Raw genomic sequence first — 288,358 nt, 5'->3', positions numbered from 1 at the left:
AAACAATACTGAGGTTGGGACCTTTTCAGAGAAACAAAATCAAATATCCTTCAGCAGAGAGATATTTTTGCTTTCATTCAGCAAACATACTTTGCCTCATGTTTATGTTTGTGGAGGAAAGAGACCCAACCTACAATTTACCTAATGTTTGCTTTTTTTAACCTAAGAAGAATACCAGTAAGGCTTTTGAGAATATTGCTATTTCTCCAAACAATAGTAAGCAACAGATTACTGTAATTGTATTTGGGTGTTGGGTAGTCTTGGAGATATTTTTAAGGCAATCCAGGAGATTTTTAAGGCAATCTTGGAGGTATTTTTAAGGCAATCCAGGAGACTCCTGGAGTGCATTGAGGATAATTTCTTAGTCCAGCTGATAGAGACCACCACCCAAGGAGAAGCAATACTGGACCTTATGGTCACCAATACAAGTGACCTCATCAGTGATGTTAGGATTGGTGGCAGCCTGGGCTGCAGTGATCATGCACTGGTGGAGTTCAAGGTCCAGAGGGATATGGGACAGGTGAGGATTATAGTCAGGACACTAAATTTCAGGAAAGCAGACTTCCAGCTTTTCAAGGAATTACTCGGTAGGACCCTCTGGGACATGGTCCTCTGAGACGAGGGAGGGGAACAGAGCTGGAAAATATTTAAGGAAGCTTTCCACAAAGTGCACGAGTGCTCAGTCCCCCTATGCAGAAAATCAGGCAGGAAAGGGAAGAGACTGGCATGGCTGAGTCGAGACCTGCTGGTTAAACTAAAAAAGAAGAGGGAACTGCACAGGCAGCATGAACAGGTACAGGGAACCTGGGACGTGTATAGAGACGCTGCCTGGTTGTGTAGGGATGATGTCAGGAAGGCCAAGGCACAGCTGGAGCTGAACTTGGCAAGGGAAGTAAAGACTAACAAGAAGGGCTTTTACAAGTATGTCAATCAAAAGAGGAAGGTCAAATAGAACGTCTCCCCACTGATGATTGGAAATGGGGATCACGTATCAACAGATGAGGAGAAGGCTGAGGTACTTAACTTTTTTTGCCTTGGTCTTCACCAATAACTGCTCTCATCGCCCCTCTTGGGTCATGGGACAGCAAGATGGTGACCAGGGGGATAACCCCCCTCCTACAGTAGAGGAGGTTCAGGTTTGTGAATACCTTAGGAACCTGAACATATAAAAGTCTATGGGACCTGACGAGATGCATCCCAGAGTCCTGAGGGAACTGGCAGATGTGGTTGCCAAGCCACTCTCCATGATATTTGAAAAGTCATGGCAGTCAGGAGAAGTCCCTGGTGACTGGAAGAAGGGTAACGTTGTGCCCATTTTTAAAAAGAGTAGAAAAGATGATCCTGAGAACTACCGACCTGTCAGCCCCACCTCTGTGCCTGGGAAGATCATGGAACAGATCCTCCTAGAAGACATGCTAAAGCACATGGAGGATGGGGAGGTGATTAATCGCAGCCAGCATGGCTTCGCTAGGGGCAAATCCTGTATGACCAACTTAGTGGCTTTCTGTGATGGGGTAACCGCAGCATTGGACATGGGTAAACTGACAGATGTGATCTATCTAGGCTTCTGTAAAGCCTTTGACATGGTCCCCCACAACATCCTTCTCTGTAAATTGGAGAGATATGGATTTGATGGGTGGACAGTAAGGTGAATAAGAAACTGGTTGGATGGTTGCATTCGGAGAGTAGTGGTCAATGGCTCAAAGTCCAGATGGAGATCCATGATGAGTGATGTCCCTCAGGGGTCTGTACTGGGACCACTGCTGTTCAATATCTTTATCAATGATATTGACAGTTAGATTGAGTGCACCCTTAGCAAGTTTGCGGATGACACCAAGATGAGTGGTGTAGTTGCCACACTGGAATAACGGGATGTCATCCAGAGGGACCTGGACAGGCTGGAGAAGTGGGCCTGAGAGAACCTCATGAGGTTCAACAAGGCCAAGTGTAAGGTCCTGCACCTGGGTTGGGGCAATACCCATTTTCAGTACACAATGGGGGATAACGTGCTTGAGAGCAGTCCTGCAGAGAAGGACTTGGGGGCGCTGATCGACGAGAAACTCAACATGAGCTGGCAATATGTGCTTGCAGCCCAGAAGGCCAACCGTATCCTGGGCTGCATCAAAAGAAGCGTGGCCAGCAGGTTGAGGGAAGTGATTCTGCCCCTCTCTTCTGCTCTTGTGAGACCTCATCTGGAATACTGTGTCCAGTTCTGGAATCCTCAAAGTAAGGAGGATAAGGACCTCTTGGAACACGTCCAGAGAAGGGCTACAAAGATAATTAGAGGGCTGGAGCACCTTTGCTATGAGGACAGGCTGAGAGCGTTGGGTTTGTTCACCCTGGAGAAGAGAAGGCTCAGAGGAGATCTTATAGCGACTTTCCAGTACCTGAAGGGGGCCTACAGGAAAGCTGGAGAGGGGCTGTTCATAAAGGGTTGTGGGGACAGGACCAGGGGCAACAGGTACAAACTGGAGAGGGGCAGGTTTGGACTAGACATTAGGAAGAATTTCTTCACTTTGAGAGTGGTGAGACACTGGAACAAGTTGCCTGGGGAAGCTGTGGATGCCCCATCCCTGGAGGTGTTCAAGGCCAGGTCGGATGGGGGCTTGGGCAGCCTGATTTAATGGGATGTCCCTGCCCATGGCAGGGGGGTTGGAACTAGATGATCTTTAATGTCCCTTCCAACCCTAACAATTCTATGATTCTATGATTCTATTTCTCCTCCCCTCTTGTAAGAGTTAAAAAATTCCTTACTGCTAGAAAAGAGAGACTCTTCTTCATACTGCACCTGGAAAGAAGATGCTTCATCATGTGCACTGCATGACACCACAAGATTCATTTTACTTGTCACAGAACTTCTAAGAATGAATTTATCTAACTACATCCTTCTTGCTTTGAACAGAGGCAGGAAAACTCATTCTTACTTAGTACCCGCCATCAAAGAATTTCAGGCTTACATTTTATGTTGTAGACATTCAGCTTCACTGACCTTAGAAAAAAAGTAGAAGCATGTAGAAGCTGATGTGTAAACATCTTGCCTGTGTGCGCAGTAGGGCTTCAGATCTCAAATGGTTGCCTGTAATAGGTGAATCAGCATGGTTCCGGAGAAGACTAGGTAAGGAAGATACTGTAATTGGCAGGAGTATTTTATTAAGGTAAATAAAGTGTTTTTTCTCTCATTTTAATTGTATTTCATTAAATATATATTTAGTGAGCACATATATATTCTGAGTTGAATAAAACGAATATCCAGTGGAGGGATTTCACACATTTGGAAGAGAAAAATACAATACATTTAAATAATCCATCGCTCTAAAATGGGACAAACTTTTTATTGCTCTATGAGAGTTTTGATGCTGGCTCCTTGAGTCTCCTTGCTTTGTTATACAGCTGTAATGAGCTCTGGTGGTCTAAGGGGTGCACTATTAATCTTTTACAATCTCACAGCCAGAATGCAAACTGGCCATTAGTTTCAGGTGTGGTCTGTGTAGATAGATACCAGGCTACAATTCACTTTACATTGAGGGAAGCTGGTTTCATACATAGTTGGACAGCTCAGCAGGGACGGATATGTTACAGTATGAAGTTAGTAGTTTGGGTTCATGGCACCCATGTAAGTGCAGGAATGGAATGGGCTTTCCAGTCCACTATCTCCATCAGCCAGTAATTTTGCACTGGTGTTTAGTGTGGATTTGGTAGATTGTATTCTTTTTAAAATCAGAAACACAGGAATGAACACCTCCACTCCTTTACAGGGAAGTGTCTTCTTATATTGAGAAGAAAGTAGCCTCTTCAAGGCCTTTAAGCAAAGCATCACAGGGACCAGGAATAAAATTTGGCTTTGTCAAACAGTTCGTGTTATGGCAATGATCTTTTGTCTCTCTTGTCTAACCATATATAATTAAATGCTAACACCGTTGATGATCAAGAAACTCTGACTTCAGGTTTCTCATTCTGTATGAGAAGAATGAATATTAAGTATCACTGGATCTCTGAAAAACACTAAATCTTAGTCCAATTTACATAATGAAAATATAGCTCCATGCTTCACTGGATGTTGGAAAAACTCATGTATTACTGTAGATGGGGAGAGGTCAGCAGTTGCTTTTTATGCTCTTTATTTTGGGGAAACGTTTCTCCAAGCATCAATTTTCATTAAAGACACTTGGCCACATGCATCATTTTATGAAGTGTAGAGTGACTATAACAGATCACATTACCAATGGGAGATGCCACCACACATTACACTAAAGAAATGCTACCTCATGACTCTGTTTAGTATTGACGAAAGGTAAATCTTTCACATCACTTAACATCACAGGAGCACTGCCTGGCACTGAGCAACCTGGACTAGGAGAAATATCAATATTTGAAATCCTGAGCTAGAATAACATAGTAATAAAAAACATATCATTATTTAGTTACAAATGCTGGTTAAATAATTTATTATTGTTACCCTCTCTCAATCAAAACAGCTGAGTCACACTGTCTTGGTCATTTCTACCAGTGGTGTAGCTGATGATGGCATTTCCTAATTCTACCATGTAATTTTGCTATTCTTATAGGGCGCTTTACTAGTTTTGATAAGGATGCATCTGCCTTTCACTGCTGGATTTTAGATCAAGATGAATAGGCTCTATGAAGTTCTAGTTCTTGCTTTCATTGAAGCCAGTAGAGTAATTCAGGTTTTATATTAAGATAACAATACTAATATCCTGTGACTTGCTATCTCTGTCACAATGGGTTGCATTTGAGAGATTCGTCTTAAGCATTTACAGATTATTGCCACTCCTAGTTAGAGAGTAAAGAAGATCTCCCAATAACATTCAGAGCTGCTTGGAGATAAGCCATGATATGGTACAGTCACCTGTGGAACAGCTGGAAGAGATGTGGTGACAAGGTGCATTCACGTATTGGTTGAAAGTTTGTAGCAAATCACAGAGGAAATTTCTCCATTTTTATACAGGTTGTAGCTTGGCCTTGACTTTCCAGCAACCCAAAGCACCATTGATGGCTGCAGGCAAGGAAGAGGTCAAACAAAATGTGCACTGCAGTAATAGCACCTTACAGCCAGTAGTGGAATTTTTGGCCAACACAAGCCTTTCCCAAAAAGAGAGACCACAAATATTTCTCAGCTCTATTCCTTCGCTTACAACTACTCCTTTGTGTAACTTCAACCTCACTATGAAGCTGCTGAGATTGAGTATTCAGTGAAGAAATGTTTGTTTTCCCTATGGTGTACTTCAGACCTCAACAGTTATTCAGAAATACCTGATGGCCCACATTCACGGCCATATGGGAGATGGTCATAGATGTCTGTTAATGAGTTTATGATTTCAGATTTAGTTTCCATCTCTTACCTCTCTATCTGCTGTTCATAATAATGAGCTCTGGGACATGATTCACTGGGAGGAGGGGGAGCCTTTAACATTTTTTTGCTCATTCCCACTCAGAGAAGTAGTACTGGGACATAATTCTGTGTGTAATCTCAGAGGTGCTTCTGCTGCATCCCTTTAAACCAGTAAAGAGCAGATTTTCAAAGACACCGGTAAGTCCCTATTTGTTTCCCACTCTGAGAGAGATAGAACAGTCTGAAATCAAAAAAGTTTTTACATCATCCCTTTTGGGGACACTTAAAGTAAATCTGAGATCTCTTTGAAGTTATAAAAATGTCTTTCAAAGGAAGAGGTCAAAACCAGCAGAGAGCATGAACACACCACCAAAGTATAAATTAGACATAACTTTTGCTGAAGTTATATAGGGGGAAACACACACCTTTTAAAAATGGCCTTAATTACTTCTTGCTTCAGCTCAGATCATTTATGTCCCTAGAGGAAAGAATGCCTGGTATAAAGACGGGGGCTTGTTGTATTTGTAAGGATTGCCATTGTTTGGAGTGCTTCAAAAGATGAAAAGGAACCCAATGTGAGAAAAACAAGAGGGATCATGCAGTCCAACACCACTGAAAAGGCTTAGAGAGGCGAAGATGTGATCTCTGGGCATCACATAATTTTTGAAATAACATCTGTTCCAATTAACCTCTTGTCCCTGAGAGTCTGAGCTCTCCATGAGGTTGAAACACAAGGTAGTTATCAAACTGTCTCCTGACTCACAGTCTGTGAGGTGCACAGCACCAGTGGCCAACTCACTGGGCCTCACTAAGGTAAGATCCAAGGCTTGCATTAGTGAAGAAAGACAAGGGAAATAACAGCAATGCTCAGATCAACAAGCCTTTCTAAAATATAAATTATTCAAACTCATGCTTTCTTAACAGGTTGCAGTATTTGTCAGGAAAGCATATTTCAGACAAGGTAGGACTAGTCTTCTGGTGCTGTTTGGGAACTAAGAAAGAACATCCAGAATTGCAAGAGGAAAAGAAGAAAAGTCATGGGTAGAATTAATTTTTGGATCCTGAACGGCTTTTGAAATATCACTTTCAAAAGTACAAAATCCAAGGAGGATGAAATGGCAAACGAAAGGTGACTCTAGGTTATTGAGTATTTGTGACAGAAAAGACATTTGAAGGTCATCAGCAAACATGGCACACAGCACGCATCTGAGAATTAATAGAAAAACCCCCAATATTATTCCTAGAGATTCATGTAACAGGTCATGATCAGAATCCAGGATAACTGATCTATCAAATAGACAGCTTCTTACAAGAAGACAGTGAAGGGACATCTAACCCAATCCTAGTTCAGGATATATTCCTCTGGAAGTCTTTATAGCTGCTCATGTAGTTACTGAGTTAAGCCTCAACCTTTACAAACAGAAACTCTTAGTGTTTACAAATACTTAATACAAAGGTGTATGTGGCATGTTTTGTATGAACTATGAAGATTAGTGGGAAAGAGGCCTCCAATCTCATCTGATAATCCTTGAACTTACAAAATGCTACAGAGATTCATTACTTACCTTGTGCAGTACTTTCCAGAATAGGAAATATTTGATCGCTGTTTGCATTGAATTTAATGGGAGTTAGGACCACATGTATGGGAGTAGGATTACACAACCTTACAGCATCCAGTATCTGCAGAAACTAGGACTGTGTCCAGGAGATAAGTGTCCATCATAGGTATAAAACATGCGAAAGCCTAAGTGACTTCAGGATGTATAAATCTTTCGACTTGCAAACACTGAGTCCCCTGCACTGGGTTACCAACCTGTGAATGCCCTTTTTATGTTCTCCTGCATAAGCTATATGCTTGTGTGGTTTCTGGTGTTTTGTGAAGATCCAGGGAGTTTCTCTCAGATGCCCATCTCTAGCCCCTTAAGGAAGTGTTACAGGGCTTCTGTGAAGGAACATCTTGCCATTACTAGCTTTGTTTTTCTACCATGTTTTTGCTTCCAAATAGTGCTTCCAAATAATGTGGTTTGAAAGCATCACCACCATGATGTTGGCTTTTTGGGTACTACGTAGTGTGTCCCTCAGATAAGTCTACCAGCCATATTGCAGTAACTTCAATAGAAAACCAGGCCTCCTTGTTGAATAACCATTTTCAGTCATGAGACTCCTGCCCTGGCGCGGTGATCAACTCTGTTTGAAAAGGAAAACCCCTCTGAGTGCCCTTGTCAGGTCAGAGAGAAGTTGCTATCACCCTCCCCTGACATGTTAGGTGCAGGATCTCACCTCTGCTCTTATCCCGTGGAGAAGACTAATGACTTCCAACAGCTAAGCTTGTAAATCTTCCGTCTCCTTCAGTTTGGCTCCCTAGGATATGCTGCTGAGCTGCTATCTGGGCAAACTACACAGTCAGGACCTATTAGAATGAGATTTGTCAAACCACAGTTATACAATGAGAATAATAACATTTTATTATGCTGCTGCAGCTACTACTTCTACTTTAACTAAAATGATAACATTTGCCCTGGGCATGTTCCTGGGCAAGGGATGCATGTTCATTCAGATTCTTCCTCCAATTCATACATAGAGATAGAGAACTTTGCCCTCGACCACAGGGTTAAATCTGTCCACAAAGAGCACTTAAAAAGCTGGTTTCACTCAACACTTCTTTATTGCCTCCAGTTCAGTACACATATGACTTTATTTTATTGGTTTTCTCCGTGAAGAACAGAGGTGATGTTTCTACCTTGTTTACTACAGGAATCCTAGGAATAAGAGACTGCACATTTTAAGAAAAATGTTAGTTTACCATGGGGACGCCTTCCTAAGTGATTAGACCAGTCATTGCAAATTTTTTGTGTTTTTAATCACTTTAATCTGTTCGAATCTCTGCATCCATTCTGCTGGTTTAGACCCACTGGATATTTTGCCTCTCATGAGCAGAAATTCTTGAAATTTCCATTGCAGAAATATATGCTGTGAATGAGTCACAATGAATTGTTCTTGGTATGTTAATTTACAAATCTTTCTAAAATTTACTACATCCACTTATGAAGATTTGCTATTGATTATGTGACTCATTTCTTTGGATGAAAAATTGAATGGACTATGTTAAATTGCCATTATTGCTAATGCTGTTATTTCTACAAGTGCTAGTGAACCATTGGCTGACAATAGGTAATAGCTTATGCACCACATAAGGGTTTCTGGGAACTAATTAGAGTCCTTGAGAAGCAGTACTTGGAGCCTGATAGAATCGCAGTGGAAAAGATTTTGGTGCAACACTGAACTGTAGAAAAAGCCTAAGGTAGATATTGGCACCTGACTGACCTTAAATAATTCCAGTGTAAGTAACCAATGCAAAAATCAGTAAAAGCCTGCTCTCTCAGTAGCTGGTAAGTGTCTCGTTGCTTAGCTTGACGAAGCTAGAATGCCTGAAGCTTAAGTCCTACCTACATCTGAAGAGACTTGAGCTCGATCATCTTAAGCCACTTCCTCCTCATGTTCCTCTAGGTACTCAGTCAAATTGTCGGTGTGTGGTTGGCCCAGAAAGTGAATCTTTCCCCCTTCTTCTGGTTAACAGCAATGTATTTTGTGTACAAGATGTAAATATTCATTGGAGCAGGGCCACGCATCTAGGACTTCTTCTTCCCAGAAAAGTGCTCTAGCCTCTAGACTGTGGAATGTTTCCACTGGCTCTAGTTCCAGCACAAAGGCTGTTTATTTATGCTGTTCAACTGGAAGGACTTCAACTAAAAGACAGAGAGTCACATTTACGAATGTGTAATACAGTCTAACTGTGAGACTATTTGCTTATGAGAAAAGAGGTATCAGATATCTGCAGGCCAAAGGGGGAGTTGAAAATAACTATCCTTCAACTCTTGATGTTCCAGGATCTGACTTAGCCACTACCTACTGAACTATTTGAGTGAAAAAGACTTTCATCAGCTCTGTCTCTTTCTTCGTCATCTGTAAGACCAGATCTGAGAATTTCTATCAGTCTTGGTCTGCAAGCTATTTGTGACTGCTGTGGCTCAGGTTTGAGTTAGGTGAATAAGCACTGAATCCTCCTACACTCATTTTTCAGGATTTCTAGGCATGTAAGTAACTCAGCTCTCTACATTCTGCACCTGAGATGAATACCTAAGCATTCAGCACTTCAGCACTAGTCACCACAGTACAATATTCAGGTCTTTTATGGGATCTGTTTGTCACCCTCTAAATTAGGTGATTCTCTATGTTTAGCAGCAGGAAATGTCTTTGGCCAAAACATAGGTGCTAAGCAACTGAGAGGTATTTTTCAGATTTCAGGTCTTAAAAACGCAGTTAGATGCCTATGTCCCTTAGTGGCATTAGAGCTTGCTCTTTAAACACAACCAAGGACTGCACTGAATGAGGCAAGTGTGTTTTTTGATCAGATATCATATGTAGCCACCCAAAGTCAGAAAGTGTGAATAAAATCACAGTGTCTTTTGCTAAGTGGGGAAAAGTCAATCTGGAGTGTGAGCAGTATACAACACAATTATATTAGAATCACCCAGTGTGAAAACATAAGGATGATTCAAATGTATAAGCAAGAACCAGCACTTAAATAAAGGACAAAAAGCAGTCAAAAGCCACAGAAGGGGACAAAGTCCCCAAACGTGCTTTAAGAAACTTATGGCTTTAAGTCTGTCTGATTGCTGCATTTGAGTCACACGCTAGGAACTGGATGCCCTTGAGCCATGATGCTGATGATTATTCTTCCTGCTGCTATCAGCACATCCAAGGTCACTTGTTCTGCCTCATCTCAGCTAGGTCAGGAAGGCATTGCTGACTCACTATGTTTCAAGAAAAGATGGGGGTGTGAATTAGGAGCAGGTGAAATCATAGCATCTGTTACAGCAGACAAAAGAAGGCCCACTGGTGAATGGCCAGTGGGTGTCCATGTCACTACCTAGTTCTTTGCTAGCTTCCCCAGTGGATTTCCCCAGTTATCCAATGCAGACACCCAGGACGGAGATGGGTAGATATGCAGAATCATACTGTGCCACTGCAGTGTGATAGTGGTTAGGGCCATGATGGATGGCTTAATGTTCTGTTGGTTTCTGCTCAGGCCAAAATGTGTGGGATAGATCTGTCTTTGGGACTAGGTCTTTCTTTAGGATTATAGCATTTAGTATGCACTGAGGACAGATCCCACTGCTGACTGTAGTGGTTGTCCAATATGTTGGGAAGAGGATGGCCATTGTGGCACCTCTTGGGCGTGATAGGGAGCTTTGTAGCTGGGTAGCTCAGAGAGTCCTTGAGGGAGGTCTGGTGCTCTGGTTTGCAGTGGCCTCAGGCTACACCAGCGCTTGTGGTAGGGAGCCAGTTTCCTCCCTTACTTCCTTGCCCAACCCCTGACTGGATGCAGAGCTCTGAAGATCTCTTCCTGCTTTGGATCAGTTTGGTTTGACAAATTACTCCACTTTCCCCTGTTAAAATATCAATGTAGAGCCCTGCACCAGGACCAGTCATGAGTAGCCAGAATACGTCTCACAATTATCTTCAAGTTATTTCTGTTGATACTAAATTGAGCCTGTATAAGCAAAGGGCTTATAAAGTTAAATTATTCCTCATGTAGTGGTATGTTAGCTCTCACTGAAACTTTTCCTATTCACATAGCTGTTTTTTTGAATCCACTCTTAGCATTGCACATTTGCACTGCAAATTTTCCTTCACTAATGCACTAATTTTTCTGGTTTGCCTTTACTCAGCTGCTGACTTTCACAAAGCTTGTGAGAATGTAAAGGTATTTGAGACCTCTACGCTCTTTTTTTAAATTAGGTTGAAACTAGGTAGAGGTTTCAACAGTCTTTGAGAGGATAGAGAGATAGCAGGGACTCACAAGCTTCGCTGCCCTAGAAAGATATGCTAAGAGAATTTTTTTTTACCTAGCAGTCCTTAAGAGACTTAGTGATGAAAGGTCAGACCTGGTAGGCTAAATAGTAAGTAAGGCATCACAAAAAAACAAAAAACAATGTTGTTTTTTTTAGAAAATAGAAGGTGAAAGGATTCCCTCTTTCAATTAGCCTCAATCTAATTGATGATGTGTCATATTTACGCTGGGAAACAGGTCTCTGAAAAAGGCATTAGCCACACATGAGAGTGATTTTTAGAAATGGCTTCTTCCCTACAGCTTTTGTGAGTAGATGATTAACTGTCTACATGCCATAAACAGAAGGAAGTCTTGAATCTCCCAAGGAATCTCTCAAAGAAAGAATGGACCAGGAGGTAAGCGCCCATCTATGTAAATGGTCCCCAAGCTTTAAGGTTAAAGTATTCACTCCTGATTGAGAGCACACGAACACAGAAGAGAGACAAATGGTTAAAACTTGGATTTATCAGGTGTTCTGGGAGATTTTTGACCAAACATTCTATTCCTAGGTAATTATGTTGCATATCTCACATTCCCTTCTAGCTGTAAAGGGAGCAGCTGGACTCTTAGGTTTCATTTCCTCCCTGGGAGAACTCTGGTTGGAGGCCCTTATTCTAAAGGAACACCAGAAGCTTAGCAGCGTTAGTGCCTCTGGTCCGCAACTCTGCAAACAGACGCACACCAGCATTCATTTCTGTTGGGCAGGAAATTCAATCTCAAAACCAGCAGGTTTTCATATATAGTTTGGTGCCTGTGTGGAAAAGTGAGGATTTTTCTTGCCCATGCATGTATATCTCCATGCCCATGGGCAGATCAATATAGTAAGAATAAGGGTACACTATCAAATTCTAACACAGCTCTCAGCTTTCATGCCAACCAAAACTGCTTGGGAAAACTGAACAACTACCTACAAGCTTTAGAAAACAGATGTGTATGAAAATGTAATGTTGTCCTATAGTAATAATATAATATGACCTATCTCCACCTTTGTCCTCTAGGATTTCCAGCCTCTTTCAGTGGCACTGGGTCTGCAGCTTTAGCTGCCCTCTGCCTTTGAACCAATAATGTTTCGTGAGTAACTTGATTCAGTAGGCTTACTTTGATAGCATCCATAGGCAGAACAGTGCTCCTGGGGCTAATAAATTGTTTCTAAACCAGGGATGACATAAGCACTTCCAAGTCCCTGAATCTTGATATAACTTGACTCTGGGTGGAGATCAAAATAAAAACCAAGGCCATTTTATTTGAGAAGAGGCTGAGTAAACCCAGCAGACTGTGATGTCTTGTGACAGAACCCACTGGATCCCAAGGACCAACAGGCCACTTTAACTGCAGGCAAAGGGTTGTTGGCTGTGGCAGCAGTGAATGCTACTGATTGCACCCAGTGGTGGGCTTGGAGTTTAGTCAGGCAGCTGCAATCACACCTCTCCCAGAAGTCCTGCCGCCTGCTGTAATTTGCATGACATGTAACTCTCCTCCAAGATTCCTCTTTCCTCCTGAAACATTCGGACTCCTCCTTTTTCTGAAATATCTTACTAGGAACATATTTAGAAAATGCAATGTAGTTACCTATGCCAGTAAGGCTGTCACAAAACACGGCCTTATCCATGCCCCAAAGGGTCAGATTTAGTGCTATATGCTGTGTCAGGATGTTAGTGTCAGACCTGTCAGAGAAAAAAGTGACTGAAGCAGAGACAAGGTGACCTACCCTTCATACGAGGTCTCATACTGGTGTTTCTGATACAAGCAGTTTGCATAACTCCTTATTTTTAGCACAGATCTTTCCAACAAATTGAACAAGAGAGGAATTAGACCAGTGATGAGGACTTGTGAAAACCCCACCTACAGTATTGTCGGGAAGTGACTATCCAGCATGAATTCGAGAAAGAACATATGATTTGAAATCTTTTAGCCTAAATCCTATTAATATACAACAGTTCACTTTTCTTGTGTAGCTTGAGAAGATAAGACAGGAAGACTGTAAATAAAAAGTGTCTTTTAAGTATTTTATACTTCCATTTTATTGATGCCATTTTAAAAGCTGTAGAGAGAAGGACTTGGGAAAAGCCTAAGGGGACAATCTTGACATAATTCCTGCTAGTAATTCTTTTAGGCTTTATACTTCAGTCCTGCTCTCCCGTTTGTTATATCTGCACAGAGGCTGGGGAATTATTCCTCTTTCTTCACATTTTCTTTTCCCCATTTAGAAGTATTGATTTTCTCTTCGGCTCTTCTGTGTTGTTGAAACTACCATTGCTCTCTTATCCCAAAATCCCAGCACCTTTGACTTCCACACTTGTCAGACAAGTATTTACAGGCCCGCATTGTTGAATTCTGCTAGAGGTTACAGAAACCCTGGAACAGCAATCACTGATCCGTAAGTAGCCAGGAAGGTCAAGGGAGGAGGGAAGAAAATATTGCAAGCCCTATCTTGAGGAGGCTGTAGTTAGGGCTCAGCTGTAGGAGACACAGAATTTGACCTGCAGGGAGCTGACGGCTCCTTTGGTGGGGGGGTTCACTGCCACACTGAGTGCTCCACAATAAACCCTCAATAAAGCTGCAGTGGCTGCTGAGCTGCAACCGCTGCTTGTGACACCACTCATTATTATCTCCTTCTTACCATCTGCTTATTTTATGGATAGCTTGCCTTTTGCTTGCCACTTAGGTTATGAGTTTCGGGTCCCTAATTCTTCTTTGGAGACATTCTCTCTAGCACCAGAGGAGACAACGAATATTGATAGTGCTTTTTTGAACGGTCACTTTGACTACCAAAGATTCTTTGCCAGGGGACAAACATTACCGTTTGATTGTTTGTTTTCAGCTCTGATCAGGGATCTGAAAGTTAGGAAGAGTATTGTACAAAGTCTGACACTAACTCAAGACTCCAGGGTGGCAGGTCCAGGACAGACTGTCCTGCCAGAATGCCTCCTTTTCTCTGACAGATGGAGAGCTGCAGGCAGTAACAGTGTTCTGTAGTAGCATAGTATTATATATAGCAGGCATAATACAAAATGAATGTGTATTTCTCTTAGAGGAAACAAATGAATTATAATGCCAGATCCAGAAAATTTGGAGCCGGGAAGCATGCTGTGAAATCGTTAATAAAGGAATACATTTGCTGCAAATGGCATCATAACCTTTCTTTAAAATAAAATGTCTGATGGATTTGGGGATTCATCTGACTTCAGATGCAGAATATATATCACAGCTTATCCTGTAAAAGCAGCTACTCAGCCTGGCCACATGTATGCACAGATGTTGATTATACAACACATGCAGTGATAGGCACCTGAGAAACTGAGATCAGTGAAAAACTGATAATGTGTTCTCAATACCACAGAGTATGAAGGGAATTTACAGTGAATAGAGATAGTTAAAGTAAAAATGTAAGTGAATGCAGGGCTCTGAGTTAATAGCCACAGTATCTTCAGCCCTTTATTCCTCCCAAAGTAAATAGGTAAGGCAGCAACAATGCAATGCTTGCTGGAGAGCTCATTAGCACTAATGGTATTATGGTGTCAAGCAGAGCTGAAGGGTGAACTTCAAAAAAGTCACCAGTGGAGATGACTGGGAGGCAGTTTTATTGCCTGGAAGTAGAATAAAACTTTTGAATTTGAAAATTCAAAACCATTCTTAGACTAGAAATTTTGAGGTATTTCCCTTAGGAAAGACAGAAAACTGTATTTTCCAAATAAAATGTGTTCCCTGGGATCTCAGTATTATATCTGTATGAGTGAAATAGAGCCAGGCACCCCGGAACTGCTGACTACAGCACTCATCACCTGCCAATTCAGTGTCCCACCAGCAGCACCACTGGTGGACAAAAGGCATCCTTGCCTACCCCATCCTTCTACTGTCAACCTGTCAAGAGACAGATGAGTTTTAAGGTGGACATGCCAGATCTCTGGACCTCTCAGACCTAGGATTGGGATAGATGATGGCTGTGGAAGCAGAAACACAAACACCAGTGCATCCATCCCGCACCTCAGTGTCACAGGCTGTCAAGATTCACGCTCTGAGCTTGGGCTTCTGTGGGTAGTGAGACATCTGGAAAAAAACCTAAAGAGCACTCATTCTCTGGCCTGCTTGTTCTTCAATGCTTGTCAGAGGTTGTTTGAAATAATGAAGGTTGGTTTCCATGTATTAGCTAATTCTGATGAATAATAGGGCTGACAATTTTGCTTTGAACTCTGCTTTCCAGCTCATGTTTAAGGCCCTAGGTGTGGTGCTCTGGTAGATCTGAAGAGTCTGCAAGCAAAGAATGTTGTTGGATATTTTGCTTAGGTTTCATTTAGAATAGGTACATTTAGGGTAAAACCAGAAGCTTTCAGACTATTTAGGATAAAAACTAGAAACCTATTCAGACTAGATTCATTGATCTGTGGGTCTAGAGGTTTTCTGTGCTACAGATTACTACAGGTAATAATTTTATCCTTTACAAACCAACACACCCATACAGAAAACAGCACAAGGCTCAATTGAAGAAATACTACAGATCCTATAAGACAGTTTAAGTACCAGAATGGCACTTGAATGATGGCTAACTAGGTATTGAAATATCTCTAAAAATCGATGTTTGAGAACTTATTGTAAGTTTTAGTAGCAGGATTTTGCTAAGAAAGGCAGCAGCAGAGATTAAATGTTTGACTGTAATTTTTTGTGAGGTGGCTGGCTATGCTGAGTTATTCCAGAGGAGAATGAAAATTACTTTGGAGTAAAGGTGATCTAAATGGAGAGCTTTAATTTTAAAGCCTTTGAACTACAGGAGTAAATTAAGGTCATATTTGAAAGATTAGATTCTGCTGCCTCAGTTTTGGCTTCGTTTCAAATGACAGACCCAAGAGCAGAAAATTCAGGTCTGTGGCCTTGTAAGAAAGACGAGTGTGAGTTTAGACTCATGGTGATGGACTGTGGCAGCTGCTGCAGAAGGGATGACTGGCTGGCTCACCTCTGACCTGGCAAACAGACAGTCCCTGCCACCAATCAGTCCCTAATATGTGGATAAACTTAGAGTTTTTAATTAGGCTGTTGTTTATGAAGTGTTAAATACCTCTTCGGGCACAACAAATGCCACCAGCTACAGCATGAGCTGAAATCAACTAAAACAAGCCAAACCTGCACACACTTAATTTACTGAAGAGAAAACACAGAACACTTCAAGGAGACAACAGAATTAATCTTTATACCCTTGCCTATGGCTCCAGGAAGTCAAAGATCAGACCTTATTTTTTTAACGTCTTCCAAAAATTGAGAAGGTTTTTGGGATGATTTTATTTGTATGCATTCACTGGTGTTTCCTGATGTTAGGACTTTTATATAAATTTTCATGCTACAGCTAGTGCCATAAACTCATCTTTTTTTTTTTAATAATTGAAGATGTTGATTTTTTTATTCTGTTAAGGAATGAGCTGGCCTTTTATTTATTTTTTTTTTTGCTCCTGCTTTTAATACTTCTGATTTGCTCTCCAGTGGCAAGCTATCTTGGATGGAATTTCTGGGGGCTACCTAGTCCTTCATTTTGAAGTAAGTGTTTTCAGACAAAAGCTGCTGGTTTTATACAAATTCACTTTTATTTTTTTTTTTAAATTCATTTAGGAGTTTTTTACACCTTAAATAACTAGATTAATTGGATTTGCTGTAACATATGGTAATGCTTACAGATAAACAGTCTTCTCTCAACTGTGAAGAAAAAACTAGACCTCTTCAACCCTCTTCAATATGTCAATGCATTTGATATCAGGATTGGATTTTAGGTGCTGAGACTTTGTATGGTATACTGTGTTGAAAGGGAAGCCGTGTAAAAACTGCTGTTGGAAACACAGAAAGGGGCCTTTCTTGCCTTTCTTGGAAAGCCTATGGAAGAGAGCAGCTGTCTGAAAAAAAGACAGGAAAATTCCTTTCCAGGTTTTTTAAAGTTTTAAGGCAATTTAAGAAAATATAGTAACCTTTAAGCACATCGTAACAAGCTGCGAATGCCACTAAAGAGTATGTTCAAGGGTCAGACGCGCCTTTGCCCCTGTTTTTGTGGTTGTTTGGCAGGATAGGGTAAGGAAGGAGCTTGTGTAAATAGAGAAAGATTTTCTCTGCTACAGCAGTTCTCCATGGGAGAGCTTTGCAAGCATCTCCTGCTGCAGTGAAATGAAAGACGCCCGCAGTGTGGAAGGAGGAGGCAAAGAGGCAGTTTCCTTCTCAACATATAGCAATCTGTGGGGACGTACGTATTGAAGTTAAATCTCTTTTTTTCAATGAGAAAAGGATGACTTGGAAGTCACACTGCCAAGATATGAGCAGAGTGTGGGAGAACTGCCTGTTTTTAATTTCTAGACTCTCCAGCCGAAATCCTGTGCTGGTATTAGTCTGAATAGGAGAGGGTGTTGCATCCAAGACAGTAATTTCTTTTCAAGAAGCAGGAGACAAATAGAGCAAGTTTATGTGGGAACGAAAAGGAAATTCCCAAGCACCCCACGCTCATGCTTCTTTGATCCCACTCATGGTTTTGCAGCCCATCCCAGCTCAGCAGGACTTGTGCTTTGCTGATCTACAAAGTAACCATGTGTCCTTCCCACAGCCTCCTCCTTCACACTCCGCCTGCTGGAGATGCTGATACAACACAGCAGGCATCAGCATGGGTACCTCTGTGACCAGATTTGGATTTAGGAGGTGGTAATAAGGATATACAGATGCTCTAGCATCCTTGATCAAGCAAAGATTTAGCCAGAAGTCAAAAAAAATCTGGTGTTCTGTAGTCACACATGAGGATACACCTGTGCAGCCAAGCATGGACAGAACTCTCAGCAGTGTGCTGAGCTGGCTGGGCCAGTGCTGTGTCTGAGCAATGTGCTCACTTGGTTTCCCAATGAGAAATGCCTCTTATCTGGCTTTGTCAGAGAAGGGCAGAGCATGCTTTGTTGTATAGTCAGCGATGAATTGCTCACAAGGTGGGCTCCTCCTGCTCCAGGTCCTGGAGCTCCTGTTCCAGCAGATGTTTTTGTGGGGCCAGACATTCAGCTCAGAGAATTCCCTACAAATTGTAATTCATGAATAGATAGAATTCTTACATCATAATTTCTAAAAATAAAAAATTAAACGCCACATGCTGTTTTCAAAACTATCAATATTTCAATGGGCTGTATACAAATGACCAGTCTCATCGGCTCTTTTTTTTTGTGCTGCATAATGTGCAACTACTTTTAGCTCTAGAAGCTAAGGTGATATTCCTAATGCATCATCTCTCAGGACATATGAGAAAACGTAACATCATTCACCTGGTTAATAAAAATCAACTGATGAAATAGTATTGAAATAAATATTGAACTTAGTTCCTAAGTAGTCCATGGGGTTAAGTGTTAAAGGAAATCAATAATAAAGCAGATATGCTGGACTTCAGCCGAGTGCATTGATTTTTGTATTAAAAATAACAAGTAGTTTAACTTGTGTCTTCTTAGTACAGTTGAAAAACCAAACAATGTTCCATAATCAGTATCATACACGAATGAATTTTTGCATCTATGTGCGTTGACTAAACATTATACTTAGTCTAAATCTATTGTCGGTCTTAAGAAGTGTCTAAAAGTGAGAAGACCTGTGCACAGATGTAGGAGTGATTGAAAGCTTGACTATATGTAACTATTCCGGTTCACCTGGTGAGCTACATACTGTCAGTTGTTATTAGCTGTAGAACACAGCTCAGTCCTAGTATATGAAAGCCAGATATAATTATCGGAGTGTTGATACCCTTGTTCTGGTAGAGAGGACATGAGAAGGAAGAGTATGCAGTATGCAATGTGCTTTTCTATCATCCTTCATGACCTGTAGCCTCAGGCAGTTTTGGAAACAGAACATGAATTTACTCCCTTTTCCCTACAAAATAAACAATATTGAAAAGAATTAGTAAAAAAACCTGGATATACGTATACTAACAGGCTGAGTTTTAAGGCAGAGTCCAACTTCAGTGCATGGAGCATCCCTGCTAAGATAGTCCCAGCAGCACCTTGAACTCAGCAGCTTTGATCCGACTGAAGCCTGTCTGCCAGCATCTTCCATTTCCAACCTTGATAAATTTTGCCCACTTTCTACAGTCTAAGAGAAAAATTATTTCATCAATAACAGTTCTATAACCTTGATTCCTGACACTGATGGTCTACTTTTTTCGTACTTCTACTGTAATTAGAGAGAAGACAAAGCAGACTTATTCTTCACAGGACTGCTGAAGGATCAGAGAGCCCAGTCAGGACACCTGTAGGTTGTGCTTGAAGTTAATACAAGCTCAATGGACTCCAAAATGAGCTTTTTCATTTCTTTATGATTCTAAGAATCATTTAAATTATCATCACAAAAAAGAATGAGGGACCAAAGTCTCATGCATCAGAGACTAAGACAACCTTCTGCTTCAGGATGAGGGTGAGGACACATCTAGCTAGTCAAAGGCTCCCTGCAGATTCCTCTGAAGACATAGTCCACACAGACACTTCCTTGGAAGCAGCTGGTCTTTTTCCTGTTGGAAACAGGATGCTGCGCTAGATGGACCATGTGTTTCATCCACCATAGCAGTTTTTGTGTTCTTGTCTGCTCCCAGGATGCTTCAGTAAACTGTGTCAGGGCTCTGAAGCCAAATGTGACAATGAATCCCAGAAACAAATGTTCTGCACAGATATGCTACAGAATTTGCCTGTGGCCAGCAACACTGACCGTGTTTCTTAATGTGGAAAAGATGAATACATAAATGCTTTGCTGGCAGTGTATCAGAGAAAGACGCTGACAGGGCTTGCAGAAGAATCAACTTGGGTAGAGCAGCACTTCTGACATCTAAAGAGAAATAAAAAAAGGAGAAAGTCTGAGAAGAATTGAATTGATAGTTGCAGAAGTTAAAAATCTATTTTTAAAAAGTTGTTAAAATGTCTGAGTGCTTCATGCATTTCAGATCTCTTTGATCTGTTTCCTTAGATTAGATAATATGTTTTAGATAAATTAGGTTGTGTCTCTTAGTGTAGGGAAATTACGAAGTCCTATGTTCAAATAAAATTTTAAATGATCTTTTAACTGGTAGCTGGCTGTGAATATAGATATCGCTTTCATATGTGTGACTCTTAGGCTAGCATTCAAGGCAACTAATAGTATTTGACCCTTACAAACATCCTAACCTGATACTATTTCTGCAAACTGTTCTTTTCTAAACTTTAAAAAATTGAATCTTTCTCCAGGAAAATGAACCCAAATGATCACCGCTATGATTCTACGATTCTATGTTGTATTTAAAGCCTGCAATTTGACTTTTTAGATATACCATGCTGCAAGTGGTGTGAATCTCTGTTGTCACCCCTCCAGCACTGTTCTGCAATTAGGGTAGATATTCAAGTTCCCCGTACAGCAGCATATACGTTGTTGACTCTCACCATTTTTTGCAAGCGTCATGCTATCTGGGCTTATAGGAAAAGCTCCAGCTCCTGAATCTACATGGTTTTGCTTTAGCTACCATTTAGGCCATACAGAAAATATTCTCTCTTTTAGATATAGCAGAGTTTCAAATTATGAATAAATGTGTTTAGAAATCAGAAGCATTCAATATACATAACAGGTATAAAATGTAGATCTTCTGGCTTTTGAAACAAGCTCATTTTTATACATAATAGATACTGAATGTTGTTCTAGACTGCCAATGCTGTATATCCAAGGTTCATAGGCAGTTTGTTTCCTTTGCCTTTGTTTTCTGCACAATGTGATATCCCAGAATCTGTTACATCCACACTTTTGATGTCACTGTGCACACTTCCCTGGTTTTTATGTCCTGATGGATAGTACATGGAATGGTGACTGGATTGCCTCAAATATCTTCTCATAAGTGATTATTATATGGGAAAAAAAGTCTATAAGACTTAATCTGTCAATAATAGGGCTCAATAACAGACAGTTCTGGAAAACTTGGATATGCCCACAGATGTCTTTGGTGGTGCTGATTCCATACAGTTGACAGCAGCTTTTTGCAGAATAAGCCAACTTGGTAAAATTAGCATGTTCAAAATTTTACTTAGCAACAGAGTATCACAGGAAATACACACCTCAATCATATTTATTGTTTGTGAACCCAGTCACAGAACTACACAATGGTGATGAATGTACAGTATTTTGAATAATATTAGAGGGAAAACCCCCCTTTTTTTTACTATTTACTTTACCATTTCCATGACCTTTTTGTATCTAATCTCAGTCATCATGCATGATGAAGTAGCACCATGTCCGTAAAGATGACAGTTCTTGTTTAGTCTTTTCTTTTCCTGTTTTGGAACAAGGCTGCTAACGATGCTTGCTAATTTGCATTTGATATTTTTCTTTCCCCCGTCCCTTTTTTCCCGCTTCTACTTTTCTTCCTCAGTCCGAGAATTTCAAGATAGCTTTTCAGGGGGGATTGTTTTCTGTGCTTTCATCTCTACCTCCCTCAGCTGCGCTATTGTAAATGGCTTTGTTTTTCTTTAATGGATTTTCTTGTAGTGGTGAATAATTGTTTGGTTCACTGCTTCGTTTTTCATGCTTCATTTGCTTCATGTTCAAACTTTTGCTTTCCCTTGAGCAATTCACTTTTGTTGCTTCTGCTTTGCTCTGCAGCCTGTGGCTAAGATGAGTGCTTAGCCTGGAGTTCAGGCTGGGGCTACTCAAGGCAGCAGCTGTGCCTTGCTTTACTTCTGGTTTGCTGGTTTCTGTAGCATGAAAGCATCATTTTCCCGGCGGTATTTTGTACATCTCTGCTGGTGAGAAGGAACATGGAGCAGGTGGATTAGCCTGCAGCAGCTTGAGGGATTGGCAGCTGGTGGCAGTAGAACAGGCAGGAATTTCCTGTCTTTGTGATAAAAGCCAGAGCATGACATCAGAAGACAGGTAGGATCTATCTGCTGATAGAATCTCTGTTTACCTTGTCCTTAAAACCCACTTCTTTGAAGTGTTACTCAATAGTTTGAAGGCATAGAATCATAGGATAGTTAGGGTTGGAAGGGACCTTAAAGATCATCTTTGGGCACATTGAGGCTGGCTGATGTTGTGCCCATCTACAAGAAGGGTTGCAGGGAGGATCCAGGGAACTACAGGCCTGTCGGTCTGACCTCAGTGCCATGGAAAGTCATGGAACAGGTGATCTTGAGTGCTATCACGAACTACTTGCAAGAGAACCAGGTGATCAGGCCCAGTCAACATGGGTTCACGAAAGGCAGGTCTTGCCAAACTAACCTGATCACCTTCTATGACAAAGTGACCCGCCTACTGGATGGGGGAGAGGCTGTGGATGTAGTCTTCTTGGACTTCAGTAAAGCCTTTGACACAGTTTCTCACACCATTCTGCTTCAGAAACTGTCTGCCTCTGGCCTGGACAGGCGCACGCTCTCCTGGGTTGAAACCTGGTTGGATGGCCGGGCCCAGGGAGTGGTGGTAACTCCAGCTGGAGGCCAGTTACAAGTGGGGTTCCTCAGGGCTCGGTACTGGGTCCAGCCCTGTTCAATGTCTTTATCAATGACCTGGATGAAGACATTGAGTGCACCCTCAGCAAGTCTGCAGATGACACTAAGCTGGGTGGAAGCGTGGATCTGGTAGAGAATAGCGAGGCTCTGCAAAGGGATCTGAACAGGCTGCACCGCTGGGCTAAGGCCAATGGCATGAGGTTTGACAAGGCCAAATGCCGGGTCCTGCACTTGGGGCACAACAACCTTATGCAGTGCTACAGACTAGGAGAAGCCTGGCTAGAAAGCTGCACAGAGGAGAAGGACCTGGGGGTGTTGGTTAACATGAGCCAGCAGTGTGCCCAGGTGGCCAAGAAGGCCAATGGCATCCTGGCTTGTATCAGAAACAGTGTGACCAGCAGGTCCAGGGAGGTTATTCTCCCTCTGTACTCAGCACTGGTGAGACCGCACCTTGAGTACTGTGTTCAGTTCTGGGCCCCTCACCACAAGAAGGATGTTGAGGCTCTGGAGTGTGTCCAGAGAAGAGCAATGAAGCTGGTGAGGGGGCTGGAGAACAAGTCTTATGAGGAGCAGCTGAAAAAGCTGGGGTTGTTTAGCCTGGAGAAGAGGAGGCTGAGATGGAGCCAAAGACTCCTTATTGAAATGAATTTGATGGTATTAGAAAGTGGATGCTTGCTTACTCACCATTAAATCTGGACTGATAGATGCAGCAAGCTCGAGATTGTTATAAGTTTCTTCCATTAACATGGAAAAGCATGCTCATACCAAACACATTCCCAAGCTGAGAAGCTCCACAAAAATGCCCTTAGCTCAACTATTGGCGGTGGTACAAGACTGGAAGTTCTTTTCAGTACCAGGGATTTTTCATTATTTTTAACTTATGCATCACTTCATTTTGGAAAATAATGTATAAATCACTCTGTTCCATACTAAGTGATATCAGTGAAGAAACAGGAGCAAAGCTAGCAGGTCAGAGCAGTACTTGTGCAGTTTATTTGGTGTTCAGTGTAAGCCATGTCTGTGAATATATATTCATTTGGTCATCTTATACAGAGAACTAAATTATTCCATCATCTGAAGTAGAAATAAGCCCATCCACGTCCATCTTATCGGCAGGAGAATGGTGAGGAGCTGGAATGAGGCTAGTTCATTCCTGAAGTGTTTAATTTGTTTATGGCGAAGCACAAGTTGATCAAAGACAGTTATGTAATGCCTTCTCTGAATTACAATATTTTTCTGTAAGGTTGCTGACTACTTCAATAGTTTGATCAGGTACTAAAAAAAATGCTTACAGAATAGTGACATTTCATCACCTACTTTTGCCCTTTTTTTTCCACAGTGTGTCTTGTAGCAGATGCCAGCTCTAGGGAGGGTACATGGATGTCAAAACTGCATGCACATTGTGTATTTGTTTCTTTTCCAGATATCATGCAGTTGAATCACTCTCAAGGGAAACATAACAAGAAAAATAAGATTACAGATAGATCTAGGCCAAAAGAACTGGTTCATAGAATTATAGAATCATAGAATCACTAAGTTGGAAAAGACCTTTGAGGCCATCAAGCCAAATCGTACCTGTCCACTATCAAATTATACCCCTAAGCGCTTCATCTACCTGTCTTTAACATACCTCCAGGGATGGTGATTCGACCACCTCCCTGGACAGCCTGTTCCAGTGCTTGATGACGCTTTTGGTGAAGAAGTTTTTCCTAATGTCCAATCTGAATCTCCCCTGGCCCAACTTGAGCCCATTCCCTCTCGTTCTATCAATAGGTTACATTTTATCAAAGAGAAATAGGACTGCTGACATAAAAGCTTATTTTCTTCCATAGAGATTAAGAGAGAAGGACGCTGAGGGAACAGGTAAGGAAAAAATAAATATGTTCTTTAAAAAATCAGCTAAATGCATTATATAGCATTATTCTGGAGAACTCGTAAGAAATAAAGGCAATATCATACTAGGCTGGAAAAAAGGAACGATGTGGTGCTCTCCATAGGTGCGCTTTAACAGATTGATACTATATTTCCAAGGGAAGTGCAGAGGCACTGTCTATTATCTTCTCTCTTTCAGCAAACTGACTAATTTAATTTCAGGCCAGACTGTACATCAATTTAGTTAAACCAGCCCCTTGTTTTGTTTATCATGAGATTTTGTAGACATAGCAAAGTTGATATACAAGCCATTCAAACTAAAAGCAAAACAAACAAACAAACCTAAGCTAAGATTGAAACAAATATCCAAGCAAGATTTAAATATTGCATTAAACTAGGACTTAGACATATGATTGACTTACAACGGTGTACCAACTTACAGCCTATTGTTGCAGCAGTCCCTATAAGCATTGCCAATACACACTCCTCCTGTAACTGAGTTATATGTGCCCGGACTCTGAAGCTGAGTTGGCAGAAACAAGCACCCATGTATAAAATCAGCTGTCTTCAGGGTTGCAGCTCTTTGGGTGGAGGTTTATTTCTTCCCAGGGGTATAATGCATAGCAGTTAAGGCTGTTCAAAGATTTCCCTTCTGACCTTCTTTTCCCTTTTTTGTTTGGTTTAGGGTTTTTTCCCTGTCCTGCTGTTGAAAGATGAAAGTGAAGTGGAAAGGAAGGACAGGAGCTGGAAGAGGGAAGGAAGCCCTCTTGTATTTCCCAGAATAAAGCAGCTGAAAGTCTTCTTGACCTTCATGTAGACTGTACAAAAGAAAGACAAAATTGCTCCTCCCCTCCATGCCCTTTCAATATTGTCAAGGTGGTGGTCCAATTAGTGCTATATGCTAAGCATACAGAATGGCAGGGTTTTACAGTCACAAACATCTTCTCTCTGCTGAATGAACAGCAACTAATTCAGACTTCCTCAGACTGCATAAGCAGCTCCTATTAACAGTAATTAGAGTGAAGTATGTGCATTGAGGGAAAACAGCTGTAAATGATGAAGAGATGGCAAGACTGGTCTCAATCCCTCCCAAGAGTTATCTTCACCTTGGAGTTGAAGTATCTGCCAACAAAATGTCTTCAAAAGGATTTGGAACTTGCCTTTGAGAGGGAAAAACTTAGAAGTGATATATCTGCTGTCACAGGATGTTTGAAATGACTGGCTGTACTAGATCAAACATAATCGTCAGAATATGTCATCATAAATAAACAAAAAAAGTTAAAAGCCCCATGTGTAGGAGCAAATCAATTTTTGGAAGCCACAAAGTAGATAACAAGGTTGTTCTAAATACTGAGAATACATGACTTTAAAAGTAGTCAGAAACAGGATGGGGATTTAATTGTTTGGGAAATTCTAGAATCCATACCATGAACCTACATTTCAGCTTCTTTATCAATACTTTAAATTCCGGGTGCACATTTAGCGGTCACATTTCTCTGGTGGTAGTAGGGATTTCTTTCTTTGGAAATATTTGAAAGCCGGGCATGTTTGAAATTTTTACTTAGGAAATTTGTTTAGAACTTGATAATAGTTCAGTGGCTTTTATTGATTGTAAATGTAAAAAGATATCCTTCTTGTATTTCATTTGGAATCAGCCCAAGCCCAAAAATTTGACAAGAAGGAAATATGAGGTAAATCCCAGAATCTGTTTCATTTCTGGCCATTGTAGTTGCAGTTCTTAGAAAGCTCTCAATTAGTAGCTACTTTTTAAAGGCAACTCCAGTAGAACACTACTAACATTTCTATTGTTATCATTAGAATAACATTTAGAATGTTATCTAAATAATAAAAAGGTTGAGTAGCTTTTACTAACTTTATGACCCACATTAAAAATATAGTATTTTCCTCTTCCCAGGGCACTAAAAATGGCTTATTCCATTACTCCAAACCCAAGGAAAAATTTCTACTGCTCCGAGTGAAAATTTCTATTCAAGATCAAGTATTGCTTATGTTACAAAAATGATTATATAAAAAAAAATATGTAAGCAAATTTTCCTAGTTTTGTACAACAGGATTAGCTTATTTCACAAGGTCTCTCTAAAAAGCTGGAGAAACTTATTTCAAAACTCAGCTTAATATTAATCAGCTAAAAAGGTCACAGACGTGGTGTTATTCCAACGTAAGTTATGATGAGGACAAGAATGAGAATGAAGATAAGGACAAGGGTAACGTAAGAGTAAGGGCGAGGGTAAGAGTAGGGATAAGGGTAAGGATAAGGATAAGGATAAGGATAAGGATAAGGATAAGGATAAGGATAAGGACAATCTTGCCATCTAAGGTGAGGAAGGAAGCATAAGTCACCCTCTAGACATGCTATCTCAGAATTCATGCTCAGCTTTTAATTGCTACCATTGCTTTATACTCATATTACATTTTGGAAGGTGGTACCAAAGGATGCACAGATTTAATGTTATCTGGGAAATACATTTCACTTTAATCTTGGTTAGCCTTTCTGAGTGGTCTTCAGAAGAAGGAGCCTCCGTGCACTCCTTCACCCTGGAGTCCACCTAAAAAGCAATCTGACTTTAGTTGTTGCACATTACCAGTGAGATTCTTATCGTGTTGAAGTAAGTGATCATGTTCGTTACCACCAATAGAGCCAGGATTTTATCCTAAACCTGTACAATGCTGCACCTTTGCAGGGTTAGCTCCATCTTGAAACAAAGAGAGTCAGAGTCCATTTCTTGTATGCCTCAAATAGAAAGGAACATGAACAGCTGTGCTGGACAACTGCAGCAAAAAGCACGTGAACAGGTTTGAAGGGCACGTTCTTGCTTTGAGTAACCATGTAAAGTACTAGGATATCCAGTACTAAGCTAACAATGAAGCCTTCTATTGACATCTATTTTTACCTCTCTAATGGAGCAGGTAATTTACAGACAAAATTCCTATTTGCCTTATACCTGAATAATAGTACAACGTTATATGACAAAACAAGACACAGGCTTGCATTTATTTTAAAAAACAACAACTAAGCTTGTTCTTTGCTATTGCCTTCTTCTCCCAAGTACTGTAATTGAACAATACTTATTATTACAAAAGTGCTGTTTTACACAAGCTCTTAGTGCTTGAGGATCAATGGGAGATGCTGGAAGGTGAAATTTAGGCTGACAGAGGAAAAAAGGGATTTTACCGCACATTCCACTATTTTTAAATAAATGACCTTAATGCACGCGTTAAGCAGGAGCTGGCCTTGAAGAATGACATGGTAAAAGCACTGCCAGCTGGACTGGAACGTGCGTCTTTTGTTCCAAATATTACATATTTATTCTGGATCTAAATGAATATAGGATTTTTTTCCATGCTCCTAATAATGAAGTGAATGCTTGCCTTCCCCCAGGGAACTGACACTGACCAAGAGGCAAGCAGTTGTAGACACTGCCTGCAGCAAAGCTTACAGCTGCTCCAGATCAAGCCTCACTGAAGAAAAGACTATTAGGTCTCTGGGGATACAGATAATAGACAAAAATGATAATATATGTGGACAAAAGTAGAGGACAGTAGTGCTTTCTGGGATTAAGAAGCAGGGGGAAAATATGGTTTTGTTATACCGTGCAAAATTATTGCCGATTCCTGTTTTAGGGTGACCCCTGACCTAAAGGAAAATAATGGATGGCCCATCTGCTTGATACACAGGAATCCTCAGGCACCATTTTGTCCTATTATGTCAAAACTGGTCCTAGAATTATGCATGTGTTACTATTTGCCTTTCCTTTGTTACATGAAACAAAGGTACCAGATACTTAACAAACCTCTCCCTCCCTCCCTTTCAAGTATCATTCCCCCTGCATAAGGATGAAATAGAAACAGGTCTTCCTCCTGCAATCTTACTTTTCACTCTGTTTTCATTACAGAGGAAGCCATCCATCTCAGCTCAGAGCAGACATTTCTTCAATGAACTACAGATAGCCCGAGAACTGTTAATAGGATATGGAGACTTTCATTACTGTGCTGGTCATCTGAACCTGGGCCAGCTGGGGAGAGGCTTAAGGGCATTATTGTTTGTCAGCTGTGTGAAATAGATGAGGGAATCTATTCTGCCATCCGCTTTATAACACCAACAACATTTCCAGCTCTCAGCATCTGAGCGAATGATTTACGAGAATCTGAACTGTTCTCCCCCCCCAGTAGAAGTTCAGGCTGAAGTTGAACCATGTTGAGCAGGGAGGTTGTGCTGGGGTTCCTAGGTTATGACTGTTGTGCTAGAAGGAAACCATACATTTCCATGCCCATCAACACCAGAGCTTGCGTGAGAAGCTGGAACCAAAATTGCAGAACTGAGACTTACATCTGGGATTTCATTCATAAATTGGAGTAGGGCACCTACAATTCCTAGTGACTTCACCGATGCTCAAACGGGTTGTTCATTTTACCTGTACAAACATGAAAAGAGGAACCTAGAAAAAAAGCAAACACTACTCCTTGTATCATACCATTTGCTACAAGCGGAAAGCCATTCTTGTGTCTGGATGGGTTTTAGTGCATTTTGTTATTTCTTTCATCTGTTGTGCAAAAGATCTTTCTCCTGGGTCTGATCCAGGTTAAAAGGAGGTGGCATTGCTCACAGAGAATAGCACAGCAATCTGCAGCTGAAGGCAGAAAGTCACCATGCACACTGCCTGAAGTGTCCCTGTGTTTGCCTTTTCTACACAACCTATTCCTATTGGCACTGTTGATGGGAGCACTTAATCTAATGATCTCTTGTGTGCAGCCTTCATCCTGTCCTTTACCCTGCAGCAAGCCTGGGCACATAGAAGTAAGTTGGTTTGCAACTGTAGTCCCAAGCCTTGTAAGTCTCCTCTCAGTTGCTGAAATGCACCCTTCAGCATTATTCAGCACCTGCGAGGTGGCAGTCAAAGATTTCCCCCTAAGGAGAAAAAGAGCCAGCTTGGATTCAGAAGGCATGGCAGCCAGGCATAATCAAATCTGCTGAGTAACACAGACAATTATTATTTCAATTCCCTTTTTTTTTGTAACTGAGAGCAGACATGTAGCAGAACACTTTTGCGTGATGCACACTGCTAAAATCATCAGCGTATCCGTCACTACTAAGGAGCTGTGTTGATTGTTGACGGGAAAGGGAGGACAGCCTAGGAATGCAGCTCCTGGGCTGTGCTCAGCTCATGTCCATGGTGCTGCTTCTCGTAACATAAAACCAGCACTTCGTTACAGACCTAGAGAACGGCTTGTAGATGACATAAGCGAGAAATTAAGAGAGAGGAAGGAAAAAAACCAAACAGATGAAGAACTTCAGAGAACAGACCACCATGACTTCTACTGTAGACCTGGGTAAGTATGTCAAGCTGTACATGGGATACCAAGCAACTACTCTCTAGGAGAAATTTGCTCAGATAAATGTCCCTACCTATGATGTCACTATATAATTACATTTATTTGATGTGGGGTGACAGCTGTAGAAATCTGACTCATAGGATCTTCAGAACAAAGCTCAGTAATAACACCTTGCATTTACATAACATTTTTTTCATGTCTGGAACACATAATGCACTTAATGATTTACCAGCATCTTCATTAGGCAGAATATGAAGGTGTGGGGAAGTTCAAATGCATAGAAGTTAAATAACTTGTTTGAATTCACATAGGAATTATGACTCAGAGCTGAGTATATAATTTAGAATAACCAAGGCCTCATCTTCTTTATTACCACAAACCTACGATCTTTTTTAAAATACTTTTTGCTTTTGGATTATAAGATACAAACTCAACTTAGCTTGTGATACATAACTAACTTGATTTCAATGTTAAATCCTCAGTGCCATTCAGATGTTCAACTGACTGAGATAAATAAAACACTAAAAATATTCGTGTCTTTCTAGTGATTTGTAGGAACATGAATCACAAGCACTAAGAAGGCATGACAAGCGCAATGACATTTTAATATATTTTCCAGTAAATACCAAATCCTGTTCTCCAGTTTCGTAAAACCAGAGACAAAAGCTGTGATGCCATTACAAAGCAGCAGTTCTTTTGTCATAACTTATGTCCTTCAATCGTAGCATTTCTGCTCCCTTCTCAATTGGGCCACAAAAGGAAAGCTTTTCCTTGAGACTCAGCTGGCCCTGCCTTGATACCTGAAAGCATCAGACTCATATTTCTTATCATGTTCTCATCTCAGGCTGAGCTGCAGATGTTGCTCTTTTCTGGAATTTATTAGGCTCCTTCCTTCAGTAGTATCCTGTGGCAATGAACTGCATGGGTTAATTGTAAATGGTAGAAAATGGAGTACTTGTACTATTTTATGTCTGTTGCCTTTCAGTATGGATATTTCTTGTCTTTGTGGTAATCTAAAGGACTGGGATCAAACATCTGTACTTCATGATATCTTCCTTTTGTTATTTTATATACTCATCACATCGCCTCTTTTAGTTGTAACTATTCCTTTTAAAATGTGCCTGATCTTCCTCAGAACTTTAACCTTTGCATTATCCCACCATAAACCTTTTCAGTATTTGCTAGGTTCTTTCTTAGACAAAGCGATCAAGAGGGATTCTGATATTTACCAGAAATCTTTAGTGATGCAATACAGTTCTAAAAAATGCCATTGATTTCAACAGGGCTTTGATATAGGTAACTGCGTATTCACTAAAACTGAATTTCTCTGCTTTCATCTTATCTGGTTATTTAGTCTATATTTCTTTTCTAGAGATTGCATAATCCTTTGTAACTGTCTTTGCTAATTTAAATAATGTCTGATATTTGTTAAATTTATCTTTCTGCCTTTATTGATCCCCGTTCTCCAGACGTTTAGCATTGAACTCACAGAACTAATCCACAGAACATCACGAATGATCTCTGGATCAAAACTGGCTACTGATTCTTGCTCAAACGCTTTGGAAACCTTTAAGCAAACATACATTTTGCCTTTTGAAAATGGCGGAAATCTTAGAACTTAACATGTGGATGCCTTAAACATCAGCTAGTATTCAGCCAGCTCTAACCAATACTACGTAAATATAAAACCAAGGAAAATTGACAGTGGTTTTGTGTGACAGCATGCATGCATTCTTCAACATGTTTGAGATGCAAGATTCACTTACCCCAAAGGGAAAACCATTCTCATGTCTTTTAAAATAATAATTATAATATATAATAACTAAAATAGAATAATTATATTAACAAACACGGCAGAGTATACCTCCTGGGGATTAGTGACTGGGATAAGTGGCCTTTGCCTCAAGTATCATCTCTCCCCACTACTTCATCAACTCATTGAACCTGTCCAGCAACTCCTCTGTTGTTGTTAAGTGGTAATGATTCTTTTAAATCTTAATATATATTATTACTCATTTACAATGTACTAAATTTATGACATGAAGCATGCTCCAATTACTATTTCTAATAACCTCACCATAAAAGTGATCTTTCCATAATAATTAATGACTGAATAATTTCTATAATGAGAGATAAATGTTGGTGTCATTACATAAAGTAATACGTCTCCCTTTCTCTTTTAACATACAGAATCTGCAAGTAACTGGTATGAGAAAATGGAACAGATGTCCTCAGCTTTGAGTTACCATTCACTCCAGATTTCTGATCAAATCAATCAATCACAAGTGTAAAACTGGAACAATATAGAAAAGAACCAACCTGAATTATTCAGGTTCCTCCTTTCTTATTCATTTGTATTTGTGTTTCTTTTGTTTTGACATTATTTACATTATACCAAAAAGCTTGCATAATGAAATGAAATTTATTTAATTATCACCAGAAATCAAGATCTACTAAGCAGTCTTATCATAAACAAGAAGAAAATGGATGTCTCTCAACATAAGCAGATTAATGAATGCAAACAAAAGTTGTCTTTTAAATTCCTTTTCTATATTTTTTTTTTCTTGTACCTGTGACCTAAGGGACTGTGCTATGTCCTCTGAGATTCAGTGTTCACAGCAACCACTCTGAAACCCGGGAGCAAAGGCTACAAGCAATTGGGCAGTTCTGTAATAAGTCATTTCTTTTCCCACCTGTCCTTGGCTGAGGCCACCAGTAATAACACACTGTGTTGAAAACAGCTGGGCACAATGATATTTTAGCACAACATACCAGAACATCTTTTATTGTAGCTGTTGAAAGAATGGTAGTGCTTTCTTTTTCGTTATCATTCATGGATTAGGTACTGAGGACTGATAAGGATCATTCTGAAGATGGTAGTTTATCTTACCTTAAATGTGTACAGTTTTTAGTGTCTCAGCTGAGAGGGATTTGTGTGCACTGCTATGCACACCTCTGCTCAGTGCTTTCCTGGGGCTTGTGCAAGTTTACACCATATTAATGAGCAGGATGTCTGTATAATACAAGCTGTTCTGGCTGGTTATTCGACTATTATCAAATAGTTAAAACTATATAATCAAATAGTTGTGACTATTTCTTACAGTCACTTTTGTGTTAATCCAAAGTGGCAGCAAGCTGCTCATACTGGAATATACCCACAATGTTAAACATGGAAGAAAATGAAAAAGAACAGGCCTGGAGCAGTTAGTAGGGCATTATCATGCTTATATATCTAATATAAGATAGAAATTTCTAGTCTGCTTCCTCTCAGACTTTAATTAATGACTGAAAGCTGCCAGAACTCATTCAGTACAGTTTTCCTGTATTTCAGACAGAGGTAGAAGCATCAATAATATCACAGATTCCACAAATCTAATCATTCAGGTTGTTTATTTCTGTAGCTAGCCCATATTCCTTACCTTCAAGGCTTCTGCAAAGCTGTATATGCTTGGATATTCTGAATTACACACCAGTCATTACCTCATGGTGACAGCTAGGTTTGGTCACGGAACAACACAGTCATCTGAAACCCATTCAACAAATATACAAGGCAGAGAGAGGCAGATGCAGCTGCTCTCTAGCAGCTATGAATAAGGATGGTGCACAGGCATCAGGTGGGGAATGGCGCATTATTGTGTGGTGTCTTCTGTCTTTAACAAAGCAAAGCCTTTTGTGACAGACAAGAAGGGAACAAAGTATTTCTTCTTTGTCCAATCCATTTACCTGTTGCGCAGTGACAACGTCAGGAAAGCAGTGGGATAAAGCACAAATTTTTGTAACAGAGGGAAGCAGTCCTGAGCAGGCTGATTATCTGATCCAATTTTTTGCTATGTTCATGTCCTACAGTTCGTTTGATCAGATGTCACTGCACTAACTGGTGCTGTAGCAGTTTTTAATGGCACATTGCAGGAGATCTTTGATTTTCTGAGCTGAAAGCTTATCACCTAGTTTAATTTCAGAACCTGCTGTTCCCTTTGTAAGTACACTGTCAATTTCTCCTTATATATTTTTCCATGCCCTTAACAGAAAAGTATGTGGAGTTATGTCCTTCCAGGAATAGATCCAGAGGTCATATCAGCACATCTCTGCTTATCCCTCTCTACACTGGATTTTAAGAGGCCTTGAAGGGTAAATCTTAATCAAACGATTCCCTAGATGTTTGAGAAAAGCAGGGTTTGACTACTGCTTTTAAAGTGAATTTTGGGGGCACATTGCTGAGAAATCCCAGTCTGAAGTCTCACGTTACCTCCATTCAGGCTCTCAAAAAAAGGCAGTGCCTCTAAAGTGACCAACAATTTTTGAAAAACATCACCAACTTTTAAAGGGCAGGAAAATCTACAGCTGGCTGAACTACAGCCTGCCATTTGATTTGAAGATTTCTCAGTTCTACCAAAAATTTTCCTGGAGTTCAGCAGTCAGGCTGGTAGGAAAAGCAGACGAAAAAGAGCAGATGAATCGGATCTGACTACTGGTTATGTTTAGCTGCTGTAGCAGGTGCTATAGCAATAAAGTAAAATAATTCTGAGGCAAGATTCCAGCTTTATTGACACATAAACAAAGCCTTGTTTGATAAATACAGGTAGAAGATTCAAATACGCATAAGTACAAGCAGAGTGTTGCCAGTGCAAAGAAACACTGTTGAGCTGAGCTGCATAGCAGTCTCCTGTAATAACCTGCACAGCTCTTCTCTAATTTTTCATCCATCCTGTGTGGAATAGGAAGGTGTATCTAGTTGCTAAAGGTGTTTTTATTCTTCACTATAGTTTCCTCAAGGCCAGACAGACAGTGCAGATCCATTCAAAGGGATGTCTCCTAGAGGCACAGACAGGTAATAAAGCGTCACATCACAAGAGGATGCCTCATTCTCAGGGTGTCAAATTTTAGTCAAGTTACAGCACGGCATTAAATCAGTGCTCTGAGATACTCAACACAGGGCCTTTATCAGTCAGTAAACCTCTATTTTTTTTTGCGTTTGTGGGTTTTTTTTGGTTGGTTGACTTTTTTTTCTTTTTTAAAAAAAGGAATAAAAGGATAAAGAGACTTTTTTGTGTGTTTTTTTTTTTTTTACTGTAGTCATTTCAATGGTGTAGTTTTCTTTAAAGCTTTTTATTATATATTGTTGTGTATTGCTTCAAATTAGCCCTATTGCTTTAATACTGGTATTAGACTATATTATACTAACCAGGTTATAGATGCTGAAATCTTCACGCCACCCCCTTTTAAATATGAGGATAGGACTAATACTCCTTCAATTTTTTTGTAGTGCTCCATTCTTTGAGTTGTTTAGTGATTAATGTGTTCAGGAAGATCCTCGCCCACTTCCTCTTTAAGTTACATTATCTGTCCTTCTTTAGCAGATTTCTCAGTCTTCTTTATCACAGACAAATCCTTTATCCAGGATATCATATGGGATAGAAACATGATCCTGCTGTATTCCAAATGCAGAAGAGAAACAGGTATAAAGTATTTCATATCTATCTAAATCAGTATTTATGATTCATCGAGTGCAAGAAAAAAGGTAGAAAGTGGATGTGCTTGACTGAAAAGAACACAGCCTACCTTTGGGAAATCCAGTGATAATATTAGTTGTAAATGTCTATTATATAAGACTATTAACAGTTTCTCACTCCTAGCAACAGTCTGGCTGTCATATTCTGAAGTGCCCAATTAGTCACTGAGCTTCTGCAGTAACACTTTTTCTCTTCCCCTTCCACAGCTGCATCTGTTGGTGTTTGGTATTCAGTGTCGGTTTAGTACTCAGTGCTGCCAGAGCCCAGAGTTTGAGAAGGATTGCCACTATCCCCACAGAGCAGTTTGCCTGATGTTCTCCAAAGCAATGCTGTCTCCTGCAGAAAGAGTAGTTGTAAGTTTGATTGCTGACCTGAGAGTCCCTCGCAAGATTCTTCAGCTATGTTGATGAGATCCTACAGCTTCAGCAAAAGCCATATCTGTGTTATTAACGTGTCACAAACCTTTCAGAAAAAAAAGTGGCATGGAGGCTTCTACCCAGTTTTTTTACATGAAAAATACTGCAGGGAACACTTTCACTTTTTTCCCCCTGTTATTATATTTTCCATGCTCCAAAACCCAGTCATGCTAGTCTGCATGTCATCAAAAGTAAACTCTGCAGTTCTGTTTCCATTTGACCGCAAAAGAATAAGTAGCATGATGTTATTTCTTTTACTTAGCACTTAGTGGGATATTTGAGAAAAAATGCAGCAAGTACAAATTAGCAAAGTATGCCTTAACTGTCCCATGACAAAAATACAAGTGACACTTGGCCAATGCAGTCTTTTCTCTTCATTCACCAAGAGATGTCAATCAAGATGTCTTGCCCCCGTCAGACTGTTCATCTATTGGAAATACTTAAGAAGATTTGGATCAATCTTTTCCCTGTGTTAACAGCATCAACAATGAACTCTTTATCTAAGGGTCAAGAGGTCCTACCCTGTCATCTTGGATTACTCATTGTTTCATTCTCGGGTCCCATTTCCCTGACCAGCAGCACAGCATGCAGGTTAGATTTGTCCTGGGATCTGTTCTGGAGGGGAACAACTGGGTATGCCTCAAACAAAACCCACGAGTGGTTTGATGTTCAGATCAATACAAGGCAGTTCCAGTAGGTATAATGGCCAGGGCTATGCCTGTCTCTACCCAGCTCAGGCCTCCAGCAGGTACCCAGAATGATGGACCTTTTCATCTGTGTAATATCACAGCCTGCGGCCCACACTCTCAGCAGTCTACTGGAAAGATATAGGTGTACTGCGAATGTCTCATTTTGCAAGCACATCTAAAAAGAAATGATAAATCTTTTTTATAAGTTTAAAAAAAACTCCAAACGAACAGCAAAGCATCTGGGTCAAAAAAGAAGTTTCACAGGACCTGGAGGAGAAATCAGATTTTTGTAGCAGAAGGACTTAATCACAGAAATGAGGTACTGGAAGAATTTCCCTGTTTACCCAGGGGGAGCAGCAGTGTGGCTTCATGGTAAAATCAGACAGACTAGAAGTGACTCATAATGAAAACCAATGCAAAGCAGACGAGTAGTATCTGTGCATTAGAGAGGCTGTGGATGACTGGAGACAGATCTGTGGGCACAAATGCTTATGGGACAGTAACTGAGCCAGAGCACAGTGGAGAAGGGAGTAACCATAGATAGCCATATAAATGAGCAGCTGTGGCACGGTTCACAAGGAGAACAGAATCACTCTCTGTAGCTTATCATTTGGCATCCTCTTAGTAGGCAGATGAGTGGAGAACAATTTATTAAGACCTTTGGCAGCATCTGCCACACCATAATTCTTTGGAAGATAAAGCAGTAGGGGTTGGAAGGAAGCATTTTTAGGATGGACTGTTAGGTGTGTTGAAAATTGGCTGGATCTTTAGGCTTAAAGAGTGATCAAAAGCTCAATGTCAAGATGAAGACCAAAACATAACAGCAATCTAGGGGCTGATATTGAGGCCCATATGATCATTTGCATCAAAGATTTGGTGATGATATAAAGTGTACTCTCAGTACAATCTGTGGACGATGTTAGATAAGGTACAACAGCTGACATCATAAATGGCACTGCTTTCAGGTCCATGGGGACCTGAGAAATTTGATTATTGTGTAACCATAACTTACCACAAATTGCAGCTTGGGAGGTTGAGGTTAAGAGAAGAAAGTCAGTAGGGGGTAATGCACTGCTGAAACAGGTTGTACAGAGATCCTTCATTCTTGGAGGTTTTCAAAACTGAGACAGACAAAGACACAGCTGATTTGACGTGATATTAGCAATGGTGCTACTTTGAACAGGAGATTGGACTACACATCTCCAGAAGCACTTCCCAAACAATGCTTCTGTGAGTCTATGATACTCTGCTGCACTGCTGTTCTCATGAATCAGCCACAGAGCCTTAGGCAGTGTCATCTGGGATGCTTTGGGTTATGTTTAGATTCATGAAGTGTCTTTTAGCTATCTATTCACTGTGAAAAGGAACATGCATTTATGCTTCCCAGATGTCAGAGAGCAGCAAGGGCAAGTTGCTCTGCAAGGGAAGATGATCTAGGAGCAGAGTGTAAAGACAAGGCAGGCAGGGTCTGTGACCTTCCCAAGAAGAAGTCAGGAAGTTTAAACAGCCCGGGTCAAGACCAGGTCCAGGGACAGTGATCAGGGTAAACCTTAATCCAGTGACAGCCCTGCAAATCCACCGTGATCAGGCTGGTCCAGGGTCATGCCAGGAAGCAAGTCGGTCTGTCAGGATCAGGGTCAGGACCAAGGGGGTATTTGAACCAGACACACACAACTGTAATGTAGCAGAGGCGTGGCTGAGCTAAAGAGCCACAGCTTGAAAGGAGCTCCCAAGGGACGGCATTGCTTCTAGCATTCCTCACAGTAGTTCTCATTAGCGAGGAATTGACTTTGGGCTCAGTTGATTAGAATCTTTAACCTTGGCAAACACGCTCCTGCACAGACCCCTACATTTTGGAGCCTAAAGCTGGAGAGGAGAGCTTCTCTGGCCCGTAGATCCCTAACCACATCTTGGTTACAAGACAAACAGAAATACAACAGATATATGCTTTTTTAGTAGATGTTTTAGCAGATCTAATACCCCAAATCCCTTAGACATATCCCACACTAGAAAAGTGGCAGATCCACTCCATCCAGCCATATTGTCATCTGAGGCTGTTTCATCAGCTGGCTTGACTAGCTCCCTGTTCCACAATGAATGTAGGAGCATTCAAGGCTTAGCTAAAGGGTAGTTCGCTCTGATATTGAAAGCATTTCCCAAACTTAAGTTTTCTTTTCTTCTCACCTTTGCAGGAAGCAGTTTTTGGCATTGTGTCTAGCTATAAATTCTTTTGTTTCAGGTGGGAAGCCATTCTTCTGTCTTTGCAATACATCATATATTACTGGAGTCACAGAATCATAGAATCATTTAGGTTGGAAAAGACCCTTCAGATCATTGAGTCCAAATGTTAAACATTAGCAAGTTCACTACTGAACCATATCTTTAAGTGCCACTAATATGCGTCTTATTATTTAAAACATGTTATTTAATAAATATTTTACTTTTTATACATGCTTAGCATAAATAACAATGAAAAAAGGGATATCAGGCTGCTTTAGCAAAACAGCCTCCGCTCTCCTTTTAAAATATTTTTTAAGGTATCATGTCCTTGGTATGTCACAATATCCAGCAGCTGGCATTCATGGGGATGCAATCCTGCATTTCTCTAGGCAGAGTGGGTAAACAGAACAAGAGGGAGCTGAAACAAAGTGACACACAGCCATTGCACTGCCCTTTACTGAAAGTGATCGATAAGATCTAGAGGAAAGGCTGCGTCATGCAGCCCATGGAATGTGAGCAATGCCTCAGAACAGGAAGTCAAGATTAAAACCCTGCATCCTAGCTGTATCCACAACAAAAAGGCATCCACAACAAGAAGGCAATTCAAAAGCAGAGATCATCTAAGGAACTGGTACTGTTGGTTGTTTTAGAGCTTCGGGCTTCCAATTAACGCTTGTTCAGCTGACCAGTGACTGCTGGCTCTGTGTATTTCTGGTCATGGATAATTACACCATGAGATGAACTGAAATATTCCTACAGAGTACAATTTTATGGATCCACCACCTATTTCTAAACGTCATGAAACCATCTTTCAAGAGGCATCAATGAGCAGCCTTGTTCTGGAGGAAATTTGGGTTAATTTGGCAGTATTGAAAGTATTTAAAAACCTCTCACTGTGCAATTACAGTGTTGGCTGTGCTCATTTTGTTGAGATTGAAATTAGTTCACCCAAAGAATGATACACTGAGCCTGCATGCATAGTTGGAGACTAGTAAGTGGGGCATAGGGGTTTATAGGTCAAAGGATGACTGTTTTCTTGCAGTATTATTAATACTCTCCCAGGACTATATTCCTCCTACTAGGGGTATGGCACTGTCTGCCAAGGCCAGTAATTCAAGGAAAGAAACCCCTGATGGATACACGGGCTTGTGGGGAAAAGCTGATTTAGGAAAGATCACTGTTTTGTCAAGAAACAACCTCATCTTGACTACATAAAGAACTAGATTATATGCAATGGAGACTTTCATATTAGTTTATAGTTCCTGGTGATTCACATAACTGGCCTTTATCTATTGCCTACCCAATATAAGCTCAATAGACTCAAACTAGCATTCATCATTGTCCTCTCAGTGGAGCTTTAGCTTGACAGCATTAGTGTGAGACACCTTCTTCTGTGCTGCCAAGTGAACAGGGATGATGTAAGGCAGTAGAAACTTGTCAGATTCCATAGCTAAATACAACTCGGCTTTCAAAACCAGAAAAATAAACTCCGGAATGGCTGTCATACTTCAAGGCTGAGAAATTCTCATTCCAGTTTAAAGCATTAGAAAAGATCTTGGCTCTGTCTCAAACCCTTGTTTTGTCGTGTCACTTCTGACTATTACAAGACACAACAGCATTTGCCTTAGAAAAATAGTTCTTTAACATTTAAAACACCAGCTTTCAAAATAGTTAAGTTAAATTGTATCCTCAAAGATTTGTAGTCTATTTGCCATAATAATATTCTGCTCTTCTTTTACACCTTCTTTTGGCAATTCAGAAATCACGTCACATATTAAATAGCTAGGACCTATAACATCTCTGTGCTCTAGGCTAGCATTACTACCCTTAGTCTGCGGAGAAGAAAATTTTAGGAAGTGGAATGATTTTTTTTCACTGTCATTTACCAGATATGTAAGATAAATGGGAATAAGGCATAGACTTCAACTCCAGAATTGTAGGATTCTCCCTTTACTATTATAAGTAGGAACAACAGGCGCTGAACTAACAGAAACTACACTGAGGACTGATGCACTTCATCAGGTTATGGCAAGGTAACAGCATACTGGAATAACTTGCCTTTCACGCACTCTCAGAGCACTTCATCTGTGAAATGTTGCTCTTCCACTGAGCTTTAAAGTCAAAGGAAACAAGCTAAATTAGTAGTAAGTATATTCATATCCAATATGTTAGGGCTTCTCTGCTGAGAGGTGGCAACTTTATATGTTCATGGCATATGTTCAGTCATCCCTCTGAGCCTTCAATATAAACCAGGGATTTAATTTTGTTGCTTCAAATATGTCACACCGATGGGTTCCCCCAGCAGTTTCCAAATGTGTATGTAGTAGTTGTTTTACACAACGTGTTCTCATGCCCTGTGGTTATACGCCTGCACTAAGTACCTTAATACCAGGAACAGCAGAGAGAAAATGTTGTTTCTGGGATAGACTTAGCAAACCTTGGATGTGCCTGTGCACGGCTGAAAAGGTTTTGACTGATTTTAATCAGACAACACTTTACTCAGAAATGCTTGCTCGCTCTGCCCCCCTCTGGAAGCCACAGGATGACACAAGGAGAACGGAGGAATCCCCTGCTTTCCGTCCTGCCAGAGCAGCCACAACTCAATTTCTGAGACCTGGCACATTTTCATATGCCTTCATAGTTCTAGCAATATGAACAAGGCGCTACAGAGCATTGATCTCATTGATGATTATTACAAAAAGTGATGGAGAAAGCGCACTAGAAGTAATAGTGGAGGGAAGAACTGGATACTCTTTGGAGCTGGCAAAGGACTGTAATCCATGCTTTTTGTAAAAAATAAAGCACAGTGTGTATGAATTAATAAAAAACAAGGTTAGACTGTGCAGATAAAATTAAAACAAATAGTGAAATTCTCTCGTCATACAAATAAATAAGGAAATTAGTTTTCTGTGTAAGCTAAATACGAAACCTAATAATGATACAGCTCCACATCCAAACTAATATTTTGCCTCTTTTTTCAGTAAGAAAGATTATGTTGATGGGATGGAAGTGAAGGCTAAATGGCTAATGAAAGCGAATGCACAGAGACAGAAATGATCACATATGGGTGAAGGAATGCACAGTATGGTCTTCCGAGAAAACAGGTGATTTACACACTGCAACCTGAAAAACATTCTGAATTTTTAATGAAGCATGGAGGAGTACCCGCTGACCAGAAAACAGCAAGCACACTACCCATATGTAAGAAAGGGGAAGGAAAAGAATCCAGAATCAAGAATTTAATCTCAATTGGATGTGAAATTTATACACATTTGGTAAATATTTCAAAGAAGAAAATTAAATAGAAACCAGGATAAAATTTAGTATGCATTTAGTACTGTTAGACTGGTCAGATGGTTGGTGTACTTTTTGATACCAAAGGATGACTAAATCTTTGCAAAATCCAAAGCCAAATCTCATCTATCTGTATTGCAGCTAACTACCAACACCTTATAGGAAATTATTGTTCATAGGGGTTTTATGAAGCAAGTAGCGAGAAATATGAGATTAGAATCAGCAAAATAAGAGAAAGAGTAATTGGTCTGGAAAGAACTATCATTAGTGCAAATCCTTAAACATTTGGGATTGATTTTTTTAACATCTTCATTGGAGTGTACTAATGAAGTTTGGTGATGACAAAGCTCAACAGAGAGACAGACTGTAATATCACATGGGAAAACCTAAATGACCTTGAGAGTGGAGTATTAGAAATGGGATGAAATTTAATTGCATAATGTGCAAAGTCACGCACTTAACAAGCTTATAACATGAACTGCAAATTGGGAGTTTCAGATGAAAATGACAGAGTAGGAGAGAGACTTTGGGGCACTTGCTGATTACAGAAAGATTGTGAGCCACCAGTATAGTGTGGTCACAAAAAAAAGCAAATGTCACAACCAGAAAATATTTTTCCTGGTATAGTCAGTAAAGCAAGGGATGTGTTTTTGTCACTGTGTAAGACACTAATTAGAAATCATGTGAAATATCACCTGTTGCTCTTATTTGAAAAGGACAGTTTCAGGTGGGAATAGATGTCATCTAAAGCAGCTACTGAGATTTTCATATAGCTGCAGACAGGAATTTTCTTCTGTGTGAATGCAAAGGCAATAAACCACGTAAACATCCCTAACCTGCCTGTGGGTCTGGACCAGTTCCCTGCACAATGCTATGCTGTACTGGTGGATTCAACAACCCCAGACAGTGCAAGCCCGTCATGCAACAGATACACGTCCTTCCAAAGTTAGTTTTCTTGGCCTAAAAAAGTAAAATGATCTAGAAACTTGATCACTCTCTATAAATAAACATGAGAGTTTGTAGCTGTCCTGTCCCCCAGAAGGGCAGTGTAAGGGAAAAAAACCCAACCAAGCAAAAAATAACCTCATCTGGAATAGTGTGTCCAGTTCTGGAATCCTCAACATAAGAAGGATATGGAGCTGTTGGAATGGGTCCACAGGAGGGCTATTATCCTAGATGATTGGAGGGCTGGAGCACCTTCCCTACGAGGACAGGCTGAGAGAGTTGGGCTTGTTCAGCCTGGAGAAGAGAAGGCTCAGAGGAGATGTTATAGCGACCTTCCAGCACCTGAAGGGGCTATAGGAAAGCTGGAGAGGGGCTATTCATAGAGGCTTGTGGGGATGGGACCAGGGGGAATGGGTACAAACTGGAGAGGGGCAGATTTAGACTACACATTAGGAAGAATTTCTTCACCATGACAGTGGTGAGACACTGGAACAGGTTGCCCAGGGAGGTTGTGGCTGCCCCATCCCTGGAGGTGTTCAAGTCCAGGCCAGATGGGGCCTTGGGCAGCCTGATTTAGTGGGACATGTCCCTGCCCATGGCAGGGGGGTTGGAAAAGGATGATCTTTAAGGTCCATTCTAACCTTAACTATTCTATGATTCTATGATTCTATGATTCTATGAAAATAAACAGGAAGAAAATCAAATATACGCTGTCTGAAAATAAAGAGAGCTTTGAATCCAACAGAAAAAAGAGATTTATCTATGAAATTATGGAGAAAAATAATTTTACTTTAAAAAAGGAGCTCAAATTCTTTGTCATTCTCTATTCATATTCTTTCCCAAAATACACCCAGAAAAAGCCTTCAGTCTCTAATTTGTTCTGTAACAGCAAAACACCAACTTTGTGCTTTACATCTACTATTTGTTAGGGAATGTGCTAATTTTAATAAGTTATCTCATCAGTTCTTTATGGAAAAAATACATATTCAGTTCAAGTTTTGGTTGTCGATTTTTTAACGAAAAGCTGACATAACTTTCATTGTAGAAAATAAAAAGAAATTCCTGGAGTTGTTTTGTAGTTTCTGCATTTTTTACAGTGATCTGGCTTTGTATTTGGTGAACATCTGTTTGATCACAGGCCAGGATGCAGTAGAAAGAAAAGTCAGCAGTCTGAACTGGTCATTCAGAAATACAGTGATAATTTCTAGTGTGTGTGGAAATATTTTCTCCCAAAATGGACTAGTCTTTTCACACTACAGATGGTGCAAAAGAGGCAAAATACATTTTTCACTAACTGCTATCAACTACTGATGCTTTCATCACTAGGATACCAATTACACTGACAAATGTTCTTTATGACGTATCTTTCTGCCAGTTGTCTCCCTCTCTGTGGCATAAAGTGGAGTCATTTCTTCGGAGATCTAAAGTACCTGTCTTTCTTCTGATCTTGCTTGAGACAAGTTACTTGCTGGCAATTTATAATTTTCAGCTAGCAAAGTCCTCCTATATAAAGTACATGAGCTTTTCTTTTTTGAAGACATTTAATTTCTCCTTTTCCATTTTCTTTCACTTTTTCCTTTTCCTTTTCCTTTTCCTTTTCTTTTTCCTTTTCCTTTTCCTTAATGTTTTCCAGCTTTTACAGTCATATGTGATTATAGACATTAGCTTGGAATCCAAAGAGGGACTTTAAAAAATCTGGTTTGAGTCCTATATGCCCTGCCTTTTTCCCCAAAGTTTTACATTTGTTGGTAGCTTTTAAGAGATGCTGAGAAGCACATGGATTTCAGCAACGTCTAGTTCAAGTAGACACTTGCCATCTCTTTACACTATACTGCAGTTTCATGGGTAAATAAAACAGGCAAGAGACTGCAACTCACAAGTACCCATGTTGAGCCACTCCATCATCTGGTTATTCACCCACGCAGAGTGCTTGACACCTCCTGAAGGATGCTGCAGGTCTGTGACACTTAATGTTCAACAGCAGGACTTGCCCAGCCTCTGTTCTGCAATGAGATATCCAATATGCGGAGAGAGACAATTCAATTTAATGACAGTTTCTAGACTTCTGTGCATAATATGCAGCACATCATAGAAAGAGTGACAGACCAATACTCTGACTTTAACACTAGTGTGGAGCAAACTGCTGCATGTTGTCATGGTATTGACCATAACTCCTGTATCAGGAATGGCCAGACCCAGTCCCCTCTAGAAAATCCCAGCCCAAGGTTAAATCATGATCTTTTACTAAAAGGGAAACAAGGATAACTGTACCCAGGTAATTAGGCAAAAACTGAGCTTGAACACCAAATTAAAGACTTTCTGGGACCTTCTGCCCCTCCAAGGATCTTACAGCCATGATAGACTCCAATATATCTGACAAAGAGGGCTCGCTGCCAGAATTCATTCTCCTTTCCAGCACTTTAGTGAACAGTTATTGAAACCACCTTACATGTGTACGCATAAGAAAAAGTAGGCATTTGCAGCAGTATATGAGAGACATGGAAGAGTGACAAGGGAATATACATTTCCTCTCTCTCATACATACACACAAGCACGCACACACACACACACATGCATGCACACACACAGAGACGTGCCCCAAAGCCATTAAAATCTCAGCCTAAGGGGAGAGATTTCTCAGGATGTGTGAAGTGACAGTCCTTGGCACTTCTCCAGCCAGCCCTCCTGCAGGTCCCTGCTGCATGAGAACAAGCTGATTAACAGTCTTCTGTACCCTGAAGCTAGGAGCACTTAAGGGAAGAGGTTGTTCCTTTTATCCTACAGCTGCAGAGAGGTTATCCACGCAGACAAGGTAATGAGAATTTTTCAATAGTCTCACCTTCTCCTTCCCAACAGTTTTTCTCACTCTTCCTTTGCCCCTCCTCCCTCCCTCTTCAATGTAGTTGCTCAGTAATGCTTATGAAAAAATCCTAGCTGGTACACACAGAAGGGCAAAGTTGCTGCTGAACAGACTCCAATTGACTCAGCATCAGTTACTGCATCTGTTTGTGAGGCTGCCAGTCAGGACTGCAGATGATTTAAGAGGCTTTCTTATTGGCAATTTAGTTAAACCTGCTGTGCACAGCCAGGTCTTGGGAGAAGGAAGATGAATGCACATTTTAATGACTGAATCAGCATATATTGGGAATCAGGATGGAAGCAGCCTCACCTCCCTGGGGGCTCACCAGCTATGACAAGCAAAAAGCCTCCCGCTTGTTAAAAAGTACATGATTGCTGTATGCCCTTCTGCTTGATATACATTCTAGATGGATTGTGCCGGGGCTCCCCAATGACATTAAAGAATACCCGGCGTTTGCAAGACAATGTTGATAATGTTTAGAACCTGATTCTAGTGCTGCTTCCCAGGAGGGATAAAACCACTGCAGAGTGTTTTCAGCAGATTGTTGCATCCTTTACATTTCTGAATTAAGTGGTAATATAAAATGTCAGACTGCTGACAGGTCTAATATTTGTTTTATACACACAGATTTACGCCTGTGCTGGCTGGTGTAAATTAGCACACCTCTACTACAGCCAATGGAGTTACACTGATTCCTATCTGCTGACGACTGCAGCAACTGTAATTGCTTTTATTTTTGTACATGTATGCGTATATGTTCATATACTTCAGTTTTCAACAGACAGATTTTAGCTATCCAGAATAAGATTGTCCTCCATCTGTTTTTATTTTCAACAAAAATCTCTGCAGTTATTCAGTCACAAATGTGAATTTATTCTATATCCTCCGTGACATTGAGATAATTGAATTTATATTGCACATATGGTTGTTTACACATAGAAGAGCTCACAGTCATTATTACTGTTGCTGATTTATGTTATCCCCATCCAAAGCTGCATGCATTTGTGCATCATTCAGTTTGAAATATTTCAGAAATACATCATCACATAACAAACAAAGCAATCAGATGAGTATCCTATTATTCCCCTCAACTTTAATGATTCCAGTCAAACTACCAACCCTTAGATCCTTTATTATGACTTCAGAAGTTTTATTCTTGCACTTTGAGCTCCACAGTTAAACCTATTTTGTACAGATGCATAGCAGTAAGCTGCAATTGGAAAGCATACAATGGGCTTTGGGAAGATGAGGAACTCTGAACACACTGGAGAGTTAACAGTAAAAAGCATACATATTTCAAGCTTTCAACAAATCACATCTGAGATCAATATGCTGGAAGTCAGATTTAAGTGTTGCTTATATGCAAATGGATCCCAATGTAGTAAGGCACCAGAAAGCCACTAGGTTTTTCCCAAGAGGAATTTTTTTTAATTAATTCTGTAACAGCCAACCTAAACTTTCTTACTGGACTCATCTACTTTCTGGATCACTTTCCTCCTTAGGGGATTTTTTTTGTCATGCCTGCCTACTTTAGGTTGTCTTACTCCTCGATCAGGAAGAACACTAGTTCTCATCTTCACTTTTTTAGGCAATAAGGCTAAGTTTTGCCATGCTATTCTTCTAAAGTTTGTACCATTTAGGTGCTACCTATGCAAACATGACATCTCGTAATTAATTTCCCTCTACAAAATGGTTTGGCAAGACAGCACCACTATTGTTTAGACAGAGTAGCACTGACTTTGTGAGTAATTGAACTCAATTAGGAGCAGGTCTCCAGGTGATTTAAATCACTGGCATTGCACTAAGTCAGCAGTCAGTGCTGCCAAGTTAAACGGACTAAAAATATGAGACTAAGTCCACCGGACTTAAACGGCACATCTGGACTTAAAGTCAACATTTCCAGCACCCACATGATTAGGCTATCAGAGAGACACTTGTAGTTTTTTGGGTGATGATTTCTCTTTGGAGCCAAGCCTGGGTCTACACAAGGGACTTCACAATCCCCAAATAAGACAGCTATGGGATTTAGACTATTCAGAGTTAGGCAAGAGTTGGGGAAATTCTAGATAGCAGTTCCGAGAGCTTGACTTTACCTGATTTCTGCCGCTTGATCTCCTTGCTGGCTCCTGGAATTCCCATGGAGTTGAGAACATTTCAGCTTCACCCCTCTACATGCTCAAGGTCAAACCTTTGGTCATGTCCCAGTTATAGACTATTCTGAGAGCAGGAAAGGAAGCAATTATATGTGAACTCAGCCAAGGAGTGAATTCCCTTTATCAAGAGTAAAAATGGCAAAACCTGGACCTTTCTTATTAAATAAATCATACAAACAATCCATTTGCATATGTTCTGCATTCCTGACTATAAATTTTTAAATATTTTAAAGGTTTGGGTAAACCTGGCAGATTTATAACAGGAATCCCTCTCAACTGGCATCTGAGAGTGACTTCTCCCTTAAGAATAATGACATATTTGGTCTAAGCAGTTTTAGCACTAGTATTTTTTAATCTTATGGGGCCTTTCGATGCAGTTATTTTCAAAAGAAATAAACCCAGATGGTAATTGTAGATTAGGGAAAAAGAATGAGCTCCTAATTAAATATTAAAATTGACTGTTAATTTTAGAAACTTGCAGCAAATTATTCATAAAAAAAAATTAAAGATACAGGGACATTATATGCTATAATATTTCTCAGATTTCCTATTCTTAAGCTGTAAAGAACTTTCAAATGTTTAAATGATATTGGAAAAGTAAACGATACTATATATATACTGAATTACAAAAATTTTTACATCTGTTTCTCTCCTTCTATATGCACACCAACCACAAACGCTAACCCTATAAGATGCTTTATATCAATATGTTTTTGTGTAATGTAGCTATATATGTGTGTTTCATTTTTAAAGTAGAGTGAAAACAATTTCTTTGGAATTTTTTGAGGATTAAAAAAAAATGAATCCATTCCTTACTGTGATGAGCTGAAATATTTCAGTGGTTTGGGGCTTTGTGTGAATGAGAATGTAATATCAGAGATGCAAAAATGTGCAAACTAGCTCATGGCTTCACAGCACTTTTAGGGAGTCAAAAATACAGCAAGAGACTGTGTGTTTAATGTCGTTGAGTGAAGACAAAATGTTTTTCTGCAAACAGAGTAGATCCCATAGAAATTATTTATCATACCTAGACCCTGGAGCCACCCTGCTCTGCCACAGCTTCATTTTTAGTTCATGTACATAGGTCCTTTCCATTGGTGCTGAAAATATACATTCTTTTTTCAAGATTGTTATTTCATTGCTCTCCATTAAAACAGAGAATCAATAAGTGTGATGACAGGGACAGTCCGGCTAGAATAAATTTAGTATCAAATTTGTAGTTTGCTTTCAGAAAAGGCTGCGTAAAATATCCTCCCCCTTCCAAACTGATCTGTTCCCTCTATGCACTCAGTGACAAACTGTGATTGCTGACACAATTTTCTCTCCTTAGTTCAGCCTGTTCAACGCTGCAAATGGGAAAAGGATGTGGCTCCAGTCTGCGTACATCAGTGAGGGAGTTCCTTATGTCCCAAACATACATACCTTTATGAAACTGAAGGTTTTATATCTTCAACATTGATTTTTTTCTGAGGTCATAACTTCCGTTTAAGTGTAATGACTGAGACAAAGCAAGATACAAGAAGACTTGAAGCATTCTTCAGAGTACACAGCAGACTTTGTGCAGAGAAAGTGATGAGGAAGTGATGAAGTGATGATGAGAAAGAAACCTGAGAATATTTGGAGTGGGATCAGTACAAGGCCTTGCTGTAATATTTTTAAAGACTTACTTCAGCCATAGCACTGTGATATGTCAATCATTCAGTGGATCAGCATGCACTGCTCACCTAACAGCAACACTAAAGGGGAAAAAACAACCTCAATTAACAAACCAAATAAAAATATTAAATCCCTAAATACTAACCACATATCAAATTTGGCAACTCATTTGACTGCCTAAGGCAGCAGGTTTATAGAGTCATGTTAATTTCACTTAATATTATCAGCAATTCCCAGGAAAGAACTGCATAGTTACAGTACCTAGTACATTAATCTTTATCATATGTGCAAGAGTCAAAGCTTGCAACAGGATTATGAAAACAGAGCGCTTATTGTTTTATTTCCAAACTGATCTCTGTGCAGAAAGTAATGAGACTGGCTACTAACTGACTACTAACTTCCCTGAAAGGCTAGAAATGTTGTCCCATCAAGTGTTGGGAGAAATAATCTTGTGCGAGTTGTGAGCTCTCTGCCTTTGAGCTGTTGCTTCATCTCTTCCTGTCAATGTGATTGGGTCAAAGGATGCAAATACCTCATTCTCCCGGTTTGAACATGCTGTGGGTTAAATTAATGGTTGTGCACACAAAGCATTCAAAAAGCACAAGGCATCTTCCCCACAGACTCTTTTTGGCTTGGCTCATGAATATTGTGGGGTTTCCTCTAAAAAGCAAATGACTCCATCTGGATGAACACTCTTTCGAATAGAACAAAACCATTGCTGTTCCTCTTTCAAGGGAAAGCAAAGCTGAGCGTGCTCCTGTTGTGTTCACATTCTGAAAGTCTACTTTGCATAGGAGAATATAAGAACAGCCAGTACTGGGTCAGATCAAGGGTCCGTCTAGCCCAGTGCCTAACTCTAGCAGTGATCAACAGTGGATAGCTAAGGCAGAGAATAAAAGAAGGGCAAGAATATAGTCATTCTTTCCCAAATATTACTCCAGCCTTCAGTAATCTGTGGAACAGGGACTTATTGTGCCAGAGATCATTACTTCATTTTTTAAAACCCTTAGTGGATTTTTCTTCCATGGATTTTTCTTCCAGTTCTTCCAACCGAAGCCTGGATTTCTGTGGAAATGAGTTCTACAGCTTCACTTAATACAATATTTTGTGAAGAAATATGTCCTTTGATTTGATTCAAACCTAGCCCCTAGTGGGTTTCATGTATTCTACTCTCCGAAATGGAAATGATATTGAGATATTATCCTGATTCATCTTCCCCTTTCTGTTCATTATTAAGAAATATTATAAACAATGAAAAAACCACACTGTTTTATTTACACTTACGTCTTTCTTACCATGCTGAAAAACCCCACTCTTTTTAGCCATTTCTTATGTAGAAGTTATTCACTATTTTTGTCCTTTATCACCCAGTTCTTCAGTATACAAGATCCCTCAGTAACTGACACGAGAGATGTCTAAGACAGACAGCTGACTTCAAACCACCACTTCCCAGGAATTGTACTCCACAACACACAGGGGCAGCAGCAGATTTGCCCTTTGCTGGTACGCTTAGTTGGGCTTCCCGTGTTGATAAGAGCAGTTGCATGTGAATTTGGTTGCCAAGGCTGCCCAAAGTCTTTCAAATTCAGCTTAGCACAAGCCTTATGAGGCTCACACAGTAAGTGATTTTCAGGACCTAATTTAATGAGAGAAGTTCCCCTCTCCTGCCCTTTCTACGGCACTAGGTAAAGCTTAAAGATCTTATGATGAAAGAGAGGTGATAGTGAAGCAGGCGGATGGCCTTTGAAGCTCCTTGTGAAAGGATATTATGAAAGGATTTTCTAGAGATGTATGGGTGTTCTAGCAGGCACTGTGCAAGTTCAAGGAACAAGCACAAAAAAGCCTAGGTATCACATTGCTGGAGAACCCCCTGAACTTAAACTGCTTGGGAGACGGGCTGGGATAGTGCAGGGGTGACGTTTGTCCTGTTTACTATTCTTGCCCAGACCTTTGCTGCGGCTGCTGCTGGTGACAGCACGCAGAGCTGGACCAACCTGCAGTCTGACCCAGATGAACTTCTCTAAGCCCCGGCTGCCATGTTCATTAAGGCATACATGACCCATTAAGATTCCCCTTCCCGTAGGGGCAGTAAGTGCTACGGGAGGTTGTGGTCTCTACGACTTTCATTGGGAAAGGGGTGAAAGCGAGAAAAAAAGGTGGCGAAGAGCGTGCCACCAGGCGCAAACCCGCGCTGCTAAGCTCGCACCGACCGCCTGCGCTGCTGCCTTCAGCTCCTGCTCGGGCTGCCAGCAGCGCCTTTGTCACCACTCCCTCGGCGGTGGCGGAGCGCCGAGCCCGCAGCCGGGGAGCGGCAGGAGGGCTTAGGACCCAGGGGGAAGGCAGCCGCCGAGTGGAAGGACCGAGGCTTTGGTGCACACGCCTCCTACCAAAAAAAAAAAAAAAAAAAAAAAAAAAAGAAAAAAAAAAAACCCTACCCCGTGGAGCTGGAGCTCGCTCATTCACAGATTTCTAGAGAGATCTGAGCCTGAACCGGGGAGCCGGGAGATCTGTCTCACCCACCCAGCTCAACAGCAAGGATACCTGCAGGGGGGGAGCAGCCCCCCCCGCCCCCCCGCCGCCCCAGGGCAGGCTGCCTGGCGCTCTGCAGGTATTTGCATTTGTCTTTTCTCGCTTTGCAGCAGGCGGCTCTCCGCGCTCCCCCCGCGCGGCCCCCTCCCCCCGGCCTGCGCCTCCGGGCCCGAGCTGCGGGCGTTCAGCACCGCCGGGCGGACAGCTCCGGCCGCAGCCCCGCCGCGCTGTGGGCTGCCTGCCCAGCTCCATGCTCCCTACCCACTGCCCGCTCCCTGCTCCCTGCTCCCTGCCCTGCCTCCTGCCTGCCCTGCTCCCTGCGTCCTGCCTGCCCTGCTCCCTGCTTCCTGCCCACTGCCCGCTCCCTGCTCCCTGCCCTGCCTCCTGCCTGCCCTGCGTCCTGCCTGCCCTGCTCCCTGCGTCCTGCCTGCCCTGCTCCCTGCGTCCTACGTCCAGCCTGCCCTGCTCCCTGCCCACTGCCTGCTCCCTGCCCTGCCTCCTGCCTGCCCTTCTCCCTGCCCACTGCCTGTTCCCTGCTCCCTGCCCTGCCTCCTGCCTGCCCTGAGCCCTGCCTGTCCTGCTGCCTGCCCACTGCCTGTTCCCTGCTTCCCGCTCCCTGCTCCCTGCCCTGTTCCCTGTTCCTTGCTCCCTGCCTAACCTGCTCCCTGTTTGCTGCCTCCTGCCTGCCCCACTCCCTGCCTTCTGCCTCCTACCGGCCCCACTCCCTGCCTTCTGCCTCCTGCCTGTCCTGTGTCCTGCTCCCTGCCTCTCCTTCTGTCCTGCCTGTTTGTATGCCTCATGCTTGTCTTGCCTGCCTCCTTCTGCTCACTGCCTCCCCTGCCTCCATATCTCCATGCCCCCTGCCTCCACTACTTGTCTCCTATGCCTACTGTGACTCTCTGCTCCCTGTCTGCCTTTCTTCCTGCCTCCTCTGCTTCTTACTTGGCCTGCTCCCTGTCTGCCTCCTTTTCCTGCTCTGTTTGTTCTCTTTCTTGCCCTGATACCTGCTTTCCCTGCCCATCCTACTTCCCCTGCCTGCCCTGCTTTTGCTCTCTGCCTGACTTTCCCTACCTCCCCTTCCATCTCTTCTTCCCCTGCCTCTCTTTTCTGCCCTGCTTCCTGCCTCCTGCCTCCCACCTCTTATCTGCTCAGCCTCTTCAGCCTCTAGTCCTCCTTGCCCTGCTTCTCTGCCTCCTGCTGTCCTGTTTTCTTCCATCCCCGTCTACTCTTCTCTCTGCTCTGCTCCCTTGCTTCCTTTCCTTCTTGCCCCCATTACCTTCCATTCCTCACTTTCCTGCTCCTTCTTCCCCTCCTATCTTTGTTCTCCATCAACAGCTTCAGTCATTCTTGAAAGAGGGCATGGGGACTGGAAAAATCAGCTCAGAAGCCCAGGAGTTGGGCAAACATGGGAAAGAGCACAAGTTAGAAGGAAAAGTCCAAATCCAGTTTCAGAGCAGGGGAGAGATGTGAGGGATGGAGAGGAAAGGGTTAAAACCGGGACTTAAGAGATGGAGAAGAGAATCCAGCCTGTGCCAACAGAGAGGATGTTGCCAAACAGCAGAAGACAACTGTCTGCTCCTAAGCAAATTAATGCCTTTTTTGACCAGGTATATTCAACCCAAAAGGGATGAGGGATTAAAAGGAGGAGGGGATGTACCAGGTCAGTCAGTGCTTTCCCAGTGGCAAGCAGTGATGAATAGTGGGTACAGAGAATAAGTGGGATAAATTACTCCTGCTCTGTGGATCCTCGCTGCAGGAAGTCAAGAATTAAGTTGTGGTCTCTGCAGGCAGTGAGGGTGTTCAGAGAGGGCTTTCTACGGAAAATAAACACAAAGCAAAATAACAGCTGGGGAAACTGTGTACTACTGGCCTGACTAATTCTCTTTACAGTGGTTTAATTGTGGGAAGATGGGGAATGTCTTAGGGGAAAGTGAGCTTTCCCTTTTCAAACTGCTGATTCCTCAGTCTAAACAAGCTTCAGGAATAATGAAGTTAAGGAGCAGATGGTTACTCGTTGTCCATCACTAAACAGTGACTGGATCATATTTGTAAGGAAAAATTAAATTACAGAAAGGCTGCTTTCATGTGCTTTCTGAGTAATCAGATGATAACATGGATTTTCTCCAGTACTAAATGTTAATGCCAACATCTAAATGATGTATTACGTAACAGTATTATGCCATGCACTGCGTAGCAAAGGTAAAGGTTTTTTTTTTTCATAAAACAATGTCAGATAACCTTATAGAGCTTTCTCTGGTTTGTACTCTGTATCACAGCTTGAAGTTTACAGGGGTAGCCTGTGTTGTCAGCATAATCAGGTCTGATACGTATCTGTTATAAAATGCTACCGACTATCTTAAGAATTCTGTCGACTCATCTGGCTTTGAAAACAATTATTTTCTAAAACTTAGACTTCTGTAAGCCGTATGCAAAACAGGGAAATATATTGCAACCTTTTCCTTATTATTTCATCATTTATAACTCAAACTCTGGTGCAAAGACCTGATACTCTTACACTGAGTAGCACTGAATGCTGCTGTGTACTAGTGTAAGCACTGTAATTGAGTTTGGCAATGGAGGAACTGCAGAATCCTCTCCATAGGTCTGAGTCATAATTCCTTAAACTCTATGTGCTTTAAGCCCAGAGGATGCTTCTTTGAAACATGTAACAGCAACCTCATCTTCCATAAGAGGACCATGTCAGTTAAAATACAAATGATCAGTCATAAAAGGATGAAGAATATTTCCTTCAAACTAAGACTGCAAACTAATGCAATTGTTAATTTAAGTGTACAGTTGCTAAAGTAATTGTGCTATTGTTTGGCAAGCAAGTAGTATTGTCTCTCACAGCCTGTTACCGTGGTGTCTGGCACATATGCAAACAAGATATGACAATCAGGTCCTACTAGTAAAAAAAAATAAGAAAAAAAGCAGTAACATCAGTCTTTAATGGAGTGGGAAATTCAGTAAGCAGAAGTTCACGTAGTTTTTGGCAGATGAGTTGTAAGTCCTTTGCCTCTTGAAACCAATGCTGCTCTTAGAATTTAGTTTGAGGATTTCCAAACAGTTTTGGATTATTGTTGGGTGTTTTTTTGTCCTTTAGTAGGATTTGTAGAAATAAATTCCTTAAGTCTGATATGTTCCTTCACTGAGACAACAAACCCACATGGTTTTGTCAAATTATGTTAAAATTCATATCTACCATTTTGGGACAAGTGTGCAGACCTTTGTGTTTGTGCTCAGAACAGAAGTAAGAGAAGAAAACAGGAGAATTACATGAATTCCTGGGTCCAGAAATCCATCCTTCTTTCCTTTCTTCCCTTCCTCCTTTTCCTTCCCCTCCTTTCCTTCCTTCATTACTTCCCTCCTTCCTGTCTTCCTTCCCTCCTTCCTTCCTCTCTGCCCCTGCCTTTGCCTTCTTCCCTTCCTCCCTGCATTGCCACCCCACAGGGCACCAGGGATGCCTTTCACTGGCTTAATAGATAAAACAGACCTAAGTCACTATTGCCCATTATCAGGACACAAATACATTGCCACTGCATCTCATATTTTTTAAAGGGATGTAATTTTTAAAATGTGAAGCAAAAGAACTGTCAAATTAGATGCACTTCATGCTATTAAAGATGTAGAACTTAATTAACTCCATAATATATTTTGTTCCTTCTTCTGCATGTCTTTGTGCAGTTGCCGTAGCACAACTTCTATAGTGCTTTTAAGGATTTTCAGGCACCAATACTATGATTCCATGCTATCAGATTTCTACACGTGGCTTAATTATCGGTGTTGGGGCTTAGAATTCACGTTTTGCCTGCTGATAATTTCTGCTGCAAGAAGTTCCTCTATTATTGGAGAAAGCGACCTCTTTGTCCAATAACAGCTAGAATACTTTATACATGGTGACCCTTGGAGTAGTTTGTGACTGACACGGAAGTCCCTTGGAGTCTGCTGCTTTTTTGACATGCCACGGGTCAGGCCTCACATTCCCACAGGGATTTGCAGTTTATCTGTGATTGATGAATACTCAAAAAGTTAAAACTGTGATTCAGATAAAGATTGAAGTAACCTTGGTAAGTTCACAAGTGTTTTGCTTAAGTTTTTTTATTTATAAGTTATTTAAGTTTTCCTCCTCTGCATGTGGTCCTCAGATTTCAGGTCAAAAGATAACGAGACAATTTTTTTATTTCACATCTATTAGGCAACCTTGTCAGCCTCTCCTCATGTCTGTCAGCTTGTAGCATCAGCAGGACAACTGCAGGTCTATGCTTTTGGGGTTTTGATTATGCCCTTGAAACCTAGGGGCATTAAACTGGGAACACTGGGAACACTGTGGTCTAACTCTCCATTGCCTTGTGTGCAATATGGCTTCACATTTTTCTCATGATGCAGAGAATTATGCATAGGGAGGAAACATTTCCCAGATGTTAATGTGTAAGCCTTTGGCTCAGGAGATGTGTGGTCTATTCCCAGCTCTGTGAAATGTGTCTCCTGTGACCTAAGGCAAATCACTCAGGGTTTACTATCTCCCCATTGTTTGTGGAGGATGCCAGGATCCAGCGGCAGTTTTTCTCATCACTCTTTTGTAATTCGCTCACAGAGCCAGGGTCTGTCCTTCTCTATGTCTGAGCACTCCATTTCCAGTGCAGGTTCCTACTAAGGTACCACAAGGTCATAAGTGCCATAGGAGCCCTTCCTACAAGTCCAGCTATGGATTCATCCTCCCCTGTCCTTAAGAAGCAATCCCTGCTAAGCAAAACATAGCCCCGAGATGTTTTCCACAGTTAACATCAAAATATTTTTTAAAAAGAAATTTAATGAGATGACACCCACAGTCTGAGATGAAATCATTCGAGATTACCATTTTCCCTCCCTCCCTGCCCACTCCCTTCTTTTCTGGCATGATTTTAGCAGCTAATATCTGTATGAAAGCTAGGAGTTAGGAACGGTATAATAAGACAAATCGTAACAGTGATGTCTACTACTACCAGGTGAGGATCAAACCCTAATGCGTTCCCAGTTTGAAAGCTGTGCTAATGAAATGTTACGTGGTATATAGCTTTGGACTGAACAGAAAACACTCAGTAGACAGAGGCAACTGAAATCTTTCAGGAACTGAACTGGATGGGGAAGGACCAAATGAATATAAGAGCAGTGCTTTAAGCGGCAAACAGTGTTGCAGACACAGCTAAGCGGGCAGGAACAAAAAGATCCAGACAAGCATCGTCATCGCCATGAACAGGTTTTGGCCAGTTTTCCAGGGGATGTAGAGCAAATAGGGATTGAATGTTGATCTGGAAGCCATCACTGATGAGAGTGCAGTAGAGCATGTTAAGATCTTCAGATGGAAATTGCTTATGAAAGTGCTAATTTCTTAAGATATTATTTTTATTTTAGTTAATTGCCAAGTATTGCTATAAATTTTATTATTAACTAAGTCTCAGTTTTGAGGGTCAAGCAAAAATATAAGCTGTTTGTCTGAAGACTGTATCCCATTTTCAGTATTTTACCCATCCTAAAGCCACTTTCTGTCCCTTGTTTTTCTCTTTTTGGAACTAAAAGTGAATAAACTGAAATGGTATGTGGCATCACAATTTTGGTGGAAATTCCCCCTTTTCTCTGTACTCATATGTTGTGTTTCAAACCTCTGTTAATTATTTTTCTGTGTTTAAATCTGGGGTTTGTTCCTTTGGAGGAATGATTTATTGTAAGTGGCTATGAAGAGACATTAGGAGAGCAAATAGTCCTTTGGGAACAAAGAGTCACAACACAGAAAAACAGCTGTTGAGACTATAACAAAGAGTCTAGTGTGCGAACATGAAGCAACAATATTCAGATAGGGAAAAAAAGGCCAGCATCTTCATTTGGGAGAAAAAAAATCCCAATAGAACAAAAATGTAAACATCTGAAAAACTGGCAGATGGATCGGAGCTCTGTACACCAGAAAAGAACAAGAAATTACCATGTGTGGGAGGGGGTGAAAATGGAGAAGGTGCTTCTGTTATACCTTTGGGAATTAGAGTAAATCAGTACCATCTTAGAAAGCACAATGACAATTAAAGTGGGTAGCTACATATCATTATATTTATTGTCAAGGTAAACAGTGAGAGAACCAAATCATCCACTGATACAAATCAGACTCCTTGAAGTCAATGGTGCTAGAGTGGATTACTAACCCTATGATTTGCGTTGTGATCCAGATAGCGAAAACGCTGTTCATATATATTTTGGGTTATTTTGCAATATATAACATTAAGCCTATAAAGTATTTTAGTGCAAAGTCTATTGTGAATAATAATCAGGATAACCTATAGGGGCTGACCTGTTAGCTGTAATCCATGGGTATAGCTCAGCTCACTATGAGAAAGCTCTGAAATGCATTTAAAATATATTTGTTAGATTGAGAGTTTGTAGATCACTTTCTGTAACAATGTCTGACAGGAGAGGACTATATCTCACTCACTTTGGCATTATCTTGGACATCAAGGGTGCTAATCCATTTAAATAAGGTAAAACAATAGGAAACTTTAATAATAATAAGTAGCGTAATTTTTGACCCTTAATGCTTGGGGAACCTATAAGAAAATCTGAAGAACCAGACTTTCTCTCCTTGGTCTAACCCCATTTTATTCTAGAGCACACTGCAGGTGACCTTTAAAGAAACTTTCTTTCCAAAGAAGCATCTTGGTGGAGATAAGAATCAGAAAAGGAGCAGAGCAAGGAACAGTTCTACCCCCATAAACTCTCAGTAAACAGATAAACCCACTGGGGTCACAGTTAACTGCCACAAGTCTTCGGACTTGTTGGAGAGGGCTGGAACATCTCTCCCATGAAGAAAGGCTGAGAAAGCTGGGGTTGTTCAGCCTGGAAAAAAAAAAAAGAAAGGTCCAGGAAGACATAATTGAAGCCTTTCAGGTAGTCTGGATGGGGCTTTGAGCAACATGATCCGGTGAAAGGTGTTCCTGCCCATGGCAAGGGGGTTGGAATACATGATGTTTAAAGGTCCCTTGCAACCCAAGCCATTCTGTGAGTCTATGTTTCTGTAATTTTAAGTCACAGGAGATCCAAAGATGCTGAAGTTTATACTGAGCCAGAGCTGGCACAGACTCCAAGTAAGGTCCTTCCTTCCACCCCTCTGCTGAGCACCCTTGAACACAACCAGCTTCCTTAGGGTACAACTTGTTAAAACTAGAGAAAGAACCAGTCCTTACAGTACTGCCATACTTAGATGCACTGAGCTCCCCTAACTAGTTCGTGGAGGCAATTGTAAGTAAAAACGTGATTTATGCAAGGAAATGCTAAAGCCGCCATTAATTTGAAATCTTAAGCACAAAATTTTGGCCTGGTTTTCCCATGGCCTATGTCATTGGAATCCAGCTGATATCATCAGAGTTATCCTAATCTTGCCTACTAAAGGCAAGAGGAAAGCAAATAACTGTAACTTTCCTTTTATGTCTGCCACTCACCCTTAATGCAACTTGTATTTTTTTTAAGAATTGAATAACCTGCGCCCGTAGATTACCCCCTCAAAATTTCAGGGTTTGTTTTTCTGGAGTCATTTGCACTCTGTAGTGACTTGCAAAAGGCAGCCAGCCTTCTTTCCTCCTGGCTCTGCATTTTCCCAAGTTTTCCCAGGTTGACGAATCACCAGTTACACTGCTTTGCAGGTAGCTCTTCACAACTCCAGCTCCGCAAAGAATACAGAAAGAGATTACTTAACAAACTCTCCTTAGAATCACCCACAGACGACTCTAATACACATTGCTGTTGAACATAAAGCTTATCTCCTGCCACAAATGTTCTTTAAGCCCATATGTAGAAACTCTCTGGATTCAAATTTAGGGACCTGATATCAGGGCTACAGCTGTGACGTCTCAAAATGTTAGGTTTTTTTATCAATGACATGCAAGCTCACTAAACAGGTTGCTCAGGCATCCTTTGTGCTGTTTAACTTTCAGGTCCTACAATGTAACTTTGAGCAGCTCCTGGAGGAAGAAATGCTCTGGCTGTTGCTGTCCTCTTTGTTTCATATGAGAACATTGAGGCCAGGGGAGCAGCTGAGTGAAATCGTTGTATTGCTATAAATAATTCATAAATTTCCAAACAGCTTTCTTCAAATACAATAAAGAATGTCTTACACTGAGGGATTCCCTTTTAATTTTTAAAAGCAACTTTTTTTTTTTTTTTCCCCCAGAAACTAGAAAGAGAGAGATATCAGTTAAGCAGTAAGGTTTTTTGTTTGCTTGTCTGTTTTTGTGATGGCTGAATAATTGGATGGATCTTGATCTTTCTTCACACACATTTCACATTGGAACAGACCTTGATCTTATTTCACACAAGTGTTACTACACGGAGTTCGATGACAGCCTCTTGCTAATTATGTCACTGAAAAGTAAGAGATTCACTGTACCATTTTGCTCATACATAACAACTTAAGCAGCTTTTCTTCTAACACTTGTAAAAACAAATTCTAGGTAAAGTACAGGAATGAAAATTAAATTAAGAGCTAGATGTTCAGGAAAGCTACAAGATACTTAAAAATAGAATTTGGAATAAGATGCATCTCTTCAACTAAAACACCAACCCTGTCAGATTAGATTAATCAAACACTTTATTCAAGGGAAGTTTTCTATGAAGATGTATTAAGTCTCAATGGGAAATATTTTCAGTGAGGTTTTACCAAGTAGAAAATACCACTGATGTTGGTGGAGGGTTTTTTTTGTTTTTTTTTTTTTCTTTAAATCTGTTTTACAATCAGCTCTGGGACTAACTCAAGGACAGCTACAAGCTGATGGTATGGGTGATAAAAACCAAACCAACCAGTTATTATTATGGTAAGTGTAAATCTGCACACTTGAGAAGCTGAAACATAGCTCCTGTTAGGGTGGAAGAAAATTATTATTATTTCTGCTTTTGTCATCCTGGACTTGAATTTATGGGATGTTGGAACTCCCACACTTCTATAAGACAACTTTGCAAAGTGTGTTCTAATAGTAAATTGATACAGATTAATATTAATTGTCAATTCATCAGATTGCCTTTCCAAAGGCTTAAATATAAACAATCATGATGTCGATGACTGCCTTATCTTAAATGCGCACATTCTGAAATGATTTGACTGCTATCCTCTCACTATTGAAGCACAAAAAGCAATTTTATTGCTGTGTAAACTTCAGAAATGCTTTATGCACATATTTAATCTTTCTTTTATAAATGTGCTTTTTCTTTTAGTAAGTGATGGAATAAACAACACTTACTTTGGATGGATTATACTACACGTGAACTGACTGTTACTCCTTCTGCAAGAATAAGAAAAGCTCTTCACTTTCATTTGTCAAATATCAGCTTGATAGCAAAAAACTTCTGAATGGCTCACGCTCACAGCAGACCATCAGTTGAATGGGATCAGCACTTCTCCTACTAAATTATCTGAATTTCAGGATTTGGAAAAGAGTGTTTCGCAGAGATGACCCATTTACAAGCTGGACTTAGTCCAGAGACTATAGAGAAAGCCCGCCTGGAACTGAATGAAAACCCAGACATTTTGCATCAAGATATCCAGCAGGTCAGGGACATGATCATCACAAGGCCTGACATTGGGTTTTTACGTACAGATGATGCCTTCATCTTGAGATTTCTCCGAGCCAGAAAGTTTCACCAAACTGAGGCCTTCAGACTGCTAGCTCAGTACTTCCAGTACCGCCAATTAAATCTAGATATGTTCAAAAACTTCAAGGCTGACGATCCAGGAATCAAACGGGCTCTAACAGATGGGTTCCCCGGAGTACTGGAAAATCGTGACCACTGCGGCAGGAAGATTCTTCTGCTTTTTGCAGCCAACTGGGATCAGAGTAGGTAAATGTAGATAGTGTCCTTATCTTTTTACATATAATCATACTCAACTTGTAACAGAATATTTTTGACCATACATGAAACAGCAAGACCATTTTCAGTTAAATATTTCACAACCAAGAGTCCATTTCATAAAACTTCTATTTGATCACCTCTCATTTTTCAGACATAATACCATTGAGAGATAAGGGTGTATCAGAGTGTCAGATAAGTAGTTCATGTTTTTTACCATAAATATTTCTAGTTTTTAGCCAGATAGTGTCTGTGTGCTACAAATACGTTAGTGCCCGTTGTATAATTGCTTTACTGGTATTATTGACTAGCCAAACAGGTTGACAGAAAGCAAATGTTTCAAAACATATGGGGGTTCTTGCAGATCTTCTGGTGCAGAAGGAACTGACCATATTTATTCTGTCTTTAGATTTCTTAACAGATTGGGGGGTTTGTTTTAACTATTTCACAAATTACAGCCTGTGTTATGAAATTTCCGCAAACTGCATTATAATTTCTACACTTTCTCATTACTGTATGTTTGTTAGTCTGACAAATGGGAGATTCATGCAAAGTGTTTTCTCTGGTCAGGTCATTTCAATCCAGAATAGTATGAACAAGGATATCTCCCAGCCATTATTACAAAATGACATCCTTAACTGTTAATGTGATTAGTCAGCTTTCACTACCTATTCAAAGTGATACAGAGAAAAGAGGCTAGTCCAAGAATATCATGTTCACGTTGTCCATTTCATCAGAATTAATTCCATTTCATTTTCCCTGCCTCCACAGTGAGATGGAGAAATGTAATCAGTTGTGGGATTGGCATGTGTTCTGCTGATTTTTTGCTAGAAATCAGACCAAAGAACAAAATTCAGATTCAGATTTTAAGTATGAATCAATTCTGATGAGTTCCAGGTGGAATTTTGTCTTGGCACGGCCTAAAGTTGTCCATGAAAGTGTTTCATCCTTAGGAGTCAATAGATTGGAGCTTTGAATTCATATTATAGAAATTTTTAGAGAAAAATACACATGCCTGCATTTTTTTCCTGTTATTTCCTGGTAAAACCTCTCATCTCCACATGAAAACAGAGTACAGAAGTGTTTCTAACATTCCTTTGCATCTGTAACTGTATGTAACTTTGCATACACTTTGTTTTTGCAATAACTTTGTATTTGGTGAAATCCAGAACTGAAGCCAGTGATAAAAGTCCTATTGACCACAAAAGGGGCAGCAGTTTATCTCCTGTCTTTCTGAACGGTGAGCTTGCCTTTCATCCAACCACAAAACCATTCCTTTAGCAACTGGTTTTGAATGCCAGATGAATGAACAGGTATCTTGAATTAATAGAAATTATCAGCTTTAGAGGACAGAAGCACTGTGGCTCTGCTGGCTGCATTAAGGGATTTAGGCATTATATAGAGCCAGCTTTGGTTTTTTGATCCCTTAACAAAATGAATCACTGCGATTAACCTCATGTATCAGGTCCTGCTCTTGGAAAGCTGAGAATGCTTCTGTATAAGGCTTCTGCACTGAGATCTTGACAGAACATTGATTTCTGTCTGATTTTGGCTCGAATTTTCTGCAAGTCCTTTATGCATCCATGTATATGTGTATATGTGTGTACAAAACCTAAAATGAGCCTGCATGCAAGACACGCTGTTTCTGAAATTGTAATCTTAAGCTTCAGAGAAGAAAGGCTGAGGCAAATAGGATAAGATATACTTTCCTACAGCTCCTTGGTGAAATTAAAAATCACACACAAATTTTACCTCTCTTCAGCCACTGAAGCTCAGCTCCTCTATGGATGCAAACAACAAGAAGCGTCCTTTCAGGGAGCTTCTGTAGCATTGCAAGTGCTACAAGGACTTGAGACAGGATTTGGGCTGTAAGCAAATAAAGGGACAATCTCCTCCGTTTTTACTGTCTAAAGACATCAAACAAGAGCAAAGGCAGTTAAGGAATGGGAAAAGGTGACTTCAATGTCTTGTTAAGCAGCAGGGAAGCAGGTTATTGATCAGAAAAAGTATATATTCATATTTATTTCATTAAAAAGACCTCAAACAAATAGGCTTTGTGTATATCTTACATACATGTATCTTGGGCAACCGTTCTACAGATGTATCTTCTGTGATGGCAAGATTCTTACAAGCTTGCATTTCAGCAGAATGCAAATGCAATAAATTCCTACAATGATGTGATGCTTACATGCAAAAGAAAGAACTGAGCTTTCATTGTGCCTTTCCTGACTTTAATCTCATTTGCAGCTGCCTGTGTCTTCTCTTCTTCATGGTTAAATCATGATTTGTAAGGGAGAGAATCATAGAATAGTTTGGATTGGAAGGGGCCTTAAAGATCATCTAGTTCCAACGCCCCTGCCATGGGCAGGGACATCTTCCACTAGATCAGGCTGCCCATGGTCACATGCAGCCTGGCCTTGAACACTTCCAGGGATGGGGCTTCCATGACTTCTCTGTGGAATTTATTCCACTGCCTCACCACCTCACAGTAAAAAATTTCTTCCTAATATCTAATCTAAATCTACTTTCTTTCAGTTTAAAACCATTCATCTTCATCCTACACACATCCTACTACACTCCCTGATAAAGAGCCCCTCCTGTTTTCCTGCAGGCATAATTTATAAAAAAAAAATCATAAAGGATCATTTAAAATCAGCATAGCTTTGATCCATAAACTGATTTTCAGTCCAGACATTCTTATTATTTATACTTCTGGCAGTATGGCGGCTGTGGGGATCACATACTGAGGAGGCAGAAGCAGCCTCAAAACTTTTTAGTTCCATGTATTGATTATTAAACAGAAATTTCATTATTTGTGTAATGTAACTGCTGGGACAAATCAGATACAAGATGTTTTTAAGGGTTATGCTGTATAAAACTTCCATGTGAGATTTCAGAAACATTTGTAATTTCAACTTCAAGAATGTAATTGATAGATCTAACATCTCTATCTCTAGAAAACTGGGTTTTAATTACCAGTCTGAATGTTTCTAGCTTCAGCTTCCAGCTGATGGATTGTGTTGATTTAAAAGGACCACGAAGATATGACAACTTCTCATGTTTGCTCTTTTGTGTCCTGATCACATAATCTTTTAACCTACTTTTGAATTCACTGAGGATATGCCACTGTAGCGTAAGTTAATGTTAGGCAACAAGAAGATAGTGCATTAACTACTCTATAGCAGTGGTTCTTGAGTTCCCTTTTAACCATGGTGAAAGTAAAACAGTTAATCCCCCTTTCTTTGAGGGCAAAACAACATTGTGTTGTCCCAACAAAAAAGAAGGCAAAGAACATACTTGTGGGCAAGCAACACAGACCAAAGATAATGTTAGGCAGAGTATTGCAGTAGCTTAATTTCTTGCAACATATGTATGCTCCCAAAACTTAAATAGATTGAACTTCTCCGCTCTCAGAATTAGGAATATTTTCCAGGCTGCTATTCTTTATTTTCTGGGCCTTTCCTATCATTTTAGCATTTTTGCTAAAGTGGGGATGGATTAACTGATTACAAACTTTCACTGATAAGCCATCATGTGTTAACACCATATCTTCTGCTCAGTAGTTCCCTCCTTTTAGATACAAGATTGTCACTGTTTTTGTAGCTATTCTATCACATTTTGAGCTCGTGTTCAGCTCAAATCTGCTTCCAAGTCACTGTTTCCTAAAATACAAACACCACTGGTAAATGTGTCATACATTCTCATCTATAATGTGGGCACAGTCTAGCATGTGATTCATGCACTTCAGCAGAGCTAAACCTGTCCTCCCCATAAATTATCATTGCATGGGGTTTGTGACATCTGTGAAGTCCACTGACAAGGATTTTATTTTCACTTCCACATTATTGAAAAAGATGGTGATTGCTGTTTAGACTAAAGCCTTGTTGGTGACTAGGAAAAAAAAGCAGAAGGAATTGTAATTCTTATCTCCAAATCACTATCCGATATCTATCATAAAACCAGGTTTTCTCTCATTTAGCATGTTTCTTAGCAGTGTTGTCATCATTTTCTCTCAAGGTCGTGTATAATATATTTTGGATCTGTTAGGTAATGTTAATCACATCTGATACAGAACTGCATAACAGAAAACTTAAGAGGTATTGAGTAAGTGAAAATAAGCAGATGGATAGAAAGGAAAGAAATCAGATTAATTCCATGCTGAGGGCAAGGAAAAATCTTGAGCTGTGTCACTATATACTTGAGAATCCGTGCAAGGGAAGGCCATTGTTCACTTTGATTAGACCTCAGTCCTCAGAGGTGCAGAATAATCCAACTACAAGGTGGGAACTCACTCCAAACCCACAAAGGCTTCATGTATAGCACTGCTTACAGAGCACTTTATTTTTAAAGGGCAATCATGGAGTAATAAGGACAGATAAAGATGTAAAACTGATCTTGTCAGGAAAATTTTGGTGATATAATTTGCATCATAAAACATCCCAGTTCATGAAACAAATACATGCGTACATACTAACACACAATTTTGATGAGATCAGAACCAGGACTTCACATATTTGCTGGATTAGGTTTGCTGCTGCCTTCTAGTATATACTGCTCATAAACTTGGGAGATGAGGGATTTGGGTGAACAAGTAATTCCACAGAAGATGTTCATTAATTTCCCAAGTAAAGATACTTCCTTCAAAGTCTTCAGCTAGTGTAAAATTTATTTCTGTGTAGAGAGCCAGCACAAGGGCTATTTCTAATCATGATCCTGTGCAAACAGGGTCTTGAGGTGGAGGGTAGAAGGTTGCCTGTAGTCTTTAGTAGAATAGTAATTAACTTTTGTCTTCCTGTCTGGACTGTTGTGTCTCATAGCTCCAAAAATTCTGTAAGTCAATCAGATAGAAAAAACCTGCTGCTTTGTTTACAACATACATTCCCAAGTCAGCTCCTAGCAATAAAATCTCTTTATTTGAGGAACCTCAAATGTCACATACTTGCCTTTCTGCAGGAAAGTGTGTTGAGATAGCTGAAAGAGCAAGGAAATACTCTGACATTACCTTACATCCTGTTGGTATGAATGAATATGTATCAAATGCTGATTTTTCCAATATATTTCAAGGATAATCTCATATGTTTACTAAAATATGAAGGAATCGACATCTGTTGACACTGATTTACAGTCACAGGTAAACTGTGGCACTAACTCAGCCTTATAGATATTTATTATGAGAGACTATGGCTGAGATAAGGCCAGCCCTAACAGCAGAAAGATTTTTACACAGCAAGTCTTTGGGTTTGGTTAAGAGATACTGCTGCTGTGTTGGGAGATGCTTACAGTAATGCAGATTGAGAGTGCAGTTCAAGTGTTGCATTGACCATTAAATAGCCTAGAAGAATACTGTATTAAAAAATAATTCGTATCACATCACTACATTACTGAGGTAGCTTGAAATGGTAGCAGAATTCAGGGTAACAGAGGAAGAACGTGTAGCGTAAGCAGAGTACCCATTTCAGAGAGTAACAGATGTGTCAATTAAATGTTGGACAATGAAGATGAAAAGGAGCTCTGTCTTGAAATGTTTTAATTTGCTTTGAGGCAGCAATTTAATTCGGTAGCATTTATTCTGGAAGCTGAGTTTGGAAAGACTGTTGCAGTCCATATGAATGACAGAAGGATGACATACAGAAATGACAGTCCTGGATAGGGCTGAGAAGAGAATCAAAGAAGAGAGAGAAAATGTCTGAAAAGAGAAAGAAAAACAACAGCTGTGAAAGTTATGAAGCATATGTTTAAAAACAAGGGAAGCCTGACTGAAAGGAAAAAAAAAAATCAATGGAGGGGAGGTAGGGCAATGAAATCCATACTGAGAAGGAAGAGAAGGTGAGTGGATGGTCTTGAGCTGCGGGCTAGCTGAAGAGCTGTGAAGGACAGTGCCAGTGGGTGAGACAGGTAATTGATGGAGCTGGCCTGCAGGATAACCAAGCGAAGAAGGGCAAACTGGAAAGTGGCTCTGTGCCACCTTCCTCCTGTGGAGGAAAGAAACCAAATCCATTCCTCAAGCCTTATAAACTGGAGAGGACAGTTGATTAAGAAAAATGCACACACACAAACACACACATATAACAAGCACGTGAGCACACATGCACATGCGCACATCCCTCACTCCCCCCAGACTGTCTCAAAAGACCAGCATTTTGTCTTGAGGGTTTATGTTTGGGTGACAGAAAAGAGATAGCACTTGTCCCTAAAAAATGACCCATACACTTACATGGGCTGTCTGTGGTGTCACAGCTGGGTTCTGCAAAAGAGCATTATAACAAAGCTATAGCAACAGAATAGTACAGACCCAAGAAATACAACATCCCTCTTGGCTCTTTCTCTCTGACCATGTCTATCATGTCCTTCGACATGATAGCCATGAATGAATGCTCTGATAAATATGAGTTTTTGAGGTGAGACTTTGTATGAAGAGGTCAGAATATTTTTCTTAAATTAGGTTTTCCAGATGTCTGATATTCTGATCAGTTTCTAACTTGCCTACTTAAATAAAAGGAACTGAGGTAAATTCATGCATTAGAGCATGAACAGACTGCAAAGACTTGGCGGGGGGGAAATTTTAATTCTCTGACTAGCTATTTGATAATCTGCATGCAGTAGAAGCATCAGAAAGATTGGAGATATTGAACTGGAAATTTTATATCCATTTGAAATGCTTAAATTCTAATAATTTTTGATATATTCTTTCCCCAAACCATGACTTTTCCCTCTGACCTCTGAGCCTCTGTATCAATTGCATTTTACACAAGAATGGTAAACTTTTTTGCCACAAGCCGATAGGTGTCAAGCATCCTCCACTTACAGTACTCTCAAAGCAGCATGAGGGGTGCTTGGGAGCTGCTGCCGTTAGCAGGCTGGGTGATCGCAGAGAGGTTACAGTGGACAGCATGAATTTGGTCAAGATATACTTAATGTGAGGTGTGCTGAGCTCAGTGAAAGGGCTGAGCAGCACATTGGGGTAAATTCTGCCTTGCCACCACAGTCACCCTGCTTCAGGTTGCTTGTCTACCTTGGTGAGCCTGGAGGATGAGCCACACATCAGGTCCCATAGTTGCAATGATGACAGTGTGTATACCATGCATCCTGTGGATAGTCCTGATAATATGAGGAAGGAAGTGGGAGAAGCACTCCCCTGTCACAAGCACCTAAGAACTTACTGGACCAGACAAAGTAAAGAAATTCCAATAAACCAGCCTAAAAACTGAACTGTTAAAGCTCTTTTGTACCAGATATTTTGCCTCTTTTGGCATGGGTAAACCAATAAAATAAATCAAGCATCATAATTGATGTCATGACTAGAGCCCTTTTTCCTTAAAAGAAGAAAATGGAATCACCCCTCAAGGAAGAGGAAATTTTTGTCTTAAATTCTAATGGCACTCTCACAGTTTTTAGTTTTATTAAGTGCAGCAGCCACAGAGACAGTAAAAAGCAACTATCCCTTGCTCTCAGAGCATGATATTCTCAGCTCTGGAAACTTCCTCTAGGGTCCATTCATAGCAGGAGACAGAGGGCAAGGCCAGCTAGTTAGCCTCCTGCTGGAACTATTTCCTATGTAACTGTTTATTTTCTGCCCATGCTGAGCAAACTTGCATCAGCAAAGACTCATTTTTAAGGGAAAGGTAATATGCAAATATTTCCATTGGTTCTTTTTCCTTATAGAAAGAGAGTATTGTTTTTCTAGTTTTTGGCTGCAGAAACACAGTGTATGACACGTGTCTGTGCATGCCTAACATATGAGGTGCCAGTTATCTTTCATGTATGCAGTATAAATCACAGCACCAAGCAATGTTATGATGCTATGTGATTAATAGACATCCATTTGAAAAATGTGCATATATTATTCATGTAGTTTCCCACTATATATCTTTAAAGGGCAAAAATTCAGGATTTGCTTGAAAAAGTAAGATTCTAATCTATTGCTTTATTAAAATTTTAAAAAAATAAAATTCATTCAATAGTGACAAGTGAAATTCAATGGTGACAAGGGAAAAGACTACTATATTTTTGCAGTTAGTGTATATATATATATGTATAAGGAAAAAATATTTGCTTTTAAGAAGAAAATTATACATTTTCTTTTTTAGCTTTGTCAGCTTGCTGTGTATCAAACTCCTTGCTAAGAAGCTGCTGCTGGCCATTGTCACAATGAGGATTTGGGGCCAGGGGAACCTTTGGTCTGATCCAGTAGAACCGTTCTCATGTACTTAACAAGACACATACTCTCCCTTATTTTACAAGACATGCAGTTGATGCTCTGAATAAAGAAAGCAGGAAGCTCAAGACTTTTTTGTTACATTTTTAGACCAATATGATTTTTTTCATTAAGTTTCAACTGCAAGCCATCCCCACACCTTCCTTGTTCTTTCCCATAGATAGTGCTGTGCTCCCTCCCACGAAGATATAATTTCAGCTCCTTTATTTTTATACTATGTCAGTAGAGGAACTGAATTCTGTATGTTCAGATATGAGTGAAGTAATAAAGGTGAAAAAAAAGTGTTAAAAAGCACAAGGCCATAGCTACTGTGTGACAAAGAATATGCGCTCCCTTTGCCAACGCTAAATCTTTCACTCTTTCCTTCCTTCTGGCTTCCTTTCACAACAAATCCAAGAGATGTCATTCGTATATTAAACATGCACAGATCAATCTACAAAGTATATGTGGTGCCTATATCCCCTTCAGAGTGCTAGGGTATGTGTTAGCACACAGAATTTCCTTCGTATAGGTATTTCTGACCAGAAAAATCCACATCGGAGTGTAATAACCTTATCTAAGGCCTTTCCATCCTCGCCTATTATCTTGGACCTGTGATCCTCTAAGCTGTTCTCACTTTCCAAGGATTCTGAATAAAAATGCATTGTCTTGTTTTCCCAGGGATAATCCTATCCATCTGTTGTGTAAGTACAAAGGGAGAAATGTGATTTATATTGAAATAGAAAGAGACTGCTGAAAAATCCTTCTTCCAAATGCACTACAATATTCATTTGAAAACTGAGACAAAAAAAAAAGGAGGAGGAATAAACTCTGACCTAGGGAGAGATGGCAGGAAATCTTTCTATTTCTTAGGTTCTCATTTACATGTAAGTCACTTTGAGCTGGCTGCTGCAATTTAAATTCAGTTTCACTCTGCTAAAGCCTTCAATTCTGCTTGAATATAAGAGCTTTGCAGTTCTGGGAACAATGGTAATTTGTGTATGCCATAGCTGCCAATGAATGGTTTCCTTTTTCCAGCATCTTATTATTATTCTCTACTAAAATGTATACACAGGTACATTCTCTTTCTTTCAGAGACCATTTTATATGATTTATTTAAAAGTAATTCAAGATCATTTAGAGGGTTAGTTTGAAAAGAGGCGTATGAAATGTAGACTCCATGCTAAAACCAAGGAGCCCTGTGAGGCGCTAGACGTACCTGCCATTACTGGTTTAGTCCTGGCTGACATGTTTGTCTCCACTGGGATGTTCTTACCTATAGGTTTGTTAAATAAGATATTAATTGTTAATTAATAGAGAAAATACTGATTTGGCATAAAGGGTTTTGGGGGTAAAGGATGGACTACAAATGGAATGTCTGAGCTGTATTTTAGGAGTGTGTCTGCAGGAGTGTTGTCTGCAGGACACCAGCGGTTACTTTTACTCATCTCAACCTAAGTACTAGCAGAAGAGAAAAATCTAGGCTAGTCAAGAAAAGACTAGTAAAACAAGAAATCTGGAAAATACGACAATATAATAAAGGCTGAATACTGTAAGCGAGGGGATACATATCTTCTTATATGTAAAAATTTACCTTAATAAAAGGTGGTAGTGAAAAGTTTCCCATTTCTTTGGGGATGGAAACAAAGAATAAAAACAAATTAACTAATCTTAAGCAGAATTAGATTTCTGAAAATTAGAAAATATTTTGCAATTATTAAGATAGTTCAGGACCCAAACAGGAAACTGAGGCACTCTGTGAACTCCTCATCACTAGATTTTTTTGCTGAAGAAGTCAAAGATTAACTAGGAGTACTTATGATGATGCAATGACAGAAATATAAGAGATGCTGTGAGGCAACTTCCTATCCCCTATTTCTGGGACTAATTTTGCTTTCTCAAAAGCCTCTCAGGAGGATAAACACAGAGGTAGTTTAAGATGTCTTGCAATTTAAGAGCACAAATGTTATATCAGTAAGCTCTGGTATCTGAAGGTCCATCTGACTGTCTTGTATATAATAAATGCTGTGCAAAAGCAGTTTTCCCATCTGGGATTCTGAATATGTTTGGTATTTTATATTTTAAAATGGATAGTTCTGATATTTTATGGTGTTCCAGTGTCATTTTTTCCTATGATGCAGCTCTGCCTCCCACTCAGTGTGCGCTAAGAGAAATAAATGGTTGCAAAACTCATTGTCTCCAAGGTTTATTGCAGCCTTCTTGTTGGATGAGAACCAATCTAAAACCACTTAATAATGCAGGTATAGTGACTTTGCCAAAAGGCTGCTATGCCTATATATGATGTGAAAAACTGCAGAATCTCTAAATAGGTAGCCCATCTGGAAATAGTCCTCCAATAGGAGCTTTCTGATGTGACCCAAAGAAAAGCTGTTCTAAGAAGTAAAGGAAGTATTGTTGAGAAAATATCCTGTCAGGAGGAGTATGCAGATACAGTGACAATGGTCCTTTCTTCCATCTGTTTTACTCTCAGAGGTATTGAGTTTTCTCATTGGAGGGAGTTTCTGAAGTACTGAGTGTGGCTGTTCATGAAACGTCACTGTGCAGATGTAGGTTTGTCTACATGTTCATAGCGGGAATGTTCCTGGTCATGCAGGAACCTCATGTCCCATCCTGTTGGCTGCTGTTGAGAATAGCACAAGGAGGACCTTCAGAGCTCTTGCTGGTCCTGATAATGAGCAACTGCATCCCTGTGTCCAAGGAAGTTTAATTAGTGTAAAGATGCCTTCATCTTAACTCTGCAATACACTGAAGTACGCTTCTGGCACAGCCAAATATCTATTCTCCAGGACGTTAAATGCAGTTCTTGAATACCACTGGACGTACCAAAATCAAAAATACTGTCTTAGCAGAGCAAGTTTAAACTCTAAGAAGTTTACTTCTATCTCATTCAACTGCACTAAGGTCGGGAAAAGGCAGGGAACAGCAGAGATTATATTAATATATAAGACAGGGAGGTAACCTACAGGCAATTGTCAAACGTAATAAAATACACAGACTTTAAATGCAGCTGCATCAAAACTTTTGCTCAGTCAGTCCAGGCTATGGCTGTTGAACTGAGTGACCACTAATTGCATGGTGTATCTAAAAGAACGTTGCACTCACACTGTCCAGTTGTGCTCACCAGCAACCAATTTCCTGTGTGACGTTGTTCATTTTTTGCTATCAGCAATCCAAATGGAAAAGAGAAAAGAAACACTGAATATATTCCTAAAATGAAGATGAGTGTGTCAGGGGGTTGAGGGCTCTCTGGGGCTGGGAGCACTGATGGTTCTCAAGGCAAACAAGTTGAGACCAGGCAGCTTGCAGTTGGCTGCATACAGAGGCAAGAGTGCAGCCCTGACAAAGGGGCTTGTAGGACTGAATACAGTCAGATGTTGAACCAATGACATATGGAAGAAATAACTCAATGTTTTCTATTTGTTATGCCACTGCCTTGAACACAATGTCATCTTTAATTCTGGTCCCCAAAGTAGGTAAGGAGCTCCTTACCTACTTTTTTCTTCCCTGAAGAAATTCTATGTCTCCTGAAGGCAAGGTGGAAGATAAATCTCTGGGCTGCTGCCTAAGGCTGGCCTAGGCTATGTCTCACTACGAACATCTACAAATGTATCTTCAATTAAAAAGACATTATTTTGCCATCTTTAAGTACCCAGAAAGTTAAGAAGTGTCACTGTACTAGTGGTATGTTAAAGGAATAACCATTTGCAAGGCTTTTGGTGCTGAGCAATTAAGAAGGGCATGCAAGCCATGGACGAGACTCATTACTGCATGTGGCAAATTGCTCCAGTATGAGCCGGGCAGGATAACAGAAAACAAATCAAAGGGAAAATAGTGGAAATAGTTATACTGAAAGAAATGCCCAGCATAACAAAGCAGGGAGGATTTATATCTCAGTACCTCAATTACCTGCATCCTCAGAGGAGAACCTCTGGCCAGGAATGGAGGAGTGAAAAAATGCAGGGGTAAAGTGCTGTAGCCAGGCAGAAGGGAGGAATGTGTTCATCAATGTCCTGCTTGCACAAGGTTGCACTGTGCTAGCACTGTACGCTTTCTGTACTGCTAGCACTGTAGTTTCCTAGTTGTGGAATAAAAAATGGCCTGATTCATGCTGACAGTCATGTTGATGGGCCCTTAATAAAACTAGTGCACATGACAAGGTCATAATAGGTGAACTAAAAGTCTGTTTTCTGACTTTCATGAACCTGTGAGTTAGAAGCTTGCATGGGTGAAGCCAGAGAACTTCCTTATCTAATTCTTTCAAAAGCATATAGGGTTCATGCACTTCCAATGAGGAAGAAGACAAACAATAGGGGGTTTTTTGTAATGTCTGATTCAGCAAGGCATATGCTCACATGTATGTAAGCAACCCCAACAAGTTCAAATATAGAAACAAAGCTCAGCAATTAGGCTATTCATACATTTTACTTTAGACATTTGCTTAGGCACCTTATGGCTTAATATACTTCTCATGCAGAAATGAAACCAGTGCATTTACTTAACTATTAAGTACTGTTGATCAATACTAAAATGGCAAAATATTAACCAAAGCTAAGTCAACTGAATGGAAGGGGATAGAAATACGAAGAGTTCTGTCAGATCAGGAAAAAAAACCCCACAACATGGAGAGGCTGGAAGTACTCTGTTTTGTGTGGAGTGAAACTAACTGCATATTTGGATTCATTTTGCAAAGACTTAATCACTTGTAGCTTTGCTCTGATATTGCCAAAAGGTCAACAAATGTTGACCAAATGTTATAGCAACATTTTTGTTAAGTCAAAGCATTGGCTAGAATAAAGGGAAGAATGTACTATAGTTGCTTTTAAGCAAATGAATTCTGCTGTTGTAACAAATGTTTCATGAGGCTGTGCTTAGATCTATGAGAATTAAATCTCTCTTCTGAATTTTCGCCTTTCAATACAGTGTAAACTGTGAGGCAATAGCAGACAAAAAAAGGACACCCAATGTAATATTAACAAACCCTGTAGTTTTAATGAGCCATTCTATAATATCCAATTACAGCTTTTATATATTAAATCTTCCAAAGGTTGTATCTGCCCTTTTATGGTGCCATCTCCTGAAAAGCAGATTTTGATACTTTTAAAAAGATTTCAAGATGTACCTATTCCAACAAATCATAATATGTTCATGGTAACAACCAATCCCTTACTTTCTTACCATCAAATCAGTTAGATCTCAAGGAATATTAATTGTGACTTTCTGTTTTCACTGAGGTTTTTTTATGGGAAGGAACAGATTAATAAAACAGGTGTTTCTTTGTAAACAAGCTTGTGCCAATGACTGCATCCAACTGTTTTCCGGAAAACAAGAGGAAGTTCAAGTCTTGCTCAAGACTTCCACATTTACGTCTAATACTGAAGTTTTCGTTCTGGCATTTTCCTGAAGGCCATGTAACTAGACTTGCTATGTCAATGTCTGCTGATCCTTTCTCTGTCTCTTTTTTCGGCTGACATTTGATGAAACAAGGCTTCTACATTGCCACTTGTGTTTGGAGTCAAGATCCTGATTGTTCCATCTGACTGGTTCCAGAGCTGCATCCTATACTAATCTGTACTGTACTGGGAAGAGGCATGTAGCAAAAAATTGTACCAGCTTCAGGGTAATAGAGGATAGCAGGCTGGGCTTCCTTTCAAAAGCATGATTCAGTATGATTCAGACTGATTACATCTTCCATAACTATTGTTTTCTACTTGGTAGTTACAAAATCCATTTGGTTATCGGTCTTTTGTTGATTGGCATATTAGGGAGTCAGGTGTCCGTAGAATCCAGACCTCCCAAAGCAACTTCTTGTCAACTGCTTTCCACGTAGGAGGTCTGTTAGCCCAATGAAGTCTCAGACAAACCTGGAAAACTTGAGTAAGAAGACACACCTTTTTCTAATTCCACTGGTAATATTTGACCTCATTGATTGGATCACATCACATTTTTTCTCATTAAGGATTCTATGAGGTCTGTAGTCTTCTACAGATGTCTCTTGCTTACACTTCTAGTGGATTTCTGAAAAAAAAACCCAAACCAAAACCAAAAAAACAAACCTGCTCTGTTAGGGGGAATGGTGGTTACTATTCATTCCTTCTGTTTCTTCAGTGATGTTGCATGAAATATGATCCATTCAGAGTGGCTGCGGTGAAAACTGCCCATTTTTTCTTGAGCTTCATGGCATTGCATATCCTTCTCAGTGTAACTGTGAGAAGTAGTTTCTTTGTGGCTGGCAACATTGTGATCCCATACACTTTGAACAGTTTTCTCTATTTCATAAATCTACACAGGTTCAATTTTTTCTGGTCCTTCTTTGCTGCTCAATTGAATCATTATAGCAAATTTTCTTCATATTTTTTTCTGAAGAGATCTGCAGTTAATTTTTTTCTAGACTGCTGTCCTGTGAATCTTTATAGCATCTGTTTCAGGTTCCCCAATGATAATTTCTACATCAATAATATCAAGTTCCTCTACTTTGTCAGCTATATCAAAGTTGTCTATTGTTCCAGTGGGAAACCTCTTTGATACATAATGCTTGATGCATCCTTTCATTTGCTTGTAAGTAATGATTAGAATTTTTTCATGTCTGCCTTTTATTGGCCCTGAGGGGCTCCACCTAAAATATTTTATAACCCTTTTTGTGACTGACAACACTTTTGGAAGCCTTTTTAATGTTTGCCTCTTTGACTGCCCAGATTCAAGTACGGTCATAAGTATCGGTGTATACTTATTTGCCTCATTTAACAACCATTTTAGTTGTTTACTAGGTTATACTTATATTTCTGTTTTTTACCACTTTTTCTCCTGTCTTGATAACCTCTTACCCAATATCTCTGAAGAGATTCAGCTTTGGTTATTTGCCCTTGGTGCTGACATCCCACTTGGCTTCATCAAATCTGTTCTTGCTGTTCTGGAAAAAAACTAATATGCTCTCCACCAGACAGGCATAGGAACCACTGAGATTCTCCAAGCTTTTTAATGACATCATCATTTTTATATCATCATCTATATGACAGTCAAAATGCAATTTTTACTGGAGAGAAGCTGTGAGACTGTGATGCTTCTTATTGCTTTCTTCGCAAATTATTTCTTTGTTTTCATTGGTGGCATTGCTGCTCATTGCTCATAGCTGCTCTGCTTTTCTTTTTCATTCCTCCTGAAAGAAGAAATAAAATATGGTATCTTTGTTTCTCCTTTGCACCATCTGGTGAGACCAAGACTACTTTATAAATCTTTATGTGGATGCATACATTACTACCACAGTATGACCTGGTCTATGAAGGCCATATTCCACCATTTTCCATCTTCGTGTGAACTATTTCTAGACACGCTACTACTGCAGGGTCTGCAACATTCTGTCTCTGTGCGCATTCATTTTGCACAGTCCAAGGAGGATGTCTCACTGACTATTATTTATAATAAAGTCCACTGGGACATTACATTTTTCTTTTTCTTCATGTTATGCTTTTGTTAGGGACATAATACTGCACAACTGTCATCTTCATGCACAGTGTTGGGAATTTGACATATAGGGCACTATCCATAACCCTGTCTCAGTTTACTGTGGCTTTTTGCTATGATTAGCTCAGCTCTGCTCTTCCTAATGGAGAGACCATAATTTCTTGAGTCTGATGCAATCTGCTCCTGATCATCTGATGTGACTTAGTTTTCCAGTTTTCCTATTATGTTTTCTGACTTTTTTCAGCCTGTAGATTCAAAAGTACCTTCCATAATTCCATACACAAGAAAAAGGGACCCTTCAGCAGAATATTTTTCAAAATGCAGGCTGCTTTCACAAGTAAGTTTTGACTCACATCTGTCATTCACACCAGCTGTACACTGTCTGCGGTTCTTAAAATCTGAGATTTGGATAGAACAGTTTTCTCCTCTGACCTTATAGCTTCATAGAGATTTCAGATTAGAAGGGAACAGGTGACTTCATGCATGCTTTTTAGGATCATTGTCACCTTACAACTACCAGCTGAACGTTCATTACTGTAATTTCAAACACACAGAAGGAGTCTGCTTCTTATTTGAGTGGTTAAACTTTCCAACAGAGATAGAAAAAATAAGTTTCTGAATGACTTTCCAGGCATGCAACTACATTTTTCAAAGCTTTCTGGATTGATGAGTGCCATGTGAGTAACCAGGTGATGTTTGAATACCCACAAGTGATAATATAACTTTTATAGTACTGAATTCAGCACTCTCAGAATATATGCATCGATGAGCGGTTATTTGATTTTAACTTTACTGTTTGATCTAGTCACTGTTGAGGTCTGCTCCAAGAATTATTGGTTGCAACTGAAAGGATAATTAGATAATTTTGTTAGAATTACATAAGGTGAAATGCGTAAATATACTGTTTAGTTAGATGATCAAAAATCTTCCTGTGACGTTTATATGAAAGTCTTTTCAGAAAAGTTAATAAATATACAGTTATATAAAGTTATATATAACAATTATATAAAGTTATATATGCAGTTATATAAAGTAACAGTTTTATATTACGTTATATAACTTCATATAAAAGTTAATAAATATTTATTTATATTAATAAATATAAAGTCTTGCCTTGCACATAGAAGTGGTCCTGACACTTCAGGAAGAGAGCGGGATTTGTAATTGGCAAAATTATGTTATCATAATGCTCATATTATATTCTTTTGGCAGACAAGGTAATGAAAAGCTATGTAGGTTAGTGAAGATTAGCAAAAATTGCGGAAAATTTTAGAATTACCTAGAAAAGCAGCATGTATTATGCCAAGAATTTTAAGTGCAGTAAATATGTTGGATTTTAGTATGTGGCCACATTTTGTATGCAGATCCTTCATCTTCTCTTAACTTTATGTAGTCTCTTCTGGGTCTTCAATTACTTTTAACCTTTTAAGAAACACATCAGGTCATTATGGACAACACTATTTAGAAGTGTACTTACTGTGCAGTGATGGTCAGAACAGTTATTTAGATGTTAGGCTCATTAAGAATAAGACAGAGAATAAACAGGAAAAGATAACATATTCTTTCATGTATTCTGATATTTTAAACTCATTTTGAATACTGAATTCACTTTACAATGTATTATCTCAAAAAGAAGGGATGTTAAAAATATAACTGTCCAAAAGAAAAGAGCATTGAAAGGGATTCATTAGCATTATGAACAAATGAGATAATTGCATCAAAAAGAAGCAAAAAGTCCAGGGTTATTTCAAATGGAAAGATGTTGAAGATGCAACAAGGTAGAATAGATATACTGGAATCGTACAGAGAAAACATGATGGTACAGAGACTGAATCAATGATGCCATTTGTACCTTCTTCTAATAACAGAATGAAGGACCTGTATAATTGCTTTCTGTGATTAAAAAGTAGTTTCATAATGTTCAAAAGAAAATCCTTTCCCTTTCTGCAATGAAACATTAACTTGTGGAACGAAGTGATGCAAGAAATTGAGCAAATAGCTTAGTGTAATGCAAGGACGGATTGCAGTGCCAAGAGGGAATAAGAAAAGGCTATGCAATCATACAGACAAAAATAAAACAACAGAGGTCATCAGTCCTAATGCAGTTAACCATAAGCCATTCAGGTATCAGAGTTCATTTTGTTCATTATTACTACAGCTGTGCTTTGAGGAAACAGTATCATGACATCGCTAAGGTCAGGATAGGAAATTAAAAACTACTTCTCAAACAGTACCCGAGCTGTGGTCATCCATCTGTCCCCACATGTCATCTCCTAAATTTCTAATAGTGGAGACCACGAAACTACCACAGATTCCCTGACTATGCTTATGCTGCAATGTACTCTATGCCCATCTTCCCCAAACTCCTCGCAGAGAATATTGCCTTTGGGACTGTCCAGGCAAATTACTGCAGTGGCTCTCTAATATCAATTTATTGCATTTAGGGGTTGTAGCCTTTTAAAAATTTCCCAGGTATCATAACGCACTGCTTTTGATTGTCACTTATTCCTTCTCAACAGATAAATTTGCAGTGTGTAAGCATGACATTGCTCTGGGTACTAAGAAGGCAAGAAAACGGCCCATGTGCAGGTCAGAAATACTGCCTCCTGAAGGAGTAAAACGAATCCACAGTTAGAGGAACAGTCATATTCATCTGAGAATCAATTGTGGCCTTTCCTTTCTGCAGCAGGCTGCAAAGCAAAGCCCCACACTGCTCCTGAGAGGCTTCATCCCGCGTGGCGGTGAGAGGTCTGCCTGGAGCTCAGCCAAACCACTATTCTGATGGTCAGGCTGCCCTCCTGCATCCAAGTGGACTCCTTATGTGTGATCACCAAACTTGTATTGTGCTGGGTTGCAATCCATTGCCTGCTCCACTGGGGATCAAGTTTCTGGAGAGCCCAGGGGAGTTTTTTTGAGCTCTCAGGACTGTAAAAATTCTATGCGTTATCTTGGACTTAATCGCTGCTAGATGGTGTAACAAGTGCCTGGGCTGAGGCAACGGGAAGCGCAAATGTCACCTCCCCACTCCCCTGGGTAGGTCTCTTTGGTGAAGGCTGGTCCCATCAGAGGTCTAAAGAGCCCCACCACTTGCACTTTTCCTCCCCAAGCACAGGGGCTGCAAAGGTCACTATTTTTCAATTAAATTACACGTAAGAAAGGATCCTTGTGCAGTCACATTTACATCAGGGACAAAGTCTTCTTTTGGTAAGGGTGCCCACGATATGAATGAGTGTATGTAGGAGGAGATTCGTAACACTGAATTGAATGCAGAGCATGTAATTCAGGGACTATTGGTTGCCATGGAGTTCAACTAAAGTGGAAAGTGGCAGCAAAAAAATATAAAAATACTTGTATATAGAAGAACCTCCAGCAGAAACAAACACAGGGAATATTTTTGTATCTTTAAGAAAGCCACTGAGAGGCATTTTCTGTATGATAAAATAATAAACTGATGTAGTTTCTCTCTGCAGGCTGGTACATTTCCCCTTCACTGGGAATGGTGAAGGCTTCTAGCTTACTCCAAGCAGGAATTAAAAAGCAGCCATATATCTGTGGGTGACTGGCCTCTGCTTGGTTGTATGCTAAGCAGTGGATTTCTGATGCTGTTAAATAGAGTTCAAGTCTCAGCTTGGTCTGCTCTGTTTCTTTTATCCAACGCACCGTTAGACTAATCATTTCCAAAGAAATAAATCAGTGCATTTATCTATCCAGTCTGTTATCCTGGATGTAAAGTTACTTTAGAATTTTATTTATAGACTCACACAGATGCTATGGGGAAAAACTTGCTATCTTTTCATCACAAAACAGGAGCGATGCCTGTCTGAAGCTGACATGGTAGAACAGCCTAAGATAGCTATGCTGGATGTGACAGAAGAATACTTTGCATCTCTGACATTAACTTAATGCAACCTGTGTTTTATTCAGTAGGAGTTTTTTCCGCATATATTCTGTTTTACAGAGAAATAAAAAAAAATCTGTAACATAACTTTAGCATAGCAAAGAAAGAGTTGGTACCTCACAAAATAAGAAATAAACCTCAGATTGTTGTGTAAGAATTTCTCCACTTTTCATGATGGTGAATTATTCATATTTTTGCAGCTAACGAGTTTAAATGTCTTTGGATTGTTCTATGGAGAAACTTATCCACAGCTGGTCAAAATATTTGTTGTGAACATCTACTGTGAATGCAACCCATTTTCTCTGTGAATCGTAGACAAGCCTTCCTAATTTCTGCACAACATGTGCTGTTCAGACCTCAGACAGATGAGACAAACAAGCCATTTTCAGCGCATGAATCAGCTGTGAGCTCCTCCTTCAACTGTTCATCTTCTCTGGTGCAGGATTAATCAGGTCACCATGTTTATTCACAATTCTTCATTTTGCCGTTATCCTTCCTGGTTATTCTTCAGCCACCGTCTCCCCAGCATTGGGAGGCTGAGGGGCCTCGCCTCACCAAAAGCTTGTAAAAGGTGAAGGTCAGTTCTTGCACTGGTTGGACTGACTGCCATTTCCCTCTGATGCCGGAGAGTTAGGGTAGCTACTTATGACCATGAGTCTGAACCAATACACAAATCCTCAAAGACTGCATGTCAGTAAATTCCAGTGCATTTTCCAGCAGAAATGAGTTTTAAATTTCTAAAAGAAATACAAGTATTAAAAAACCCCAGATGTTTTCTAAGAACACATAATTGGAAATTAGGGCTTTATTATCAGTACTTCATGAGAAGGAAGGATAATTTAATCTGCTGAAATGAATGACTTTGTCTAATTTATGAATGCCTGTTCAAAACCCAATGCTGACTGGATTCCAAATACTTTCCTGTGAACATCATATCTTGACTGCTTGTGGGAGTGATTCAAAACGTGCCTTCCTACATTCTCCCTCCTCTACCAGTACTGATCTGCTTATTGTTCATGTCTCCATATTCCTTGCAAAGCTCTTTCTTACAGCTTTACTAGCTTTGGTTATCTCAAAATATTTTGGGACAACTTGAGCACATTTTTCTGGTCCTTCTTTCTGCTTCCTCTTCAGCACATTACTCCTAGGGGGAACAGTGAGAAGTGGTCTCTTACCTGATTTGTATCTATGCCATATTTGCAGCTCACTAAATGTTATTCAGCCTTGGCCATAGCTTTTTTGTGAGGTGTACTGTACTGCCTTATTTTCTTAGGTGTTCAAAATATTGAATTCAGACTCAATGAAATAATTTTTATATTGCTTGGTCTTTTGTTAGCTTATCTTAAATGGGATGGTGTTGCAAGTTCACCTCTTTGTGACATTTAAAAGGTGATAAATTCATTTATACGATATCTCAAGCCATTTTTTTAGCAAGTAAATAAATCCCTTTTATTTGCATATGGATTTAACTAAGTCACCTTTTCAGTATTACAGGAGAGAGGCTATTACAGCAGACGAACTTAGGGATGTTAATCTGAGTTGTCTGCAGCTGCCAAGATAACAACACTGGTCCAAACTTTGCTAGTCTTCTATCTTATGGGACAGTCAGGATTTTTAGTGACAGTTTGTTTTTGCTTACTACCAGACAATCCTAATGTCTTCAGCTGCCAGTACTTCTGTACATTCATACTTTTAACCATCTGAATAATCCAATTACTTTCACTAGCATGCCTAAAACAGACCCTGTGCTTAACTGTTTGGAGACAGTGATGTCAAACGTCTTTAGAGATGATATATTCTCCAAAGCGTATCGGTTTCTTGCAGCGTGTCTTATTTGACCCCTTATTTTCCAGCAGTCCCTCAGCTTTATTATCCATGTATCTCTTCAAAATGGCTGATGGCAGAGCTGAAGGCAAATAGATCATTTAATTTCCTTGCAATGTCTTTATCCCCTTTAATTGTTCCCATTGCACCCTGGTACTCCACTGAGCCTTTTGATTCTCTCACAGCCTGCTTACGCCTTTTGTAATTAAGTAATTTCTTCTTATTTATTTTCATGTTATGCCTTTGGCTAATCTCTCCACCAAATCCCTCAGCTAAAGAGTCTTCATTTTTGTTTTACATTATTGTTCCTTACCACTGGCTTCTGTTGGGCTAACTTCCCATTTTCCAAAGGATATTTGAAGAGTCTCTTTTGTGGTACCTTTCCATTCAGCCATGGCAGGCAGTCACCCCCTCCCTCCTTTTTGTCTTCCTGGGGCTTGCACAAATCTTTAGTAACTCATTAGTGGCTTGCTTCAGTAGACTCCATGCTGAATCTTTACAGCACCTTACACATTTCCCTTTGTCTAACAGGAATTTACTTCACCTTCTTTTTGGTGAGAGGGTTAAACTGCTGGGGAAAGAGGTTGGGGCACGGAAGGGAACATTAAACAAAGGAACAAAAGAGATGAACTAATAGAAAATGGTTCTCTGTTCATGCATAGAAAATTATTTGGATGCAAATCAGTCACACAGCTGAATGATTTGTCTCAAAGCCTCAAGATTAGGGAGCAGAGGGCTTCAGCCTCAAGTGGCACTCTATCTGATTTCTAGCCAGACCTTGCATGCACAAAACAGCATGCCTGCAAACAGCCCACCTGATGGATTTGTGTGTTGCTTTCATGTCTCCTTGTACTCATCTGAAAAACACCTTTGTACTCACTTAGAGGTTTTTTTCCCACACCATGTCTTAAAGCTGCAAATATGTAGAGGAGAGGAGGGATCTGGGCAAGGTACAGTCAGATCAATTACACATGAAGAAAACTGGGTAGCATCTCTCCCAGGCAAATAATTTCTACTGAAAGTAGAGCAAAGTACAGGTAAGAAATTGCTTGACAATCTGGTAATTTATGTAGATACCTAAATAAAGATTAGAATTCCCAAAAACAGAGACTGAGAGGAAGATTTTGTACAATTAAATAAAGTATTTAATTGTGATTTAGAGTTTAAGTGGATTATAGAAGATAGATACATTGTATGCACCATTCCCATGAAGCCCTTAGGGAAATCTTTACAAAGCCTTTAAAAGCATTAGAGAGTGCAGGACCCTGAATATGACTTTGCATCTTCTGTTAAGAAAACTTCTTCTCAAAAATAAAGGCTGAAACCTTTTCTGTTCGCTACATAGCCATGTTTTCACAACTTAGCAATAACAAGTTTTCAATTCATTATAAGATTTGCAAAAGTAGGGTTAAATCAAGCTCTGGATTAGTCAGTCTTCCCCGAGTTAGCCAGAAAGCCCATCCATGAATGATGATATCATTCTATATTGACACCAACAAGACAATGGAGAAGGCTGGCATGTGTGTGAGGACACTTTTGCAAACACTGCATACCTCTGAGACTGTCACAAGGCTGTTCTTGTGGAAGGCTGATCCCCTTGAAAAGGGATGCTAGGCTAGAATATATTAAGTAGATAGGGTCTAGAGAGCAATTGCTTATTTCGTCACTGAAATTGTAGTAATTTAATGCTGCTGTGTGAAAGTTATCACCTGTTTCAGCTGGGCAGCGGGTAGTATATTCATATCACAGTTCATTCAAATAAATTTGGACTGAAAATAAACATTGGTTGCCGATCCAATCCATATGCCTTCACCTTACATTGCTAGGGAAAGTACTCCTTCAGTTTGTCTGTTCAGCACATTTTCCCTATATGATGTGAAAAAGTCAAGGTTGTCCTGTTACTTCAAATGAAGGAGTGGTGGTCGGGTACTCAGCAGGAATGAAGTTAAATATCTTTAAGCTCTGTGTATTCCAAGTTGCCTCAGTAATTATACTACAGAGAAACTTCTAACTTAGGCAGAGCCACAGTTCAGTAACAGCTTTTTCAAGGGACTGTGTCTTTATAGAACAGATGTACTTTTCTACTTGAAACTTGCTAAGAGAAAAAAAGAATAAGAAAACACTTCACAATTTATTTTTAGTAGAAATTTATCGTGTGTTGCTGCCTTTCAGGGATAGAGGTCTTGACAGTAAAGATGTTTGTTTTGACCGCATATAGGTTTTTTCTCTCAGGCAGAATTTGAAACAATGCTCTTGTAGGCTTAGATGAGTTGTTTTAAATTAAAGAAAACAGCAGAAAAGGATTAAATGAAAATCTCTGTGGGAAAACATGGTGTGAGCCTTTCCTGTAACAGAGCTCAAGTTGAGAATTGTGCAGAAGTAAAGCAGGCTGTGATAGCACTATGTTAAAATTTTGTTTTGCGGAAGGTTAAGCTGTTCTTTCTGAATCTTGCCTTGCTTGTTGCTCTCTAAAAGAATCTGTTGTTCGTAAATCATCTTAATGGGAAGGACAGGGCCTGATGAGAGGGCCTGATTCAGCTTACTCAGGTGTAAATATGGAATAAATCATTAACGTGTCCAACTCTCACTTCTGTAAAATGCATGAGAAGGAAGTAGAGCGGCCCAGGCTTCTCAGTACAGAGTTTCACATTAAAGAAAACATTTCAATGTTTCCTTCTCTGTCTCTTCCTATCTACTTCAGGGCCTCCAAGGTTTCTAATTATTCTCCCAGAGCTGAGGGAAGCCTTGCAGCCAGCCTATTAATAGCTGCTAATTAATAAAGAGATCCCATTTTGAGTGGATGCAGCTATTTTCCATGTTGCATTTGGTTTGCAGTAAGAACACAACAGTCAAACTTTACTGTGTAAATCCTTGGATTGTTTCCTCCACTCAAGTAGGAAGCCAGCGAGAGTAGTTTGTAACCGGACCATTTATATTAACATCAAACTGATTAATTTCTTTTTCTGTTTCTCCTCTTTATAATTGAAAGAAAAAAAGAGGGAAAAAACCAAACAAAAATACTGGTTAAGTATATCCAAAGGAGCAAGGATTTAAACTGATAGCCTGAATCCATTTCATTACACCATAGAAAAATATTTTCCCAAAGCAGCTTAGCTAAACTCTATTGTAAGGAATGTGAGAAGAATCAAAAAGATTTAATTCAGAGTTTTTTCTCCACCAGTGAGCAGGACTTATCACATCAAGCAAAGGAATGTGAGTTTTAGGGCAGGAGTGCTTTAGTGACACCTCTGAAACAACTCTCTTTTCAAAAGAATTCTACCAGAATAAATCCCCATCCCTTGGTCATGCCCCATCCACAGCAAAGCTGAGTATCTTGATGTTTGAAGATAACTGCAACCACTGATTTTTTTTTTTTCCTACTTTGGCTTTAGGAACTCTTTCATAGATATTCTTCGGGCTATCCTACTGTCCTTGGAAGTCCTCATCGAAGATCAGGAGCTTCAGATAAACGGCTTCATTCTAATCATAGATTGGAGCAACTTCTCCTTCAAGCAAGCCTCCAAGCTTACACCATCTATCCTCAAACTGGCTATTGAAGGGTTACAGGTAGGTGGAGTGTAATACATGTGCCTGCAGCTTTTATTGCTGCAGATGGTGATTTTTGCTCCATCAGGCACTGGGCAGGGTGAAGGGTAGCGGGAGAAAATAATCCAGAACGCTTTAGTGTTCCGTCCATTTGCAGCATAGACTGATTTTCAGACATTTCATTTTGACTGTCTTTCACTTTTATTTCGGCTGTAAATCAGTGTAACCAAAATGTATGTTACTTACTGCAGTATTAAGCAGGATAGTTAGAGATTTGAGGTTTTATCCATCAGAGAATTAAAATCCAGCAGCCTCTGCCTTCTGGAGTGTGCAGTCCACATGAAAGCGCATCTGTACGTAAAGAGAGGGTGGCAAGAGAAGAAAGCAACCTCCTCAGCAGATGGAAGTATGCTGCCATGTTCACTCAGATGCTTTTGAGTAGGAGCAAAATGAGGAAGAGGGAGGACAGGCTCCCTGTCATGCTCTCATTCTGACTGCCTTAATTTGTCACACCAGATCCTGTTACATTGTTGTTCAGACTGCTCAGAGGTTGTGCATCCACTTGGTGCTTGCAAATAAATAGGAGCAGGTTAAAACTGCCTGCTGTTGTGGGGATAGGTGGAAAATAAGGATGAGGTGGCTGGGGCCTGATGAGGTAGCCCAAGGATGAAGTTAGGCTAGGGTGCTCAAAGAGGACTTCAGCCCTTTCTGCTAGACTCTAGCTCATCTCTGCTATTAGACCTGAGATATATTTTCAGGTTTGAAGCAGTCCAACACAACCTTATTAATGTGGGCATTCAACAGAATCCAAGGACTATTTAGACTGAAAGATCTCTGAAGATCACGTTGTCCAACCCCGTGTTTAAAGCAAGGCTGACTTAGTCTTAGACCAAGTTATTCAAGGAGCAAGTTTCATGTAGTTCCATATTTAAAAGGAGAGTCATTGTTTTTCTATTTTATTTTTAGTACTCTTCAGGTATCCTGCAGTCATAAATACTTCAGGAGTAATCTTCCCTGTTGTGTGTGTATCTTAACTGTAACTTGTATACTAGAAAGAACAATTTGTTCAAGTAATTTTTTTGCTAACAAATTGTCTACAATTAGATCACGATTATCTCTATATTATTATTTGAAAATGCAGTAGAAAAGTCTGCCATCAGTTTTAAGCTTGTGTTCCCCTTCGTGGGGAATTTTCATCAATTCTAAAAGATTAGAAATTCAAGCTGTGCAATTAGTCCCTAGGACAATACCTTATCTTCTCCTGCTGCTACTATCACTTCATCTGCCTTCCTTAACAGAATAATGTTCTGTGGTTCAAAACCAAAACCCTCCAGTTAGAAGGAAGAGAAAAACAAGTGACATTCATTAGGAACTCACATTCTAGCAAGATGTCCTTGTGCCTGTCCAAATTTTGCACTTCCAGCTCTCCAGTAAGAGACCAGCCTTCATCCCGTTTGATTTCTGGTCACAGCACTGCCAGGCTGCCTGCCTGCTGCATGAGAATGAGGGGGCACATTCACCTTATAGCAGCTCCAGCTTCGACTGGTGGAAAAGAAAGTCATTCCTTTCGAAGCCAATTTCCCCTACTGTTCCTATTCACAGGCTCTACTTTGATGTCCCCATTACCTGGATGGAGACACCACTTTATTTGCAGTTGTTGGCAGCAATATGTTTCTGCAAGTACCAAAGGATGGAAGTACCAAAGCTGGTCTTACGATGATGTTATTAGCCTGGCATCCTGTGCTGGGCAGTTTAGGGAGGATGGCTTTTGTGTTGGTGGGTGGGCATTTAATTTCTCATTTAAAGTCACGTTACTGTCGTCTTCTCCATGTTACGCAGAAAATAACCGTCTCTCTTAAGAGTACTGATTGGGATAATGTGCCCCAGACTTTTTTAACTATTGTTAGTCTTTATGAGTTGCAGAATTGTGAATGCTGGACTTTGATTTACCAGGTTTAGAAGCAAGTTGTTCATGCTCATAAAGCACATATTTAAAAAGCAATATCTGTGGGTTTTTTTTAGAAGAGATACTTTTGGCTCTTATTGTTGCTGTTGAAGTACCTTAATTAAGACTTTGTTCTTTTCTTATTTTAAAAGAACTACTGTTATCTTAATGTAAAATTTATGTGAAATGTAATTGAAATGCAGGGAAGGCCTACATGCAGGAAGGAAGAGTCACAGTATGAGTTCCCTTGGAGGTCAGATTTTGATGTCTGAAAAAAAAAAGTAGAATTGTTTTAGATCCTTGTTATTTCTCACAAATAAGTCATTGTACATGTACAGCTGCTCAGACAGGCACATTATATGGCTATCCCAAGTCCTCCTTTCTAAGAAGAGATTTGCGATCATATTAAGTCCTATGTAAGTCTAGTGATGTGGGTAACAGGAAAATAATTATCTATTACAATTTTTGGTGGAGTTGAACCCATATGTTCACATGTTGGTGTCTAAGCCAAGAACTTCTGGCATCTCTGTCCGTAATAGTAATTCTAATGCCATATCTGAACCACTTCCCCAAAGCTTTGTTAAGTTCTCATCTCATTCAGTATCTCAGACCATTATTTTCTGAAATATTTAGCTGCTAAAAATAGACAGTGGTGTATTTAATAATTTAAATCTATGCATTTGGTATTTTTTTTCTTACTTTCAAATAGCCTTAAGCCAATTAATATATTGACAGTTCATTTTTTTTCATTTTTATCTATTTCTTTCCTTCGATTGCTGCTGCACTGCACTATCTCTAAGTGCAGAGAACAAATATTACACAGGTATATATGTTAACTCATCCCGCATTGCAAGATCAACTCTAGTCAAATCTAATAGACTTAGCTGCAGAGATTAGTATGTTGCTATTATATAGGAAGCTTAGTTCCAAATACTGTAAAGTCTATAAATGCTCAGGGAGATGGAGCATATATTACATCACCATACAGCTGAAAGCACATTTTGCTCAATACTCTCTGTTCTGTTTCGATTTTTGTAAATATTACATTACACAATATAGTTAATTATAACTCAACAGGGCACCTACGCTGTTTTTCAGTTCTTTAATGACCTAAAAGAAGTCTTATGATTCCACTTTAAACAACAGCTGTTCAGATGCTAAACAAGTATTTGTACAGTATGGCAGTTCTTATCATGCCACAGGAGCATGGGGACAAAAGTAGTTTTAGTGCCATCTCTGTTTAATAAGCTCTACTTTTTTATCACAAGGCAATTGTTGCTTTATGCTTTGAGCTCATACCATACTTCTTCCTAAACCTTACTGATCTTTTGAGTTTTAACACATTAAAGAGAAGATTGTCATGTGGATGGAAAGGTGGGGAGAGAGATGTATATAAAACCAATCTATTTTGCCAATAACTTGATGAGTTTTGACTTCCTATCCTTATTTTTTTTATATGAACAGCTTGTTCCATTCACAGCATATTTTTCCCCTCTGTTCTCTTCAACTGTTAAGTTATCCGTCTCTGTGTGTCACCCTGATATTATAATTATCTCATGATGGCAGACAAAATTTAATGGTGGCTTAAGTTAACTAGAGGTTGTTTAAGTTTGGTATTTTGCGTAACAGCTTAGAAACATCAGAGTCTGATGGCAAAGGTAAGAATATTGCAGATGTGAAACAGGTAAAGCGTGTAAAAATAGGTCACTTCTTACTATGCAGGACGTTTGCTATTGACCACTGCATTTGAAGACCTCTAATAAACATTAGTGGAAATTAGAGCTGAAGTGTGTTACAGTGAACACATACAAGGAACATGTTACAGTGAACAGTGGGTGTCCAGTGAAACCCCACTGTTTTAATACTGGTCGGTGTTATCTCAGAGGATGTAGTTGCTTTGCCTCCAGGCAGGATTTATGGGTTTAGGGTGCTTCTACCAATCAGTGTAGGAAAGCACTGTTTTCTTCTGCCTTGTCCAACACCAGACCTATCTACTGCAATTTGTGTACATAAATGCAGGTATCAATTTAGAAATTCTCCCAGCTAGTATTGCGAGTTGAAATGCAGCAACATCTCCAACAGCGTCCAGAAATATTCTGAAACTTTCAAAATGGTATGAGGTTGATCTTGTCTGCCATTTCTTTGCTGAGAAGGCCACTGCCTACCAAGACCCAACTGAGTGGCTTTTGGCACAAATCGTCAAGCTGGATCCAAAACTGACCTAAAGATCAGGTTTGCGCAGCAGAGTACCTTGTATTGCCTTACATAATGGCTAACTTGCCCCAAGGCTGTCTTAAGGTACTGAAACAAACAGGGTGAATAATTATATCCTGGTCATATACTTTTTTTTTTTCTTGATAATTCTGTAATATGCAATTGTACTCACATATATGAGGACAGTGACTCTTAAAAAAAAAGCCTTATGCCTACTTTGTGAAAATGATGAATCACTACAGAAGTGATCTCTAGGGTTCAAGAGGGCTCTGATATAAATTTCACTATCATTGCAGCAAATAGCAGTAACAACAGGGAATATCCGAGATCAGCCAACAGGGATTTGTCCACAGATTTTCATTGTTAGTAATGTGACAGAAGTTATGAACAACAGTGTCCATTACAACATCTATTAAAGCTCTTTTATTTTTTAAAATTATCTTCAGTTTGCCATCATCAGTGAAAATTGGAAAGTGGTTATTTCTGGGAGGAGAGGGAAAGGAAATCAATGATGCTTGACTTAAGAACATCTCAATCAGATGCTAGTACTGATAAAATTCTTCTGAACAAAAATCTTCAAGTAAGTGAAACTTGTATAAGCTTTTCTTAGAAAATTGGTTTAGTTACATTTGTCCAAAGTTTGTCTGATGCTGAGATCAAGACAGATAATCAGGCTAACAGGTTTGTTTGGATGTAATTGGTGATAATCTCACTTCAAAATCTGGAATGAGATGCCAGATTAGAGAAAACTCAGTCTGTTTCGAATTATATGAATATTTTTTGATCTTTAATATGAGAAAGAGATTTAAACGAGGTAAATTTTTTTTGGAAACTCCCTCCTACCGTAATTATGTGGGACTGAGAATCTTAAATTCAGTTAAATTCTAGCAAAAGATTGCATGACACTATCATATACAATCAAATATTTTTCATGTTCCGCTTCAGAAGGAAGTGCTAAAATATAAAATATGCTCAAAATGCAGGCTAGAATTTAGACCTCAAAGGAGAAACATGTAGTTCAACATGATGGCAAAGGTTGTTTTTCCAAATCTCAGTGAAAAATATGAGCTTTTAGACTTGATTCTTTTTTTTTTCAGTGAAAACCAATTTTTTTTTTCTGGAATGATGCCACGTTTTCAGCACAGAAGTATTATGATGAAATATGTTTCCAAAATTCTCTGAAAAGAAATCTGGAAATATGTTTATTTCAAAAATTTTCAGCTGGAAAATGAAAAATACTTAATATTCCTTTTCATTATGACTAGTAGGAGCACTTGATTTCTTTCTTAGTTGTTAAAGTTTCTTGCTTTTTTCAAAGTTGAAATCAAGCTGAGACAATGGAATAGTATTTCAGATCAGCTTTACCTGAGTTTGGGTATATTCAAACCTTTTTTATGGTCAGTCTGGGAATGTGAACAGAACCTGAGCAGTCCTTGTATGTCTGGAGACTTTGAGAATCTCTTTGCCCCAGCAAGCTTGGTCTTTCCTTCACGCACCTGAACCCTGGAGCTGAATCTTCTCTTCTTGTTTAAATATATTTATACTCAAAAAGCCAAGATAGATGTGATGTCTTTGACTTACTTAGTACTTCCTGTTGAACTCTTCATGAGTGATGTGAGGGATGCAGGCTACAAGATGCCTTATATATTAAGTATAAGATGCAACTAGTCTTTCCATAAAGTTTCTGAACATAATACTGCTGTTACTTGAAAATTTAAAGTAAGTGAGAATCCATAACATCACAAATTGAAGAACATTCTAAAAAGATATATTTTGGCTCAGCCTTTCCGTAAAAATCTGCAGTGCAGGGAGAAATCTGTCTATGCTATAAATATCCAGTGATGCTGTTACGTCTCATCAGGTATTTATAACAGGTTGTATTAACAGAAAGACAGAGATATCTCTGTCATTGCCTGCTGAAAGCAGAAGAGATCAAATCCTCAGTAATATAAGCTAGGCAAGTAAGACCATCAATAGACACATACATTTACTGCCTTGGGCAAGGACTAGTAAAAAAACATTTGCACCTAGTGTAAAAAGCCACTCAATGTAGATTTTATAGCCTTTTATCTCTGGAATACTAAAGGGAGACTCAAAAGTCATTCATTCATTTATTCTGCTGCTCCTCAGTCTTTCAGGTTGAAAATCTGACAGGCCAAAATCAGCAGAGAGCTGAGGCAGTACAACTGGCTGAGGCTCCTTGCACATCTGCAGAGTAATGCTGATTTATGGCAGCTGAGCATCAGTCCCTCTTTCCCTCCCCCTCACAGAAATAAACCTGCTTGAAGGAAGACTTTGGTTGCTTTGTTTTGTTGGTTTTTTTTTGTTTAGCTTTTTTTTTAATGTCCAGAATTTAAAGACACATAAACAATTAATTAAGTCTTCAGGTTTTTATTTTTGTGCAAGAGCCTTTTCATTATCTTTCGCAGGAGAGGGAAAGTGAAGAAAAGGGGATATTCTAGGTTGAGTCTTTGAGGATGGATAATCATAGAATCACAGAATCATCAAATGGTTTGGATTGGAAAGGACCTTAAAGATCATCTAGTTCCAACCCTCCTGCCATGGGCAGGGACACATTTCACTAGACTGGGTTGCTCAAAGCCCCAGTCAGCCTGCCCGTAAATGTTTTCAACATCCACAATTTCTCTGTACAAAATGTTCCAGTATCTCACCAGCCTCATAGTAAAAATTTTCTTCCCTATAGTAGTCTAAATCTACCTTCTTTCTGTTTAAAGCCATTACCCCTTGTCCTGTCACTATGTGCCCTTGTAAAAAGTCCCTCTCCAACTTTCTTGTAGGGCCCCTTTAAGTACTGAAGGGATGCTATAAGGTCTCCTGGGAGCCTTCGGTTCTCCAGACTGGATAACCCCAACGCTCTCAGCCTGGCTTCATAGAAGAGGTGTTCCAGCCTTCTGATCATCTTTGTGGCCCCTCTCTGGACCTGCTCTACTAAGTGCATGTCCTTCCTGTGCTGAGGGTTCCAGAGATGAAAACAGTACTTACGAGGCAAGATCACCACCAGCATGTCAACCACACAACACAGTGTGTTGTTGGCAAACTAGAGTGCACTTAATCCCACTGTTCATGTCACTGACAAAAATGTTAGATTGTGCTGTCCCCTGTATTAATACAGAACCCTGTGGAAAGCCTCTCGTCTCTGGTCTCCACTTGGACATTGAGCCATTGATCACAATTCTTTGAGTGTGACCATCCATCCAATTCTTTATCCACCGAGTAGTCCATCCATCAAATCCATGCCTCTCCAATTTAGAGATAAGGGTATCATGCCAGACAGTATCAGATATTTTGCACAAGTCCAGATGGATGACAGCAGTTGCTCTTGCCTTATCCACCAACACAGCAAACCTGTTGTAGAAGGCCACCAAATTTTAAGGCACAATTTGCCCTTAGTGAAACCGTGTTGGCTGTCACCAATTGCTCTTTATTTTCCATGTGCCTTAGCATAGTTTCCAGGAGGATCTGCCATGTGCAGAAGTGAGACTGACTGGTTGGTAGTTCCCCGGTCTATCTTATTTCCTTTTTTATAAACAGACATTATGTTTCTCATTTTCCAGTTAGTGGGAACTTCACTGAACTTCCACAACTTCTCAAATATGAAGGACAGTGGCTTAAAAACTTCATCCGTGAATTCTCTCATGACTCATGGATGCATTTCATCAGATCCCATGGGCTTGTGCATCTTCAAGTTCCTTAGATAATCTCAAACCTGATCTTCTCTTGCAGTGGGATATTGTTCATTCTCTCAGTCCCCGCATTTGCCTTCTGCACTTCAGGTGGTGTGGTCAGAACACTTGCTGGTGAAGAATGAAGCAAAAATGTCACTGAATACGGGGATAACTGCATTTCCCATTTCTTTCCGGAGAGGGGACACATTTTCCCTAGTCTTCCTCTTATCACCATATTGTACCTAAGGAAGCTTTTCCTGTTGCTCTTGATGTCCCTGGTCAGATTTAATTCTATCAGAACTTTAGCTTTCTTAACCTCACCTCTGGGTGCCCAAATAATTTCTCTGTATTTCCCCCAGGCTGCCTGTCCTTGCTTCCATCCTCTATAGGCTGCTTCTTTATGTTTCTTCTGATTTTTCAAGTAGTGCCCTTCCAGAGGGCAGGCAATTTCCTCAAAATACAGAAATGGGATGTTCCTGTGTCATAATCACAGCTTGTTGATATGTTCCAAAATAGATTGCCTGCTAATAACTCTAGAAGACATGCTAATAACTCAAGTTTATGTTCATAGAAGGAAGATGGGTTTATCTAGAGAGAGGGACAAATCTAGTCTGCGAAGAAACAGACAGCTCCTTCCAGTAATAATGATTTAACCGTTCCTAAAAAGAGACAGCTTCAAGATCTAATGACATTCTAATGGCATCTTGAAAATGGCTAGAGATCAGAATTTAGCAGATGCTTTAAGATGCAATGGGACACTCTGCTTCCCAAACATCCATAGCAGAAAACTTCCTTGATTTCAAGTCCTCTACTTGTATGAAACGTAAGCTTGCATATTTACATGAATAGTTGGATGAAACCATTTGAAATAAATACACATAAAAAGCATACCATTTTTTCCCATTAAAGTTTCTAAATCTACTTTCTAGTTATTTTTCCCTTTGACGTTACAATGTGCTTCACATTAGAAACCTATGTTGAATTGCTGAACGTAAAGTCACAGCGAATGATGAGCACTTAGTATCCATTGAAAGAAGGTCATTTTGAACCATTGCAGAAATGCTCATGCTATCTGTCTTCAACAGCTGTTATGATATGCAGAGTACTCTCTGAGCTGTCAGTGAGGGTGCTTTTGAAATTTTAGGAGACTAGAAAAGGAATTGACTCGTTATGTATGAAATAAAGGTAGATAAACAGACTTTGCTCTCTGCGAAAGAAGGCCTATGCTTATTGTGTGCCTATCATCTCTAGGGAGTTGACTGGAACAAGGAAAAAGGAAAACACAGTGAGCTGTAGACTCACATTTGTCATTTGAAAATAGGAATTAACTGCTTAGCAGAATTGATCAGCCCAGCCATATTTGCCAGTTCGAGGCTTTGAGTGTGGGTAAAGGATAAGCTGCAATGTAGACAGACTGAGGGGCTGGATACATTAAAAGGAAAGTCTATTTTAATGCCAGTTCTTGCATTTTAGCAAAGGTCTCATCAAGTTTCTGATAAGAATTAGACAGGAAGCAAATACTCTTTCAGTCCTGGCAAGGAAATGGGAAAGTTTATTGCAATGAGTTTACTTAGAACAGAAAGCAGCAGTTTCTTACTGTTTGTCAGTAAAAAGGCAGGTCGAGCTGACACAAGCCATGCTCGAATTTTCCCAACAACATATGCCTAGGTAGCTCATCTTGTATCTCGAACCTTTCTTCTTCTCATAAAAAGTGAATGAGGTCAAATGTACTTGTTTTAATTTACATTATCCCTGTCCTTATTAATTTCATAGGATTTCAGGAGGGATGCATCTGTAAGAACTGATTAGCTTCTTTTACAGTCCTAAAAGCTTTGCCATTTTTAGCATGGAAACTGAGTGAAATTTTCCTGAAGGAAGTGTATACTACAGATACTTTCTTGCTATGAGAAATATATAAAGCAATTAGGCAAAACTATGAAAGGGATTGCATATACAAGACCAGACCAGAAAGATACAGCAATAGTGACATTTCAGTGAGAGCCACGTGCCAACAAAGGTGGAATGGGTATTGTTGTGTTTGAGAAGTGGAATGGCAATGGAGGCACATGTAGGTAGGGAGGTGCAGAAAGTCAGAGCAAGAGAAAGATATGACTATAGACTGTGATGTGTGACATGAATTATCCTCTGAGCACAGTAGATAAGGACTTGGCTCTAAGAGAGGACTCATACTGGAGCCTCACTAAAAACTGCAAGACTGAAATCCATGTTCCCTGAAAAAATTGCTGCAGCAGTGTAAGATCGATTGCTCCCTTATACCTCTGGTTCACAGTTTCATTTTTAGGACATTTTCAAGGATGTGCTGCAACAATGGAACTGCTCCATGGGTCCTTGACTGCTGCAGTGCAAGAGCCATAAACTTGGCTCCTGTGGACTCAGGGAGGGCTTTGTGCCAGGTCTTTGTGTTCACACATTCCTCTCTGCTGCTCTGGGTAAGGTATTCATTTCTGGTTCAGGTTTTTAACATAAAATTTCAGATAGTAACATTTGAAAATTCTACAGCAAGGCAACATTTTTGAGAACCATTTGCCTGCTTGTTGTTTAACTCTTATTATGTGCAGAAAAACAGGAATTTTCTACCACACATAAAAATTCTCTTTAAAGTCTTGTCTATTATTATTCCTCCTAAACAAAACAACTTATAAATTCCTCAATACCTTATGGTCATACACATTTGGAGGGTCAAAATGTGTGTGGTCAATATGGTCAAAAGAGTTAGAATGCAATATTTTTGTTAAGTTTGAGGTGAAGTCCCAACAGATGCAGATGGGACTTCTGATATTGCCTTGATATGGGCTGCAATTCCACCCCTGTTATTGCTCAGCAGGAAGTGATTTTCCATTTCGTAAGAGTTTTTCAGGGTTGCAGAAAATGTCCCTCAACATCAGAGCACTTCTTGGAAATTTCATATATCAATTAGAAATTTCGTGTAGTGATCTTGAAACAGGCTTTTTTTTTTTTTTTTTTCCCTCAAACATTTTTACGTTCCTCCTTAACTCTGTAGAGTTTAACACTTGAAACAAGCATTCCTGAACAGCAGGGGGTCCATGATGTGAAAAAATGTCTGCCTGAAACATCTCAAACATTACAATCTTCTAAGGAAAGGTGAAAACATTGAGTGAAAAAATGGCTGTGAATCCCTACTTTCTTCTCTCTTCTTTTCTACCTCTTCTCCCCTGCTAAGCTTTGATTTTGACAAATGGGAATTTTCAGAGGAAAAATGGATTTCAATGGAAATTCCTCCAGTAGCTGTACTGCCTAATTCAAGCAGTAATTCAAGCCTCCTTACGATTCTTTCAGGATGTGTTTTGAATCTATATCTGCTGGACACGTAGTAGACCATTAGAATGAGCACCGTACGTTTCACTTGGAGCACACTCCCACTGTTTCCAACTTGTTTCCACAGAACCAGTTTAAAGCATGGCTGAAGTGTATTAAGAATAATTTCAATTTGAGAGGAGGCTTTCTGCTCAACTCCAATCTACATGCAATGAAAATGCAGATAAGAAAATGCGTAGTGAATGCAAATACAATTACAATGCAAATATTCTTCAAATAGCAGTTATATTTAGAATGTCATAAAATTGACAGTTTTTCAGAAAAAAAGGGCAGAAGCATGAATATATATGTGATGAGCAAAATACTTCATTTCTGTTTAAGAATTATGGAGGATAACAGCAGAACTTGTAGTAAACTGAAAATAAAATTGAAGCTTGCCTAGGTTTACAGGGTAATAGAAATCTTATTCTCCTGTTTTCCAAGAGAACTTAGAAGCTGCTTTGAATTAGTAGAGGTGTGCTCAAGTAGCACATGCACTCAACATCTGGAAGATATGGTTTCTAGTGGGTTGGTGGGAATACTCATACAAATGGACATCTGCAGTAGTTACAAAGTGTCCTACTTTAGCTTCTGTGTGATGTTTTCATGAAGAGTCCCACTGGCAATCCTAACCTATTTAGCTTCATTAACAAATACAGAGAACCTGAATTTAAAAGTTTCTCCAGGACATAATATCTCCTCAGTGTTACACAGACAACATTTAATCTCCTTGCGATGTTCTTTTCTTTTATCATATAATTTGATATCATTTATCAAACATTGCTAAGTGTGGGGACAGCTGCAAGGGGACGGTCATGAAAAGATAAGGATTCCTGAATCTATACTGTAACTGAAATTAATGAACTGGTACAGATAAAGCTTTAGACTTAATTAATCAATGTGAGTGGGATTTCTGCTAACATCAGAGAAAATATCTATTACTCTCTGAAAAAAATTATTCATTTTACTATGCAAAAAAATTAACCCTTTATATTTTCAGACAAATTTCTTCTTATCCAAAAGAGAACATTTGCACTCAAAACCAATTAGGGAAACCTCTGTTTCTGTTGCTGGTCACTGCCTTTGCTCAAGCTGAGTCGATGATCATTGCAGCATGGAAACTGTCTGCAGTTATTTGGCATCATGTGTAGAACAGCCACTTGGACAACTGGACTGACAGAAGACTAAGGAAGGAGAAAACAGCCAAACTGCAGTTGCAGACAGATACCGCACCAGAATCTCTGCAACGATGCTTCTCTATGAAAAGTCAATGTTTTCAGAAGAAAAGCCCATGACTTTTCATGTAGAAATCAAGAAATAGTTCGGCCAAAAGAGCTGCCTCTTGTTGAAACTGAGAGAAAATCAGTTTCTCTGCAAGATTCTCATTTAAGCTTATAGTGTATCACCCCACATATTTCTACCAAGTCCCTTCCATGGGTGTGTGGGTTAAAAGGATCTTCTGGTCATTCAACAACAATTTCTGCTCATAGTAGAACTACTGCAAATACTAGATCAGTTCAGCCATGCCCGTCAATCATCTCTCCACTATCTCTCCACTATCTAGCTTTTTCCTTTTCCTTTCCTCCCTGCTCTTTCTCTACCTTTGATATTGCTTTCTCCTCTAAATACTAAAAGCTGTGAGGCAAAGCAGGTGTGCAAGGTGTGCGTGTTGTGGGGTTGAGCCCACATGGCTAACAGCAGTAGGTATTCAAACACACCAAATATAATTAACTATTCAAGAAATTTCCCCCCTCCAATTTGTTATACATGCCTGAGTGAATGTTAATGGGGTCACATAGCTCTTTGAACTGCTGCTGACAGAACAAAAAAAGAGTTCCTGTGGTTTTTAAGAAATAGCACAGTATAATTTTGCTTGCTTTGCAAGGGCTTTTCTTAATGATATCATTATACCTTCTAAACTCCTAGTCCAGTCTTAGAAATTCACAACACTTCAAATGACAAGTTACCTTCTCTTCTCCCTGGGAGAATTGAATCTCAATTATAATTTATAATGTGTTACTTACTCAGTGAATATTCTTTTCCTGTGCCTCTGAGAGGTGCTAGCTATGGTATTTTAATGAACCACCCCCGTTTTATAGCCTCTCTCCTCTAAAACTGGAACAACTGCATTTAAAGGGCTAGACCTCTTATCCAGTTTGCAGAGTAAGGAAGGCAAAGAAATTCCATTTGAACTGTCTTAAAGAGAGTGAAAACAACTTAAATTTGTCTCTGTTCCAAAGATAACTTATGCCTGAACAGTGTTGCCAGAGAACTAATAAATAACCTTACTAGAAAATTCCTGCCACCTATGATAAAATTTATTCACATATTTGAAATATTTTGCTTTGACTGCTTGAGCCATTTTGAGTTTGTTTTGCAAAGATATTCTAGCGAAATTAACTCAGGAATATTTGTTAAAATGTTGCTATTAGCTTGAGTAAATTTATTTGGTTTCTAACTCTAAGGATTGCCCAGCTTTGTGTGTATAAATGAAGAAAAATACAATAATCATATTTGTTGTAGTGCATTCTTTTTCTTTAAGGTTAATGCAAAATGTACAATTGCAAGATTGCAGGTCTATACCAAAAGACAAAAAAATCAGAATATAATTTTTCATGTTCATAGGAGATTTTGCAAATTAGTCCTCTTTGATAACTTTTTTTTTTAATTGGAACCAGTCACTAAGCATGTGTGCTGTTGGCATGAACAGGGGCAAGTGATCAAGAATTTCAGCACAGAGAATCCCCAAATATGCCACCAGCATTACTAACTGTGATAACTATTGGCAAAAATCGATATCTCCCTCATTTTATATATTTGGGAGATTGTGTCCAAGGCCAAACATCTATTTCATGCCACCTCATCCCAGACCCTGGAGGCTGTGTTTTCAAGGCAGACCTCTTTGAATATGGGCTGGTTGGCACACTAAAAGAAGATGTGGACTAACTCTTGGCCAGAATATCTCACTAAAGATGAAAGATCTGTTGATTTTTCATCAAAAAATGCCCCTCAATAGGGGCAGCCTTGGAAGACATGAAACAGGTGAAGACTTTGAACCCTTCTGATTCCTTTGCCATTTAGTGTTGTTGCATGTGAAGCAGGTCTTGCATCCTCTCAACATTTCGAAATACTATATGTGCATGTTAAATGCAGCAAAACACCAACTTTAAAATTATTTATATTTCCTTTTTATCTACCTTTCTGCCCTGAGTCATGAGCTCATTTCCCCTCCTACATTTCTCCGATGGCTAACGCAACAACAGAGCTTTACAAGCTGAAGTTTTATTACACTGCCATGATGGGAGGCATTAAGAAGCAGAACAGCTAGTGCCATAGACTTTTTTTCTTTTTAGCTCAGCATCAGAATTATGTAAATGAGCTCAGCAGCAATACATCAAACATTGATAAGCTTCCTGTCAGGAGGTAGTACTGGAAGGATATTTGCAGTAGTTTGCTTTGCTAAGTACATCAGAAAACATGCTTTTCAATTTTTCTTTTGTTGTCACACCTAACACATTCTTGGTGTTCTGCCCTTCCTCAGATAATTTTTGCCTGAACTGCCTCTTCTGAGATTTTTCAATCTACAGCAAGCAAAGTTAAGATGGTATTTAATCCTTCTACTATCTTTAAAATCTTTAGAAGAGTTGTAACGAGTACAGGGGTAGAAGGAATGGTCATTTTTTCACACTACACACTTTTCCAGGACTTGTGTACTATTAGCACATGCTGAGGTGCTATAGGAATGCAATAGAAGTGGTGTTAAAAAAAAAATTCATTAATTATCACCCGGCAGCAAAAGGTAAAATAAAAATGGGGATAAATTAAGTAAAACTGGAGTTAGCTTTTAAAATACAACTGTCTGTATATTTTTATATCCTGGGGCTGCAGGGAGGGGAGCAATGAACAAATTGGGGCTTGCAAAACTATAGCAATTCCAAGTGGGTGTGACCCACACAGAGGTGTTTTGATGGTGTGTTTAAAACCTACATCCAGCAGGAGCAAAGCTTTGAACCAGAATTCACCTCTATATGAGCTTGATTTTGACAGTGGCACTGTAGTAACTGAACTCTGGGAACTAGTGCTCTGAAAAAATAAGGAGCACAGGGCTGATACTTTTCCACTGTCACTAGCGGCACCTGTTACTAGTCACTAGTACAAGGATGGGGACATAGCAGATGAACCTACTAGAAACTAGGTTTGGAACAAACAAAAGGAAGCAGCTCTTACTGCAGAGTGTTATAGACCTGGAAGTCCTTGTCTTAAAGGGTTTGTGGATGTCACATGACATCAAGAGACACTGGAAAAGTTAATGTGAGAGAAATCCAGCGAGGGTAACTAGGGAATCACATCTGACGCTAAAAGCTGAGAATAACTGATGGCTGAGAGCATGCTGAGTGAAGACACATTTACCTGTTCCTCCTCTTCCATCAGCAGCCACGTAGGGCAGCTGGTCTAGAGAGAACATACAGGGCCAAACGAGCCTTTGATCTGGCTTGCATGGCTGCCTTCTTCTCCAGATGCAGCAAAATTTGCATCTGCCCTCAGTGATTCCTTCAACTACTGCCTACTCACAGTAACAGTTATAGAACATTTGATTCCCGGAGTCCAAAGGCACTAAGCAGAAGTGGTCCTAAATTTTCTCCTGGGATGCAATAAATGTCAGGACAGTGGACTGTGGTGATGGCTCAGCAGCAGCCTTTGGCCCTCTGAGACTCAGCTCTGGTCTTGACAATGCGATTGAGTGGTGTCAGGATGTGCATTACTGGTTTATACTGAAATACATAAAACCAGATTAGCATTGACCCTTAGGAATATTGATCAAACCCATCATATAGAAACTATAGTTTGCTCAGTCGGTCACCCTGTTAGTGATGTTACTGGCATGGTGATGTATACCTTTTTCCTTCAAGCATCAGTCAAATTCCAATTTCTAGCATGAGGGAGGGATTTACAAATATCATCTTCCAGGTTTCCTAAGTAAGTGAAGACCTGATTCTGTTCAATATATCCAGAATGAGAAAACAAACAGCCAGCATCTCTCTCTAATGTCCTCCAAAAGAGGGAAAAACCCACATTCCAAAATGAAATAAAAGTGTCTGAGCCAATGCTGTGTAAGCTAACAGGAAATAAGTAGATATATACTGCCCACCCCATCTGAGCTACATTTCATTTTGAAAGAAATCTGTACTTGAAAGCATCAGTAATTATTTCCATTTATTTTCCGCTTCAGTGATACGTAAAGCTGCAGTTTTGATACGGCTTGCCAAATGCCTCCTTTGATTTACATTAGAAGTTCATGGGATGCAGAAATATTTGCCTGAAGGATAAAAATAAACATGTTCAAGCAAACAAGATGCTAGTAAAAACATAGTAAATTCTGAAATTTAGTGGAAAGCTGATTGTATTTTTCCCTGTGCTTATCTAAGCATGACCGCAACAGAGCTCAGTCATTCAAAAGCATGGAGCGTTCAGTCATTCCCTGTGATCCATCACCTGTTCCTAAATGGCATTGTTGCCATTCTGGTGGCCTCTTTTGCAGAAGACAGCATGAAGGTCTGGTGGGTAGCTGGTCCAATCACAGCAGGTGGGAGCAGGAGCTGCTGAGCTGGAGTTCTAATTCTCCTCTTATAAGGCTGGAGTGAGCACTGTTGATGGGAAGGACAGAGAGAGGAACTGCAGAGTCTTTTCCTACGCTCTTTCAAGCAAACTCTCCCCACACCCTGTTCTGAGGCCAGATGAAGCAGTGACCGTGATCATGAGATGACAGCTGGACTGTGGCACTATTACTCCCGTGTCCCGTGGAGTGCCTGAAGCACAGGAAGAACAAAAGATCGCTGAATTCCCCAGCTGCTCCCTGGCAAAAAAATCATGCAGTTTTTCCCAGAGCTTTTCAGCTTCTTTACAGGAGTTCTGCACAAGCCACAGGACACAAAAGGGAGCGAGTTTCATCCAAAACCCTGCTGCTGCTGTGCTCCACCCAGCTCTCTTTGAGGACCTCATGGAAACCTCACAGTGGATCCCGTCCTCCAGGAGGACAAGAGACTATCAGTCAAAGCAGCTGCTCCATAGTACTGTTACAGCCTTCCTCTGAAAACATCCAGAAAAAACAAACTCTTCCTCCCTTTTATCTCCTTAGTCATGGTTTTTTTAATTTACGAAATTAGAATTTTAATTTAATTAATTTTAATTTAAGAAAATTTAAGATTCTTCCTTTGCATTTACAGTCTAGGTTTTGAATACCTGAGGCCCATTCAGTTAATGTCTTCGAGATTTTGTCTGTCCTCATCCAGCGATTTTTTCATTACAAATGAATTAATAAAGGGTGTTGGTCCATAGCTGTATATTCACAACGCCTTGTAGGAATTAGAACACTACAAATGGAGGAGAATTAAGTGTCTTTTTCAAAGCTAAAAATAGGGTTAATAAAGTGATTAATGAAATAACCTCCTGCATTTTGATTGCAATGGGAAATCTCAGTGGGAAAAAAAAATGCTTCAGTGAGAATGAAGCAAATGACACTCCACCCTGCCTGAAAAAGGAAGAACTGATAAACACCGTAGAAGTAACAACCCTGGTGTGAGTGGAAGTGAAAAAAAAATTGTTCAGATTTGGTGGAAAGTGACTGTGTGTCATCAAGGATTGGTAACGCGTTTGTTTTGTACTCTGCCTCGCATTCAATCCATGATGATTTTAAAGACTGCTGCAAAACGAGAGAAATTTTTGCCAACACAGCAGTCTGTCAGCAGGCAGCTGGGCTTCGGGGCACTCAGTCAATGGTACTGCAATTATTTACAAAGAAGATCAAGTAACCTCTAATTCTTTGGATCTTACTCCCCTTTCACCTCCCCCACCTTCCTTTCAAATACAGGGCTAAAGAGAGGAAGATAAAGGTAAAAATGCACTCTTTGGGGTTAATCTCTTTGCCAAACAGAGGTAAGGAAAGAAAAAAAGAGGAAAGAATTTACATGTGCATTTTCTCAATTTTTATTTTCCAAATCCTATGAAAAGGGAAGTTCCAGATCTAATTGCAGAGTAAAAGCGATGAAATAAAGGGCCTAAATACATCTGGTTTTCCTGAAATGAATCTTACTTTTTTGTTCTTTACATCCTTTTGAAGTACATTTCTGTGAACTGCAGCCTGTGTATAAGTTGTAGAAATCCCTGGGAGAGACAGGAGCCGAGTTTCTCCCTCTGGGGGGAGGCAGTGAGGGAGGAGGCGCTGTGGTGGATGGAGGTGGGCTCAGGCAGCCATGGCAGCTCATTGCAGTGGGTGCAGATGTTGGCAGATGGTTCAGACAAAGGTGATTTGTCCAGAGATGTAGAGCTGAGCCGCCATCCTTGCCAGGAGATGAGAGTTTGGGGGTCCTGACGAAGCAGTGAGAGGTGACAACAGAGCCCCTGGGATGGAGGAGCAAGGAAGTTGGGGAGTTTGGGCAGAAAGAGGATTGGGGCAGGAGGCTGGAAGAACAGAGGAGATCTGGACTTGGGTAGTGCTCTTGATGGCTTTTTTGGGCAAAAAGTGTGGATGGTCTGGTATGCTTTGTGAAGTTATGGGAAGCTCTGATCTGAGATAGACATGTGGTACTAGAAATACCCATGAATGGGATTTTTGGAGTGATAAGAGCTGTGTTCTGTGGTGCTGTTGGAGAAGGGACAATAAATCTCCGAGACTGTTAGACCAAAAGAATGGAGAATTAAGAGATTGTGTGGAGAAAGCTGCGGGCATCACTCAGGTGTTCTTACGTGATCCTTGTTTGGAATAGGTAGCACATGCAGAGGTCTATTTTATCACACTATAACCTCCAGCAGAGGAACCTGACTTTTTCTATACCACAAGCCCTTACAGGTGGCCTGCAAGAAGCCTACAAGTGCAACTAAACTTTGAGTCAGCTTTCATAATACATAATACTACACAAGACCTATATCTGCACCTCAACAGTAGTACTAAATATGGAAAATAGTATTTCTTAGAGCAGGAGTGGTTAGCCTCCCTTTTCCACTCTCCCAATTAGCATGTCAAGCCAAAAGGATCATATCACTACTTTCAAAGGAATCCCAGCAGTATTTTAAGTAGGTAGCATCCATAAGAAAAGTCAAATCTTTTCTTCTCGTTCCCCAGAGCTTGTTCTGGCAACAGTGCTTAGCACCAGCTGGCCTTGGTCACTCCTGGGAGTGTCTTTCTAGTACCAAAAGTGTGCAGGACTGTTTTTTTTTACTGAATCATCATTTTTTTTTAGTACAGTTTGTGTGTATTCGTGCATAACAGTTCTTTTTAGAAAAATGTCAGGACTATGATTTTGAGTGGGGTAATTGGAGTTGAAAGCAGTGTCAGCTCCAGAGCAAGTTCTGAGAATAACTGTGTTTGTACCTCTCTGCTGCAGTACTCAGCTCTCAAACAATCAGCCTCTTGCAGATCTTCAGATCTTCATAATCCACTTACCATAATGTAGACACTAAGGAATTGGTATTTCTTTAGACAAACTAGTGACAAACACTAGTTTGTCTAGGTATTTTTATAAATAGAGATATGTATACATATATATTCATATACATAAGGTGATGGTGGCTCGACAGAGGTCCCTTCCAGCATTGATGTCCTGCTGCAGCTCCACCGAGCTCTTCACAGACATTTGTATTACTGGGATCGCTGTGTAACTGCCAGGAGGTGCAGATCAGCCCCCTCAGTTCATGCTCACCAGAAGCTCAAGTGCCTAGGGTTTGCTATCATTTGAAAGCAGTACATCCTCCCAAACACACTGATGCATTTTTGTCATAGTAATGTTTGTGTAGGTGTTATAGCAAAAATTATGCAATGAGAACTTCCCTGTGCAAACAAGGTTTTACCCGTGGCCTTGCAGAGCTTCTTTTTGCCATACAAGGGGGGTTTATCCCAGGTGAAGAGGGTTCTAAATTTGTGGCAAAACATGCAAACATTTCTATGTATGTATGTATGTTTTCTTAAGATGAGGTCTTACTTTAATAAGCACTGCAAGATTTTATCTTCTGAAGACGAATCACAGAGGAAATTTTACCATAGACTGTACAATAAATATCCAAATAAGTCTCAGATACATTTTTTGCATAGCTACCATTACTTTCATTCACAGCTTTAAAATTTTACATGTAATGAAACTAGGAATAATACCACCTAACTTTCTTCAGGCCATTTCTTACTTGTTTTCATTTCAAAAGTTGTATTTCATATCATTTGAGATTTTAAGTAGTCCTATTTTCCTTCTTTTAATACAGATAAGATGCCCTGTAGGGAAGGAGGTAAGATACTTTAATTCATGATCTATATTTTGCGATAGATGCAGAAAGATGAAATAGAAATTTGCAAATTTTTAGTTCAGAAAATCAAGGGTCATTTTCTCTTGGGCCATTTTCTCTTCCATCTACTAGCTTTAAGGTTTTGTACCTATTTGAATTTTGCCAGCAGCAAGATCCGAAGAGTAAACATACTGCTTATACAAATTCCCAGAAGTGACAAATCTTTTGCTGACTGCAGGAATAAAAATTTCAGCCTACTGAGTCATTTTGAACTCTTTGCTCTTCTCAGAGTTTGTAATTTCAGAGAACTGGACACAAAAGCGAGGAACCAGAATAGTTCTGTTACTGCAGAATTTGAACTGCATTATTTGAACCGCACCTACTCATTTATAACTTCTTTGGGTAATTAATTTAGTACAGGAAAGAGGAGTATTTTGCATCACTGAAGTTCATGAGGTTCATGCATTTTTTCCTCTGTTGGCCATTACCTGTCTTTCTTTCTAGCTGTGAATGACAGTTATTTGCAAATGACCAGATACTTCTGAAATAATATTATCTCCATTTTAGCTGCATTTACAGCTATTAAAAAGGTGCAGAAAAACTTCCCAAACCAAAGCAATTCATTTTAATGAACAAACATTTTAATTAATTATGTGTAGCTCTAATTAGATAAATGCGCTTTCTCTTGAAATTAGTTGCTCCTTACTTTTTTATCTATTGATGTCTTGCCAGGGCAGGGTAGAAAAGGAGGGATGGAGACATGCATGAAAGACCAAAGTGGAGGGGTAGTTGTATGGCTGTAAATAGTTGTTTAAGACGTCATGGAGTTTTCCCCTTTTTCCTGTCCTTGTCATATCATCATATGGGAACAGGTACCTGCGTGAATTTATGCAGTGGGGCCAGTGTCTTAAAGGAGGGCTGTCTCCCAAGGGAGGCAGGTAGTTTGTGGCTTGTGTTCAGCTCCACAAATTTTTGGCAGTTCTCTGAACCTAGGACAGCTTACAAAGCCCAGGGGGGACTGGCAACCCACTGCTGGCAGCAGAGTTGGTATCAGTTCTGGGGGAGGCAACAGAAGTACCCCCTCAGGGAATCCCTTGAGGAAGGGTTTAGGAGATTTCTTGAGAGACAGCCATCATGCTCATTGCCTTTCTGAGCAACAGCCATTTGTCCTGGAGTATCTACCTCTCCTCAGAGATCTGGAGAACATGATTAAAAACATAATTCCAGAGAACACAGATGTTCTGTTTTCAACATCCTTTATCTACCTAGACTTCAGTAAAGCCTTTGTGACAATTTCCCACAGCATTCTCCTGGAAAAACTAGTGGTTTGGATGGGCATACTCTGCTGGGTAAAAAAACTGGCTGAGTGGCCAGGCCCAAAGAGTTGTTGTGAACAGTTAAATTCTGTTGGTGGCCTATCACAACTGGTGTTCCCCAGGGCTCAGCGTTGGAGCTGGCTCTATTTAAGATTTTTATCAATTATCTGGCTGAGGATATCAAGTGAACCCTCAGTAAGTCTGCAGACAACACCAAGTTGTGCAGAACTGTTGATCTGCTTGGGGGAAGAAAGGCTCTACAGAGGGATCTGGACAGACTGGATCAGTGGTCTAAAGCCAGCTGTATGGGATTCAACAAGGCTGTGTCAGGTCCTGTGCTTGAGTCACAACAGCCCTCGATAATGCTACAGGCTTGAAGAAGAGGGACTGGAAAGCTGCCCGTCAGAAAAGGAGCTGGGGGTGTTGGTAAATAGCTTGCTAAATACGAACCAGCAGTGTGTCCAGGTGGCCAAGGTGACCAACGGTATTCTGGATTAAATCAGAAATAGTGTGTCCAGTAGGAGTAGGGAAGTGATTGTTCCCCTGTACTCAGTACCGGTGGGGTTGCACCTTGAACACTGTTCTCAATTTTGAACCCCTCACTACAAGACAGACATTGAGGTGCTGGAGCGTGTCCAAAGAAGGGCAATGAAGCTGATGAAGGGGCTGGAGCCCAAGTCTTATGAGAAGTGGCTGAGGGAACCGTGCCTCTTTAGTCTGGAGAGGACAAGGCTGAGGGGAGACCTTAACACTCTTTAAAACTACCTGAAAGGAGATTGTAGAGAAGTGGGTGCCAAATAACAAGCAATAGGACAAGAAGAAACAACCTCAAGATATGCCAGGGGAGCTTTAGACTGGATATGAGGGAAAATTCCTTCACTGAAAGGGTTGTCAAGCACTGGAAGAGGCTGCCCAGGAAAGTGGTTGAGTCCCCATCCCTGGAGGTATTTAAAATACTTGTAGATGCAGATGCTTAGGGACATGGTTTAGTGGTGTATTTGGCGGTGATACGCTTACGGCCAGAGTAAAGATCTTTTGCAACCCAAATGATTCTGTGATTCTGTGACCCAGTCATCGGTATTTCTACCAAATGCTCTGTCATTTCCTAGGTTGATCTCAAGAGGGCCTAGTTCTGCTTTTGTAGCCATGTTTGTGTTCCATGCTCCTCTTCAGTTGGACAAAATTCCTCATTTTTGCCTGAGGCTCATTAACCTGGGTTAATAAAATCTCATTATGTAAGGTTTCCTCAATTGACTGCTGAATTGATGATGAGCCTCCCAATACATGGCTACATCATAGTGAGAGGCTTAACATCATGTAATTAAAATCCCCATTATTCTAGCATGAAGGTGACTGAACTGACACAGAGCAAACTATGTCTACTAATTCAGAAAATAATGATGCAGAGTGAAAGCGCTCAGCACTACTCTCATCCTGAGGTCTTCCTATGCCTGTGCAGGACACAGCTAAAGGAACTTCAGATGCTGGGAGGGACAAACAAGTCACTTAAAATCAGAGAGTGAGACAGAGGAAGTGCACAGTGTAAGTTATCTATACTGCAAGAGAAGGAGCAGCAGAGGTCTAAGATAATCGACTTAAGAACTAGTAGGGAGCTGAATGAGAAAGGTGCAAAAGAAGTAATACTACACACACATTCAGATGTCATGTAGCATGTCTGCACTGTGTCAAGTGGACTTAGTAATATAGGTGATGCCTAGTTAAGGGATATGCTTTTTGATGAGGTGTTACCGTGACTTTGATACCCCTAGACTTGTCTTGTTGACTCCTTTTCTTCCCTCTTACAAGTCAGATTATTTTTCTGAATATGAAGTATATGGTACTGTCCTGGGGTATGTGTCATCCTTTTCCTGGTGAGGTTTGGGGAAAATCTTCCTTATTGAGCTGTCTTTGAGAATGACGAGTTATAAAATATGTATGCTCAAATAAATCATTTAACTAGTACCTCAAATAAATCATTTAACTAGTAATTTAGTATTTGACTAAATCTCTGTTAGATTTTTTTCTCAAAGTTTTTAGATCTTTTTGTCTTAAGTAAAATACAAACTGGAAAATTATTATGGATATATTATTTCTTTCAGGCAAAATAGTTTTTAAAGCAAAACAGCCATGAGAAGAAGGAAAATGAATATGTTTAGATATGTGCTCATTACACCAGAAATTGAACTCAACAGGGGATGGTACAATTTTCAAGTGATAATAACCAGCTCAATTAAATCAAATTCTTATGATGATCTTGTTACAAGAGCAAAATTTATCCCATGCCTGCACACGTCTAGGCAGGTGTTTCTGGTATCAACAGAGAAGGATGGATTCTTAAGGATAGGTTTGCACTTGTGTCCAATCAACATTATTTACCAATGGGATTCTAAGACTATTCAAGTCAATTCAAAGAAGCAACCCTGAAAAAACAATTCAGGAGTTTAGACCAATCTAAGAATGTCAGTTCATTTCACAGTTAGTTTGTTCATGTAAAATAGCAAAGCTTTGCTGCTTCTACGTGCAAGACTACTGTATATTAAGTCAAAAGTAGGACCAACCAAAGTAAGAACAACTCCAACTTCAAAACAATCTTTGCGGTAGCCCTCTAGAGAAATGAGGGAAAGAGAGAGAAAAATCTTTTGACAATTTATTCTCTCATGTCCTGTTTCCCTGAGTCCTGATGTCTGCCTCTGCCATTGTGTGGCTCAATATACCCCTGGCATATAAGCAAAATTAAGCCGTCTGCACTATATTTCTGAATAAGAAGGGTATGTGACATTTGGTCAGATAAAGTACATGCTTCCAGCCATAGAATAAATGCAGGGATGTGTCTTACAGTTTTCTGGCATCTCCTAAAGTTTTTGCAAACTCTTTGCAAGCTTCTTGGAAAGATATAAGTGACAGCAAAACCTTTGGCTTAGAGGCTAATCAGAAGCTTCAGCATCTTCCTGTCTAAAAAATATGTCACTTCTATTGATTCAAAATTATTTAATATTAGATGGAATTTTTTTAAATGCTTAGGACTTCTGCAATAGTTTTCGTGGTGAGGAAGTGTAGTTGATTCTTATATGATCGCAAAGAAAAGTGATCTGACCCAAATAATGATTGTATCTTTCTGCCCTTCAGATGTACATCTTCTTAACATTTTTTTATCTTGCCACTTTGGAAAAGAAGTGAAACATTTTTCTTCCAATAATTTGGAACCCACATGACAGTGGATTCTGCAGTAAATCTCTTGGTTAGGAGCTGATTTCTTAAGATAAGTGGAACATTCAAGTGTTGAGTCTTCCCCAGCCTTACAGTCTTCCCAGATTTCATCACGGTCTTCCTAGAGGTACTGCCTAAAAAAAGTTTTGTATTTTTTATTTAGGTAGGAAGATCTGGTTTCACTTCTTGGCCAAGCAAATAGAGGTTCCAGTAGTGATTTATAAATGGGCTTGAAGGACTTTAGTCTTGTCATATGAGGGGTAGGAAATAATTTAGAAAGATTGTTTATTTCCAATATTGGACAAAAGATTCGGGTCAACCATTGACACCTGACCTAGGCTGTGCCCTCTCAGTCGCATCCAGGCTGCACCATCACCTGTTTCCACATCGATTTTCAAACTGGAAGAGTGTTTTCTGTTCGGTTTCTATTCCCACTCACACTTTGTGTGTGCCGGCTCATTTAATGCTTTATTTTACAACACTGAAAGCAAAAGGAGGAAAAGAATTTCTTCCTCATTTCAGAGGTGTTCAGTTAGGCATGTCTGCTTAGCACCAGGAATTCACAGCCCACAGCCCCTCGGCGTTAAGTGGCACATGCAGCACTTATGCTTTAATATGTGTTCAAGTCATACGCCTGAACTGTGTTAACTGTTTCTGATTTCTGGCCAGACTGTGGATATATATATCAACTTTGATGGTGTGAATAATAGCCATATTCTTGATATTACTACTAGAATTAGTAATTGAGAGATCTTATACAAAATACCAGACTAAGTGGACTGCAGGTCCAATCTAAGTCCTTCTTTCCTGTTGTGGAGAAGGTGATCTGGAAGTTGAATGATAATTTTGTGCAATACATAACACCTTTTTCATTTAAAATATATGCTCATTGGTTTAATTATTAACATCTTATTCTATGTTGTATCTAATTAAAATTCATACTCAAGGTGGCAATAAGAGTCCTACAATATTTTAATATAGGAGACATCTACATAAAGCAGCAGCATTACACAACTGACAGGTTGATGCGCACAGCCTGCTGGTATATGAGCTTTTCCCCCATTACTTTAATGAACAATTCAACACAATTCACCAAGTGCTCCACTGACCAAAAAGACACGTGCATTATCAGACCACTCTCTCCAGACTCTTTTGATAAGGTTTCGCGATACAGAAATATTGAAAACAAACAATAAAATAGAAGATTATCTTGAATTCTGACACTGATCTGTGGAACACTGAAGTGAAGTCTCACCAGTGCAATAAGGAGAGTTATTGGGTGTTTATGAGTTTGCAGGCAGAAAATAGTAATGACATTGAATAAGTTGTTTTTCAATGTGGCCATGAACCACAGGGAATGCCTCATTAACCACTTAATGACTAGAGGCAAACAAATTGATTTTTGAAGTCGTTGTCCCAGTTTTAAAGTTGGAAAAGCAATTGTTGTGGGTCAAATCAAAGCAGAAAACATCTGGTTCATTTTTTGATTTGCAAAAAGGCTTAATATCATTTTGGAATGTTTCTTTCTTCCTTTTCATATCACATTGAAGCTACATATCTAAAGGAAATGAGAGTTCAAAATAAAACTTTGAAATACTTCAGTATGTGTGTTAGCTTTATATTTTTCCGTCATTCTTTTTTTTGGTGAGATGCTTCGTCAGATAAGTACAAGTACTTTCAGTCATTCTTTTGTTTCTCCAGTGAAGAAATTGCTTTCTTAACAAATTTTGGCCACATGGGCCTATTCTCTCCAACTGAGGCAGAGAGAGATTCTGCCACACCCAGTAGTTAGTGTGAGCCTGAAAATTAGGTGGCCACTCTGGTGACAAACATCTGAACTTAGTATCCATCTTGAGAAGCGAGTACATTATTTTTGACACATCATCCTGTTAGTGTAGCTGTGCAACTTACCTGAACAACTTCTGACCCAGACAGAAAACGCTTGATGTTGCCAGAAATAGTTCTCCGAAAGAAATCCCTTTTTTTTCTGTTGTGGCCCAGCTGTTATTACCTAAAACAAATTGAAACTTAATTGTTTATCACCTTGCAGTATTAAAAACTATGCGTGGAAGTGTGGACATCTTTCACTGAGGGATGTAGAGTTTCATTTTGGTCACGTTGCCAGCAAGATTACTTCTTGTTTACCTTATCTAAACAATTAAATTGTCGTGTAAGAATGGTTAAATGTTTATAAAGGGTTTCCTGTGGTTTCCCGGTCTGGAGCTTGTTTACTTTGCAGAACAGATGGTGTTCCCAGGGCCAAGGGAGAAGAGCATTTGAGTGCTCCCTGCAGGCCAGGCAACAGAGAGAAATCCCAGGGCAAGGGGTGGCCTGTGGTGATGATATTCATATCTTGATCATAAGGGAAGGCTGTGCATACGTCCATGTAAACTATGCAAGCAGAGGAGACTATACCTTTTCACTGCTTTCAACCACTTTTTTTTTTTTGTGCCAGGGACTTTTACAAGCACCACAACCTTCCAGCATTTTGTTAAGGTGCAGTGAATTGCTTCCACTAAGAGGCCAAATTAGACTTTATGGATTTCATGGGTTGTTGGGTTTTTTTCCTTAAACTAAAAGGGTTTATGAATGAGACATTCTGTTTTACAAGAATAGGGTTTTTTTTAATGACTGCATGTTTCTATCTTCACCAGTTATGCTCCTGCACAGAAAATATGGTAAGCAGCTCTAAACAAACAGTGTTCATTGCAGTCTGACACTGAGAAGTTTTGAGAAAATACGCTTTTTTGCATTCCAAGGAGTACAGAGAGCTACAAAATAAAAGCGCACTGGAATAAGGGATGTATTATATTTTTTAGGCGATATTGTAGTCCTTGTGACCTCTTCAGAGAGTATGCTCAGCTGCTCTCAGCTCCAAGGTGACTTACAAAGTTATCTATTATATAAAGCAATGTAAACAACATGATCACAAAGATTCTGTATTTTTTATAAAGATACTAAGCCTCATTGCTTAAGCACTTCATGGGGTAGCAGAGCTAGCACTGAAATGTTACTGAAGCAAACAGGACAGCATCTGATCTGGGACATGGAGGGGGGCCAGCTGGGAGGACTTTGTACTGCAACATTTGGGATCTTGATTCATGTTGTCATGATAATAATAGGCTTGACCTCTCTCACAGAAATGATTTCTGTAATATTTTCTAGTGGAAAATTCTCCTAGAAGTACTAAAGAGTCCCAAAAGTGTCTTTCAGTGAAACAAGTAATGAGCTGTTGATGGTGGCAGTGCTAAAATATGCTGAAGAGGCAAAACTAGTGAGACAGAAATCATGATGGTATCCCCTTCTCATAACAAAACCTGACTTCCAGCGACAATGTTACAGCTGGCAGGCTCTGTCCTGTTTTTGTGAGAAATGTTTTGATAGGAGAAACCAAAACCTTGCAATCTGTTCACAAGCAAGCTGGATACCTGAGGTATCAAGTGTCCTCAAAATTCCTATCACTTCAGTTCATTCTCTTTTCGTGTACGGATTGCTAGGATCAAGAATTATGAATTAATTGTGATTAGAGAAGAAAAATCTTTAGAAACAGAATAATATTTCAGGAAAAAAGCAAACACAGGAAACCATTAACTGGAGGTTGAGAGAGTACTCTGGGAATATTTCAAATTTTATCCTGTTTTTGTATTCCTTTTTTGCTGTCTGTCTTTGACTCCTGCCAGAGACAGAATATCCAGCTATCTGTATCTAGCTCAGTAAGGGTCTTCCTATGCTTTTATGAAAGGATTTTTCAGAAAATGAAACTTGAGAAAGTAAGTGTTGCGTTCCTAAATATTTTTTGTGTTAATAACTCACAAAGAAATGGCAGTCAGAGATCACACTGGTATCAGCTGCTAGCCATTAACACAAGCAAGTAACGGAAAGAAGTGAAGTTCAGATCCAGTGGTAGGACTAGGGGAATCTCCTACTCTTGCATTTTCTGCTTTCCTTCATAACAAAAAAAACCAGGTAGCATTCATGTACCAAACTAACCCTCAACAAGACCACTGAGTGCAGTTTAGAGGGGTTGAGATGGCGAAGGTGGCAAGGTAGAGTTTTCAATGTGCAGTGTTATTCACTGAAAAGTGAAGCAAATGGTGAGCAGATTCTTATGCAAATGACCAAGCTGTCAAGCCACTGTGAGACTCACCTGTCAGGCTGTTGATGCTTTTTGCAGGCTATTTGCCTGTTTGATGCTTTTTCATATTGTCTGATGAATAACTCCCCTGGTGGTCTCACCTCACGGTGAACAGCCAGTGCTCCTTCAAGATAACACACAACCAGCATTCAGTATTACTTCCTTTTAAATGTCAGATTATTTCATCATCCCAAAACCATGACAGTAAAGGAGCTTTTAAAATACACTGCCAAGATGTTGTAGTTGTTACCTCAAATTCTGACATCACAAAGTATGAAAAGAAACATCAGGTGGTTATTTACGGATGTGTGTGCAGTTCTTACAGACAGAGATACTTCAATATGTTTAAACTACCAGTAATGTCTGCCACCTCTCCACTCCCCGACTCACCGTTTAACCTCATCTGCTTTGCTTGGTACCTATGGCAGCATGTCTGGAGTGAAGGCATGCAACGCTGCATGGCACAGCAAAAATGAATGGCTGCAATCTTCTCTCTTGAGATGCTGCCAGTTCCACCGAAACCATATTTCAGTTGTATTATGTATTACGAAATATACATATGGGACACAAGGCTGATCCAAAGGGTAGTGTGGAAAATAAGGTGGAAATTATAATTAAATGGAGAAGCTCCTAATTATCTTCACTTGAATCAGACCAGTGAGGCCAGAGTCATTCAGAACTTTGTCATTTTGACAGACAATCCTGAAACATGAAGCCATTGAAGCTGGGACTGTAATTTGGACCCACAGTTTCTACTGGTATTAAAATTTGCCATGGAACAAAGACACTCATCAGGCAGAACAAAACAATACACAGCAAATTTCACTACTTCAGGTGCTGGCAAGTGTTATATTCAGGTCATCTTCTAAGAGAAAGCATTGTCCACACCTTCTGTATGTAAATTGCACAAGTGCTAGATTTTAATCTTTTCTTCAGTCATCTGGTTTCTGAAATACTTAAATCCGTGAAAAGATATTTGCTAAACAACTTAGAGAATAAACATATGATTGAATGGATATAAATTAATAAGATTGCGATAGTTACTGTGTTTTATTTGGGGTAGGTGAAAAATGACAGTGTACCTGTTGTTAACCCACCACAATTCTGCAGAAATCAGTTTAATAAACTCAAACCTCATGAATATGCACTTGGAAGACTATCACAGGTGGGCAAATAGTAGTATCCGGCCCTCATCTTGTAAGTTTCCACAGCCGTGAAGCAGAAATACTCTTCAGTGTCTCAGGGCAAATACATCATGTTCACCTAAGCCATCCTGGAAAGTTTTACTTGTGACATGATAGGGACCTTCGCGAGGCCAGGTACCATGAGGGATGGTAACCAGCAGCTTTGAGGAGGTTATTAGAAGCAATTAGGAACAATAATCTCCCTTGTTTTTTTCCAAATAGTGCCCCCATTTTCATGTGTTGAGTTTCGCTTCACAGTAAATTTTCCCCAGTGTCTCACCAGAGACAAGGCTTTTCATTTTGCCTCTGCGTCTTTAGAATTACAGAGAGCTGCTGCATTGAAGGCAGGTGCTCTTCTTTCAGCTTTCTACTGACATTGCTATCTTCATGTTTTGCTAGGACAACCTGATATTTCTGTGGTATGTACTATTTATTTAGAAGAATACTTTAAAAAGCAGCAGGGAGCAATGAAGATTTTGACCTGTGGCTCTAAAAACAGATGGGAAGTCAGTCAAAATGCACGCAAAAATGTATTGTAGAAGATTTTGCTTCAACAAACTTAACTGACCCAGGAGAGGAGTATGGATGATGGTGTCACGCTTTAGCCCCAGCCTGGCCAATTTCAGCAACTAAAACTGAGCAGTCTTGCCTTTCCTTTCCCCCCACCTCCAGGGAAAGGGAAATGAGAGGAAAAAGACTTGCCAGTTGAAAACTAAAAGAGCTTTAATGAAATAATAATAATAATGAAGAACATACTATTAATAGGAAAATAATAGAATATATACAAATGTACAAAATTTCATCCCCACCCCTCGATGACTACATCATCACAAATGCTGCAGAGCAGATATAGGCAAGGATTAGGGCTAGGAGGGAACTGAACTCAGGGACTGTATTCAGGAACACATGGATCGGGGCAAACAAATAGATGAGGCCCTCGCTGGATGTTGACCATTGAAGAAGGGAACAATACTCCTGTGATCCCTCAGTTTGGTACCAAGTATGATGTATATGGCATGGAATACTCTGTTGATCAGTTTGGGGTCACCTGTCCTGTCCCCCAGCCCTGCAGGTGCAAACTTTTTTGCTTCTTTTGACTTATGGCACTCCATCAGCTCAAGGATGGCCTTGGTTACTATAGGAATAGGAATAAGAAATGGCCTTTCTGTATACCGATGCTCCATGTTATCACCTCTGGAGAGAAACACTGTCTGAAAAACATGCAGTTAAGAAAAACTTGGAAACTTCAGAAAAGGAAGTTACTCAGACAAGACTTAGCTGAAGCTGGAAAACTGATTCTATTTTAGATCAAACCAGAACAGATGGGCAAGGTGAAGGAATGACAACAACGAGGAGAGGAAAAAAGGTACAAAAAAAGGCACTTGAAGAATATTAGCATCGGGTCACAGTTTGCAGCTTGAATATGAAAATTGTTACAAGCCTTGCAGCATAACCTGAAAAAATACTCCTCATCTACTAGACAGGGATTTTCTTGGAGGAGTAGGAAAATACGGCAGAAGACAGAGGAATTAAACATTAGTGTCTCTCTAGCCTCTTCCTTCGCCTTCAGCTCATTCACATAACACTGGCAGAGAGAAGAGGCCAGAAGAGGCCAAAGGGAAGGTCAGGGAGAAACTGTAGGACATAATGTACACATGTGTGTATCCATGAGCACAGGTCAGGTCCAGCCACACAGGGCACAGCTGGCCCTGAACTTATCCCACAGGGGTGCATAACTTAGGATGTGTCCTTGAGAGGATTTGGACCTGCCAGGGGGAGATGGGTCCTGCATCCCTGCAGTAAACCCCAGGGTTGTGCGTATCCTGAGCTATCACTGGTATTGAACGCAGCTTAATCTCATAGTAAAGAAAGGTACTCCCTGAGTGCTTTAAACTCTTAGCAGAGTATCTGATTCCAGAATATTTTAACTGTAGTTGTGCTTTATTGTTACTGCAATTACTGTTACTACTAACTTTACACTTTCATGGGATGCTTGATTATTTCTCTGGCATATCTTTTTTTCAGAAGAATGGATAGAATAAACTACACAAATGATATTGATTTATTTTTTTAAATGGCAAAACAGGATTAAAAATGAACCCATATACTAAAATAAGAGAAACACTGTAAAGCAGTGAAGTGGCTGCATGGGTAAGCCAGCTATCCTTTCTTGCAGCGTGCTTTTTCCATGAGCAGATGGTTTGCGGATTCAGTTGTGAGAATGCCATTGGGGAGAACACATTTCCTACCTTATCCTTCCCTCCTTTACTGCTGCTTCTTACCAATCTGGTCTCTGTAAGCAGCGTGGGAGAACTTATATTATCCTCTGGAAGGGAAAAGAGGTTGGTTTTTGTGACTACCATGGCTGGGTCCTTTGGTTCCTGCTATAACACATCCCTGGGCTCAGGTGCCTCATCTGAGAAACCTACTCCACCTACTTCTCCTCTGCTTGTGTCCATCTGGTGCAGCAGTGTTGCTTGCATCCAGGATGAGTCCACTGCACATTGGTATGACTGCTTCTCACCTTTATCACTGCTAGGATCGTTTCACAAACCATACTGGACTTGCTGCTTTGCTCTGTCTGTCTCAAGACACCTGTGAAGGCAAAGTGACTCTGACAGCTGGCTGACAAGCACAGACATCAGCCTGTGCAGAGTTCACGTGACCTCCCATGCACTACTGGTGCAACTGTGATTTCAAAATGTTAGCTACAAACCTCCTGCATGTGCCTTCTCAGTAGCCCTCTCAAGCTATTGATTCATGTAGGTGTAAATTTCCTTATTGCTTCCCCATCTGAGTGGTCTACTGGGGAAGGCATTCCCATAGAGTTCACTGGAGTATGTATGTATCATTTACATCCTAATCTGTTTATCTTATGTCAGAAATTGTCATGCTTTTTGAGTTGCTAGAAGCCTGCAGATAGGATTTTTTTATACTTTACCCCATTTCTAACATAATTTATGCATAACTTAGTACTGTTTACTCTGTCAAATGAGTATTGTATTTCCAAGCAAAAAACTTCTGGCTCTGAAAGCAACGCAATGGCATTCTGAGAAAATAATTTCTAAAGAGATAATGATCATGCACAAATGGATGCCCCAGTTTCCTAAGGTCACCTCGCAGAGTGTCACTGCCCTTTCAGTTTCTCATTAGACACATTGCAATAGATGCTATTTTTAGGTCATTCATTTGCAAAAGATATATTTCAACATTTTTCTTGCTTTTTACATGATATAAGATATCTTTATAAGATATTTTTACATGATATAAGAGCACTACTTTCACTTGTTCTTCTCAGTTATATTTTTCTCCCTAGAGCAACAGGTTTCTCTTATTGTAGTTTGAATTATGGTAAGAGAAACTTTCCTGGGTAGATGAACCGTGGACCACCTTGGCACTTTCATCTCTATTCCATACTCTGTTGAGAGTTCTTGTGTTTCCTGAAAGAATCCTTAGTTTCCTGTTCAGTTCTGTCAACAATTGTCCATCCATTGAAGGAATTCACTATCTGAGATCCAGAAATTGGCATCTTTTCAACTCAATAATAAGCATCTGTTCTCCTTTGGGTACTGTAATAAATATAAACCCAGTTGGCAGCCAGTGACAAGTGGTATTCCCCATGGCTCCATCTTGGGGTGAGTTCTGTTTAATATCTTTATCCATGATTTGGACATGGGATCAAGTGTACCTTCAGTAAGTTTGCAGACACCAAGTTAGACAGGAGTGTTGATCTGCCTAAGGGAAGGAAGGCTCTGCAGAGGAATCTGGACAGGCTGGATCAATTGGCTAAGGACAACTGCATGGTGTTCAACAAGGCTAAGAGTCGGGTCCTGCGCTTGGGCTACAACAACTCCATGCAGTGCTACAGGCATGAGGACAAATGGCTGGAAAGCTGCCTAGCAGGAAAGGATCTGGGGGTGCTGGTTGACAGCTGGTGAAATATGGGCCATGAGTGTGCCAAGAAGACCAATTGCATCCTGGCATCCTGGCTTGTATCTGAAATAGTGTGGCCAGCATTTCTAGGGAAGTGATTGTCCCTCTGTACTCAGTACTGGTGAGGTCACACTTGAAATACTGTGTTCAGTTTTGGGCCCTTCACTACAAGAAAGACAGAGGTGCTGGAGTGTGTCCAAAGAAAAGCTGGTGAAGGGGCTGGAGCACAAGCTTTATAAGGAACTGTTGAATGAGCTGGGGCTGTTTGGTGTAGAGAAAAGGAGGCTGAGGGGAGATCTTATCACTCTCTCCAACTACCTGAAAGGAGGTTGTAGTGAGGCGGGTATAGTTCTTTTCTCCCAAGTAACAAGAGATAGGACAAGAGGAAATGGACTCGAGTTGTGCCAGGGGAGGTTTAGACTGGGTATTAGGAAAAATTTCTTCACTGAAACGGTAGTCAAGCACTGGAACAGCTTCCCTGGGAAGAGATTGAGTCCTCATCCCTGGAGATATTCAAAGTAAGTGTAGATGTGAGTGCTTAGGGACATGCACCCACATGTTAGATTAATGGTTGGACTTGATGATCTTAAAGGCCTTTCCAACATAAATGATCCTATTCTATAACTTCTAACTTTTCCATGGTTTTTAATATTTTTCTTTATTCAAACACTTTCTGACATAATTCTATAATGGAATGTTTACCTCTATAGACCAGAGTTTCATTGACTTATACTATCACTGTCTTGTCTTTGCTGATATAACTGTCCCTGGTATAACTAAACACCATTGCTATCTGATCTTCCATGACTGCCATGAAGAAGTCTGCTTCCTTGCCCTACAGTTCTCTGCTGATGCTTGTAACTACTTGTGTAGTGTTGTGATCCTTTAAAATGACAGATACTATCTTGCGTAAGTTGTTTGTCCACTCTGAGTTTCTGAGTCTTAGGCTCCGTGGACTCCCACACTGATAGTGTTATGCTTTCCTGCCTCAGTCTCATTTGCAGAAACATTGTGGGTTTCTTTTCATGTTATCAGTGTCAAAGTAACATCAAACCTCCTCAAACTTCAGGCAAGTCCTTCATTGCTTTAGAAATGCTAATTGCTTTGAAATAAGTTAATTTTGGGTATTTCAGTAGATGCTTCCTTGAATGATTTTTCCAACAATCTATCACTGTGATCCTATCACAAACTGGTTTAATTCCCAAAATGTATACCTTTTTCTAAATTTCTAACAATCTCAATCATAATTTTATTTTTACCGCCTTCTTTGTAATGCCTGTTTCAAAATATACATCTGATGTATCTCACTTTACCTTGATATTAGTGCTCAAATTGCAGTAATAATCTTTTATAATTAGCCTCCTCTGTTTAAATTAATGGGAAGATATTTTAACAATTAAGAGGCTTCATAACTTCTGTGTCAGAAATTAAGCGAGTTTTCCAGCAGCGCTTCTGGCTTATGGGTACAGACTAACGTACTAGGCAAGTTGTTGCAATTATCTTCTGTAGTCTGAAACAATTCCAGTACTGGGAAGGCTTCCCTGTTTTTCTGTTTAGGATATTTCCTTGCTGTTTATTCTTGGGAAATTTAGTTGTTCAATACTCACCTTGTTTGAAGAATTTGCTGCGTTCCATGACGGATTTCACACTGAGCCGGCTTTCATAACCGGAGTCCCTTAACAACTGAACCAGTTCAAATACCTGTTTAATAGAGTAAGCACCTCCCAGACCGTACAACAACACAGTGTGCCAGGATTTATTTTAAACTCAACATTGAAACAACATGGTCCTCAGAGCAGAGAATTAGGGGAAAAACAAAGGAAGATTTCTAATGGTTTGGTCTTAAAATTTTGGAGAGGATGATACCAATAAATAGTGAACTGACTTTCCCAGCTATTCTTTTCCCCAGCAGAAGTGAGATATTAGTGTAACCTCATCATTGTAAGTGTGTCGTCCTTGGCCCTTATCTTGAATTTTTGTGCAAAGAGATACTGTGCATGCACACTACTGCATATTTATATATCAAAAGTGTGTCAGTGCAAAAGAAAAGAATAAGAAAACGAATCCAAGATCAAATGCCTGAAATGTGTTCAGCACTACTATTAACTTCTCACTAATGCTTGCAAACAGATGTTTGCTTTGGTTGCAGTTTCCAAATGTGTTCCAAATTGCTGGATTTCCAGCTGAAATTGTTTATTTCCTACCAGAAAGAACATAGCATGACTGGAAACCTATGTGAACAGCATAAATGAACACCCTTTCCTAAGCTCTGATACCTTTCTATGCCAATTATAGATTTCAATAATGGAGAGATTTTAACTAAATTGGTGGTCATAAGTGGGATTAACATGTATAGGGACACGTGTGAAATACTGTAGCAGTTAATAGGGAATGCAGCTTTTCTGATGACTTCTGCTCACCCCACACATTCCTGATAACAAGGAAATCCTTCATTGTAGGATCAACAAGTCAGTGCAGGGAGTTAGTGATACAGATTGTCCTCTGGTCTGAACAGATTATTTTCTTTTCTTTATTCCTGTCATTTGTGCTCATAATATGGTGTTTGTGGCAAATCATATCTGAAATAAGCCTTACCTTATGCCCATTAGTCTATAGTAAATTCTGTGGCATATTTTAAAGATGATAAAAGCTTCCTCTTTAAATGGAAACTGCAATCTGAAGCCCTGAGTAACCAGAGATCAGTCAGTGATATATGAAATATGATTAAGTAAATTACAAAAGAGGAAGAGTCCAATAACTTCAGATACCTGCATATCCAAATGTATAAAATAACACAGGATTATGGGATAATTAAAGTTGGAAGGGATCTCCAAAAGTCACCTGATGCTACTCACAGCTTAAAGGGCAAACTTTGAAGTTAGAGCCAGCCTTGGGTTTAGATCAGGTCACTCAGGGTCTTCTTCAGTTGAGATATGAACATCTCCATAGATGATGTTTCTTCAGCCTTGCCAAGAAATGCGTTCCTGTGTTTAAATGCACCACTCCTCCCGAAACTTCTTGATATGGAGTTTAGCTTTCCACCACAACTGCAACTTAGGTTGTTTAACTTGTCTTTTCTCCTTGAGAAAACTCTTGATTGTCATCTCCAAAAACATCCATTAATCAGTTGCAGGGAGCCGTGAGATTCCCCCTGAACATCCTCTTCTGTGGGCTGAACAGACCTTGTTCTCTGAGCCTCTCCTCATGCGCTCCAGCCGTTGGACATCTCAGATGTGGTAACACAGTTGCTGAATAGAGGTGAAGGATTACCTCCTTCACCTGCTGGTTACGCAGTTGCTCATGCAGCCCAGGACACAGTTCGCCAAAAGTGCCACAAGAACATACCGCATTGCTGACTTTATTTCAACTTGATCACCAGGATACCCAGGTCCTCTTCTGCAGAGCTGCTTCCTAGTTGCCCAGTGCCTGATTTGTTCTGCTGCATGGGGTTATTCGAAGACAAAATACTTTCCATGTATTCATATGGATCTCAGCAACTCATATCTCCAGCCTGTCACAATCCCTCTGAATATGAACTCTCTGCCTTAACCTCCATCATATCAGCTGTAATCTGCAGCCTAGTACCACCACGAAGTCTTCTGAGGGTCAGTTGCTCCATACCATCACTCAGGTTGTTTATAAACACATTAAGCTGTACTGAATCCAGTATCAACCCCAGAGCAAAAACATTAGTAAATGACAGACTTCGTACCTCTGATCTCAGCACTTAATCCCAGCAATCTGATCAGTTTTTCACCCACACTATATTCCACCTCTCCAAACAAAATCTCTCCAGTTTTCTAGAGAGAAAACATGGCCCACTATGCTTAAAACCTTTCTAAACTCAAGGTAAAGGACACCCACTGATTTACAAACGTTGTTAACCAAACAGAAGGCAGTAATAAAACGCATGGAGTTTAACAAGGAGATTAAGCTGCTGCATGCCTTTAGGTGGCAAGATTTCTCTATAGGAAGCCTTTAAAGGAGAAGGTACAGACTGACTGCCCTGTATCTACCTAGCAAATGTAATGACCTCCAGGGATATGACATAGCATACTCCAAGCCTCTGGGTGGAAAAAGTCATTTAAGACTTCATGTAACAGCACATAATGTCTAACTTTAATCCAATATGAGAAGAGAGAGGAAGAGGAAAATTTGTATAGCTTTTTAATCTGAGGTGGGTAAGAAATGGGGTCACACCTTCCCGCTAGCTGTAGTTTTAACACATTCAGAATAGTCTTTTTTTCTTCTCTTGACCTTAGAAAAATATTCAGAGCAAATATTTAAGAGTAAAAGAGGAGAATGGAGGAATCATTAGCTTGCAGACTGATGTTGTGCTGCCTGAAAACACAATTAAGGGTAACCTTTTAGAGTAGGCAGTGCAAGTACTACTCAGGCAGTAACCTTAGCCAGTAACCCTCAGAATCCTATTGTTCAAAGACTGTACTTTGAGGAGACGATACTATACAAGAGGTCAAAGGATTGAAACAGTGTCCGGGAATTATCCTTACAGTCTGATATCCATGCTTGGTTGATGATAATGAAAAGGCTAGGAAGCTGCACTGATTAATGTCCTGACTTCCTTGCACCCACACAGAAAATAGGTATAATTTTCCTACCACTATCTTTTAATGTTGTTTGGAAGTCAGAGTTAAGGATGGAGGAAAGCAAAGTGGTGAGGAGTAAAAAGTGTGAACTGAAAGAAAGTTGTGTAGTGGAAATGAGAGACCAATTGCAGAGAGTACATGCATGTATTTTGTGTAACAAAAGGTACAAAGTTTATGCAGCATTTAATGCTGTCAGACTGATAAAAATCCCTCATTCTGAGTGGTTATGTGATGAGCAGCACTGGCTGTCAGCTAACATTGCTTTAGGTGGTGAACATGGCACAAAAAGAACATTAAATTGGCAAAGTCACTTAGAAAAAAGAGAAATGTCTGTATTGAAGAACAGCTTCACGAGGCCCTGACATCACTTGTGTTTTACTACACCTCTAGAAGCAACCACTGCACACAGAGCTCTGCCTCCCACTCACAGGTCAGAGAGGCAACCACTGTGTCGGGAGGATGCAGATGATGAACTCTAAGGGTTTTGTCTGATCGTAGCTTTTAAGGCAACTATGACTAGTCCAGCTTATGAAACCTCTCAACCTCCAAACCTTTCTGAATGAGTTCTGGCATATCCACACACAGAGTTGCAAATTCTCACATGTACACTAGGAGAACCTGATGTGAAATGTTGGATCCATGCTTCAAAGGCTTTGAGCTTACGTCTCTATCCTTCAGTAGTCATAGAAATATGAGAAGAAAGTTCAGAAAACAATATTTCTTCCCCAGACCACTGAGAAACACCCAAATCACTTCCTCATCCCCACCTGCCAGCCCTCAAAACTGTTCTCATAAAAATGTGTCTAGCTCCGTGTTGAAACATGAAGCTCAAAATGTAAAATTCTAGCAAAGTTATAACAAATCTTAAATGGAGCATCAGACAATCTTAGCTATCAGCAGTGCCTACTTTTAAGCACCTGGGGGAAAAACAATAAAAGGCTCTTCACTGCAAAATGGTCTTCATAAGTTGTTCCTTAAATGCAAGGTGAAAAAATGTCATGAAACTTAAAATGTCTGCCACTGTAAAAACAGCTTCCCTAAATCACGTGTTTTCCACAATGGAAATCCATGTAACTTTAGTATCAATCATAATTTTGTTGTTCTCAAAATGTGTTTCAAGAACATTCAATTATGATCAACTTTCTCATTACAAAGACACTGCTCTATTATAAAAAATACCAACACAAACATAAAAAAAAAAAAAAAGAGAAAAAGATCACAAAAGGGCAGACGCAAGAGATTATATTTTACTGCAGAGCAAATACATTGATCTTTTCTTGGCAATTGATCCCTGTGATCATGTGGGGCTATGTTAAACACAAATACATGAAACAGTTCCCCTTTAGCGTGGAGGGATAAGAAAGCTAAGCCATCTCACTAATGTGTTAGAACAAGGACAGAGGCTGAATCGCAGAAACAATAAGAGGTATATTTTTTCCCCAGGTTTGTATTGGTTTGAAGAATAAGAGGCTGTACATGAAGCAAAGGTGCTGCTGCTGTCAGGTGCTTACCTAAGGAAGTGTGAGTTGCCTCTTACTGAACGCTCCTGGAGCTGGGTTTCCACCAGAGCACAGGCATTTAGCATTTTGATTCTTTTTAAAAACAAATTAGGTCACAGGGTTTTTCTCTCCCACTCTCTCTCTCTCTCACACACACACACACTCCTGTTGAAAGAGGAAAAATTGTAAAAATCTTCACCACGAAGACAGTCATCAGGGTACATTGATCAGTGATGACAGAGACCACAGAAAGTGTTTTAAGAAGGGTTGTTGTGAAAGCTAGGTGAAGGGAAATCTTCCATTTTAAAGTGAGGTCCAGTCTCAAACAAATTAGGGTAAAACCTGAAATTCATAGTGAAAGAAGACAGAAATCTAGCTCTCATCTAGCAGATAGCTTTGAAAAACTACTCTGCTAGTATCATAGCTAGGTGGTTACAATACTTTCAAGGAGTTGTATGGAGAAGTCAACATGAAGAATTTTATTAATTTCTTACTAGATGCAGAGAAATTTACTGGAAAACAATAATCTTTGTCAAAGATTTTATTGCAGTCAACAAACAGAATAAAAAAATTGCTTGATCATTTTTTTTCTGACTCATCTAAGTTATAAACTCATCACAATAGTAGTTTATAATCTCCTTTATATGCCACTTTATATGTGAATGCACATGCAAAAACTTTAAGATGATTCCAGGCTTTGTTCAAGCCAAGGTACAGTAGGCTTCTGCTCAGTACCAAATAGGTTTCCTACTGCTATAAATAACAAAATCTCTTTTTCTCCATCATCAGCTTTCAATCACAGCACAACTGCAATACAACTGTAGGATTTCTGTGTAACACCTTGGCACTTTCATAGGCAAGATTAAAAACTTTTCTTCAAAGTCAGTGCATCTCCTGAGAAGAAAGGCAAGTGACACAAGACCTTTTTTAATTGCTTTTCTGTGGTTGACTTTAACTAATGCTGTGGGCATTTGTCCTCGCCGTAACAGTTTGGTCTTCATTACCCCTTCACTCAGACACAGGATTATTTTGGCAGACAGTGAATACGTAAGTATAGCAAGTGGAGATGTGAAGACAATATAGAATAAATGTTTTATATACATGATGTAAATCTCAGCATAACAATGAGGCAACAATCTAAAGAGGCAGTCTTTGTACAGGGTTTTTTTTGTTTAAAATCCCACTGTTGGACAAGAAATAAAGTGCTGTACTTTGTCCTTTTCAGGACTGGCTTTTTAGGTGCACTTGACTCTCTCCTTTCAACAACACTTGAAATCCTAGAGAGGATTTGCCTCAGTGTCATCATCTTCTCTGCCCTAACTCTTTCACTCTCTGTGATTTCAGCCGCAGTGTCCCACAGATATATTGCCCTTCAAGATGTGTGCAAGCCCTGTATATGGAAATCGAAATAGCTGAAGAGGGGGATGTTCAAATCAGGTCAGCTAAAAAAACCAGCAGATTTTGGCTACAGTGGTTAATAGCACCAATTAATTTTGCTTAGAGCTTAACTTTTAAAAATTCCTTTTGAAAAAAGTATTTTTCTTTTTCATAAAGCGTGTGCTAAAACCAGGACATTTTTCAGGTCTAGTTTTCCATGACAAACTTTTTAACCCCAGTGCTGGATTCTTTTCCAGGTGCAAGGGAATAAGGATGGTCTTTCCTTAAAGACGTCTTAGGGCTGACATTTTTGTTCATTGCTGGACACACTCATTCTGCTGGTGGGCATTTTGCTTTGAAGGTCCTGCATTACATTCTGGCTACTAAACACCCCATTTCTTTATCACACTCACAAAACTGACAGCAACACACACTCACACAACCCACCAACAGCTTGAGTGGAGACATTTCATGATGATGATGAGTGAGCAACCAAAGCTTGTAGGTAACAGACAGCTGAGAGCTTGGTATCCCAGGGAGATTGAAGCATCACAGCTGATGTATGGTAACACACACTTCAGCCAGCAGCACTGGCATTCATCTAGCCTTGCATAGTGCCCCGTACATTTTGCATTTCTAATTAATGTCTAAACTATTTTCAGCTTTCATGATCTTCCTGATGCTTTTTTCTTTCCCCCACAACTGGTTTCAGAAGTTCATGTTCAATGAGATACAGGAATAAAAGTGACTCATCTTACAGTCACCTTCACTTAAGAAAGCTGGATATGAAAGTGTTTCTGAGTTATAGTTCACACCAAAAATCAGGACACTGGAGACAATTTAGCCAGGTTTTCTAGGGAAAGCTACAAAGATCATAGCAAGTTCCTAAGCTAAGTCTGAAAAGTAGCCTCTGGCAAATTCATGTCCTTTCTTATGCTGCTGCCTGTTCCTGTGACCCAATCTACCCCTCCTTACCTTAGCATGTGAGTTTCACTCTTCCTGCTCCACTAGAACCTCCTTGATCCGGCCTTGCCTCATAAGACCTAATCTAGAGGAAACTGTGGCACCTTGGTTGCACACATGCATGGGCTACTTCCAAATAAGTGTGTCGGTGCTTTACTTCTTTATAGATTTCTTTTAATCTCCTTTTGAATTTCTCTCTTCTCTGTGTACCTGCCCAACCACACCCCTGAATGAACCCGCTGTTTCTATCATCATATAATTTACTAATCGCTTTTTTTCTGGAGGGAATCTCAATCTCTATCTTAAGAGTGTTAGTTGCTTTGATATGAACAGGGGCACATGCCAAGCAAAAATGCAGCACCAGGATATGGTGGCAGTCCAACAGAGCTACTGCTTCAGGGAAACTTTCTGTCCTTAAATTATTCTGAGCTGGTTAAGCCAAGGGTTTGTTGTAAATAAGGTAGTGAAGAAAGCCCCTCTTGCCCCAAGGTTACAAGTTATTTTGTTAGACCAGATGATATGACAGCGTGAGTCTATCAGGACAAATCAAAGTTTACTGAGCAAATCTGTGTTCTATAACCTGATTTATTGGTGCCATCTGCCAACACCCATGAACAGATGCTCTCTAGGACCTCACTAATGTGCAATAATGACTGGGAGAAACTCTCTGCAAATAACTGAATCTTAAAGGTTATCAAGTGTAGCAGAAGAGATAAACATAATGAAAAATATCTAGAAGAATGCATCCTAATGTTCATTTTCCAGTTCCATTTCTCTGACAGCAGTACTTCAGAGTGTACTCATCTACATATGTGGGCATGTAGTATAAAAATAAAGCAAGCATTCATATTTTCCTGTGATTTTGCTCTAGTCATTTGCTACTGTATGCTTCAGAGAAAAGAGAGTATTTTGATGTCATTTACATTTACAGTCACAACTTACCCCAAATAATTGAGTTCAATTGTAAGAATTCTTTTTATGGTCATATTCGAGTAGGTCAACACTGCCATATTGCTAGCACTGATGTCCTTTTTCTTTTTTTTTGTGATGGTTTTCCCCTATTGCAGCTATCTCGTAGCGTGCCAAGATAGAGGCAAACGAGTTTGCAATTATAGCCACCGGCAACATTAATTTTGCCTTCTCGACTCTTCGAAAACACAGGGGAAAAAAAGGGATAACGGAAAGATGAACAACTTGTGCAGATGGAGATTTGAAACGTGCCCAAGATCAGAGCAGGCACTGCAGCAGGCAAGAACTGTGCTCACTGCTACAGCCCCAGGGACCACTCGGAGAGGTTGTGGGAGCAGTCTGCTCCCAAGGTCCTCTGGCCCTGCCACTGCCTCCCACCACCTCCTTCCCATGGGATTTCCTGAGCTAGGCATCCATCTCTTAGGAGCTGCATTAAGATTGGAATATGAAGCTGTAGTGATGGGGGGGGACACTTTACCTTCTCTCCTAGCATGCACTATATGACATCTTTCCCTGTCCTCACCAAAGGCGTTATGTGGCATTCATTCAAATGTGCTCAGAAGCGTATTGTTTATAGACACAACCTACATAATATCTGACAAAGCTGTAAAATTAACGGACAAGAACTTTCAACTACTGCTACTCTTTTAGAGGCTGAATTTAGATCCAGAGCTGGAGAGCGGAAAGCTTCCTTGCTTCATAGTACCAATCCGTTAAAATCACACACTCATAGAAACTCTCCATGGAGAAGCTATCACTGCACTATTACTACAATCTTCCTGAACTATTAATATGGTCTGTGGGAGCTTTAATCCACCACGGAGACTGATTACATAAGTACGCAGGCATGAAGGTGCTGGTTTTATCCTCATTTTAAATGACTTTTCGGTTTAAACAGTTTTGTTTATGATTGAAATCTTCCTGAATCTATGGGAAATTCTTTTCTTTCAAAGGGGATTATGTTTTGATTTGCAGTAAACTGGCAAGTAAGGTTGAGATTAAAGTGCATTTGGATGGCAAGATACGTGTTTGTTTTTCTGATTGCAAAGGGTAGGAGTTATGAAAGCATTTAAAAAACGTTAGTGTCACATAATCAGACATTCCATAACCTAGAAATATGCTATAATTTGGTTTCTGAGCTCAGGTCATTAATCTAAAAAGATTAGCCCTGAACATGAGGTTGGGTTTATTCCCAATTTTGGTATTCCAAAGATTGTTTTGCTTTTCTGCCACACTTTGGTGTGAGAAGATGCTGGAAAATCATCTTGATTTTTAGGTTTCAGGCAGTTCAGAACAAAAACACAGTAAAAAGTTTCTGATGCATACACATGCCAAAAGAAATAGATGTCGTGAATGCAAGAACAGGCAGAAATAGTGAAAAATTGTGGCTCGTTCACCTCATAGCTATTGCTCCCAAGCTGTTAACTGGATACATTACGTATCGAGAGTTTTCAGTCCCAGACTTATTTCAATTCAGAAATTTCCCTGTACAAGAGGTCTGTGTGGAGAAGAGAAACAATGATCTCTGTAACATTTTCCTCTGATCTGCAAGCTTGGAGACACCTCTCCAATCTGAAATGAAAAGATGTATTGAGGCCTGTATGGATCTTTTAGTGTCTGTGGCAGCTTCACTGTGACACTCAAGTGTTCATTTCTTTCTCTTCACTGGGGACTATGTGGAGAGAAATAACTGAAAACAGTAAAGAAACAAATATGTAAAGTAAAAAAGACAAAAGACAGTCCAGGCAATGTCCTACCTTTCAGCATCAAATTCATTCAGTCAACAGAAACAACAGAAAGGCCCCAAAAAAGAAAAATTGTTTTGCATTCTCACTGGAATGCACAGATTATATTAATTAAAATATTCAGTGAGGAGTATCAGCCAGGCTTCATTGCCAAGGGGGATTGTGGTTTATTTAGAATATGTTGTCCAGCCATGATGATACCATATTACCCAGAAAGGTCCTAATGCTGAGGATTGTGTGAACCAGCCAGAAGTTTAAACTGGCACATTGTCTCTGTAAGAGGCCAACTAAGGAAAAGGATGTACTTTCCTATATAGAAAACAAACTTTGTATTGTTATGGCCCCCTAATTTCCCTTCTTTGTGTCATAACATACCTCCACCCAACATGGAATGATAAGTCCATAAACTAGATTCTGTCTGGTACATCAGCAGATTAGGTACTACAGGAAAGCCTTTTAGATAACAGTTTCATTTAAAGGCAATTTTTTCTTTTCATTCTGAAGGTACACCTAAAAATGTACAAAGACTCTTGAAAAGGCAGCATAATAGCTAGGAAAAAGCAACCACCAAAGAACATTTTTTTGTGTGTAACTTTCTGTTGATTTTTGTCCCTCAACCTATGAAGCACAATAAGCTCAGTTTGACCTTCATCCCTCAGTCCACCTGCATTTGTAAGGCTGTCAATTAGAACAGGGACAATTTCTTTTTTTTTTTTTTTTAACCAAAGAAATTTGATATGGGAATCATCCAGACACTGTTTGGAACCGCAGAATACCGGTTTTGCAAAAGTCCTTAATTAGAGCAGAGCTGTCTTGGAAAGAAAAGCTCCCGTCTGGAGGTCTGCCTTGCGCAGTTCTAGGAAGATGTATGAGACCTTTCCCACACCCCACTCAGTGTCTCTGCTGCTTTCCCTGGGGCAAGGTGAAAGTAGCTGAAATTGATTTTCTGCTGGAGAGCTTTTGCTTTTAGGAATTCTCTTTTGATTTCTCATGTCTTGTGATTCCTTGGGAAGGTGTATTTTATAATGAGGCACATTTTTTGGAGCCCACTGTGAAAAGGACTCTGGGATCATAGAGCCTTTTCTTAACCAGACTCCTTTTTAAAAACACCCAGGCCTGAGGATATATTTACATTCTGCTCCAATGGCATAAATAAAATATAGCACACAAGAATTGGGCTGATTGTTTGTGGGTGCTACTGTCATTTTATCTGAAAACTAGGCTGGACATATTAGCATGTTGCTCAGAGATCCAACTAAAGCTAATCTAGCTAATTTACTACTCAGCAGTAGCCGGGAAGAAACAGTGAAAGGACTCCTGATACCTGCTTGGTCAACTAGTTCACTCCAGAGTGAGACCAGATCTTCACTGGGATCTGAAGTGAACTACGGGGATAGATCTAACCATGCTGCAGCAACACCTTCCTAAAGTAGTATAGACAAACCAAGAGAGACAGAATTGTCCAACCCGAAATCCCTGTGTCTTAAAGTTATTCCCCTATTTCCTGTCTTTCAGTCCTTTTCTGTCCTTTGCTTCAGACTCAGACTGTATCTTCTACACTGACCTCTGCTGCTATGGTACAACCTGGGACAGCTGTGGCGTTTCAGCCCCAAAGATCATAGGAGTCCACAACTTCTGTCTTAGAGGTACAGCTTGCAGGACGGCAGCTGGACTGACAAATTTAGACTTTTTAAAAAAGGGGCAAATATGAAACATTCAAATCTATTTTTTTTTAAAGAATATTCTGTGAAAAGTTTCAAATATTCAAATTGTCATTCCATGTGGGGGGAAATGAAAGTAACTGAATATGTGAATTTTGCATGACATGGATGGTTTTGACTCTGGTCTGCTCTAACACGTAATTTTAGTTATCACAGGGAAAAAAAAAATCACTTTGGCCTTCCCTTCACGCTTCTTTTGGTCCATGTTTTTTCTAGGTGGGCTCAGACTCCCTGCAGCTGTTTCTCAGCACAGCACAGCTCATGTGACTACAACCTGCAGTATTACAGTAGTTTATATTAGTCAGACCATCCCTAACCTCTAATGAATATTCCAGCAGCAATAGAAATACGGTTATATTTATAGTGAATGAAGACGTCAGCAGAGCACGTGCCACTCTCAGAAAATTAAGCTCAGTGTTTATTGGGATTTAAAATGGGATCACCTGTTATGTTACACTGCTTGGCCTCCTGCGTACTGGCCTGACTATCCTCTAGTCTTGCACAGAGCATCCAGTATTGAGATTCGTAATGATTTCAGGTCAATGTGTCTGATTTGATGTGTCTGAGTTGTAAGCAGCTTTTGCTACTATATAGCTAAAGAAAATGATATTCCTTAATGCCTGCAGCCACTGACAAACATTACACCAGTATGGTTTAAGGTGACTGCCAGGGCAATCCATAGCCAGTGCTAAAGAGCACAGAGAGTCCTGCTGGTCTGCCTGGGGTGGTAGGAGGCGGTGGAGCGCCTGCCTAGTGCTAAATCTGGGAAATAATTTGACCTTGAAGCAGTACAGAAGTATACCAAGCAGGTGTATGAGGGGATTTTCCATATCGTCTCACAAATCTATCCCATATCCTCGCCAGCTGCGCTCAGTCTCTGATGCTGGGGAGGAAGGTGAGAGAAAGCCTCAGGATACTCTGTGCTAATTGTGGGGGGAATGAACCTGCCTGAGTCCCAAAACCAAAGCCCTGAAGGAAGAGACCTGATTACACTCTGTCTTGATACACTGATCTGCAGAGGTTAGGAGAATATACAGGGTGAGAACAGGTTCATCGCGATCTGCCTTCACAGGGGAGAGACAGGCACCTCTTCTCTCACTGAAAGCATATTTGCACGCAGGAGCAGCGGTTGTTCCATTATTTATGCAAGCAAAAAAATCCTAGGCTCTTCCCTGACTAACTGACATTTTTCAGATGAGAATGTAGGTACAAAATGCCCATCACAACATACAATAACCTTTAGAGACACGCCAGCAGCCTCCTCTTTTATTAAGCGTGCCATGTTGGCTGAGCGGGGTAGAAGACTGTTGCAAACACCTCCTTGTCAGGACGCTACCTGCATGCTAATGTCAAGAGTGTTTGTGCACAGCCTGGCAGCCAGCACTGGGCTCCGGCAGTTTCCATGGTGCTGTCATGGTGCACTCTCCCTACACCTTCACTTATCAACAATTCCCACCCATCCTCCTCCCCACAATATGCTGCTCGCTCACCCCGAAAGGTCAGCTATTGTAATGATGATTTTAGCAGGGGGGAGGCAGGGAGGCTGAAGGGTGAAAAGGTGAGCTGTGTGCAGCGATGTGCGTGGGAACCGGGGGCTTTCCTTACACCGCACAATGAGAAATTAGAAAGCTTCCCCTCAAGGGAGTGGTGCTCATCAGCCCCCCTCTCACTTCCTATCCCAGCCAAGTCAGATGCTTTTGGAATTAAAAGTCATTCAGGTGAACTGTCTAGAGATCCTTCTTTAAATCATGGGCAATTGATGAGTTACTGCTGGAGGGGAGAAGGGACTCTGTCTGCTAACGGAAGAAACTGTTGCAAACATTTCCAGGTGTCTGTCTTTCCCATCTCCCTCCTGCTTCCCCTCCTAGCAAGCCCAGTGCTCTTTTGCAGATGGAAAGAAGCACACTTCTACCTCTGAGTTTTATTCTATTAACTGCTGGACTAAAGCACTGCATCTATTAACTGATTTCCTTTTCTTTCTTTCTGTAGGATAGCTTTCCTGCTCGTTTTGGAGGAGTCCATTTTGTCAACCAACCCTGGTACATCCATGCCCTGTACACGCTAATCAAACCATTCCTCAAAGACAAGACAAGGAAAAGGGTAATTAGACAGGGCTGGGGGGTGATAGGAAGCTGCAGGACCAGAGTAACTGAGTAGCTGTCTGCTTTCTTTTCTTCCTTCTTTTTCTCTCTGCATTTTTCATATGGCCTCAGAGAATTGCTGCTGTTATTAAAATGTAGAATTTACAATGGTCTGCATTGAATCAATAACTCAACCAGAAAGCTGATATCACTAAGAAAATGTAGATACATTTTAATGGGATGTGCTGAGGTATAGGAAGAATTGGCAATGTGGAGGGATTACCAGGCTGAGGTCACTTGAAGTGAGAGAAACTTCAGCTCAACTCTTTTTGCATGACTAAAATTTCCTATTTCATTGCTTCAGCAAGTTGACTGTTTTCACATGGTAGTAACTCATTTCTTTCCCCAAAAAAGACACCCATGACTGAAGGCTGTTTGATTATACTGCAAGATAGGCAGGTCTTCCTTACTGAAACCCATGTGAATTGTGGTTCTGCAGTCATCTTAGCCATTTGTCCTCCACAGTCCCAACAACCGCTGGATCATCCCTCAGGAGGCCCCAGAGATCACCCTAGGGTGTGTGTCTGACCGGGCAGGACAAGGGTAGTACCAGCCTAAAAGCAAAAAGGGATTAAAGAGACAAATGTCACTGAAACAGCGCAAAGTGGGGAGGCAGCCTGGTAGACCCCAGGAAATGTTAGTCTTCCCGTGCAGGGCCAGGTTACCCTCTCAGATGCTGAGGACTGACTTCACATCTTCTTTCAGTAAGCTCCACTATCTCCCTTTTCTTGTCACTGCCCTTCGTACAAGCCTCTATCCTCTTACAGTAGCAATAATCAGTTATTATTCCTGAATTCCACTTTCCTTGATCTGCTACTTAAGAAAGTGAAAGTGTCATGTGAGAAAAGTAAGTGAATTTGGTATTTCGGAAGTGCTTGTAGTATCAGCCTAATTCTTCAGCTGCGCCTCCCAAAGTGAAACCCTTCCCAAAACTGGCCAAAGCGGGCTCTGAGTCCTTCAGAAACTCCCACCTGAAACTGCAGCATCAACTAGTGATGCTCCACACCTCATTAGTGCTGTTCTTATTGAACTTAGTGAATTAAGGACTAGATGATGACTTTAAACTTCCTTTTTTGTTTGTTAAAGATCTTTCTTCATGGTAACAACCTGAACAGCCTTCACCAGCTAATACACCCTGAATGCCTGCCCTCTGAATTTGGGGGGACTCTTCCTCCGTACGACATGGGGACATGGGCTCGAACGTTACTCGGTCCCGACTACAGTGATGAAAACGAGTACACCCACACCTCCTACAATGCCATGCACGTGAAGCATGCGTCCTCCAATCTGGAGCGGGAAGCCTCACCCAAACCCATGAAAAGGTTAGTACTGCCTTTGAAATCATTTCTTATTTGGCTCTCCAAACAGGTTTGACATAAATCTAGCAGGAAGAGCTTCTCTGACTCAGAGAGAGGCTATAATCTGGCAAATGTCAACAGTAAGGAGTGCTTCAGCCTGGACTGCACTCACGGTGTGGTGGGAGAACGGAAACCTCTCTGTGGTGCCGTAATTATTCATCTGATTACTGTGGAAGAAATTAATAATCCACTGCAATGAACATTGCAGAACGTATATCAGAGTGAGGTGCTGTTCCGTACGGCGTAGTGTGGTCAGCAGCACTACTTCAGTGCTGGTTCCTATTAGTTGTTGCTGCAGTGGTTCTGCTGACCCCGGTTGTTAATGATAAGGGGTTTACCTCCTCAGAAATGCATCTTTTGTACAATGAACATCACTGCCCTCTAAAGGGAAAATGGGTTAGTCTCCATCTGCTGCTTCTACTTCCACTTTCTCCCTCCATGGCCGATAAGGCAGCTCTGTAAAGATCTCTGATTTTAGATCTAGTGGTGGTGAATTCAGCTGTGAATGCTTTAAATTACACCTCTAGAGAGTATCAACCTTCACTAATTGGCACTTGTTGCCAGAATGAGTGAGGAGGATTGGATACCTGGTGCAGGTCTGTGGGTGATGTAGCAGAGCCAATGCTGGCTGCAATGAGTAATGGTGGACTTGGCTCCCCTGCCGGAGTGTAACAACTCCTGCACTCACCTCAGCCTCTGTGCTACACTCCACAAAACTGTTTTCCATGCAGATCACCGTGATGATTTCACTTGCCTGCTGCCGCTTGATGAGTGCAGTGCTCACAGACACGGCGTCACTCTGTGTGACAGGGAACGGCCATCATTTTGTCACAGCAAAATCAAAGCTGACAACACAGACAAGCCATAATGTCAAGCAATTAATTTTAAAAGTCTTTCATCTTCAAAGGAATGAGAAATTCATTCTTAATTCAGAGCTCTCTCCCAGGTCAGTGGGATTGCCACACTGGTGCAGCTGCAAAGTAAAGTCTCATGCTGAAAACACTTACACTTTTAAGTGCTGTGAGTCCCGCAACTCAACAGCTCACAGGGCCACGAGACCACAGGGCTATGACCCTTTGCAAGGTTGCCACCATGGCGTGAAGAACTGCGTAGTCAGCAGTTCTCACTACTGACTGCCAGCCAAGGCTGGGAGCCAGTCCGAGTTTACAGAGCCTGTCTCAGAGACCTGATTTTAAAATAATCTTTTTATATATATATATATATATATATATATATATATATATTAACAGCAGAACACATGGAACATTCTAGCAAGATGCTAACTAAATATTCCATAATGACTAAAATACATATATTGAGAGTGTACAATTTATGTAGCTTTATAGAAAGAACTGCATTTTTTAAAGCGTTGAAGACTTAAGAGCTATTCACAGGTAGAGTTTTGCAGAGAATCAGATCCTGGTCTGCAGGGAAGGTCTCATCATGCCCTCAGGGGAGAACCTCAGCTTGAAAATTAGTTCAGTGCTAGAAAACTCTGCCTCAAGGCAAAGCTTTCTTTTATAATCTGTTCACTAATACAAAAGTGCATTAATACAAATATGGCAAGTGGATGAATCTAATTTGTCATATTGCCTCTGGGCAGACTAGATCTAACTTTTAGCCTAATTTCGTTACTTGGCAGTTAAATGAACCATCTGAACTTCTGTCCTGTGGTCATTACCAGCTGTTAGAGGTGAAAAGTTCACTGCTTTGCAAGATTTTCTCCTACATATGTTTGCTTTGATTCCTCTTCCCCTGAAATTACATTTTGGCCTAACTTGAAGTAAAAACCTATGCTTAGGAAGCATAATGATGTGTGTTATTAGACTTATTAGACCAGATTTCTATCTAAGGCCTATTAAAAGGTCTACAGACTTCTGTCAGCATCATCTGTCTTTAGATATCCCCTATTCTTGCCTCTTTAGGTTCATGCACCTCTAACACAAGGAGAGTTGCAGACCATGGTTGAGTATCCTGGATACACAAGGGAGGTTTATACCATGTATAGGTGACCTCCTAGAATTAAAAATCACTCCTCTCCTCCACTCAAAGCCTCCAAATCTTTAAACTCTTGAGTAAACATGATAATTTTGTAAGCCTTTCTATGCTGAAATGTTTGGTTTGACAAAAAATATTGCTGACACTTTCTTTAGCGGATTTTTTCCTGTGAAAGGGGTAAGTATACGTTGCACTGTTGCACCCTTCCTCGAGTACTGTGTGCAGTTTTAAGTTTCTTAACACAAAAAAGGACATCAAATTATTAGAGTCTGTCCAGAGAACGGCGACCAAGATAGTGAAAGGCCTTGAGGGCAAGACTAATGAGGAGTGGCTGAGGTCACTTGTCTTGTTCAGCTTGGAGAAGGCTGAGGGGTGACCTCATATCAGTCGACAGCTTCCTCAAGGGGGGCAGTGGAAAGGAAGGTGCTGATCTCTCTCTGGTGACCAGTGACAGGACATGAGGAAATGGAATGCTGTTGCATCAGGGGACGTTCAGGCTGGACATTAGGAAAAGATTCTTTAGTAAGAGTGCAGTCAGTCATTGGAAAAGGCTACCCAGGGAAGTGGTCACAACACGATGACTGTCAGAGTTTAAGAAGTGTGCGGGTGATGCCCTTAGTTGTATGGATTAGTTTTACGTAGTCTTGCAAGGAGCAGGTATCCTTATTAGTTCCTTCCAACTAAAAATCTTCTGATTCTATACAAAGACTGAGCTTTCCAAGGTTTCTGTAATACAAGGACAAAAAGCCCTGCTGAACAATAAGTCATGTCTTCTCTGACGTTCCAGATATTGCTGCAGACCTACCCACCCAGCAATTAGCTACAGGGGAGGGCAGTATTTATGAGGTGGATTTAACCCAAATGATGGGGAAGCAGTGTTTGGTCCCCTCTTTGGACTACCATCCTGCTGTATGACAAAGCGCAGGGTTGCAAGTTGCCCTTCCTGGCTTTGGGACCACTTGTAAAGCCATAAAAGCACATCCTCGCTAGGGCTGCCACTGGGCCAGTGCCAAGTTAAAGCTTTCTTAATCTTGGAGCTCAATGCTGCTAGAATAGCCTGTAGTCTTGCACTGTGAGCACAGAGAAATGTCCTTGTAGAATGTACTGGGAATGACAGCAATTCTGAGTCAGAAAATTGCTAGCCTGGCAAAACTGGGAAGAGAAACCTCTCTCAGAAACTGCCATCCTGCACCTAGATGGAAACTCACTCTGGCCACAACCTTCTCCAAATATAATGTCTAACCACTTTAGTAGCAGAGATGCTGCGAAATAGAGGGAGATAGGAATTACAAATCTGGAATTAAAAATGCCAGGAAATGGAATTAGAGCATACCTGGCCAAAATACTTTTGTATCCACTTCATCTATGTTACAAAATTAGTGCAGAGGGGGAGAAAGAGGGCATTTTCAAGGTGTGACTGAAACAAATCTGAAGTAATCATCCGAAAATTAAAATAAGTCTCAAAATGCAGACCAGGAGAAAATGAGGCACCAAGCAGCAGTGGTAGGGAGGGAAATCAGAGTAGGTAACATGCCCATATCTTGGCTTCAGGACTGAGAGCAGAGCTTTGGCTCCTATCGCCAGGGCAGATGAATATAAATTGAAACAAGTTCATCTGGGAGTTGTGAGGGGGGTGAGGAAAGAGAGCATAGTTTTCCAGCAAGAAGTGGTTTTATTATCCTCCCCGAGCAAAGGTTGAAATGAATGTGATTGTTCCCTACAAATATAGGAGGGAATTAAAACTGGGGAGAGAGAACAGGCATTTGAGAAAAAGGACAACTTAGATATGAGATCCAATGAGTATAAACTGACCAAAATATACCTTGGCTGCAAATTAGGGCAGGTTTGCAAGCCATTAGAGGAGTGAGTACTGAAACAGCTTGTCAATATGGCAACCTAACTGATACATGAGTGACAGGTCTGATATGAGGTGGGTACCAGTGGTCACAGGAGACTAGACTTGCCCCTCAAAGTCTCATTAGGTTACAATTTCTACTACCTTTAACAGCAAAGGGACCAGAATATTACCTTCTCCCCAACCACAGGCAGGGGTGATTTTTTGCTGTGACTTGAAATTGCACAAGATTTTCTCTCAAAAAAGAGTCTTTGTTTGCTTTAGAGAATGAAGGCTTTGTAGATGGGGAAAGGACTGAAAATCCTCTTAGAAAAAATATACCAATGACTCTAGTTAACAACACAAACTTGAAAATCTTGAGATTTGATGAGATTCTGTAGCATGGAAAGCCTTTAATCAAAATAATTGTAACTGTCAGTTTTTTCCACCAGTAGCCACATGAAGCCTCAGTGGGGTAAAATCAAAACAGTGGAAATTGTACTCTCATATGCAATATTATGTCCTGGGAAAAATCCCAGAATCCAAGTACTGTATGAGCAGATGGGAAACAAAGCAAAATAGCTGACGACTCGACATAATGAGTATAAATGGCTGGGGGTGGGGGGCAACAATAGCAAAAATCCATTCAGAATGTATCTGTTTGGTAAGATTCAGCTCAGCTAAGTTTGAAATGTGCAAGGTAATAAGCATGCAAACCAGCATTAATATAGTAATAGCAATGTCAATTCAATCTGAGAGCTTGGCCTCATCATTTGGTAACCATAGGGAAAGCAATGACAACAGACACTTCCCCTGTCTTGGACCTTCTCTTCTGAATGGTCTGCATCCACATAGGAAGCCTGTCACTTATGAGCTGTGGGATATGAGAGCCATGTAAATGGTGTGAATATACAGAGTGCAGAGAAGAAAATCACCTCCCTTTCAACTCTGGCCAAACCTTCTGTGAGCCCTGATGGTCAGAAAGGGGCTCTGGGTTGCCTTAGCCAACAGGGAGCTAACTCAAAAGCAAAGTATTTGCCTGAGGCACTCATACTGGCTTTTGTTGATGAGCTGTTGTTTTGGAGAACAGCCGGAGATTTTATCTGGGTATGCAGTGTAATGAATAGCTACGGTGGGCGGTTAAGCCTTGAAGTTAAAGAGTCAGAGACTTCTCTCAACATATCACTGTGCCAAGACAGCGTAGTCTTTTGGTCAGCTGCACTGGGAGAATCGTGCCTGTTAGGTATTTGGCAAGCATCTCCAATTTAAGACATGGGGAAGACATGAAGGAACTTAGTTCTTTGGAGAGTTTCCTTTTTCCGTAGTGTCATTCTTCCTTTACACTTGGGTCCAGCAGCAGCAAGTAACCTGCAGTAGAATGTTGTCTCCCTATGATTTGCTTTTCTTTACAACATCTGCCTTTGTGCAGATGCATCTGGATCAGTTCTTCATGTATAAACTTGATCTTCAGTCCAAGTGACAAAGACTTGTTCTCTGCCTTTGCTTGTTCCCCATGCAGTCACCAAGCACTGCCTGGGAGCTGACTGTTACTTCTCTGCCCTCCCAGGCACCAAAAGAGTGCTCATTTTAAATGGCTGCTAGTGAAAACAAGCCTGAAAACCTAGTGCAATTTAAAATTGCCCTGCAGAGAAAGGGAATTTCACAGCTACACATATATTCTGGCCAAACAACTTGTGCTGTTTAAGTGAATTTATTAAATGAAAGTTCAATTTAGGGTAACTTTAATCAGGTTTGGTGTTAAAAAAACATTCTTAAGATAACACGGATTGCAAGAACGTTACCATCACCAAATCAAGCTGATTAGAGACTCGGGAAACTCAGAGTTAGGCTAAAACTTAAGAGTAGAGCCAAACATGCTAATTGTGAAATGTGCAATTAATGCATCAAGATACCACTACATTTTCCTGCTACAAAGTAGAAATTTGAGCCCTTAAAAGATGTGATGACGTGCCTGTGGTTCATTAAAAGTCCCCATATTAGGTATTTTGAAAATGCAGTGAAAAAAACTGTTGGAACGTGTTGCCTGATATTGTTGAGTCAGAGCATGTGGATTTTTATGTCCTAGGTTAGAGTTAGAGGTTTATGAATGTTAGGGTTTGCCATTATTACCTCCTGATGTGTGTGTTTTTGAAAGGACTGATCTTTAAACGAGCTTGTTGCTGAAACAAATTATTGGTTCACAGAAATAGAATCCTGCTCCCAGAAAGAAGAGTACCACAACTGTTATATACTAATGCCGACAGGAACAGTTTTAGATCCGAAAGGGGCCATTTGAGGGGGTGACATATGTAAGGTATTATTTATTCAGACTGGTTCCTCCATATGCCCAGCTGGGCTGTGCAAGTCAGACCTTTCTAGTTGTATTCTTGGTGTGACCTTAATGTTCCTTTGCCATATGTTTCTGCTTTTATGGGTCATGTTTTATGCCGGTTCACAGTCAGCACCAATTTACTGCAGAAGTAATAAAACACCGGCAAATAAAAATCAGTTTGAAAATGTGTGAAAACTTCTCAGTGCCCATGGACGGCACTCGGGTTGCTCTGCTTGTAGCTGGGGTGCATTTCCACTTATGCTGAGGAAAAGGGAAAGACTCTGTGTAAGCCTTCGGTTAAATGATCTCTATAATATGTGAGATCTATGGTATAAGACCTATATTTACTATTTTATTATGAATTATTTCAAACAACAGATAATTTCTGAACGCTTCTCTGGAAATGCTTCCCCCCATATGCATACTGTGTATGAAACACATCTTGATAACAAAGTATGTGTCACAGGGACATGCATATCATTTAATATATACATTATCTAACAACACAGATTATTAGCTGTTGAGCAGTTTTATTACTTTTGACTGGAATTCTGCTAATACATCAGAGAGAAATGGAAAGGAGCCAGTGGTCTGACACATTAGCAGGTTCTGGTGACCAGTGCCTGGGTGCACAAACACAGGCTGGAGAAGGGAGTGTGGTGTTCAGGTTGCCTGAAATATTGCATTGTAAATTATGTCTTCAGCTGGCTATAAATTTGCGAGAAGTTTAGATTAGAGACATGACACTTAATAAAACAAATGGTTTTACACTGCTTGTATCTTTTGCTGCCCTGTGAAAAATCCACCTACCTCTGGCTGAGTTACAAGCCTTTGAAAAGGCAATTCACACATGGTCTGTGGAAACATTTAATTTTAGCATTTAATGACACCGATGATTGCCTCTTGCTTTAGCTTGGCCTCCCAGGATAAACCGGTTCAACTCGGGTTAATGATTCGGGTTAATGCCCACAATACACATCATCTGCCCTGGGCATGGGGTGCAGAGGGCTTTTGTAATTACAACTTTTTCTTGTGATCACAACAACTTTCCTTGCACTAGGCCAGGCTGGAGCAAGACATGGAGTAAGGCTTCAACAGACAAAACCCCAGTGCTTTCAGGGCTTCCTCCTTCCCCCTGCTGGCAGAAGAGTTGGAGAGATGAGTATTCAGCAGCAAATCCAGCTGGGATACTGGGAACTGGAGTCACTGGGATGGGAGTCAAAGATGGACTGAAAGATGTGGCAGCCATAGAGGGCTGGAAGCAGCTTGGCTAGGAAGCACACTTGGTGGGCAAGCAAATAGGGATATCTAGGGGTAGGGCTGGTGAAGACCAGGAATGAACCTTTGGTTAAACCTGTTGGGTGCAGCCCTGGAGAAGTGGATCCTGCTTTGCCACTCTCCCCAGGCCCCTGCATTGTCCTGGCAAGTTACCTAAACCAAACTTCACACAGATGGTGAGATTGCATGTTGTATATTTTCAGCCTGCCAAGCTATAGACTCTGGAGTCTAATTTCCTGAAATACTCAGCTCTCACCTGTAACAGAAACTAAAGGGACATGCTTTGAACATGTAAGCTGCAGTGTAGTGCTGAGCACTTTGCAAAATCGGATCCTCAGCACTGGGAAAACGGTACTCCACATTAGAAGAATATTTGGACCCTAATCTCACTGCACTTCAGCTCTCCATATGCAAAATGGAAATAAAAAAACCCTGCAGTTTGTGCTGTAGCAGTACATGAATTGGCATTTAAGAGGCTCATAAGTACTGCATTGATGAAGTCCTCAGAAAAGCTCAGGAGGGAATTAACAAAGGCTATCTTCAGAGCAGGCTTGGAATAATATGAAGCAAATGTGTCACAGAGCCACGCGCTTAATTGCTAGAAGAAAGCAAAATAAATAGCCACTTATTAGCTCAGCACCATCTACCCTGAGCACTGAGGGAGAGAAGAGCCCTCCAAGAAAGAACAGTGTGAGCTTCTCGGGCTGGAGCACAATGTGGGGGTTATAACACCCCCGTGTATAACAGCCAAGTGACTGTTGCTCCCACAAACTACATTTTTACTTTTCCTGCTGTGGCTGTGTTTGACTTTCCAGCCTCTATAGCATATCTGCAGGATTGCTTTCATGCAGCAGTGTTGTTCTTGCTGAGGACAGTAAACTTCTGAGGTAGGATGAGGAAGTAGGAAAACTGACACCCTTTCCTCTTCAGGCTCCATCTTCCCTGTTATTACCACACAGAACTGAAGGGACTCTGATTTGGTGGCAAACTTGATTGGGATACTGGAAGCTGACATCACTGGGATGGAACCGAAAAAGTCAGTCTGATGGATGAGGCAGGTGTAAAGGTGCTGGAAGCTGGGTGGACGAGGAACTGGGGATGAGCAGGAAAAGTGTAAATGGGGATGACAAGAGTGTGCATGTGTATGTGTGTACACAATATTCCTAAAGTGGGAGAAACAGATTTTCTTCATTCCTTGATCAAACCTGCATGAGTTTTAGCAGCTTTTGCAGAATCTTCTGTAAATTGGTGGCGCTGCTGCAGTGTTTTATTTGGCCTCATGACTAGGCTTCCCTTTTGGTAGGTGACACATTGCACTTCAGGGGATTAAGGTTCTTCCAGGAACTCCTGTAGCGTGTGCCTCTATTCCTACTATTGAAAAAAAAAAAAGTCTGTGGAAGAATCAGTCTTTAACAGAGAAAGGAAAAGGAGAGGACAATTCTCCACCCATGCCTTTCCCCTGCCCTGGATGTGGGATGTGACCAAGGCATGATCTTGACGCAGAAAGTCAGAAGCACCTAGGAGGAGGAACTATCAGGCACGTCTACACAGGCATATCTGGCACATCTCCAGTCTCGTGCTGGAGTTCACTCTGTGACAGTCATTTCTTTAACGGTGTAGATGCACTCGCAGAGACTTCATCACACATGCAATTAAGCACAGATCTGGGCTGTGGACGCTGCTGGCTTTGATGTGCCAAGGCACTAGTTGGAGACCTCTCCCTAGGATGTGCTATCAATGGTCACTGCTGCCACGGTGGCCAGGAAGCCAGGTCCTCTTTGGGAAGCGCAGCAGCTTGTCGCCAGTGTCCTCTGGGCTAAGCACTGAGTTGGCAGTAAGGTTAAGCTGAAGTTTTCATGCCGTTTTGCCCTCTGACTAACCACATTGGTGGATCACATAACCAGTTCAACTGTGCCCTTAGACATGGATGCTGCTTCATCTCTTTGAAATGCTGCGGTTGGTGTATCAAAGCTGCTCTCCCAGGGAGGTATCTGTGGCACAACACTGCACTGCCTTAATGCAGAGCTGTGAGCCAGTGCAAGTGCAAAAGCTGCACATCTGCATTATCAAGAGATTTCAGCAGGGCTTATTAGCCACGGCAGAGAGCCACACTTCATGGCATCTGCGTTGGAGTTGTGCACCGCTGAGCAGTGCTTGCCTGCATCTGCCTGCACCACCTGCGGGACCATACACGTCTTTCAAGATATCTTGCCTATGCATTTCATTTTCTAGCACTTAAAATACAAAAAAAGTATACCTTTTACCACAATTATTTCACACCTGCACATCTGTGTTGTTTCTGTAATATGAGGGGAAAAATCCTCCTTTTTCCCACTTGATGAAGACATACTCTTGAGGTGTGTCCCCCTCTGCAGACTGGTGGGGAGGGAGGAGGGCAGAGAAAGACTCGTCAATACAAAATTTCAAGGGTGTGATTTAAAATAAGGCTTGTTATGTTCTGTAAAGGGAATGAATAACTGGGAGATGAACAGCCCTGAGGTGCTGGTGAAACGAGAATTAGAGGGAAATGAGTAGATCAGAGGTGAGAGATAGATGAATAGGCACACAACGCAATCTGATTGATCAGCTGCAGTGTGTCACTGTGAGAGCTTGAAGCCTCCTGCACTTGGAGAAAAAAACCACACCACTCTCCTCCTTGCTTCACAAATCCCTCCGAAGGAATCCCAGCGCAAAAGTAATATAAACTCATCCCTGTGGGCTGCAGAACATCAGCATTGCTATGATGAAAAGCATAAAAGGAGGGATCAGACAACCAGAAGATGTCTTTTAAGGCAAGCATGCCATGATACACTGACAGTTAATGTTAGCTCAGTGCAGGGTTTTGGTATTTTATTTTTTTAAGGGAAACAAAAGTGATATACAACAGATGTTACTTCCTGTGAGCTGATTCACTCCAGCTGTACTCTGGTCTTCTGAAATCAGTGCAGCTGGAAGACTTTCATCCAGTCTTCTTACATGGTTCTTGACTGACTTCGAGATAGTTGCATTAAAATGAGCACACGCACATAAAGTCATCTGCTCTCTTAGATATGGTTTTACCTACCTTTGCAGTGCTGTCATTTGAAACACATGGCTGACTTGCTGGAGAAACAGCTGCATAATGTTGATTTTCCAGACTTCCAAATAACTCTTGCTAAACTGTAAAACAACTATGGGGGGTTTGATTGACATTTTAATAGAAGCACACTCAAACGGTAACTTCACTTCAGAAATGAGATTGAGTCTATTTCTCTTTCCACTTTCATTTTTCTCTTCCAAGAAAGGTTACCTAGCCTGGCAAGCTAGCATAGGAACATCTGTGGGCATTGACTTGTCTGCTGGTTGCTTCAGACTTAGCTCCCAGCCCACAGTGATCCCATAGTACTTTTACAGGAGCTAAGTCTCCTGCTTGTATCATGTTAAAGACAGACAAGCATGGTGTCTGCCAGCTCAGGGCCTTGCACAGTGACCTTATCTGTGAGATACAAACAGTCATCTAAATGGGTTAATATTTAACTCAACCAGATCCTCCACAACCAAGCATCTTCCAGACTGGTTACTGAGAATTTTAAGCTGAGAAAGGAGGAAAGTCAAAAGGCTTTGAATACAAACGCACTCATTTATAACAATTCCAAAGCTGCAGTGCATGCAGGATATGTGCTGCATTTCAGGTGAGTTCTGAAGAAATAAAGTATGAGGTCGTCATGGCTATGATAGGTAGGAAACGTTTCCTCATAAATCATGGAACTTGTTCCTCCTGGTGTTAACAGACGAGAACTTACCAGAACAGGGACTTGAATGTGGGTAACCCATGAATCATAGAACATGACCGTATGTTTAGAATAGATCAGACAAATTGCACTCTGAGAATATCTATTTTGCTCTACCATTTATGACGCAGAGCAACCACAGATATCTGACGGTGAGACAAATCACAAAACAAGTGACTAAAATGTAGTGATATGAGGAGAAGGCCAATGCAATTACTATTTCCCATTTAGATGATTAGTTCATATCTGGCCCAGATCAAAATGACTTGGACATGTTTTGAACATTATAAACTATTAGCACTTGTACTGCAGAGACAACAGCACAGATAAGGCTCTGCTGCCTACGACAGGCATCTTGTATATTAGGCACTGTGATCTCCTCATGGCCTCCATCTGTTACTCCATAAGGACAAGAGTCTTTATGGACAAGTCTTCTATAAATACTGGGTCATAGCAGTCAGCAGAATGTTGTCTTAGATACCCTAAAGTGCCTTAAATGATAGTAAATATCTGTGTTTTGCAGCTGAATGTCATCCACCCTGTCAAAGCTGATACCTTAAAGCCATAATGAGCTTGGAAGGAAAATCATTGCCCAGTCAGGGTAGAGAAATATGAATTGGGATGGTCCAGAGAAGACGCTGTTTCTGTGGGCACAGAATCACAAAAAGGTTGAGGAAGACACCTCTGGAGATCTTCTACTCAGCCTCCTGCTCAGAGTAGGGCTGGCTAGAGCAGGCTGCCCAGGACTGTGTCCAGCTGGATTTTGAATATCTCTAAGGATGAAGAGTCCACAACTTCTCTGGGGAACTTGTTACAGAGTTTTTCCTTTCCCACAATAAAAGCATTTGTTCTTATGCTAAAATGGAAGCTCCTGTATTTCAATTTGTGCCCATTGCTTCTTCTATCACTGAGCATCACTGAGAAGAGTCTACCTTCATGTTCTCTACTCCACCTTATCAGATATTTATACACATTCATGTGGAAAGGCAGCAAAATAAAAATACTTTTTTCTGCTGCCATCAACTTGTGTTTGCCATAGAGTCTCAACAGAAGAGCATCCACAGCACTTACAGGACCAAAACTTAAACTGAGCTGGCCAAACAAGGGAAATTCTGTACTGCTCATTTATCATTTTACATAAAAAAAGGCTTGGACTGTTGTGCAAGAGGGTGTTCTGGTGGTTTTAATGTAAAGATGGTTACAAATTACAAGGACTAGTCAGGGCAAAGGTATTTTGGTGCCTGACTGCACTGTATTTTTCAATAACAGATTAAGTTGGAGTTAGGTACCTGAATACCTTTCAAGAACCATGATCAGATTCTACTTAAAATGTTGCGATGTGATTGTAAATTCCTCTAAAGAAAATGTTAATGCAGGTAAGAAAGGCAGCAGTACTTTTAAAACATACACTGGTCTTAAGTCCTTGGTTCAATAAAACAGTCAGCACATAAACCCCCTACATATTGTGCAAGCTTGCATGCACCTAGTATATGACTGCTTTCTTGAATGTGTGTTAGATACACAGAAGAAAAATGAAATCAACTTATAGGCTGCATTTTTCCGAACAGCACTTGTCTTATATTAGTTTCTACTGCTGCAAAACACAGTTACTGGTCAGTTGAAAATGTTTTCTCCAATCATGGTCTGTTGCAAATCTTTTCTCTGCCATTAAGCATAGATATGGAATACATATTCCAGGATGTTCTAGGACAGTAAAACAGTTCTCATGCTGAGTCATTACATTAGATTGTGAGCTGCACTGATATTTTGCCAAAATGCTTTTCTGAACATCTACATTTTTAATATTTACCATAAATTAAGAATATGAAATAAGTGGTTTAGAATCTTTTTCAGAACTGAGTAACTTTATTGTTTTCCTACATAAAATTTTTGTTAAAAACAAAACTGGAACCATTTTTCAGCAAATGAAAAGCTGATAGATTTGGAAAATGGAAATCGAAACACAACAGCAAGCCCCTTATTGCCATGTCTTAGAAAAGAATAGTGATTATTATTCAAATTATTACTGTGCCCTTCAGATAGGTGTCTGAATTGTGCATTTTAAAATGGGAGTTAAGTAGCTTCTAGCGGGAAAGGCAAAGAGAGAGAGATCACTGTTACTGCAGAGCTTGGCAGATACTAAAATCTCTGTTGGATCCCTCTTCATGTTATTTAGATGGGCTGGGATAGCATTTGAATCATTTGGCACCTTGACTTTGGAGGTCAGGTGCCCTGCAATTCATTTACTTAAAGGTCTGGCTATTTTGGCTTTGTGTGAAGAGCAGCAGCACGGGACATGCATACAGAGTGTGGGATTATGTTGCTTCCAGCCTGGCATGCATCTGAGTACCAGTATGGGGGAGAAACCACTGTCTTGCTAGTACACATGCAAGAAATTTTTTTTGCTGTAATGAGATGAGAGCAGAGATAATCAGCAGCAAGCAAAAACGGCACAAAAAGCAAAATTGTGAGATTTTCCACATTTGACTTAGTGTAGAAAGTTTCTGCTGTATTCTGGCAAATGCTGCAATGGATCTGCAACTTTTTATATTCATTTTATGGTAGTAGGTCAGATAGAAAACAATATGTTGGTGACAAGTAGTAGTTAGGTATTATTTAATAATAATTTAATCTGGTAGTACAGAAAAGAAAATAAAACATTGTTGATGTGATTTGAATCCATTCTGTATTAATTTCAAAGCCACGATTTGTTTTTGCTGCCATATACTATATGTGAATTGCCATTTTGCATAATCTCCTGAATCAGCTGCTTTTCTGTACTGAAATGCAGTCATGAACATTATGCACGTCACATTACTGTAAAAAATGCAGCATGAAAACATTTGGGCAAACATTTTCTTGGAAAAATTTGGCATAAAATCTTCCCATTGAGCATCCAGATTTTTTTCTTTAATGATTTTTTTAAATTGTGTTCTAATGAAAGCTCCACGCATAAGAATAACTACAAATACAGCCTGTAGGGAACAAGAACTACCCCCAGTTCTAAAAGCTATCCATGAGAAAACTGGCTCTCTCAAGTGATACTATGCACTGTGCTACTGCCTGAGGCTGGATGATTCTACCCCTACCCTTTTAAAAAGTTCCCATTTTAAAGGCTTCTGATTCACAGTGATTTTGCTCTAAAAACTCATTGCATGCTCCAATGTGGGAGGCAACTTCTAGCCCAAAACAGAGAAAATGGAGGATAATAAATCTCTAACAATAAACTCATCATTTCATCCTTCCATAGCTCAATCACCAAACACTAGTGCACACAGACCTCTGAAAAATAGTGTCTTGAATTTTTCCACTAGTTTAAGACCATTCAGTTTTGTCACTGCAAGAAATCATGATGGTTCTCTTTCTCTAGTGATTATGCATTTTTTTACATGTTGTGGGGTTATTGTCCATTAGCAGCAAAGGATAAGCTGTGCTTCCCACCTGCAAGACATAAATTAATTTAAAATGGACTAGCCAGGAATAAAGTTCTCCCTCAAGGGTATAAACAAGCAGATAGAGATAAACTGCAGCATAGGGCACTTCAGAAGCTCCATCATTGTTGTATTAATTCTGGCTTCTTCACTGGTCTTGGGTAACTTGTGGAAATTCTGCCCCTTGAACTCCTACATCAACAAAATGTTATTTAACTACTTGTCTTCCTTGAGATTTGTAACAAGCACTTGTACAAATTGCTTTTCAGTAAGCAGTTGCACAAGCAGTTTTGCCTTGGAAGACATTAAGCACCAAGAGATCTCATGGTTTCTCAGGCCTTGGAGTTGCTCTATGTATTCAGCATGGTGGAGAGTAGCTAAGTGCTAAGTAGTAGCTAAGCACTTAAATACATTGAAAACATTTGAGAATGAGTCACATCCATGTTCATATTTAAAATAATGCTTCCCAAATTCTTCATGCATTCCACAGAAAAAAATTAAAAAGCCACAAAGATGAAAATGGACAAAAGCAAAAATCATAAAATGAACAAAGAGACTCCAGGAAGATGACTGCCTCTGCAAAAGCCTTTGCTAACATGTGTGTCTTCTTGCTTTCAGGTCCCAGTCTGTGGTGGAAGCTGGCACACTGAAACACGAAGACCAGGGAGAAAGCGAGAACACCCAACCACTTCTGGCTCTGGACTGAGCTCCTACGCGCCCAGCACACACAGATACGTTAACAGACTTCCACCATACCAGAAATCCACAGAGTACATGACATACATACAAGTACACACACGCACGTGTTTTGCTTGAAAACAAGTCCAAGTCCTTCATGTTTCTTGACCAAGTAACAACTGTCACCAGCCATCTGTCCATGCAGCCAACACTGAACAAAAACTGAGAAATTTCTGTTGACACAGGAACCTGTCCATACACAAAGAATTTTATTTTTTATTTTTACTTATGCCATTAAAATATTGGAGATGATGGGACTTTATTCTCTAAGAAATCAGGGTGTGTCAGTAGAAGTTTCCTTGAAGCCTCCAGCAGGGATGCTTGGTTTTATAGAAGCGACGGTTAAATATGTTTTAAAGAAATACATCTCAAATTTAAACTTTGTACTGTAATTAGTAGTTTAACATGGCTTAAAGGGCAGAAATAGCAGCACTTACAGAAGGATTTTGCATTTAAAAAAGGAGAAAAAAAGATCTGTGCCAGCAAAATGCCATTAAACATGACACTTTGTGACTGCCGCATCCATGCCGCTTGTAGGGGGTCACTTATTTCAGTATCTAGCAAAAATTATTCTTAACTTATAAAACTGTCAGCTAAGCGGGATAAGCCGTGTGGGCAGCAGACACACAATTTGAAATACAATTATTTAGTTTTAATGACATGGTTTTTCCACAGGCGACTGGGGAGCCTATTAGATATATGTGTGTGTATGTTTGTGTGCGTGTGTGAAGGAGAAGTGCTAGGGAGACCCATTGGACGCATTTACCAGTGATTAATGGTTTGATCCAGATTGTTTCATTTAGGTCACAACAGCAAATGAAAGCTCTGCAGAGCCATTTACCCCTTTCCATCCTGCAGTCAGTGAAAGGTAAAGCCAGAAGGGTATGCTGACTGGAGAACCAGATCATGGTTAAAATGAAAAAGGAAAACAGAAATAATTATTCAGTACAAGCTTCTGCTAGAAGGAAATGTGGAAAAATAGAAGAACTGAAATGCCAAAGATCAGTTTGTTATTTCTCTGTTTGCCCTAGCTGCAAAGAGAATCCCATCCCTTCACTGAAATGGAAACCTGATTAAAGAAATAAAAGAAAAATTGTTATCAAATTGCATGTGCAGTGACTTTATTTTCTGAAAATGTTACAACCACTGTGCACACCTTCAAGTAAACTGTGATACATTGACAATTTACTAGAACAAGCATTTGGCAACAACATCTCAAAGGCAGCAGTGTAAACCATATACATAAAATGAGATGATAATAGGCGCAAGAGCTTTTAATGTTCCTCTGTAACGTCCATCAAATTCATAAGCGATACACTCAAGAGATTAAATAGTTCAGCTGGACATGGTCAGCCCTAACAGATGGAGCAACACATACTACCTTTATCTAGAACACTTCATGCTGAAAAAGGGCAGAAAGGACATCCTGCCAGACCTTATCAACACTTGGGATTTATCCACCAGTATTTGTACAGAATAGCCTCATTCAGAATAACCCTCTTCTGCAGCAGCATGTCATTGATACAAAGCCTGGCCTCCGTGATAGATGGTGAGTCTTTAAGGCATGGATGGTCCCAGTGAGGCAACACAAGAGCCAGAAAAAGAAGAAGCAGTTTGCAGGAACATTAAACAAGTAAGACAACTGAGACCATTTAGCTTTGGGATTTCTTCCATTCCTCTCCCCTGACACTACCACCTATTACAGAAAACTATAACGTCATGTCCTGGTAACAGGACAGAGTTCCCTTCCCGGGGCTCATGAAGGCTCACAGGCATTTGGATTTGTCATAGAAAACTTGCTTAAAGCATAGAGTACAAAACTAAACAGCCAAAAAAATACAGACATTGGCTATTATACTGCAGCATTCATGAAGAAATACTTTGGTTTACAATTTTTCTCTGTTAATATACTTACCTGCACCGCCATTGAATTTTTGTGATGGTGTCTTAGAATAATTTCATTCGAGTGGGAATTGTTCTGCCCAAGAAGTACAAATATCGCTGAAACCTAGTCCTTGAGGATTAAACCTTGCAGAAGATCAGAATTCTTTATTTTCTTTATCTGTGACATGAATGAATATATACGATGCCTTGTATATAACTGTATGATGCCTGTATCTAACCACAGAATCCCATACAGACTCTGTGCTAGCACGCAGGGTAACTACAGGCAGGAAGGAATCAACCTCCTAACATTGTGATGAGTATATTACAAACAGAAGGCTATACCACCCTTCTGTCATTTCCCTCTGTAAATAAAACTAAAGAAAACAAATGTTTAAATTGCAATGGTTCTCCATTTAAAAAAAAAAAATTCCATTCATTTCTCCAATTGGCACTTTTTTTAGATGAAATACTGGTTAGCAAGCAAGAATACCTAAAAGACTATACCACTTACTCCATAATTTTTGTAGTTTTCTGTAAGTATACTTCCCCTCCCCCATGTATAGAGCTAATCCAGTAACTGTACCTCACAAAAGGATATGCTTTCAGCTCCTTGACAGGTAAGTGAAGAGAAGATTCATTTCAGTGTGGCAGGAGCTATTGATAATACACCTTGTCATATTCAAGGCACTTATGATATGGCCAATATGTCACTGCACAATTTAATAAACAGTGCTACTCTGGCATGCAGATGTCTTGAGTAGCTTACTTTTATCTATTTGCCAATTTTATCTATTTTCCAATCATAACTGGAAAAGATAAAGTATGAGACTTCAAAGGAACAATGAAACAATCTGAAAGATGGCACGGATTTTTACAAATAAAGCTTCAAAGTTTTTACCACTCCTTTAGTATTTACTCTGAGCTATAGAAACGACAATGCAACATTAATAAAAATATTCCTAATCTACAAATTTTAACAATTCTTGATTCCTTCTTTACAAACTGTCTTTACCTTAGACAATTACAAAATATTTTAATTTGTACTCTGATCACTTTACAAAGACCTAAAATTTAACCTCTAACTAAACTACAAGATTTTAAAAAAAATATTTTACTATGACTGCCCACAATGAATGCCTTATTTCCAGTTTTGCACAATTCTCCTAAGCACTCCAAAAGTTTTTTTATGTTTCCTAAGTGTAAAACTTATAAATCTTTTCAGTTTTCATAATGATTATCTGAGAACTGTTACTTTCTTGTATATTGTGCATAGTCTCAGTGTTATTTTTGATATGGACAACATATTAAAGCCAAATTATAGCTCTCTAAAACTGACTCTGGATCAGAAAAGGTTTATCAGTTTAATAGTCAAAAAGTAAATTAAAGTGCACACCTCCAGAAACTGATTACCCTAATTGATGGTGCAATCACCATGTGTTAAATGACATTACAAGATTTAATTACCTACTAAAGTATGAAATCTCAAAAGCATTCTGTTTATGGGAATGCAAAGCTCTAATCTGTATTTTGCTTCAATAAACACGGTATTCTGATCAGGATATTTAGGTATCATGATGTGGTCTCTGCAGTACAAAACCACTGAGCATTAAACAGACAGCTAGAATTAAACAATTAAGACTGTTCAGTGTCTTTTGGACAACAGAAGCAAAGCTGTGGAGTTTAAGTAACATCAATGTCTCCTTGCTTAGTGTTCCTCTCTCACAACCCTTGGCAATAATGTCACTGCTCTTCACAAGCCCTGAGCAGCATAAGCACACTTATTCACATCCAACTAGTTTTGCAGGCAAGTAGATAAGTCAGTCATAAGCATCATCAGTGCAACCTCAGGCCTTTCTTTCCTGTTAGTGTTCTTAGAAGTTAAGAGTGGAGGATCTTGTACCCTCCCTTCCTATTAAGCAATACAGAGCCAAAAGAACAGCCGGCTGCTTAAACATCCCATCAGTTTTCTTTCTTGAAAATAGGCTCTTTTACCATATAGTAATTTCTGTATGGCAAATACAGAGGATACCCTAAACAGTAGTGGGATAAGACTGCTTCAGCATTATGCCACACATTCCAAGACATGGAAAACACCATTAAGTCAATTAAAGGATCATTCTAGCACTCTGCAGGATGCTGGCAGCATAGGTTAATATGAGCTAATAACCTGAAGCTCTTTGTTCACTCTGCATTTTGGCAGGAAATCAAGTTAGACCTTGTCCTTCTGCTCAAAATACGAGAGATTCTTCATATATTTTTTACCTGCTGAATGACCACCCAAGGGCAGCCTAGAAGGAGCCCTTGGAAGGAGGTGCCCCAGACTCCTGTCAGGTAGAAAATGGATATCACAACACAAGCTTTTGAATGACAGGAGAAAAAAGCAGTTCACTACATTATCCTAAGAACTGTCAAGCACTTCATCATCCGAGCCTACAGGTGTCACATTTGCTCAGCATCTCCCAAAATAACATCACCAAACTGAAGGCTGTCTACTAAGAGAACTATTCCATTTTAGAAGAACAAAGCTTAACTAAACAGCTGACTATGAAAGTTTCTGTTTGCATTTCCGGGCAGGCAAGAGAAGGCCACACCTGATAAAAACTAAATCTGTTCATATATAGTGTTTTCCTTCTGCTGATAACTAGAGATGTACTCATAGATATATAGGGTTTTTTTTTTAAATAGTGGTTGATTAAAGAAGATTTGTTCGTAATTGTGATAGAAAAATACAGTTATTCAGGTAAAAAAAATACAAAACATACATAACCCATTCACATTTTCTACAGTTGATAACATAGGAACACATACTATGCCTAAAGCAGCTAACATTACAACTGCATACAGATTTTCAAAGTTGGTTGTGTGCATATGTTTATAAATATCTTACACGTTGCTTTCCAGATAAGAACCTGTGAAGTATTTCCTGGATATAGAATCACAAATCTTGTGCCTGAACATGGCCAGGCAGGTGACTGACTGGTTTTGTACTCATAATGTAGGCATGACAAAAACATGTGCACATTCCTCAGTTTGAAAATCCAGACCTATTGTTCTCTGGCTGACAAGACTTGTATTTTCAAGCTTGCAGCCAGAAAAACAATATATATCAGTGCCGTATGAGTATGAAACAAACCATGGCTTTTTTATTATTATTCTTTTTTTCCTTTTTTTTTTTTTTTTAAATCAAGTCCTCTGTGATTGCAGAGTGTCGTCTTTAGCTCTTCTAACCCTTAAAATATTAGTATTCTCTGTATGCTGGATAAATTAATTCCACTGGCATACCCTAAAGGGTTTCAAGCTCCTTTGCTCTAGGAATCAGAAGAAATCCCTTAAATAGCAGGAAGAGTGCGTCTCTGTTGTGCTGTTAACTCAGGGTGCCACACATCCACAATGAATATCAGGCGATAATTTTCAGCATCCTGCCATACTTCGTGTTCGAAAGAGTCATCAAAAATAAGAACTTTCCCTTCTTCCCAGGTTCTGCAATACAAAAAAGAACATGCTTTAGCATAGTATTTGAAATGTGGAATAGGCATACTGTATATCAGCTCTGAAGATGTTCTTCGACATACAGGAATGATTTGAACAGCATAAATTTCACAGTCTGGATTTTACTACCTAGTATAAAGAGATTGGAGTATCAGAGTTGTAATTGAAATAAATTACAGAAATATCAGTTTAATGGACACCCATATTTTTGAGGGATTGCTTCCCCTCACTCTGCATAGTTATGCCCACGTACACATTCAGACAGTTATAATTTGTTATGTATATATTTTTAATGAGTTGAGTCCAATAAGCAAGGAGAATATATAATACTGGTGTAGTACTCAACTAAATGTTCTCCTTTACTAATCAGATACATACATAATGAGTGATGGAAACTGAGGGAACAATCAGTAGTATGGTCATATAGTTTGAAAATAAATTACATTAAATTAATCTGCTTTTTCTAAAAATCAGAACAGAAGCAGGCCCTAATCATGCTTAAAATCTGAGCGATGTTAACAGCCTTGCCCTATAAATCTATTCAAATCACAGAGTCTAAACACTTTTTTTCAGAAGAAGGTTGCAATGCCACAGTGTACACTGGATTAACTATACTGTTAAAGCTGAACTAGAAGGATAAGATCACAATAACTTAAAGTCCCTCTGCTTGCCAAGTAATGCTTAGGAAGAGCAGATCACTGAACGGACGCAAATATTCTGGGTGAGTGTGCATTATGTTATGGAAGAGCCAAGTTTAACACCAGTTCTTTCCCAAGATCTGTACTTTTGTTAGGCACAAAGAGAGATGCACATAATTCAAAATGGCTTGGTTTTGAGTACCTCCATCCTTTGAAAAAATAACAAAATTACCAGATTTAAAAGCAATGGCAAGAAACAATGTAGAGGGGAGACGGTAATTGTTGGAAGAGTTGGTGCTCCTATCAGTTTTATGATGGACAGAATCACAGAAAAATTCAGGTAAGAAGTAGCCTTGGAAGGGCGTCTGGTCCAAGCCTCCGCTCAGAGCAAGACTCACTGCAAAGTTGGATCCAGCTTTGATGTTCAATGAGATATCTCAGGTTCTTGACTAGTGGACTTTGAATACCTCCAACCATGGTCATTCTGCCATCTCTTCCTGTGTTCCACCAACCTTATTGTGAAAATTTCTATCTAGAGGGAATTTCCTTCACTGTCACTTGTGTCCGTTACCTCTCATTCCATAACTGCACAATGTTGAAAAGAGTCTGGGACTGACTTCTGCACACTCACCCACTAGTAGCTGAAGACAATAACTAGGGTCCCCTTTAGCCTTCTCTTTTTCAGACTCCAAATCAGCTCTCTGAACTTGTCCTCACACGTTGCATGCTCCAGTTTCCAAAACATATTTTTCATCCTTCACTGCAGTCCCTCTAGTTTATCAGACTTTAGTACAAAGAGCCCCAAACTGGACACTGTACTTCAGAGGTGGTATCTTGAGTGCAGAAGAGAAGAAAAATATTGCTCCCCTCAAACTGCTTCCTATGCACTTACTAACACAGTCCAATACACACTTAGCTTTCGTCAAAACAAGAGCACATTCTGACTCGTGTTCAACTTGTCCCCTGGTATCCTTAAGTTCTTTATTACAAAGCTGCTTTCTATTCAGTCATCACCCAGACTGTACTTTTGCAAGGTTTTGATCTGTTATCAGTTGCACGGCTTTGCATTTGCTTTGCTGAACTTCAGGATGTTTCAGCTGTCACACTTCTCCAGTTGGCTGAAATCTGGACTCATAATTTTGAATAGAGGTTTAGTACCTGGTTAAATGCAGCCCTGATACTGCAAAAATGAAAAAAATTCTCAGTTACCATGAGTGATAATGTCACAATGTGTCAAAAAGTCACTGTGCTAGTCTTTTGTCACTGCTCCTCAGATCTCAGTATTGCCCACCACACTTAGAGAGAGCAGCTGATTATGTGTAGCATGGTTTGTCTATGTCCAAGTCAGGCAGTGTAATGAGTAAAGCAAATCTATTTTGCATTGCAGCAGGACAAAAGCATGCACCTGATTATACCCCTTCAGGTGAGACTGGATAAATAACAGTCAGTCAAATCAATAATGGTCAAAGAAGTTACATCCTAAAGCCGTTCTACAATGACCACATAATCAAGTTTAACAAGATCCCTTAGGAGATGAAACAGTCCATGGGGATGGATGCCCTTAAAGGGAGTTAGGAATAGTGAACAGTAGTGAATGTAAAGAAAGAAGGATCTTTTCATCAAAGTTGGAAATACACTGCTTAGCTCATTCAACTGCGTTCATTGACAAAGAAAATTTTCTTTTTTCAAAAACAGGGTGAAAAGGAGATTTAGAATCCCAAGTAATTGCAGTATTTTTAATTCAATAAAAGCAAAAATCAACCATTGAAACTTAGGGGTTATGCTGTAAGTTCTGAAAAGGAATGAAACTTGAAATTGGATCATTTCCAATGATCATTGCAATGATCATCTAACATATTTCAAGAGTAGATAAATGAGAAAGCATAACATAGTAAAAAAATACACATCTGCTTCTTCAACACAGACATTGGCCTTGAAGGCCCAGATAATGAACCTTTCTCAGGTTTCAGCTATGATCATGTGTTTTTCCTGCTATCACATCAGTTAACTGATAAGAAAAATGTTTTATATTATAAAGACCCTGAGTCTCTGCTACTGCACTTAAGTTACTTTGGTATTATTCAAGTTAACGGAGTCAACCACTACCAGTACTATAACATGGTAAAAAAAAAAAAAAAAAAATCAGGTCAACTTCCGGCATTTGGGGGAGTACATGGTATTTTTCAGCTGTTTTGTGGAAGTTGGTTTTGGTTTTGCTTGGCGAGTATTTTGTTTTGGTGTTTTATTGGTTGGGTGGGTAGGTTTGAGGCTTTGGCGGGTTGGTTGGGATGCATTTGCGGGGGGGAGGTTGGTTTTGGTTGTTTTGTTGGTTTTTTTTTTTTAAATTAAGCCAAGCCTGAAAAATCCTGTCCTAAAATGTCCTTAACTGAGCTGCACTTTCAGACTAATAATAAACTCCAAGCACCCAGATGAAGTAGCTTCAGAGGTTAATACCCAGGATCTATCCTTTGCACCACAATGAGATGGGTTGTTTTGCACAACAAAGAAGTCATAAAGTTGACAGAACTATTAGCTCCTTTGAAAAGACTACAAACCCCACTATTAGCATGCAAATAAATGTCTTCCAGACACCTTCACAGTGTGAGAAACACTTCACAGTGGGACCAGAGGGATGATATTATTCTGATCTGGTGCCAAGGCACTTCGGCTATTCTCTGTCATCACCTGCATGGCTCTCACTTGTTACAGGCAAGATCTTGCACTGGCTTCTGCATGAGACTAATTCTGCCTCTTCACTTCAAAACATGATTACCTCATCTAATGGAGATGTTTGATTTTGATAAGTAGGTACTATTTTCATACTAGTTTTGAGCATTGTACCCTACACTTTACAGAGCCAGAACTTTAAAACGGCCCAACAACTTAAAATTAGCTGTAGTGAATTGATATGGAAAATGTTGGCAAATAAAACTCTGCAAGACATGTTTTGGAGCTTTAGAAAACAAGCATCAGGCCTGGGCAACATGTGTGTAACAAGACAAAGGCTAGTTACAGAATGTATTTCCCACTTACATGCATATGTATAAATTTTCCCAGAAATCTTATGCAAAGTTTATTGCTTTCCAAGGTCTAATTTTAATGTCATGAAACTTCGCAGCAGTCAAAACTCTTCCTAATTTCTAGCTGGCTGCATGTCTCTGCCTGACCTTGCCTTTCAGATTAGTAAGGATTCTAAACAGAGGTGATTACAGAAGAAAAGACATCTGTTTAGCACATATCTCCTCACATAATATGTTATCATTTTCAAGGAACAAACAATGTCTAGAAAACACCATTGTAAAGAAAACCTGCTACTAGAGGGACATTCTGATAACTTTAAAAAATAACTGCTTAGACAAAATGTAACTGTACTTTAGCTCAAATCTAAATATTCCACTTTGAAATATTCCACATATTGTATCAGAATAACACCGAGGTGTACCAGCTCCTAGCAGCTACAAAAAGACTCTTGTCCAAGTGGAGTAAAACACATACCAGACACAGTTGAGTCACCTGCCCATCAAAGCACAAGTTGCATCATAATATTGCCCCTCTAAACACTCACACTGGGTGGCACAGAGGTAACCAAGCACAAAACTCCATTGTTTCTGTTTTCTCTCTCATACACACAGCAGTGGGAAAACCAGTAAAAGCCTGACCTACGCTAACATTCATATTTGAGCCAGCTCTTCAATTTGAAACTGATAGTTTACCATTGCTGTGAACCACCAGGAGGGGAGGAACTAAAAATGCCCAAGGTAAGATTTCCTCCTCGCACCCTTCCCCTCCACAGGAGTTCACCCACTTCCCCTTTCATAGGGCAAGAGACGTAAAAAAACCACTTTCATTGCCATCAGTAGACACTTTCAATACTTTCAGGGAAAATACTGTCTTTCATTCTGAATGGATAGCTCTCGCCAAAATCAACTATAGCCAATACGTTCCAGCAAAGGCAGTAGTCAGCTCTTAAATGTTTTACATTTCAAATGAGCAAGGCTGATGCATAAGAATGAGCCGCGTTCAGGAGCCTGGACACTGAAGTGTTCTATCTGCAGCCTACCAGCATCTACAGGCTTTTCTCCAATCTGACTTTGAAGGAGCATTGCTACCAAGCAGGAGGTGGTTAAGTTCATTTTTCACACCACTATCCTTTCTGCTCAGATTAAGACAAAGAACGGTACCAGCCTTAATAATGGGTGGTGAGCTGCTCTCTGTCTTGGAACCGAACCAGAACTACCGTTTCGTTCACACAGGCTACTAAACTGCCACCTAATGGTAATGTATTTCTGTCACCACTGATGTGGATTCATAATAATGTCCTAGAGTGAAAAGTCTCCCTATTAGTTCTGTAAGAAGTAGCCCATTAGCTACTTCTCCTTCCACACAACTATCTCAAACTTATTTTGGATATTGGATATTGGATACGGTATGCTGGAAGCCAACATGTTCATTACCACCTACATGTAGATAGCGTAGATTGTAACACTGACTGATAGATCATTAAATAAACTGGCAAGAATCCTAACATGCCTATAGTGACATTTTTTATTAACAGTTGGATACTTCTAGTCTCAAAAATTCTAAAAATTTCTCGCCACAGTCATTTTTAGGTGTTATGGAAAAAAAATAAGTCTTCATTACATATTGCTGTCATGCAGACAAGGAGTAGCATTTAATTTCTCAATATCAAATATATCTGTGCATTAGTACTATGAAAATAATTCAAAATTAATGCTTGTTGCACTTGAATGCTACAAAGTACAGAATCCTCCAACAACATATATACGGACATTAAGCATAACCACAATTCCACATTAGTCCCAGAAAATTAAGGCCGTAAGAAAAAAGAAATATAGTTAATTTATTTTTCTGTTTGTGTTCAATAATATCATGTAAAAACAGAACCACTTTTTCTAATATTTCTCAGGTTAGTATATGCCTCAATTGTAAATGTCTTGCTATTGCATTTTATTTTTGGTTTTGCCCTGAGCAAACAGAGACAAAACTAGTCTTCAAATCAGCACAATTTTTACCTGAAGGGTAAGAATTCATATTTAAAATGCACTTTAAAGAAATTTGCTACCTGTGTAACTCATTGGGCCAAACACTTCATAGCTACGTTCGACTTCAACTTCAACTGGAATATTTTAGCTGAATTTTAACAAATACCATCCAGGAAGCAGGCTTTTGCCAGAAATACAAGAGTATTCTGTCACAGTGATGAAGAAAATGGAGGTTTAGCATTTGCTGAATAAGCAATGACTTCCAAGCCCCCCTCCCTCAAAACCAAAACAAATAGAGGAACTCTGTTGGCAACTATATTAGATTGACACTGTGAAAAAAAGTAAACACAGATCCTGTGGATTGAACTCACTGTTATTTCAATGCCACAGCACAGAAGAGCAACGTTGTCCCCAAAGATTCTTCTGACATTGTTTGAGAAATTTTATTTATATGTTTGCACCAAGAGTTAAGGTGCAAATTGCCTGTTTAATGAATTATACCTCTTGATCAGTAAAACACTTTACTATCAGGAGTGCCACCCCTTTTTCAGCCTTGAGGAAGGTAAAAAAATCCCCATAAAATCCAAACCATACCTGTTCTCTTGGGCACACCGAATTCTGCAGCCTTCCTTAGGTATCACCAAGCCCAAATGCATCCTTATCCGACAATTGGTGGGCCCTGTGTGGGGCCAGACATGGGTTCCCGGGTGCATGATAGAATATTTGATCTGCAAGGAGAGGCAGGCCTTCAATACATTCAGCTTCACAGTCATACTGCTAAGAGTTCAGGACTTCATTACATCTCACCCTTGATGATGGGGCAAAAGTGCAATGCCATCTTTTGTTAGACTCTCTGCAACAGTTGTGTTTTCTCACATCCTAAAGGTGTTCAAGACTACAGAAACCATGTCTTAGGGGGCGGATGTGTGTGTGTGTCGTGCATGTCCATGTGTAAAAGTACATATTTTTCATTTTGTTTAAAATAGTATTCATATTTCAACATGAAAACAACTAACTCCTATCTACAATGAGAAAAATACCTTCTTTGGTATCAAAGGCCTTATAGACACTCTTATTTAAAAGAACGGATGACAGAAGAGACACAAGGCCTGTGTTAGCCAGATTGACTGGCTCCTCTCAGAAGACAACTGGGTTGCAAAGGTCACTGTTAGCCTTCACTGGCTATGGGTGCCACAGAAAGCAGTTTTCTCGCTGTTAGCCACACTAGGCATGATGACCTCTCTCATCACTTATATTAACTACGGTCTTTGCAACAACTCAATGAAACAATAGCTTTGCTCATTCCCACAATAGTAGCCTTCTAGAACACTTCCGCATATACTTACACACAAGGCTCTGAATTACAATTATACTAGCACTGTGTTTTCCAACTTTCACATCCTTAATTTTGAAACCTGAAAGTCATTCTCATATAGTCATTATAGGTAGAATGTAATATTTTTTTGGACAAAAAAAAAGACTAATGAAAATTTCAGTCCCACAGAATTATACAATGTCTACATTGGGTCATTCAGCTGAAAATGTGTATTTGATCCACAGTGTATAAATATACTCCATGAGTTAAAGCGGTTAATTTAATGAGACTACTGGCTCACTGAAGTTGTCTTGTACAGGCTCAAAGAAGAGTAATTACAAGAAAATTCAGGTTTGAAAGGACCTATAACCCAACTTCCTGTCTCAAAGCAGTGTTGGCTGTGAGTCAGACCAGATCACTTAGTGCTGAGATTTAGTAAATTACTACTTACTGGTTGTCCCCTGGCAAATAATGACTTACCTACCACAAGCTCCCATCAAACACAAGGCAAATTGGATCAACTAAAGATTCCATAAAAAGGCTTCAGCTAACATAGCTTCTATTTGCTAGGAGTTAAAATTGGGCATATTTTAATGTTAACATCATTGTTTGCCTGAGGTATCATTAAATATACCAAGGTCATCCATTTCTCTATACACATTCCTCAAAATCACCTGCTCCCACCATTAGTAATTTGCAAAAATGAAGAAGTTTGCCAGGTACCTGCCCTCTTCTGCAACCAGTAGCTTCTGGGAATCTTTCCAATAAAGTGCATGTTTTTGGAACACTTTTACAAGCTTTCTCATTTTTCCTTCCTAGTGAAAATAATTGACAGAGCAATGTAAGAGCAATGAACAAATATTTCATTGTTTTCTACTTTGCAGAAGAACAACAAAGATGTCAAAGAGCTGACACTGAAAGGCACAGAAACATTATTAGTCCCATTTTACAGACTGTGAAACAGAAGTCCTCACATGTTGTAATATCAGAGCAGCCTGCAACATCTTTTCTTTTAAATTAGTTGTGAAGAGCAGGCTTTCTACCATTTTTCAAACATGATTTTAAAAATATAATCATTAATCAAAATATAATCACAGAAAAAAAGATGAAAAATGCCACCAATAGCATATCATTTCAACACCAGATTATATTTTTATATAGTTGCTTTTAATATTTTATTTTATGGTACTTTTTCATACGTAGAGTCTTATAAGAAGTTACGGTCATTGCCATAGTTGGGTCTCCCATTGCACAGCCCAGGGACAGATCTGTACTATGCACTACCATGCAAAATGTAGGCAGCCTTGCCAGGAGAGGAGTATTACCTCAACGAAGTCTTAGATGTGCTTAGGGAGAACATGGTTCAGAATAAAGAACTCTTGTTCACAGTCACAGGGGTCTCACACACTATTTTATTAGCTCCCTCCTTCTGCTAATTCAGTGATTACAAAATGGTTCTAGCAAAAACTCTTGCTACTCCTTATTACTTTTTATTAACCTGTGAAAGTGAAATTGGGGAAAGAGATTAAATACAAAATGCTTTACCTTGTTGCCATAAGGTAAACTGGCTCCAATCTCCTTTTTCCCGTAGATTCTCATCCTCAGGCAGGAAGAGGCTTCTTTCTTTATCCATCACAGCAAGTCCCTCATCTCGAATGAGTTTCCAGTTTTTTTCTAAGGACTGTTAAAAGAGCCATGTTACTGCACTGAGAACTTACTGCCTTTGGCTTTTGTATAATTTTTATTTTCCCTGTCATTATTAACTTTTTAAAAAAAATTTAAAAGCACTAAAAAAGTGTTCATCATCATGATCAAGTTGCTTTATATTCAATTCTCTTCTGACACGTTAAGACAGGAAAAACAACTTTCACAATATTCTTCGGACTCAATTACATTTGGATTGTAAATTTTCAATAATTCGCAGCATCTTTGCAAACTAGGTCTAAATTCAACTTGATTTTGATTAGTGTAAGGGCTCTTTAATAGATCATTTTGTATTGCAAGCTAAGAAGAGTACTGATCTTCTAAAAGACAGCAAATGTTACCTGGAAGCACTCCTGTGACTGGAAAACCACTTGCATAACTTGGAATTCCAGTCATTGGCAGACCACGGTATAGAGAGGACAAATGTAAATAGGTCACTTAGGTTAACCAGTTACAATTTAAACCTTCAAAAGGTTTGCAAAGATTCACTTGCACACGTTGACACTATCAAAAAAGATCAAATACATTTTGAAATGTCACGTGATGATTTATGGGCCACTAAAAATCTGTAAGCTGCCTTGTACTTCATACATGAGAAAACCAAAAAGTTGTAGAACTAAAAATTCTGCACTCTGCTGCCTTAGGACATTATATTTGTAAAAATCAGATAGATCATAAAACCTTTTATTCTACTACTAATAAGTCATTTTAACGTTACAGCAATATACCGGAAAAATTCACAGCATAACAATGTACCCGGATAAAAGTGACTTCCATTTCCCAGCTGCTTACTTTGCTCGCTAAACCTTATTTCCAGTGAATAGTTTTCATTTTTCCTTTGTGCTCTTGAACAAAGCACTTCTGCAATACATTTTCAATCAATTTCATACTGAAAATAGGCTAAGGTGTGTTCCACAATACCTCTTTATATGATGTTTAAAGCTGAGTAAAACTCAAAAGTCTGTGAGAGTACGTGATCTAACTGCCCCCTTTTAACCTTAAAACGCCATACGGTTATTAGCCTTCCCCAGTTACACGGTCGCATTTTCCATGTGAGTTTTTTCAATTAAAAGACAAGCTAATCACACAAAAGAAGTTGTAGATTGATCTATCATAAAAGGCTCTGCAAGCCATGGCTTGAACATGCTATCTATAATACAGCAACTTTCTCCTACTAGAACATTTTTAGGTAGGCTAAAACCTATTAAAATTATGATTGCACTTCTGTTATTACAGTACTCTCTTCTTCCTAGTAAATTGTCTTCTCTCTCATCTGTAAAGGGGAAGAGCACTTAAGATTTTTCCTGGTGCCTTCATCTTATTCTCTCCCACTGATGGGCTTCCATAACACTTGTTTAACCATTAACATTGAGTAGAAATGTTTCCTAAAGTATCTTTGGAAAATTGACTTTTCCAAAATGCAGGGTACAAAATAAGACTGAAAATTTCCACCTGATCAAAGATGAATATGGGAACAGTGCATGTACTGATTCAGTGCTACCACATCCACAAAAGGAAATATCACCTCGAGTACCTGATTTTGTACTGGCTGGAGAAGACACAGAAAAGAATAACTTACATTTACCAAAGCCTCAAATTAAGTGATATAGAGCAACAAAACTGGAAAACTTTAAAAGATGTTATAAATGTTTCTTTGCTTCCTCAGACTCTTACTCCCTCATCTGAAGAATGGTAAGAAGAAGCATTCACCCATCCAGACATGATGATGCATGAGGAGTACTGGTGGTCCCAGTTGTTGCAGGCAACAGCTGCTTTATCACCTCTAATCCTTCACACATGCCACATGCTAATCTCCAAAGGTGCATGTTTGTCCTTGCCTTTTAAGATTCCCTCCCTAACATGTTGGATATGAAGTGATATGAATATATATCATTTATTCTGATCTAGCTCTGCAATGGTTTTAGACTGAAATCAAAGGCATCTCTATACTTCTGAAAACTCGGACCTCATCTGTACAAGACACTGACAGTGCCTTAGTAAAGTAAGTAATGGGCAACTCCTAGGAAGAAAGGAAACAGGGAGTTAGAGGAGTTCAAACACGGCTCTGCTTTGATCTTCCTGATTTTACAGACTCTTAGGCATACTTTGATTGGTAAAACCATTAAAACTTAATGACTAAGTCCAAGACTTGGACTTAAAGCTCTTGATCCAAGAGCTAGTATCTACAGAAAAAAGCTAACTATGCTTAGTTATTATGCTCCATAATATGTAGGGATTCAAGTCACCGGTTAGAGCAACAAATTCATATTATATGTGTGCAATATCCTGATTTCAAGTGAAGAATCAGGTGGCAAATAGTATTGACAGGATATGTACTTGTTTACCAGCATCTGATTCCCATAAACCACCACGTTTCTTTTAAACACAGTTCCTAAAAATAATGGAAGTTTTCAGTTGCTTTACATTTTGCAGTAGTGTGGATTTTACTGGCAAAGAAGTTACTATATTTAAAGAGGGATTTCTTTATATGGTTTTATTTTTATGTGCGACTATTATTTTAAAAGAATCCTTACTCTGTGCTGTCAAACCCTTTGAATTGTCATAAATGACACAGGCAGAGATTAGGTGGTTACTACTCCTCGTGTGAGGCATAACTCCTGGCTGCACATCCATTTTAATCTACTGGGCTAGAAAATAAAATCATAGTGAAGACTTCAATCTATGTCATTTTGTTACTGAAGCAGACCAGGAGAGTATTCACAATCAGTTACCATGTTTCTGCTGGAGAATGCCGACCTCCAAGTAAGGGGCATTATTTTAAACCTTTCAAAATAAATTCCTTGCACCCATTCAGTCATTCACAGTGCTTGAACATCAATCAGCATGTCTACACATCAATTCTGATCTTTTTAACACAAGGATCCCCTTAAAACATCCAACCATACTTTAAATGCATATTTCAATTTATTTTCTCCATTAAATATGGATGTTTAGCTATTATTAGCTAAACCACTAAGCACTACAGAAAACGTTACGGATATGTGCTGTTGCCAGCACTTTCATTCTCTTTCTGCACTTTTCTTGCTTCACTTTAAACATTCAATTAATAAAATCTAAGCCATCAGAGAAAACTGACAATACAAGATCTACTTTAATCCATCAGCTATTCACTGTAGTACATTATTGGCAAAGCGTCCTCTGGGTCCTTTCCAAAAGTCAATGGACACAACTTGAGGAAAGGACAAAGTTACCTAGGTCATTACCTACATAAACCTACCAGTTTCAGACTGGTGAAAAGTCTCTAGTATCCAATACCATTGTATCTTTTTTTAGTAGCTTTTAAAAAAGCACCAGAACTGAACAATAATGCTATAGTGAAATTCTACAAAAGGTACCAGAGAATGATGTAATGATTCAGTAAGATGAACCATGGAAAGTTAATTGCCTCAAGAGAGGAGGGTCAGGTTTTCAATGATAAAAGTAAGGTTTCTTTTTAGCTGACCTCAAACAAGAAAGAAAGACCTTCTTCAGTCTGCAGATCCAAAGGCCTGAAATATCGTAGATAAGAAACATGAACAGAAAATTTCTACATAAATAACTTGACACACTCATCCTAATTTAAAGGCTTATGTTTTCTGCTCCCTGAGAAATCAGGTGCCCCTTCCCATTCTTTCAAAAAAAGGTAAGCATTAACAGGCAGTAGTTAAGAGATGTGAAGATCCACTTCCCTTCAGCACAATAGCACTAAACCAGTATTCACCACCACAATATGCATCCCGTTGAGTGTTACCAAAACGCTCTCAGTGCTTTTGTGCATGTGCATGTTTGTTTCTGGTTTGTACTAAAAGAAACCCAAACCCTAAAACACCCTTCTTCCTCAAGACATCCAGGCAAGTGGGTAATAGCCTTGTTCAATCTCACACAGTTGGCCTCAGCCTATCTACCTGGCCTGTCCAGATCCCTCTGTAGAGTCTTCCTATCCTCAAGCAGATCAACGTTCCCTCCCAAATTGGTGTCATCTGCAAACTTACTGAGGGTACACTCGATCCTCTTGTCCAGATCACTGATAAAGATATTGAACAGAACTGCCCCAGACAACAAGCCCTGGGAATGCCACTTGGGACTGGCCACCAACTGGATTTAACTCCATTCACCACAACACTCTGGGCCCCGCCACCCAGCCACTTTTTTACCCAGCAAAGATTATGCTCATCCAAGCCATGAGCAGCCAGTTTCTCCAGAAGAATGCTGTGGGAAGTGGTATCAAAGGCTTTACTAAAGCCTAGGTAGACAACAACCGCAGCATTTCCTTCATCCACTACGTGGGTCACCTTGTCATAGAAGAAGATCAAAGACAGTCAAGCAGGACCTGTCTTTCATATACTCCTACTGACTGGGCCTGATACTGTGGTTATCCTGTATGTGCCATGTTGATGGCACTCAAGATGATCAGATCCATAACCTTCCCCAGCACCAACGTCAGACTGACAGGCTTGTAGTTCTGCGGATCCTTGTTCCAGCCCTTCTTGTGTGCCACATTCGCTAAACTCCAGTCAACTGGGACCTCCCCAGTTAGCCGCAACTGCTGATAAATGATGGAAAGTAGCCTGGTGAGCACTTCTGCCAGCTCCCTCAGTAACCTTGGGTGGATCCCAGCTGTTCACACAGACTTATTTTTGTCTAAGTGGCATAGTGGGCTGCTAACCATTTCCCCATTTCCCCCTTGGACTATGGCAACTTCCTTCTGCTCTCTGTCCCTGTCTTCCAGCTCACGGGGACACATACCCTGAGAACAACCAATCTCACTATTAAAGACCGAGGCAAAGATAGCATTAAGTAACCCAGCCTTTTCCTCATCTTTTGTCACCAAGCTTCCCACCCCACCAATGAATCAAGGATGGAGATTCTCCTTGGCCCTCCTTTAGTTGCTAATATATTTATAGAAGTGTTTTTTATTTCGTTTTACAGCAGTAGTCAGACTAAGCTCCAGTTGGGCTGTGGCCCTTCTAATTTTCTCCCTGCACAACCTTATAACATCATTGTGTTCGTCCTCAGTGTCCTGCTCCTTCTTTCAAAGGCCACAACTCTCCTTTTTATTCCTGAGTTCCAGCCAAAGCTCTCTACTCACCTTGGTTGGTCTTATTCTCCACAGGCTTCTCTTTCGGCACATGGGGTCAGCCTGCTCCTGCACCTACTGCACCTACTTCCTTCTTGAAGAATGTCCAGCCTCCCTGAATTCCTTTACCCTTCAGGGTTGCCTCCCAGGGCACTCTTTTGACCAGTCTCCTAAACAGGCCAAAGTCTGCCCGCTTGAATTCCAAGGAGGTGGTTCTGCTGACCCTTCTCCTTACTTCTCCAAGAATCAAAACCTCTGTCATTTCATGTTACTGACTGCAGCTGTGCTGGTTAATAGAACAAACCACGGAGACCTGCGAGACTGTGGCTGATTCACTGGCTCAGCCGTGAATAAATCCTCAGTTAACACTGGTAAGCTACCAAGGTATTGAAAATAGCTTGTTCACGTTTAACAAGTGGTGAAACACAGAGAGACAGGGTCAGGGCCTCCAATGCTTTTTTCCTTTCATACAGCAGTTTTTAATGTGAAATTCCATCATTGGAATTTGGTAGCACTTCCCACACTGATATAAGAGGAACATAAAGAGAAGAAACACAAAAAAATAACTTCTGATTGGTTTTTGCTGTGTGGAACGTGGAAATAATGTGGTCTTTAACTAAAACATGTACAAAAGTTGGAATATTTAATAAATAAATAAAACCAACTTCTTCAATGATTTTTTCCCACTTTCTGGAGAATGCTACTTCAATTTTTGCTTGATGCATCATATGTTATCAGAAGCAAGCCTGCTTTCATTCAAAATTTCATGTACTTTCTTGAGTTATGGGGGAAACAAACAATACGAATATATTTCCTGATGCATTTAACTTATATTTTGAGTTTATACTTTAACTGTTAATGTTATCTTGAAGAAAGTAAACATCATCCCCCAAATTATGATAACTATGCAAGTAAACTAGCAGCCACAATTTAGTCCAGATTCAATGCATATTGCTCATAAAACAGCTAAAACATATTACAAAAATGATTGAAGAGATACAACTGGATTCCAGAGAGGCAGTTGTACTGTGGAGATCAGCAGTGAATTTCTGTCCTTATTTGTCTTCTGAATGGCTCTTCTATGAACAACACAGGATCCAAACCAAGACCTCTATACATGGTCTGATCCACCATAAAAAAAAAAAAAAGTATCTTCAAGGTGGAGCCTTAGCCATTTTATAACAGGAAAATGAATTCTTTCATTCTTCAAAACCGACCTGTCTCCTCACATCGAGGGTGAAGAGATCATTACCTTCTGTGACTTAGAAGTTTGAATGGTTTACATGTAAGCGATTGTAAATCATCACTGCAGATAGCTCTAAAACATCAATAAGATTATATATTTTCTGTCCTTTTGTTTGGCAAAAGTATGACAAGAAGTTCCCGGGTTTTCCATCACTTTTATGGCAGAAAGTATCTATTTCTACACATACCACAAGAATGAGTTCAACACATGTCCATTTTAAATTCTCCCAAATGCTAGTTCATAAAGCTAATTTCTTTTTTAAGTGACTGAGATTACACTGGAAAAATCAAACTTTAATCTAAATTTCCTAACCTTATTTATGCTGCTGTCAAAACCATAACAAGGAGTAATCTTTTTTCTTTTTTTTTAAATAAACTCATCCTCTCATAGTAGGTGTATTAACATGTTATATAACTAATTATAATGAAACAACTGCTCTCAAGGAATCCATCTCTTGCTAATAAACATTTATGGTTTTAATTATTTGTGCAGAATAATATTGCTAAACCACATACAAATAATTACAACATAGGAAAAAAGATTCTTCGCCCCTTCCATATATCTATATTAGACATTATGAATGGAATTTTAAAAATTAAGCTAAAATAATAAAAGTTACACAATTTTGGAAACACGTGAATAATAACCAGACTACCTGTCTTGCATTAAATAGAAAAGAACTTTAAAAACCCTAAATTCTGTGTTGTTAGTTCTTGCTAAATTCATCACTGGGAGTCTACACTTGTTCCTCTTATGCAATTACAAGCTTCCAAAGAAGTCATCATTACACAAGGGATGATGGACACAGTATTTCCTGACTAATTAAAAATTCACAGCGGGAGTCCCAGACATTACCAAACTTTGCTGTCATTTTGAACTTGAGACATGACAGTTGTCTACCACACAATTTCTGTATTTATTAATAATTTCAGCCATCCTGTCCCCACTCTCAGTTTTGAAAATCTGAGTCCATTTTATACTATCTTAGTTAAATCTTGTGCTCAGACAGTAATTCAGACCACACAGATTAGCTTTTTCTCTGCTTAACACTTCAGATTACAGTTGTTATTTTAAAAAAAAAAAAGAGAATCAAGGTATACAGAAAAAAACTGCCTTACCTTCACCAGTTCCGTATAACCAGTTTCCCTTGCTGTCCACCACGGCTGAGCTTTCAGTCCCTTGACATTGTAGAGGGAGCGCTGCCAAACTGATGCAAAGTGGCCTCTTTGGTACCCAAGTTCATACCACTTGTGTGCCTATAAGATTGCAGTTATTACCAATCAAATTCCTATCAGGCAAGGTCCAACAGGAAAAAAAGTTATATTTTTTTGGGAAGGTCTCTTTGGACGCCAGAGCTATTCTTCTTATGTGATATACTAAAAAACACTTTAGGAAAAAAAAAAGAAAAAAACCCAGACCAAACCAAAAAAAACCCCAAAAAACCCCCCAAAATCCCCAAGCAAACCCCCAAAATCCCAACTAAAAATCCCAAAACAGTTCAGACAGCCAAGTCTGTCCAACCTAACGTTACCAAAATAGGAAAAACTCACAAACATTCACACCAAACATAGGTCAGTAATCATAGAATCACTAGGTTGGAATACACCCATTGGATCATCGAGTCCAATCATTCCTAACAATCCCTAAACTATGCTCCTCAGCACCTCATCCACCCATCCCTTAAACACCTCCAGGGAAGATGACTCAATCACCTCCCTGGGCAGCCTGTTCCAGTGCCCGATGACCCTTTCCATGAAAATATTTTCCTGATGTCCAGCCTGAACCTCACCTGGCAGAGCTTCAGGCCATTCCCTCTTGTCCTGTCCCCTGTCACTTGGGAGAAGAGGCCAGCTCCCTCCTCTCCACAACCTCCTTTCAGGTAGTTGTAGAGAGTAATAAGGTCTCCCCTCAGCCTCCTCTTCTCCAGGCTAAACAACCCCAGCTCTCTCAGCCGCTCCTCGTAAGACTTGTTCTCCAGCCCCCTCACCAGCTTCGTTGCTCTTCTCTGGACACGCTCCAGAGCCTCAACATCCTTCTTGTGGCCCAGAACTGAACACAGTATTCAAGGTGCGGTCTTACCAGTGCTGAGTATAGAGGGAGAATAACCTCCCTGGACCTGCTGGTCATGCCGTTTCTGATACAAGCCAAGATGCCATTGGCCTTCTTAGCCACCTGGGCACACTGCCGGCTCATGTTCAGTCAGCTGTCAACCAACACCCCCAGGTCCTTCTCCTCTAGGCAGCTTTCTAGCCAGACTTCTCCTAGCCCGTAGCACCACATAGGGTTGTTGTTCCCCAATCTAGGCATTGTCCTTGGACTTGGGAGATCCAGTTGTTTGTCATCTTGGCCAACTTTGTTTTTTCTTTATTTCAATTCTCCACCTATGAATTAATGACTGCCTTCTGCTGCCAATGGAGATATTGTGATGACTAACAGTGCTGACTTTGAGAATCTAAATTGTTACATAATTATCTAATACATATGTGCACTTCAGTTTCTTCAAATATTTGTTGCCACACCAGAATTGAGCTGATGCTACTAATTTTTCCTGCCCATTTCCTTTATTTCACATGTTAAAACCTACTAAGGTTAATATCGGACCTTTGCTTGTCTTTCCTTTTCCACTCTCCCTTTCCACAACTTGCTTTACCACTGTACGGCAGCAAAACAAGGTCCTGCAAAGAAGAAAATGGGATGCTTGGAAAGAAAATATCCTGTATAAGTAGCACCATGATGAAATATTCATGGAGAAGGCTACATACAGCTGCCTACTTCCTTTTAGCACTGCTGCTGAAAAACCACCAAAGGATGTAACAGGACAGGTAAGTAGGGAGATAGGAGGTAAGAAGTACAGAGCCGAGCTTCTGCTTCTCACCCAACTCCACCAGAGAGTGGACTGGGGGCCAGAGGGACACAGCTTGGGACAGCTAACCCCAACTGATCAAAGGGATATTGCATACTATATGACAGCATGTTCAGCAATAAAAGCTAGGGGAAGAAGTAAGAGGGGGATGTTCAGAGTTATGGTGTTTGTTTTCCCAAGTTGTTCTTAAGCATCATGGAGCCCTATTTTCCTGGAGATGGTCTGAAACACCTGTCTGCATATGGGATGTAATGAATGAATTCCTTGTTTTGCTTTGCTTGCATGCACGGCTGTTGCTTTACCTACTAATCTGTCTTTCTCTCAATCCACAAGGTTTCACATTTTTACCCTTCCAATTCTCTCCTCCATACCACTTGGGGAAAGTAAGCAAGTGCCTCTGTGGTGCTTAGTTACCATCTGGGGTTAAACTATGACATCTGGACAAGATGAACACTCTTCCTAGTATAATTCTGGTATGGTAATTTCCCTGCATGACTACCTATTTTAGTTGTTATTTCTTTTTCAAAAAGTAATTTCTCCTATTCTAATTCATGAGCATATGACAGTTTTCCATTTATCTGCCCCCATTTGACACGAAGACTAAAACAAAAGACTTATTGAGACAAAACCCACAGTGCTAAGTCTTAAGCCAAAGAAGAAACATTTTATGCATGGGGTCTAACAGAAAGCAAAATATACAATCAAACAAACATCTCAAGGAGAATAATTCATTTCAACTTATTTTTTATGTTTACGTAGAAGCCAGCAAACTAGGAGGAAAACCAAAACCTTTTGGATACAAATCAGCCATAAGAACAGTATGTGACTTACTAAGACTTAGTCTTAGGATTCAGTTACAAAAAAAAAAAGCTCCTAGAAATGCTTAATGTAATGGATTGTCCAGATGTCATCTTAGATACCTTTTATTTCAGATATTATGTAAGCAATAACTTTGTTTGGTTTTGTTTTCAAATTTTTATATCAGTCTCTACATTGTAACCATAGATTATTTATTGAGAATCCATGAATTTTCCTGAAGCTTTTAAAAAATGTACTCTGATCTTCATAACTCTCCTGAAATACAGAGATAAGGCCACAATAAAATATCGCCTTACAGTAGTTATCTAAAGTATGGAAAAGTAGTGTGGATGAACAGAGTAATAGCAGGTCATGTATAAGCTTTCATCTTTTTTCCCTAGAGAATCGTTGCAAAATTGTGCACAGGTCGAAAAAAAAAAACTTACATAATACCTTCAGGTATACCTTCAAATTTTGATGTTATTTTGGTTAAGCCTCTGAAATGGAAGCATTGTGATTTATAACATATGTTCTCCAAGATGTAAGTTGTAACAGCAACGGGATATCAACAGATTGTTCATGCTGGCTGCCTGCATTCATTTGCAATGTCTGGAGTTCCCGCAAATGATAAGGGCAATGAATCACTTGTTTCAGCCATGGACTGATGAGTATGAATGTTGCTGCTCTTTAAGATCCATCAGCTAAAATCACAATGTATAATACTGTTAATCTTTATTAGAAGGATTGCGCTGTGAGGTTGCCTTTGATAGAATGGTGTAGAGTTACGTTGCGTTGCCTTGGTCATCCTTTCCAGTCCTGAGATTCCATGAGAAACCTTTCTTTTGCATGCAGATATAAGTTGTGGAAAGACTAAATAATGACCACTATACTATTCAGGAGAATTATAGTAGTGTAATGTCTTTTCCAAAAAAATAAACTGTTTGAGATGCATTCAGTTTATACATTCTGTATGAATAGCACGTCATTCTACAATACCTTCCACAGTTTTAATTTATCTTTTTGTCAGCTTGGCATTTTATCAAATTACAATCAAAAGTTGGGAAGGGCATACTCAAAACCGTTTCCCTAACACTTACCAAGACCATATTCACAATTCCTAATTTAGCTTTAATAGATGAATATCTACTTTCAATAAACCTTTAGAGACAGCAATTCCACATGTTCCTTAAATATTGACCTGTTTCCTTGCATAAATCTTGAAGTTCAGCAAGTCTAGCAAGGTCAGTGAGAAAAATGTAGCATACCATTGGATTTCCAGTGACAAATGTCACTTCAAAAGTTTAGGTTAGTTCTAAAGCAAAGAATGCTAAGAGACTGTATTGTCATGCCAAGTCTCCTCTATCCAAAAAAGTTCATTTGTCACTGATTAAAACTTTGTCTATAGCAAGTTTGACCATTAATTTCATAAACATTAACATATAGTTATCCTGGGGACCAGGACAATGTACATTAATTAGAGTCTGTAGGGAAGAAATTTTTTACAATGAGGCTGGCAAAATACTGGAACAGATTGCCCAGAGAGGTGATAGATGCCCCATCTCTGAAAACATTCAAGGTCAGGTTGAACAGGGCTCTGAGCAACCTGATCCCATTGAAGATTTCTCTTCTAATTGCAGGGAGGGGTTGGACTAGATGACCTTTAAAGGACCCTTCCAACAAATTATTCTGTGATTCTATGATCTCTAGTCAAACATCATAATGGGACGCTCTAGGCTCAATCATTCAACCCAGAATATTCCACAGAAGCATACAAGGATTTCCTTTTTTGGTTTTCTGTTGAGAAAAGATGACACAGAAAGACAGAGAGAGAGCATGCACATGCAAACAGAGTCTGTGTGCATATGTATACATGTATGTTTAAGTATAGAATGAGGCCAACTAATTCTCACTTGTAAATAAGCTTTCAAGCTCAAAATCTTAATTGGAAGAATATTTTATTGTATTGTCAGAGAATGCAATCTAACTTTAAAAACTTAGATATTGTTATTACATTCAATGTTCCAGATCTACTGTATGTACAATGTATTGTAGAGCAGAAAACAGACTCTGAAAACATCTTCATTGAATTTTTGAAAAATTTTTGGTCCCTCAGTTCAAAAAGCTCTATGCAAGCTTCAAAAGTATAGGTTAGTTCTAAAGCAAAGGGTGCTAAAAGACTGTATTGTCATGCCAGTGGCAGATATTTTGCTTTTGTTCATCTTGACCTCTACACACATATGCTAGATTGTTATTGCAATGAGACTACTCATGTTTTCAACACTGAGCCTAGGCTTAAAAAGGTTTTCTGGATTATTCAGTCCATCACAGTTTTAGACTTTAAAGCAACAACACATTAAATGCATACCTCTTTGTCTCCCATTCTCTGCAAGGCATCACCCAGATGAAAATAAAAGCGTCCATCATCTGTGCCAGGGTCACCAGACTCTAGTCCTTCCTAAGGGAAAAAAAAAAAAGGATAGGAGCTTTAAAAGAGTTCGTTTGATTGCCGTAAATAAGCTGTCAATTCTATGCAAGAGACAGGCTACGAAACGGGCTGTAAAACATGATCACTATGGTAATCTGGGAATTAAATTGAATGAACACAATACTTTATTAAAAAAAGCACTGAGAAATGTTAACAGTTTTCCAAATTCCAAGGCCTCTCCCCTCAGTCTCTCCAAGACAGAGGTGTATTCAGAGCTGGACACTTGCTTCTGACCCTATAGACTTATACACAAGCATTTTAGAAAGATGGATTATGGTTTTATTTTGCAGTAGAACTCCAACAAGTAGCTTAAGCTGTGTTTTGTAATTAATATGCTTCTATCACTTGACACATTTCATACATTTCAATTCTGTTTTTAACTGGTAAAACATTGACTGTCGATGAAAATTAAAAAATACCTTTAGGTAGGGTATGCTCTCTGCTATCTTGTTTTCTGCCTTCAGGATGAAGCCATAATGCACTTTGGCAAAGCCATCACTTGGAGCCAGCCTTAGAACCTGATTGAGAACAAATGAATTAAATAGTCATGTATGAATCTATGCAAACTAACAAACCTGCGCACACATTACTATCTAATGATGCAATGACATTTTCTTACATTACTGACTCAGATAAATTTTTGTCTTGGCTGTACTTTCTTTTTCCCATTTACTTTTGCGCTTCTCCAGAAAAATCTACTACAAGCCAAATTTAAAGTCTCAGAAGTAAAATTATTCCAACTGGAATCTCTGAATTGCATCAATTTTTTGTTGCCTGTCTTTCTCCGCCCTCTCTCTTGAGCATGCTACAACACAGAACTAACACTATTCATTAACACTTAAGTTATCTAACCCAGGTTTGACTAATCTGAAGGAAAGCAGCAGCTGCATTTGAACAAGCCTACATCACAGTCACAGGAAGAGTAAAGTAGAAATATACACAAAATAGTTGAAAATTAGATAGGTTTATATTGGTGGCAAACTGTTCTTGGCAAGAGAAAATGTACTACAGCCGTTAAGCACAGTGAGAACAATTTAGAAACATGCTGTAAAAGAACAGCTGCATCACCTGATGGGACTGCACAAACCCCGGGAACACAAAGGACATTCTCAGCACAACAATGAACTAGAGCACTCTGGAAGAGTTTATGCTTGCTTGGCCAAGAGAAAGTCTTAGACCTTGCATTACCATCTGATTACTGTGTAATGATTCAACGTGCTTTCACAGTAGAAGTTGATGAATAATTATTCTTGTACAGCTGTTTGCTGCACTATTTTACTAACACCACAACCTAGCATGCTAAATTAAGCCACGAGATTTTGTATCCTGAACAAGAGTTAGATAATGTCTGAGTTATAACCTGCTTTAATTTTCAGGAAAGGAAAACCTACATGCAAATGTCCAGAGACTGATATTTCCGAATACTGTGCAAAAGAAAGGCTTGTGTGCACAGGGACAGCTGCAGGAAAGGATCATTGTGTGGGGGAATGTTTCAGGGAAAGGAGGCATGACACTGGCAGATCTGAGTTCTGAAACCCGTACCCGCAACTCCTCAAAGATAATTTAAGTGCATTTTGTCTACCTTAGCCAAGGGGAAAATAAGGGAATGTCTTAGTCTACTTTCCAGCTCTACATTTCTATGATGTATACAGTCAATATTACCTGTAGCTGTACGGAGTATCAATTACATGGTTAAGTTAAACTGTCGTTACACCTCTTCTCTCCTTAAAATAAGGGCAGATGGTCTTTTCAGGACACATCCTCAGTCTGTGAGGATCATCACAAAAGCCTGGCAGTCAGTGGAATTAAAGAGGCTGATACCTGCTGTGTCTAGCATAGCTTCTAAATACAAAACAATTGTCAGATGAGCAATTTCCTTTGCCTAAATCCACTTTTAAAACTACTAAACTTACGCCATGGATAAAATATCTGCATATACTACAGCCATGCTCCCGTGCCTTTTCCAGTCACTGTCAAACCCAATTTTTCAATCAAAATAATTACAGGCAAAACTATAACAAGTCCTCTGGGCCAGTTTCTCTGCTTTCCCAAATCTTATTATGTACAAACAATATCCAAGCAAAACCAAAACCAGTGTAATGTGGGTATAAAATGTTATGAGCTAAAAATAGCAGCATTTCAGTCTTTTTGCAGAAAAGAGCTACTACGAAGGAACAATCAATTTGATAATCTATCTGAAGCCCATTATATGACACATGATTAGCAAGAAGTGAACCCGGCAATTCATAGGAAGGATAAGCTTGATCCCTATTATAAGACTACACTACCACCTTATGAATCTTATGCCTTTTTACCACAGCATTCTGCGTGTAACCATTTTGATCCAAGACTCTGTACCTGCAGGGTAATATAAAATGACTGACAGAAATATTTATTAGTCACATAATTTTGTTATATTTCCTTTAACTATAGGATAAAGCTATCTGATTAATTAAGACAGAAAAGAATTTTCTGAATTACAGTTCATTTAAACTAAGCTGAGTTGCATTAAGGCATGATGTACATTCAGAGCCCCTAAAGAGAAGTGAAGAGATACAATCAGCAGAAATTACACTGGAAGTATTTAATGTAAATTGTATTACTCTGTTGCTGTTGCCACATGCAATATTAATTATGTTTGGAAATAAGTTTTACTAAATGGCTTATAGCCCATTAAATATTAATCATGAATATTGAAATTAACCTCTGGGCCTATCAACGGCTAATTAGCCAGGGCAGAGTACAGTGTTAATGTGGATATTCTGCTTTTGGTACCTGAGATAGCTCAATCAGAGCTGGCCTGTGCATGTCTATATAGTGTTGCAGTGAGACATGCAGACATGTCTCAGCATGGCAGGCAGAAAGAGTGCTATTAGCAGAATAACTGGTCATATAAATCTCTCCTCCACTGCATCTTATCACAATCTGAGGCTCTTTGAAAAAAAAAAAAAAAAAGAAAGCTTGATATTCTACTAGGACTGCTTATAATGTCTTCTTTGAAAATAAAAATAGCTCTGAATTCTACTAGGACTACTTTTAATATTATGTTCCCTTGTCCCTAAGTGTAAAGGAAATAATACCAGGCAAAACTGAAATCCTCTCCTATTAGATGCTCTTTTCCATTTCTGGTTCAGCACAAAATCTGGGAAATGCATAGTAAAGAAGTGTATTTTGTATCAGTTAAGCTACACCAAACTACAGTTGCATACACAAAACTCTTGATCACGTTCAACGCTCATACACATCACTTCTGTTGTTAAAAGAAGAAACATATAATATTTAAGATTTTTCAAATAAAAGCGTGACTAACACTTCAACAGCCGCTACGACAAATTTGGGGAAAATAATTTTAAAACCATTTTTATTAGCGCCCAATTTTTAAATCTGATTATACAAAAAAAGGACAAGAATTGAATAGAAAATAAGTAAACTGGCCATGAAACGTAAAGCAGAAATCTTTGATTCACTAGGATCCCTTGGGCATCTACTGAATCCCTTGGAGATGATGGCTGCTACAGTTAAGTCCAGTCTGGAACAGTATATACTGTAATCCCAAGGACAGACCTTGTGAAGGGTCCAGCTGGTTGTGTGTGCTCAGCCCACGCTTAACACAATCTGACAACACTGACGGAAGATTGAAATGTCATAGCAGAAAGCAAAGGAGGACACCGGTACCTTTTACCCAAGAATCTAGCAGTTTACCAGGAAGTGGGAAATTTGAAGTCTAGATTCTCCTGCAGAGAAGAGTTTTCAACTACTTGTGAACTCCCTCAAGAAGCAGAAACAAGTACCACATCCACAAGAAGTCAGACAACTATTAAGAAAAGAATGGGACCAGAGCAGAATCGGTAAAAAGCTGAGCCTTTAGACAAACAAGGAGTACGTTCTCTTGAGGATGTTTCTTGAACTCTGCTCTCTCTCTTACTATATGTTCATGACTTCTGCATTAAAGAATACTTGAGAAAAATGTATGAATATACTTACAGTGGAAACAAGAACCCCAGATTCATAAATAGTGAGGGCATCTACTGTGCAGCACCGAGTTCATGTTCTTGTCTGTGCTATCGTATGTTTTTCTGTCAAATGACTGATTTGCCCTACACTACTGAGACAGATTTAATAATGGTACAGAAGTTTCCCAGGTTTTTAAAAAAAATCACAGGAGGAGGAGGATGTCTCCTGGAGTCCCCCAAAACCAGTCTTGACAGCTTGCCCCTCTCTTTATTGACTACGCACAGAGCCCAGGCACCTATGGTAGGAGCTCCAAACCATATGCCAATCACTTTCTAAATATGCATTGCAACAGCTGAGCGAAGCACTCAAGAGCAGACCATATGGCCCCTAAGCAATCTGCCCAAAATCATGTGAGAAGCCTCCAGTAAAACCAAGAATAAAAGCAGGTATACATGAGCTTCTCCCCGTTTCTTTGCCCATATCCTTTCTTAAAATTCTTCATGTAAATTTATCCTGAATTACAACAAAGAAAAGATTTACATTAGTGTGTTAGAATTCAGTCTGAGGAATACCCAGAATATGGACAAAACCCACAAAATTTTTAGTAAGAAAAAATACCTTTTAAAAGGGAATTGAGTTTAATTGTTGCTCTTTTACAAGGACAGAACATCACTATGATCTATTCTATTTCAGTGGTTAGTGAACTGCAAAACAGAGTAATTACACTGGAGAATGTCTATGGAAGCATGGAAAACTACTAAAAGCAGACCAGTTCTTATTTTGCATCTGTTTATATTCAGAACGGTATACACTTCTTCTGAAGTATATCACACTCAGTATCAAAGCAATTATACAGCAAACTCATTATTTTCTCTCATTTATAAAAGTATCTGTAATTATTGATATTAAGAAATTCTAACTTGTATATTGTTGGAAGGAAAACACTGAAAAATCGCAAAGAAAAATCTTGCCCCAAAGGAGTACGTTTTCGTTTTTTCAGGTTCCTTGAAGCTTGAGAAAAAGGTTTGGTTAATATATTCTGTCTTTATAGCTGATGTTTCCAATCCTCTGAGAAACTTTGACAGCAACCCCAAAATCATTGAACAGATAAGTTTTACAGAGGGATCTACAAAGGAGCCAGTGTAGCAAAGGAAACACCATTCTGGCAACATCTGAGACTATCAGAAGAGCTTGAGAAAAAAAATGGTATCATCAAGGTTTAGCTCCTGCTTCCAGTCATGTGGTTGAACATCTTCCCTCTCTTGAGGAACCACCTGAGACGAGATACTTTCCTCAGATTACCAGGTGTGGGGGACAGAAAACTAGGCCTTTATTCTCAGAAGGCAGTACTAATCACGCTGACTTGTTCTTAGTCTACATAACCAGCCAATTACTGTACTATGCCTGTACTAAACAAGCACTACAAGAAGTGTGTTAACATCAACAAGACCGTCTCCAATCAGGTGCTGATAGCTTGTGCTCTACCAATGATATCAAGCCCCATATCTGTCAAGACAGTTCCCAGATGTTAACAGGGTTTCTAGATCACAGAAGCAGAGTGTCTATTCCTGGCAGTGAACTTTCCCCAGCTAAAAAACCATATATAAGACAGCAATATAAATCAAATGAACTCTGCACACTACAAACAACATAAAAGAAAACTAGAATTTAGGCTGCCTACAAAAATTATGAAAAAACCGAAGATTAAATAGCTATGTTGAATACTGAACTACTTTACCACGTAGTTAGAGACAGTGCACCTGAAATAGGCTCGCTTCTGCTTTCCAAGTCTTGCAGATAAGTCATCTTTTTTTATACAATGCATCACATCTATATGTGTTGTGTGTGTGTATATATATATATCTGTATATATATATATATATATATACATATCTGTGTGTGTATATATATGTGTATATATATGCCTGGCTACCAGAAGGTATAAGAAATTAAATATCATTAAAAGTATAAAAAACATCTGCATTTCTCTGTCTGTGAGGAAAAGCATGACAGTACCAGGAAACCCAAATTAAAATCAGAAGATAATTAGGAACTGCACTAGAAAACAACTCATATCTATATTAACCAGACATGCAAAACGTTTAATAACTGAAAAAGTTAAAAGCAGGCAATCACTAGAACGAACATATGAATGCAAAAAAACTTTTCCCTTGGCTAGAATGAAATCTCACCTCTTCGTACACTTTCTTGGCATTGCTGTTATCTCCTATCAAGAGGTAACCAACGCCAAGGTCATTCTTGAATGAAGCATCATTGGGAAACAGCTGAACTAATTTCTGTAGAGTAACTAGAGAACCTCTCATGCGACCTGTTTTGATGAAACAAGACTTATTGACAGCTACAGATATGAGTAACAGTACTAAGATGCTTACACAATGTCTAAGAAAACACAAATCAGAGCCAAGTGTTCCACTTTCACTAAAGATCAAGAAGCAGAACTTGAAGAAACCTTTTGCCAACAGGAGCATATTTAGCTGCTTGGTGTCACTGGTGGTGTAGCTGTACAAGGAATATTTCAGGAAATCACTGCAAATGCATATAATGCAGTGTTATGGTAGCCTCTAGTGGAGAATCATTTATAGTGTAGCAGTAATATTTAAGCTTTGATTGCTCTTTCATACATAGATGTCAAAGTGTTCGACAAAACTAGGTAAGCACATTAAAATAAACTTAGTCTTAATTGATTTAAGTAATTAAATGTGTTCCTAGTGTTAAGCAATAATTCCGCTATATTTGCATTAATCATGCTTTACATGCTTAAAATTAAGTATGTCCCTTGACTTCATAGATGAGGTCTTGCTGAGGAACAGCAAGATCAAAACAAATTGATATTAAAATCCAACCCATGGGAACAGAACTCTCCAAAGCTGACTGTGCCTCATACTGTAATCAGCACTTCTTGTACCTCACAGAACTGAGATTTAAGTTTTCGGATGTTATCTCAGAGTTCATTATATTCTTCTCTGTGTTTACTGAAAATTTATTCTAGATATGTTTACTCTGTGTAAGCCATCGATTTCCTCACGATTTCACTCAGCTTCAGCAGAAAAAGAACACTTTCTTCTTTCTCTGTCCATAAAATTTTTTTGACAACCTCCCACCATAGTTTCTCATATCACCTAATGCACTGGTGTCTACAGGCACTATTGTCATACAAGCAATTGTATATACTAATCCCCTAGAAAACACTTAAAGACTTTTAAAATATTTTTCATAAGCATTTAAGAGATTAAGAAAACAAGTCCTACTAGAAATGCAATGGAATTGGCACTTTTAGTCCTTAACGTTCTTTGGAAAGTCTTGCTCACACAACTTCCATAATTTTCACACTATCCTGAAATCTTACCAAGAAACTGCTGTCTGTCTGCTTCTCGTTTCAAGCTCAGTTTTATCAGATCTGAAGGGACATTTGGCAGACTAGCCACTTCATCATAGGTGTTGATGGCTTTCTGCAGCATCTCATTACTTCTCATTTTCTCAGCTAAGTCATCTTCAGACTAGAAAGAATCACAAAACCATTATGGGAACACATAATAATTCATTAGTCTTAAAAATAACTTCATTTTCTTAAAAGAAACTATAAAATTGTTAGACCATGGGAATAATTTCAGAATTATCTTTCACCTATATAATTTTGGCATAAAAATGGAAAACTTATTTGGCTGTGCTTTGTGGTAAGGCTAATTCTTGTTCCCTGCAAACTGTTGGAAATCATAAGTATGAGAAATTTGCACCTAAATTGCATATTAACACAGATTTTTGGTTAAGACTTGTAGAAGTCATAATTTCTGCTTTCAGAAATAAATGAAACCATCCATTTTAAAAATACAGAAGAAACGTAAACCGTTGCCTACAATCATTCATATACTAAGCCTCACATTAACAGCACTACACAGAACAAAACACACCAACAAACATTTTTTTCATATGTTCTGATGTAAATGTACTTACTTTCTTTCTTAGAAAACTAATTAGGAATCAGTTTTATGATCACATACATTGGCAGGATACCTATCCTACAACTCCTTCAGAACTTCAATTTGTTCATCAAGTTCAGGAGCAGACCAAAGGATATAAAAGATCTCTACTGTGAAATTACAGCTTCAGTGAAGACAACGGAAGCTACAACTGATTGAATCTGTGGCATGGCATAGTCATAATTTGTTTCCACAGCTAAAACAAATAATAAATCAGACTATATCTCAAATGCTGGATTTTTAAAGCATTACTTTGAATTGTTTATACAAATGTATGCATTTCCATGTGTTTAATGCATTCTTCCCAAATACTTCTATTTCTACTGGTTTATGTTCTCTCTTAAGTCAATTCACAGAGCAAGGGATAGATGCATGGCAAGCACTGCAGGTGCAGAAGCTCTCGTTGGTCTATCTAAATTCACTGTTGTATTAATCACATACATGAAATGAAACAGTTTTGATTGTGGTACATGTACATGCTGCACTATCTGGAATCTTTTTGTACTTCAGTCCTTCACTTTTTTTTCCCTTGAGCTACTTTGAAACCGAGTATGGGAAATACCAAACAATATGGTTACTCAGCTGCAGCTTTATTAAGTGATGAGAGATAATAAATTTGAATGTGTTGTGTTAGGATATATACACATTTAAAAGTAATACTGTGTTATAATGAAAATTTTAAGAATGATCCACCTGTTAGTGAAGACCACGATTTACCCATTCCTTCATACAGCTTCAACTTACACACACTGGATTCAGTAAAGTTGCCATTGGTCATATTAATGAGAGTACTCAGTAGAAGATTAGTATGAGCCTAGAAAGGCTACTGGAAATGAATTTATAGTTGGTTTTGTGTATTCCTAGAAAGTGTTTGCTAATTATGAATTCAGATCTCAGTCTGTATGACCTTTTAATCATTACTACTACTAGAGTAGTAGGTGGTGACTAGAAATTGTTGTAAAGAGACAAATGAAGTTGTATCACTAAGGGGGGGAATTTAGAATCAGAACAAGCTTCACAGGTAGTTTCAATAATCTGCCCTCCTCCGTAAAGCAGTGAGCTAATGAGGAGGTAGGAAGCATATTCTCTTAGATATGAGTAGATTAATAAAAAAAAAGGTAAGTATTAAAAGTGTAACTTAACAGAGTATGAACAAAAGTGGTCTCCTATTATAAGGAGGCAAATAGTTCAGCAGACTATCCCCCATGTACAGTACTGAAGCATTTGGTCTGCTGTGTATCAAGAGCCTGCGTGATAGTTTTTTTGGATAATCATGGCTTTGGTTTTAGCATGACTATTATTAAACAAGTGAAAACCGGCTGTGACTCCAATTCAAGTGTCTCATTAATTGTGTAACGGTACCCTTCCCTTCTCCAGTGAGGGCTTCACTTTGCTTATCTTGATTAACATGAGTTCAAGCAGTCTTTTATTACACCTAGCACAGTGGGATTATCCTAGTACTTAAGAAAATACAAGGAATATTCTCTTCTGAGACACCCCAACATGTCTCAAAAGTATTATGAATGCAGAGCTTATTTTCTGATGCTTTCTTTCTTTCTTTTTGAGGGGAACACCTGAAACAGAACTCACTCCACAGAACAAAGCTTATTAAGCTTTCTTGCCTAAGAATTTGTGCTCTTTATCCTTTAAGACTCTCTACAAAAACTCCAAATCCCATTCCCTGTTCCTACTAAGCAAAAAGCAGCATTTAGCCTAGACCTGACTGACACGTTGATTTACCAGCTGCAGCAGACAGTCTGTAACGGTTAAGTTCTGCCTGTTGTTCCTGCAGTGAGATGTTAGTTGGGATTTATCTCTTATTGTGCACCTGACAGTTTTCGTAACAACTACAGTATGGATCTTATTTTTGTGTTATTTACAACACTTCCCACTAGACTCATGTTAGGCAAAAGCTCCCAAAGTAATTGAGGAGCTATATAAATATATATACACAACATAATTCTTTTTTTCCTTAGGAAATCTCCATAAAATTATAAATGAGGTCTGACTGGACTTTAGAACTCTATTGTTAAAAAAGGTTTATTTTATCTTTTTTTTTAACATTTATGGCTTTTTTTCTTTTAGTACCTGTGCTTTCCCGTATCTTGCTCGAGGACTCTGTGGATATTGATTCACCAAAGATTCAAAGGCCCTTAGAGCTTCTTCAACTTTTCCCTGTAAAGTAGATAGAACTGCCGACAAAGATCTCCACCAAACATGCTGCAGGATGCAATGCATGGTCTAATAAGATTAGCTTCCACAATTAAAAACCAAAACAAATACAAAAATTTAGATTCTAGATCACTCACATTTTTGTTAGGACTGCCTAATTTAAGATCAATGTGTTGTCATTACTTATGAAACAATACTATTCACTTTCCAAGGTTAAAATGAATAGCTTTGGTTTTATTTTACTCGTTTTCCCTTTTCCGAAAAAAATGCAGAGATGACAATAACCTGTCTGTATCAAAGTGTAAAGATTCTATTGTTAACAAGAAAATCTGAATTAAATGTAACATAGAGAACAGAAAGGAAGTTCCATACATATGTAGAAACTTCCTTTCTGCATACTTCAGAGGACCAGCATGTAACTATGTAACTATGGTTCTTCTAGAGGAAATAACAGACTCACCCACAGCACATGGCTCTTTCCTCTGAATGTTTTGAATAATAATGTCCCTCAGGACATCTCACATGTGCTCTGTGTCTCTTCCCTGTCTCATACAAAGTCCAAATGTAACTATGATATTCTCATGATTGATTCTGACTAGCACGTAAGGATGGAAGTTGAGAAGAACCAGCTGCATTGTTAAGTAGGAGCTAAGCACTGCTCAGCAAAATCTGGCATCAGGTCTTGCTGCCACCTCTAACTCTTACAGCTTTATAAACACAAGTGGATTATTATACACAACTGTCTTGCTATGTTCAAATATTACATGTCTGATTTGTTACTAAATTTATTCTGTTTCCTACAAGATAAACTGCAATTCATCAAAAGACAAAGGCAGGAAAAGGGAGGCAGCCAACTGAAACCATAGGCTCATCAGGAACTTTCTCTTAAGTCTTACTCTGATCAATCGTTTAAATAGCGGTAAGCATGATAATGCCTCTTTTTTTTTTGTTTGTTTTCTAACATATGAACAAGGCTTCCAGTGAAGAGCAGCGGCAGAGGCAGCCTGAGGTTGGTGTTTATGTAGTACCCTGCAGCCCCATCACAGACCTACAAGTGGGGTTCCCCAGGGCTCAGTGCTGGGTCCAGCCCTGCTCAATGTCTTTATCAATGACCTGGATGAAGACATTGAGTGCACCCTCAGCAAGTTTGCAGATGACACTAAGCTGGGTGGAAGCGTGGATCTGCTGGAGGGTAGGGAGGCTCTGCAAAGGGATCTGAACAGGCTGCACCGCTGGGCTGAGGCCAATGGCATGAGATTTAACAAGGCCAAATGCCAGGTCCTGCACTTGGGGCACAACAACCCTATACAGTCCTACAGACTGGGGGAAGAGTGGCTGGAGAGCTGTACAGAGGAGAAGGATCTGGGGGTAATGGTTGACAGCCGACTGAACATGAGCCAGCAGTGTGCCCAGGTGGCCAAGAAGGCCAATGGAATCTTGGCTTGTATCAGAAATGGCGTGGCCAGCAGGTCCAGGGAGGTTATTCTCCCTCTGTACTCAGCACTGGTGAGACCGCACCTTGAGTACTGTGTTCAGTTCTGGGCTCCTCACCACAAGAAGGATGTTGAGGCTCTGGAGTGTGTACAGAGAAGAGCAATGAAGCTGGTGAGGGGGCTGGAGAACAAGTCTTATGAGGAGCGGCTGAGAGAGCTGGGGTTGTTTAGCCTGGAGAAGAGGAGGCTGAGGGGAGACCTTGTTATTCTCTACAGCTACCTGAAAGGAGGTTGTGGAGAGGAGGGAGCTGGCCTCTTCTCCCAAGTGACAGGGGACAGGACAAGAGGGAATGGCCTGAAGCTCTGCCAGGGGAGGTTCAGGCTTGATATCAGAAAAAAAATTTTCATGGAATGAGTCATCAGGCACTGGAACAGGCTGACCAGGGAAGTGGTCAAGTCACCTTCCTTGGAGGTGTTTAAGGAATGGGTGGATGAAGTGCTTAGGGACATGATTTAAGGGAGTGTTAGGAGTGGTTGGACTCGATGATCCGGTGGGTCCTTTCTAACCTGGTGATTCTATGATTCTACAAGAAACTCTGGGACTGCACGGGTGGTAATGTAAATCTAAACCTGCACAGCCAATCTTCCAAAGATCAAGAATAATCCTACACCTGCAGTGATTAAAATAGGAGTTATTGTACCCTACTGGAAATGCTGTATCTCATTGTTCAGTTCTCTCAACTCCAGGGTAGGAGAAAGACCTGCAGTTGTTCTTCATGTGCCAGGATCATCTGAGGAGTATCAGGTTTTTTCTTCCACAAGACATGGATCCAGTAAACAAGGTATTTCATTTCTAGCAGTCACATGGTCTTGCTTCACTATTTAATCTTACATCTGAAAAAGGGACAAGTCTACAAAGGTCTTGTTTTCTGAAACTCTCAAATAAAAGAATAAAATTGGAAGTTATCAGAGGATATGCCTGAAGAGCTTTTGTTGATTGTTGGGGGCGGGGTGTGTGTGCTCATAGTCAAGTTGTTAAATTCAGAACTACCAAAACTGATTGATTGATATTTAGGTCTTGCTGACACCCATAAGAAGCAGGAACATCTGCTTTCTGCTTTAAGCAGCTGATGGGAGCAGATACACTCACATGACACATGCAGATTCCCAACAGAAAGAAAGCATACGACAAAGATTTCTGCCCAATGCTCATGATGCATATGAACACCTACTGAGAGATCCATATTATCATGCTTATATTAAAGTTCTCTGATAATAGCTGACTTCAATACTCAAATAGACAACAGTGACAGGAAAGAACTAAACCTGTTTTATGTGATTAATTTAAGCACTTTTTTGATGATAGGTATTCAACAGTTAAGCTAAATACTTTCAAGGTTAAAGGTGAGCAAACACACAAGAACAGTCAGACATTTATGACTTCTAAATATTTAAGATAAACCATCCACCAGAAATGAAACTTGAAGGACAAACATGCAGTGAATCTTTAATTTTAAGAAGTTAATTTCACAGAAAGTGAAAGGTAGTTCTCCCTAAGTTAATTTTTATTTTACTCATTTTTTTCCACAGTGCTGAGTGATCAAAACTTACTTTTTTACGTAGCTTTTCTGCAGCATCTAGTTCAGCTTTAATGGTTTTATCAAACTTGTTTAAGAGCTTTGGTTTCTTCTTCTTTTTAGCTAGAAGAAATTTAAGAAACAGTTCATGACTTCTTTCTTATTCCATAGGTATTAGTTGGAGTAACCTATAACCAGTGACTGGTATTGTGCTGGTAAAGTACATGATTCTCAAATAAGGCAATTTCAAAACACACTGAAAAGAAATTTCCTACTTATTATAATCAAACTCCTGCATGGAAAAGCAATCTTCGGTCACCCAAACTGAATAATTTTACAGTCAAGCGTTTGATAAAGCGTTTTTCATCTCATACTCATACAAGGATTTTTTCCCAAACGGTTCAGTTGACATGGAAGAAGAAAGAGAACTGTTATTTTTTCATCTACGTGGTATAGTGAAAAATATCACTACCAGGACACATCAGTAATTTCTAAAGTTATGCCTATATATGCCTACTTCTTTGTTTAAAGCAAATGAAAGAGTTGACAAAAATCATATTTATTCAGGGTAGGAGGGACTCAAAAATTTATGTAGTCCAGCTACCTGCTGAAAACAAGTTCAACGCTGAAATGTTTGATCAAGACCTCTTGAAGTGAACAAGCTTCCACAGCTTAGCAAGCTATCACACAGTACCAGAGAAGCAGCAGTATGTAGCAAACCAGTCGTGAAGTAAATTGTGTAAAGCAAATTGTCTTTGAAGCACACTGAAGTAAATTGTGCCAATTTAAACAACTATTTACTTCACAGCAGTTCACTCAATGTCTACTTGGTTACATGAAGTATATTAGATGTTAAAAAATGCAAATGCTCTATTGTTGTGGTTTAATCCAGCAGCCAGCAACAAAGAAACACACAGCCTCACTCACATCGCTCTCCCTGCTCCCAAATGGGGTGATGAGGAGTTTGGGAAAAAACAAAACAAAGCAAAACTCATGGATTGAGATAAGACCAGTTTAACAGGGCGGCAAGGGGAGAGAACAAACAACAGCAGCAAAAGAATATACAAAGCGAGTAAGCAACTGCTCACCTCCCAGAGTAAAACAGATGCTTGCACACATTCTTGAGTACCTATCCCTGCACACCGCCAAATTGCAGACCAGTCCTCACTCTGAGCCATGCCACCTGGTCAACTACCCACACAGACCCCCAGCATATACTGAACATGACAATGATGGCATGGAATATCTCATTGGCCAGTTTGGTCAGCTGCCCCAGCTGTGTCCTTTCCCAACTTTGTGAAAATTAACTCCTTCCCCCGAGTCAGACTATGAAGATTATGAGAGCGTATAACCACTTTTCTCCACATTTGCTACCCATCATATATATATATAACACCATAATCAAACACCATCACAAGATTGCTGCAATCTGTAGCAAAGATTTTGGATAACCATTACAAGGTATTGTAACTAGGTATGTTTTATTCTGCTTCCCTAGTCCCCAGATGCACTGTTCAGGGATGACAAGAGCCATCACATGCTACTAATAGCTGTGCTCACAAGTCATCAAATGATACTTTCTCTCCAAGTCTCCAATCCTACACAAGGCTTTAGTCAGACAAATCACTTTACCTATGTGAAGCATTAGAGGACAATCCTAACCCTGTTCAAGCATCAGAGATCTCATGAGTCTGAGCTGTTTCTGTACAAGATAAAAAAAGAACCTGACCACCTTTGATTCTTTTTGAGCAAGAGTTGCACTGTCATGTTCAACACAGAACTTGGATAGCTCTGCATGAGGAGAGTTTTTCTTATATTACCTTTATGAACTATTCTGCAGCACTGGTACGCACAGTTAATAAATGCTATTTCTTTTTGGGGCAGAGTGAAAATGGAATTTAAGCAGGATTGACACTATCTTACTAAATTCCATTTACTCATTCACAAAGGTTGTATGAAGCTTTAAATATAAAACTGTGTTAAGATCTATAAAGGAAAGGTACTAAAGCAGTAGCACATCACAATTATTATATCCCTGTTGATCCTTCTTGTAATAGAAGTGACTGCAATTTTCCAAGGCATTAGCTACCAAGAAGGTAAGAGGGGGAAGAAAAAAAAAAAAAAGACTGACATACAGGAGTTTATTTGTTTCTCAGGATAAACCACCAAATAGCATATTTTTATATATTGGGTTTGCTCCCCAAAACACTTCTGTTTAATTGTATCCTGTGAATTGCAATCAAGCATTACCAAACAAACAAACACACACTCAGTTTATTCCTGTTCTCCAACTAGGAAGCTTTAAACACAAGAAATTACATAAACCACAACTAAAATTCTCATTTCCTGAAGCATGAATCAAAATTTTTAAGACTGCCCAGTTACACAGAAACTGCATTCAGTAAAAGAGGACAGCTATTTCTCAGCTTTTTAACTTCTGGTGTTCATGGAAAGAAATACGGTATTTTGGTCCTTCTCAGACTTAAGAACAGCAACAGCGAGATTCCTTTGAGGCAATGGAAAGAAAGCAGTTTTCTCATCCACCAAGACGCTCTTACTGCCTGTGGGGCACTGTTTCCACAATTCCTTTGGGTTACAATAAGATGAGACAGAAAGAGCTCAGAAGAAAAAGCGAATGAAAATCTTACAAGTCTGTGGCACACAGATATGATATCTTTCCCCTCGTTTCTCACTTTGGTGATGTGTTGGAAGAACCCTTTTCCTATCTTCCATTACAAAAAAGTATCATCATCTCCCCATTTCCAGCACAATTATACATCAGCTCTAGAACAGCAGGAGTCCAATACCAAAAGCTGGAAAGGAGCTGTTAACATAAATATTATTCAGCTGCTAGGCACCAATATAACACAGCAAACATTATATAACAAGCAATCATTTTCACCCCCCATTCTACTCCTACGTTAAAGGATTCACTAGGGAGCTCTCAGTGTAACCATTAAGCATTGCTCTATATTAACCAGATAGCCTGCTAGCTCCCTGCAGGGGTATTTTAATAAATGATCCATTGCATGCTTCTAGTGCAATAATCTTTTAGCAGATGTGACCCAATATATTAAATTCAATATTACAAAGAAGTTAACTTATCTGTTTTCAGAAAGGAAAAAGCATGCAATTTTTCTTCAATGATTTAAAGATTTCACCATGTAGCTGAAGTAATGCATGATCACACAACCACTAGGGTGATTTGTAGTCCTCAAACAAATCTGGTTGAGCATTAAAAGTGTAATAATTCTTTTATATATCATACTATGGTCTTGTAAGAATAACATTGAGGATTTTAAATAATAGCCTTGGATGTAAGGACAGACCTTCTATCTCAAATTGCTGTCAAAGGATTGCTGAAGATCTCAAAGAAAACAGTTTCCACTGTCAAAGCAGCAAGCTAGGAAGAAGTCTTATAAGTAATTCCATGCTAATCCACAGTGGCCAGTGATGACAAGCAATCTCGTATAGAATTTTAGAATGGTTTGGGTTGGAAAGGACCTTAAAGATCATCTAGTTCCAACCCCCCTGCCATGGGCAGGGACACCTCTCACCAGACCAGGCTGCCCAAGGCCCCATCCAACCTGGCCTTGAACATCTACAGGGACAGGGCATCCACAGCCTCCCTGGGCAACATGTGCCAGAGCCTCACCACCCTTACAGTGAGCATTTTCTTCCTAATGTCTAATCTAAATCTTCCCCCTTCCAATTAAAAGCCATCCCTGCCCTTGACCTGTCATTACATGCCCTTGTAAAAAGTCCCTCCCCAGCTTTCTTGTAGCCCCCTTCAGGTACTGGAAGGTTGCTGTAAGGTCTTCTCAGAGCCTTCTCTTCTCCAGGCTGAACAACCCCAACTCCCTCAGCCTGTCCTCATAGCAGAGGTGCTCCAGCCCTCTGATCATCTTTGTAGCCCTCCTCTGGACTCATTCCAACAGTTCCATATCCTTCCATATCCTTTCATATCTACAGTATGCCCTGCTGTATTAAGACAGAGACAAAAAAAACAAAACCAAAAACAAAAGAACCAAAAAATACCTCTAAAATCAAAGAAAAACAACATCAAAACACAAACCAAGAAGGAAGATATTTTGGAAGTAGTAATGCATTAAATGTGCAGCAAACTTAATAGCCTGCAACGTCACCCAGTGGAAGATGATGTAATAGCTATTTTATATACCTATTTTGGCATACGACAGTTAAAATACCAGGCATATTTTATGTTTTTATGTTGAAAGGCGCCTTGTCATCACCAAAACCAGTGACAGTCGTTTTCTGCAAAGGACAGAAATACCTGTGAAAAATAATGAAGGCACTGCCAGATGCTCTTCAGGCCACAAGAGCATCAGGTGAAAAGTAAGGAAAAGTAACCAAATGATTAAACATGATTGAATCACTTACTTTTGAATAATGGTTTAAAAATATTTTTACTATAATTGTCAGGGATGACGCAGTATTTACATCTCAATAAGAACAAAAGAGAAAAAGGTAGTAGTAAAGAATTTGCCACTGGAAGATGGGTATGTATTGCCCTGTAAAAAGTAGCTACAGAAATGAAAAAATAAACTATTTTTTAGTTCACCATAGTCACGACAATAAATACAAGGCTTAAAATTGCTACAACAGAAAATTTAGTGTTAACACCTGGGATTAGTATCTTTGAGCAAGAACAGCAGAAGAGATTGCTGAGGGTAGTTGTTCTAATTACTGTAATTTTGTAAGGACAAGTTGTATAAGCATCTGCCAGGAATAATGCAAATAATTGATAAGGCCTTTGATCAACAGAATAGACAAAGTAAGCTTCAGCATCCCACCTAGTCTTATTTCCTACAATTTATGTAATATACTGCTATAAGTCAATGTGCTTTAGTGCCAAGACTGTAATTACACAGGGAACTTCCATTCTCTTATTTGTTAATTAAAGAAATTCCCCCAGAAGCTCACTGTGCAATTCGTCACTGTGACTGAGATTCCTCCTAGCCCTATGCCAGCAACAGAATATTGAAGTTCAAAATAAATGGATCAGTTGCAGATTACCTGATTTGTCTAACAATCATGCTTTTATGTTCTGCACCTTCTATTCAGCCAGTAAGATTGTTTTCTTCTCCTGCCTTCTGCCTTTCTCTTTCCTTCTCCAACTTCTCATCTTCTCCGCCTTGATGCCTGACTACATTTATTCCCTTTCATTTCTACACTTGCTCACAATCTGTTCCTTGAGCCAGCTCTTCCTATTTATCCCACTTATTCTTAAATAGTTGTCTTCTTTCACGCACTTGTTGCTCATGCCCTTCTTCAAGGGTCTTTTCCCCCAAACTCCCTAGCCCCAAATCCCTGTTATTGACCATCTACTCTACTTCCAGTCTCCATCTCTACTGCACACTTAAGAAAATTATCAGGGCTGTAAGCAGCCATGAGAGTGACTCAAGGAAAGACAAATGCAAGTGACAGTCTCTTCGCTGTCACATATGAAACGCTTCACCTACTTCTAGATATGATGCAGCACTGTGTTAACTACCTCCAAATTATCACAGCCTAAGCAAGAAGCAACAAGTACTTGGCTCAGCAGCAGGACCTCTTTGCTCTCTAGCTAAAAGTCCACTCATTTAGTCATCACCTGAGAATATCACCAATGCAGTGACAGCTTAAAATTAAGGCAACTAAATCCAGGTTTTTCTATGAACATACCTACACCCTACTGTAGAACATGCTGTCTGCGTTGTAGGAAGTGGAGATATGCCAGCAAGCAGGGACTGGGAAGGGGCTGGACAGTGAAATTTAGTGGCCAGACTCAAACATGTCTCCACTGATTATTAGCTGGCATATGCACGTGCACGTGTGAACTAATAATTTAGCTCTTAATATAGCATGATCTTGCAGAGGAAGAAAATATACATTGTTAGCAATAAAAGATGTTTAATTTCACTTAAAAACTGTAAACAATCAGAGAAATCAGTGCAAAGTACATCTTGTAAAGCTACTGAATCCATTTACAGTGGCACAGTGTCTTGTAGTAGAAAGTCTCAGTTACCAGCACTGCTATTTTCTTCTTCTGTAAAAACAGAAGGTTAATAACTTTCAAAGAAAAAAAATTCAAGTTCTTTAAATCTTCTTCTGAAGCAGATCTCTTTTTCTCTTAAGTAACTGTCCAGTCAAATAATATCAGGCAAGTAATTCTGCAAGTTCTATGCTGATTTTATTCAGTTGTAATGCAAATATAATTTCTTGACACTTTACAACTTTTAATGTAAAAAGCTGCCTAAAAAAATAGCGATAGAAATAGCGCAGCAATAGAATTAGCTGTGCTAAAGAAATAGCGATCAAGAAATGAAACTTCTTCCAGAATTTCTAGACATATGTCCTCAAATGATCAAATGTCTGTATTGTCCTGTAGGACTGAAAACATAAGGCTTGAAATTGGTGTAAAATGCCAAGTCAGCCAATTGCATTAATGTCATAAGTACATCTAAAGTAATGACATGAATAGTGCATGGCAAAAATAAACAGCTCTCAATTTCAAATTTTCATCTGAAATATAAATCAATCAGCCAGGTTAAGTAAAATCTCATCCTCCTAAATGAGGTAACACTATTGACCTCACTGTTTAGACATCAGCCTAATGTCTCAAAATAGTTAATACTTTACTAGCCCGAACTGGACAAAAATATTGACTACTATCATAATTATCTTTCATGATCAACATGCTTTTTCTTATCCTAAAGGTACAGCATGCACTTGGCATTTTAATCAGACAGCAAGTTACTTTTAACTGGGTCTCTGATATTGTCTACACCATAAAGACTTCAACTAGTTGTTTTCAAAAAATATAATTTAAAGGACAGTGTACCTTCAGCACAACACATAGCATGAATTGTTCTGTCCTTACTGACATACTCTGAGCCTCTGACCAAAGTATATATGCACAGTTTTGTTCCCGAGCAAAGATATTCCAAGCAAATGCGAGACAATATCGTGCTGCTATTAGAGATCCCAGAAAAATTAGAGGTTCTCCCTAAATACCAATATGCACTTTCATATACTTAATGCAAATCACCTCTCACGTCTGTGCCTTGTAAAATAGTTGGAAGTAGATACTTCACAATTCTGTGATTTTGTTCTGAAACAACAGACACATCAGAAAAGGTACCATGAACGGTGAGCTGGTCAGCAGATGTGCAACTGTGGCCAAGAAGAAACCTCATGTGGGACTAGCTCAGGCAGTTTCCCACCCATTCTTTGGAAAATTCTTTGGAAATTCCACCCATTGCCTTTTCTCTTCTGCCTCTGTCATTTGCTTTCAGTAGTAACTATTCCCTTTCCTAAGCTGTCTTAGGAAACTTGGAGCTCTGGGAAGAAGTGTGTTTTCTGCATAGGATAAACTCTCTTGTCCAATGTTTGGAAACTGATGCTGTAGGATTTGTAGCTGATGGAGAGGGACAGTAGCCACCTCTGCGATTATAAAGCGTCCATATTATACTTCAGCTTGAGTATTTCTCGTTAAACATGTCTTCAAATGAAATTTCTAGTTCCTCAGAAATTGTGAGATGGTGATGTCACGATCTCTCTGAGAGTGTGGAGAATGTGAGTATAGAAAGATTCTGCTCCCTGACTAACAAACCACCTCCTAAGTAGATTTTAGTTCTTGCTATTGAATTACTTTATTTTTATTTTTTTCCTATCAACATTATAAGGCCCAGGGGGGCATTTCTGGTGGCTTCCTCTATCTTGCATTTGTTACTACCAGCATGCAAGACAGAAGACAGCTAGAGCTCTGGCTTTTAGTTAACTACTTTCATAAGGCCTACGGATTCAAGATAAACTATGGTCTTCCAGCCACCTTGAGGACATGAAGTCCCCAGTTTAATTGAAAATTGCACTGGAATAATCCTGCTGCACTAACTGTATGTTGTGCTTATGACTAGCAGAAAAGCTTTATTTAAAAGCTTTTAATAAAGTTTTATTTAAAAGTTAACACCTCTATACATACATAGTAATAGCTATATCATGATATATCTCACATTGCTAAAAACAGACATGTGGGCAGTACCAACTCTAAACTGAATTTAAATTAGAAACCTCCCCATGTGATGTCATCTCAGTCATTGGCAGTGAAGGCTCCTCCTGCCAGTCCTCCATCGTAAACCGTCAAAATCTAAAGAAGCAGTTTCCAGAGGGGCCATAGACTTTCTTTCCAAACACCCTCTTATTCTTGCTGTGATACAAAGTCAGTAGTAATGCTCTCGCTAACTTGTGGATGGGCACCTTAAAAGATAATAAATAAGTAGATACTGACGGTCATGGTTTGTAGTTTTCCAATAAATGTTGTGACCTTCTGTTTTACTAATTCCCCTGCATCCTCCCTCAAATACTCTGATCTTCCCAGTTTAAGCTTCAAAGTCTCAGTTATGGGCTGAAAAACATACATACATATTAGAAGTTCAACTACTTTTACCCAGAATTCAAAATCTGCTTGAGTAATTGTCTTCCCTCTTCATACTAGACCAATATCATTACCCAAATTAGTTTTTGAAATTGTGCTGTCCCTCAGTGGGTGCTCGAATGAGAATTTGATGATGATGAAACACTCCTGTCATTGTCCTGTTGTTTGGGAAGTACATTAGGTGAGATACAGATAGCATAAGCGACCCACTTGTTTTATAGGCTTCTATAAATGATAACTTAAAGCGTATAAAAACAAGTAACTGCAACTAGACAATTTAAAGACAGCAGCACTACAATAATTAAAAGATCTTCCTAAACTGTACTGGTAGAACGGGCAAAACATCTATAATCAATTTATCTGTAGAAGCAATCAGACAAAAAAAAAAAAACTGAGGCATTTTAGAGACTAATAAAGCTGTGAAATCTAATGACTATAATAAATCTTTAGCTGCAGCTATTCCAGAACAATTTCCCTTGCAGTAAAAGGTATCCTACAGGGTCTTCTGTCTGAAATTACTGTTGGTTGGTTAGATGTTGATCATAAGAAACAACTGCAGAATGATTTTATTTCTGGTACATATTTCCATCATTCTCCTCTCCATTTTGTCCTGAAGTCTTTTGGCTTCATCCAAAGGCTAGAATCAAGCAAACCTTTGACAAGACCAGAAATAAATTTCTTCATTGTACAAAAATACACACCAATATTGTCATGTACTATACATTTAGTTCAACATGGTGTTATGCAGCAGTTACGGACTCTTGAGAGCTTCACTTCTATAAAGTACAACATTGGCCTTTCTATCCACAGCTCATATTTGATACAGGCTACAATTAAATATAAGTAAATCAATATGTAGTATGTATACCCTCAAAAGAATGGCTTGCAAGGGTGGAACTCAGCCCACCTAACTTGAGGAGACGACACCGGAGGTGAACTAAGCATTTAAGCACTTTCTAAAGCCAATGGAGCTCTGATTCAGGTTCTTAATGAAATTTAGGGGATAACACATCTCATTCTATAGCAAAAACTTACATTTCGAAATAACAACAGCACTTTAGTCTCCACAGGTTTTACAGGTTAGATCGGTGCCGATACCACAGTTGAATTCTACATATCCTGTTCAAAGGTATTAAGTTGGTGCAAAAATAATTGCTGGTTTTGCCCCTCTAAACTGTGATGCCTATTTTGGATTAAACATCTATTTAACTGTGTTCACACAGTATACCATTTTAAAGTGTGAAATTTGCTCCACTTATTTATGTTAATGATTTTATTTTCACTGTTTATTCTTCCTTATACATAACACTGTCAAATTAAAATGGAAAAAAAAAGGAAATCTGAGCTGTTTTGTTGTACCAGTTCAATATAGGGTATAAAGCAGCAGAAAATGCTAACTACAGCAACCAAGCATTTAGCCAGGGGAGCATCAATGAATGACCCCAACATTGGTTCCAAAAGTTCAATGTCGTGAATGTCCTGAGATACATGACAAACAGCTGAGGGCCAGTACTGAAGCAGACCCTCACAAAACAATGCCAGGTTGCCAAAGAAATAAACGTTGACCATTCAACAGTTGTTCAACATTTGCACCAAACTGGAAAATCAAAAAAAGTCAGCCAGTAGGTGCTGCATGAGCTGAAGGAAAATAGAAAAAAAAAAATCACTGCTACAAAGTCTGCTCTGCACTTCTTTTGGGCAATAAAACCTATTTCTTGATGGCACTGTGACATGTAATGAAAAATGGATTCTATATGACAACCGACAGTGCAGCGGCTGGACTGAGGTGAAGCACCATCTCTTATCTCCCCAAACTGAAGCTGCATCAAGCAGAATCATCCATCACAACTTCTTGAAACCTGTCAAAACCATCACAGCAGAGGTGCACTGCCATGAAATCAACAAAAAGCACCAAGAATTGCAAAGTTTATATACAACATCAGTCAGTCAAAAATGATCAGTTCTTCTCCATGACAATGCCCGACTGCATGCCTCACCAATGTCTTGCATAAGCTGCACAAAACTCTACCTCACCCAGCTTAACAACCAGACCTGTCTCCCACTGATTACCACATTATGAAGCATCTCAACAACCTTCTGCAAGGGAAGGTATTCCGCAATAAAGCAGCAGCTCAAAACGCCTTCAAAGAATTCATCAGTCACAGAACTCCAGAATTCTACACTACCAGAACAGACGTGTTTCTTGTTGGCAAAAATGTGTACATTCAAATGGTTTTTATTTTGAATAATCCTTTTTTCTAAGTCGAGATATCCTGCTTTAAAGTTGATGGGTAAAAATAGCAATTATTTTCCCACCAACCTTTAGTAAGACTTTTAATAAACTTAATGCAATATTACTACAAACTAAAATCTACAGAATTTTTAAACATACTTGGCTAACAAAGTACTATGAAGACTGCAGCAGTGAAAACAAAATCGAGTTGTAAAATGGACTCAAAACTGTAAAATGTTTCTGCACAAAAGGGCCTTTGGAGCTTGTATATCCAATTAGTTAAAAGTATATGCAAATTACACATACATCGCTAATGTTTGTCAGAATCATAAGCAAACCCCAAACCCAAGCCAAACATGAATTTTCAAAATTCCAGCTCCTTAGATTTCTGAGTTTTCTACATATATCAGACAGCCACAGTACAGTACCTTTTTAAAGACATCTCTCATCAATTTACTGCCGCATCTTATTAGGGTAAATTAAAACCAACTCAGTAAGACCTTAAACCTCTTTCTATGATTAGGATATCTATAGCTAGACACTTATTGAAAGCGAGCACAGTTCAAACTATAAAAACTTAAACAGTTGAAGAAAATTCAACTTGTATGAAAACCACACAAGCAGTTTAGCTATAAACAAATTTCATAAAAAATGCAGGGTGATTTTTCCATGTAGGATGAAAAATGTTATTGATTTAACCTGGAAAACAAAACCAGCTCTTTTTCCAACTTAAAAACCTGTAATCTGCAATGGCAGAACACAGAAGAAGCATTCATTTAGTTGCTCAATGCTTAAAAAGAATCAAAACCACACACCACCTAGCGTACTAAAGGAAAGTGACTCCACCTGGTCATACTTTAAAGTCATAAAGCTCTCTTAAAAATTCTGGTTAATAACAATGCATAATAGTAAATCCATATATTTTCATGTTCTTACACAAGCTAGTATTTTTATCTATGGATGTTTTTAACAATACTGGATGGCTATTTTATGTCATTCAATTCTGCTGTTCTAACAGGTCAATAACACTAGCACATAATGGTGGGGTTTTTTTTGCTATCAAGAATATAAGCCCAGTGCAGTAAAGTACTTCCTGCTAAATCTATCCCTTTATAAATAAAGATGATAAAAGATGCAGGCACAGTGATAAAGATGCAGGCACAGACCCTGAGGGTTTTGTGTACTGCCAGCTGTAGCAACGTAACTAGATACAAGCCTTGATCCTAGTAAAGGAACTTGTGCAAGCTTCATGCAGCGATAGTGAATACGCAGGGCCAAGACCAATGTCATCATAGGGAGAACAGATTTACAGTGCTCTTAGCAAAACCTCACTTTTCCAGTAAACCTCTGCATGTTTCTACCTAAATTACGCCAGGCAAAAACCCCTACTGGGTAACCACAGACTTGACAAGCCTGGTGAAGCTGTGACGTCTGGAGTCCTAAACTAGAAGTACAACACTGAACATTTTACTCTTGAAATAGCAGAAGTTTTTAACAGCAGCCTGTGACCACATAAGAGGGAAATATATTGATATCAGCTTCGGAAATGACTGTTTAGTTACATAAGCAGATGCACTCTAATGTTTATTCAACTCCAGTTTATCCACACATGATGTACAGAAGCTAAGCTTCACTACTATTTAATCTGATTTTAATCAATCCTCCCAGAAATCATGCATTTGAATTTCAGAAAAACAGAATATTACTTTCAGACTTACCTTTTTCTGTTTTGTCTTGTTCAGTTTCTTTTTCAGTCTTCCCTACAATATTAAAAATATTTTATTGAAATAAGTTTATGTTAACAGTTTATGATAAGAGATACAAAAAAAAATTACATCTTATACTCAAAATATAATTGGGCCAATAGCACCTCTTTGTTTCATTTTTATTTTTTATGGTAACCACAGATTACTGTCTGAACTACATATTTACATAAAAGCTCCTTTTCTGCAAATGCTACAAATATTACATTATTGCTTCTGTCACAAATTATTTTATAAACATTCCCCTTTAGCCATTTGGTAGACTTTGTCAAGACACACTTACAATGCAAGCTCTTTTGCAAGAAAAAGACTGTTCACTAATTAAAAACTCTTGGGAATAGTAGCTTAATACATATATTAGATTAAAACGTGAAAAAAAAAACCAACCATGAAAATCAATTGAGAACCTACATGCTAACACCCTATAAAAATCTCACAAAACGTTTCTTTTTTCATAAAGGAACTGTGTTATGTGCATGCATGAAATCACCTTTCACAGGTTGATTCCACCCTTTACTACAAGTTGACAACTGCTACTACTGAACATGCAGGCAGTAAAACTCTGTTTTTTATATACGGCACAAGGCAGAATGAGTATTAACTTGATTATTATATGGTAAATGAACAATCGCATTGAAAGTCATTCACCTCTTCAATTACATCATAAAATCCAGACTGTCAATTAAATTGAAAGAAATTACAAAACTATCTACAGTCAGGTATATAATATTGGAAAACTCAGAGAAGGAATATTATTCCTATAACGGTATATTAATGGAAACATTGTTCAGAACTTGCTAATACACGGGGGGTTGGTTTTCTTTTTTGGACAAACCACACAAATAAAATGGTCATGTCCATCTGTATGTCATCAGAAATACTGTATTTTAAAAAGAGCAATAAGGCAGTTCGAGATGAGAGACACTAATTCATATTCATATTTCTATTACGTTTATCAGCTCAAAGCACATGAAAGGCTCATTACAGGACAGTAAACCGTGGTGTCTTATCAGCAAACACTGATCCTGACCTCTTCTCTCCGCTTCCCTCTATGTCGTTCAGCAACCCTCTTCCACCCATCCTGGGGTGTTCAGGTTATTTTTGCAACCTCTTTTCCATCACAGAAAGAACAAGGTATGAGCTCATCACTCTAAAACCTGCTCCCACCTCCCATTTCTTGTCCAGTTTTACATTTCTTTATTACGGAGGCTCATGTTGCACGTGACCTACACCTTTCTATAACCATTACGTACTAAGATAAATTATCCAAATTCTGTCTTTCTTTCAACCTGTATTCTGCCAAATTAGGTGCTATTGATTTCACCAAAGTCTCTCCAATGATCTTTAAATACTCCAGCTTCTCCTTCTAGGTAGCTGCATTTGAAATTCATCACAACTTGATCTTGTTTGCTATGATGATCCTGTTTCTCTACGCTCTCACCAAGCTTAACTAAGAATTCGTTTCAGCATCCTATTCAGCACATACTGATTTGTTCCCTCCACTCTGATCTCCAGCTTATTTTGATGGTGAAAATGGCTTTAATCATGCTGTTTCTGACAATGAGGTAAATATGTGATGTCTCAAAAACAGAGATACTATAGTAAGTCTTGAGAGTATTTTGTCATCAACTTAAACTAGTTGTAGCTCAAACAAAAACCTCTTCTTACTCTTCAAACTACTATCATCTTTTACTTAATTTCTCTGTTTCCATCAAAATAAATCTAGATCAGGGTCACAGACAGAACTTTTTTAACCAGTCTCTACAGGCTAGGACTGCTATCACTGTATCACATACGCACCAGTTATTCCCAAAAAGGTATTAATATGAAGAATAGAATTATTTTTTGTAATACAACATGCCTAAATATCTGTGAGTACATGTGATAATAACTAAAAATATATTTCAGACCTTGTAGATTTTACATGAATGCTAATCGACACGACAAACGTATTATACAATTTGTTGTTTACATACACAGTTTTTGAAACACGTAAAATTATACAATGATATTCAGTAAAAACATGACATTTTTTAGTATGTTTTCTATATCCCATCTTATCTGTTTACTTCTCAGAAAGTGTCATTAAATGATACCTTTTCAATTACTCAGAATGTGAAAAAGACACTTGAAACTGTAGTAAATTTTTAATATTAAAATAAAACTTTAGTATACCACTCTTATTTAAATTTTGCTTTCCTTATTGGTATTTCTTCCTGTGATGCCCAAGAAAAGCAACTGAATTCAAGGTTTCATGGATTCACTGAGATACAGCAAGAAGCAATGTAGCCATGTGAAAATATAAAGACAGATGTAATCTTTTGACTTTTTCTTAAACTAGTTTTTTATTCAGCAATATTTCACCATAAAAATATGGAGGTATTTGAAAACTTAAAAGGTCAAGGACAAGTTTTGTTTTCTAACAGAGAACTGCATAGACATGACAGCCTTGCAAGATTTCTGATTTAAACTATGTACTATAAACAAGAATATTTCCCTATGAAAGGCAGACACCATACTTCCCACGCACATTCATGATTGTCAAAGAGTGATCCCTCATCCATTTTAAATTACAAATCGAAATTATGTATCATGGGAAATTATCTCTCAAAATTCAGGCCAAACTGGTTGCAGAATAGCTAATACTCCAAAAGAAGAAACACAATACAATTACAGACCTTAGATTAATGCCCACTTCCTTCACATAATGCCATCCAGAAATAAAACTTGCTTCCACTTGCTATTCTTCCTCCTCCTTGTAAATAAGGTTTTAAATATATTTTAAAATATTGAAAATTACTACTTTGAAAAATAATTATATTTGGTGGCTTGGGCAAATATTTAGCCCATAGTTAATCTTCACCACATTTGGGGAAAAAATAATGACACTAGAAAGACAAAGATATTCTTCTGTGTTTTATTGCAGTCAAACACAAAACCAGATTAAATATACATTTTTTTAATAGTCTGCTTGACCTTGCTCAGCTTGGCATATTTTTGTAAACATGAAGCACGTAAAGTCACATACCCAGTTACAAAATACTTAAAATTTGATCACAGCATAATACAACTCTCACAGTACCATAATTGTACAAATCGGCTGCCACTGATAGAAAAAGTCCTCCATTCACCATTCTAAAATAATTCCCAAGCTTCCTCATAAAATATGGCTTCGTAAAAATTATTGCTCTGAAATTCACTATCACAGGTAAGTACTAGAATATCCCATCCCAAACCACATCACAGTCTAAGAGTATTATTGCTTTCCTGAAAAGTCTAAAGAAATCACTTCGGGACATCTGTGTATTCTGATCAGATGTAACGCTCACTCACATAGAGACTTACTGAAACACCAAATCAAGAAAGGCAAACATATATGATGCCCCTCTCACTATAAACGTAAGCAACTAAAAACCTGACTTCAAAGTAGTGCTACAGAATTCTCAAATCTCCCTGCCAACCAAAAGGCAACCACTGTTAAGGTTACCTAATCAATTTTTCTTCTTAAAAATTTATCTTATTTATTATAAGCTCCCCTATCAGGCTTGGCAGTTTCCTAAAATCACAGCAATTATTCCTGAGCCAAAAAAGAACACATGCAAATGCCAAAGAATAAACTATGTCTTCGTAATTGTGGAACAGCAACACAGAACAGGTAAAAAGTACAACTGTTATATTAAAATTCTAAATCACTCAAAGTCTAAATTTCAAATGTACCATTTACAAGAGCATTTACAATTGTAGGTCTCAAATTTTGATATCCTATTTTTCTTAAGGTTGATTCTCCAAAGTTGTTTTTTTTAAAATAAAATTTACAAGTCAAGTATTTACTCAAATCTGAATCTGACTTTTTAAATAATTCACTTAAAATAAAGCTTACTAAATCCAGTTTTGCAATTGCTATATTGATAGGCAAACCAGAAAGATTTTACTGAACTCAACCGGATTCTGACAATTCAGTTTTGTTGCAATCTACACAGACTCCCTGCCAGGCTATTAGGTAGTGTCTAGATATTTTTGCTTTAAAAATCAAACATGCATAAATAAAAAGCTCTAATTCACACATATAGGGGTTTTGAAAAAACGTTATTTACTAATTTGCCCTTTTACTGGTATGAATTTAATAGACACATTTTGTATCTTTTTTGACTATTCCAAAAGTCACTGGAAATTCATGTAGCGTAACTGTTGATATAACATCAGTGCAAAGAGACCGAAGTCAAACTTCACAGCATAGTGAGTGCCTGATTCGTGTTTTCAATAAAATGCAGTTAAGCTGTATGCTATATCAGCAGTTATAAAACATTTAAAAATTCATGTTTCATGTGACCAAACTGCCCTGTACATAATGTATGAATCCACAACAAAAGATATATATATTAAAATCTGCAAAAAATGTACTTGCTGCTAATTATAAATAGAATATTAACAATTGCTTGAAAAGCACATATGAAATGCAGCTCAAAGTTGCAATGTCGTCACAAGCACGGAAATAAAAAAAAATGCATTCACTAAACTTGACACAAAAAAACCCAACCAAAAAACAAAACAGACAGGAATGTAAATTAAACATCCAAGTGTTAAAAAAAGCTCACTAAAATGACAGCTGGCTACAACCCATTTACAATATCTTAGTGTTCGTTCCCCAAACCCTGAACTGCTTGGTAATTACATCATAAGATCTATTTCAACCATCTGCTCCCCTTTTGTAGCGTATGGTTAGGGCTGGTCCTCCTGATGTAGGGATTTTTCTTTTGAAGCTTTAAGTATCTGAAAAAATAATGGGAAATCTATATTAAAGGACCAACCAAAACACAACTTACTCTAAAATAAAAAAGCTAATCTTAAATGCTAAAAAATGCAACTTTGTATGAGACTAATTAATTTGAGGAAGCTACAATTTCTAGGAGCTACCATAATGAACACACACAAAGTTGCTATGGGAAATGTAAACTTCTAAGTATTTATCGAAGCAGTAATGTTTTTCTCAGCATATGGCACTTCATTTACCTTGTAAAGGAAATCTAGGCCATGTCACAAACACATTAAAACAATTTTTTTTAAAATTTGTTTGTTTTGAAAAAGTTAAAGACATGTACAATCGGAAAAAGAGGAGCCAGAGAACGAGGAAGGGTCAAAGTTGCAAAGTGGAAACTTCTCTACATACAAGGGATTTCAGTGCTTGGTAAAATAAATGCAGGGTTATAAAAATGTCAGGGAAACAAGATGGAAAGGGGAGGAGGAGGAAACAATCCTTAGATATTTTAAATCTAAACAGAAAAAAGGGATCAAAATCTAATACAGAGAGTAAATGTACGCCCAAAACCAGTAACACGTCTCTCAAATTCTGTATCAAACGAATACCACTCAATCAAAACCACCACAATTTATGTGCCACTGTAAAACAAGATGAGCCCAAAATCCCAAATGAGTAATATTTCAAGCTGGCCTATGATACCATTCAAGTGCATTAGTTTACAAACCCACAGATTATAACTGTAGTTAAAATAGATTACTGCTGCTGGGAAGTATTATTGGTAATAATTTTAGAAGTAGACTTGGAGAAGTAGAAAATGGTACATACAGATATCTAAAGATGTGGTTGCCTACTGTTATGAGTTTTTGTGATACGCCGTGAAGTCAGCAAAAAAATTTTGACTTGCACTCCAGCACATTCAAATCCCACCTCTGATCTCTTCAGTGATGATGTGAGAATGTTCCTCATACCTAAACTAATCATCTGAACTATCTCCTGTTTTCTTTCCAAAACAAATAAGTTCCTATGTTTCAAATAAACAACCACTCCTAATTTGATATAAACTGGTGCCACCATGCTTCAAATGAAGTTGCATGAATTTGTATTACCTGAGAATAAGACTCTATAGTGACATTTCTGAATTTCTTTTACACTACCTGTAGTCATGCTTATACAAGAACAGATACATCTTCCATAAATATAAAGATTACATGTGTATATTGGTATTCTTCATTCAGAAGAGAATTCTTGACTGCCTCTAGTACAATGGACTTTAATATTATTGCTGACATAACAGGAAATACTAGCTTTGAATACCTGATGAATTAAATCACATGAATAAAGGAGAAAAGACTTCTGACAATAAAACAATCCCACACCAAATCCTCCATCACAAATTAAAACATAATAAAAACCTGGGTAAATATGAATTTTATATTCTAAGAGCAAAAGGTGAGAATAATGTTGCCTTCAAACTGAAATTTTCACATCCAAAAGAGGCAGGTAAAAATACTTAATAGTAGGAAAAAACAGTAATTTAATAGTAATAAAATTTTTATTCATGGTCAGTAGTTTGTCCTGTTTCTTTTCTAAATTTTCAGAGACGCTATTTGAATTCTACTTCATGTGCCAACATAACAGCTTTTTACAAAACCTGATCAACAATAATTCTTCTGCCTTCAAAGTGGTTCCTGCATAACTACACAAATTACAAATGCTTGGGTATGTTGGTAAACTACTGCAGATCTTGTGTTGATCAAATGATTTTCATCTACTTCCTAAAGGAAGAACCACGTACATGGCACTACTTCTAATAGTTACTCTTGTGTTTAATAGCTGAATAAATAGGTTTTGATTGATTCTCTCATTTTTTTTCCCCCAAAACAAAGTATTCACTCCTTCCAGCGCTGCTGCTATTATCTATTTCCACAAGATATATAAGGAGAGAGCTAATAGTCTTGAAGGCTAATCTTGTGATTTAAAAAGTGTTGCGTTAGTTTTGAAAACAACTGAAGGTAAAAACAGTAAATCTAAAAAATAAAATCTTTCAAAAAGATCAGAAATACATACTATTTCAGAGTAAAATAAGTTATTTTTTATTCTAATGGTGTTTGAAAACAATAAGTACTCTTGTAAAATCACAATACAAAAAAAGGAGAGCAGACAACCAGGTTCAATTCCACCACCTTATTTGAAAGTCCATCTACAATTAAGGAGTGATCATTCTTTCGTACTTGGCATTGGTGAGATCACATCTTGAATACTGAGTTCATTAGCCCTCGCTGCGGGAAAAATACTGAGCTTCTGAAGCACATCCAAGAAAAGCAACAAAGCTGGTGAAAGGGCTGGAGCACAAGTCTTATGGGGAGTGGCTGAGGTAACTGGGGTTGTTTAGTCTGGAGAAAAGGAGGCTGAGAGGAAACCTTATCACCATCTACAACTACTTGAAGGGAGGCTGTAGCGAGGCAGGTGTTGGTCTCTCCTCCCAAGTAACAGGACAAGAGGAAATGGCCTCAAGTTGCTCCAAGGAAGGTTTAGATGGGATATTAGAAGAATTTTCTTCAAGATATTAAGCACCGGAACAGCTGCCCAGGGAAGTGGTTGACTCCCCATCCCTGGAGGTACTTAGAAGACATGTAGGTGTGGTGCTAAGGGACATGGTTTAGTGGTGGACATGGAAGTTTTAGTTTTACAGTTGGACTTGACGATCTTTGTCTTTTTCAATCTAAATGATTTTAAATTGAATACTTTGAAAACATCCACTACTGTACAATACTGGTAAGATATTTTTTTTTGTGAAGGTAGGAAATCCATTTACTGCTGCAAGATTGAGTCAAATTACAGCACAAAAAGCAAAAGAAACGTGATCCACAAAACCCAAAAAAGATTCCAAGTCAATATTTGGATTCTGAATTTAGTTTTAAAGTAGGGTATTCAAGTCAAGAGATCATCTCAATATCCTCATATTATTACAACACTATACAGTGGAATTACCTACTGCTGAAATTTTGCAATAGTCCTGTGAGTGCCTTTTTGTTATTTTAACTTGACTTTAAGCAGCTACACTTTCTGAGAGAAAACACATTTTCTTGTTCTACAATTCCAACTTAAAACACAACAAACCAACTGAAAACTGCCTATGCTGAACTTCTTTCCTAAGCCATCAAAGGCAACTACTGCTTGTTCCTACATTGATTATGAGCTTCAGTTAAACATATTCCATATTACTTATGAAACAAAGCCTTTTTGAGATTAAGCATTTATTAGTTAACGCTTAAGGCTTCAAATATTTCAAAACACCATGTGGCAGTGGTGATAAACAGGCTAGAAAGACCTCAAAGACAAGACTTACATATTGACATGAGCATTTCAAATCACCTCAGGTAAGGTTCAGCATGTAAATTAACACATTAACTAAACTACACCTCCAATCTGTACTGGCAACAACAAAGGCCTCCTATGCTTTTTCAGTTATCTGGCTACTTTTGGCATGCTCAAGAACCAAAACCAAGTTTCCTTTCCCACAACGAAAAACAAACTCCACAGAATGACCTGGGCACCGCACCACTTAAAAGCTTCTGCAGAAAACTAATCAGAACAAAACAGATATACAGCTCTCAGGCCTCCTGACTTGCAGCTTCTCCGATTTACTGCATAGAGACAGGGCTCAGTGTTTCACTCAACACCACTACACTGTTACATAGAAGCTTTTAATAATTCATTCCAAGAAACAGATGAAATGTAACAACATGTAGTTTATAATCCACTTAGCTACTCTAAAAATGGTTTTGGTAAACTCTATGTTTACTACTGTCAGGCAAGAGATGGAAGAGCTGGAAGTGCTCTTGTTTTTAAAACCAGTTGTGTCAAGAAAAATGTGATGGCATGATATAACAGTCCTGTTTCTAAATCAGTGTCCAAAGAATGTACCACAGTTGGACTCCAATAGATCTTACTGATACACAAGGAAGTGAAAGTATCACCACCCATGATCAGTTACTCTAGAAAGGAAATGCGCATATATTGAGACCTGAATTTTTTATATTCCCCTTTATAAAGAAGTATCCAGCTCTGTAATAAAATCACTAGAAAAGAATTTGTAAATTAAAACTGCTCACAACTTTATTTGGAATTCTTCTGTATAATGCAGTAACTATTACTAGCATGTATCCAGTACAAGATAAACATGACTGCTTAAAAAAAAGTGGAAGCAATTTAAATAATGCTAATGATATCCCTTTGTCCCTTTACTCCTCTCCAGAAAGTAATTTGTTTGTAAACTTTCCATACAGCTACAGCTTCATTTTTCAGGGAAAAAAAGCCAAAACAGTTAAGAATAACTTACCCACTAGATCGTCATGTGAATAATCCTCAGCTTGAACAGGTATTTCTGTAAGTCAAAATTATACAAAGAGTTCAAATAGGATAGCTCTCTAAATTTACAAAAAGCTGCATTTTATTCCCCTTTATACTCAAAACGTTGACCTATCAAGGCTGCTCTGTAATATTACTTCTATAGAAGCGAAATGCAAATTTTCCTTAGCTGATTTTTTTCCAGTAGAAAGATTAATACTTTAGTAGGCCAATGAGTAAATTGCAGGATTGTATAGTTTCAAAAATGATACTTCAAAATCTGAAGCATAAATCTCACATGCTACTACAATATGGGCTTAGAAAACATTCATATACTTATGTTCCCAGCTGTAACTGTGAAGTATTTTACTTCAAAATTCAGTTATTTTTAATTCTGTCATTTATGCTTAAACTAGATATGTCACATGTCACCAAGTGCTATTATTGCTAAAAGACTGAAGGTTTCACATAGCTCCTTATTCACGCATGGAAGGAGTCAGGCTCACCAGAAAAAGAATTCATAATGGCTGGGGTGGTGTCTGTAGACAATAAGAAGAATAGAGGAGAGGGAAATTTATTCCCTGAATTTGGAAGCCCGTAAATAAAGTGCTCAAAGCTGGGGAGACATTCCACATAATTTTACTTCTTATATACAATCCTTTTTTCAGAATACATACTACTGACCAGCTGGTGGGAAACAGAGCACAGCAAAATCTGTAGCTTTACATCATGTAATATGGCCATTTTTACTGCCATAAGTTTTTCTGAACTGGGAGCACTCTCAGCTTCTAAAACTGAAGAGAGCTCTCTGCAAGCCATTAAAATACTGTCCCTACAAAGCCCAAAATGCTAAATTTCAACAACACAATTCTGTTTATCCTTAAATGAAAATAAAAATGTTGCAGAAAAAGTAATAAATGCATTTTTATTGCAGCACAGAATTCTATTCATTGATATTTATCACTGTTAATTTATTTTTTAAGTACCTAATTCATGCAAAAGATCATATACAAACCTGATTCCTCTGGTTCAGTGGCCACAACATCTTCTGTATACTTACTCTCTAGTGTTAAAAGAAAATATGTGTTGAAAGTTACACACGATACATTCATAATTTTGCTTCTATTCCCAACCAGCCACCCAACAAAATTATCAAACAAAAAGGAAGACTTAAACTGCAGAACAGTCAGCTAGGTTAACTTCAGAGTAGAAAAAAGGTATTGAATGTATTTTGTGGCCAAAAGTTTAGTTCCTCTTTGTTACTGTCTTCCATTGCTATTATGCATTCCTAAAAAATGATTTAGGTTACAGTTATTATTCGTGTGAAACAATAATGTTTGTTTCTCCATTTAATTATATTAGAGCACATTTTTCTAACTGAAAACAAATAAATAGAGCATCAAATCCTACACACTGTGCTCAGACTAAACTGCTTAGATCACTTTGCTCTAACAGGCTGGATTAATGTCATGTTTGGAAAAAATCTTGCTTAACGATATTGTTTAACTTGTTAGAGCAAATCTTCAAATTACATTTGATCCCCTATTCATTTAAAATCCCACAATACCAGCACAAACCCCCCAAATTTTACAACTTGATCTTTTGAGTAGTACTGTGAGAAATTAACACACTCCATTCCTAAAACTGAAGCTCTAAATACTTTGTAAAAACATCATGAATTTCAACAAGGCCAAGTGCACGGTCCTGCACCTGTGTCAGGGCAATTCCCAATATCAATACAGACTGGGAGATTAAGGGATTGAGAACAGCCGTATCGAGAAGGACTTGGGGATCCTAGTGGATGAAAAACTGGACATGAGCCAGCAACGTGCACTTGCAGCCCAGAAGGCGAACTGTATCCTGGGCTGCATCAAAAGAAGCGTGGCCAGCAGGTTGAGAGAGGCAGTTCTCTTTACTCTGCTCTCATGACACCCCATCTAGACTTGTGTCCGGTTCTGGAATTGCCAACATAAGAAGGATATGGACATGTTAGAGCATGCCCAGAAGAGGGCCACAAAATACAGTCAGAAGGATGGAACACCTCTCCTATGAAGGAATGCTGAGACAGTTGGGGATGTTCAGCCTGGAGAACGGAAGGCTCCGGGGAGACCTTACTGCAGTCTTTCAGTATATAAAGAGGGCTTATAAAAAAAAATGGAGAAAGACTTTCTTTACTAAGACCTGTAGTGACAGGACAATGGGTAATGATTTTAAAGTGAAAGAGGTTAGATCTAGATTAGATGATGAGGGTGGTGAGACACTGGAAGATTGCCCAAGGTCGGGTTCGATGGGCCTTTGAACAAGCTGGTCTAGCGAAAGCTGTCCCTGCCTATGGAAAGGGTGTTGGACCAGATGATCTTCAGAAGTGCCCTCCAAACCAAACCATTCTATGATTCTATACAGCACATATCTCTGCTTGTGTTTTGTTTGTTTATTTAATTATATTAACAAATATAAATGGAAGAAAAAATGTTTTCTTTCAAGGACTATAAAAACCTCATACCTGACAGGTCTTTATCAATATCAAAATGTTCAATAATTTCATCTATAAAAGAAAATGAAAAAAGAAGAAAGGACATAATGAGGTTTTTTTTTTTTTTTAAACACCAGATTTCAAAACGTATATTTCATCAAAACACTTTAAGATCACAATTGCAAAACATATACCTGGCTCCATGGCTTCATTCACCTCCTCTGGAAGGTCTTCAACACCTAAGAAAACATTCAAATCAGAGCAATAATGAAGTCAAATCCTCAACTGATGAAGCTTACATAAAACACAAAAGAACACAGCTAGCACACAGGTATGTTTAACCGTGAACAGTAAGTTGCTATAAACAAACAGGAGCCTTGATGAATTTTAGGGAAAAAAGAAATTACTTCTTAAATTTTCCTTCCTGTCTTACTAAAGAACTGCTGTATTCCTTAGGTAAATATTTCAAAATTATATCTTTTGAACAAATGCTATTTGGATTAAGACATATTAACTTTAAAAACTTAAATTTTAATTTTTTTTAAAAAATTTTAAAAACACTCCTAATCTTTCTAAGCTTAATCACTCTTCCTCTTCTGCAAGACCAACTCCATCTGTCAGATATATTAAAAGAAAACAAACAAAAGAACACCCTATAAACATTTACTTTATAAGTATTTTTACTTGGATAAACACGAAATCCCTTGGTGCATTCTGCTTTCCCTTCTGAAGGACAACAAGCAAGTTCAACTTAAACTATGGTTATCATAGAAAAAATAATTATTTTTATATTCTTTGAATATGGCACCTTTTAACTCATTTGACTGTCCTCTGTGGTTATGCCCACAAAGGTGACAAATCAAATACATAACATTTATTTACACTAGAGAATTTCTTTACTTCTTCCTAAACGAAATAATCGTGTCTTTTTCAACCAGCTATCTGAGACTACTCTCAAAAGACCTGGTAGTTCAAGACTACGAAGTGTAACAACCCCAGAGAAAGAATTGTAGGCAAATAATTTCTTAATTGTTTCTGTTAATTAGACAAATGCATTAGCAAAAAGTATGCATCAAAGCAGAGCTAGTATTGACAGCCTGTAAGTTCTGAATGATCTTAAAGCACTGGTTATAAGGTTAAGGGCAAGGCCTGCAGCAGACAGCAGAATGAGTGTCTATACCGAACATCTACAGAAAGGCCCCCATGCCTCACTTTGTTCATGGTTAAAAACTAGATAAGTATGTGGATTGTAATGTAGATTTGATATAATTGGCAATATATCATTATTGAAGATCACAGACTATTATTAAGTTAAGGATTTTTCTGATTTTTAATATAATTTATATTCCAGTAACATTTATTTTAGAGGTATTTCTACTTTAATTACATATGAAACAAAGGTTTTCTCATATGCACCATATATATAAATAAATACATAGGAAGATGTGCATGGGAATGTACACGAACCCCACCCACACACATATACACAAACACACACATCATATGTATGTATGTATATACCTGTATCTTGAGTCTCAGTCTGCTTTTCATGTTTTGGTTCTGAAAAGAAAGAAAATAAAGTTCCTGGGCGGTTGATACGCATGGAGTATCCTAAAAATTTGGTTGTTAAGCATCCAGATCATCTCTACTGACAAAAGCAAAGCTTTCAAAGACTTTCTCTAGTTTGGGGTCTGAAAAGATACATGAATTCTTACTGGAGCTTGTAGTAGGAGTTCTATATATAAAACAAACACCAAATGTGAACATAATGCTAAAATTTGAAGCATTTCTATCTACACAGATGAAATACGGAAGATATTGGCAAGAAATCTATCATTCTATACAACTGCTATAATTCACCTACACTCCTAATCTTTGAGTAAGAAGTCACTCTTATTTTTGTAACTCTGAAGAAGAAATACCTTAAGAATATTCCTTATTTTAATAGAGATGTCTGAAAACAGACAAAATGCTATCCATTGTCTGTATTTTCAATATACATCTATTGCGATTTTCAGAATTAAAGTAGTTCAATGTTGATCCAGTGCTCTGAATAATTTCATTATCCTAACAGGTACTAACACACCTGAAAAAGGTTATTTTCATAAGATTTGTTTTAAAATGAAAACTTTCTACTATCAAGTGTTTTATCTTAAAAGGCACTAACAGTGCTCCCCACCTATCCCTTTTAAAAATAAAAAGTTCTTACAGCATATTCTTAAAAAACGCATTCAGAACTCTTAATTTCGAATGAAAATCTCAAACTTGCCTTCTTTCTCTAGTTGCATTGCTATGAACTTCATAACACTCTTCATAGAACTACTGGAAGTTGTGTACAATAACAGAGTTCCTGTAGTCTGAGTTACATGATCAATCCATTTAGACACTTTACCATGAGCACATACACTCATTTCAAATAAAGAATTTTTAGTATTAGCAATAACCACTGACGGTACGAAGAAACTTCCTTTCAATACAGTATACACTCAAAGTGGGTACAGCCTCCCATGGCCCATCAGTTTCTCCCAACATCATGCAACACAGGAGCGATCACATGCACTGAAACCCTGTTAGAGTTAGTAGCTGATCAGAATTAAGAATGATGTCACACAAAGCGAAAGTCAAAAGAAATTGAACCGCGCTGGCCAACACGGCACTGCCCTCTCAGCTTTCTGAGAACTCCAGGAAGCATCAATATTGAAGAAAATAAGGGGTTTGCCAGAAGAAAGAAAAAACATCTGATAGCAATGAAGATACATATACTCTAGGAAAGAGAATCTTATACTTCTGCTGATTTCACAGACATTTGCATCTTGAAACTTTAAAGTGAATAATTGTGTGGATGTGAACTGCAGTTTTGGAGCTAAAGTCACAAACATTCTCTTTCTCAAATGCAAAGCTTTTCGTATCACCATGATGGCCTATCCCTTCTTTGCCTTTAGAAAATCGGTACTAAAAACTCTCTTTAGAAAAAGAGCAAATGTGTTTCTTGTTTGATCCAATCAAAATCATGACAAAGGGTACAAGAAAGACGGGCTAGGAGACACCAGGGATGAAACCACTACAGGGATGAAAGCTACTACAACTGCTAAAATGGTGCCTAGCACAGCACATATTCATGAACAACTAAAATCCCTGTGCCCTTAAAGTGGAGAGACTGAACTCAGAAGAAAAAGCACTGTCACATAAAAACAGCCTGGCATCTTTCAGCACATCTTCAGAGACATCCATGGTTGGCTGGTTAGCTCAAACCTTAAAAGACTGACACCGTAAGACAAGCCTACAGGACTGAATCAGATTACACTGTCCTCCCCCGTGGCGTCTCTCACCTTTTCTAGGGATCCTCATAGCAATTTCTGATTATTTTCTCTGGTTATTTCTGAGACACTGATGAGTGCCTAGAAATATGGGTGCCTTTACAGAGGTCTGACCTTGGAACAGCAAAATTCCAAATAACTTTGTAACCTCATCTAACTTTCAAGATGGGGCAGTGGGATTAAAAAAAGGAATTAAAAAAGAATCCACCAAATGTCACTAATGCCACCAACACTCAATGCCTCACCAAACTGGTCTTTCTGCTCTGCTCCAGGCTGGAGCTCTCAAATGAAATTCTTCTAATAAGTACAGAGGAAGCATTGTGCTCTCTCTCATAACCAGAGCATCTTTAAAGGAGAACTTGGAAGCAAGGCAAAATCTTGCCATGAAAACGTGAACTTATACCGTGAGAAAAGCACTTTGTAATGGATTATGTTGATCTGCAGGCATAATTCACTCTGTAAAAAAGCACAGCAATTTAACAGCCAAGAGTACTTTTTTTTTTTTTTTTTTTTTTTTTTAAATCACCTTCACGCCCTGGAATTTCCTTTTGAGAAAAAGACTGGAACTTCCTATTCTCTTTATCAGTCCAATCAATTTGAACAGTAAAGAAATGTGTAAAAAAACCTAAATCTCATTTATCTGATACTATTTAAAACTCTTATTGCAGCACACAGTAGTAATTGCATATGACACCACTGCTTGCAAAAGCACAAAAACTCCTGACAGAGTAAAGTGACTCACAGTTATTGTGCCGGTGCCACAGGAGACTGCAGAACATGAAATGGTTTTGTAACTGACTGCATGGAAAACTGAGGCAAATTACTTTGTGAACCTCTAAGTAATTTCACTTTTACATTAAAGAAAGACTTTGACATTGTCATTTCAAATATAGCAGTTGCCATACCATGTTCTTCTTTATAATCCCCCTGCACTGTATCCTCTGTCAAAAGAAAACAAAAAAATCAATATGAAATTTCATGGAATTTTAAAGACAATAATTACACACAAACAATAGAGTGTCAAGTTTATTCAGGACAAAAAAAAGCCCCAAACATTCAAAACTATAGTATTTTATAATGAATTTAAGTTAATAAGAAAGAGTGCAACAAAAGGTGGAAATTTCTAAAACATCCTCTGAAAAGGACCTAGCATCACAACATAGACTTCAAAAAGACAAAGCAGGCTTTTCTTACACAGCTCATTAAATCACCTACAAATTACCAGAATGGAAATAGTATTTTGATGTACAACAAACTTCTACAGTGGAATTCTGGAATCCTCTTCTTATGGCTTGTTTTACAAAAATTTTTTTTGAAGATACTACTTTTCCCCTGACACATCATATTAACTTGAACGTCTCCGGCAAATTCAGATTACTTTTTATCCAGATAAATATTTCTGTGTAATTTAACACACAAACATTCTTTCTTATAGAACTTTAACCCTCAAAGTATTATTCTGCCCATTTGACTGACATTATAGAAAAGCAGTATTCATGTAGGTCTCTGTACTTTTTCAGAACGTAAATGAAAACATAGATGTAATAACTTACAGAGAAATTGATATTGTCTATAAGCCTCAATGTTTTGAGAGGTTTTTATTTTTTTTTCAAAGTTTTGGTCCAAAATTCAATTAAACTTCAATAAAAAGAAATTACTTTGGATTGTACCTGTGTAATGTTCAACAGCATCTTCTAATGTTAGCTCAGAGTCACCTTAAATAAAAATATTAAGTATTTTATATTCTAATCAAATTTTCATGGAACAGCTGAAGAGCACAAGAGAAGTCAGAAAGGTTACATTTATCTCAAGAATAACAGAACTAACATACCAAGTTAATATTACAATGTTTTATTTGAAAACAGAAGCTGGATTGTAAAACATATCCAAGGAGCTATCACACAGTATAATAAATTCATGCACACTTGTATTTAGGCTTAAAATTAGGACTAGAAGTAGGTCTTTCACCATCCATTGATTAGACTGAAAGACCCATAACAGAGCAAGATATATATGTAAGTAATTGTGGATTAGATTTGTGGAATGTTGTGTTTACAACTGTAATGGTAACCCTTGCAGGTGCAAAAATTAGGCTTATCTGAAACTACTCAAAAATTGTTTGTAAATAAAACTGAATAAACAATCAATATCACACATTACTTTCAAGCATATTTTATAAAGTGTAAGTGATTATACTACAATCTGAAATCATGAAAATTTACAAACCTGGAGCTTCTGGATCACTTACTGTCTTTTCCACACCCATATCATATTCATATGAAACTATAAATTAAATAGGAAAAAAAGAAATATTTGTGAAATTAAAAATATATATTTTTTCATACTCAAGTATTTTAACTTGCATCCACTTGTGTCTGTAAATAGATAAATGTAGTTCCCTAGCTGAAAACACTCAGATTAAAACTTCGAAGGCACATGCAATTTGACACATTGCAATCTAACAGAGGAATGTTGGGCCACCCTCTCTTCTAGTTGTACCCTCAGTACGACAATTGATCCATGTGAGCCACTGGTCTCCACGAGTACTATTTAATAGTTCTTCTAAGGTAATAAAAAATGTAATCATCCACTATCCTAAAAGTTCTAAAGTAATATCCCTAAGAATGTGCAGGAGGACCACTCCTGATAACCTACAGAATACAAGATAAGTATCAGAAATCAGATTTTGAAAAATATGTAATTTCGGCAGCACAGATCCAGAATAATTTACTTTTTTCATTGCATAGTCAAGTATGTGGATTATTTTCCCCTGTGACTACGATTGTCTGCAATGTTATTAATATAGTCAGTATGATACATCTGACAACACATGATACTGAAAGTAAAGTAACTGTCCTTTTACTTCAGAAGCATCACAGCTTCGATTCTGAATCAGCAATGGGAAAGCAGCAAACTCCCAGAAAGACAGGAATAAGCAGCTTTATCTTGTTTTAGATTATTTAGATTGATTTCTGCTTCAACTAGGCTTACTGTCTTTGGTTCAATGTTAATTCTGGCCTTTGCTGTCTTGTTGGATGACAAAAATGACAGAAAAACAACGTCTAATGCAAACAGAAGAGGCTGCCTGTACTATGAAAAAGTATTATTAGTATCCACAAGAAAATATTTATCAGATAGCAGGGAAATGTAGTATCTACTTATCTTCATAATGAGAAAGATTAGCTAAGTCCATTGTATGTGGTATCAAGCACAATACAAAGATGACTATAAGCTAATTGGATTAATCCAGGCAAATTTTCTGAAAGTTTTAAAGATGAATTAGGCTGTGCTGACAGACAGTGCAAGGACAGTTCAGAATGAAGTCCTTGGTGCTGACTCCCTCTCTGACAGTACAATCTGCTATAAAAAAAAACCCCACGAGCAGCCCTGAAGGAAAGGTTGTAAACTGGAAGCTTCTGAAACATGACAGGTTCCAGATCCCAATCATATGCCAAAGTAGAAATAGTAAAAATGAGGCTTTTGCACAAATCATAGCAAAGTTTCCACACTCATTATCTCTTCCATTTAAAAGACCATTTGCAATAGCAAATACGATGCAGTCATCTCAGTCACCCAAGACAATCAAGAACAGATGTTTGGAGCAAAACACTTTCAAAATTATGTATTAATAAACTAGTCTTATAGAGGAGATCCTATAGCGACCTTCCAGTACCTGAAGAGGGCCTACAGGAAAGCTGGAGAGGGACTATTCGTAAAGGTTGTGGGGATAGGACCAGGGGGAAATGGGTATAAATTGGAGAGGGGCAGATTTAGACTGGACATTAGGAAGAATTTCTTCACTATGAGAGTGGTGAGGCACTGGCACAGGTTGCCCAGGGAGGTTGTGGCTGCCCCATCCCTGGAGGTATTTAAGGCCAGGTTGGATGGGGCCTTGAGCAGCCTGATCTAGTGGGACGTCCTTGCCCATGGCAGGGGGGTGGAACTAGATGATCTTTAAGGTCCCTTCCAACCCTAACTATTCTATGATTCTAGTCTAACTTCTCCTAGTTTGCTTTCTCGTATAATTTGCTACATTTAGGCAATGTTTGCTACATTGTTGTAGAAAACAAATATTACTGAGTTTGGAAAAATAAAATTATACCTGGAGTTTCATATGGTTCAGGCTCCATTGCTCCAAGATCATCTGCCAAAAGATCAGCTTCTGAGAAACAAACAAGTAATTACAAATTTTTAAGTTTTAAATCAATATATGATGCCACAAAACCTTAACAGAATATTATGTAGTAGTCAAATTTCTAAGCAGATGTTCTAAGCAAATTTTTTCCAGTGAGAGCAAGGTATGTATATAGATTGAAAGATTAAAAAGCATGATGTTATCCTTACGTGTAATAGTAAGAATGGGCATATACACTTCGACATTTGCTCAAAAAAGATGACTCTCCACAGAAACTTCTGGGTAAATGTAAAGGAAGTATAACGTTCACTTTGCCCTCTTAATTGTAATTTCAAAGATTTACAGTAACTGGAATTCAAGTATCTAATGTATTTCCCTACTTTAACTTGTACTGTGGATGAATAGATGAGACACAGAAACAAGGAGGTAAAATAGATCCAGACTGAAAACAATTACTTCAGTTGTAAAAAAAATTCCAGTGTACTTCCAGCATTCAAAACTTTTAGGTGATATCCATTATATGAGTGTTCCAAAAAAAAAGAGGTATTAACATATATGTAAAATTTGCAGTACTGCAGATGAAAAGTATTCAGAAACACTTTTCCCTAAGCTGGATTTAGATCATGATTATTGCTTTAATATTTTGATTACAAATAACCTGTATTATCCTGTCAATACTCCAAGGCAGCAGGATATGAGCACCTTCTTTATACAACATCAAATACTCAACAGGACTTGCAATACAGTTTATGTATAATATTCTCTTAGAGAGCCACACTAGAAGGACATTAGAGTGAGAAGAGCTCTGTCTACAAAAGGCTGTGCTAAGAAACTCTTGAAATTTAGTTTAACATACTAGGATGTCTAGAAGCAGACTACACAGATACTGTAGGAGTCCCTTTTTTTGCGGGGGAAATATGCATAGCTGGAGCAGAGATTAATTTGTTTGGTCAAAAGTCAGTATAGCAGTAAGTAAACAATAATATACAGCTACCTGGATTCCAAAACATAAGGCATTAAAATATCCTATTTTGATTTTAAAAATATTTTTTTGCTAAATGATACTTGCGGTGGTTGATATTTGCTAAGTCACTACTGCGAGCAGAAATTAAGAGACGAGTTTTCAATGAAACATTTTCATTTGTCTGTTCCCATTTCTGGCAAAATTTAATTTACATATATTTAGTCATCCAGATACCTTTCTGAACTGAGTCTGCTGTCTCATATGCTTCTGGTATTTCATTCTCTAATTCTCTGAGAAAATCATCTGTCGTAGGAGCTTCAAAATTTTCTCCATATATTTCTTCCTTCACTTGCCACTGGTCATTTATACTTTCAGGAACATCTTCATGTCTCTCTCCTAATCAGTAATACAGATTGTTAGAGAATACATACTCTTTGGCAAATTCTATTATTAGTAGATATTAGGTTTTCAGCACATTAAGGTTTTTTTTTCAGCTAGTCCCCAAAGGGGACAGGGAGTGGGACAGATGACTTGTCTGCTCCTTACTGCAATATAATCTCAGTATCTGCACTGACTTGCCAGTGCCACATTCACTCATGGAAAAAAAAACAGTAAAAAGGTATCTCTGTTTACCCATTCCTGCACTGTACACAGTATTTTGAGCAAGCTTTTGTCAACTGATTTGAGCTACTGCTGCCAAACATCTCAGATTAAGAGGCCACTGTTCTAGGATTTGGTAACTGAACTTTCTGAATTTTCTTGAAAAATGACAAATTGGCTGACTAAAATGTTTTGTGGAGGCAAAAGTACTTTAAGTGCAAAACTTAATGTCTAACAAAACCAGACTCCGAGATTCGTCTGACCTATGGCAGTATTCATAAATTCTTCAGTGATTTCTAAGTGTTAATGCATTACCAGACTGGGAATGGAGAGCTTCATGAAGAACAGACTGAATTTCTTCTTCAGCTTCTATGTCAACGTTCTTGTGTTCTAAAGGGATTATAAATTGCAGTGAAGGTTAAGTGCAAAAAGCAGTCTAAACATCAGCGCAAGGCTTACAGATTTTTGTAGCCTCCATAAAGTTCTTAGCCCATTCCAGAATGTTCTCCAGAGACTGACTTGGTGAACCCCTGCAACTCAACACAATTATAAAAACAATTTGGTTTTTATTAGTCTCCAGTATAGAAAATATCGCATCAGTCACATCAGATTCATTCTGAAGATTAATTGGAAGAATTCATCTACATTGGATTTTTGGCATGTACCTTTTTCTCAGGGGCAGTAACATTAGTAACTTAAGACAACCATTCAAACCAAGAATTCTCTTTTAATTACTTCAAATAAGTAATTACTTTACAAACACTTTTATCCATTGCTTTCTTACAATTTTGGCAGAAGCACTACCATGTGCTAGTGCAGAAGTGGGGTTTTATTTGCTTTATAAACAGGGAAAACAGATACTAACATTACAATATCAAGGTCTTCTCCAGGCAATTCATAGCAGAATAAATCATAAACTGATTTTAGGGACAAGTGGTTGTCATCTAACACCAGGCCAGGACATAATAAGAATTTGCATGAAGTGTGGCCTCCATATAAACGTACCTGAGATTAACGCCAAGAAACTCAACAGCACAAAACCAAATCACAGCTGCCTCTCTTTAAAAAAAAGATCCCAAATGATATTTAACTTGATATATTTTAGAAATTATTACTTAAGGAAATTAATGCAAGTCTTTTGAAACAAATCTATATTCCATTTTAATGATCATATGCTCCACGTTTGGGGGTTACTGTGTTAGGTTCATATACATATGAAGTAGGATAAGCCTCTTAAAGGAACAAGAAAAACTACATACACACTAAGTAACACTAAAATGTAAATTACATATGTTAGCTCTGACATAAAAATACTTTTTTTTTAATTTCTCTTGCACCTAATCAATTTTAATAATAATATTAAAATGTGTAAATGATTTTTTTTCAACAGTAGATGCTGGCCTTATTGTATTTATGATATACTATTGTTTTAGCAGAAAAGCAATTTTAAGATTAATCTTATTATGCTGGTTGTTGAGGTTTCTTCTTTTTTTATTTGGGTTTTTTCAAGGTGGAGAAACTGGTACTACTCTGACTTGGGATACTGTTGCATACTTAACAAAACCACACTGTACATCAGCAGAAAGTTATTCTGATGCAATATGGTTCCAATGGTAACCATAAAAGCTGACAAGACTGCCTTCTATAAATTTAAATAAACTTTTCATGATCAGTGATTTATATCAAGTTATCAACAGTGATTCCGATTAAATAAATTATACTATATCAGCAACACATAAAAGTCATGAAAGATTTATTTTTCTACCTAAAGAAATAATGCAATGAGTTTGGATGGTGAGAAAACAGAATTATGATTCAAATGAAGCATCACGTACTCTGTTTCACCTATGGTTTACAAATGTCTTACCTGATTCGACATATGACTTCTCAGCAGGTTGGATGGTCTCCTCAGATTCTGGTGATGATGGCTGTGCTGGGACAGATCTTTCTTTAAGGCCTGCATTTTTCAGTTATAAGGTTAACTTTATGCTCTTTTTTATTTGATTCAATTATAAACTACGTAATTTGTTTTAATTAAATTAACTGACCTTAAGCACTCCAAAATGTATTGAAATGATTAATCACAGTTACAGGGCTGTCCTGACATACAGTGACATATTAAAAAAACTGAAGTGTATTCGGAGAGTAAACGAATATAGTCTCAAGACAAATATACAACAAGAAGGAAAAAGGGACAGGAATTTAAACACTTGCCTTTATTTCAAAGCAACTGAACAAATGACTATGTTATTCTTAACATCTATTAAGAATTCAGAAGAAAAATAGGCAGCACATTTTTCTCACGTATTGTTGGGCAAAAAATGTTTCATATGATCAATTTTACAGGTTTTATGAAGTACTAATTTGAGCCTGATAGTGTGCTGCTCAGAATGAGAAGAGGCATTTCGAATTCACGTGTTAAATCTTAGAGGATAAGAAAAGAACTGTAGTTTCTTCAAAACAATAATCTCCATCTCCAGTTCCTTTTGACAACTAAAGTACTACAGAAAAAGCACAAATGAGAATTTCACAGAATCACTAGGTTGGAAAAACCTCTTGGATCATCGAGTCCAATCGTTCCTATCAACCACTAAACCATACTCCCGAGCATCTCATCCACCCATCTTTTAAATACGTCCAAGGACGGTGACTCCACCACCTCCCTGGGCAGCCTGTTCCAGTGCCCAATGACCCTTTCTGTGAAAAATTTTTTTCTGATATCCAGCCTGAACCTCCCCTGGCAGAGCTTCAGGCCATTCCCTTTTGTCCTGTCCCTTGTCACTTTGGAGAAGAGGCCAGCTCCCTCCTTTCCACAACCTCCTTTGAAGTAGTTGTAGAGAGCAATAAGGTCTCTCCCCTCAGCCCTGTTCGCCACGAAGATGCTTACTATTTGTAGCACAGAGTCCTTCATAGATCAAAACACAATGAAAAGAAACCACCTAATAACAGCAATGATCGACACCATGGTAAGAGAGAAAGATAATTCATAACCTTGAAAGATTATGCCGCATCCTCAAGAAAAAACGTATTTGTATTAGCCTCACCCTCCTCTCAACTGTCCTTTAGCAAGGATTCAAGCAAGACTTAAACAAGTGAGGTTCATACTCGGTATAAGATGAACTCACACATACACAACCCTTGCCATGAGGATAATCAAATCAGTCAAAAAAGTTGCACAGAGAAGTTGTGCAATCCTGTCCTTGGAGGTTTTTGAAGACCATACTAGAGAACAGCCAGTGTAACCTGGTCATCTGTGAGATGACCCAGCTTTGAGCAGGATGCTGGAATAAGGATCTGCTGAAATTCCTTCCAAAACAGGATTCTATAACCCTATGTCATTTTTCCTAGGTTCACATTTGAGTTTCAAAGTCAATTCTGATAAAACCGCATCCTTAGATAAACACACACACATGCACTTCCCAAAGGAGTTTCTCAAGAGCTATATGCATAGAAATCAATAGAAAAATAATCTTTAAGAAAGCAGAGGCTATTATGTAATGAACACTCCTGTATTGCTAACAATCTCATATAAGTAACTTTAAGTATTATATTTCAAGTCAATAAAGTTTTTAAATAAATAATTACTAGGCTTCTACTGGAGTCAAATATCTTAATACTAACAGGATTAGTAAGGCTCTAAATAAACTTGCATCAAATAAGGAGATTTTATTAGTCTATGCATCATGAGAAAAACATGTATTCATTCCATTGCCCTATATAAGTAATGGCAACAGGAAAAACAGAATTAATCCTATTTGCTCATTTTTATATTATCTAAGTTACATGATGTTAAGTAGTTAGGCTATATCTAAAAGTACTATAACTAAGAGTTCATTACTAAGGAATCAAGAGCAGAAACTAGAGGAAAAAAGCCAAACGCACACTCAATTTTTGCTTATTTTCTACTGTTTCATAAAAAACCCACTGAAATATTAAAAATATTATGAAAAGTTACATAAATTGCTGCAGTAATAATGGCTACAAGAGTAAGAAGTTATATCTTTACATATGGAGATAAAACCAGTTACTGTCTTAGCCAGTCTCACACTTCCGAATTTGGAAGTGTAGAAACAGCCAGCTTGCTTTCACAAATTGAGTTTGCTTCCCTTACATATAGATCTATTTAAATAAGTTTTCAAATCCTCCGATAACCCATGTCTCCAATTCCAAACAACTACTTGCTCTGCTTCACGAACAATAAATGGATTCAGAGTATTTAAAAAGATACCAACCAAAAGTGCCAACTAGCACTAATGAGTGTGTAAAATGAAAGAAGGGATTAGCAAGACTATTTCTTTGCTTTGCTTGCACATTCTTCAATTTTGCTTTCAAGCTTTTTATACACGTTTATCACAGATTCCTATTCAATCCTGTTGAGTATGTAATATGTTGTCATTTACTTTCTGTGAGACATTATTTTGATAAAAGGATGAAAGAAATAAAGTTGCACTAAGATTTACTTGTGTGGTGCATATTTTGAGCTTATGCGGTAACTTGCCATGTTACTTTGAATGGCGATAACATTCCAGAGAGATATACAACAGCACAACAGATCTCTGGGGGCAAAAATGTTATTTTATTGTTTGACTACCTGTATAGCTTAGAGCACTCCTTAAATAAAACTTTCTTTGTAAAACAAAAAAAAAAAAAACCACAAAACAAGCTTTTTTTCAAAAACAAATAAACTGAGGGTCATAGATACAAAATGCTAATCAGAAAGGCAACTCATTCCAAATTTCACTCCCAGTTACAACTTCTGTTATGTTAGGGTAGAAAATAAAGGGATGTGCACAGTACCAGTGTGCCATCATTCTTTAGAAGAGTGATTTGAATGCCTCTCTATCAAATATTTATCTTAACATCTATCAGAGCAAAGATGAATAAACATGTCTATCATCCCTGAAATCTAAAAAGGAATGCTCATTATGCAAGTGCATTTATTAGATCTTCATTCTGTCCAGTCTTTTTGCTAAGCACTATAATGTTCATAACACACATCTTTTTCCTCCTTCACACATATAATAAAATGTAGAAAATAGCTCTGTATACCACTCTGTTATTACAGCTACACTCTTAGGCTACTGCACTATTTTCTACAGCTTTCATTTGAACTTTTTCATGTTTCCTCTTAAAAAAAAAAAAATCAGCTTCTTTCTTATCCTATTACCACGCCTTACACCTCTAGTGATCAAAGCACCTTAGAGACGTGTATGTGCTGTATCAGAAGTCTGAGACAAGCATATTGACAACTGTTATATGCATAATTTAAGAAAACCACAAATAGAAACAACCTTCAAGACTTTAATCTTATACTAATACCCACATGCATATATACTTATGCTCAATTTCACTCCTTACTTTTGTTTTCTATAAAACAATACTGCAGTATTACAATAAGTCCTCAACTTAAACTATAAATCTTGTTCTGAGTCTTGTGTGATTTTATTGTGTAACTAATTTTTAAACATCTTAAGTGATATAATTTGTTTAGTAAATTTGAAAAATATTCCTTTTCCATATAAAAGTGAAAGTAAGTATAGATTCAATAGCATACTGAAATACCTCTGCAGAAATGTTTAGTAACTTTGTTGTCCTGAGACAGCTAGATAAATAATTTCTTGGTTCTAAAAACGCAGAATCTATCAGAGCAAACTAAAATCGGAGCTTGCTTACAGAAGCATCAGGTACTTCAGAAGCGTGGGTTTAAGAAAACAGCAGCTGCAAAAATACATAAGTGGTTCTCTAAACAAGTTCAATCAGAATACAGACAGAGTAGCATATCACTTTCATCACTTCATAAAATGTCACTGGAATTAAAAAATATCCATCAGCAGTGGAATAGGTGGCCTAACTTTCAGAAGTATTCATTACCAGAATCTTTGGAAACTCAGGAAAAGCACAGGACATACTGAACTTAAAACTGACAGTGAATCAAGTTTTCAGACCTAATGATAGCTAAGAAAGAAAAAGAAAAAAGAAGAAAAGCAGAACATATTGTCACAGGACTAAAGAAAAGTGTTGCAACACTTTATCTCATAAAGGCAACACTAAAGTTGGTTTGAGTGTTTATGTATAAACTAGTTTTCTTCATCTACTTAAGGAAAAAAAAGTTTAGCAGGGAATAATTCACATTTATTTGCTAAATTCCTATGACAATACATTCCATTACTGCACCTCATGGTTCTTTCTGTGAAAGGGAAATATTCTGAGTTTCCACTATGTGAGTCCAGATAATCCTCCTAACATTGCTTTTAAGCTTGCATTTGATATGCAACATTACACTTTCCTCCCCACATCAAGCAAATAGTTTCCTTGTATTAAAATTGTAAGAAAAAAGAACCACCAACAGATTTAGAGTATGCTTGAAGTAACTGGCATCAATTTATCATTTCTGTCCAATACACATTTGTTAGTGAGGCATATTACCATATGTACACATTTCGGTTTCACAGCAGAGGTTTTTGCTTTGTGTTTACAATGCCAGCACTTGCTTAAGTTTTCAAAAAATTATTATACAGAGCTTTTGTTCACTTATTTTTGGAAAACATTATCTTCTTATTGCCATACAGACCATAAGTCGAATTTCTCATTCTTGAAGGTCTGTTCCTAATTAGCACAACCATAACTACTTCTTTTCTTTCTTGTCTTCCTTGGATGGGTTTTTAATTATCTTTTTTGTTTCTTTGTCTTTTCCCACCTGAATAGTACCATCCTTTTCACTGGCTGATTTTTTTGTGATGTCCTTGGATTTTACATTTTTGTCTAGGCCTTTTTCCTTCTCCTTTCCTTTGTCTTTCTTAGCCTTGTCAGAATCTTTCTTTGATTTATCCTTATCAACAGCTTTCTTGTCCTTTCGATCAGCAGCATCCTTTCCTTTCCTGGCTTTCTTCTTTTCTTCATCATCTTTGATTTCCTCCTTCTTGGATTCCTGCTTGTCTTTTAATTTCTTGAGTGGTTCTTTAATGGCTTCTTTTTTTTTTTTTTTTGTTTTCCATTTGAAAAAGAGGAAATGTTCAATAAGAGAACCATTTTAGATCAGAAAACATCTTATAAGCAACTATCTAAAAGCTTTGACTGAATTGTTACCTAATGTTTGTTAGACGACAATTTAAACTTGTATAATTAACTATTTAAGCTTTAAGTAATTTAAACGAATTAGTTCTGGCTTTTAGCAATATCTCACACCATGCAGACAGCTAATAACCTTAGCTTACTGCAACTGCATAAAGCATTAATCTAGTGAAAATCATGCCTCTATTATCTTACTGTTAGCTAATTTCTACAGAATGCTAAAACCAGTTTTATCTGTAAGCATGAAAACCTCGGTGTATTTTGAATATTTGACAATGGTATGAACATTGCAAGATCTAGAAATGTCAAGAGCACCACCGAAAGAAACTACAAATGACAAGTGTTATAAAACCACAAACGTATACTGCAACATTTTACTGACTCCAAAAAAAAATTAACTTGGTTTGACCATAATTCATTAAATCATAGTAACAATTATAAATTACTTCTTACATCTTTGCTTTTCCACCTGCAGTGTTATAAGCAACATTTTTTGTTTGTTTTTCTTTGAGTTTTATTTCTTGCGCTTATTTTCTCTATTTCAAGTCACTTTTGGCTGTGACATGGCATCTAGATAATGTATCAGAAGACCAGTCAGAACAGCATCCTTGATATTCAAATGTTCGATATTTACTTCCACTTTGGCCAGAGTTTTGAACAGCATTGCATCCGCAGTGTTCTCAGAATAAGGAATTTTACCTTAAAATCTGGAAATTTTTCCATTAAAATTCTGCATGTGGTATTTGTATTTAACTTTAAAATTAATACTCCAACATTATTAAAAAAAACAATAAAGTCTTTTGTATAAAATACAACTGCTCTCCTTTTCTCAGACTGTTGAGAGAAACTGCAGTCCGTAAGATAAAATGCTTGGCAAAACTTCTGCAACATTTGTCTCTGACTGCTGCGTAACATTTCTGAGAGTGAACAATTGAATCACAAAGCTCATTCCAAAAGGAATAACATCACCATTCCTTCCAACAGTTTTTTTGGTATAAAGCATTTGTAATATATTATACCATTTCTTCATTTTCAAATCAAACATTGAAAAAAAAAGTTCCAAAACACAAGAATAAATTGTTAAAAGACATTTATTACATTCTTTGAAATGCACAATTTGCAATCAGGTCATACCAAGCCCAACATGGAAAAAACACTACAAATTTCAGCTTGCATGCAAGATGCTAAGAAAAGTCACATTCACATGAGCAGAATTGCTTCCCTCAGCAAATGCACTCATTTCCTAATGTGACTTTGTATAAAAACAGCATGCATTTTTCACATACAGCTAGGAAAAAACACCGCATTTAATGTTTTCAATGCAACAAAGACCATGTTCTTTACATAACATGATGCTGTGTAGAGATAACTGAGCTTATCTAAAAAGTTAAGCACCTGAAGTACACATGGTAGTTTGCTGTTAGGCTAATATATAAAAATATACATATATATAAATATAAAATACATAAATGTATTTTATAGATATATAAAGGCTAACAGGCCTTTCTAGTCTCTCTGTTGCACTGAACACATTTAGACTATTATGTCCTGTTCAAACAGCAATTTTATTATTAATAAATATGTGGCATAAATTGATTGCAAGCTACCCTACTTTAATCTTTTGGAAAATTTATAAAGACCACCACTGCAATCAATCCTGCAAATAATATTAAAGAGGAAGTTATTGAACTTTGCCTAAATTTCTCCTCCCATAAGAAAAAAATAGATGAAACTACTTAAGTACAGACTTAAGCAGAAATTAAGGTACTCAAGTCCAATTACATTATAGCAACATGAATTCATGTCAGATAACTAGAGAAGGATTTCACACACAGCAAAATCTGCATATTCATCAGAAGGCTTTTATTAGACATGTAAAATATGAAGTTAACATAAACTACTTATAATCCAAACAAGACAACCATTTTAAAAAGATATCTGCAGAAACAAAATATAATCTCTAGTTAGGGAAGCGCTCACATTGATATTAAATTACAATCAGTAGCAAAAAAACCCTTACTAAGCAATAGGGAGGATAATAGTTTGCTATACCATTAGACAACACTTACCCAACATAGGTAGTATTAGTAAATATTATTATGACCTGCAGTCTGTATTTGCGCATGCATTTCAGACGTTATTATCTGCATAAAGTTCCACAAGAAAAAGAACATTAAAAAAATACCTTTGACTTTAGTTTTTTTCTTGGCTACCCCTCCTGGCTCCTCACCTGATTTGTTGCAAAATGGAAATAGGTTATGAACATATCCGTGATGTACAACAAACATGACATAAAACTTTCCAATCTGTCATGCCATGTAAAAAGTTATCTTGACATAGTACGCTGCAATGCTATGAAGAAATATGAAATGTTAACTCATTAAGAATAAAGCATCTCCAGGAGCAAGACCACCGCAAGTACTTAGATGGGAGACTGACTAATCATAATCCAAGAAAAGCACCATATTACCAGATGCAGGCTACTTGAGATACTTCTTGACTACTTAGAGCTAGCTCAGTTCTCTCCAGACAGCATGATGCCATGTAATTATGACCAATATCCCAGCTGATATCTTTGCTAGGTATTGTGCCAGTTCTCTCTCAAACCCACTTACTTATACTTCTATATAATTTTATAACTATTTAATAGACATATTGCTCATATTCCAAAAAGCAGTTGCATTTCATTGCAGTTAAAATACTTCCTGCTTCACTTAAGACTATTTAAGACTGTTAAGACTTTTATAAAAAAAAAAAAAAACAAACAAAACCTTAGTCCCCAAAGCCAGGTGTTGTCCTCTTTTCCCATTGTACCTAACAGAAAATGAGGTCATTCAACATCTTGATTGTGCTTATAGCTAGTTCCACAAGAGGCATGAAGACAAAAGCATTCCTCAAAATACAAATAATTACTAGCTTTATATTTCCAATAAAATAAAGAGATATTGGATTATCACCACCATTCTGCCATGTAATGAAACCTAAACCCCATAAACACAACTACCTTAACCACAAAAATCATGTGCATTGCTCCCCCAGAACCAGGAAGTTTAGAAAAGTTATGTATGAGTTTAAAAAATATATTTTACATAATCTTATTAAACTAGAAGAGAGATTCCCATGTCTCAACATTAGGCTTCTCAGACATATAAAACACTTACATTGGGCCTCGAACCTCAAGTTTAGGTTTCCAGAGAAAAATTAATAACTACCCAAACTGTATTAATGTAACTCAACACTTAAAACAAAGCAGAACAAACTAAATTAAAAAATAAAAAGGCATAAATTTGAAGAATGTAGTTATTAAAGTTATTGTAATCATCTTGCATCTAATTTCTACCTTATACAGTTTCAAAGTATCAAGCACTCACATTATGGTCAACATTTCTTTAAAATTTGTTAAGCACATGCGTTACACTCCTAAAAGCATGCCTTGACAGGGAAAACAGAAAATTTTACAAAGACCTGTATACACAAAAATTATCATAGATATTTGAAATTATTTTTAAATACAGAGATATATACAGCACTTCAAAAGATTACAAAATATCATGTTCACTGATAATTGGTATGCCGCAATTTGTTTCCATCTGCTTTTATACAATGAATAGCATTAGGACTCTCAGAAAATTATCAATGCATGATATGATTTCATAAATCATGTCTAGTTTAATATGTTAGGAATAGACTCATTTACAGGAAAATTATGTAGAAAAATGCATTTCAAAATGTTAGTATTATGTAATAAACTCAAGACAGAAATCCTGCTGCATCTTTATTTCCACCTAGACTAGGTCCTTGCAATGGCTGCAGCATAGGGAGTTCTCATTTGTGAACCCTAAACAGGCTGTTTTGCGTATGGGTGCAAAACACTTGGTTTTTCCAAGATAGGAGTGTCCTAGGGAATGTGATAAAATCTAAGTAAACTCATTGGCAAACATCAAGGGTCTTACAGCCCACACAAACCAAATGTACAGAATTTTATGAATCACGTAACTGAATTTGTAGACTCTTATTCTAAGTTCCAATTCAAGTGTCTTTACACCTTATTTGACTTAGTTGTTTAAAGTATCTTCTTTTTTGCACTCAGTCCTACATTGTAAGTTCTATATTTCTTCTCTGTATTGCACTGGACATTTATAACAGCATACATGGTTATAATGGAAGGTCAGAAATGGCTACTACTGGAGTCAGTGAATCAAAAAGCTGACCTCAAAGTTAACATAGCTGGATAGGTTTCCAAATTTTTCCAAAGAACTGCTTTAAACAGTCACACTAAAAATTACATATTCACACTAAAGTGCTTACTTTGACATACTGCTTAATGGTAGGTAACTTGGTATCTTAACTCATTCTTTGAAATTTAGAATATTACGAAGTACGCAAATTCTGCAACAAAAATTCTGATGTTTCCTCTATTTTTTTTAAAAAGTCTTCAAGAATAACCTCCATAGAAACAATCCCCAAGTAAGAGAATTTCAGTATCAAAAGGAAAACATATGAATACTATTTTTATTCATAAAGGTAAGCATGGCAAAACAAAAATAATAGGTAACAAAGCACTCAGTCTTTTTGAGCAGTTTCACAGATTTTTGACAGATAACATTCTCATATTTAACAATATATTGAAAAACCTGTTTAGTCCTGTATATACAAGTTTTATATTATTAATTTAATAATACTGAAAACTTTAATATCCTTGCTACATATAAGGCTTTGCCACACGAAAACATTCCTATACATCAATCTCACCATAACATCTACATGCACAGATCCTCTTACCCTGCTAACAACTCTAATTAAGATGGCTTATCCACTTACATGTGAAAAAGGAAAAGGCTACTTCACATTCACCATAGAAAGCACATGGTCAACGTTAGCACTAAGCAGGTGACAGACAGAACTTTCTACCCTTCTGCAATTTGTGCAAAGCCTGAATAACAGAACAGAAAGGGTCAAGCTTTAAATGCTAAGGCTTTTGTTTAGACTCTCTTAATTCATTAAATTCCACCAAAAAACTCCTTCACCACACAGGAAATTAGCAGAAGATATTAAAATTGCAGAACTAGAAGAGAAATAAAAGATTGTAAATCAAAACTGTTATCAAACTTTTTTCTTTTTGTTTTCCTTCTCCAGAACTCCAAGTCAGAAAAAGCTTCGATTGCTTGCATATGCACCTGTACATCACTATTACTATTATTTTGCTTTTATAATATGCTACATTGAATATACAAGGTCATCTTCTAAAAAAAATAGCTTACAGATGGAAGGCTAGTGCCCACTTACCTTAAGCTTGACTCACTACCTGTATGCAGATTGCTGGGCATACCAAAGCCTGAAACCCTCCCAAATGTGAGAGCTTTTAATATATAAAACTAGCATTAAAAAAAAAATACTCTCAATATATTCTCAATAAGTTTCTTCACTATCTCTTGCTTATTTAATTGCTTATTTAACTCTAAAGTTAGAAGAAAAATTCAAATTGGAGACATGAGACAGAAAGCATTTTCTTTTCTGAAGTCACAGATGTGTATGCAGCACCTTGTATGAGAAGATATAAGAAACCAACAAGTAAGTCTTGCCTTTAATAGCATCATTTTGAACAATCCATCCTAACATACCATAAGACAGTATTCAAAGTATTCCATGCTGATGTACCACCTTTATGACAGTGGTTTAACTGACAGCAAGTTAATAGGGAAAATAGGATACAACTGTACACAGTGACTGAATTGTGCACAACAGCTTTCCCCAGCTCTCAAATACTAATCAAATCATGTTTACAATATAGGTGCTTTTTTCTCCTCCCATCTGACCATGTAATGAAATTAAAATACTTCTAATGCTTCAATGCATTCTTCTTCTAGCCCTACACCCAACAGCAACCTTTATGAATAACTGTCAAAATTATTATATTTCTTCTAAGGCCAGTCAATGGAGACTAAGCAATAATGCAAAATGACCATGAAGTGAAGCTTAAAGATGGTAAGCCTTATTCACTGACCTTGAAACAAAATTTCAAGAGTGAAAGACAGAAGAGATTCTCAGAAAAGATCGGGTTTTTTGAGAGAACACAGTACTGGGAAAAAGTTCTTACAATAAGAATTTCAACACATAAGTGAACAATTCTCTGTTTATTCAAAACTAAGTTATTCTATATATGACGAGCATCGTGATTCCTCCTCCTCCCCCATACTAATCACTATATTATTTTCAAATTAAATATAGTTGAAGGTGGTCACAGAAATCCAGGGTTCAAACCTTCCATAAGTTCTCAGCCATTTCAGATATATAAGTACTAAGTTTCCTCCCCTCTACAACTTCTTTACTTGCGTATCACAATGCAAACAAGCGCTTATGCCACAAAGGTTAATGCAGTATTTTGTATGAAGGTTGTAAACTTCTGCTGAAGACTTGCAGTTAAAATACCAGACATTTACCAACATGAGGAAATAGCAAAGTAAACATCTCACATATTACTAAGAATGATGGCCACACTGGAAGAGAACAGCTTTAGTCAGACATTTACTTCAGGAGCTTCGTAAATTTTAATATAAATTCCCTGTAAGGAATACGAAGGCAGCTAATGAAAGGTCCATATCCAATTTAACATAAAATCATTAAATTTTCCTTCTTTACTAACTACAAAACTTAGCAAGTTCCTATCACTTAAACAACATATTTTATCATTTAAAATCTTAACATTAGTAACATGTTTTGTTACATGTTACATGTTTTAGTTCCTATTTTAAATTCTCAAACCAAAAACTATAGAAGGCAAAGCTGCCGCTTTCTACCTAAAGTAATTATTCTAAAATATCAGAAGGCAAAGCTGCTATAATTTTCTACCTATAGTCTAAAACCATTATAAGTTTCCTGAACTTCTTCTAAAACATTAATATACTGACTGCATTTTATGTAACTGACAGTCAGCTCAAATAAAACTCAAAATTTAGGTTTCAATTTCCTCAACTAACTTCAAACACTCTGAGTGGACTTAGAAGCAAGAGTTGAGAGACAGATCAGTTTCCCTCACTTATCTGCGTATCACATCTAGCTTAACCTTTCTGCTGTTAAAAAGCTTTGGTTGTTTTCTTTTTTTTTCTTTTAAAAAACTCACAAACAACAGACCTACCATGCTGATATGACTGAAGACTCCTCTAAATCTTATTACCACACTTAGTAGCCAAGCCTGACTTGCAATCATAACAATTAAAGCAATTCATTATAATCAATCTCTCCTATCCCAAAACTTAGGAGAGCTTTGACAGCTCTGCTTACTACTGGTTAGGGTTTAATTGTCAACTCAACAGGAACACCACCAGGCAAGAGTAACCACTTCAAAAAAAACCAACCCTACATTCTGGAATCTAAATACTAAGTAATAGAATGTTATTTGCTGTTAACGTTTCCCTTGGGTCTTCCTCCTTGTGACCTCTTTTTCTCCTCCTACAAATTTCTTATTTGAGCAGACTTCTGCACAATAAAATCAACAAGGAACTTGCATAATAACAAATCAGAACTTTCTTGGCCTGTATTTCATCGCCTTGGCCCAAATTCAACTAATTTTCTGTTTACTGATGTAGTCATGACCTATTTCAGCCACTACAGCTTTCTCATGGTTCAAGCAACCTGTTTACCTCCACTTCACATGAAACTTCAGAGTACCAACATTTATTTTAACTACTTGGTACAAACTTCATGATACAAAATTCTCAAAGCCCAAAAGACAAAAGAACATCTGCTATCTAGTTCCATTACCAAAGCATCTACACTAGAATTCAGTGTTCCATGACAATTTTTGCAATTCATACTGAGATACTATCACACAACAGCAACAAAACTTATTTCTAATTCAAATATGCTTCTAAAACTAACAGGAAAAAAAAATTAACAGAACAACACAAGCTTGCTTTATTTCCTACTCCTCAGATACTTTGCAAGTTTCTCCATTTGCTAAGAAACTTCTCAGCAATTTTCCACAGATATGCCAGCCTTGATTTTCATAATGTATGGGGTTTGTTTCTTTGCTTTGTTTCATGCTTTGTATATTGCGTACTAAAAATTATTAAATTTATGTGTTATTTCAGGATTCGGATAACAAAGTTAATATCTGGAAGAAAATGTGACTAATGTTTATGTGGTTCTATTTAAGTGTAAATTTTAAGCAACAGTATTAACACTTCACCACTATTTTTTCTTTTGAACACTTTACTTGCTTAACACTAACACTTTTTCTTATTACTTGTTAAAGATTGAGTAGAACTCAGAGCTGAGTGATTTAATGAAAGTGGGTTTAGAATAGGCACATGAAATTGCTTTAAACTCGCCATGCCAGCAAGTGAAAATTAATTTCATTTTAAAAAACAGGTTAAAATTTCAGCCTGCATTTGGTAGTGTTAGAATATGAGTCTAAACTTCATATGAGAAAAAGAAACTTAGGCACAGCAGGGATCAAAATAAACGATTTCATATAATTTTAAGATTAAGCTGATTTGAGTACATCCATGTATTAAAATGACAGCTCAGTTTCAGCTCTCAGTACTTGATACAAACTGCAGAACACCATTATAAACTCCCCTTTCCATACTAATAACTTTATGATGGCAGACTTTTACATGAAAAATACTTTTGGAACAACTGTCATGAAACAGTTTCACAGGAAAAGGATTAAAATTCGCAAAACTGCATAATGTTTTTGAATTTAGCAAGGAATAGAAGACAGTACATTCTAATTTCCAATTAGTCTTTAATATTTTCAGTACTACATTAGAAATACATGATCACAGCTTCCCACCTCCATAAAATGCCCACCTTAAAAAAACCTCAAACAAATATAGAACAACCCTTGTGGTACAATTGCTATATATAAAAAGTGACTGAAAACTTAGTTTGAAAACAGACAAATCAGTGGGAACAAGCCATATAGTGACATAGTATCTTCTGAATACAACAGATGTTAGCTAACTTAGAAATAAATATGCCTGTAAATTTTTCAAGCACTTAAATAAAGTGCTTTTATTTGAACAGGTGAGAAGAATCTGAGAAATCAATTAATTGCAAAATGAATTATTTATTAAAATTATATTTCACAAGAGAATTATCATTGCCATGTCTATATTAAGGATTAACATATAAATATGTATTTACATAATGTAGTCATGCCACAATACAGTCAAAGCTGCTACAAAACACTTCAGTTAATGTTTGCTAGAAAGACAATGTTACAGTGTTAACAGTAGAGGTTATTACACTTAGCTTTGTGCACAAATTGCACAAACTGAAGCACATACAGAAATCAACTACACAACTGCAGATACACATCTTATTCTATATATTTACATAACTGTAGTATCTGCCACCCTGTCACAAAAACTGAAGAGTCACTGAAAGGCTTTCAGCTAGCAAAACTACATTGCAGGGCTGACTTCAATTCAACCTGTATAGTGTCCACTTGGGAGTTTCCCCATCATTGCCATAAACTCCTGTTATATTAATACTGATGATTTCATGGATATTTTTGAAAGCCAATCAAATTAGTCTCTCAGTCACTGGTTCTGTAAATCCAAAATAACACAAGTCTTTTTTCCCTGAACCCCTTCATTCTGTGACGTACCATCAACATCATCTGCAGCTTCGCTCTCTTCTTCTTCTAGTGTTTCAAAAGGAGTCAATACATCATAGAGAAATGAGAGAAAGCCATAAAACCAATCAGAGCTTTCCTCTGCTAAAATATTAAGGACTTCCTCAAGGGAATCAATATTTTCATTACTGCCATCTTTGGTCAGGCCTACACAAGAATAGAGGAAAGAGAGAGAGAGAGGGAGAGAGGGAAGGAAAAAAAAAAGAGCAGTTAGGTGGAAAGAGGAAATTGTAAAAGGAGGATCTGTGAAAGATATGTCACAGACAGCAGTCTTTACAGGAATGCTAATTAGGAAATAGAAAGATGTTAAGAAAGTTGAATCTTTCAAATTACAGACTAAAATTTGGACAATAAGCATGCACAATATTATGCCAATATCTTAGAAAAAGGTGGCAGCTTCGCTTTCCCTTTTTCCTAATCTTAAACCCAAATCCATTTATATTCATTTTCTTGCAGGAGCATTTACCTCTAGACAGTTTTTTAACAGTAATTCCCCACTACTTAATATCATCTAATTTGCCTTTTTTTTAAACCATCTTGTTCAAATTTGAGAGCTTGCAACTGATAGCTGAGAATAACATTTAAAAGCAAACATTATTTAAACAAGCTTCTCATAAACATACTGTTAAAGATAACATTTATTCTAGCATGCAGAACTCTGATTTGCTTAGAAGTGAGGACTCTAATTGCTGGGTGGGAGTATTTTGCAGTTTGCTTGCTTGTTTGGTTTTTTTAACATGCTTCTCAATCATTCTTTTCTATGATATATATAACACAATATAATTGTTCCTCAGGAATTAATTCCAAACCCAAGGATATAGAGAACACTACAGAAAAATTAATATATAGCCAATATAAAGGGTGTAGGTATTGTTAAACAGAAAATCTAAAGCAAGCTAAAGACAGCTAAAGTAGAGGCTGCCAGAGCAGCAAAGAAAGAGCTTGTCACTTCTAAACTCACTGGTATCAGGAGCTACCTTGGGCCACGAGACCCACTAATGCAACTGGTCTTTGTAAAATACAAATAAGCCATTGTTATTGCTCTTTTTTTCTATATTAAAATCCACTGTTTCACAGTTACTTCAAAATAACATGTCAACTTTTCCACTCTGGGAAAAGTACAGCAGAACGACCAAGCAATAACAAATGTCAATTATTGGTAAACTTCAAAGCAGGACAGGGAGGAATTTCCTCCACTTCTAACCAGAAGAAACCTTTGTTTGTATTGGAAGGAGAAGCAGAAAAGTGAGCTTAAAGGTGAAGACAGATTGTTGACACATAAAATTAAGTGAAAATGTTACACGTGCAGACTAGAAAGCAATATTAGGTGCAGGTTAATGAAACATTCAAGGCAGAGACATTTAACACATTTCAACACATTTTTCTTACAGCACATAGTGAAAGCATCAATGATAATTCTGAGGAAACTTCGAAGTCCATGGTGTTTCACATCCTTGTATCTGGATGTCCAGAACCTCTACTTCAGTGACCAGCCATTCTCTTTAATTTTTCACTGGATAGCCCAAAGGTTTAAAAGTGACAGATTGAATCCAGGAGGTAATCAAGGTATTTTAAATATCCCTCTCCAACTTCTTCCATGGCTTAGTTCTATAAAAATTAAATTTCGTAGACTTAACTTTAGGCACAGTAGTTGGTCATCACTGCAATTTGTTTTCAAAATCTGGACCAAGCAAGATGTAAAGACATAAATCAAAGTATGTATATTTACTGAAGAATGAAATCTCAGTTTAAGATAAATACCTCAGTTCTCAACACAGAATTCTAAGTACTCACATCATTCTATTCTGTTGGAATCTGGCATTAAAAGAAAAAAAACAAACCACCACTCAAAAGACCCCAGGCTTTAGATAGCATTTCTGTAAGCACATGAAGAAGCATATAGATGCCCCTGTTCCTGCACTAACTCCATAATCAGACTCATGGGCCACCATCTTTATAAATTATAAAATGGAGTACATCAATATATTTCCTTTGAAAAGATTAGCACAACAAAGTGAACCATAGAAAATGGAAGAATATGTCCTGTAGTTTTACCGCAAAAAACCACCAAACAACAGAACTCCAAACCTTGCCTTTGAATTGAAAGGAAGGGGGGAGAAGAAAACGTTTCAGCCTGAGTTATAGAAAGTAACACATTATTTCATATATTCATTTTTTTTTCCTTTCTTAGAAAGTTAAAATAAACCAAAACCAAACTAATTAATACTCAAACTATTTTTAGTCTTCATTCATCCCCATAATCAAGAAGAACTTCCCCAATCAGGCAACCAAGCCATGCTAATTCAGTGACCAACAGGTAATAACTACTTTATTTCAAAGGAGTTCTTAACATTATAATTCAAATCAAACAGTGATCAAGGGAGTAAAAATCCTTATCTATTCAACAGTTTTACGAGAACCAACAGGACAGAAGGCTTCCCTACATTCATTTAACAAGATAAAGCCTTTCTACTCCTGCAAACAAGTTTTACAAGAATGAGTGTATGCAAGCCTTTGATATTTGAAGGTGCTATTGCAGAACTTGAGAAAAATAGATAAGAGTAAGAAACTTATCCTGAACAGCTGAACCGTACAAAAACATTCTTTTAACTCCTATTATCTCAACACAGATTTTCTGAACATGCCATCTTTGTACGACAACTTGCAAACATCTCTTTCTACAATGTGTGAACAAGAAAAATAAAGCTGGTTTACAGAAGCTTAAATTCTACTGTTTATTACCCTTTGATGCTGATAAACTAGGGGTTTTGTTTTTAATTTTCTGCACAGCCAGACTACTCTGTACTAAATGCACAACTATAAATTGATGACTTCCTATAGCTGCAGTTCCAAAACTGTACTAACTAATGCAGCCATTTAAGTAGAATTTCCCAGGAGAGTTTTGTTTGTTAAGAAGGGCTGAAGTATAAAAAAAATGGTTTGGCTTCAAAGATTCTATTACAACGCAGACACTGGTACTCCCTATGCATGCATTTTTTGTTACGCTACTAAAGCCACGGTTTCTCTGTACTCTGTTCTTGAGCACAGAATAACACTCCTCCCAAGAAGAATAACTTCCTTCCAAGAGCAATCAGTGTGAGGTGGACAGGGTGGGAAGAGAATTACTGATAAAAGCAGCCCTCAAAAGGGGCAGATTAAGAAGCCTCTCTTCCCATTACCAAAAGGAATTCAGTAAGCCTCCAAAAGATATGTGAAAAAGAAAGAATGTGCAAGATAACTGCAGAATAGCTTCAACTAGTTTGTATTTCTATTCTAAATATTTATATTTTTTTTATAAATGGATACAAAACTAACTCAAAAAATATTTAGTTCGTTGGTTGGTTGGCCAGGTTTTAGGCGGGTCCTGTGTCCCTCCCCTTACTTAGTGGGGAGAGAGGGGGAGGAGCAGCTCAAGAGAACTTAATCATCAAATCTCCTTTGATTTCAACAAATAAAAAGAACAAACCCTATCATACCTTAAAAATACAAGAAACAAATTTATAAATTTTAATTCTTCTATTTAGGTGTGCCCAATAATTAAGCTAAGTTATCATCTACTAAACCATTCTTTGAAATATAAACTCACGCATTTCTCAAAATTAAATTAATATAATTATTTATATGCAAATCAAATCCTTAAATTTGTTGTGAAAACTAAAAGATTACGGAAGTAGACACCATTAAACAACTGTACATGCCACGATTTCAATATAGAGTAGTTTAGTTATAGCTAGAGAACAGAAAAGAAAAAAGTATCTACCTTCCTAGCATTAAACATCAAACAAAAGTATCTCCTATTTAAGTCAATATTAAATCAGCAGAGAAAACCACTTGCTGTTATGGTAGTCTGACTCAAGAGAAAAATCCCAGTTAACAACAAGCCTTCAAACACAGCATATGTACTAACAAAACCATCATAAATAAAATATAAAAGGAGTTACACATTCAAAGTTCAGAAAGTTACCATAATAAGGTTGAATACGTGCTTACTATCTGGTTTTGTCTACTACAAAGACTTCATTCTGGAAGACAAATTCCTCAAGAGGGAATCCAGTCTTCCGGTTTCTCCATCAATATTTTAGTTTGCATAGTAGTGTTCATTTTTCAGTTCATATTAAATGTTAAACACAAACAAGCACAATAATTTACTGGGAACTTCTGTTAATAATATTGTATACTAGTTATTAGAAAAATATATTTTTATATTCATAATTTTTATCAGGCAATTTTTCAAAATTTACCACTTTCTTTGCACCACAGAAAACATTCTTCAACTTGAATGAGATTTAAATCATATTTCTAAGCAAGTATTCAAATATAATAAAAATAACTTTTCCTCTATGACCTTTTAATGTCATATTTGAAGTGTAAGTTTTACATGTGTGATAAGACAAGCTTATAATAGAAACACTGTCATGTACTGGCAGAATTCCCAGCTACGTCAAGTTGCATAAAACAGATGTAACGAAGCAGTAGCATGTTTCTGGCTACTACCTTGGCAATCTTAATCCAAGTAATACGACCCAAAAAGAGATTGATACTCACTTTCTATACACTAAGTAGTAGACATAGAAAGATTAGGATTATACCTATACAATGTGTTATCTTATTCATAATTTAAATTTATCACCTAATTTGTAGCTCTGAAGTATTTCAGAGCACTGGAGATTCTCCACGATGCCTCTCACGTTCACACCACCACAAACTGGTTCAGAAATTTTGATTGCACGGATTTTTTTTAACCATGAAAGGATTAAACAAATGAACCCCCTCGCCCCCCAAAAAAACTATTATTTCTGAAAACATAAATGGGGAAAAATAAACTGATCCTAAAATAATCCTTATGGAGCATGAGTTTCAAATAACAAGCCATAACATCCCTAACATACTACTTGGCCAGTTTGAGACATTCCACTTTGCACTCTGCTCAAGCTATTATATACTATACTGGGTTTTTTGTTTTGTTCATTTATTTAAATTGCTAAGCTTCTGTGCTCTGAATAGGTTTACATTTGAAAAAAATCAATTAAACTTTTTAACATTACGTATGTAAGAATTATCTATGCAATATAATTGTGAAGCTGAAGATGCTATTGATTTGACTGATAGAAGATATTGGTAGAAGGGCAATATCATGATGCATGTCTAGGGATTTAAATTTCTCTTTGAGGGTACATAGTGAGCAGAAAAGCATTCTCCCAAACTACAAAGAACAGAAGGCTAAAACCAAAGTTTCAACATCAAAGAAAAGTCCATGTCATGTAGGATTTCTGAAGGGCAAAGAAAATTAACAGACTTGTGGAGAAATCAGAATAGAAGAAAGACAGTACACAAATGTGCTGAACAAACAGTCATATAGGAAGTAGAAAGGCCTGCTGGAAATAATTTTAAAATAGAGTTGTCTTAAGACAATGTTTTAAATCGTGATGCATTTTAAGCCCCACATCTGATAAATTTACTAATAATCACAATCATCTTTCAACAGTCGACACAGCAGCACCAACCACCTAACTTCAAAATCATCCTGTAAGTAATTAAATGCTTTCCACTTACATTGTTATATTACACAAAAAAGAACACCACTTGCTACAATTTATACATACAATCTTAGAACTTGCATTAGGAAAAAAATTCCACCTCAGTAAAATCAATTTAAGTTCTCTAGTTAGGCAAACCCCAGAAATATTGTTTTGACATTAAACAAAACCCAAACATGACTACGAAAACTGAATTATATATATTATTACACCTGTGATTGTACTTGCCTAGCAATACTTTAGCATCTTCCACATCAAAATCTCCATCTCCATCAGCATCATATATCCCAAGCTTGCCTGGAAATGCAAAGAGAGGAAAAGGAGACAGTTAGGGATTCTCCAGCATAGCGCTTTCAGCGTGCAATGGCTGACTGTCAACGCTAGGTTGTTATCTTTTTTTTTTTTTTTTAATGGTTTAGCCATACTCTCCTTAACCACATTTTAAGTTTCCTGGAAAATATGACAAAATATTTTAAGTTCCTTTCTACACTTCCCAGACTTTAGACAAGGTAGTCTTTTTTCCATACATCTGTTTTGGTGCTCAAAGTTTTAAGACCAATCTGTAATTAAGCAATATGCTTTATGTGAACGTGCTTTGTTCAGAATAAAATTCAAGTGCGCAAGTAATATTTGACATGTTTGAGAGTAAAGAAATAATAAAACAAGGATTAATCAATAAATTTGTTTTCCGATTATGTTCTTCTTGCTATTCTAATTCTCAGAAAAAAAGACAGATAAATAATTTTCAGTGCCAATTTAACAGAAGGTAAGCAACCCACTTCCTGGAGAAAGGGAAAATATTCATAATTTTATCAAAAACTGTATAACATCCACTGCAGAAAAAAGGTTGTCTATCCTTTTTTAGGTGACTAAAACATCACAATTCTCACTTTTATTTCTGAAACTGTGGTATACACAAAAGAACCAGCCAGTTTCTATTTTAAAAGAATTTTTAGCATAGAAACGTGGTATCCAGGATTAGAAGTGTCCTGGGATCACCAAGTGAATAGAGTGCTATTTAATTGGAAAATTCAGACCTAACTTTTAATAGGATTTAAACTCTGCATTTAAACTCTATTTGCGGAACTCTAGGTCCTTATAGTTTGCCAGTTTACTATTACACTTTTCATTCTCTAAATGGAGGAACAACTTCGTTGCCATCAAAATAAATTAAATATAGATCTTAACATGTTACTTAGGAAAGAGTTATGTGGAAGAAAAAGTTCAGACTTGGGTCTAGAACAGACAAAAATAAGGCCATCACCATTGTACTGAAGCAATCAATTAGAAAGGATCTTTATTAGTTTATGTTTAAATACAAAAGACTGGTGGAGTAAATATAGTTCTCTGGAAAAAAAAGAATCGTATTATCTTCAAAACTATGAAGAAAGACAGGTGAGAGATGACTGGGGTTCATGTCATTGTAGAAGAATAGTAATACTCTAAAAAAATAAGAACATATAATGAACCAAAATGTTTAGCCATGGGACTGTAAAGCAAGCTTATTTCTCTAATATCCTACCTTGTAGGACCTCTGACAAGTTATAACGGAAATCCTTTGCTTTGGCTGCATGCATGGTAAAAATATAGAAACCATTATTTGCATCACCAGACCCAATTAAGTTTCAAACCAGAAGCTTCTCTTAAAAATCAGTCCAGATGAAAAAAGCATGTACCAACAGATTTGTTAAGTTGTAAAGCTTGTAAAACCAGCAGCTGCAGAAGTGCATGTTGAATCATCAGGAACAAAAGTTCTACCTATGGGCATACATCTTGACATTTGAGACATTAATTTTCACCCTTAGATACTATATTAACAATATTATCTTAACATTATCATATTGAGATACAATTAATAATTATCATTATAAACTTAAAACTGAGATAATTCAACAGGTCATTCACAAGATGATCACTGATCAGTTGCCAGACTTTATAGGCAACACAGCCCATCAGAGGAGTTGTAACATTAGCTGCCCACTTTCAACCACTGTTGCAAGTTTCTGAGAGCTTAAACTGAGATAATGCATAGTTAGCTGACATTTCAAATGAACTGCAGTCTACGTGTTCCAAAAAGATCCAGATTTATCCTTGGAGATTTCTTCAACGCTTTAATAAATGTAATATGTTAATAACTTTTTCCAGTCTTATGAGAATCCCATTTTACATCACAGTACATTTCACAATTAAAACATACATTTTCAACAGTACTGCATGTTCTTATCATATGCAGTCACTGAAGTAGTCAATTCAGCTATCTAGAAATTTAAGGTGGCCTCGATTTAATGTATATTATAGTTGTTATTATTTTAAGTGTCTTAAGATTTAAAATTCTTACCTAGAACTTCTTCATAATCTACAAGTTCAAACCAGACAACCGCTACTGATGTCCAAACTCCCAGCAAAGCAATTACCATAAACCAGGTGAAAAACGAGCTTCCAGAGAGGCCTTCTTTCTTTCCATTCTTGCTTCCTCCATGCTTAGTCTCTGTTAAAATAAGGCAAGCAAATAGGAAAAATATATTTGATAACAGTTTGAAAATTACAATTCAGGATATAATTATAAATCTTGTTTCTTAGGACTACACAATGAAAAAAACTGAGTAAAACTTTTGGGGGTTTTTTTGTTCTTTGTGTTGTTTGTGAGGTGTGGGTTGTTTTGTTTTGTTTTGTTTTTCCAAACTCACCACCTTTACTTTCTTTTATATCACTGTGAATTACAGTGAGAAACTCAATGATTATCTAAGTGAAAGCCCTGTAGCCAACCAAACACCAAACACCCACAAGTAATGTCTGAACTTACTTGGAAATCCCCTCTTCCTTCCCTTTACTGTGTGTTTATGCAGACCTTCACATTTTTTAGATGCTTTGCATCTATACCAACAGTTCTCAAGCTGCCACCAGAGGGCAATACTACCAGCAGAAACAGTTTGGGAGAACAGTTTCTTCTGCAGGAAGTTTCCAAGCTAAGTTGAATTGCCTCACGAAATCAACATGAAAATTCTAATAACCTACGAAGGCTCCAAAATCTAAACCACATTCAGGGTAAGACTCTAAGTTCAGACACACTACCAACTAAAAATATCTTCCCTGCTGCTTAGAATCAAGCAAACATTCACTACATGCTAAATATCTTCAGACTTCCAGTCCCAGGGAATGTACAAGTAGAAGGATGATACAGATTTAATGCAAATCAAAGCTTCATTTATAGCCACACATATTCAAAGTAAGTGTATATAGAAAAATACAGTAGCTATAAACAAACCACCAGGAAAAGAAAGACCTCAACCTAGCATATAGGTAGTGGGGTTCACATGGGCAACATCATTAGAGAAGACATTACTTTAGGATCATTTTAGGGGAAGAAAGATGTGTAGTAAAAATGTGCATCCAAAAAAATGCCTGTGGCCTCTGTCCAAAGCTCAAGGTCTGCCCCCTGATATTACTGCTGCAAAGCTGGCATTTGGCTGCAGTTTCACATCTAACAGCCTATTCCTTCTTTTTTAAGTATCAGCCTTTGCCCGTTCAGCCACCTTCGGTCCCAGTTATTGAAGTAAAAGTATTTCTTACACATTTTTAAATACTCAAGGAACTTTGTAATGATTACCATGATAATATAATGAGCTACTATTAGTTAACTTTATCAACACTGGTCATAGAAAAAGACAAAAAATACTCTCAACAGATATTTGAAAAAAACGAACATGTTGATAATTAAGAGTAGCTCTGAAAGATTAGTGACTGACTTACTTCTCTAATAGATAGTATATAGAAGTACTTTCAGACCCTGCTAGTCATCAGGTTCACAGCTGTAATAAACGAAGCTTTTATTACATTCATTGTGCTATATACTGAGTTCAGACCAATAAAAAGAAAACTCACATCAGCTCTTACACAGCTCAGTAGTTTATTAAAAAAAAAAATCTTTTAGTAAGACTACTCCATACAGAACTCAAATACCAACTGTTTAGGGTTTTTTCCTACATTAAACAAAGCTGCCTTGGTATAGGCTGTCCAATAATATTCAAAGAGAAACTGAGACAACTTGCCTCACTTCAGGCTACTGCACAGTACCCTTATTACCTGTGTGCGAGATCCATATACATAACTCACCATAATATCTCTCGTGGGAAAAATGTGCAGGTAGCCTCAAAATAGAGGCAAAGACAAGCAACTGTGCCAGTACAGTTGGAAATACAATCAGGTCTATCTGAAATTTATTTATTGAACTCTTGAGCTGGAAATTTTAATATTCAGAAATAAACAATTATACTCTGCAACAGCAGAACTTTGCTGCTTCTGCATTTCAACGTAGTCAACAGAAGCTTTGCATGCATTTCGAATGAAACCTTAAGGCTAAAACCATTTTCAGTTATTCCAGGTTGCAGCTACATTCTAGAGCAAACTAGGTATTAGAAGAAGCAAACAGCAAAGAGAATCTTACTGTATTTCACACTTACTCAGTTACCTTATTGTTTTCTAGTGTTTACCACTTATCTAAGTAATCACGCATAGCTGTATTTTTTTTTCCAATCTAAAAGACTGCTTCATGCAAACCCCTCAAGAAGATTGTTTTCAGAATGCTCTAAAATACCTGCCAAGAATTTATCCATGGCAGCTTGATCAGACAGCACTTTAATATAAATGGAAGTTTTGTAATATAAAAATCTACCTATGACCCAGCACATGTAACCCTACATACAGGCTCAGAACAAAAGATTGCAAGGACTGACACTGGCTCAGAGCTCATTCCCGACAGTTAATTCTCAATTCAAGCCCTTTCCCAGCACATGCTGCCAGCCATGTCAGAAGTAGGTCACTTGCCATATCTGGTAAGCCTGTGCTTACACCACCAGATGTCTTTATGCAGACATCAGAAAGTCTTAAAGTGTGCTCTATTCCTCAAAAGAAAATCTTTAAAAGCCCTATATCTTCCCCATCAAACATTAAGAGTCACGTCTAGATAAAAATGTATGAATACCTTTTACTTCAGCCTATGTTAAAGACACTTAGCAATTTCATATAATCCCGAAATAACTTTAAAGTCAGATATTTGAAGACAAAACAATGTCTCTTAATGTGTAAGCTACGCAAGCAAGAACCAAGTAAGAATTATTCACCTGCCATAAACTCATCAAATATCTCTACTCCAGAGAACATCTAAACAAAGAAAACAGAGGCAGCCTGTAACACAGACTAGAACAGCAAACTGGCTAAAAAAAAAAAAAAAAAAAAATCAACATACCACAGTAAGCCAGTTATTTTGCCAATTACAAAATCAGACGCAGCCAGTATTCGTGACTACGCATTTTCCATTTGTTTGTAAAAAGCTTAGGATTGTACCTGTGTCGTCAGCCATAACATTAGTGCTCGATTTCCACAGAGAGAGTGTGTCGATATCTCCAAAAATTTATGTTGAAGGCAGAATAAGAAATTATTTATCCTCACTTTAGTCTTGCAACAGAAGCAAACAAGTTCTCTTAAGCAAGCTCAGCTGGAACCCGAAACTAGACCCAAGAGAAACCTCTCCTCCAAATCTATTTTTAGAGCAGTTATCCTCAGGAGCCAAACGCTTTTCAGAACTCATATGGCAATCCAGTTCTGACGACAATCAAATTCCCTTACTCCTCCTAACAGAGCATCCTGGGTAGTTGATCCTTTCCCCTCCCCTTAATCCTCCAACATCAAACACAGCAGCAAATGAAACTGAGCACATTGTACTGTAGTATTTTTGCTGCAATGTATGCCTCAGTGCCTGAGCTCTAAGGACATTAAATCCATCAGCATAAGCTGAAACACAAGTCTGGATGCGAAGCCTGTGTGCATTTGTTAAGTTGGCCCTTGCCCAAGAAACTTTCTCCATGTTGGCACTACTTTACCAGGCTTCCCAAGAATCCTGTAGAAACTACTCATTTGAAACTTGCTAACTACTTTAAGAATAAAAGACAACTGATTTCTAAAATGTAGGTTTGAGCCTTCTAAAGTTACTTTAAACCAACCACACATGTTCTTGCCAAAGAGTTTTCAGATCAGAACTATCGCCCTGATTCACCTTGTGTTTGCTTCTAGCAGACCCAAAGGAGGGTTACTAGTAGTTTGGCCAAAGCAAAGCCTGTTGCCCTACAGCAGAATAACACCAAATGCGATAAAGGTAAAACAGGAAAAATTTCTATTGCATATTTATTAGAAGTAGTAGGGGTGTCTGAATTTGCTTTGTTGCCCCCCCTTTCTAGAAAGGGCTAACATTAACTCATCTCACTCAGCCCTCCTTTATATTCTGACAATATGCACACTACCTGTATGTACAATTTAAAGCTAACACAAACGATTAATGATTAACATAGTCTCTTCTCCTTAAAGGCTAAAAAAAAAAAAAAAAAAGGAGTAAAAAAGCCATTAATACACTATTAATTCACAATTTTAGAAAACTATTCTTTTCCCATGGCCAGCTTCTTTTTGAGTGGGAGGAAGACAAAAAACTACTTTCTCATTAGCAGAAACCCTGACAAAACTTTCAGGATCTAACACTCTGCCTTTCCTGCCCGAATGCTTCTTTAAATAACATAGCCATCAGGTAGATGAAGAGAAAACTGTTACAGCTGCTTTGAAAAACAAAATACACCTCCTGTGGTTTAAACATCTAGCAACCAATTCCCAAATGTCGCTCAGTTGCTTGGGGGAGAAAAAAAGGGAGAAATAACACCCAAGCGAGTTTAAGACTTTTCAAATGGATGCAAAGAAACTACAGGCAGTTGATTCTATAACTAGGGTATCATTTAACTATTTTTAAAGCTACCTGAATACATCAAATAGAAGAGATGTTTTTAAAAAGACCTCCTGACTAAGTAGGTTGCAGCAAATTGTGATGCACAACTGAATTAGAGTAAGATAGGAGAAAAATTTAAACAAAGAATAAAAATCACTAAATACACAGAGAAATCAACAGCTTATTAAGGGAAGTAATATTACATGCAATTGTGTGTAGTCTACTGCATATAAAACCTATATTGTTTTGACAGACGAGGCAATCTGTTGCAGCTTCACTTTGCCTGCACTCACATTTGCAGATACCGTATCTTACTTCAAGCGAATTCCTATAATATACAACTGATGGTGAGAACCTGAAGTTCATGTTATATATATTTTGGGAGGACTGCTGCAAACTAGATCTTACCTGGTTGAATGCCCATAAGCAGTTGCAGCATATCTTTCTAGTTCATTTCACTCAAATCTAAGTAAGTATATTCAGTGACAACAGCACAATGAATAAAAGCAAAGTGGGTGGAGAAATTAACTTCAAACATACACTCCTAATCTGAACTAACATATATGCTGACTTTTAACCAGGTACCCAGAGCCTTATCTTGTGCCCATTAAAAATCAATTCATTACAAAAACATAAGACGTAACAAACAATTTCTGAAAGAGAAAACTACAGCTAAAACAGGGAAACTTCTGATGTGTTAAAACAAAGATGGCCCAGAAGTTCACAAAACTGAACTAATCATATAATCCATGAAAACCACACATTAACATACGCCTTGAAAAATAAAGCTTACATGTGTATCTCACTGCATGCTACAGTTCAAAATACCAAATTTAACATAATTTTAGTTAGTTTTGTGCAATAAAAACGTTAAACTGAACAGACAGATACTTAAAATAAAATCCAAGATTGAGATAGCTAAGTCAGCAGAGCAGACTTCTTGTGAGGTCCTGTTCTACTGTGTTCAAATGCAGTGACTACCGGTTTGTTGGTTCTTTTTTGAGGGGAGTTAAATTGCTTCACTAACTCAAAATTAGTATTGTTCACCTCATTAGTACCACTGTTGCAAATCTGAAAACTATCTTCAAGTTAGTTTTGCTATAACGATGTGCTTCATTCTATTTTATTCAGTTTTAGAAAAGCATAACTGACAATCAAGACTACCAGTATGACTTCCACCTGTGTATCACTACTAAAGTACACGCAAAGAAGATTAAAGACAAAAAACCCCAATTATGAACACAGACATAAAGGTAAGCTTCAAGATAAGCTATTGTAATGCATAAAATTATTTCACACAAAGGTAAATTAGGAAGTAATATGGAAGCGATTATAGATTATCGCATGAAGAGAAGGGTGCGCACCAGCAGGCAGTTACCAGAAATCAGAAAAACACAGTAAGAGGAAAAATAAAGCACTAACCTCAGAGAAATATCTAAAAATAGCATTTCAGAAGTAAAAATTCAGTCAGCTACATCATCAGGAGACTTTAGAACCACCTTGTTTCAAAAGCAAAATGCAAAGTGGTATAAAACAGATATGGCAAAGAAATATAAAACTAAAATAATTTACAATGGAACATCCTACCACTAATAAAGCTGAACTAATAGCAGTGCAAAGGCAGAAAATAACCTCTCTAATATGAGTATGGCCTACTACTGCTTGACATCTTTGCCAGATGATCTTTTCGATATGATTAATGACAAAACAAATGATGTAAGCCATTCTTAGCAATAAAACTGCAGGTTTGGGGTTTTTTTTTTTTTTTTTAGAAAACAGCTTTTACAGAAAGGTTTTTCTGGATGAGGTCACTAACAAGTATTTTGAGTTAAACACCTATTAAAGGGAAGTTTACAGCATTCTGTTGCTATTATTTTCCCCCTTAGTATTAATAAATACGAAGGGGTTTTTTTTTCTCTCACTACTAAGAGACAGGTCGTACACGTGCACACATATAAATGCATACATATGTACTTTTTGTGATCTGTATTTTTTTAAATCTAGGCTTTTAAGCAAGTACGTTGAACTGTTCCCTTCTGAGAAGTCCACACACCACAATGATTGCAAATGCTATCCTAAGATTATACAATTTTCATCTCTAATTTTCATTTTCACCCACACCAAGGGTGGACTCTTTCAATGGACAAATCTAAGCTTCTGATGTCCTTTTACGAACTGCATTTCATTTTGCAAGGGAGAGAGGGTTACTGTTTTGTCTCCGATAACTTCATAGACAGAAGGCAGATTTTTAGTAATTACTGGAATTATCACATATCAAATATTGCAACCTTAAATTTTTGCAAATATCCATACTCAGAAAATTTTGTTTTATAATCATTACAGCAAGGTCTTTAGAGATAAGATCTAAAGGTTAAGGTAGAAGTTTATTTTTAATAAATTCAATATAAATTCTTTGCAATACAAAATTTATTCTTCCTTTTGGTATCCAAGTTATCTACATCTGCAAATGGAAATTAGGAAAAAAAGTTTTTTTATTATTATTATTCTCATTAAAAGCTATATTTCTGGTCTGTACTATATAAAATCTAGTCTATATTTTTACAAAGATATCTATTCATATCATCAAAGGACTTGAATACACAAAATCAAAAACTTACTAGTTAGGAACAGAGAAATAGATGAAAAAGAGCTCTAGGTTCAAAAAACCTACAAAGAATTTAACTTAACATCAAATAATAAATTAGTCAAATGAAATGCAATTTTGGGTCTCCTGCTGTCACTTCCCAGATTTTTACTCTAGTGTCTGAGGAACTTTTCCTTATTCCACATATAATTAATCCTCATATAAACATTCAAGGTCATTTTCAATCTCTACAAGATTTCTCACAATTAAGTATCTTGCTATACAAACAATCAAAGAACATAAACACTCAAAACAGGAGCAAAGTCATAAATTCACAATTCAACAACTAAGCAGGCTGATCACAGAGATGCTGAGGGTGGACAACTGGAGAAAAAAAAAGAAAAAAGGAAAAGAAAAAAATATGCGTAGCAAACTATGTAAAAAACTCTAGGCTCACAGGCACCCTGCTGAACTTCCCTAGTGAAGGAAAGCTCCTCCTTTCACTGGATTAAGTGATCCATTGAACCATCTCCTTGAACTCAGCTTTTGATCAGGACACGAAAGATCAGAAATTCAGTTTTCCCCTCTGCACTGTGGTAAAGTTAATTTCTTCAGAGGTCTAAACTACATTTTTTAACATACCCAAGGGTATAAGAACTATATATTTCAGTCCTTTGTGATGAAGTTGTTAATTCGTGCACAGTGACTAACCACACTTAGTCACTTAACTAACCACAACTGTAATCTGTAAAAGAGGATCTCTACGGAACAGAGACTAAAGCCCAGTTTTTCCACTCCTTTCTAGGTAGGAAAGGGGACTCTGGCCATAACTGACCTACCGTCACGCTCCCTCTGAGCAGGCTGCATCTGTTTCACATTCAACTGGAACAGTTTCAACAATAAGAATTTTAAATATACACTCTCACTCCTCTTCGAGTATTTCCCATAAACAGCAGCTGCAACACTGAAAGTCTGAAAGTCAACCAAACTTTTTCTTCCTCAAGAACACAATGGAATTAAATCTTTTTCTCCCTGATGCCAGGTGACAGCTCCAATTACCAAAGTATTGCAGAGAAGTAAGAAAACACTCTTCCCAGCCTTGTTCCACACAGAATTAAGTCTGCAATCCTACTACCTGAAACTGTGTGTCAAGAAAAATTGAAACATGCAGGTCTTTTCCTTTTTCGTATTCAGTTTATAAAGAGAAATGGTCAATACTTCTATAAAGTCAGCCCATTTCTGAATATAAGCTGCTATAGTTCAAAATACTTTTAAGCCAATAGATACCATCTGGTTCACAGGAAACATCACAGTATTTAGGAGACTTTTTTAGATGCAAGCTAAGGTGATTTGTTACTAAGAAGTGAGAATTATTCTTCAGAAAAACAAGACTAAGCTTATCACCTGGATGACTGATGTCAAGTTTCATTCCCAGGGTTTTTTTTAATTATTATTCTCATGTAGTCACATTTATTCTAACTACATCTAAACAGTGAACAAATCCTGACTGCTTTCCATTTAAATGATTCTCCTAAGACATACATACACAACAAAAAAAACCTGAAAATTCATTCAAAATAAATCTACTTACGAAAGAAACATAAGGATGACTGGCTCTGGAAGGTTTTTTAAAGAAACATAAGTTTTTCTCACCGAGAGAAAACTAGTCACTAAATATGAAAAGAAACTCTGTGAGAAATTCTGTCCTAGTAGGATACACGGTTCCATAAGACCTATCAAAGGCACTTTATCTAAATACAGCACAACATTGAATTCTACTTGCAGTGCTAGCTTTGCATATTTTCATGAGGCTTGGAGAGACCAGCTGTTTACAACAGCAGCATTTATGGTGGCAAACAGAACTCCAGAGGAAAATTGCTCATCTAAGCAGAACTGTTGAAGTCAGAGGAGGTGAAAATAAGTCCAGAGATATACGTTAATAAGAGAAAAGCCTGGATCTGCACCTGCTTCTTTTCTGAATGTGCTAGAAAGATGATGATTTTCAAAAGCAAGTCAAATTTTGTCCAAGCAATGTTTTGGGCTTCTATTTTTCTTTTTGATTATTCAGATGAACATTCTTTTGACTAGTTATTCAATTCAGATTTATTACAAGGGAAAAATACAAACAATCGTGCACACAGCTTAAATTACTAATAATGACGCCACTTACAACTTGAAAGAGTTATATAATGAATACTGACTATAAACAGGAATATATTTAAAGCAGTTTTTAATGCATACATCATATATTATCTGAATAGTTTGGACTACTGTTTCTACAAACACTTTCTCCACAAACTTAGAGAAAGTACAATAACAGGCTTCAAAAGGTAGGATTTGAGGAAAAAAGTAAAGCGTATAAAGAGGAAAATATTATATTTTGTGTTATTTAACTAATCTAAATAGATTTGTACAGGGAAGTGCACCTTCCTACATTCCAATATTTTTCCAAACACTTTAGTCTGTTTTCTCAAGTTTTATTTTTATGTGTGTACAAATAGAAAACAGTACTAATCTCCACAACTGGATGTAGAACTTGCCTCTTGTAAACTTAATTGACTTAAATATCAAATCAAGAAATTCAGTACAATCTTATAAAGAAATTTTAGTTTGTGCCCTTCTACAGGATCAACATATATGTAGCAGCTATAATGCTGAGGAGGAGACAAAATTAAATTCTGTTTTAATTGTGCAGATGACTTAAAAGATTTTTTAATAGCTGCTATTTTCATTAGCCAGCTCTCTCCAACAGAACATTTGGAAATAAGAAGATTTAAAATTATACAATCTACCTATCTAGTATTTGAATGGCTTAATGTAGCCAATAGTCCTACATAATTACTAGGTTAATTAAATATTTGATTGTATTTAGGCCAGAGCAGAGTTCAGGAAAGGTAAACGTGGAGAGGAAATACAAGAAATACCTAAGCCTAGAACATGCAAATTCTGCTGGTGGTGACCTTTAAAAAAGTTTGTGTTACATAAAGTTGAAAATCCTCATCTCTGTGTATCATATGCTAGCATTAATTTTAGAGTAATTTTTCCTTGCTCCATTTTCCTTTCCTGTAATGTGGGTCACATCAGTTTGTTTTAGCAACAAGTCCTAATTAAGCCACAAAAGAAAAAAAACAGATGATGTACTTCCAGTTCTCTCAATTTTTCTCATGGTCTGAAGGAGTTTCAAATAGAAGCAAGCAAAACTCTAGCTGACAAGCAAGTACCTACAATTCTACTATTCGTGAGTTCCTTTTCATGGAACAAAAAAGAAAAAAGAATATTTTAAAATCCTTTATTTAATGCCTATAACTTAAATTCAAGCCTGATATTAAGTCAATTAAGTATTACTTCAGAGGTGCTACAAATCCGCAACACCTACAGAGTTCAAAATCTTTTAGGTCTCACATCTACAGTCTTACAAGTAGTTTTTAAAGTACATTGTTAGGAGACCTGTTACAAAATTATCACTCTTTTTACAACTATCCTGCTTTAAAACATATAGCTGTGTCCTCAAGTTACTATAGAAAGAAACAGTTTCACAGTTGCAAACTGCTAATGAGTTTTCTTTAACAATACTAAATAAACTCCCAAAACATAAAAGACAGTGTAAAAAGTGAGAAAGTGAGATATGTCACATTAGTAACTAATTGTCAATTATCATTCAAACATTACCTCAGAAAATAAAACTATAAAACAAACCTCTACTCAGTAGTTATAAGCTTTCTTCCTATTAAATATTTTACAAAGAAAGTCTTCAAACAAACAACTTGGTAGCATTTGTTATGCTGGGTAAGTACATGCATAGTAGTAGTGCAACTCCACATGAAGGAGACCAAATTTGTTTCATTTTAAAAGTTCCAAGAAAGCTGAACCACACACGCATACTGCAGTCTGTTCAAACTCAGTAAATGCTTATCTGCATACTTAATTTACAGTGCTTTTAAAGACACACAATAAAGTTATGATTTCCACTTCAAAGCATAGCTCAAAATTCTTCCATGCAAAGAGCTAGACCGTAGGATGCAGGTAGGAAAAAGATTGCTGCAGGCTATCACACTTATTACCAGTTTGTGATCTTCATCAGGAAAGAACCACTTGTGGTAAATCAGAACTTCACTGTTCAAGTTCTCTACAATGAAGAATTCAATGTAAGAGTTAGCACAGGAATGCTTTTCACATGTTTCAAAGTGATACAGAAAGGTCCCTATCAAAATGAACTTTTTTTCTTTTTGTACAGGTGATCAGGAAAGGGCATTTCAGTTTAAAGAAAGAGCAATACTAAAACCTCACCTCTTTATGCATTCTGCAATTAGAAACAATCATAACACAAATGCCTTTTACTGCTGGTAAATTTTGTTGTCCTGAAATATTCAGCCATTGCATTAGCATACCCAAGCAAACCTTTCACCTTCTACATTCACATCATGGCTCCATGATGACACTATTGAACACAAAACTCTAGATTCAACCTCTCCCTCCCCTGATGCCCAGCCACTCATCGCCATCTCTTCCCTTCTACCCAAATGGCCTTCCATAAAGCCGTGCACCAAGCCAGTCTGGGGAAAAAAGAAGAGTCAGCTTTCAGCTTATCGGTTGCCTGGCATCGTTCACTTCAGAAATGCAGAGGTACTAATCCAGATACAGGGAAGGGGAAGAGAAAAGAGTAAGACTGCAGAGCACCGTCTGGCTAGATTAAACTGACTATGGACCTATAGCATTTAACTGTAAAAAGATTTAACTCCTTAATCCCCTAAAATTATGTACATCCCTAGCGTGTGAACTTAGACTAGCTACTATCTCTGATGGGGAATTTTTGTGTGCCTTCTCAGAGTAATTGTCAAAATCTGAGAAAATACACTCCAACTTTCTGTCTCACTGAGATTATTAGTGATACTTTAGGTTCTCTACCTAGCATTTTAAACAAGCTGTACCTTCAAAATGCTACTGAAAAGGCTACTTCTCTTATGCACCATTTAAACTCTTAACAAAATGCTCAAAAATTATATGAAAGCAGGCATCCTTACAGATGTCAAGTGCAAGGCTCCTCCACATTTGGAGCACCACAAATATCTTTTAGCCCAAAATGACTGCCTGCATGAAGGTAAGACATTCAACAACACAGAGCAGGCCCAAGATTTGAGCCTAGACTGGATCAAAAGGGACAGAACTTTCCTTTACATCTTTATCAAGCAACAGCATCTTCAGAAATAGCGAGAGGAATCTCCCAGTTCTCCACAACTTTTCAGGAGAAAAAAGAACTGATAGAAAGTATTAGGCTCTCTTTGTTTTTAAGTCAATCCTGCTACACTTAGGTATCCATCTTAAAACTTGAAATAATACTTTGAGAGAAAGCAAAAGGAAGAAATCCAAAATACCAGGTAGTATGAAAAAACAAGTCATAAAAGCATATACTGTGTTCAAATTGATTGTTTTTCATTGCAGAGAGACACTGGCAGTCAGTTACTGTATCTTTCAATAGTTGCCAGTGTATAGAAAACATCCTACAGATAGGCCAAAGAGATTTAGAGCTCACTGCCTCTAATTCTAAGCAAATAAATGAAGAGTTACATAGAATCATCAGGTTGGAAAAGACCTCTTGGATCAGAGTCCAACCACTCCAATCAAGGACTCACTATTCCAACGCAAACCTGTTCATGTATGCAGAGGAATACCTGTGTTAAAAAGGTTAAGACTGTTTATATCACTGTCATTTAACCAGAAATGAGAAAAATTGACTTGTTTAAAGAGGTACTGCCTCAAGTTTTGTACCAGACATACAAAAAAAAAAAAAAGGAAAAAAAATTAAAAAAAAAGGGAAAAAAGAAAGGCGGGAGTAAATCCCAGTAAACATTTCACTGAAACATACCACATAAACTACATAGGTAATATTTCCTGGAAAGAACACCCTGAACAAGACAGAATGTAGACAAATGTTTCGCAAAGAGGTGGCTGTCTGCATTTTCATGGTTTTGCTATTTGTAATAGCACTTTCAGGGTTTTCTGAAGATTTAGGTAAGAAACACATACACACTCCTAAATGGTCACAATTTAGATACTTTGTCCCAGGCATGAAAAAATCCTACTCTGAAAGCTACTGTTAGCTATTAGATACCAGGTACACAAATCCCATTAAAATTCAGAGGTCTAGGATTAGTTTCACAAGTCATAATCAACTTTTCTGGTTAAATCCATCTTGTACTGAATATAGAGACAATGGTCTTATGTCTGTGTCAATGTGTTCTAAAAAAGCAGCAATATCTGGAACTAACAGTAAAAATTCAAGATTTTGACTAGTTGTAAGCAACTAAATCAGGCAACATAAGCTTGGTGAAGAAATAAGTACATTTCTAAAAGTGTATATATAGAGGCCACAAGTGAGATACAAAGAATTTCTCTTTTTGTCTGCAACAGTGATATAGCTGCTTTAACAAAATAGTAACTCTTCATTGTATTCTCCTGAATACCAAAGATGTTACAAGAAAATATTCTAACATCGAGTTTAAATAGCAAAATCAAAACACTAAGCAGCACACTAAATGAATTCATAAAAATTTGTATTAGTTCAGCAAACACTACGAGCTAGACTTGGACAAAACAGTCAAAACATTTGTTAAGAGCCACAGAGCATCCCAAATTTGCTTCTCACTTGTGACCTCCAACAACTTAATACCCTTCTTCCTAAGGATTATAATTAAAATAAAGAAGGAAATAATGGATAGATTGTAACACAATCAATGAGATGGTACATTACAAAATTGCAAAGTCAGGAGCACAAAGCAAACACTTCCCCTAGTAAATCAGACCAGAAATTAGAGAGACAGAATTTTTAGGTAGATGGAAGCATCATTTTTACATAGAATCCACAGTGTAAGGAAAGAAGATGCCCTTCCACAGCACAACTGGGTAGCTGAGGAGAGATCAGAGAAGGCACCGGCAATCCACCTTAAAGCATCGCAAGCAGTGAAGTGAAGTTCAGCATTCCCAAGAGCCAACAAAAAAAGCTTCAGCAGGAAAAAAAAAAGATCTCTTTAGCTGATGAACTTTCTCTGTTCTTTAGGTAAATTCAGAAGCTAAAGCAGAGCCTCACCCAGAGAAAATACACATTACAGTAATGTTTACAATAGAGGTGAGATAATATGCCAAAGTTAATGCAAATTGACAGGCACAACTACCTTTCTAGAAGTGATACTGTTAACTAAAGAAGTAATATTAGCACAAAACTGCATTTGGGTAAGGACTTCAGGTCAGCTTGAATGTTTACAAAAAATATCCACGAAAGCTGAAAAGTCAGAAATTAATGAAAGGATTAGATTATGAGACCACAGACCCATGAAAAGTTGAGCAAAAGGAGATGAAAGCTAGGCAATAAATTTGCATTTGGATATACAAAGAAAATAAAGAGTTAAAACAGAAAAAAAGTTAAATCTAGCATCTTCTGAAGTCTTGCAGAGAAAAGCAAGGGATGTCAGAAAATAATCTCAGTCCCAGAATTGTTTAAGTTGAAAAAGATCTTTAAAATCATCAAGTCCATCACTAAAACACGTCCCCAAGTACCTACATCTGCACATCTTTTAAATATCTTCAGGGATGAAGCCACAAGCACTTCCCAGGGCAGCCTGTTCCAGTGTTTGACAATCCTTTCAGTGAAGAAATATTTCCTTATACCCAACCTAAACCTTCCCTGGCACAACTTGAGGCCATTTCCTCTTGCCCTGTTACTTGGGAGAAGAGACCAACACCTGCCTCACCACAACCTCCTTTCAGGTAGCTGCAGAGAACAATAAGGTCTCCCCTCAGCCTCCTCTTCTCCAGATTAAACAGCTGCACTTCCCTCAGCCACACCTCACAGGACTTGTGCTCTAGACCCTTCAACAGGTCCGTTGCCCTTCTCTGGACACACTCCAGCACCTCAAGGTCTGTCTTGTAGTGAAGGGTCCAAAACTGAACACAATATTTGAGATGCAGCCTCACCAGCACTGTGTACAGGGACAATTTCCCTAGTCCTGCTGGCCACACTACCCCTGACAGAAGCCAGGATGCTCTTTGCCTTCTTGGCCACCTGGGCACACTGCCAGCTCACATCCAGCTTACTGCTGACCAACACCCCCAGGTCCTTTCCCAACACATAGCTTTCCAGCCATTCACCCCCAGCCCGTAGCATCACATGAGTCCAAGTGCAGGACCTGACACTTAGCCTTGTTCAACATCACACAATTGGCCTCAATCCATTGATCCAGCCTGTCCAGACCCCTCTGTAGTGCCTTCCTTCCCTCAAGCTCATCAAAACTCTCACACAATTCGGTGTTGTCTGCAAACTTACTAAGGGTGTGGTGCATTTGATACCATCATCCAGATCACGGACAAAGATATTAAACAGAACCATCCCCAAAGAGGTCATATAATAATCATTATTATGGGGATTAAAGAAAGTTCATCAAAGCAACAGTAGAGTTCTTTGACCTCAATGTGTGTGACGACAACACAGGCTCAGAACAAGCAGAGTTAAGAATTTTTATATATACATAAAAAATACAGTTATCTGTAAATACAGGTGATGCCTTGCGTTGGAAGTAAGGGGTTTGTACAGTGCCTAACTTACTGTACAACTACTCTCCCACCAGTAGTTAGAAATACAAAAAACCCAGACAGCAGTTATTGCACAACTATATGATCAGTGGGAATTACGTTTAAGTAAATCCTTGCTTATGTTCCATGAGACGTCACCCACACAGCAACGTAACGATAGATGCACCATCAGCATCCTTAATTCTACAAGTAAACATGGCTTTCAAAGTGATTAATATTTTTTCAGCCATCTGTATTTCAAAAGTAGCTGGGCTACCATCTGCTAATGCTCAAGACATTTCCAAATTTCTCATCCCATGAAATTACAGGGAGTTAATTTATGACCCAGTGACACGCATTTGCTTCTATACCAAAATTACCCCTCATCTAATGAAGCTTCAAGTAATATTCCAGAAAGCATCTATTACTTCATCTAGCAGTTTAAATCTTCTTCCTTTCAAGAGTCCACAGTTTTTACAATGGATTCTGCAGGCTAGTGACAAGAAGAAAAACTTTCCAGTAAAGATGATAAATACATTTCTCCTTCTAAGTATCCCCAGACTGTCAAATTTTGATCTGGCTTTCATTTCTTTACTCCAAAAAACAAGTCACTGGTATATTCATACAAGTCTGTAAACATCACTCTCAAAGCAGTGTCCATCAGTTGCAGTGCAAAGCTTAAATACAATTATTTATTTTCTTTTCATTAGCAGAAATTTGGCAGTTTCTCATCTACGGCTTTTGAAAGTAAAAGGTAGAGTTCTACTTCTTAAAAATATTTAGTTCCACTTCTGACATTTCAATGAATTTGAAAACACTCATACAAACACTACATTCAGAACTATTTCAGACTTGATCTACCTGTAAGATTACTGTCAATATTTTCTGATGCAGAAACGCAAAAGCAGAGTACTACATTCAGATGCAGGCACTGTCTTCAGCGCACAGATTTTTAGATATGCTATCAACTTCAGTGGTTTCAGACCTATGAGCAATGCCTCAGCGAGAAGCCACATACCCTCTCACGAACTGATTGTGAAAGTGAATACTTCAACATTATCGAGAACTACCTCAAACCTGAGGTTTCCAGACTTCACAGTCTGAATCACTACCCGTCTCAAAATTATTTCCTCATCTCATTTTACATCCCTTTACTGTGAAAAGCTTACTGGCTGCTGCAAAGACTCTGCTTCTCTAACTTTCTTTATTCGCACAGGAGTAATCACCATTACCTCCTTCTGCAAAGCAAATATGAAAATAGCATCAGCTTCATGCTGTAAATTCTATGGTTGTCCAAGGGATTCTAACTAGGAGATGCTGAAACTGACAAAAAATTTGTCTAAACTTAAGTGTCACATCTTAGGAGAGTGCCTAACACACTACTCATATTGCTTCATCCTCCCATAGATCTAACAGTAAATAAAGAGTCCCCAGTGCGATTACACAATCCAAATAAAACTTTTAATACAAAGAGATAGAATTTTACTCAGGCTGAACATAAAAGCCTTCAGAATACTTTTTTACCTAGTCAAGAGATTTAGTTTCCTGAGAAAACCTTTTTTCAAATCTTGACAAACCTTTTAAGTGATTTAAATTTTAACAGAACTGTGTTTAGCATTTTAAATTATACCAGGAATAGATGTTCTAAAAGCATTATCATTGAAAAGCTGTATTTAGCACGCTTAATATCGGATGATGATCAGAGCACATCCAGCCTAAGCAAAAAGTACAATATACACTCTACAACATCGGCCAGCAACTGAAAAAGGATTTTTAAAGAGAGAAAATAAAAAAAAACAAACCCAAACCACTTATACAAGCACTATAATATCATCTCTAAATTTGCTTATCTGTAAGTATATTCAAAATCTTTTTCTCTTAATTCATCACGGGATAGGTAAGCTAATCCTACATGGTTCATCCTTTAACACTGTTCTTCATATCATTGCTGTATTTTAAAACAAACAACATATATTATTTCACCACATTTCACCACTGTAGCTCTGCGCACGTCAAGCTCAAACCTTTCAAAGAAGTTACAACAGCAAACATTCGATCTCTGATAACAGCACTTCCTTTCTTTAGTGGTGTGCGTGGTTGCACAGGGACTCCAGAAGCACATACTTTCCTCCTCTTTCAAGCATGTCCTGCTATGCTTAAAAATGCTACTGCACATAAAGCTTTCCCTACCTAAACTGCCCACACGTAGCAGTTTATGAATAGTCACATCTGCTAAGGTATTCGGGGGGGGGGGGGGGGGGGGATACCTGTCTCAAAAACACTTCTGCTTGCATTTTTCCAAGATTACTGCTCTGTCCTCCTATGCTTACAGGAACCATCAGCTTCGATGCTGCATCTACAATAACTTTAGACCAGTCTTGTTAAACAGGTCAGCCTGAAGTGACATCCCGACACCCAAGACAGAACACAAGAATAAGGATGACTTTGCTAGCCTCGGATTCCGGGCATCCCGGTTCCATTCCCGGCCCTGGGATACCTAGAGCTGTCGAGACCCGCCCGGGCCAGACGACCCCCAACCCTTTTGGAGAGCCTCCTAGGGGCGTCACCACCGCCTAGGCCCGGCCACGCAACTCGCTTCTCCACGTGAATTCCCGAGAATATCGGAAACCGAGGAACAGACCACGGCCGCCGGTCCCTGCCCCCCCAACTCCCGCGGCCCCCGAGGGGCGCGGCCGAGGACAGGGAGGAGGGGGGGGCAAGCGGAGGGAGGAACGGAGAAAGGAGGGGAAGGGTCGGGAAGTGAGGGAACGAAAGGAGGAGGGGAGGGGGCAGAAGGAAGCGGGAGGAAAGGAGAAAGAGCAGGAAGAAATGGGGCAAGGAGGGGAGGGGTCAATAGGGGCGAGGACGGGCGGAGATGAGGGAAAAGAGAGGCAGCGGGAAGGGAGAAGGAGGGAAAAGGAGGGAGGCAGCGGGAAGGGAAAAAGAGGGGAAAGGAGGGAGGCAGCGGGAAAGGAAAAGGAGGAGAATGGAGGGAATGGGAAAAGGGAGAGAGCGGAAAGGGGCAGGAGGGAAAAGGGAGAAGGACAGCGGGAAGGGACAGGAGGAGAAGGGAGGGAGACAGTGGGCAGCTCGGCGCACTGAAGGCGGAGGGGAAGGCGCAGCGACCCCTTGCTTGGCCCGGGGGCTCCGCCGTGGGGGCGGCCCCGGCCCCTTCTCGCCCCTCCGCTCCGGGCCCGCAGCGCTGCGGCCTCGCTCCCGCACTCACCTCTCCTGGAGCTGGAGCCGGGGCCGGGGCTGCCGCCGGCGCCTTTGAAGCCCTTGCGCGAGGCCATGGCCCCTCCTGTCAGCCGCAGCGAGAAGGACTCCGGCACCGCCACCTGCGCCCCGCGTGCGGCACAACCCGCGGCCCGGCACCGCCCTCCCTCTGTGCCGCCCGCCGCCCAATCGCGGGGCGCCGCTGGGCTCCGATTGGGGCCTGAGGGGCGGGGCTGGGGGGCGGGAGGGGAGGCGCGCCGCGTGCGCGTGCCCGACGCGCTGCCCGCCGCCGGCGCCTTTGAACGTGGCAGCGCGGGAGCGAGCGAAAGGCGGCCTCTCGCGAGGCTTCGCGCGCGCGACCGCCCGGCGGGGCCGGGGTAGGGGCGGGGGCGGCGTTGAGCCCTGTGGCAGCGGGTGTGTGCTCCCCCTCCCGAGGTGGGGGGTGCAAGGAGTAGCTCCTGTTGGAAAAAGGGGAATAGCTTTTAGTTAAGCTAAAGTAAAGTTTGATGCGAGTAACTGTATTTTTTTGAAAGTTAGATGGAGTGTCCCTCTGACTGCGTGGTTTCTCTCAAACTCTTTTCGCAGACACTGTTTGTTCTTTGGCGATGATAATTTGGACTTCAGTAAAGGCTTTGGCACAGTTTCTGACAGCATTCTGCTTAGGAAACTGTCTGCCTCTGGCCTAGACAGGCGCACACTGTCCTGGGTGGAAAACTGTCTGGATGGCTGGGCCCAAAGAGTGGTGGAAAGTGGAGTTAACTCCAGCTGGAGGCTGGTCACGAGTGCTGTCCCCAGGGCTCAGTACTGGGTCCAGCTCTGTTCAATGTCTTTATCAATGACCTGGATGAAGGCATTGAGTGCACCCTTAGCAAGTTTGCAGACAACACTAAGCTGGGAGAAAGTGTCGATCTGCTGGAGGGTAGGGAGGCTCTGCAAAAGGATCTGAACAGGCTGGACCGCTGAGCCAAGGCCAATGGCATGAGGTTTTAACAAGGCCAAATGTCGGGTCCTGCACTTGGGGCACAACAACCCTATGCAGCGCTACAGACTGGGGGAAGAGTGGCTGGAAAGCTGCATAGAGGAGAAGGACCTTGGGGTGTTGATTGCAAGCCGACTGAACGTGAGCCAGCAGTGTGCCCAGGTGGCCAAGAAGGCCAATGGCATCTTGGCTTGTATCAGAAATGGGGTGGCCAGCAGGTTCAGGGAGGTTATTCTGCCCCTGTCCTCGGCACTCATGAGACTGCATCTCGAATCCTGTGTTCAGTTCTGGGCCCCTCACTCCAAGAAGTATGTTGAGTCTCTGGAGTGTGTCCAGAGAAGAGCAACGAAGTTGGTGAGGGGTCTGGAGAACAAGTGTTATGAGGAGCCTCTGAGGGAACTGGGCTTGTTTAGCCTTGAGAAGAGGAGGCTGAGGGGAGACCTTATTACTCTCTACAACTACCTGAAAGGAGGTTATAGAGAGGAGGGAGCTGGCCTCTTCTCCCAAGTGATGGGTGATAGGACAAGAGGGAATGGCCTCAAGCTCTGCCAGGGGAGGTTCAGGCTGGACGTCAGGAAAAAAAACAAAACAAAACAGGCTGCCCAGGGAGGTGGTTGAGTCACCATCCCTGAAGGTATTTAAAAGACAGTAGGCGAGGTGCTCAGGGACATGGTTCAGTGGCAGATAGGAATGGTTGGACTCGATGATCTAAGAGTTCTTTTCCAACCTGGTGATTCTGTGATTCCGTCATCACCTGTGTTTGCAGCCTCTCCCTATCTCAAATGCAAGGCCAGGCAAAGAGCTGGAGCCAGCTCCAAATTAGCGAAAGCTCTGACTGTTGTAAAGTTCATAATAACAATAAAATTAGTCCTTGGAAAGTAATAGAATGTGCATGAGATTTCTGGGAAAATGTATCTGTACGCGTGTAAGTGGGAGATACATTCTGTCCCCTTCTCTTGTCTTGTTGCACATGACTGATGGAGATCGCTCCCTCATGTTGCCGAGGTCTGATAAAGGATGCTTGTGTGAGAATTAATTGATAAGTTCTGCTGCAGCTGGTTTGTATGTTTAATTATCTTGTCATACAAATCTGACTTGTATTAAGAAATAATTATGCAGACAACCTCCAGATATGGATAAATAACCTGGAAGAATAAACACTGTCTTAGAGTTGCAAGAAGTTGTTGATATGCTTAGTTCTCTTGTAAGACGTAGCTGGTTTGGGTCAAGAGATAAACTGAAGGGAGTCTCCAGACATGGTTTGATAACCTAAAAAAATAAACATTCTTTGGGGACTTACACGGTTCTTTGTCTAAAACTAGTGTATATACCCACTGCTTTTGTAAGATAGTATGCTTTTTTTAAAAGGGTATCCAATTCAGTGCTGAATTGTAAAATAAAAAATATTATTGCCTTTGCTTCGAAGACTTTGTCCTTTCCAGTGCTTTACTGGTGAATAAGTGTTTCTCACACTTGCTTTCTAAAACTCCAGGACGAGTCTTGGAGGGTTTATTTGCTGGTATTTTCAGTATCAGAGGCCTCATTCCCTTCCCTGCTGACTGGGAAAGGTGCTCGGGGCTGAGTGGCGGAGAGGGGAGGGCATGGCTGTTGTGGCTGTCAGGGTGTTGTTCTTATAAGAAACAAACACTTTTTCACAGGGCCCGTAGCAATATGGCGAGGGGCAATGGTTTTAAACTGAAAGAGGAGAGGTTTAGACTAGATAAAAGGAAGAATTTTTTTACGCTGAAGGTGGTGAAACACTGGAACAGGTCGGAAACATTTAAGGTCAGGTTGGATGGGACTTTGAGCAACCCAATCCAGTTGGAGATGTCCCTGCTCACTGCAGGGGGACTGGACCAGGTGACTTTCATGTTCCCTTCCAACCCAAGTCATTCTATGATTTTATGACCCTATGCCCACAGGGATGGCTGTCTGGCCAGCACTCTGTGGTGGGTGAGGCTGGGTCCCTCGGATGCCCAGCTGGTGTGGGGCCTCCCTGCTGCCCTCGCCATCCCAGGTTTGGAAAGTAGAGCTGGCTGAGCGGGTGCCGATTGCTTTTGCAGAGGCTACTTAAAGCATCCTGTCCTGTTTCTTAAACTGTCCTGCTGTGTTCAGACATTAAAACTGCATCCAGTTAAATGCCCAGCTTGTTTAGCCTTTCAGAGAGTGCCTTTTCAACCAGTGTGTTAAAAGAGTTTGAAGTACATTACAGCATGATGAATTCTCTAACAAGCTTTTTGAGGATTTAAAATTACTTAAAATAGCCTGTGACAAATAAGCTGCTTTTTCACAGGCATTCAGGATGCTTTTTGTTATTCAGTGATTTGGATTGAGGCTTGCTTAAATAGCATTTTGGTTTAGCAGTAAACCTCTGCAACAACAAAAAAAAAAGCAAATGCCACCTTTGAGCCGTGGCCATAAATACAGTGTTTCAGGTCAAAACAAATAATTTGGGAAACTAGAGCCTTTGTAAATGGATGTTTGGAGTGAGAAGGCTTTTACTAAAACAAAAGTTGGCACTGCGTTTTGTACTGAGTAACACAATTAACTTAACTAGAAAGAATAATTTACTGAAGAGCATTAATCAGTAATTTTGGATGAAATTTGAACTTAAATGCTTGGTCAAATAACAGGTTGGCAGTGTAGGTACTTTAGCTAGTAGAGGTGGGAGCAACTGGTTCTGTGAATATCAAAACTAAAGAAGACTACTTCTTGGTATCTCTCATGTGAATTAATTGCTGTTGAGTACAGTTGAGTATCAGAACTTTTCACTTGATTATGGCACTCTACCAAAGTCGTCTTTTCACACGATGTGTTTAAGGTCTTAGTATTTTTTAAATGCTTTCCTTTGCCTAGTGAGGCCGAAACTGCCAAACAAGTTCAAAAGTTGCTAGGGAGGAACAGACATACTAATGACCATATACAATTTATCACAGAAAAGCTAACAGGATGAATTATTAATGTTTCAGCAAATCAGAAAGTACAACGTAAGGAACAAATCATCGTAAGGAAAGCAAGAGAAAAGATATAATGTGTAACAGAGTTTGCTGCAGATATAATAATTAGTAGAAAATAACTGCCTGTGTGACTACATTCTTGTAAGTAACAATGGCTGTCAAGTAAGACAACAGCTTTTGTGGTTAATGTGGGATATGGTTTCCTGGAGCTATACCGTGGGAAGTGGTATTTTGATAAGAAAAGAGTTAGTAAGAACATGGAAGCAACTAGGTCAGCTATGACACTTAAAGGGATATTGATAATGATGTAGTGTGAAGAATTTTTTTTACTGTAAATGGACTGTAAAATTCCTTTCATCTGTTTCCATTGGCACACAGCTGCCAGCATTTGGTGTATTCAGTACCTGCTTGTATGTTTTTCTGTCCATGATGACTCTCTTGCAGGATTAAAAAAATACACACAGAATTGCAAATGCTTATAGCAGTGTTGTGTCTTTATGCTGATCACTAGCCCTCTGCATGATCTTGTTATTCAGAGGTTTTTCTTGATCTGCTATAGCATCAGGAAGACTTTATCCTCCTAATCCACAGATAACTCTAAACTGAAGAATAATGTTAGATACGGGGAGCTATTGCCTTCTAGTGATCAGAGAACCTTTTTCTTACAGTCCTTATTTCTTATATTCCTTCTTATTTCTTATATCTCTGATCACATACTTAAAATCTGAGCATCTTCCATAGTTTTGGATTAATTAGCCTTTGAGATAAACTTAGCAGAAAGCAGTAGGCCTGGTTTTCCTGCTGGGATCACCTGAAGACAATTCAGGTACAGGTCATGAGATCCATGTTTTCCAATTGAAGAAGGTTGGGACAGCTTGGTGTGACTTTTCTAGAGACAGTGGTGCCTTATTTGCTATAAGTTTGCCAGAGTGACTGTTGCAGCAAATGATATGATGATCCCTTCTGATCTGAAATGTATTGAAAACTGAATCAAGTTTCTGAAATGTCATTTTGAGAAGGGTGATGGAGAGAAAAGCAAACAATGTGAGTAGGTGAATGTGCATGGGAATGGCTTGTTATCTGTTAATCTGCTCAGTTGTTTTTCAGCTGCATGTTTGGTACATTGTAAGGGTATGCAGTAATCCATAGAAAGATAAATATCGTTGGTTTTATAGTAGTTGGAAAAGAATCAGGGCAGAAAAAGAATGTAACAATGAGAAAGGAGCAAGTTTGTAAGGCAAAGGCAAAGAAGCAAAGCCAGGGAAAAAAAAATGGAAGGAATAAATACAGAAGATACATAATAAAGGCAAAAGGTATGAGACAGCCCACAGCAGTTAGTTGGAGTCTTTCCATTTGGATTTGTCCTATTTAAAACAGAAGGAAAAAAAAAAATACTCCCTCTTGGCAAGAACCACATTTACCCCTACTCCGAACTGTCCTAATTGGCTGCTTGTTAAGACTACAGCTAAACTAAATTTAAATTACATTGCATATCATAAATCATTGTATTAGAAAAATGCCACCAATTAATGAGCCCTACTTGGAAAAATAAAGATGTGGTTTTACTGTGCATTTTATTTCCATAAATACCTTTGCATTAATGCAGTCACAGCTGTTTTGCTGGCCTGATTCATTCAATAGCACAGTGTCTCTGCTACTTGACAGAAAGAAACACATCCAAGGTGATAAGCAGAAGGAGCAATGAAACAATTACATAAGACAAGGATTCAGTCTCTAGACTCCTCATTTCTAAAGGAACTGTAAATATATGACCTATCTGTGTCAGGGAGAAGAGATACTGAGTAAACAGGGGATTATTAATATGAAATAATGAATAACATTTTCACAGTCTTAGTCGCAGCCCAGCTAAATTTCGGCAGCTAAAACCATGCAGTTGAGCTCCCAAATCCCCACCCCACCACCACCCCTAGGGAAAGGGAAATGGAAATGAAAGGATAGAGACTTCCAGGTTGAAAACTAAAACTACAGCTTTAATAAAATAGTAATAATAATAATAATAATGATGCAAATAATTAGAAAGTAATAAAATATATAATAATAATAGGACATCATGCCCCACCCCTCAATGAATATACATCACCACAAATACTGTAGAGCAGACACAGGGGAGTGGGTCCATGGCTAAGACGGAGCTGAGCTCAGGAACTGGATTCAGGAATTCACTATTCTAATCAAGAATGACTATTCTTGATCAGGGATCAAGAGTAGTCAGACAGACTAGGTCCTCACTGGATATCAGCCATTGCAGAGGAGAGTTGAGACCCTCATGATCTCTCAATTTTATACTGAGTGTGATGTATGTGGAATGGAATACTCTGCTGGTCAGTTTAGGGTCTGCTGCCATATTCGCCCCTCCTTGCAGGTGTGGCCCTTTTTCCACCAGCTCGAGAATGGCTCTGGTTGCTATAGGAATCAAGTATAAGCATTGGCCTTTTTGCATCCCAAAGCATTGCCTTATAACTTTGGGAGAAAAACACTGTCTCAAAAACATGCACTTAGTTTTCTGAGAATGAAGTTACTTACAGCAATTGGCTTAGTCACAAAACTGACTCTAATTTAGCTCAAACCACAACAGACGTCTACTTAAAGCAATCACTAATTTAGCCCTGTATTTTTCACTTTCTATATCATACTTGAATAAGACATTTTAAATCCCCCTTCACCTGTGCAAAATTCAGTGCTATTGTTTTCTAAGTATAAAGTGTGTGTTCTATCGAAAAATCTATTTCTATTCACGGTTTTTATCTGGATTTGTTGTAGTCATCTGTTGCACTAATAGGCCATGACAATTCCAATATGGAAAAAGTGTGAAGAATAAATGAAGGCTTAGAGGGCTCAGTCTTGTTCTGTTGGTGTTCCTGGGCTATGTTATTCATATGTTGGTCATTCTAACTGAATTACCGTTTTCTAATGTCCATTAGATTCTGTACATTTCTCATAAATAAGCTACTTTCAATTGATTATTAAGGGAAAGCCCATTCTCCAACTGCATGAGAACAGTATTTTGACTTAATACATTGCAATTAAAAGAGGTAAGTATCACATCTCAGGATGTGATAAAAATACTGTGTTAAAAACTCCAACATAGTCCAGCATTTTCAGTAGAAAACTTTGGCATTTTGAATTTTAAGAGTTCTGATTGTTCAGGTGATTTTTTTTTCGTGCATGATGATAGAACTAAGCACCTTGCTAGTCAGTCAGAAAAGATGTTTCCACTAGCAGACTTCATATTCAAAAAACATGCATTGAGTGAACTTGGGGTAAAGAGGGTGATGAACAGGTTTTGCTCTTTGTTTTCTGGATTATCAAGTTTGCACTTGAACTGATCAGCTTTCTGATTTTTAATGGGGTTACAGGCGGAACACAAAATCAACATCTGGACATTTGCATTTGTCAGCCAAAATTCGCTGGCCACTTATGGGAGACCAGATCAGATGTTTTGGGAAGAAGGAGAGAAAAGAGAAGGTGAAGAATGTCTCAGTTATACAAACCAAAACAACTGCATTGTATGTGGTGGTGTTCCACTTATAGCTAGTTGAATCTGCAGGAAAGAAACATGTATTCTTCTTAACAAGGAATTCTCTCTCATTTTTTTTTTTTAGTTTATTTAACTGTACTTTCATGGCAGCAGACACCTGGGTTTTTTTAGATTTGTGCATTCTTATATAAACTTAGAACATTTTCTAAATTCTTCCTGATATGGACAAATGAAAAGCAGCCAGTTGTTGGAGAGGCATTCAGAAGGATGTAATTATATGGAATATAAAGGACATACAGAAATTGAGCCAGGTGAAGCATGTCTATTTCAGACAAAGCTAATTTGAAGTGAACTTTTGTTTAAAATTGCTAAGGTAAAAATATAGGCTATGTATGATAAAGTTTAGGTCAAAAGCTTATTCTTCTTGCTCTCAGCTGATTTGTATTGACCTCCTGAGTGTGTAACTCGGGTAGCATTTGCCATTTGGATTAGTAGTATGGCCCAGCAGTCTGCGATTTGTTACAACATTGTTTGGATTCTACAGGTCTTACTGCAGATTTTACCAGGTCTCATTCTGCTAGATTGACCCCTCTGAGTTACAGCTGAGAATGTAGCAGACTTCTCAGAGCAAGATCTCACATCTGGTGATTAGATTTTGCATAAACTGTGAAGATTATTTGGAATTTAAGTGAGGCCTTTTGTCCTGTCACTATGCATCAGCACAGGAAAGTGTGGATTTGTTTCCTACAGCATGAGAGACTAAGAAGAAAAGAGCAAACATTTCTTTGTGACTGTAACAGTTACTTGCAATGTGTATTCTTGGAAGGACAATCAGAAACTAGCCATGAAAGAGCTTCAAAATGGAATTCATACCTTCCACATAGATTGGTAGGAGCTCAAATAGTGCAAAACTACAGAGAAAGACTACGACAAACTGGGATCAGTGTTATTTCAATTATCTTGGATAAAAATAAAATTCTCATTAGAGTGGCAGCAGGAGAAGGAGGCTTAGTCAGCCATTCCCAGCACTTGCCGTCATACCTGCTACTGAAATTAACATGAAAAATAAGAAGGAGAAGGTACTTTCCTGCCAGTGGAATGCCTGCTCTTTTCCAGAGAGTTAATTTTTTTGGCAAAAATTGGGAAAGTGTTTAAACAGTCTCTAGCCTACAATTGTATTTGGTAAAAATGCTGATGTTAAATGAGCTATCTAAATTGCAAAAATTTCGGATCAGAATTTCTAGAGATGTGTTTCTTAAAACACATACATAAAACAAATTTAAAAAACCCAGCAAAAATGTCAAAAAACCTGCATTGGTCATAAATTAGGATATAAGTTTGGAGAACGCGCAGATATGAACTGAAATATCAAAGCACTTCATCAGTTGTCCTGACAGATCATACTTTACTGTGAGTGACTTTGCAACTTTCCAGAATCAGCCTGGAATATTCTTATCAAATCAGCCCCCACCCATAGCTGCTTACCCCAGAAGCCATGTCTGAACTAGTCTTGCTTTACCTTCACACTTTATAATATAATAATTTTGTGAATTTTACACATTAGAAAAGAAAATAAATTGTCCAAGGAGCAGCAGAATACAGGATGCCTACATTCCTGGGGACGTTTCCTTTTGTCTCCCAAAACTCTCTCTCGGCTCTCCTTCAAACAGCTTCCCATCTTCGACTGTGTATTGTGATTATCCCCATGGGACATTCAGATAACGTGTACTGTTTGGTTAGTGCAGAGCTGTAAGGTTGGCATGTTCTGGCATGGCTGGCGAGCACATACTTGCTGATTAGTCAGCCTGTTGGCAAATTAAACTGAGTCACGTCTAATAAACTTTGTATCTTCAGTTATAAGTAAATACCACTCAAATTTGTTTAACGTATGAAAATAACTGCAGCCTTCGGAGGCTTTTACATGCTCAGTCATTCTAGAAATAAAATACAGAAACTTCACCTAACTGTATTTAAAATAATTCAAAAACTGAAAACACGTGGAGGAAATAGGTAAACAATAGCTAATGTTGTTAAAAAAAACAATTGGCAAGTGCTAGAATTTTGCCTGTAGGAGGCCTTTTTTGTACAGAGCACATAGTCAGGGATCTCTTGCTGCCAGTTTCAGTCTGGCTGTAGTATAGAGGCAAGGCAGCAAATCATATGAGTAGTGTTCTCTTCAAAATTACTAATGTTGGTAAACCAGAACTGATTCGACACCAGAACCTATCATGTGCCCATGCCTGTGCAAGCTGTTCTGGGACCGTGTCCTGCAACAGGAGCTTGCATACCTCCTAAGACTTTCCCCCCAGCGTTTGGAAACTGCTTCTGCCAAGGGTAAATACACCTACAGAGACAGGCAGTTTCTTGGACACATCAAGATATAAGAAAATGCTAGTGCTTTCAGGACCCTCACCAGTTCTTTTATTTTACAAGGTGAAAGAATATAATTTAATGTTACTGTTTTCACAAAGTGAACTTTATTTCTCTCTAAACCTGTTTCACTTCTCAGTGATACATGTAGCAGTTGAAGAAATGTGACATAATCATAGGATCTTGGCACATTTACTACCCTGTGTTCATTAGGCAAGTGAATTTCAGAATTTAAATATGCTGTGTTTTATTCACTAATCTTTGGATCCTGATGATGTAAGTAGGACATGTATAGATCTGAGTGGTGCTGGCTTAAAACTCACTTCATTTCATGACTCCTTTGGGTAGAAAATAAACATTATTCTTTGTGTTTTCTGTCTGGTTAGCTTTTTGTGCATGACTGTAATTAGTGCATGCTTTTTTAACTTGTGGATTTTTAAAGTATTCTACAGTAAGCATTTTCTGCCAGCTGTTTGCTTCCATTACCTCTGCTTCAATTTCCCACAAGTGTCTCTTTCCCTCCTACTGGAGCAGGACACTTTCAAGAGTGGTTCATTTTACCATTTATTTAAATAACTATTAGCTTTTTGTTGGTTTTTTTTTTTTTTATTGGTTTGCTTTGTATTTGTTTGTTTAGTGGTGGTTGGTTTTGTGGCTTCTGTTTGGGGTTTTTCGGTGTTTTACCTTGTTTTGCTGTGGGGTTTTTTGGTTTTGGCTTTTTTAAAATTTATTTTTATTTTCTTGTGTATTTCACTGTAATAGTTTCAGAAATTTCTATTAAAAAAATATACTGGACAGATAAGATTTATACCTGGTTACACTTACTGAAAAGTAAAACCTAGTTTCTTGCCAAACTTCACAAACTGAAAGAGGAAATGCTTCATTTATTTGAAGTAGCTAGGCATGCTAACTCTTTTTTAGGTGCAGCCTAAGTCGAGAAAACACTTGGCTGTACTGAACGTTCAGTGCAGCAATACATACACTTACTGTATTGTTAATCTTATTCACCTGCAGTGAAGAATTTGGGGTGCCTATTTGGAAATTAAAAGAATAAAATCTGTGATTTAAAAATGTGTGATTTCCTTTGCTTGATGTGACATAGCCAAAGCAGGTGGAGCAAGCATCTTTTCCCCAGAAAAGAATATGCTTTATCTGTTATTCTCTGTAATAGTATTTCCACAGAGGACATTTATTGCCCCTCTGAAATTTGCAAACAAACTGGAAGCAACGTCTTTGACTAAACACACGCAACTGATATTTGATATGATGAAATATGCAAATATTAAAAATATTATAGGTGTGCATATTAAGCAGACTTAACTGGGCAGAAACAAAAGCTAAGTCCCAAAGCCAACCGAGGTGGGGAGCAAGAGCGAGAGGTGTTTGATTTGAATGGAATGGGAACAGGAAGCTAGAATCCTGTGTTTGTTAAGAGCCTGTTTGGGGACAGTCTTTGTGGGGCATTGAGTTGCCAGCTGTCAGTTCCATCTGGCAGGTAGAAGCAAGTGTCACCTTGTGGGGAGCAGGTAGTAATAATTCACCTTATAATCTGAGTATCCTGTAGGTGTGGTGTACCCTGTAGATTATGAGGAGGACTTTCTTTGCAGTGGAAGTGCACCATCATCCTGATGGAAAGTTTTCTGGTTTTTGGGTGTAGAAAATCAGTTTTATTGAAGGTTTGTCATTTGCTATCAATGATTCAGATGACAGAACTCAAGACTGCTGCATTTTTCATCTCATTAGTCAAGCTGGGCAAGTTTAAGACTAAATCCAGGAAGACTGATGTTTAAATTGCAAGTTTAAAAGAAATAGAGAAAAAGGACTTCAAGCAGAATTTACCAATGCTACACATGCTAAAGTCACTTCATTTTTGAGGGCCTTCAACTTCCTTTCCCTTGCTTTGTGTAGAATGAAGGCACCATGCCAATTTCTTCACATTATAAAGTCAAGAACAGAAGACTGGCATTCAGAGCGTGAGTGGGTCCCAGCTCCACAAGTTAACAGATGCCTGTCGTTTGTCTGACATCTGACTTTCCATATCAGGAATGCAGTTATTGTTTCTGATCAGTTAAGATGCTCACTTCTTTTGCCCATATGTTAAATTTTATAATAAGGACTGGTGTGCTTTCTTTCATGCTCTCCTTTCTTCTTCATATTCTACCTTAAAATTCTTTTGCCCACAAAAAGAATAATTAGCCCATGACAAGGACTAGTGCATTGTAATTAATAAGATGGGACTGCTTTGTAGTACTCCTTGACCCTCCCTGTGTGGTCCTCTATGCTGTCTTACAGTGTGAGTTCCTTTGTGGGGGTCAGCCCGTCTTTTTTTCGTGACTGTATAGTTCCTGTTGTTCTTAGCTGCTGTAGCAATATGGGTGAGAAATAACTGAATGGAGTCATGCCAGCAACAGAATTTGTTCTGTGTTGTTGCTTCTCTGTTTCCTGCATGAAATTCCCAAGAATAGTTCTGCTATGACTCCAAGATATTCTCAAGTGACACGTACAGCTGGGCCACACCAACTGTAACTTTCTTGGTTTCAGTAAAACCTTATGGATTTACAACTGTAAAGTCCCTGGCCATAGGTTTGTAGCCTTCAAATTATATTAGTTGTTTTGGAAGGTACTCTCCTGTGGAGTCTAAGAGAAAGCCACTATTAAATCTTCCTTTAGGGTAAAGCCTTACAATTCTGATGCTTATTCCTCAAAGTCTTTCTATGTGTTTCCTTCTATGTGTGTTCAAACTCAAATAAACTCTTTTATTAGTGGTAAAATTTCCACTTACTTACAATCATGAAGTCATTCTTTATAGTTCTGATTTTATAAGGCCATTACTTTCTTTGTAATAAGCTGTTTTACAAACTGTGCCATTATCTATTGCCAGTAGGTGGAAAGTGATGTTGTGAAGGTCCAATTACACTGTACTGTGAGACTTAAATGCAGAAGTACAAGAAGATTGTAATATGAACCTACAACACCTATCACAACACATTAACTGAACTAGTCAAGTGTTAAGCCTAGTGCTGAAAAGAGGGTATCTTATTTCAGGAACCTGTTTGCTTTACTCATGACTGGGTACTAAAATGGCATGAATGTTAATTTAGAAAAACAGCCTGTGAACCTTTTGCGTGCTGTTATGTTTGGAACAAAATATTTTATTAATGGAACACTTTTTGGACTTTGGGGTGGATCAGAGAAGGATGGAGATACAGGGAACAAATAGACGAGGAAAGTTGATAGAGGCAGATTTAGGGTATTTTGTGTGCTTAGACAGGTGAACATGATCAAACGAAAATTTTATTTTCTCAACCCTAAATATATGTAACAAAGCAGACTTTAATATTCTTAATTACATTTTTACAAAATCTGAGGCTGAGTTGGAATGTGGGCATCACATGGAAGCCACTGGAAGAATACAAGATAGCTCAGAGTTCCTAACTCTAGGAACTTGCTCTGCAAGGGGAGAACAGGTGGTAAGAGCTAAGAAAAGAAAAAAAACTTACCCATGCCCAACATTAATGTTATGCTAGCAAACACTGACTGTCCAACAGGGCCTTAGGGAAGCGGTGGTTGTTGTTTGAAAGGGAAAACCACTGAGATATTAAGGAGAGTGTGGGAGCCAAAGGAGTACAGTCTGACACGTTCATATGCGGCTAAGCTGAAAAGAAACTTAGATTGACGGAAGTGTGCTTAGTTAATCTGAACAAAAGTATTAATGATCATGTAATATTCCTGGACAAATAGACACATCGGGGTCATCCGTGACCTGGCTGGAGGGTATTGCTGTGACAGAAAGGTAAGACAGTTATTTGTCTGCCTACTCCAGAAGTCCGTGGTGTTTCTCATTATATAGAGCAGCCTAGAGGTGGTGGGTTACCCTCACAAACATAGTTGAGTCTGTGTTTTGAATCTCTGTTTATGCAGGTCCTCACTGTTAGTATCAAAGTGTAGACCAGCTAAGGCTGTTCCTCTTCTTCATAGTAGGCTGCCAGTTCCACCTGGATTAATTAAGAACAAAGGAAGAGGACAGAGCAGCATGACAGTAATGCAGTGACACAAATAATCTGAAGGATCCCATTAGGGAAGATGTGGGATCTTGGTCTCTGTTACCTCCTTTAGATAAACTTGCTTTGGCAGAGAGGTTGGACAGATGATCTCCCGAAGTGACTTCTAACCCCGACCATTCTGTGTGTCAGAGCCTGCTCCGTCGGGGACTTCTGTCTCAGACCGTTGCAATGGTGACAGTTATTGGTTGCTGAGTGGAGTGGCACAAAACTGTGCTTGAGGGCACCAGGTGCCTGAGACAATGTTGCAGTTTGGTGTCTCCAAAACGGTGAGTGGAAGGTGCCAACACATGCGTGCAGTCCCTCCATAGTGACAGTGGAGAGTGAGACACTAAGCAGCCGAAGGGGCACCCACAGCCCTGCAGGTGGGAGCTCCAGTCGAATGAAGTGGAGGCTGAGCACATGTAGGGCCACCAACCCATTGTAGGTGCCTCCAGCCCAGGGCAACAAGAGAGGATGCGCGCAGAGAACTTGCCAGAACAACTCACAACTTATGCAAATGGTCTCTTGTCAGTCACTGTGCCAGGGGTGGGACAGGACCCAGGAAGATGTAAAAGACAGACTGGCAGATGCCACAATTTCCACCTGCTAATCTTGGAGGTGTACATCTACAGACCAAGACTTCGCAGGCTCCAGGGGAGATGAAAAAACTCTTACCTTTCCTATCGCTTTCCTATTCTCTCCTCCTTTTAACTTTTCCTCTCTTTCTCTTTCCCACTCTGTTCTGCGAGTCAGTCCTGCACTAAGTGAACCTTCATCCCTGCTGGTCCTTGAACAAGGGAAGCCATGTTTCCTATGGCTCTGAAGCTGGTTAAGTTGCTTTTTTCCTCTGAGTCGCTTGCGGTAGTTTGCTGGTGATTGATGTGATTCTTGGGCTTTTGGTTGCTGGTGGTGCCTTGTGAAATGTTAGTAAAGTTACTGTTGTCTCAAGTCCTCTGGACCCCTGTGTGGCAGCCTTGCTTGGCCTTGGGTGGCACATGGTTTCCTCCAGAGCATTCAGAATTTTCCTTTCTCCATCTCTTTTCCCGAGTCAGCAGTGGAACTTGTTTGCCTGTCCTCACAGATGTGACATGACACTGTGATTCTGTGAAAGCAGTTAAGGGTTTAAGTTTTGTTTCTGTGAGAGGGAAAATGATAGTTGCATCTCCTGGAAGACCATTTCATTCTTACCCCATGGAGAAGAATTGCATAGACGTCAATTCAAACCAAAAAAATCTCCTTTGTATGCTTGGAGTGCCCACTTAGCTTTGCTTCATCTCAGGATACGGTGATGAAGGAGTATCCTGATATAAAAGATCTAACACACAAAACAAACCCAAACAAAAAATTCTGTGCCTATAACTCTTTTTACTTAACAAATAAAGAAAATCATCCATGATCACCTTCAAAATAGTTCCCTTCTGAGTTGACATGTAGCTGCGTATGATCCTGCCAACATTCAAAACAATTCTACAGATCACTTTCTGACGGCTGTTGAAGGTCTCTATTGTTTTTGCTTTCACATTGTCTACTGATAAAAAAAATGGGTTCCTTTGAGCACTGACTTGATATTTGGGATCTCTTCACTTTAAGTCTCAGCCAATAACTGAAAAGTTTCCATCACAGATTTCTTCAGTTTCACAAGAAGCTTAACATTTACTCGCTGTTAACTCTTGGTCACCAATGTTTTCTGACTGAGAGTAAGAAAGCATCTATATTTGAATACACATCCAGTTGTACTGAGTGAAGTGGTCGAGTTGAACCTTGTCTCACTGTGACAGGTTAGAACATGTTCTATCATCTCCTCTTTGTCTCTCCTCTCCTACTCTTGGTTCCTGAGCTATAGGGTTAGTCTTGGGGGTTTTTTTATGCCAGACCTAGTATAAAAGCTGTGTAGCTTTTAAAACTTATCAAAGATGCCTACAGCATTGAAAGATGACTTTTAAGTCATGTAATCTAATGAGTAATATCTAGTTAAATTATGTAAGAAATATATGCACACAAGTTATAATAGTCTTTCATATTTTTCATATATTTGAATAACTTTATGACGCTAAGATTATTGGCCTGAGTGTAAAGCTATGCATTTTTATTTTGTGTAACGTGGTTGTTTACAGTGTCTAGTGGACCATGAAAATTGGAAGCAAAACATATAATGTAAATGAAATTACCTTTGAAGGCATTTACATATTGAAGTATATAATAGGACTCTTTTCACTAAGGAAGCATCTTATAGCAAAAAGACAAGAGAATAGGATTTGGTATACAGAGTCAATTCTGTTGTATATGTAATCCAGAAGTGCTGATAAACTTCTGCTCAAGGAAAAGGTTAAAAAGTAGGCATAGAGGTCTGTGATACACAGAGCCAGCTGAGGACATTCCTTTCTAATCTTTGTAGGTGATCAGGTTATGCCCTGACCCTGGAGCACTCATATTACCTTAAGCTGGCTCAGCAGTGACTGTTCTTGAGTTGCCGACTAATCATTCAAGACCTTAAAAAAATCTTGCAATACATGTGTGGTATATTCATGTTGTAGGGAATGCAATGTTACTAACATAAATCTCTTTTATGTTAAAATTTATGTCCTTAGTTCAAAAGGTGATTCTTTACTTCTAATTCCACAAAACAGAAGTCTATTCTCATTAGGAACTTTATAATTTTCTGGTCTGGAAACTTAAAAATTTTTCAATCATTTTGAGGGAAGTGTGTAGAGTTCTGTTCAAGAAACCACAAAAGCCTCTCTGAGTAAATAAGAGCAACCCAATGTCCAGTCTAACATTCTTGGTTTTGTTCTCTCCTCCTCTCTGGTCTGAGGGTCTGGGGCATCTGTTTTGGTCCATGGAATCCTGAGGACTGGGACTGGCCTGGGGCCGGAGTGAACTAGTGGCAGTTACTGCAGCGGGATGGACTTTTACTGTCGAGTGCAGAAAGATGAATGGTGGTTGCTTGATGTGATACTGAACTGGTTTGCTGGAAGGATAGTCTGAAGTGAAGTTATGCTGCAGTGCAGAGAGTTAATGCTTTCTCTTACAGGAAGAGGCAGTACAAACCTGAATGTGACAAACCAGGCAGCAATGGTAGAGTTCATGTCACAGAAATTTATCATGTCAGAGTACAATGGAGCAGAACTATGTGATATGTGTCTTGCTGGACTGAATGAGATGTGAAAAAAAAGCCAACTTGAGATAAAAACTCAGTGAACCCATGGGTACAATTCTTCTGTGGCTGAACTGTAGCTCAGTAAACCAGATAGCACTAGGAATGCTGCTATAACCATACTTCTGTTACACAGTAGATTTTGCTCCATTTATTGAGTATATGGCTTATAAATGTACACTTTTAACAGAAATATGATTATATGGCTTTTTTTGTCTCACTTTTTTCCTTAAGTACTACCAACTGTCAATTTTCATGGGTCTGGATAAGGCAGAAACATGGCAAATGTGATTAACAGACAGGCAAACTGTAACACAAGATATGATTGGGAAAAGGAGAAAACTTCATTGGCCATGGAGTACAGAGATCCTCCAGCTGACCCAAACTGGTAGGTGTGGGTAGTGGAGGTGCTTTTAGACTAAAGCTGGCCTGCTCAAGATACATCAGTTGACTCTGCCTGACTTGCAACCTAGATGAAGTCACCAGAGACATTCTGCACAGCTGACTGTTAAGGAAATGTGTGCATCCATGATCCAAAATATTCTCAGCATTTGTGAGTAAAGAAAAGGTTAACAAGGAGATGGTTTAGCTTCTCAAATACAGAAGCACAATTCTGACTGAGGACTCTAGTCTTTTTTTCTTTTGGAAGAGAACCTCTAGAACCTTGTCTTCATTACTCTAGCACTTGCATGGATGGTATTGATATACTGTATAGTTTGTTCACCCAAGTATCTTGTTTGTATTTTAATTGCTGTTATGTGACTGGGGTAGGTGGAATTTCTGAGAAAAACCTGTCCTGCATAGACATTCGAGTACCATCATGATCAGCCTTTCTTGGAACTTCTGGTATATCTTGTGTTTCTTCTCCTTGAATTTACAAAGCAGATAGTTGTGTAAGATGAGACATGGTAGTGGTATAGAGAACATGCAATCCTAATAGGATTAGGATAGGGTAGACTTTCTTAAGTGTAGTGTGACCGTATCAGCTGTATAAACAAAGAGTAGCTCTGGGAAGACAGTTCTTGCAGCAACATGGATATTTGGGGCTGCTCAGACCTGTAAAAGCAGCCTGTGGGCAATACTTGGAAGGCTGTTGTAGATGAGAACAGTTCCTCTCTGGCTGTCAGTGTTACTAAGCATCAAAGCGTGATCTCTGGTTTTGTGCCAAAATTAAGGGAATACAGATTCAGATCATGCAAGGAAATGTGAAAAATCTATACAAGTTCCATTGCAGAACTTCTCTACGGTAACACCTGCACATATCTCTGCACGCTCAGCCATTCTATTCAAAATATAGCATCTTTTTCGAGAGGCTATACTTTAGTCCTATAGAGACTATATTGAATACCTAATATACTGTCCAAAAAGAGACAATAAAAAAGAATACTCTAGAACTCGAGTGTTTTTAAATTAGTAGAAAAGTTTTAAACAAGGGTCTTTTATGCTTAGGGATAAAAGGTCAGATTCTTTTCTGAGGTGTAACTATCTAGGTGATGCTTAGACTAGGGACCCGTTTTGCACTTATTCAGACCTTGCCTGAGATCAGGGGGGACCTCTGATTACAGGTCTCTGCATTATAAAGTGCAGAGATGCACTCTGACTTAGTAGGTCCACAAAAACAGTTCACCATTTCACAGACCTAGCAGCTGAGTTTTGAGGACAGCATGTGTAGAATGAGCTTAACACAGTCCCTGAGCTAATGAGCTCTGACTCTTGTTATTACGCAGTAACTGGGGCACAGAGCTGCACTAATGCAGCTTTGTTGATCCATGGCCTGGAGCTGGCTCATTGTTACTAGATTTCTATGCAGGATGCTGGCTCCACACCATGTTCAGTACAGTCAGAGCCCATTGAGATCTGTCTGCACCTATCAGTGCAGTGTCATTTGGGAGGTTGTTTTATGTGTCCTTTGAATCATAGAATCACCAGGTTGGAAAGGACCCACTGGATCATCATTCCTAACACTCCCTTAAACCATGTCCCTAAGCACTTCATCAAGCCGTTCCTTAAACGCCTCCAGGGAAGATGACTCAACCACCTCCCTGGGCAGCCTGTTCCAGTGCCCGATGACTCTTTCTGTGAAGAATTTTTTTCTGATATCCAACCTAAACCTCCCCTGGCAGAGCTTCAGGCCATTCCCTCTTGTCCTGTCCCCTGTCACCTGGGAGAAGAGGCCAGCTCCCTCCTCTCCACAACCTCCTTTCAGATAGTTGTAGAGAGCAATAAGGTCTCCCCTCAGTCTCCTCTTCTCCAGGCTAAACAACCCCAGCTCTCTTAGTTGCTCCTTGTGAGACTTGTTCTCCAGCCCCCTCACCAGCTTCGTTGCTCTTCTCTGGACACG

The 288,358-nt window shown here is 38.7% G+C and overlaps 2 protein-coding genes across 10 annotated transcripts; one reads left to right on the top strand and one right to left on the bottom strand.

Moving 5' to 3' along the window:
* The first annotated feature begins 52,090 nt into the window (after positions 1 to 52,090).
* Positions 52,091 to 155,397, top strand: CLVS1 (clavesin 1). Of its 2 annotated transcripts, XM_054059526.1 has the most exons (7): positions 52,091 to 52,259; positions 55,865 to 56,247; positions 61,406 to 62,029; positions 86,826 to 87,000; positions 136,076 to 136,186; positions 137,314 to 137,549; positions 152,847 to 155,397. In XM_054059526.1, exons 3-7 carry the CDS (start codon positions 61,641 to 61,643, stop codon positions 152,932 to 152,934), a joined length of 999 nt encoding a protein of 332 aa, XP_053915501.1. In that variant the 5' UTR covers positions 52,091 to 52,259; positions 55,865 to 56,247; positions 61,406 to 61,640; the 3' UTR covers positions 152,935 to 155,397. The 2 variants fall into 2 exon arrangements, with proteins under 2 accessions (XP_053915501.1, XP_053915500.1); XM_054059525.1 differs by lacking the exon at positions 55,865 to 56,247.
* Positions 155,398 to 155,533: 136 nt separating this feature from the next.
* Positions 155,534 to 269,241, bottom strand: ASPH (aspartate beta-hydroxylase). Of its 8 annotated transcripts, none has more exons than XM_054059515.1 (29): positions 269,026 to 269,241; positions 250,226 to 250,375; positions 249,410 to 249,454; positions 248,116 to 248,184; positions 242,324 to 242,497; positions 227,504 to 227,593; positions 225,952 to 226,026; positions 225,271 to 225,432; positions 224,040 to 224,099; positions 222,164 to 222,220; positions 221,608 to 221,652; positions 220,843 to 220,878; positions 218,142 to 218,180; positions 216,815 to 216,859; positions 216,651 to 216,692; positions 215,163 to 215,210; positions 214,140 to 214,184; positions 204,994 to 205,035; positions 192,640 to 192,728; positions 189,512 to 189,598; positions 186,793 to 186,943; positions 185,618 to 185,754; positions 179,891 to 179,989; positions 179,352 to 179,441; positions 174,444 to 174,581; positions 166,844 to 166,979; positions 166,022 to 166,113; positions 164,578 to 164,711; positions 155,534 to 158,333 (listed from the first exon to the last, which is right to left on the bottom strand). In XM_054059515.1, the coding sequence occupies exons 1-29, from the start codon at positions 269,090 to 269,092 to the stop codon at positions 158,183 to 158,185; spliced, it is 2,595 nt and encodes an 864-aa protein (XP_053915490.1). In that variant the 5' UTR covers positions 269,093 to 269,241; the 3' UTR covers positions 155,534 to 158,182. The 8 variants fall into 8 exon arrangements, with proteins under 8 accessions (XP_053915490.1, XP_053915493.1, XP_053915494.1 ...); XM_054059518.1 differs by lacking the exon at positions 269,026 to 269,241 and adding an exon at positions 253,231 to 253,526; XM_054059519.1 differs by lacking the exon at positions 242,324 to 242,497.
* Positions 269,242 to 288,358: the final 19,117 nt, after the last annotated feature.

This window comes from Cuculus canorus, chromosome 2 (assembly GCF_017976375.1).
Source record: "Cuculus canorus isolate bCucCan1 chromosome 2, bCucCan1.pri, whole genome shotgun sequence".
Lineage (NCBI taxonomy): Eukaryota > Metazoa > Chordata > Aves > Cuculiformes > Cuculidae > Cuculus > Cuculus canorus.
Note: the sequence above shows the minus strand (reverse complement) of the source record. Positions and strands in the feature narration are given on the sequence as shown.

Coding starts and splice junctions, on each gene's coding strand:
- ASPH (XM_054059515.1), bottom strand. CDS start 269,092: ATGGCCTCGCGCAAGGGCTTCAAAGGCGCCGGCGGCAGCCCCGGCCCC. Junction 192,729..204,993: donor ACAAGACAAAACAGAAAAAG/GTAAGTCTGAAA, acceptor AATTTCTTCTAG/CTAAAAAGAAGAAGAAACCA. Junction 174,582..179,351: donor AGAGAATGGGAGACAAAGAG/GTATGCATTTAA, acceptor GCAATCTTATAG/GCACACAAGTGGTATGAACT.
- CLVS1 (XM_054059525.1), top strand. CDS start 61,641: ATGACCCATTTACAAGCTGGACTTAGTCCAGAGACTATAGAGAAAGCC. Junction 62,030..86,825: donor GCCAACTGGGATCAGAGTAG/GTAAATGTAGAT, acceptor CTTTGGCTTTAG/GAACTCTTTCATAGATATTC. Junction 137,550..152,846: donor TCACCCAAACCCATGAAAAG/GTTAGTACTGCC, acceptor TCTTGCTTTCAG/GTCCCAGTCTGTGGTGGAAG.